Source organism: Brachypodium distachyon, chromosome 4 (assembly GCF_000005505.3).
Source record: "Brachypodium distachyon strain Bd21 chromosome 4, Brachypodium_distachyon_v3.0, whole genome shotgun sequence".
Classification (NCBI taxonomy): Eukaryota; Viridiplantae; Streptophyta; class Magnoliopsida; order Poales; family Poaceae; genus Brachypodium; species Brachypodium distachyon.
Window position 1 is genome coordinate 43366650 of NC_016134.3, and position 226798 is coordinate 43593447.

Here is a 226798-nt window from a genome sequence, read left to right on the forward strand (position 1 = left end):
ACACGAACATGTCCCCCGTCTGCAGCGTCTGCTCGTACACCTTGAGCGCCGTCTCGTCCATCAGCCCCACCTGCAACGGGCCCTTCACCACGAACAGCAGCTCCGACGCCCTGCCATTGATGACGTGTCAGCATGAGCACAGCAACAGAATTGGTCATGAACTCATGATCTCAAGAGCTGGCTGGATTGTAGGACATGGTACCTGGGGTGGATGTGGGGCGGGTTGACGGTGCCGGGGCCGAAGAAGAGGGAGGCGTAGGAGACGGACTGCCCGAGAAGCGCCGGGAACTCGGCGACGGTGGCCTTGGACACGGAGAACTTGGCCGGGTCGGCTGGGTTGCCGGTGACGAGGCCGCCGTAGGTGAAGAAGGTGCCGTTGAGGAGGGACGAGTTGGTGCCGGCCGGCACGACGAAGTCCGTCAGGATGTCCGGGTCGCTGGCGTTGGCCACCAAGGCAATGGCCATGGCAATGCAGAGGAGGACGAGGAGATTGTTAAGACACGGCCCCGCCATTTTCGCAGAGGCAGATTATACAGAGTAGTAGTAGCTGGTAAGGTTAATTGTCTGATCGATCGAGACCGTGATTATTTGTAGGAGTCGCATGGGCGCCGGGCTTTGGAAGCGCCGTGGAGAAGGGTCGAAGGAGATGAGCTAGCTGGCTGGAAAGATGCATAAGCTTGCCGTTGTTGTAGCTGTTTCCAAAGTTTGACAGGTAAGCAGATTTGTGAGTATCTCTAATGTGCTCTTGTGACACTAGAAGGAATACTGCAAGTCTGGATGAATGTGACTAAGTCACTAAGATAGCATCTTGTGTTCTAATCTGTCTAACTTAACCGGCCTTACTGGCTTACTGGTGATCCTGTCGTAGTGTACGGTTTAGACCAAAATTTGACAATTTTTGGTTACTTCTGTTGATAAATTTTGTCAAAGTAGCATTTGAATTTGTCAAGTCTCCAGCGATAATCTGGTTCCTATTGCCTGAGCCGAGAGACTGAGAGGCCGAGACACGCTAGAATTCTGCTCTGCATGCATGCAATGCAAGCAGCTGCTGGTATATTCGTGTGTGTAGTACCATATGCTTGGATACAACAAGAGCTGCATATAACATAGGCCGGTTAATTCTTCCCCAGAAGCTAGCATGCGTGTGTCAGCCGTGATGTATGTGTGCTAGCAGGTTACAGCTTGCATGCTGGCCTAAGGAGCTAGCCAGGCCACCATGTTGGTCGGGCCCAAATGCATCCACAAAATGTTTAAGCATCACCCTCGATTTCTCAAATACTCTTCATCACCTCGCTCCAACGACCGATCTTCTTCTCTATATAAACATCACAAGCAGCTCTCTAAGATCATCACCACAGTCTCTGTCTTTGCAACAGTTATCAGTAGTACTAGCAGTGATTCATTCAGCTCAATGGCACCCGGCATCAACTCAATGGCCTTCCTGGTTGTCGCCGTGCTAGTCTTGGCGGCGGCGCCAATGGCCGTGGTGGCCGGCGACCCGGACATCCTGACCGACTTCGTGGTGCCCAGGGACTTGCTAGGCGTGCCGCAGAACGTCACCGGCGACTACTTCACCTTCACCGGCTTCCAGGCCGCGCTGAACGCGACCATGCCGATGCCGATGCCGACGCAGAACTTCACGGTGAACAAGGCCACCATGATGGAGTTCCCGGCGCTCAACGGGCAGAGCGTCTCCTATGCCATGCTCCGGTTCCCCTCCGAGTCCGTGAACCCGACGCACACGCACCCGCGCTCCGCCGAGCTGCTGCTCGTCATCCAGGGCGCGCTCTCCGTCGGCTTCGTCGACACCACCGGCAAGCTCTACACGCAGGACCTTGACACCGGCGACATGTTCGTGTTCCCCAAGGGGTTAGTGCATTACCAGTCGAACCCGGGTCAGGGCCCGGCTGTCGCGCTCTCGGCGTTCGGGAGCGCCGCTGCCGGGACCGTGTCGGTGCCGGTCACCGTCTTCGGCACCGGCGTCGATGATGTTGTGCTGGCCAAGTCGTTCAAGACCGACGTGCCCACCGTGCAGAAGCTCAAGGCGGCGCTCACTCCCCCGGCCAAGAAGTAAATTGATGTGCTGAATGCTGATCTTGTTAAGTTCTTCCTCTTCGACGTGTCGTGTCAAGTCCCCGTGTGCATGAATTAATAAGGCCAGAGACCACAATTTATGATGAAGTATGATACAGAGCACCCATGTGTTTACGTGTTAATGCACGAGAGTGAAGTACTATTAAGCTTTGTGATGTGAGCGTGTGAAATTTTATCTGATTTGGATGTTAAGATTGTGCCATCGATCGTCTGTTGAATCAACCTCATCCAGTCATCCTTGTGTCGTGACCCTATTCTAGACTCTGCCTATAGTAAAAAAGCTGACCTCTTCCTCGCAAGATAAAAGAATGTGTCATCGTCAACTTCCGTTTCTTTCTTTTTAAAAGACGTTTTGACAAGTCAAATTTTATAATAAATTTCACAAAATCACACGTTTTTGGGTTAGGGTTTCATCGGGCCACAGTTATCACTAATAGTCTCACAGAACCACAGTTTTTGGGGCAAACTGTCTCACAGAACCCAAATTGGATAGGTTAGGCCGTTTGTATTTTTGACAAGTGAGACCCACTTGTCATATGCCAAGTCAGACCCATTTCGTTGCCACGTCAGCTTTTGGACCCGTTAAGGGTTATTTCTCTACCTAAATTGTCATCTCGGGTCGGGTCTGGGAGCTGACATGGCAACGAAACTGGTTGTCCAGACTGAGGTGACGTGTGACAGGCTGGCCCCACCTGTTAGAAAAACCATTAAACGACATAATCTATCTGATTTGGGTTTTGTCACCAGACTGTCCCAAAAACTGTGGTTCTGTGAGATTATTAGTGATAACTGTGACCCAATGAAACACTAACCCAGGGAGAAAGAACATATATAGTGCCATCTAACTACGTTTTTCTAACCGTTACGTAAGGTCTAACATGTGACCATTCACACTAGGTGGCCGAACTCACCTGAGTATGATTGTATGAGTGACGACACAATGTTTTACCTGAAAATATCCAGGTGGGGCCAACTGATGCAAGTACTCAATCTGTTCCATGTTTATAAATTACACGAGGAAATTGCACAAAACACTCAACATTGGTCCAGTTGTTGCAGTGAACACCCATTATTCGTTTTTTTTCCCGCAAAACACCTACTATTCGGCTAATCCGTTGTAAGTAAGTCATAACCCGAGTTTCAGCACGCCAATGACGATTCTGACCGGTGGGTCCCACCTGTCAGTGCCAACATGGCACCCTGTGCTTGCCAGCGTGGATCGGGTTGATCGATCCCACCGGTTCGGTGCAGAGCGCGAGTACGGCGGAGAGGAACGTCTTGGCGGACGCGTCCAGGGTCGCCGAGAGGTGCCACGGCGGCAAGCAGCAGCAGAAGAAGGCCGACGGGCTCCGGGCTCTCGGCCACGACACCGCTGTCTGCAAGTCACGGCGGGACAAGGCCCCTTCCTTTCCAGCAGGGGAACGTGAGTACATCAATGCCATGGTGGAATCGGAATTGGAACTGGATGCGACGACGCTGGTCGTGGAGGTGGACTTCCGGTCAGAGTTCGAGGTGGCGCGGCCGACAAAGGCTTACCTGGCGGTGCTGCATGCAGGCGCTGCCGGCGGTCTTCGGGGGCACGCCGGACCGCCTCGGGCGGATCGTGGCCGTCGTTGCCGAGGCCGCGCGGCAGAGCCTGAGGAAGAAGGGCCTCAACTTCCGCCAAGTGGCTCTCCCCCACGCCCACAAGCAGCGGCCGTCGCCGCCGACCGCGACGCCAGTGTCCGCCGCGAGCTTCACTGGCCAGTTCGAGCTGAGGTTCGACGGGGAGACCAAGGGGCGCGATTTTCGGCGAGGACGACGGCTTCTTCTACGCTCCCCACGTTGGCAAGCCCACAGTGCCATGTTGGCACTGACGGGTGGGCCCTACCGGTCAAAATCACCGTTAGTGCGCTGAAACTCAGGTTAGAACTTATTTGCAATGGGTTAGCCGAATAATAGGTGTTTTCCGTAAAAAAGACGAATACCAGGTGTTCTCCGCAACAGTCAGACCAATGTTTAGTGTTTTGTGCAATTTCCTCTAAATTATACTCCATCCGTTCCAAAATAAGTGATTTGAATTTGTATAGATTCTTGTACAAATCTACTTCACTTATTTTGGGACCGAAGGAGTAACACATTTTGGCTATCTGTCACCTACCCGTAAAGAATCCACCATTCATATGGAGAAGGATTTAGTGAAATTATTTCACCTGACAGCTGACATGTGGGTCCCACGACCTGTTGGCTCACATGTCAGCCACCCAAAGTTAGATGACGTCACGCCACTGAATCCAGGTCCCATTCATATATGCTCTGAAGTCCGTGCAAATCAGGTCACATCACTCGGTACTGCACTTGTTTTCAGTAATGTAGTGAAGTACACCGATAGGTCCTGGTCCAGGTAAATAAAATTCCTCCACGCTTTTACGGGCTGTTTTAGTTTGCCAAAACATTTGACAATTTGAAATGGAGGGAGCATTTTACCTTGCTCTTCAATTCATTAATTTGTCAGTGGAGCTCCAAGGCCACGCAGCAACGCCCTACATCATAACCTTGCACTGTTGCAGATGACTTTAGGAGCATTTTCGCTACAAAAGACGGGTTAACCCTGACAGTTTTCCAACATCCCGGATTGTGCTACTACGATTGATAGGACAACGGTCGAATTTATTGTAGATTCATATCGTAGTAACCAAGTAACCAACGCACTGACCACATCCAATCTTGCCAGGCTAGAAAACTTGTTACCCGGCCATGCACCGCTATCCTACGCCGTAATTAAAGATCAGACCGCCCTCAAGTACGGGCTTCTTCCATAAGTTCGCTCGTATCGACTAGGGAGTGACATCATTTCCCCCAACCTCCGGCGCGCTCTGATGGCTCTATGCCATCTCCTCTCCTTCCTTGCTCCACATCCATCGTTCCGCCTACTCCCTAGCTCTCATCCCATCCCACGTTCGCGAATCGTGCGCTCCGGAACGCTAGGGGAGTGAATAAGAAATTAGAAATGCGAAGAAAAAAGATATTCGCGACCCAAAACAAGAGGGGCAAATGTAAAATTTCCAGTTCATTCTTTCCGGAATGCGTCATGCATGCGCGCAAAAGCTGCAGGCTACAGCCTGCTTTTTCTAGAAGCTAGCGCTAGCTAGCCAGCCAGGCCAACACTTTGGGCCGAATGTATCCACAATGTTGAATACATTGTTTAAATCGCCCTCGGTTTCTCAAACAACCCACACGTACCGACCCTTCGAGCAAGATTAACAGCTGCAGCATGTCGCTGGCTGTAATTTGTCGTGTCATCTTTAAATACTATAATAGTTAGCATGTATAATAAATTAGTTATAAAAAACACTACTTTATTAATAGCAGGCTTACATTATGGTTTCACAGGATGTTTAGGAGCACGTGTTGCAGCTGGCTACTACTCCTCCGTTCCTTAAAGATTAGCATATTAGATTTCATTAAAACAATGCTTTGACCACAAACTATTATGTTAAATTGTGGTTAATATGACATGAAACCACAAGTATCATGAAATACTTTTGATAACGAATCTACAGATACTAATTTTACGTCATATAAAATACATCTTCATTAACAACCCACTTCTCTTCTCTCTCCCTCTTCTCTGTTCTCCAACTAAACACCAATATAATATTTAAATTGTTGTAGTCAGTTTATAACCCACTGTTATTCTTGCTGTTCGTCACGTCACTCGATCGCTTCTGTATAAATAACACACGTGGCCTGCAAGATCTTCACACACATCTCACAACCACAGCCAAGATTCTTGGAGAAACCGCTTAATTAGCTTGTGGATCCAATGGCGTCCTTCCACGCTCTGGTGTTCGTGGCGCTCGCGCTGGTCTCGGCGGCGCCAATGGCCGTGGTGGCCGGCGACCCGGACATCCTGACCGACTTCGTCGTGCCGACAAACCTCCTAGGCGTGCCGATGAACGTCACGGCCGACTTCTTCACCTACACGGGCTTCGCCTTTCCCTTCCTGCCCCCGGCGACCTTCTCGGTGATGAAGGCCTCCATGAAGGAGTTCCCGGCGCTCGAGGGGCAGAGCGTGTCGTACGCCAAGCTCAGGTTCCCGCCGGGCACCGTGAACCCGACCCACACGCACCCGCGCGCCGCCGAGCTGCTGCTCGTCCTCGAGGGCGCGCTCTCCGTCGGCTTCGTCGACACCGCCGGCAAGCTCTACACTAAAGACCTTGTTGTCGGGGACATGTTCGTGTTCCCCAAGGGCCTCGTGCACTACCAGTACAACCAGGGCGCCGGCCTCGCCGTCGCGCTCTCGGCGTTCGGCAGCGCCAACGCCGGCACCGTGTCCGTGCCCCTCACCGTCTTCGGCACCGGCGTCGATGACGTTGTGCTGGCTAAGTCGTTCAAGACCGATGTTGCCACCGTGCAGAAGCTCAAGGCCGCGCTCACTCCCCCGCCGTCGCCCAAGAATTGATTTGGTGGTTGCTGAGTCCTACTAAGCTTGTTGTTGCTCTTCTCTTCTTTGATGTGTTTTGTTTGCCCTTGAGTTAATAAGGCCACCAAGCTGGCCAGCGAGTGAGGATGGAATATTTAATTGATCCACGTGCTACCAAGCAGCCAAGCAACTGCTTTAATTTGTATTAGTGATATGCTTTGTTGTGTCTTGTGATTGTGATCGTGTGGTGTGAAATTTTACCTGATTAATTTGTGCCAAGAACACTTCTATATATGTTCTCGGACAGTTTTTTTTTATCTCCTTTAAATTCTTTTCAACATAACCTATTTTTCTTAGCAATCGTCGAATACCTGAATGCTGGAACACCCTTATTTATCTCCTCGGAACCTTTTTTATCTCCGAAATTTTGTCGACACAACCTTATTTTCCTGCAGTTTTTAACGTTTCTGTTTGTGTTAGCACACTCTGTTTTCACCCCGGAAGGAAAACGGCGAGGACCCGTACGTGGAGAAGCACCAGCTGGCCGGCCGTGACGTACTCCACGTGTCAACCTGCTGATCTGGCAATTACGAGTTTGGATCGATTTGGTGCGGGACTCGGATACGTGAATTGCACGCGCTTTGCTCCCTGTCCCGTCCGCCTATATATGCTCGGTATGCTCGTTCTCGTCAATCGATCTCAAGTTCTCAACCAAACACAAGCAAACAGCTTAATTAGGCGTGCGATCGAAAGAAGAAGAAAAGAGCCAAGAAAGATCGATCTTTGAGACTTTGATCTTGGGATGGAGACGCCGGAGCTGGTGCGGCCCCCGTCTCCACCTGGTTTGAGCTGGGATGAACTCATCTCAGACTTTCTGGCGGCGCCGGATGACTGGAACATCCAATTCGGCCTGCCGGAGCCGACGCCCTACCAAGAAGAAGAAGAAGAACAAGAAGATGATGCCTACATCAACTTCGCGCCGCCGCAGCCCTTCATCGCGCTGGATCAAGTTCCCAATCCTAACTTGATCCTGCAGCAGCCCTTGGTCGCGCCGGATCAAGGTGGCCACGTGAACCCGCAGCCGTTCATCGCGCCGCCGCCAGGTCAGGAGGAGTTTAACGCGCTGCCGCTGCCGCCGCTGTATGGAGGAGAACACGACGTGAACCAGCGGTTCGTGTTGGACCAGGAGTTCATGGAGCTGGTCGACGAGCTCTTCATGGTGCCGGGTGAAGATGAAGACGACGTGAAAGAGTCTGCGGCGTCGTCTCTGACGTTCTAGCTAGCTTGGACCAGATGTCCGGAGTACTTGATATTAATCTTAGCTATGTTTGGGTTGGCCGCCCGATTAAGCTGGCTAGAAGAGCCGTAGATTAGCATAAGCTTGTGTGAGTTGTGGTTGTAATCATTTAAGGCTAGAGTGTCACAAGGAACTTGTTGCAATTTCAACAATTGTATACATGTGTGCTCTTGTTTTCTGAAACTGAAGAGCGACAGTTCTACAGACAGGAACTTTCTGAAATGAGAATTTGTTCGCACATTGTTTGATTTGACAAACAAAATAAAATAAAATTGGATAGGAAGTATGTTTTCAGTATATCAGTATGCTTGGTTCTGTGTTCGGCCCCGGTAGGTACCAAGTAGAAATACTCCTAGATATGGCATCACGACACCCATTTCCACATTTTCTGCACAAATTGTGGCTAGTATGTCAAACTGAACCTATTTTAATTTCAGAAACTGTATGTGTGCTCTTGTTTTCTGAAACTGCCTAACAATTGTAACAACAGTACATTCTACAGACAGGAACTTCCTGAAACGAGAGCTTTTTACACTGCCTGTACATAAAGAGCCTTCCCCCTCTAAAACAACTCGTGGGTTACTCTACACGTTCAGAACAATGAACCAGAACATAGAGTGAATCTTTATCTCTTACAACAAAGCGGTGCTGCCCTGCCCACGTTTCAGGTTCATTAGTGACAATCAGAGATTCAGAATGTCTTGGGATGAAAAACTTTCTCTCAAGTAGTACTACTAATTAATTTTGCGGATCTCAAACCCTAGAACAACATCAGAAGAACTAAGCCAGATTACAGATCCTCCACAACCAAATTTCGAAGAAACAACTTTGACCCTCTGTCCAGTTGCAGGAACTTCAGAATATCGCAAAATTTCAATAGTGCCATAGTATTCATTGAAGGGACTTAAAATACCATTCGATTTATCAAATCATGCTAAGAGCTTTGCCAATTAGGAATTAATTAAAATTAATGGATCATGCAAGGTGCTGCTACAGTACTACCACAGTACCACGTACCGGCTCAAATGCAGCACATTCTCAATCAAACAATACTCCCTCCGTTTCTAAATACTAGTCACTGTTTTAATACAAGTTTACACTAAAATTTGCACTAAAACAACGACAAGTAAGGATGCAAACGGGATCCCGCGAAAGTCTCGCTTCTAGTTCAATTCTCAAATCTCCTATGCAAATTCTGATTTCAAAAATGAACTTAGAAACGGGACTTTCGCGGGATCCCGTTTGCATCCCTAACGACAAGTATTTAGGAACGGAGAGAGTAGTATACAAGCTAATTACAAAGTAACCAGTAATCGAAAGAGTATACATATGTCGATTACAATAAGATCAGGCGTACATGGTAGCGCGTACAAAATCTGAACATTCTCCAAACCAAAGTACTCTACTAGCTAGTATTGTACTAACGACGTTGGTTATAGGAGCTAGTGTGCCTGCAGGAACGCCGGCAGCGGCAGAGGAATCGTGCCGGCCCGGCGAGGGAAGAAGGCAGTTGGCATCGGCAGCATGCTCGGCTCCGGAGAGCTATCGAAGAAGCTCGGCCCAGAGAAGACGGGATCCACGCTCTTCGCAGCTGCAAGCATCGACGTCGTCTCCTCCTTCTTGGGCTCCTTGCTGATCCTCTGCTCCTTCTGCTCGCTCTCGTCCGCGCGAGGCTTCTTGTGCGCGTCCCAGCGCTCTGCGGAGCTCGCGCCGCGGCTGGGCGGCCTCTTGCCGCTGTCCCACCTCTCGCACGACGACGCCCGTCCGGGCTTCGTGCTGCCGCCGCCGCTGCTGATGCTTCCCTGGCTTGAGGACGACGAGGACGTGCTGCTGCTGCCGCTGCTGATGGGCTTCTTGTTGATGTCCCAACGCGCGCAGGAGTCGGCGCGGCCGGGCTTCGGGTACTTGGGATTGGAGGCCGTCGGCGGGATGATGACGATGCAAGGCGTCGTGCTCCTCGGCGGGGTCGGGAGGAGGCCGGGGAGAAGCGCCGCGGCAGCCTTGGCCGTCGCTCGCTCAACGGACGCCATCGAAATCGATTCGAAGGTCTTCTTGTTCTTGATCCGAGTGCGCGCGGCCGGGGATCGATCGAGGAGAGATGTGCTCGACGGGGAACGATCGATGATCTGATGGGGCTGTGGGAATTGAGTTGGGTCCATATTTATTTCTCCAAATTCGCCCCTCCCTCCACGCGCATGAGACACCGTCTCGGACTCGAGAATGCCCATCTCCCGCTGTCCCGCGCGCACCGTCGTTCCGTGAAGCAGAGAGCAACAGCCGAGACTCCGAAATGGACTCCAATTCGTATTACTGGATTACAAGTCAATCCGATCTGTAGGCGCTGTCTTTGTCCGTGTCTGGACGACTGGACGGCCAAAGGGGGTAAAACAAAACGATTTCTTGCCGGACTCGGATACGAGAACCGCACGTACGCGCTTTCTCTTGCAGATTTCCATGTATAACCCCTGCACGGACCCTGCGCTAGCTCCCCGACCGATCCGCCTATATATGTCTTGTGCTCTCGATCTCGTCGATCCATCTCGATCAAACACAAGCGTAGGTGCCATCGAAAGCAAGAAATTAAAGCAAGCGCTCAGGCAGATGGATCTTGATCTTGGGATGGATCAGATGGAGGGGACGCAGGATGAGGCGCCTTTCTCGCCGTCGCTGCCACCGCCACCGTCGTCACCTCCTTGCATGATCTGGGACGAGGACCAAATCTTGTTAGACCTGCTGGCGGCGCCGGATGGACATCTTGCCTGGATCCCATCCGACGTGCCGGCGGAGCTGCCGCCGCTGTACGACGAAGAAGAATATGACTGCTACATGAACTTCGTGGCGCAGCAGCCTTTCTTCGCGGTGGATCAAGAGGCTGACGACGTGATGCCGCAGCCGCAGCCGTTCGTCGGGCCGGATCCAGAGGACGACGGCGTGCACCCGCAGCAGCAGCAGTTCATCGCGCTCGCGCAGCCGGAGGATCATGAAGCAGGTCACGACGCCGTCGTCGCAAACAACGAGCAGCCGCCGCTGGATGGAGACCAACATCACAACGGGAACCAAGAGGATCAGTGGATGGAGCAGGATGAGTATCAGGGCGACATGAATCTCGGCGAGTACTTGATGGAGCCGGATGAATATCAAGGCGATGTCGACGACCAGCACTTGTTCATGGCGCAGGATGAAGACGGTCAGTACATGAAACGGTTTCTTGACCCGGTCGACGACGGCCAGTACTCCTTCTTCCTGGCGCAGGATGATGAAGATGACGACGGTGGCTTGATGCGGTTTCTTGACCTGCTCGCCCAAGAACTGGGACCAGAACCAGATGTTGGAGCGATTCAGCCATGAAGAGGAACAAGACTAGTACAAGACTACGAGGAAGGAGGAGCCGTGGTCACAGCTGCCACGTACTGGATCGGGGTATGCTAGTTATTGTGGGTACTCCAGTAGTTAATTAGCAATGGCATCTGTACTTGATTTGATCTTAGTTATGTTTGGGTTGGCTACCCGATTAAGCTAGTTAGACAGCCATGGATTGGCGCAAGCTTGTTGTGAATTAATTGTGATTGCAATCTTGTATTTATGTCATGTGTTATCTCAGATTTGGATGCCAAAAATTGTGCTAGCATGTAATTCATTTCCAGATAATTCATTTTCAACGTTACGAAATTCCCCCCACCATGCATGCACCATTTGGTTTAATTTCCTGCTGCAGGTAGGTGAAATTATTTCAACATTCAAAAATTTAAGCTGCCAAAACACAACCTGGCATAGGCCAACGCCATGAACAACACCGACGGGCTTTGGCCATATTCAGCTAATTTTCACATGTTCTGTTACACATCCAACTTACAACTAGCTTCCGACTTGATTAAAAATATTTTGAATTTTACTGAATCGTGTGGGATGGATGCTAGAAATAACAACACCACCAAGAATCAGTATCTCACGGCCAATCTGATTACATAGGGTCGACTTTTGCCCATGGAACTCAGTGACTCGATCACGAGGTTTATAGCTGAAAAAATAAATCACACCTTTGAAAACAACAACCAAATCACACAAAGATCTTGTTTTTTCATAACACTAAAATACCTATTTATTGCATAGAAACAATTATTACATCTTCAAGAAGGAGAGGTAAAATGCTACGGGGAGGGGAACTAAACCTCCTACTAATGAGATTACACAGCCAAATCACACAAAGATCTTGCTATTCCTACAAGTTCCCACGGCATGAATCGCTCCAGCCTACATGAATTGCTCCAGCCTCTGGTCCAAGGGCAACAGCGACCACGCCACGAACCGTTTCATGTCCTCTTCGTCTTCATCGGACACCGATCAGGCCCTCAAGATATTCACCCGGTTCTTCCACGACCATGCCGTCAATATTCATCCGGCTCCTCGTCTCCATCCAGCTGCGGCTGATGGTTTACGCCGTGATCTCCGTGGTCAGCAGGCGGCGGCGCGATGAACGCCTGCGGCTGCGGGTTCACGCGGTTGTCGTCTTCATCATCCGGCGCGACCGACGGCTGCTGGTGTAAGGAATTAATCTTGTCTAGTTCGAATAGTACTGGGTAGGATTAGTTTTATGGATTACTAATCCTTGTAGGTCTAGTCCTACCTAGTTGGACGTGTATATATACACATCCAAGGATGCAAGCTTGTAACGTGGAGTTGTAAGAGATATTGAGATAAGAAATAAAGAAAAGCACGACAGGTGCCTTTGGCCAAATAATTCGGTGATCGTCGTCGTGTGCGAGTGCATCTTCATGTGGTTGATTCTCGGGAAAACCCAACATTTGGTATCAGAGCGAGGTCAGAGATTTGAAGACGCGCTTGCCCCGGGGAGGCGATGTGCTAGCGCCTCGGGGCGGGCAACGTTGGCGAAACAACGTCCGCAGATGAGAGCGGGAAAGGTGGCGGAGCAGCGTCCGCGGATCAGGACGGGCAAACGGTGGCTGTGCGCGGAGGAGTGTTCAGTGGATTGGATCGATCAATCGGTGGAGCGACGTTTAGCAGATCAGATAGGACTATCGTCGCAGTGGACCGATCTCCTAGTAATGAGAGATCATCCTGATCGTCGGAAAGTACTCGACATCAGGTCAAGCTGCGTATGTACGTCCAGGTCAGCGTCTGTGAGTCGTGGTTTTGTCCAAGTGCTTGTCTGTATGGGACTCTGTTGCAGCGGAAGTGCATCACGGTCGAAAAGCTGTCTGGTGAGGTGTATCACTGAGGGCGAAGGACGTGCGTGCAGACAAGGTGGCGAGTGGTCATCTGTGTGTCTCGGCGAGGAGATAAAGCTCAAGAGTATTGTGAGGTGGTAACCAGTGATGAGTCTCTTCAGTAAGGCCATGTTCCCTGCATGAGACTATGTTATTAGTCGCATGTGGATGTTTTACGCTAGAAGTGGACGGTGTTGTTACAGGGTGTACGGTGTAGTGCACAAGGTTAGCATGGCTGGAAGTCAAGATCATACGTTGAGCTGAGTTGGGAAGTCGTGAAGCTGCGATTAGTCAAGATCAGAGGAGCACGGAAGACACAAGTCAAGATTAGGAGGAGATTGTTAGGAGTTAATCTTGTCTAGTCTGAATAGTAATAGGTTTGGGTTTTGGCAAGTGTTGCCGGTGAGTTCAAGTAGAATTAGGGTTATGGATTACTAATCCTTGTAGGTCTAGTCCTAACTAGTTGGACGTGTATATATACACATCCAAGGATGCAAACTTGTAACGTGAAGTTGTAAGAAATATTGAGATAAGAAATAAAGAAAAAGATGCCTTTGGCCAAATAATTCGGTCATCGTCGTCGTGTGCGAGTGTATCTTCATGTGATTGATCTTTGGCCAAACTCAACAGCTGGTTCATGTAGTAGTAGTAGCATCAGTAGTATGAGCAGTCATCTTCTTCGCCCTGCTATGGCTCCGGCTCCGGCACCGGCAGGCCGAGTTGGCCCCAGTAATCGTCGTCGGTGATGCCGTGATCTTCTTCTTCGTCCGGTCCCAGCAGGTCTGAGAGGATCTGATCCGGGGTCAAGGTGAATTGGTCCCAGCTGCAATCGGGTGACCACGATGGCGCCGAGAACGGCCCTTCCTCTAGCGTGTAGTCCATCCCAGATCAAAGATCGATCTGATCTGCCTGCGCGCTCTGATCTGTTTGCTTTCTTTCTTTCGATCGCACCTAAATTCTCAAGGATCGATTGAGGACGAGGACCACGTTGTGATGATGAGGGAGCTATACAGAGAGATGTGCAAAGGGCGTGCGTGCGTATCCGAGTCCGGTACCAATTCGAACCCAACCCAGCAACCGACACGTCCGTCCGTACGTCACGGCCTGCTGGCTCTCGACGTACATTAAGTGGTTGCCTGCTTAGCGCAAGGGTAATTCCATCATCACTTGCTGGCTAGCTTAATTAATTTGTGGCCTTATTAACTCAAAGGCAGCTGACACGTCGAAGAAGAAGAGCAACAAGACTCAAGAGCATATTGCTCAGGACTCGGGAGTGATCATCAGTTCATGGGCGTCGGCGGCGGGGTGAGCGCCGCTTTGAGCTTCAGCACGGTGGGCACGTCGGTCTTGAACGACTTGGCCAGAACGGCGTCGTCGATGTCGGTGCCGAAGACGACGGAGGGCACGTTCACGGTCCCCGCGAAGGCGCTGCCGAACGCCGAGAACGCGACGGCGAGGATGTTCCCCGGGTTGTACTGGTAGTGCACGAGGCCCTTGGGGAACACGAACATGTCGCCCGCGGCGAGGTCCTTGGCGTAGAGCTTGCCGGCGGTGTCGATGAAGCCGACGGAGAGCGCGCCCTCGAGGAGGAAGAGCAGCTCGGAGGCGCGCGGGTGGGTGTGCGTCGGGTTCACGGTGCCCGGCGGGAACCTGAGCTTTGCGTACGACACGCTCTGCCCGTCGAGGGCAGGGAACTGCGCCATGGAGGCCTTGAGCACCGAGAAGGTCATCAGCGGCGGTAAGGGAAAGGCGAAGCCCGTGTAGGTGAAGAAGTCGCCGGTGATGTTCGTCGCCGGTATGCCTGGGATGTAGGTCGGCGCCACGAAGTCGGTCAGGATGTCCGGGTCGCCGGCCACCACGGCCATTGGCGCCGCCGAGACCAGTACCGCGAGCACCACAAACACCAATTTGATGGACGCCATTAGATCCTCAGATGTTTTGTTGAGAAGCTTATCACTAATGCTTGTGGTTTTGTCGATGAACGAGTGAGGATGCACTAGAATTTATAAGCAGCCCGATAAATTTCCTTTCCTTTGGGTGGGAACTGGAGGAACCGAACCAAGGAGATGCTTTATCTGTTCTTGCTGTGTCCGTTGTGAGTTGGGAGAGACAACACAACCAGCACACAACAGCCTGCTCCTCGAATGCATCAAGGGAATTCATTGTATCCTGGGTGAAGCTGACATCCATGATGAGCTGATATATTCTGTGCGGTTGTCTTTTTAAGCAGCTCTGAAATCGTTGTTTTTATTTTGGAAGAGAGATGAAGATAATTAAATTTGCATGTATGAATGTTTTCACACGAAGCATGACCTTGAACATGCACAAAGTTCTGCTTAAGTCGCCTTACTAAATAAATGACACAGTTAGCACACCTTGAGATGCAGAAAGTTCTGCTTTAGTTGCCTTGCTAAACTGAGCAAAAGATTTGAAATAAAACAAAAATGTATCTGGTGTCCATTGAGGAACTCCGGAAATAAGGTGACGAGAGCAAATTTGGCAGCAACCTTGCTGTAGGGGTAGCAAAAACTACCTTAATCACGAAATCACTCACAAACAGCATCACCTCAAGTTCACATCCTACGAAATCAGGGCTCACAGCATTTGACAAAATCATGATAACTCAATGCCTCAGATAACCCCGTTATCTACATAGCCTCAATTTTTAGTTAACTGTCTGGACTGACCAGACATTGATAAAACATGCAAACATGACAGCAACGGATTCCAAAACAATCTGATAGATTTGACTGCACTGAAAACATCATCTTAAAATTGTACCAAAATCTAAGCATTCAACATTACTTGCATGAGTGCATGACACAACACCGACAAAGTGCTTCGCTGAAGATAAATAAGCTTCAATATAACAGCAACATCCTAGTCTACTAGACTAGAAAACAGCGACTGGACACATAAGTGATCAAGTGTTTGTCGCCCTGGTGAAGATCTGCTGGCTGGAATGGATTGATACCATCCTGATGAGTCCCCTCTCCATCAGGTCCTTGATAGCCCTGCGAGCCAGAGACCCATTGATCTGCAGATAAGATAAATATATATTTAAGTTAGATGGTCAAGACATGTAGCCAATAGCATTTTAATACTCCTACCACAGATGATGCACTAACATAAAGTGCAGAAACATGTGGATGATGCAAGTTAAACTAATTAAATTGATCCGACTGCAACCACAGTCCAGTAGTAAACAAAATGAGATATAGATGCACATGCAAGAGAACTACAACATAATTCTAAATTCCATTAACAATTTAATGAACTAAAGGTTGGAATACGTTCAGAGCACTCAGCAAGCACAAAAAACATGCATACTAATATTCAAAATAGCCATCAAATTTGGATGCCAAGAGGCGACAAGTTCTTGACGTGTTCATCAGCATCATCCAACTGCACTAACTCTTACATGATTCCAAATTACTGGAAACACTAGTGGCTGCAATTTATAACATGATGGAAATATCACATTTCAACTTACAACTCAAACAAATGGGTATACCAAATCAATTGCACCCTATCTCCAACAACTAGGCATACAAAGAGATATTTGAGGACCAGCCATGTAGTAAATCAAACATCACTGTACAACAAAGCAACCAACATTAAACGGGACATGTAGTCAATATGTAACGCAACTAATTGTTCTATGCTACAGAGCATCTTGGTGTGCCAATAGAAGTTAATCTCGGTGCACCCCAAAACAAGAGTAATTGGTCTAAAAACAGCAGATCGCCTTCACAGGAGAAGATTTCCCCAAATATCATACATCACACATAGATTCTGCCATCGCGATACATCATTGGCAAGATCACGTACCCTGAGGCGCTCGGATAGGACGGACGGGGTGATCTGCTTGTACTTGGGGACCTCAGTGAGCAGCTTGTCGTAGGTGGCCTGGTCGAACAGCACCGCGTTGTTCACCTTCTCCTTTTGCTTTCCCTTGCTCCACTTCTGCAACCCCGCACAAACACAGCACATAAAAACTCGATGAGAAGGCGCGAGACAGCAATCAGAGTCGAATCAATCAGGGAGGGAGAGAGGGACAGCGGGATTTGACCTTCTTCTTCTGCTTGCCACCGCCGGACTTGGCGGGCTTGGAAGACGGCGGCGGGGCCTTCTCCTTCTTCGGGGCCTGCGGAGAACAAGCGATGGGGTCAGTACGCATCCAGGCTGCAGCAGCTGCTGCCCTGCGGGTAGATAGATGCAAGCATACGTACCATGGCTGAGGTGGTGCGCCGGAGGGAGGTACGCGAAGCAACGAAGAAGAGGAGGAGCCGGCGGCGGAAGGGAGGAAGGCCGAAGGAGAAGAGATGGATGCGATGTGGAGGAGTAGGTATATGAGTTGGAGGTTAGGGTTTTTCAGTGGGCCGTGGTGGGCTGTTTGGGCCGGGCCGCATTAGGTTTCCCGAGGGGGAATGTATATTCACCTCTACATCCCTTTGAAAGTTTCCTTGTTGCAGAAGCCATCTCCGTGTATGTGTGCAAACTAATTTGCATATCCTGAAGGGTGTAAATTGAAAAGAGGCAGAGTCGCTGGCCATATAGTGTGAGGAGAGGACTGCTGCCAGTGCAGGATTTGTTTCGCCGTGGGAGAGAGAGAGAGAGGAGCATGGAGAAGAGAAAGCAAGAGCGAGAGAGAGTTCATCGTCTCCTAGGGTTTCTCGCGACGATGGCGGCGGCGGCGGCGACGGCTACGGCCTCCAGGTCGGTGGCCAGGGAGGCGGCGAGGTTCGTGCAACGCAGGTTCTGGTCCTCCGGCGGCAAGGTGCTCGGCGAGGAGGAGAAGGCCGCCGAGAACATCTACATCAAGGTATCGCCATCCCTCCCGCTCCCTTCTCTCTTCCTGTGTCTCTGATCGTGGCTGTAATGCGATTCAATTAGGCAGTTCATCAGGTGTTGCAGTTTAGAGTTGCTATGCCGCTCTGTCTGTGTGAGGCGCGTGCTCGTGTTGAGATACCCAAGTGTTGTGATTTTTATTGGTAGGTCGCGATGTTATGGTCATATGGTGTAGGTACAGGAAGATTGTGTTGGTGAGGGCTTAAACCCTCATGTTTTGACTGTGTCCAGGTGTCATACTCTGTGTTGGTCCGATTTTGGTTGGGATATACTCTGGTTGTTCTGTTACTCTGATGGCTTTTGAAATTGTGGGTTGCTTTGTTTCGGAAACTTCCTAAGGTCATGTCTGATTATTGTTGTGGTATGATTATTGTCTGTAAAGATCTATCACTAGGTTCAAACTGCCATTTAAGTATGATCGCGATGTATCATTTTTCATTAAGCTTCCTAATTGCTTCAGTTTTATGTTGTGGTTTTGTGATGGTATATTATGGAGATCTTTACAGACTTCAACATTTGGTCTGATTTATTTTTCTGGTCATTTAGTTTTACTGTGGGGGCTATAATTGAATGTTTGCTGCCATGGGAATTTGTAGGTAGTTTTCTGTGGAGTAGTGAATATGGTTACATCCTAAAATTTGCACTAGTGATGCTTGGGAGTTCTGATGATACTTTTGTATGGAATACTACCTATGCTTTATATTCCTTTTTTATGATTGAGGCCTCAAGAGCCCTAAATGTTCATCTGATTGTTCTCTGGGCGTCCATCACTATTTTCTTGTAGAGAAAGTATCTATGTTTTGGAGTATATTTTTGTGTATATCTTTAAAACTATCATGAGTTTAGTTGGGTTTGGTCCCTTTTCTATAGTTGTTTAGGAAAACCACTTGTTTTTATGAGTCTATTCTGCGATTTGGTGATGGTTACACTTTAAGATGGCTTTTGATATTTTTTTTGACCAATACACTTTAAGATGGCTCAGTATACTCTTAAATTTATGTATATGTTAATTTCTGTTTTCTTATTATGTGCTCATTTGGAAGATGTGGTTGGTGTGATGGTGTGTTATTGGAAAATGTTTAGAAACTTACTGCCGGTAGCTATTTGTTTTGTTGATCATGTCTAATGATGTGTTATTGAAAAATCTTTAGAAACTTATTGCCGGTAACTATTTGTTATGTTGGCTATGTAGTTTTTTACTTAAGTAATTTCAATTGAATGAGCACTGCTCAATTTTGATGCTTGTGGATTGTGATAATATTTTTGTATTTTGACATTTGGAAGCATACTACTTCTGTTTTTATATTTCTTTTATGTTTGTTAAGGTCTCAAGGGTCCTAAATGTCTATCTTATTGTTTCTTTATAGGAATTGTGCTGTTAGGGTAGCAATGTGGTGCCAGAGTTTGTATTTTACTATTTTTGTCTTAGATTAGATTACCCTTTTTATTGTCCGTTCTTATGGTGCACATCCCCATTTTCTCTGTTTTCTTAAAAGAGATACCATGGTTGAATTGTTGCTCTGGAATTTCTGTCAATCTTTTGAACTCATAATAGTTAGTTGGTTTGTTCTGTTGCTGTTGGTGAACCATTAGTTACAAGTCTACAGTTGGGTGATAGAATTACAATTTAGTACGTCTTGGAAGATTTAAAGCATAGATATTACTGTTGCTCTGAAGGGTATATACATATTGTTTTGTTGTCATGTGCCTGTTTAGTCAAACGTCTAAAATCATGTTGAAATAGCTGCAGAACATCACAAGAAAAGCATGTTTTACAAGTTTAATCATGGCAGAGCATGTTATTACCTTAGTAGCAGGTTTATACTCTGCAGTGCTATTGTATACAGTTCATGTGTAGCGTTCTACAAACTATCTATCTGCCGTAAATGGAATTCGGTAGGCTCTGTCATTGCTTCTTTGTAAATAGCAGTACTTTCAGAATTCCAGTTTTCAGCGTTTCTGATTTGTATCATATTTCCAGTTAATATGAGTAGTGTTGGTGTACCTTTTTCTTGATGAATCTTGTTTTGTACTGCAGAAAATGGAACAAGAGAAGATGTAGAAGCTCGCTCGCAAGGTATGCAATGTCACCATCTCTGTAGCCCCTGGATTTGGGTAGTGTCTGTTTTGATGTTTCATTGCCACTAGGGCTGCAGCTGGGACGGGCTAGCCGTTTGTCCCGCGTCCCGTCCGCAAACTGTAAAGCCCGTTTGTTTTCGTGGGTGACCTGTATATCCCGCAGGGGCTTAACTGGGAGCACAAAAATCATCCCGCGGGATCCCGTATATCCCGCATGGGCTCCCGAGTTGGAATCACGACCTGCTCGCCGCCGCTCCCCAACTATCCTGCCCCTACAGTCCTCTTGCTCGACGGCGTAGACCCCCAACTCCTCTGCCCACACGGCAGCGCCCATCCAGCTGTCAAGACCGTCCCGCTCTCTGCCTAGTAAATATGGAAGAAATATGTTGTGTTAATCTCGTTCTGTTCCTACCTGGCCACTGCAGTTTTTTGGTTGCAGATAGCTTTTTCTTTAGCTAATCACTTGTCGGTCTGTGGACTTTTAGCTTCAGACCTGTGAGTTTGATTGACCTGTCTGCATGTCCTTATATTAGTCTTTGAGTGATCCATCATCTATGTATTTATCTAGCTAGTCTAGATGCACTCAGTCACGGTGTGATGATGCAATTTGTTTCTTTTTTCTAGAATAATGATGTGATTTGTGAAAGCACTGTCACTTGCAAGTTTATATGCATCCATCAAGTTACAAAGTATTCTAAATGTGTTCAACCCTTAATTATTTTGCCATGCATGAGACTTCTGATTAAAGACTAGAAAGATTTTTTTTTTACTAAGATAATGTGCTCCACTTTGACATGAGTCCCTACTTCTTGAGAAGCAGATTAACATGATGTTCAGCTGCTATCAATTAGGCCTCTCCACTAGGACCGTTTGCTACAATGTTTTTGTTCCACAATTGTATCTGAAGATCATTTGTAGTTCTGCAATCAATTGTACCCAGCGGCACTGCAACTCATGGGATGCCGATAGGGAAAGGACTCCCGTGAGTTCTTTCACAGCAGGTGCGGTCGTGCGGACGGGCTACTCCCTGATGCATGCATATCGATTAGCCAACACCTACATACCACGTCTGCTGCGGGTTTTTGCGGGATAAACGGGCCGAGACTGCCGAACCCACTTATCCCAGCGGGATCACGTCTCGCGGGACGCGGGCAGCAACCAGCATCCCGCATAGTATTGCTACGGCTGTGCGGGCGGGACGAGCCTGCCCCAGCTGCACATTGCCACAAGTTTTCTGCTCCCCTAATGTTGTGTGCATGCTATTACCATTAGTTTACACGCAATCATAGATCTGTAGTTATTTAATTCGCTCACAATCTCTATCCATTGGAATGGGCAGTGGTTGTTGATGTTCCATTGTTCATAAGTATTCTGTTCTATTGATGTCTTGCACTGGAGCTGTTCTTTACTTCTTTACATGGAAGTCGTGTGGCATTCATTTTTAATGGTGTGATATCATTATTATGCATTTGAACTTGCTTCAGCCCACTGCATTTGCCTTTTGGCTTGACAATGTAACTTACAAGAGCTGTAAATGCTTGTAGGGTCCCAGCCCCAGCCCAGGAGAGCAAGCTTCGTCTACCCCAAGCTCTACAGATGTGAAGACTGGAAGGGGCCCAATGGAGTCAACATCTGCTGGTGTGTCGACCAACAAGAACAGGAACTACGCTGTCCTGGCAGGCACTGTTGCTGCCGTGAGCGCTCTGGGTTGGTATCTCCTGTCGAACCCTAAGAAGGTGGAAGAGACCGTGGACTGAAGGTCGTGAATGTGATCTGCTTGCAGATGGTCTGTCTATCAGTTTAACCCTCGTTTACAAGTCGTCATCGCACATGAACTTTTGCCTCCATTGTGGAAATAAATGTTGACCACACCCCACTTCTTGTTCTATATGCTTCATCACCAAAACTTCAAGCAAGCGCTCTAGATGTTCTGTAGTTCTTTTGCATGTCAGGTTACATTGTCCTATGATGCTACATTGCTGATGATAGAAGAGGCTTCTGGGTACTCGCCCTTTCAAATTGTACGGAATGAGATGGTGCTTGTCAATTTCTTTTGCCCATTGTTTTTTGTAGCTTTCAGATTATAACGGAGGGTGATTTCTCATATGACAGATTGTAGTGCTTTGTCTTTTGCCTCTCGTTGAGAAACAGTTTTGGTTATTGTGCTTTGCAATTCAATGGTTCTAATAAACTTTAGCTGCACAAACGTGATTACATGAACCTTATGAAATTCATCGTGCATACAAAACCTCTCATCTAATAAAAAAAGGTCATTGTTTTAGCAACAATGAAGAAATGTGTGGAGAGAAAATGAAGTTTCACCAGAAAATCCTGAGCGTGAGAAAAATACGCCCGAAGACGCCCAGCAAATTGGTAGTAGGAGTTTGTGAATTTGGCAATGGCGGAAATTTTTTTTGGTGAAAAATGCAAGAGGATGGAAAAAAAAACTTATGCTAGAACGGTAACACCCATGCAATCAATGAAAACTGAGAAAACAAATCTCAGAAGAAAAAATGTCCAGGGACAGAAAATTTCATGTGCTAACACCCGCGGAATTAAGAAAAACTTATAAAATTATGGTCATTTCCCAATATTATCTCTCCATAAAGAAACTGCTAACACCCTCGGAGGTAAAGCTAGGAAAAATCGGGGGGAAATTCACGCGGGAAAATATGTCTGGGGGACATGAGAAAAAAATGCTAACAGCTAAGAAATCAGTAAAATTCACGGTGTGAAATTTGGACGAAAAAAATGCCGACGGCGTACAAGAAAACGTTGCTCACGGGGCCTTTTTTTTCTTCTGACGCGTAGGGCAGTAGGGCTCAGGGGATCGGTGAAATCGGGAAGGTTCGAAATGGAGAATTTTCTGGGGATAAAAAGAAAATGTCCCGGAACATAAAATGTTTATCCTAAAGGGTTTAAAGGTAAAGTAGCGCTAACAGAACTGGCCGAGTCAAGTTCTTCTCGTTTCTAGTGAGAGAGGGGAGTGGAGATCGAGATCGAGAGAGAGACGACAGCCATCTTCTTCTACGATTTCTAGCGTCCATGGCGATAGCGGCGGCGGCGGCGGCGTCCAGGACCCAGGCCAGGGCTGCGGCGAGGTTCATTCAGAGCAGGCTCCGGTCCTCCGGCGGCAAGGTCCTCAGCGAGGAGGAGAAGGCCGCCGAGAATATCTACATCAAGGTATACCCCACCCCAATCCTGTGCCACCACCTCCCCCTCTATAGGGCGACCTACAGTTGCAGATGATTCCTTCAAGAGTCCTGGATGTGATGCGAATTGGTCTTGTGGGTCAGCCTTGCCCTCGCGATTAGTTTGGTTAGCTCCGTGTGGTTAGGGTTTGAGTTTTGGTGCGGTCGGCCTGGATGAGCTGCTTGCTCGTAGCGATCTTCCCAGATGCTGAGCAACTTCTATAAGTTGCATTGTTGTTGTGTAGATGGATTGTGCTGTTCGTTGGTGTAAACCCTGTGCTAGTCGTGATTTGGAGTAACTTGTTGTGCCCCTGGTCAAATAACAGAACATTTTATGGTTACTATGTTGATTGTGTGCATCTGCCATGCCGTTGATCTTGCTATTCCACATGTGATTGAGATATGCTATGTTTATCCCAATGCTGTCTGTGATTGTCGATTGCTTTTACCTCGCAATTTTGTAATGTCATTTCAGATTGTATTTGTGAGATGAGATCCATACTTTAATTCAGTTAATCATCATTTGTTTATGGTTGGTTGCTCAATTATGCTCATCTGAGGATGCAGTAGCTATTCTGGTGTTATTGTTGTGGAATTTGGGATCTTCGCAAGCCTACCAGTAGAAATTATACACTCCATTCATCATATTTTACTATTGGAGCTTCCACTGGATGATTGCTGTGATATTGAATTCTAGGAGCTTTTCTGTGGTGTTGTCAATATGATGCCATCTTACGAATGATTGCTGGTTCTTGGGCATTATGGTATTAGTTTCTTATTTTGAAGAAGAGCCTTTACCTGAGTTCCATTTTATTCCTTTGCTGACATTAAGTCCCTAAGGCCCTGTTTGGGAGCCATGTTTCTTTTTACCCTTGTAGTTTTTTTTAGAAGAATGCTTCACATTAGAGTTGCAATTTACTCCCTCCTTCCCAAATTATGTGTCGTTTTAGACAAATCCCAAATACCAAGACAAAGCTTCTCTTAATGAACTGCGTGAGCTGCAATGGCGTATGAGCTCTACCGGCGCATTTTCCTCACAGGGACTGGCGGAATGAGCGGCTGCAATTAATCACCTCCACCACTAATCGCTGCATGCAGCCACTCAATCCAGTAATTGCTCTGCATGGAGCCTGCCAAGCCGCAGGATTCAATGTGCAAAGCTAATACGACGGTTAATTTGGGAAAAAAATTAAAAATCCTAATACGACATTTTTTCTGGGAAGGAGGGAGTACAAGGGTATTGGGCCAAAACTGAACTCCCGAACAGGCCCTAAATGTTCTGCAAATATGCTAGTAGGCACTAGGCAGAAATGCGTCACAATGTTCTGTTATTCTGCAGTCCTCCTGGACTATTGCCGCTATATTGAGCTACTTTTAAGGGATAGTATATGGTATCTTGGCACTTTAAATACAATAACCCATTGCTCCACATAAGCATGTCTTAACTGTTAACATATATGGATCATGGATGCTGTCACCATACTGGCAGATTCCAGTTAAAGTCTTGAGGCATAAACAGGCTATAATCTATGCTCAGCAGTGATAACAGTTTTGCTAATATATGTGATGGTATTCTGTAGACTATAGCATTACTTGTTCAAATAAAGTATAAACCCATCCAGAAGGACCAGTGCTCAGCAGTGTTATTTACTCATCTGAAACAGAATTCAGCTGTGGAACTTGAAATCAGTAAAGACATCCAGTGATAACAGTTTTGCTAATTTATGTGATGGTATTCTGTAGGCTATAGCATTACTTGTTTCAAATATAAAGTATAAACCCATCCAGAAGGACCAGAACTACCAGTCTTCACTGTTTATATCTCTGATTTAAGCTCTGCTGCTGATGTCAGCTGTGTTTATAAATTTATTGATGTGCTAATAATATGCCTGATGATTTCCTACTGCAGAAAATGGAACAAGAGAAGATAGAGAAGCTTGCACGCAAGGTATGCAAACATACAGTTTCTTAAACCACTGGCAGTGGCTGTTGATGTTTCATTTCCATAAATCTTCTCTTTGCATTATCCTTCTATTCAAGACATGAGTGGATATGCATGTTCTAACTTTCTAAGTAGAAAACTAGAAATACACTATACCAGTTTTCCGTGTGGGTTGTGCACTTGCTAATATGAGTCCACTGTGTTTGCATTTTTGGCCTGATCATGTAACTGTTGTAGTTGTTCCTCTTACAAGAGCTGTAAATGCTTGTAGGGTCCCAGCCCAGGAGAGCAAGCTCCGTCTACCCCAAGCTCCGCAGCAAGTGATGTTAAGGCTGGAGGCGGTCCAGCAGAGTCATCATCTGCTGGTGTGTCGACCGACAAGAACAGGAACTACGCCGTCCTGGCAGGCACCATCGCTGGCTTGAGTGCCCTGGGTTGGTATCTTCTGTCAAAACCTAAGAAGGTGGAAGAGACCGTGGACTGAAGCTTGTGAACGGGATATGCCCGCAGACGATCTGTCTATCAGTTTAACCTTTCTTTACTTCGTCGTCATCACATATGCATGGGCTTTCAGCTCCATAGTGGAAATAAATGTTGACTGCACTGGCACTTGTTGTTCTATATGCTGCATCACCAAACTTGAAGCCTAAGATGTTGTTTTGCCATGTGGTGATAACTGGCACTGTTCTTTGATGCTACATGGTTGATGATCGAAGAGGCTTTTGGGTACTGATCGCCCTTTGGAAATGTATGGACTTGTCTGTTGTTTCTTGCTTTCGGATTATCACATGAGGATGGATGGCAAATTTTACGTGCTTTGTTGTTTGCCTCTGTTTGGGAAAAGAAATGCAATAACTTCTGTGTTAATTTTGATGATTATGTTTTGTACTTCCTCCGATTCATAATAAGTGTCTTGGATTTAGTACAAAGTTAGTACTTCCTCCGTTCCTAAATACTTGTCGTTGTTTTAGTGCAAGAACGGAGGGATTACTCAGTAATAAATGTCTTGGATTTAGTACGGTACAAAGTTAGGAAATTTTTGTACGTCTTATGAACAAGTAATGCTACAGCGGCCATCCGGAATTGTGGAAATAATATGTACAGTAAAACAGCCAGCCAGACTTATCACTGATAATGCTATCAAGTTGTTGATAAGAGAATCTAATTAAATGAGCAAGATACGGACACGTAAGCTCCTCTGGTAGCATGATTTTGGCTAAATTATGAGCTACAACCATGAAAATAAATGTGCACAGTAAAACAGCTACAAACATCACCAAGAAAACGATAAATTTGTTGGTAAGAGGCTAAGTGATAAAACTGTTGAGCTAAGGCAATTGTTAGAGGGTTAGCTTCATTCTTCAATTCCTTCATGTGCATGTCATATTCATCCATGGCCAATAGCTGAGCTGAATATACATGCCTAAATTGCTCCACCTAGAATTTCAAATGACTGGAAACAAGTATAAACGTGTTTAAATAAAACAGTATAAACAAGAATTACAACTCTACTTTAGGAAGAGAAAATTTGGTACTATGACAATCATGGTGAAAGGAAAAAGGCAATGAGACAAGCAAAAAGAACAAATGATCACTAGTAAGAAAATCTGCACTGAAGAACTGACTATGCATTCTGCATTTCCCATGTGAGGCTAACATGTAGGAGGATTCTACCCTTCAAGTTCTGCAACTGTCCGACTTGACATCATGGACAAGCGAACAGATGATACATAACTTAAGCTTCCTTAAGCATTCAGCATATGGTGATAATGGATAAATAAGTCATATCAGTTACTTTCCTCCTTCAGAGAGGAGTAGGACCAAACCTGCTAAAATTATTGGAACGGACCTACCAAATATTTACTGCACATGCTGAATTCCTACTTCTTAATTCTAGAAATCCATTTATGTTGAGCTGGCCAGCTCGCTCACTCACATCCATACTCTGCATTAAGGCTGGTCGGGCGACAATGAAATGAACAAATGCAGTTAGCTGATGCAATGCAACCAGTGTTATTCATGCATGTGGACATTCAGATGCACGTTCTTCTCATTTCCCAGAGGAGCATGAAGTAGACCATTGACCAAACCTCCAAAAGCAGTTAGAGATAACATTGCCCCCCTGCTATAAATTTGCCACCTTGATCCTGATCTCTGCTCATCAGCACCACCACCCTCAAAGCTCTTACTAGAATAGAGAGTTTGTACTGCCTACCCTGAGCTCGCGTGAGAGATGGCAGCAACAGCAGCAGCAGCAGAGTTGAAGAAGAACTCCGGCGCAGATGTCCTCGAGGCGGTGATCACCTCGGTGTTCCAGCCAGGGAAGCTTGCAGTGGAGGTGATTCAAGTGGATCACAATGCGGTACCGACACCGCCGATCCCGGTGTTGATCGTTGCTCCCAAGGATGCAGGAACATACCCTGTCGCCATGCTCTTGCATGGCTTCTTCCTCCAGAACCACTACTACAAACAGCTTCTCCGGCACGTCGCATCCCATGGCTTCATCATGGTTGCACCCCAGGTCGCTAGCTCTCAGAAGAGGATCCCCTGTAGTATATTCTGGTCACTTGACTTATGTGGTGATCAATCACTAACTCTGTAAGTAACATTTTTTCTGGGTAAAATGCAGTTCCACTTGAGTATGATACCCACAGGTGACACCAAGGACATAGAAGCAGCAGCCAAGGTGTCAGACTGGCTCCCAGAGGGTCTCCCTTCCGTGCTCCCCAAAGGGGTCGAGCCGGAGCTCTCAAAACTCGCCTTGGCCGGACACAGCCGAGGAGGCCACACGGCATTCTCTTTGGCCTTGGGGCATGCCAAGAGCAACCTGTCCTTCTCAGCGCTCATCGGCATCGACCCTGTCGCGGGCACCGGCAAGTCTTCCCAGCTCGCACCGAAGATCCTCACCTACGAGCCCTCCTCTTTCAACATGTCGGCGGCAATGCCGGTGCTGGTCATCGGCACCGGGCTCGGTGAGGAGAAGAAGAACATATTCACCCCTCCCTGTGCACCCAAAGATGTGAACCACAGAGAGTTCTACCTTGAGTGCAAGCCGCCATGCTACTACTTTGTGACCAAGGACTATGGGCATCTGGACATGCTGGATGATGATGCGCCCATGGTGATCACTTGCCTCTGCAAGGATGGGGGTAGCTGTAAGGACAAGATGAGGAGGTGCGTTGCAGGGATCATGGTGGCCTTCTTGAATTCTGCCTTGGGTGGCAAGGATAATGCAGCGCATGATCTTGAGGTCATAGTCAAAGACCCTGCGCTTGCGCCAACCACACTTGATCCAGTTGAGTGCCGTCTGGAGTGAACTAATGGCAGCAGCTGGTTATATAAGCTCGTACTAAAGTTAATAACCTCATGCAAGTTGCTTGAATAAGTTAATTATTATTGTACTATGAGTTTTGTGTGAGCACAATTCATAATAAATAAAATTGGATATGTTATGTTATTGTACCATGTGCTCGGGAACATATGTCACGGTGGCCTACGCACAATCTTTGAACATTATTTTCCAAGTCAATATGTTGATCAAAATTTACGAAAATATAATATTATGGGGAAAAAAATAAAAAATTCTACACCCTCCGTCTAACAAAAGATGTCTCAATTTTGACCAAATTTAAATGCATCTATACCTAAGTCATGTCTAGATACATCCAAATTTTGACAAACTTCAGACATCTTTTGTTGGATGGAGGGAGTATGATATTACTTTCACTCCACAAATCATATTTTTTTTGTATATAATTGTGTGTCAAAAGTCGATGAAATTTGACCGCGCTCATACCAGAGCGACATGCCGTAACAAAGGTTAGGTCACGTGGTAGTAAGGTCGAGTTCCGATGAGGTATCCTCTCCTCTTGCTCTGGCATTTCATCACTCCAAATTCCCATTTGCAAGGCCAAGCTGGGGCGTTGCGCGTCCTACCCATTATAGATCAGCAAACAAACCACCCCCTCCTCCGTCAGTGCTTCACCGCGCTAGATGTTCTATGCAGACCCAGGCCCATTACTGTGGTGCGAAGTCAGTTTGCCACCGAACTCGATCAGAAGGTTAATTCTTGAAAAAGGCCAAATATTGTTCATTACATGTATGACAATTGCCTTTAATTGTCGGTCATCTCCGTTATATTCAACCCCCCCCCCCTTCCTCCTCTCCGACGTTCGTTCTTTGCTCGTGCGTTGCTCATCTTGCGACACAAACAAAGGAGTCACGCGACTTCTTACCAGATGTTCTGTCGGAAGACTTTTCGTACAAGGAATGCTCTTTCGTGAAGACAACCGTTAACATTGTTCGCGCATACGCTTGCTCATTTGGCTAGGCGAACTATATATATCTGTCTGGTTGCATGATTCCTCTAATTTTACTCATTTTACTCCATTTTACTCCACGATAGGAGGACAACAATTATACAATGAAATAAAGCTTATCCTCCTTTTAAAAATGTGTATATACTCCAAAGAGAAGAAACCACTAATAATGTGTCCACATGCTTTGGCCGTTAATAGCCACTAATACCAAGAAAAAAGATAAATTATTTGGAAGAAAAAAAAAGAGATACGAAACGCCACCGCGTCTCAATTCCAAGGCCGCGGGAGGGAGGCAACCTGGGCCTCACGTTCCCCCCCGGATCCCCATCGGACGCTGGCTACCACGCCACGTGTCGCTCATCGGGCAGGGATTCGTCTCGCCTTCCTCCTCCACGACGGCGAGAGAGAGACCAACCAACCAAAGCAGCGGTTGCCGATAAAAATAGGCGAGAGAAAAGGAAAAATCTCGAGGAAGAGGAAAAGTGGAACAAGGAAGCAACGAAGGAGAGGAAGCTAAACAAGGTAAGGTAGACAGTTTCCCGAAGGAACCTCCCGCTCCCTCCCCTCACCGCCTCCTCCGGTCTCCTCCCCGTCGCCGCCGTCCCCGGTACGCCCTCCTCCTCTGTTATCCGCTCTTAGGCGTGCTCGCTTGCTTTCCTTCTAATCCCAACCCAAAACGAACGAATCCAACTCGGACTCCGTGCTGTTTGTTCGGAGGCCATAGATAGAATCGAATCAATTCGGTTTGTGGTTATTAGCTGATGCTTGGTTGCTTTTCGTTGATTAGGATTAGGTACTCTCACGCGCTTCCTGCGTACTGGCTATTGCTTTATTTGTTCGCGTCTTTGCGTTGGATTCTTTTCCTTTTCTATATGCGTGGTTTGTTTGGTGTTGTTTCCGCAGCGGATTGGTTCTGAGCGGTTCCCGTTCTGTTTTGTTCTTGCAGCTTGGGCCGAGAGAAGGGCGTCCGATTGGAAGAGGCTGAGGTGGGGATTTTGGGCGGAGGATCCGGCTCCGGGATCTCGATTCTTGACCGGTAGTTGGGGCGGCGGATCCGGCAGCCATGATGGTGGTCGACACGGTCAGCGCGAGCACCTCCTTCATCGCCCACCACCTGTTCGACCAGAGGTCCAAGGTCCTTGGATGCCGTCCCCTGGGGACCCGGTTCGCTGGCAGGCGGCTTGTTGCCCGGGTGACCAGGCAGTTGTCGCCGGCGCGGCGCCTTGCGGACTGGCCGATCAGGGCGCTGGCGATTGGGGTGACTAAGGAGGCTAGCCCCCCAAGGAGGGAGTTCCGGGGGATCCCGGGGGACGGCGGTGATGACATCGGGGATGTTGGGGCGGCCACGAACCCTGCCCCGTCCTGGCCTCCGCGCAACAGGGCTGATGATCCCAACTTGCACAACCCTTTGCTCCGGCTGGAGCGGATGGGCTGCGGGTGGCTTGGCGTGATCTTTGAGTGGGAAGGGGTGATTGTCGAGGATAATACTGAATTGGAAAAGCAGGCATGGTTGACCCTTGCGCAAGAAGAGGGAAAGTCGCCACCTCTGGCATTTCTGCTCAAGAGAATTGAGGGGATGAAGACTGAGCATGCGATTTCTGAAGTTCTCTGTTGGTCCAGAGACCCCTCGGAGCTAAGGAGGTTGGCCTCACGGAAGGATGAGATACACTGCAACCTCCGTGGCGGCGCATTCTATCAGATGAGGGATGGCTCGAGGGAATTCATGAGCACGCTCGCCAATTACAAGATTCCTCTCGCTGTGGCCTCCACACGGCCACGGAAAGTTATCGAAGAAGCAATTGAAGCTGTTGGCGTGCGGAGCTTCTTTGAAGCTGTTGTGGCAGCGGAGGATGTGTATCGAGGAAAGCCCGACCCTGAAATGTTTCTATATGCTGCACAGCTGCTAAGTTTCATCCCGGAGAGGTGCATCGTGTTTGGGAACTCCAACTCCGCGGTGGAGGCTGCGCATGATGCCAGAATGAAGTGTGTTGCGGTTGCAAGCAAGCACCCTGTCTACGAGCTTAATGCTGCAGACCTTGTGGTGAAGCAGCTCGATGAGCTGTCTGTGGTTGACCTGAAGAACCTCGCTGACATCGATTCTCCAGAATTTGACATGGAACCTGAGCCAGAGATGGAGGAGGAAGACGCTCCCCCATCGACAGCGGTGGGCGTAGACGATTTGTTCTTGTAGGAGACGAACTTGTACATTTGATTGATCCCTCCTGCACAGATGTATGAATGATGATTTGTCATAGCGATCAGGAAGGGCTTATCCTTCTAATCTGTAGGCTGTGTTATGTACATGCATGTATCTTTAGAGCTCACACAGTGTATATATATTTGAAAAAGAAAAAAAAGGGAACCGGATATACGTCAGGGCATCTAAACTGCAGTTCCTGATGTGATGTATAACTCAGATGGATATATGTCTATTTCCAGAAAAACAGAATCCCACATCTCACTTGCCTGTTCTATTTCTGCTTCCAACAGTTGGATTGTTTCCTCTTTTGTCAAATGATAGTCTTTCCATTGTTTAGAATTCTGAGGATCCACTTCAATATGTATGTCTCTGTGAATGGTACTGAAATAATATTGTCAAGGGTGATGACGGCAAGGTGATTATGCAAGCACTGAAAATACATCCAGTGCTTTGTTGCAATATCTGTTTTGCCTGTCGGATTCAGCAAACTGGTGAACTTAGGTAGAGTTGGTGCTGCAGTCCAAACTAAACAATTGTGAGGCCAGCCACTGCGGTGCAATTGAGCATGACACAAATTCTAGAATTCCATCTTCAAAGCTGGTTTCTTTGGAGCTTTCCACTGCCATGGTGTTTTGATCCGATAGGACACTTAAAACAAACAAACAATGTTTAGGTATGGTCATTGGTTAGGTAGCAGCTGCCTTCATTTTGACCCAAGAAAGAATCTCTGAATCTGCAACTGCACTTGAGAAACTGTTTTGTTCGTTGCTGTGCTGGAGGAAGAAGCAGAGCAGGTCGCCATGGGCATGGCATGGCATGTGTGAGCTGAGCCGAGGGAGGCGAGGCCCAGTGCACTGCAGGGAGTGTCACATGCGCCCCACGTGCCAATCCAATCTCGCGCGCGTGCCTCCGCGGCATCCTGGCCGTCCGTCTGTCCTCCCACACGTGTCGGCACGCGCGCCGCAGCGTGCCAAGCCATAACCCCGCACGAGCGGAACCCTAGCGAGCGTGCGTGCGTGTGTGGGTACTCTCGTCCTCTTCCCCGAGCCAGTACCACGGTCCACGGGCGGCGGAGTGGATCCGGACTGGCGGGGCGATGCTGCGACTGGATCCGGGCGGCGGCGAGGACGAGGCGATGGGGATCAAGGAGGAAGACGACGACGAGGATGAAGACGATGAGCAAGAGGAGGACTACTTGGTGATGGCGGGCGACGAGCAAGCCGAGGAGCAGCAGCAGCGGAGGCGTGGAGGCCGGGCGCGGGAGGAGAAGGAGCGGACGAAGCTGCGCGAGCGGCGGCGGCGCGCGATCACGGGGCGGATCCTGGCCGGGCTGCGGCGGCACGGCAACTACAGCCTCCGCGTGCGAGCCGACATCAACGAGGTGGTCGCCGCGCTCGCCCGCGACGCCGGCTGGGTCGTCCTCCCCGACGGCACCACCTTCCCCTCCTCCTCCCATTCCCAGGTAACTCAAGCCCTGCCAGCCGCGCTCCCATTCCGTTTGACTTTTCTTTCTTTATCTGTGCGCCAGTGCCCGCGGAGTGGAGTAACTGAGCAGAGAAGCTTATTTATATCTGTTTACTGTTTATGACGTCATAAATAGCCCACATAATTACATTTGGATTAACACCGTATTTGGGAATTTGTACCCGAATCTTGGTGGCCGTCTATGGGCACGGAGTATACGACAAGTAGTGTACACGCAAAGGGGACAGGGAGAGAAGGGCAGCACGGGATCAGGAGCGGAGCGGGCGTTCCGTTCCCGCCTCCCGAGGACACGCTCCACCGCCACCTCCCCCTTCTCTCCTTCTTCCTCCCTCGCCCCACCCCCTCTGCCTCTGCCTCTCTCGAGTTCGGAGATCCCATGCTAACCACGGCCGCTCCTCTGCTCCTCCTCCAGACGCCTCGCCCCGCGATGCTCGTCCCGGTCTCCGCCGCGCCGCCGCCGATCTCCTCCGCCTCCGCCTCCGCGCTCGCGCCGCCGCTCCGGGGCATCGTTTCCTCCCCGCTCGCCGCGCGCCCCATCTCCCGCCGAGCCGCCGCCGTCGCCGGGCCGTCGTACTCCGCGCTCCGGTCCTGCTCCTCCCTCTCCTCGCCGCCGCGCGCCGCCCGCGCCGTGCCCGAGGACGACGCATCCCCGCTGCTCGCCGTGCCCGTCCCCGACGACCACGGCATGGGCGCCCAAGACGGCGACGCGGGCAAGCAGGCCGGCGCCGCGTGCGCTACGACGGCGGTGGTCGCGGTTGCGCCGCCACGCCCGCCGGAGCGGGACTTCGCCGGCACGCCGTACGTGCCCGTCTACGTCATGCTGCCGGTAAGACACGATACGATGCCTCGATGTTAACTCACCTGTTTGTTCTTGTACCACGTTGCTGCCATGTGTATTTGCCGTCGCCGACATCCTCGGGTTTTGTAGCTTGGTGTGGTGAATGTGAGCGGAGAGGTGGCGGATGCGGATGAACTCGTGGGGCAGCTGCGGGTGCTCAAGGCGGCTGGGGTCGACGGGGTCATGGTTGACTGCTGGTGGGGCAATGTCGAGGCACAAAGGCCGCAGGAATACAACTGGACCGGCTACAAGCGCCTCTTCCAGATGATCAGGGAGCTTAAGCTCAAGCTGCAGGTGACACCCAATGCACCCTTATGTTTCTGTCCATTGTAGTAGTTTGCGGCATGATACATGGCTCTGCATCTTTTTTATTGTTCTACCCTGCCTGCATGATATGGTTCTGCATTCTGTTCCCAGCTACTCAGCAATTTCAACTTGCAAGTGATAGAGCACTTACAATTGCTTTTTGTGTGTCTTAATGTTGAGTTGTAATAATAAATTAGTCAGAACCAATCTAGCTTAGCACGCTCTCTTATTAATGGAACTCTTGCAAAAAGGATGTATCATGGGTTTTGAGTTCCTTTGCTGATTTTACCTTTCTGCTCCATATACTCAGGTGGTCATGTCATTCCATGAATGTGGAGGCAATGTTGGAGATGACGTGTCTATTCCGCTCCCAGAGTGGGTAATCGAGATTGGAAGGAGCAATCCGGATATCTACTTTACTGACAGAGAAGGTAGGCGTAATACAGAATGCCTTTCATGGGGCATTGATAAAGAAAGGGTTCTGCAGGGCCGAACAGCAGTGGAGGTACAATCATTTTACGGTATCCCAGTTATCTTTTGAAAGTACAACCAAACCTCATCTGGTGATTCATTTCAACTTTAACTCGTAGCCCCTCCTTCCTGAAATTACAAGGTGCACACATCTTAAGATTTAGCTTTGACAATCAATTAGACAATTAATATAGGAGGTATTCACCATAAAATTTGTACCATTGGAAACTGCTCTCGAATGCAAATTCAATGGTATAATTTTTGTGACATATAACTCAAATTTATCGGTCAAATCCATGGTCAAAGCTGAATCTTGAAATACGAGGGCACCCTGTAATATGGGATTGAGGGAGTATATTTTTTGTATCTCAATCTTGTCTGCTAGTTTTATACTTCTGTCGGTGATAAGTTCACACTGGAGAAACTATGGGACTTTATATGAATGCTTACTCACTCCTGATCTTGAATTTTTACCAAATTGCTGCATTCTTTTTTCGAATTGGTTCAGAAGTTTGAGCCCTGCTAAATGTTTATTATGCTTTCCTAGTAATACCCGCTACATTATGCTTTTAGTAGATCAGTTGCTTTTTGCAAGTCCAATAATTCTCTAACTGTGCATTATCATCTTCCTAATTTCATGCACACCCAATCATCAAAAAGTTTCAGGGAACATGAGATTTCTCATCGACACTCTTGATACATGAAGTGGGAACTACCGTGGTCTGTTTTAGAGGGTCTTGAATGAAGAAGTTGCATCTGTTTCATCTGTTAAACTTTCCTGATGGGCATATCATGAAACTATTTTTGCTATATAATGTCAGCTTTTTGAGTTTAACAGATTCAGTTTCTGTGAATGTTATATGTGTTTCTCTGTTTCATTCCCGTCAATTAATGTAGGTGTACTTTGACTTCATGAGAAGCTTTCGAGTAGCGTTTGATGAGTATTTTGAGGACGGGATCATTTCAGAAATTGAGGTTGGGCTAGGGGCTTGTGGAGAGTTACGATATCCCTCTTATGCAGCAAATCATGGCTGGAAATACCCTGGCATTGGTGAATTTCAGGTAAAGCTTCATCTTCACTCTTCATCTTAGACTTGCACTGCCAATCCATGCTATATCATCTATATCTCTTCAAGTTTCTTATAATACAAAAGGGGTTCACTGAGGATGTATTTTGCTCCAGTGCTATGACAGGTACTTACAAAAAAATCTGAGAAAGGCTGCAGAAGCACGAGGACACACCATATGGGCAAGATCGCCAGACAACGCAGGCCATTATAATTCTGAACCAAACAGCACTGGGTTTTTCTGTGATGGAGGAGATTATGATAGCTATTATGGCCGTTTTTTCCTCAACTGGTACTCCCAGGTGTTGCTGGATCATGCAGATCGTGTACTAATGCTCGCCAGGTTGGCTTTTGAAGGTTCAGCTATTGCTGTTAAGGTTAGTTACAATCGTTAGTTCATGAAGTATCTGTACATTTTTCCAAGTATTTTCATGACTATACTGGGGCATTGTTCCTGTTTTGAGATGTTGATCTTTACTAGTGTCAAGCTAAACTTTTTCTCTCATTTGCATACAAAGTGAACTACTCCCTCCGTCCCATATTAAGTGACTCAAATTTGCCAAAATATGGATGTATCTATGCCTAAAAAGCGTCGAGATACATGTAATAGAAAGTCACTTAATATGGGACGGAGGGAGTATATGATTGGACAGTGAAATTCACTCTTGTGACATAATAGGTGTCAGGCATACACTGGTGGTACAAAACTGCTAGTCATGCCGCTGAACTGACTGCTGGGTTTTATAACCCATGTAACCGTGATGGCTACGCTCCAATTGTCACGGTGTTGAAAAAACATGGTGCGGCTTTGAACTTTACATGTGTGGAATTGCGCACTATGGCTCAGCATGAGGTTTTCCCTGAGGCCTTAGCAGATCCAGAGGGCCTGGTATGGCAGGTAGGTAACCTTGTACAATTCTAGCATGCTTATCATTCTGTTTACCATTTGCTTAGCTGCAGCTTAGCATGGTAATGCATTCTCTGGTAAGCAAACATCTCCGAACAGCAATACAAACTGGTTGGTAGGATTTACCAGAGCAACTGCTTAGTACACCATCATGTTTCAAGCTTTTTAATTAAGATCAGCTAGCTTGATGGTATATACATAACCTATCAATTGGATATATTGTATTTCAGGTGCTAAATGCTGCGTGGGATGCTGGGATACCGGTGGCGAGTGAGAATGCTCTGCCTTGCTACGACAGAGATGGCTTCAACAAAACTCTGGAGAATGCCAAGCCACGGAATGATCCAGATGGACGTCATCTATTTGGATTCACCTACCTGAGGCTTTGCAGTGTCCTCTTTGAGAAACCCAACTTTATGGAGTTCGAGCGCTTCGTTAAGAGGATGCATGGTAAGTTAGCTGATCTGTTCTGATAACGACTCCGAGTTTACCTTCGGTATCACCATGGATTTACAATTTCTTTGATGTTCTTCACAGGCGAGGCAGTTCTCGACCTGCAGGCATAGATTGTTAGAGTGTTACATACATATATATACGAGTCATTCTAGTTGGCTCAGACCTTATGGCTCTTCGGGAACCATCATATGCCATTTTGTCTTAAATAGGCAGTATTATTGGCTGATATTCGAGCTATTGAATCCAACAACGTCGCTCCATGATGTAAATCATAATTTTGCATATAGTAGCTGCCAAGCAGAAGGATCAGTGGGTTTATTTTGCCAAACGGTCACCCCACACCAGCATTGGGTCGTTCGTAGCCCTCTGTAAAAAGATTGAGGCGGTGCCAATGCTCAGACTTGCTGATGCTGTATTGCTGTTCTCTCACCTGATGCGCATGAGCAGCATACGTTCTTTATTTTATTTTTTTACTGATGAGCATAAGCGGCATCGTTAGGCTCTCCCGGTGTTTGTGTTATGTATTTTTGTTCTTGCAGAGGGATGCCAATGAGAATTTCGTTGTTCGAAAATTCCTCCTGTAATCAAGAAGTTAATAACATGTAATGGAATTTTGATTCTAAATCTCCCATATTTTCTGAGAATTAAAAATCTTTTGTTTATAGATATGGTGGGATAGGCCTTATAGGCTTCAATTCAAATTAAAGTATTTCTATTTGTGCATTTTTAACGCCAAATTAGTATCTTAAGGAGGCACAAGTAAAAAGTAAAATGGTACAGTACCAAAAAAATAATACAATGACGACCACAATAAATCAGCATTCTGTCAAAAGAATTTACAGCACAAGATGTTTAGCCAAAGAAAACAAAGAGGAAAATTTACATGGTCTAGCGTCAGGAAGGAGGCGAGCTACGTAGCACGATCTGACCATCCTCATCCTTTTCGAACACACTCTCTATCAGGTCGTTCCAGCTCACCCGTGGTTGCCTGGACGCTGACGATGGGAAGCTCTCGCTCCTCTCCGGCCGTTCACCACCGAACGTGCCGTACGTCGATGGCGGCGACCGGATGCCCGTCACCGACAGTGTGGCGGCTCCGCGCAGTGCTGCCTTGTGCTCCTCCACGTGCACCGTCTCGTCCCGCTCCATCCGCTGCTCGGATGGCACCAACATCGTGCTCTCCTTCTCCAGCATTAGCTGTTGATATGCACAGGGAGATGAGAACATTTTCATTATGATTCGTTCTTTTTACTCACTGAGAACTACTATTACTACAAATAATGGAGCACCTATATCTGAATTCTGAATAAAATTTTATTTTCATTTTGCATTGTGACATCTCTACACGCTTACCACTTTCTACTCTAGATTGTGTACGATTTGGATCCAATACCTGCTTTACGACATGAGGTGTTTGACTCTGGATAGCATGCACCACTTGAAACAACTGAGTGCTAGATTGCACATTTCTAAGTAGCAGAACATCAAAGGTACACTTCAGAAAACACAGAAGAAAAAAAAACAATTCCTTAAAGAGCAACGAGACAGCACAATTTTGTTTTATGTTAGTGAAAGCACAAGACTTACATCCAAAGCCTTCTGGGCTTCCCGCTCGATCCAAATAACAGCGTGATCCATTGTGGCGTTGCAGGAAAGAACTACATGCTCAAATCTACCATCCACTGGCACAGCTGTTTTGACCACCGGTGGATATCTTCCACATCTGCATTCATTTCACTAACAAACTATGATCATGACAATGTTGGATGTCTCCATTAGTACAAATAGTAATATGAGTGCTAGGAAAAATATAAAATATATGTTCTGAAGAAAGCAGTGGCATGTTCAATAGAAGCATTTCACTGCTGACAACATGGAGGGGCAGATATTACACCATTACGGCATAAGTTCCCATCAGACAGTTGAGAATAGAGATGAATCATCAACACCACTACCATAATATTATCTCTACTTCAAAAATTTCTGAGGACCTCTATCACGAACCCATTTTGTAGCACTACGATGGTACATTGAAAGTTGTTATTTAGAGTTACTCAGCAACAATGCCATATTTCAGGTCCCACAAGTAGTTTTTTTTTTTGCATTCTAGGTCACGAATTACAAGAAGGTTACCTGAACATTTTTCTTTCCACAATGTGATATATCCGACCTGGTGCATAGAGCCTCCTTGGATCTTTTAACATAACATCTTCAGGTATGCAAGTGTCCTTCAAACATCTCAAACACAGGAGGCATGGCAGACTGCCCAAGAAGAGAAGATGGTCCAATTTTAAAATTGCTTGTACCCACACAGCTGGAAGGAAATAATCACATTGCATTCAACATACACGGTATCATAAGATAGCTAGTACAGTAAATAAGAACAGGAAATTGCCAAATAAGACCAAACACCCAAGAGGATTCGAATTCTTGCTATCAATCTATGGTTGATGGGCTTGCTTGCAGTTTACTAATACATTTGTTGCGTCCATGAGATAGTATTTCCTCCCTAACGTCATTTTATAACAAATCACTTATATTAGCTGCTAGCTGCAAGCCAGATGTATAATTCAATAATTCTCCTGGGCCAACCTTAACAACCGAGGTGGACCGATATGACCGTTGGGCAATTGCAAATACGGCCTATATACGCGATGGGCCGCGGAGGAATACTAAAAGAGGGCTCACCCGAGATTGCTTCTTGCGAATCTGGACGCCTCGCGATACCGTGCGGCGAGACGCACAGGTGCCGTTCGGCATTATCGCACAGGCTTTCCCTTTTATACACACACCAGCCAGCAGACCATCAGCCTCCTCCTTCCTCATCCACACCCGCTCTCTGAAGAAAAAGCACGAGGAGACAAGACACGAATGATGTAAGATTCCTTTCACAGTGCTATTTTAATCAGGTCTTGCATGCGCAGGCATGCCAAGCAACAACGGAGTATCTTTCTCTGCCCCTTCACTGCTCCTGCAGCTGACAAAGAGGGAAGAAAAGAAGTAGGCAAAGGGGACAGGACTGACTAGAGGTTAAGTAAGAAACGCACCACCTAAATTTCATGTGATCATGCATCTGTAATAGAGAATTACTACTAATGAAATACGAAGACTGTTGTTCTTCACTGAGGGAAAGAAGTGTGATGGATGTAAGCTTTTTGGCGCCAAAATGATGTGCAAAGAAGCTTTAAGACGACAGCAATACGTCACTGAGCTTTCTTACTCTTCTTTCATCGAAATGTATGTACTGGATGTCCACACCAACTTTATACATAACGGACAGTCCTGTTCTTTTTTGGCGGGGAGAATGGTCCTGTTTTTTTTCTGCGGGTTTTGAACGGTCCTGTTCTTACCATAACGCCCATTTTTATTTCGAAGTTAGTGCTTGGTAGGTACAGCAGGGACAACTCCAGTACACATCTATGCAATTACTTTACCAACAATCATTAAAAGAAACAAGTTCAGATATATTTTTTAGTCGCAGTTCCAAGCTTTGTTGCGTTAAAAGTTCATTTCAATGGAGTTGGAGATCATCAATTACTAATCAAACATTACGAGTTAGGACATGAAACGCATTGGGCTAGTGGTAACAGCATTATGACTGCACGCTGTTAGAAACCGATTCGTATACGTGTCCTAATCTTAGTCGTGTTGTACATGTAACTGTTGGTCCTTTTTATATACGAGATATGTGGAGGCTCTGTCCCACACAACCCTAAATCATATTTTGGTATCAGAGCCAAACTCGTTTCCGTCTCTACCTGCATACGTGAAGTGCCCTGCCCGCGTGCGTACGTGATCGCCTCTGCCCAGCTGCTCGCGTGAGCTCTGCCCAGCAGCTCGCGCTCGTCGGCCCCGTTATTGCCCCGCCGGCTACCACCGCCACCACCGCTACCGTCGTTCCCGCCATCGGCGTGCGACTCGACTGCAGCAACTTCCCTCTCTGGCGGACGCTCGTCATCACCAACCTCTCCGGCGCCTCCCTCCATGGCTTCCTCGACGGATCGGCCGCTGCGCCGGCCAAAACCGTCACCGAGGGCACCGGCAACACTGCCACAACCGTGGCTAATCCCGAGTAACTCCGGGAGTAGCAAACGGAAAAACCGACTCGTCAAAGACCACGTCTCGCGAGACATAGATACGTCCTGTAGACCGATCTAGGCACTTATACCCCTTATGCATAGGACTATACCCGAGGAACACACACATCGTCGAACGAAACTCAAGTTTGTGCGAATTATACTTGCGCAAACTAGGCCAACACGCACAACCAAAGATGCGGAGAAACGAATAATCTGGTGGAGTTTACGGCAGATTGACGTCAGTAATGCCTTCCTTCATGGTTTTCTCTCGGAGGATGTCTACATGCAGCAACCGCCGGGGTTTGAGGATGAACGTTTTCCCTCTCATGTGTGCAAGTTGCAACGAGCTCTTTATGGTCTCAAACAGTCTCCTCGTGCATGGTATGCCCGTTTGAGTGCTCGTCTCGTTCAGCTTGGTTTTGTCTCATCAAAGGCCGACACGTCTCTTTTCCTCTTCGATCAGCATGGTGTGCAGATTTACATGCTCGTGTACGTGGATGATATTGTGATCATTGGGTCTACGACAGCTGCAGTGGATGGTCTTGTTAAATCTCTTGCTGACAGCTTTCCGATCAAGGATCTAGGTACCCTTGAGTACTTTCTGGGTCTTGAAGCGTCCTACAATTCAGGGGGCATGACATTGACTCAACGAAAGTACGCGTTGGATCTTCTTCATCGTGTGAGTATGGAGAATTGTAGACCCACTTCGACACCATTGGCTACCACCGAGCGCCTGGCTCATGAGACTGGAACACTACTGGGTCCTGAGGATGCTACCAGGTATCGCAGTATCGTTGGAGGTTTGCAGTATTTGACTCTCACTCGTCCAGATTTATCCTTTGCTGTCAACAAGGTGTGTTAGTATCTATCAAAGCCGACTGACGTGCATTGGGAAGCAGTCAAGCGTATATTGCGCTATGTCAAAGGGACTCTTAGCATGGGATTGAGGATACGGAAGTCTCCATCTACTGGCGTGAGTGTTTTCACGGATGCGGATTGGGCAGGATGTATTGATGACCGCCGATCCACCAGTGGCTTTGCTTGTTTGTTGGCTCAAATATTATTTCGTGGAGTGCCAAGAAACAGCCTACAGTCTCTAGATCTAGCACAGAGGCGGAGTACAAAGCTTTGGCGAATGGTGCTGCTGAAGCCATCTGGGTAGAATCACTGCTCAAGGAGCTAGGCGTGTCACAACAGCGAACCACCATCTTATGGTGTGATAACATTGGGGCTACATATCTGACGGCAAATCCAGTCTTTCACGCACGGACCAAGCACATAGAGATCGACTTCCACTTTGTGCGAGAGCGCGTTGCTTCTGGAGCTTTAGACGTCAGGTTCATCTCGACGAATGACCAACTAGCTGATGTATTTACTAAACCAGCTACACGACAGATGTTAGACCGGTTCCAATCCAATCTGAACCTTGTATGTAGTAGTAGTTCAGATTGAGGTGGAGTGTTAGAAACCGATTCGTATACGTGTTGTATACGTGTCCTAGTCTTAGTCGTGTTGTACATGTAACTGTTGGTCCTTTTTATATACGAGATATGTGGAGGCTCTGTCCCACACAACCCTAAATCATATTTCACGCCACTACTAGCTCAATTCTGAAGCCTTTATCTGAAAACAAGAGAGCTCAGTTCTGGACCCCTGATTACTGTCGCAATGGACATGTATTTGACCGCCTTAACTAACCTGATCACGATGGTTCAAGAAAACATTCTATGCCCCATGACTTGTACTGATAATTAATTAAGTCTACCAAAAATTTCCCATGGACCATCCAGATCCAAGTCGATCATACAGTGCATGATTCCATTGATTTGGGTCAAGGACTTTGGTCAATGGTTCAGAGGGGCCAGCAGGACCAGGGAAGGGTCCGGGCAAGTGGCCCAGCTCCAGCCATTGCTCCTCTTCCTCATACCTGAGACACTTACACTCCTGTATACTATGCCAATGGCACTTGGAAGCTGCTGCTAAGCATTATTACTTCCTCCGTCCGGTTTTAGGGGGCGTAAATTTTGAACGGTTTCATCCAGATTTAGCAGGCGCATTTGCACTTGCGGCAGTTGCAAGACCAAAATGTCCCTCCGTACTGCACTCGTGCATGCTTGCTTGAATTGATTTATGCTACCTTCCCGAGGTGGCGGTTCTTCTCTTCCCCATGCACGGGATTTAAATATGGCTGCACGCGTGCGTGTGGGCGGATTTTCCTCTCGTCTCAATTGGCCGCCAAAGATTGCGTCCCATCGACCGACCCCACACGGGCCTGCGCGCGAGGGCAATTTTGTCCGCAGCTGTGCTCTTGGTACGCGCGAAAAAACAAACGCACGGAGGGAGTAGTAAAGAAAGTGAACCGTGCATTGCTACTTGCTAGTGAGTAGCGACTAATTAAACAAAAAGTGCCTTTTTTTGCCCCCCCCCCCCCCCCCTATTTCAACCATCATATCTCTTCATAGGACATATGCATGTAGGGCAAGTTAAGCCAAGTGCGGTTCCAAGAAAAGAAGAGTTGAAACTCACTCGAAAGGGAGGCCATACAAGAGTCAGTGAAATGAGTAAACAATTTTTGGTGAATAGTGTGTAAGCAAAAGGCTTTATCCGATGCGGTGGCCACTTGGGTTAGATGATCAAGTCCAACAACCACAACACTTTCATGAACAGTGAGTACAGTTACTAACGAACAGAAGGTCTGCTGGTGTGCTTAATTTCAGTAATTTGGATTAGCGTGACAAAGTGCTCATGCTTATGTGGGTCTCAAAGTAGAAGAAACGGAAATAGTGTTTTCAACGGCGATGTGGAGCGTGTGGGGTCAGTGGATGGAGCCGAGGCTCAGCCAGCCGACAAGGGCGCACGCGCTGCCGCGAGGGGGAGGCGCACACGGGCCAGGGAGGCGGGCCCCGTGATCTCGAAGGGCCTAGAGAACATCGCTGGCCCATGGGACCGTCTTCCTGAGCAACCAAGATTCTCGGTGCCATCTCACTCGTGCAATGTGCTGCTAGTACTTCGAGTTCAACGGCCGAGTGGATGTGTCCAGAAGATCTTATGTTCTCACTCGTCCCGACTCTGTTTATGTGTGCTAAGTACGTCACACGTTTCAAAGAGCCCAACTAACCCAACTAGTAGCTGCAATAAAAATGGTTGTGTGCATCTATTTATGCAAAGGCCGGGAATTTCTTTTTTCCCTTTTCAAAAATAAAAATAAATAACTAGGAGCTGCAATGCCGCCGGGTGAATTAGAACATTTCTAGCAGATCGTTTAAAATGCTGGTCCTTAAAGCCGTTTACGTTACCTAAAAAACGTTTTAAGGTTTTGATTTGGTCCAGACAAGACAAATACCTAAAATGAGTATCGTAAATTCAAAAAAAAAAAGCATGTTCACGCTAGAATTTGAACACACAAAGAGCAACAACTGTAGTTCATCATCACAATTCATACGTTTGATGAACATCAACCTAAAATGTAAACATATGCAAAAGATCCGAGCTCACTGGAGCCTTCGGACTTGGACCACCGGCTCACTCCGAATCAGAGTCGAAGGAGATATGGATAAGCGTTTGGAACCACCACCGTGCGCCACACTCCCGTGCTCCTTATTTGGGACAAACGGACATCTCAGCCCAAGAAACAGGTTTCAATGGGCTACCGAAACAGACAAAATTATCTTTCTGTCTGGACATATCCCCAAACTTGCCCCAAATTTGGGGGAGAAATAGGGTGTCCGTTCGTCCATTGTCCGGGGCCTGGCCCACGGCCTTTTTCCCTTCCTCCTCCCGAACTAGCTCGATCCCTTCTTCCCCCACGCCTGGTTCCTTCTCGCGTGACCTGCCGCCATGGAGGAGAAGCGGGGGTCGAGGCGCCTCCCGTCGCAGCCCCTCGCCCTGGCGCCATGGACGGAGCGGCGAGGCCGTCCACTGCGTCCCGGCGGCTTCCTTCGCCTACCCGCGCCCTAGCCCCCATGGACGGGGCGCCAAGAACCTCCGGGCTGCTGTTGTCCACGCCGGCGCCGCCTGGCGCCTCCCCGCGCCCTAGCCGCACTGGACGGCTTGCCGAGAAGCTCCCCATTTGCTGCTGTCCACGCCGGCGCCGCCCGTTGCCTCCTCGCGCCCTAGCCGCCATGGCCGGCACGCCGAGAAGCTCCGCACTTGCCCTTGCCCACGCCAGCGCAGCCGTCACAGGGAAGAAGACCTCAATCGATTTTGCAGTGGTCTATCTCTTTTGAAGCTATACTATGTGCTATCTATTTTGAAGCTGTACCATAGCTCCTAGAAAAAGCTATACCATATCCATGGAGCCCTATCTGTTGTTGATTTCTTGAGCTGCCCGGCCACTGAAAAAATCTTCAGTTCAGAAAACATGGCCACTGAAAAAAGCTCCAGTCCTATTATGTCTTTTCTTATCATATTCTTATTAATGATATGTTGGTTTTGAAGCTACATATGTGACAAATGTGATTTCTGGATTTATTTCCTGGCCTCCCAATGTTCTTGTCAAATACAAAATGTTCATTTGAAGCTATATACTCCAGAAGAGTTGAAGAGACATTCGTAGAGTTCAGTTCTGGAGCTTCAGTTCAGAGAGCTTATCCTTGTCTTATATACAGTATGTGAAAAAAGAGAGGTTCAGTTGAGTTCAGAAAACTTCAGAATTTACCCAAAGTATGCATGTGTATTGTGTGCAAATAGCAGAAAATGCAAAAGAAGTCCACGTAGATGTCCGTCTGGGGGACGCTGTTGGGTGATGAGGGCGGACACCGGACACATGTCCACTTGCTCTCCCAAACGGACAAAAAGAGGACATTTGGGAGAGATTTTTGGGGGATCCCATTGGAGATCCTCTTAGACTCGCAGACGCCCCGCGCGAGCTCCTCATCGTCGAACCTCTAGCAATGATCTCCCGCAGACATCCGGATGGAGACCGGGACCAAACGCTCCTCTTCGACTCTTCGTCAGCGAAGTCGGTGTGTTGACGGTGCGTCGCGTCAGCGGGCGGCGGTCTAGGAGCTCTCCGGCTCTGGCTTCGGCTAGTGGGCCGGTCCATATGGGCGATGGCTCAGGTAGGTGCAGGGGATCCGTGTCCAAATCAAATGCTTATCGGGTGGGCCGCTTCCTTCCCACCCGATACAGTCCCCCACAACTACACCCCAACCCACCCATCGACCCTGATACAGTCAACAGCACCTCGCCGCGGCCGCCCCTCCTGCAGCGTGATCCTGCCGCCGACGACCTTGGGTTCCCGCCATAGCCTCCCCGTGTAGATCCGTCGCCGCAGCATCGTCTGGAATTGAGCGGCGCAGCGAATCTCGACCTCAACACGCAGCCGTCGGGTGAAGCTCGGGGCAACGGCTGCCATGGCCACCACGGTCGCCATAGGTCCACGTCGACGACGATGTATACGTCATCATGGCTGCCACAGGCTTGAGTATGCCGATGCCGAAGCCGACGAGCAGGAGCTCGCCATGGCCACCACTGTCGTCCGCCCATCCGTCGCGCCCCCTCCTCTGGCTACTGCTGCTGCTGAGGCGGCGGCATCGTACTACGGCGACGACAAGCTCGGGGAAAGGGATGACGACTTGGAGGCTCAAGACGAGATCCAGGTCGTTCAGCGCCGCCTCGTCCTTCTCCGGGGAATTTCCTCGCCCCAGTATAAATTATGGGGAAATTCCTCGCTGGCTTGGTGCGGGATGCGGACGAGGGTGACGGACGGCGCGTGCCTCGGCAGCGACGAGATCTCCCGATGTGGAGCATCCCTCCTCCAGGGCCTTGGTCTCGGTGGCAGTGCCGTACTCGTCGCCTCGTCGGGTCCGCAGACTATTGAGCGCTACCTTGCCAGCGGCATCGAGGCGGGTGCTCTCGTCTATGCCGTCGTTGAGATGACAACGTCGTGGACCAGCATGGACCTCGCCGGCGCCGAGATGAACGCCGCCGTGCACGTGCTCAAAAGCAACCTGAGGTGCTCCAGACTTTCGCCATGCCTGCATGCTCCTAATGTTCCAGATTCTTTTTTTTGTGTGTGTGGGTATAATGCTCCAGATTCCTTCATGGAGGATGTGCAATTGTGCATCTTTCGCCATGTCCAGATTTTTGGAGACGTATTTCATTCCTTCTGTTCCAGAGATCTGATTTTTCCTAATTATCGTCTAACTGAATGGTGTGCGCATGCAAACCATGCTGCTGGGTTTCTTAATTTCCTTTTTGAATTCCATTGCTCACGAATTTTCTATGGAAATCATTGTTTCAGATACTCTTGTAGTCTTGTTCAGAGTTTTGCTATTGATTTCAATCTAATCCGGATTGTATGTGCGGATTTTTCTAGTTTTAATGCCTAAATGATGGCGCACAAATGCAAAGCATGTTATGGTGGGTAATTACGATAAGCTGATCAGAACATGGACTAACCTGTTTGTTTCTTCGATTGTTTAGCCGACCAGGAATTGTGAATCACAATTCACAAACTGGCCAGTAATTCTTTAGATGATTAATTTCATGGAAATCTGATTGACTCTTCTAGACTTGGCTTCATAATTTGTTGCTTTTTTATTTGGGATTAGTGTGCAGCACACGGGGTAGTAGTAATTTTGTGGTTATTGAGTCTCACAAGTTTGAACTTTCGAATTGATCTGGAAAGAGGAGAGAAAAATTTCAGTACATTTTTTGTCCTGGATTCTCAGCTGAGCCTGGACTTACCTCTTTCTTTGATTGTTTAGCAACTAGGAATTCGGAATCACAACTGGTCGATTTACTTTGATAGCCAGTGATTTTTTAGCTGATTAATTTCAGTACTCCATATTACATTTTTGAATCTGGAGTGAGGAGAGAAAAAATTCAGTACTCTGTAGTACATTTTTGTAGGGGGATTCTCAGTTGAACATGGGCTAACCTGTTTCTTCGACTGTTTAGCAGACCAGGAATTTGGAATAAAAAATTGGTCAATTTTTTTTCTGATAGGCCGGTTATTTTTTAGCTGATTATTTTCATGGGGATCTGCATGACTCTTCTAGAATTGGCTTCCTAATTTGGTTCATTTGTTCTTGATCTGCATGTCTCACAAGTTTGAACTTTTGAATCTGGACTGTAGTCCTGGGTAGATAGTCGAAGTTAATAACGACAGTGGAAAATTTAAAGAGCTTCCTTGGCTGACAAGTTAACCTATCGATGAAGTGAGTTAGGCGTGGTAACAGACTTGTCGGGGTATGAACTGAGGGGGTACGGGGTGCAGGTCAATGATGACAGTAAAATGCCCTCATGAATTAGTTTGCACAAGTGAAAGCTTTTCGTTTCGTGAATAATTAATACATCGAGAACTTTGGATGAGCAAAATTTCATTCGTGAAATGATTTGAAACAAATTGACCAGATTAAACTATTTAGATTCAAACATCCGGGCGCTTCCTCGTCGATGGTTTTCTGCCTGGCCCAACTTGTTCTGTTGGCACGAGCCAAAAGTTGAGACGTCAAAATTTCACCAAAATTGAACGATTTGTGGACATGCTTTGACAAAATCTGAAGAGAAATATAATTTGTACCTGCAAAACTCCAAACATGGCAATGATCTGACAAAATTGTCAAAGATTTTAGAAACTAATGTAATGTAACTTTAAGAATTGGCCTATGTTGTTCTAAAACCAGATTGTAGTCGAGGTAAGTTGAATACAAATTAATGCCAGATTGTAATCAAAATGTTTCACTTGGAGCTACTCCTGTTCAAAATTTTGTTTTTTATATCGATCCAATCCAGATTTGTTGTGCAAATTTTCTAGTTTTCTAGTTTTAATGCCTGACTACTGATGGCGCACTCGTGCAAAGCATGTTATGGGGTAATCAGAATAAGCTTTTTTTTAGCATAGGGTAATTAGGATAAAGCTGATCAGAACATAACATGCACTATGTTCCTGTTCGACCTCACCTCCATGTGGCCCGACCAGGCAGAAACAATTTGTTCCATTTTGAACTTCTTCAGTTATTTTGATTTGAGGGGAACAGCTAGAACCTGGAATGGGATTTCTATATTTGTGCATTGTTCGTTCAAATTTTCAGTTAAAAAACCACATGAAGTTCTTTTAGTTTTGCATTTGTTGACTATTTTGTGTGGATTTATTGACTAATGGTAAGGGGGCGCTTCTTGGGGGCCACGGTGGTTATGAAAATGGAAAACGAAAGACGAAAGAGAGGTTTGATGGATGCGTGCTGTGCAGACGGGTTGAGTCGATGTGGTTCAATATATAGTACGGGGGAGCTAGTGGGCAGAGGCATTAATACACTGCAAGCAAAAAGATTAAATCTTTTCTTGGGTGGCAAGACAGCTTCGCGGCTTGTTGCTATAGGTCAAATGTATGTGCACCCTTTTCACACGACCCGCTGCTGAGATTTGAATTGTTGCGTGTGGTAAGACTTTCTCGGTCAACCAATGATGTATAAACTGGTCAGAAGCGGGCCCCGGTAATGTTAGAGCTCATAGCTAGCAATGATAGCTGGAGTTGAATTTTGAAAAGAAAAAAAGTACGTACTTGCCTCCCCCAGCCAAGAAGACCTAAACATGTTTTAAAATTTGGACATATTTGCAGGCCTTACATGGATGCCAAAACCTCAAATCAAAAAGATTGCGAGTCACTTGTGTGCAACTGGGATATAACATTTCTACTGAAGGGGTTTAGTTTTTTTTAGGGAAATTTCGTGGTTTAGCTGCTTCCATGAATTGAATGGAACCCTGATGGCATATTGTTCGCGTGCAAAATCAAATCTCGGACCATCTCGGCCGATCCGTCCACACATTAATCCGTCCACACAGTTAAATTTAAATTCTGTCTCATATAGGAAATTTGTTATTGTTGGTCCACGTTAGCTTTTTTTTTTTTATCTGAGAAAATTGGTCCACGTTAGCTGTTAAATTTAAATTCGTCACATATGTGACCAATTGTTAAAGTTGGTCCATGTTGCTTAACAATGTGAACTTGAACTTGGGCCACGGAACTGTTGGTCCATTTTGCTTGCCAGCTGGATCTTGGTCCGTCTCCCTCTTGGTCCATCTCGTTGATCCTGTCACGCATGTGCAACGAGCTGGAACACTTGTTCTCTTGTTTCCTGGGCCAACTTCACTCTGTCAGCTGGACCAAAACGACCGTTGCGAAAATCAATATACAGGCTTTATACGCTTTGGCCCGCGAAATAATACGAGGGATGGCCTGCTCGTGTGGAAAGCAATCGATCCTGGACCGGCCGAGATAGCGTGCGGCATGACGCACGAGCGTCGTTCGGCATTATCGGGCATATACCCCTATATCATAGCAACCAATTCAGATTAGAAGCATGTTGTATCCCCAGGCATAGATACAGTTGATACTTCTTACTTTGAAGGCCTAGAATAAGAAAAAGAAGTAACTAACTCAAGAATCAATCTGTAAATGAGCTCACCACATGACAACACCTAGTTTTTACTTGATACGGCTGGTCATTGGCTTATTAATGTTTGATTAAAGTAAAAAGGAACAAAGCCTAGCAAAGATGGTTAGCGACCTAATAGAAGACCATGATAAGATATCAACCAAAAAAGTAGTGATGGTAATGTAAGGAGGAATTGTGAAAGTACTGGCTGGCCACTAAAATTACATAATGCGAAAGTGAGCTCTATAGAATTGTACTGCACAACATTAGCAAATATGAATACAGGACACAGGAGGATGATAGTATTTAATTAAGAAAATAGCCAAGGGTGCCATGGACATACCAGAGAATCGACTTGAAAATATCTTCTAAAGGAGTAGCTGTTCGAGGCAAGAAATCATCCTGTCATTAAGAAGAACTACTTTCAGTATATCAATATCTGCACATTAAGTCATTAACAATGCAATGTTTTATCTCAGAACTGGTATGCTGTTTGACAGTACTCCCTCCGATCCTAAATTCTTGTCTCAAATTTGTCCAAATATGAATGTATCTATTCTTAAAAAGCGTCTAGATACATGTAATATTTCGACAACAATTTAGGACCGGAGGGAGTAGCACTTAATAGTCTGGTTATCAAAATTCAGACAGATAAGTAAACTAAGTCAGCAAGGAACAATTCAATTTGAAGCAGCAAATGGTTCTCACTTGTAGCACAACAGAGTTGATAACGTCGGCATATCTGACAGCCAGGTTGAGCGACATACATCTGGCGGGCGCCATGGCGTAGCATCTGGTGCGGCTCCTGTCGACGTCGCCTTGCTTGTCGAGGTTGAGCACGACGACCATGGTGAGCATGGCGGCGATGCCGGCGCCAAGCGAGTGGCCCGTGAAGGTCAGCTTGTAGTCGGGGTACCTGTCGAGGAGGTCCCTGAGCTGGTCGCACTCGGCGTCGAGCACCCAGCCGGCGGCCCTGAGGAGGCCATTGTGGACGTACCCGCCGTCGAACTTGCGCTTGCCGAGGCGGTTGTCGAGGAGGAGCGCGTAGTCGGACTCGCGGCCGAGGTTGAGCCCCCGGAGGGCGAGCACGATGTCGGCGTGGGCGTGGTCGAGGTAGACGAGGTACGGGGTGACGCGGCCCCGGGTGTCGGCGTAGCTCCGGCGGCGGATGATGTTGGCGGGGTCGATGCCGTAGCCGCCGGGCGGGCAAAAGACGGGGTTGGCGAGGTCGGGCTCGTAGTTGGCCATGACGAGGCGGCACATGCGGGGCACCGGGGAGAACTCGGCGGCGGAGGCGAGGCCCCAGGTGGCGCTGTCGCGGTCCCCCGTGTGGAGGCACCGCTTCCAGGCCCACCGCGCGCAGCCCAGGCAGTAGACGCACTCCAGCAGCGGCAGCCCGCACGCCAGCGACATGGCGGCGTGCGCGAGTCAGCGGCGGCCGGCCATCGCGCTGCCGGGCCGGCAATTGCGTCGAGCAGGTGGCGGGCGGTGGTGGTGCGCGGCGACGGAACCTCAGGTGCGAATCGGGGGTTTTGGTAGGTGGATGGTTGGATTGGATATTCGTCCCGTGATCGGATCCGAGTAGTAGAGTTGAGTAGAGAGGTGGCTTGCGCTGAGATTTGCCTGTCAATGGCGGGGTGCGTAGAGAATCCCAAGTCGCCGCCGCACGAATAGAGTAGTGTAGTCTAGTAGATCGGCGAATAGGAGTAGAGCCGTAATAAAAACAAACGAAATAAAAATGTGGGCCAGCCAGCGAGTCAGCCAGGTCACGGAGACCAGAGTGACAGGTGGAAAGGGACAGAGAGGATGACGGTGTTAGAACGAAATTCTTGTTCTATTTCATTGATTGGCGATGATATTTATACAGGGTGAAGAGACACCAATACATGTATTGGTGTTCCAAACTTTTGCCATTGCGTTCCAAATTTCTCAAAATTTGAGACACGAACGGTTACATAACTAACTACCTGATTAATCATTAACTAACTAATAATTAATCTAATTGATCATAAATAATTATTCTCAACACTCCCCCTTGATCAATTTGCTTCGTTGATTTGTATAATCTTGAATCATCATGGAATCTTGTAAACTTATAATTTTCTCAAAAAACCCTGTAGAAAAAATATTGAGGAAATAATAATAATATTGATATGTTATGAAAACTCCAATGGAAAAATTAAGGAGAAAATGGTATAACATATTTTGAATATTGCCTCTTGATAATTCATATTGAATTATGTGGACAATAAATATGTCTTGTATATTATCTATAAAAACCCCGGTAGGAAAAATAGAAAATATGACATATAATCTTATGTTAATATTGTCTCATTAAAAACCTTTTATGAGAAACTAGTGAGTAAAACTCATAATAGAAAAAGAGTGCAATATGATGTTGTGAACAGGTTAAACTCAGGTGAACACTCCTCCTAATGGTTGCAAATTTTTAAGTTGTCGCATACCAATCCCATATACACATTTCTGAAATGTGGAGTTGGGTAAGGACTTACTAAACAAATTTGTGAGATTATCACATGATTTGGTTTGCAAGATATTTATCTCCCCATTTTGTTGTAATTCATGAGGATAGAATAGTTTAGCTGCAATATGTTTAGTTATATTGCTTTTTATATAACCCGATTGCATCTGAGTAACACAAGCTGAATTATCCTCATAAATAATCGTTGGTGATTCAATTGAACCAATACCACATGATTGTTGTATGTGGTTAATCATTCTTCGTAGCCATACACTTTCACGAGATGCTTCGTATAAGGCTATTATTTCCGAATGATTTGTGGATGTAGCCACTAGAGTCTGTTTAGAAGACTTCCACGATATGGCTGTCCCACCGTGCAGGAACACGAAACCGGTCTGGGATCTGGCATTGTGGGGATCAGATAAATAGCCAACATCAGTGTATCCGATTAGTTCAGAGTCTTGTTTTTCCTTTTGAAAATATAGACCTAGATTCTAGTGCCTTGTAGGTAGCGAAAAACTTGCTTGACTCCTACCCAATGGCGTTTTGTTGGAGCTGCGCTGTGTCTAGCTAGTAAATTTACCGCAAATGCAATATTCGGTCGGATGCAATTTGCTAAGTACATTAATGCTCCAATGGCACTAAGATATGAGAATTCAGATCCCAAAATTTCCTTTCCATCACTTTTTGGTCTGAATGGATCTTTCTCTATGTCTAGATATCGAACTACCATAGGTGTTTTGCATGGATAAGATTTGTCCATGTTAAATTTCTCTAAGATTTTTTGGATATATGTAGCTTGGTGAACCAATATTCCCGAAGGAAGGTGCTCAAGTTGCAAACCTAAGCAGAACTTGGTTTTACCCAAATCTTTCATTTCAAATTCCGTCATTAGATAATTACGAGCCTTATCAATATCCTGTTTGTTGCCAATGATGTTTAAATCATCAACATATACAGAGATAATGCAAAATCCTGTTTTGGATTTCTTGATGAATACACATGGGCAGTCATCATTGTTAGAGTAACCTTTTTAATGAGAAACTCACTTAGTCGGTTGTACCACATTCTACCGGACTGTTTTAAACCATATAAGGATTTATTCAACTTTACACAGTACATGTTGCGTCTTGCGTTAGTATTTGGAATTTGGATTCCATCGGGAACCTTCATGTAAATATCCGAATCTAATGACCCATAAAGATATGCAGTCACGACGTCCATCAACTGCATAGATAGACGATTTTGAACAGACAATGAGATTAAATATCGGAAAGTAATTCCACTCATAACCGGAGAATATGTTTCATTGAAATCAATGCCGAGTCTCTGCGTGAACCCTTGTGCTACTAGTCTCGCTTTGTATCTCACCACCTCATTGTTTTCGCTCCTTTTCTGGACAAAAACCCATTTGAATCCCACTGGGAAAACATTTGGAGGTGTAGGTATTACTTCTGTAAATACTTTTCTTTTATTGAGCCAGGCTATTTATGCTTGAATTGCATCCTTCCATTTAGGCCAGTCAGAGCGTTTCTCACACTCAGCTATGGTTTTTGGATCATGATCATTTAGAAGGTTGTCTGCAATCTTAGTTAAGAAATATGTGTCGACAAATGTAGTCTTTCTATTATATGTTTCTTCAGTATCTAAATAATTTGTGGAAATTTCAGTTACCTTTGGTGACTGTTCGCGATTTCCCGTTTCGGTTAAGTCTAGGTTTTTCGATGTCCCACCATCAGTAATTGAGTGCACTGTTGAGCTGGATTGTGGATGTTGGTTATCCACAGGGTGTATATTACCCAATTGATCTCGGTCAATCAAATGTTGACTCACATTTGTTGTTGTTGTTGAAGGAGGTCCAGAAGGTTTATTCTTCTGTTTTCTTTGCCGCGGCTCCTTCGTTTGTTCCTTTTGTTGTTTGCTGGAAGCTAGATTCTTTTTAGTTGTCGTACTTCTCCGCCTCTTTCTTTGAAAGGAAGGTGCAGGAGGTTGAGTGGTTTTATAGGTACCTCCACTCTTTCTGATACGTTCTGTGCAGAATTATAAGATTTAGTTACACCTTTGTAATCAACAAATGCGTCTGGTAAATTGTTTGCAATATGTTGCAACTTTATAATTTTCTGAATTTGTTGTTCAGTTTCTTGAGTACGTGGATCAGAGGCGGAAATGCCTTGGACATCCCAATTGATTTCCTGGCATTCTTGTTTTTGGTACTTTAAATCTCCCCTAATGCCGGGAAATGGTCCTCATTAAAAATACAATCAGCGTACCGGATTGTAAATGCGTCAATTAATATCATGAAATACCTAAATGGTCCAGACAATGGTTGAATAGGGCCACAAATATCTCCTTGAATTCGTTCAAGGAACTGTAGCGGTTCCGCATGTATTTTAAGATAAGAAGGTCTTAAAATTAGCTTGCGTTGTGCACATGTTGTGCATACAAAATCCTGAGATTCTGGGAATTTCGCTTTATTAAGATTATGACCAACAGAATTATTAATAATTTTTCGTATCATCCCGATATCGGGGTGACCAAGGCGATCATGCCATGTCTGGAATGTATTGACATTCTAAAATTATTTTATACGTAACATGGGCTACAGGTTTTATGTATGTATAGTACAATCCGGACGATAAAGAAGGAATTTTTTCAAGAATTTGTTTGCCATATCCGTTACATTTTGTAAATAGGAGAAATTCCTCATGGTTGTCATCGTGGGTTTCTATATGAATCCCATTTTGACGGATATCCCTATATTTATTAGAGTACGAGTTGAATCAGGATACAATAAAGCTTTCTCGATTATTACTTGTGTATCCATAGGAAGTGTGATGATGGCTCGTCCAGAACCAACAATTAATGTATCGCGTCCAGCGATTGTCAAAATATTCCCTTGCATTTTAGTAAGGGTTTGAAAATATTTTGTTTCCCTAAGTATAGTGTTTGTGGTGGCGCTATCCACAAAGCAAAGTTCTTCGTCCATTTTGGATTGACTCCCGTAGAAAACTATATATGGAAAAAAAAGAATTTTAATATCATTCTTAATAGATATATAGAATACATAGAATACATACAAATTTATTTATGTATTAAATTGATTAATACAATTGTAATTTACAATACATATGTCAAATATGTAGGTATCGAAGTGCTGATACAATAATGTAATATTACAATATAGATGACAACGATCACTGTAATATTACAATACTTATGAACGTAAATATAGATAATATCTATTCGGAGATAGGTGAACTATTCTAGGTCTCCAAACACATCATTTGAAGTGAATTCAATGATCATGTTCTCCGTGCTCATTAGATCCTCGGACGATCGGATTGTCGGGTTGTTGCTTGGTTGCTTTTTGATATCATCCGAACAACCGGCTTCCTTGGAATTGTCGGATTGGAAATTGAAGTGTGATTCAAATCTTGATCCTTGTTGAGCAGGTCGCTTGCGTCCTATGGATTGTAAGTACAGATCTACCAAATGACGAGGGGTACGACATTTCTTTGTAATGTGCTTGTAGCACCCACATTTTGACAAACTTTAGATTTGTCGTATTATGGTTTGAAAGTGCCTTTCCCCTTTTCCTGTACACGTGGCTTGTTTTTCTTGTTGCCCTTTTGCTTGCCTTTGAAGTTGTTTGGTCGATTATCCGATCCATTGAACTTGTTGTTCTTTTGAAAATTAGCATGTACTTCAGGCAAAGGTGCAGCGCCTACAGGACGCTGATGATGGTTCCTCATTAGAAGTTCATCATGCTTTTCGGCCTGAAGTAACACATGGATAAGATCCTATCGGCCGGAAGCATAGTGGATAAGGTCTTTTCGATCTTTTCCGCTTCAGAAGGTTCCTTATCGCAAAATTGCAACTTTGAACAAATTTTATGAACGGCATGATTGAACTCTCCTATAGATTTAAAATCTTGTAGGCGTAGTTAAGTCCATTCATGTGTGGCTTCAGGCGAAATTACGGCCTTCTGCTGTTCATATCTAGTTTTAAGGGCAAGTCATAGTGTGTATGGATCTTCTTTCATGAGATACTCTAATTTGAGATCAACATGGAAGTGGTTCCTTATAATGTATAAGGCATTATATTTGTGTAGATCTGTGATTGGCGGTTGTCCCTCTATAGGAGGTTGTATGGCCGCTGAAAGTCCGCGCGACGCAAGGCTCACTTTTACGTCCATTGCCCAAGTTGGATAGTTTTGACCGTCGAGGGCGAGTTCATCAAACTCTTTCCCGGTCATTTTGTCCTACATGGGATTGAAAAACCATTGATTTTGTCAATTACTAGTAGGTAAACCCAAAATATTGTGGTCATTGTTGTAAATAAATTGCAATAAAATGCATGAAATTTAATCAATGTTAAATTTGTATAGTGTAGACCTCAAATAACACTTTGAAGATAATCCCCGATTTATTGGTGTAGATCTCTCAGCTCTACGCGAAATAATTCGTTGCTTTCAATAAGGTGTATGTTCCCACGGAACATTCAACACAATATATCGTTTTACTGTTATTGAAAAAAACCGTAGCACCTTGTGTTATTTAATATTGGAAGAGCACGTTGAAGGTAGTCATTATGCGTATTTACACAATATAGATCTCTCAGCACTACGCGAAATAATTCGCTGCTTTCAATAAGGTGTATGTTCCCACGGAACATTCAACGCAATATATCGTTTTACCGTTATTGAAAGTCTATAGTACCTTGTGATTTGTATATATTAAATTGAGGTAGTCACTTGGTGATAATTTTGTTTATCATGAATGGATATTTTTCTTGAATCAAGTCAATTTTTGGGCATTTTTGGTGCCTTTTTGGGACTTAATTGTTGAAGCAAAACTCTCAAAAATGCAAGAAATAAAAATCTCAATTGCAAAGTGTAAATATCACATGTAATAGGGGATGTATATTATACAAACACATTGAACACGACAATATTTACATTGACATTTACATAGGAATATGTCTTTTAGTAGGAATATATCCTAAAAACCACTGGAATCTAAATAAATATAAGTGCAGGGACCTATAAATATGTAAAATACAATTATAAATAGATACATGGACCAAATCGCAAATAGCCGAAAGTTTTGGGCTTTTCTGCAAAATGGCCTTAGTCAGTGGGGAGGGCGCGCGCATGCAAGCGGCTCGGGGCGTGGGCGTGGGCCTCGGCGGCCTTTCGGCCGGCCCAGGTCGGGCTGAGGGGCGCGGGCAGAGGGGATAAAAGGGCGTGGGGCGGGCGGTTAGGGTTAGGGTTTCCCTGCCCAAAACTGCCGCCGCCTCCACTGCTCCCCACACCCCGCCGCCGCCGTGTTCCGTCCGCCCGCCTCCCTTGCCGGCGTAGTTAGATGGAGTAGGGGAGCCCCCCCTCGTTGGAGGAGGAGAAACCGAGGGCGGCCGGATTCCAACCGCCGCCGGCCGGCCCATCGCGGTGAGCGGCCATGGCGGCCGCAAACTTGCGGAGGAAGCGCCTCGCCTCCGGGTGGACGTCGTCGACGACCTCGCCTTCATCTTCATAGGGTGGAGGAACGAGGTTGGAGGCCGGAGGTGGAGCGGAGTCGGCGGCCGGAGGCCCAGCGTCCGCGACCAGTGGAGCGGCTTCGGCGCCCGGCGCAGGAGGAGTCGGAGATGGGAGGAGCGGCGCCGTGCCGTCCCTCGCCGGGCACGGCCCGTACCCGTGTACGGGGCAGAAGAGCGGCAGTGGGGGCGGAGCAAGGGCGGCCGCGAAGTCGTCATCTTCACCTATCATGGGCGGCGCCGGGCCCGTGAGTATCCATCCCATTGCCGGCGAGTATTCCGACGAGGCCGGCGCTGCGGGGTTCGATGCAGCCATGCTGGGGTCGGCACGAGACTCTATGGCGGCGAACCGGCGGCCGCGGCGGACATTGTGGCCACCCGAGCGGGTCCGGCGGCGGCGTGGTTTCCACCGGCGGCGTGGGGTCCACCGGCGGCGAGCCCAACGGCGGCGGTGACGGTAAGATCCCCGACGACTTGCTCCTTGGCGAAGAACTCAAGAAGGGCGACAAGAACTATAGGCAGATCATAGATTGCCATTGTTTCTCACCTTTTTTTGATTGTAGAGCAAAGGTGACTGATAACGTGTTAAAATGAAATTCTTGTTCTATTCCATTGATTGATGATGATATTTATACATGTATTGGTGTCCCAAACTTTTGCCTTCGCATCTCAAATTTCTCAAAATTTGGAACACGAACAGTTACATAACTAACTACCTGATTAATCATTAACTAACTAATAATTAATCTAATTGATCATAAATAATTATTCTCAACAGACGGCAACAGTGATAGAGGCCGAGAACACTTGCTTTATGATGAAGCCTTGCAAAATCGTAAACGAGTTTCCTCTCAAAAAAGATTGCAAACCAGTTTTATTGCTTTGCATACACTGAACACTGAGCGTTCGCAAGTCAACAGGCTGATATCTAGAATTTGAGTTCCAAGTCCGTTTTGAGCTGAAGATTTCGCTAGTTAGGAATTGCCAAGGAATTCGATTCAGGCTGAGTTCAAGGTTGCTAAATCGGGCTGAACTTATTTTATAATTTATGAAAAATGACCATGAAAACAGGCAAAAAAATAGTCATCCAAACAAGGAAATAGATAAAAACGGCTAATACATACGAGATTACGATAATTGGCCGCAACAATAAATGCAGCAATACCATTTAGCTAACCAGTGATCTCCCTGCATGTGTTTGTGTCATTTTCGGGGCTGGAGTTGGCCCTCGATGATGGCATGTATGATGATGATGCATGGAGTGAGACAAGATGGCACACCTACCAGAACATACAAGAACATTACAGTGGCACGGGCCGTCCAGCGCCCACATCCCACTAGAACACTCCAAATAGTCCTATAGTCCGAATAGTCCAATCATACAGGAACGGAGTCTTCCAGACATGCAAAGAACACTCCGGAGCCCTCAGCGCTTTTTCCCCTTGTTTTACCAAGTTTATAAAACTAATAAAGTCCACATTTACACGAAAAACTTAAAAAAAAAACTTGAAAACAACCAACTACAGGATCAGTGAGCAGTAACCTGAACTTTCGGGAGACAAATATGTGAGAATTGTACAACAGGGATTCCCAGGATTAGTAATTGATTAATACAAGCAGTATCCTCTTCTGTCGGTTTTACACAGCACACGGCAGCAATGGTGCCGCTCCGAATGCGACAGGCCTTACAACAAGAAGAACTGGGAGTAAAGGAGCTCACGGATCTTGTAGTAGTCCTCGCACAGCGGACCTTCGATCACAATCTGCTGCGAAACCGTGCTGCCCTGCAATTCCGTGTTTGGCGAGAACATGCGACCATCAAATCAAAATTGTGGTGTGCCCCTCAAAATAAATACTAGTATTAAATAAATAGTCAAACTACTGCCAAATTGTATGGCAGTTCAATCGTTACCTTCTGGTTAGAATCACCAATCTTGCGCACTGTGATGTACTCGCCGCACCGTAGAGCACCCCCAGCAAACTCAACCTGCAAGGAATTTTCTTAGCGCTAAATTTCCATGGTCTCAATAATTTTAGTGGTTACAGCTTTCAGAATCAATTTCTGAACTCAAACCGTAAAGTATGTAGGTTATATGAACTAAAGTTTGCTCCTGAGAGGTGCCATCTGATAACCATTTTTGCACGTGAGTGGGCGAACGTTGCAACTCTGTGGTCCGTTCTTAACATGGTATCGGCTAATTGATCTAATAACACGTTTTATACCCCTATGTTCCACGGAATGATACAGAAATATGAGAAAAGAAAAATCCAATTACCATTCTAAAACTAAAATGTGAACGACCCGATGACTAAGGCAACCATATCATACAGATACTAATGATAATTGTATACGGAGACCAACCTGTAGACCTTTATTTGCTAGGAATTGCTTGAAATCGGCCAATTTCAGATCACCAACAAGAACTGATTTGTGGGCAGATGGAGTTGACGAGGGGGGTAGCAGATTAAGCTTCTCATCCACTTTTCCAACTTCTGCATCAACCCACGCAATTTCATGCTCGCCCAACTGCAGACAGTTTTAGTGCGAGAGGTGCTTTCTTAAACAACAACAAAAAACTACCAGCGATGTAAATGAACAATGGTGTGAAGGATTCAAAAAGAACCAAATGGAACAAAACCATATGGACAAACAACACCGATCAAGAGTCAGACCAGGTAGGTGGTTTATGGTGGTCACTTGCCAAGTTTTTGGCATGGATGGCTCAGCGTTTATGAGCAAATTCAACTGGTTTGGCATTTTGTTCAGTGTTTATGGCTGGTAACTGGCTGGGAAATGGAATAGACTGCTCAGTTGAAAAGCAATTAGCCTTTTAGAGGGAACCCTATTAAAAGAACCTACAAGTTCAAGCCTTTTTTGAGTTTTGTGTGTAACGACCTCACTTGTGGAGCTCTAAATGAGCTCTGAGCACTTTAGGAGCTAGTCTATCCAAAAAGAGAACTGTGAACCATTAGAATGCTACTATCAAAAATTTATATCATGGCATAACGTCCATATCAAGGTAACTCAATAAATTGAATAGAGTATACTAACATTCAAGGAAGCAAATATAACTCACAGAGTTATAGTCCCTTACCTTCTTAGAAATGACATTGCTCATTAACTTCTCTGAAAGTTGCACCTGAAATTGCATAACAGCATAGACATTACAAAACTAGCAAGTCTGTATATGTATGATTGGTTACAAAGTTCCGATACCCTCCTAGCCCATTTACATAAAGTTCTTGCTGCTGCTGCTGCTGCTCTTCTATCAGATAGGAGTATATGAATTAACATACCAGTATCTGACGATGGCTTTACATTCATGATCTTCAAGTCCTAAGTGATGCTCTACTAAGAAAGAGCTTGGCAGCTAACAAACTAACCTTGTAAGCACATAAGTCTGAAGTTACATCAATTGTTTCTTCTATCTGAGGAGCATAAACATGCAAGTCTGAGTTCTTTGCACAATGCATTTTTAAATGTTCAGTAGCTTCTGCTGACCCATGTACCAAAACCTGGAAAAATACAAGAAGAGATTCAGAATATGAGCAAGCACTGACAACAAGAAGCAAGCGTGTAACTGAAGTCACCTGCTAAACGCCTAAATCACAACAAGAATCACCAGAGAGTAATTATGTGTACAAAGTTTTTTCCCCGGGAAGTGTACACAAAGTTTTTGGTGGCATGTCCACCCTCAAGTGGATAAATATGCTACTCCCTCTGTCCCATATTAAGTGACTCAAATTTGTCTAAAAATGGGCATATCTATATACTAAAATACATCTAGATACATGTAACTAGTGCAGTGCCCGTGCGTTGCTACGGCAAGATTTACAAAAACATTTTCTTTTGTTCACGAACAAACAATGACGATTGCTGTAAAAAAAAAGCAATGACGACTTTTTCACTCCCGTCAGTGCCTTTCTAAGTCACATAAAATTGCACTAAATCAAAGACACTTATTATGAATCGGAGGGAGTACTCAATAGCATGCACACTGCTAAGGAGCTCTGGTCTGTGATCCAACCAACGGCTAGCCATCCTCCTGACCTTGTAATCTTTTTTTGCGGGTAATCAGCCAATGAGGTCCACAGCTTGCCAGCCTCATCAGTGAACCTGCGGTATGAGTCCACCTTTAGCCCAGCGACCTCATCGGCGTGCTTGGTAAGGATCTTGCAGAACTCGAACCAGATCGAGTTGGTGTCTGGTCTCCCCGTTCACAGAGCGGAAACCATCGTCGTTGAGCACGGAGGCGAGGCGGTCAGCGGCCTCCTGCCAGTGCTCGGCAGAGATGAGGAATTCGACAAAGTCCACAACATGGGAGGGGTCGTACTGGAGGTAGTGGCGGAACACGCGAAGCGACGTCTCGACAGGGAACGCCGGGAGCAAGGCTAGCCGTAGGTAGAGCGGCCAGATGCGGTCGTGCTGGGGGACGGGCATCGCGCGGTTGAAGGAGCGGCGGCCTTGCGTGAGCAAGCTCAAGGCTCCCGCAGCCACCAGCCGTCCAGCCCTTGAGCTTGAACGGCTCCCGCAGGATCTCCTCCTCGTAGTTGTAGGGTAGGTCGTCCTCCATCGGGTACAGCTCCGGCAAGATCTTGGCCGGCGCGGACTTGCCCGCCTACGCCACCGCCATGGGACCGCAGCCGGCGACGACATCACCGCGGGCGATTTCTCGTTTCTCTGTTTCTCTCGTGGGTACAGGGTACATGGGACGGGGAAGCTAAGGGGTTGGGGTAGCGGATGAGCGATGGCATTGTGAGGTAATTTTGATGAAAAAACCTACGGACGTCCGCCATCACCACCGTTTGTAATTTAATAGATAGTAATAGATATTTTGGCACTTGATATGGGACGGAGGGAGTATATTACATTCACATGGTCTAACTACCTTCGGATTCAATAATGCAAGTGCAGAACATAGACTTAAAGACAATTTCAAACTATGAAAAAATGACCAAAGAGCAAATAAGTCAAAACCGTTCAACTAAAACCATGCATGCTATCAGATAAAAAAAATTCAACTAAAGACACGTACAAGTTTCAGTGGGGCTACATGAGCAATAACTGATTTTACAGAACGCCCATCAGACCGACCTTCAAAGTCCATATACACCAATGAGCACTTCACTTGCACCTGAAAAATGCCAAATATACATACAGATGCAAAAGTGCAATCTAGATAGACATACACCTATCTTGGATATAAGTACATTTATATCTTTGATATAGATGCATAGACTGAATAAAAGAGAGAAAAGAAACTTACAGTCATCTCGTTGGAAATAACTTTTGAAGGTGCTGAATCAAGAAGCAAGCGTGCTGAGCCCTCGTCAAGCTTACCATCCATACCATCTCCAGCACCCTGAAATAAAAAATGTGTTTAATAACCTAGGATACGCGACTAGAGTATGTAAGACCTTTTCATGTAAAGAAAAACAAATGAACAACCATTTGAATTTGAAGAGGGCAAGAAAGTCCCATGTGTTTTTCACTTATCATTTAAAACTTCTTGCAGTTTTCAAAAAGGAAAACACAGTCTTCAAAGAGATCACTCCAACACAATAATTGTATGTGACAGCCATGCAACTAAGTAACAATGGACAAAAATACTCAATAGTCAAAGGGAATAGTGACAGCATAAATAACTTACAAGCATCATATTATTATCCATTTCGTCTTGTTTCATCATATAATCATCAGGATTGATGACCTCGCCAAAGTCATCCCAGTCAGCAGTATTTTCAAAAAAAGGAAACATTGGAGCAACGCTGGTCGTCGAAGGGACAAATCCATCGATTAGAATATCCACATTTCCGCCAACATGTGAGCCAGCTGATGGAATCAGAAAGTAAAGGCAGTTAACTACATATAAAATATTACTCCCTCATAATCAGATAGTAAAGACTTTAAACACAAGATCTGTTTGGGGAACATAGATGGAACAACAGATATGTTACCATCAATTTGCTTTTTCAGTATAGTAAACAAGAATAACGAGGATAATGAAATCCATCAGGTCAACACAAGGCAAGCAGAAAAAGAACAAAAAGTAGAATAGTCATTGAAACTGTCAGACAGACAGTAGTGTAGAAGACTAGAACTGGTTATCAGGAGACACATAATATTTAGAACTGTACTGTGCAATTGCAAATAAGAAAGGATCAAGTATGAAACAGCCAAATGGAAGTTTCACAAAAAAAAATGTGTAGCCATCTTATACCATTGGATGATTTACGAGACGAACTTGCATCAACGACCATGGGATCAGAAGCCTTTGCATTTGATCCATGAGAAGCCTTTAGCTCCTCATCTTTGCTGAGGCTAGCCTTTAGCAATTCTTCCTTTTTTATCCGTTCTTGTTCCTCTTCATAAGCTTTCAGCTCATCACCAACTAAAGGAATTCGCTTGCCCATAGTGACCTTTACAGCTTTGGGGGGTGGATCCACTTGAAGCATGCGAGCAAGTGTCCCAAACTGGAAGGGGAATATGTTTTAATCAAACATTTGCAAATACATACATGCAATGCTAGAATTCCGCTACTAAATGAAAAAAATGAAGACACTTGGTTGATCTTTACAGTCAAATCTATGGAACATGAAGGCATAGATGATTGTAAACTTGAGGAGGTTATGCTTCATAATTTTTCTTTTCCACAAGTAATAAAGGTCCATTCAGCAATTAATTCATTAAAGCACCTTCACATCATGCAATTTTCAGTTTTAAACAATAAAGATAGATCCTTTCATATTCAAAGTTTCGAATAAGTGTGAACTAGCCCTCTAGTCATTTATACATTCAAAGCTCCAAAATTCCTATGACAGTGTATTTAAGGTGACAAGCTACTGAAAATATCGGATGAGAGATTGAGTAGAAGTGTGGCCCATTTGGATAGGATGCACACATGGATGTACCTGCCCCTTCTCAGTAAAAAGCACTAAATTTTTGGCTTCATTTGCCATCTCAACAAATATGTCATGAGAAAAGCCAACCTCCAAACTTGCCATGGACGCTAGAACCACCTGCAAAATACTTGTTTACTTCAAGGTTCAAAAGGTATGGTAGACATATATGTTGCTACTCTAACCTTTGGAGCATCTCCCAGTTTCTCCAGCTCTTCTTTGTTAATTATCAGCGAGACATATCTGAAACATATTACAAATAAATTTGTTAGCAATCAAATAAAAGAATTATGTAGACAATTGGAAATAACTTAAGAAAGCTCTTTTGAGGATTTGTAAACACACTGTCCACCAGGAGCAAGAGCGAGGAAGTATGTTCATCACATGGCAAATGCTATACCTCAATAAGAAGGCATTGTCTCTAGTGTGCTCAAAAGACTTTGAGATCGAATCACTCATCCATTCAAGAAAACTCTTGACATAATCAACAGTACTCGTAGAAACATTTGTCAGAAAGTAGATAGGATAGACCAAATGTCGTTGAGCCCAATACTGCAACGTATCAAGAAAAAAGGTTACATATCATTAACATAATAGGACAAAAGATGAAAAGAGTACAATCAAATAAAAATAAATTTCACCTGCTCCATTATTAAAAGAAGTTCTAGCACTCTACCAGCTGTATCGACAGGCAGTAGCACACTACCACCACTTGCTAGAACTTTCACCATTGAATCTGCATAAACACACTAACACTTCAATGAGGTTTCGATATTTAAAGCAAGTAAAATAACCTGCAAACAATTAGTGATTTGGGAATGGGAACTCTAATAATTTTAAGTTTATCATCGGACCCAGAGAAAATGAAAGTAAACAAAAAAAGATCCCCCATATTGAAAATTTGAAAAAAGAAAATAACGTGCATCTCCCTAATATCAATTGGTACACATCATGAGCAAGTAGCTCAATCTGATCACGGAAGAGGGGGGTGAGGTGAATAACATATCTAATGCAAAAGAGTACTGACAGATAGGTCCAGCACTGTACCAATGAAATCTTGATCCTGTTGCCTTTTGTAGACCTGATTGTTCAAGGCATTGTATGCATCAGTAATCAAAACAGCTGGCCGTACAAAAGATCCGAGGGCAGTACCGTTCAAATGCCTGAAAAAGCACATCATCCTTCAGTTATTTAAGCTAAAGAGTACTAAATCTGGACAGGGCAAACACAACAAAGGATCGAACCTCTCTTTCCGATGGTTGAAGTCAACAGCATAGACGACATCCTCCCCATCTTTTGTTATCTTCCATACTGTACCCCCCAAAAGATGCCCAGACACATGCGGCGCAATAACTATTCCTTCACCTTTATCTGCTGAGAAATGATTATTGAGGGGCTAAAATTAAGCATTAAAGTGGTGTGCATCAACATGATCTCACTGACCATTAAGAAGGTGATTTTGTGAGTATTTTAGTCTCACAACATTTTGGAATGCAGCATCAATATCATCCAAAGTAAACAAGTCAAAGTCTGCAACTTGCTGCAAAAGATATTTGAAATGATAAGATTAAACCATGAAAGATGATAAAAGCCATGAAGAAACATGGGCATCAACGTTCATTTGGTCCTACGCGCACACACGAGGGATATCCCAACTAGAAATACATATGGTTAGACAAGTGTGCAACTAATTGCAAATTATAATGCGCACTAAGGAAGCTTACCCATCTAGATAGAAAATAATCATACATGGTCAAAAGGCCCAGCCTAAACACAGGTTCTGTCACATAAACTGGTGCAGATAGTCCGAGATGCTTCATGGCATAGGGCAAAGCTCCTAGATGCATGATGTCAGGATGAGACAGAAGAACAGCATCTATTGTTGGCGCAACCCTGAAAGATATTAAATATTCTTTATCTGCATAAGTCAAACATATCTTCAATATGTTTGAATAAAAAATGGACACTTTGTTTTGCTGCAGTTTGGACTAAAATAAGCATGCTAATGCTATATATGCAGCAAAACAAAGTCTCCATTTAATTAGTATACTGTATGGGGCTTTCAGAAAGAAACACGCCAAAGTCTACATTAAAAATTTATGCAATGCAAACAATCTAGTTTGTCATCTATGGACATTTAAAAGCCTAACGGGAAAATTTTCACTTGACTAAAGCTGCACATATAAAATCAACTAAAGAATGGCTGCTATATTTATGTAGCATCATCACATCAGTCAACAAAAATGAGGACAACAAATATATTCGCTCTGTAAAATGGAGTAAAAGCATGCATGTACTTGCATCCTCTTACAGGAAACACACATGAACTAAAGCACACAAAAACCAAGTACAGCGCATCAACTTGGGCTACATTTTTGGCACACGAAATATACATGCGACACTCCATGATATGGATTGATTACACATGCCCACACCCACAAAAATGAGGATGAGTTGATGGACATTGACACACCTAAACATATGATTTAGTTCAACTAGTCAGTTTTGTAAACAGTCCAAAGATCTCAACCATTGCAGCAAACAAAACCTTATGACGTACCAAGCCACTATATACCTAGCGTCCTAACCCCATTTAGTTGGGCAGGCGTAAAGTACTCGCTGTCCTCCCCATCAATGCAGGTAATTGATCGAGCAGGTGGTGCGCATGGCTGCACTTCCATCCGAGATTCCGAGAGAATGCCTCGCCCTAGTTGACACAATTCGTCGAGCAGGTGGCATACGTCCGGCAAGGCAGCCTCGCCAGCGAACACTGGCGCCAGCATGGAGACAAGCAAGCTCGCAGGGGACGGAATGACTGAAGGAGCAGCAGCTTCCGGGGGTAGGTCGGGTAGCGAGCTTACCTGGCGAGGGGCTGGAGGAGGGAGGGGTCGCAGTGGTCGGTCCAGCCGCAGTCGAGGAGGAAGCGGAACCCGTCGACCGCGAGCAGGTAGCACAGGGGCCCCTCCCCGTACGCGCCGCTGAGCGGCGTCACCTGCACCGACGTCCCCATTTGATTCCGCCGGCGGCGACGGACGGCGACGGCAAGTGGAGTTGGGCGCTAGAGATGGAGGGTGTAAGAGCAAGTCCAGCAGTCCCCTTATACCCTTCCCGATCCGATTTTTAGGGGGAAAACGGCCAAAACAGCTCTCCAGCAGTTCCCCTATCACTTCCCCAAAAAATCCGCGTCCCCTATTCTCCTCTCCTTCTCCCCTACAAATCGGGGCGCCCGAGCCCTCCCCTATCCGCGCGAGGGAGCAACCGCTGGCTTCCTCCCGCCACCACACGGATCTGACTCCGGAAGAAGCTAGCGACGGCGACGAGCTTTCGCCGGGACAGAGCTTCGAGGCGGGGCGGCTCTGGTTGGCGGGGATTCGATTCAAGGGCAGCAGGAGATTCCTGGCAGCGGCGCGGTGCTCCTAGACTTGGCGGCTGGGTCAGAGGAGGTCGGGAAGCAGCTGTCGGCGGCGGCGAGCGGCCGGCGGCATGGAGCTCCGATGCGGGGGAGCGTGGGGGCGCGGGGCACCAAGGCGAATGCGGCGGGAGCTTCGTGGAAGCGTCGCGGTTCTTCTCGAGGTGGAGGTGAGGCGCGGGCGGGCTGGCTTGCCGGGATTTTGGGAGAAGGAGCAGGGGCGGCTGACGGCTCGGTGGTGAAGAAAGGAGGAAGCAGAGACGGCTCGGTATGCCCTGCTCATCCTCGTCCACCGTCCGTTCCAATCTGACGTCAGCAAATATTAACAGCCCTTGATACTGTAAAAAAAAAATGCTCACGAAGTCATTTCTTCGATTAGACGAGGAAACGGCGCAGGACTTCTGCTTCGCCGGCCGCCGCCGCCGCGTGAAATGGCACGCCCACCAACTGGGATGCCGGCTCCCTCCGCTCCCCCTGCTCCGACGCCCCACGCGGCCTGCTCCTCCCGCTCCCCATGCGACCATCTCGCGTCGCCGGTTTGACGCCCCGTGCCGTCGGCTTCCTTCTCTCCCCCTGTGACCACCCCAGGCTGCTCCTCCAAGGGCAGGTCGCTGCGGACACTGGGTGCTCCAGTGCTGGGCGGTGACGCCTGCCCTCGTGCTCGTCTACCTCTCAAACTCTCTCGTTGACGCATGCCCGCCTGCTGCTGAAAGGACCACCCCCAAATCCGGAGACCCCTTGCAGCCTTGCGTCGCGGCGGATTCCTGACTCACAACCATCCATGGCGACGGTTTCTATGGAGGCATCAGGAAGCCCTCGTCCGCGCGCCGCCGGAGTTCCATCCCATCCCTTTCCCTCGACAACGGCGGCAGGAGAGCCGAACCTTGCGAAGTGTTTCCTGTGCTCGTTTTTTGACAGCACAAGTGCCTCCCATGGGGAGTGAATCCTTGCTGACCGTCACATTTGAATGAGTGGTGGATATATGGGAGAAGGGCACGCCGTGCCCTGCCTCTGGCAGGGCACTGGATCTCAGTCCGGGAAGAAATAGAGGGAGAGGGAGAAATCCAATGAAAAAAAAGAAAAAGAAAATGGTAGTTACACAAAATTCTTAAAATATAGAATATGTGAGATCTTTTAGGGAAACTGCTGGAGTTGGACAATTTTTAGGAGAGAAAATTTTTAGAGGAGTCCCTCATTTTGAGATATAGGGGACATATTTTAGGGGAACTGCTGGACTTGCCCTAAGAGCAAATCCAGCAACAGCTCCCCAATAACCTCCCCGATAACGTTTTTAGGGGAGAAAACGCAAAAACGTGTGTCCAGCAGTTCCCCTATCGAGCCCCCGAAAAATCGGCGTCCCCGATCCGTCCCTCCTTCTCCCCTACAGATCGGGGAGGTGGAGGCCTCCCCTATCCATGCCCGGGGCAATCCCTCTCGCCAAAACGAGTCTGGCACCCTCCTTCTCCTTTCTCCCGCCACGAGCCGGCCGGAGCCAGACGCGAGGAGTGGCGACCAGAGGTGGGCGCGGCGGCCAGCAAGGTGGTCTGCTCGGTAGGGAAGAGGGAGAGGAAGAGGCGCGGGCCGCGGGGGGTGTTTTGTGGAGAAGAAAGGAGAGGAAGCAGAGAGGGAGAGGAGAAAGAGATACTAAGAAATAGGTGGAGAGGGAGAAAGAGATGAGAAATAGAAGGAGAGGGGAAGAAATAGGAAATTGTTGCAATTTTGCTAGATGTGCATTAGGAGAGTAACATTGCATTATGTAGAAAATGATACAGGCACTGCTTACACCCCACCATAATTTAAAAACATATTAGAGATCTCATACACTACATTATTACTACCACTTATGAAAGCTACATCTCTCCGCGGATCTGCCACAAGTGCTCAACTAGATCAACTTGACGCTGACAATGAACTTTTTGTTTCGAATAGCGCTGTGAGCTTGAAGAAACTGAGTCAATGTAGCTACCTCTTCACGAGAAGGTGTCACCAGTTCTCCCATGTTCTGAAATCGGTAGTCTACATGACTTTCACGCTCATCTTCTATTATCATGTTATGCAGGATGATACAAGCTGTCATGATTTCTCCGAGTGTTTCCAAATCCCAATACCTTACTGGTCCACGTACAATGGCAAAACGAGCTTGCAGAACTCTAAAGGCTCGTTCAACATCCTTCCGACAAGCTTCTTGGCATCGTGCAAAATGTTTATTTTTTTCAGTTGTTGGATTTGGAATTGTCTTCACGAATGTGGCCCATCGCGGATATATGCCATCTGCAAGGTAATACCTCATGTTGTAGTTGCGACCATTGATGGTATAATTCACTTCTGGAGCATGCCCTTCAGCTAGATTCGCAAACACAGGTGAACGGTGAAGAACATTTATATCATTATGGGATCCTGGTAAACCAAAGAAAGAATGCCAGATCCAAAGGTCTTGTGAAGCAACGGCTTCAAGAATGATTGTGGGTACACGCTTATGGCCAACAAAAAAATCTTTGTGTGCAGTAGGGCAATTTTTCCACTGCCAATGCATGCAGTCGATGCTTCCGAGCATACTGGGGAATCCCCTTTGCTCTCCAATTGCAAGTAATCTAGCAGTATCTTCAGCATTTGGAGATCTCAGGTAGCGACCACCAAAGACCTCGATCACAGCACGCACAAATGATCTAAGGTTATCTAAAGCAGTAGACTTTGCTAGCCGACAATACTCATCAGTACCACAACTGATATCCCATAAGCTAGGATTCTGAATGCGGAGGTCAGCTTTTGATAAGGATGTAAACCAAGAGTACCGGCACAATTTCTTCTTAAGAAAAAATAGTTATCATGTTCCTCTAGAGCTCTTGCTATTGTGAGAAAAAGAGGACGGTGCATTCTATACCTGCTACGAAAAACTTAAATTAGACATGAAGGGCGACCAGTATGTCGGAAAATAAACAAAATTGCACCGGTTACATACCTATTGCGAAACATCCTTGCGTTGAAGGTACAATTCACAGCAAAATAGTCTTTGTGGAGACACTGAAAGTATTCCGCAAATTCGCGCTGAAGAGAATGTCGTCCTGGAAGTGAACCTCGATGGCGCAGAGCATCCAACCCCGCCTGTTCTTCCTCGGCTATGACTGCAACCATCATGAGATCCTCATCATCAAACGAGGAACCTTTGCAAAATTGACGTGCCAAGCTTCGGCGGCGACTCATTTTGTTGTGGAAAGATGAAGAGATATGGTGAAAACGAAGTAGACGAGAAGGCTGAAGCAAGATTGTGAGAGATATGAGAACGAGCTGATCATGCACAGCTATTCATCGCTAAGTACAACACCATTTGGCAACCTGAAACTTTCTGTTGGGAAATAAAAAACTGAAGCTCACTTGTTTGCTTGCGGAGAGCAACTTCAACTTGGTCGCACTAATGACTAAGCCAAGAACAGATTTGCTCACCAGCATTCGATCCCGCATATCTTCCTCTCCACATTTCTCTTCTCAGATGCGGATGCACGTGTAGTCTGAATTACGGCATGCTCTTGATACCCAAATACATGGTCGCTTGGTCGCGGTACCAGGTTAGGTTATCAGCATCTTCAGCTCACAATACAACAGCTGTAAAACCCCATGCCTTTTGGTTTCATCACCAAAATGATTCAGGTAAGAACTGAGTCTGTGCAGGCAACAAAATCTGATATATACTGTGCGTCACAATCCAAACATACATCAATTTACCCCTGTATTTGATGAGTTTAATAACGTCGTATTGCCATACTACAAGGAAGAGCTCATCTCAATATATCATACATGTCATCTCTACATCACAGTGCAGTTTTCTCAACAGCAAAGCTTTCCAGTCTTCTCATATGAAATGATCGAGCTGTAGAGCCATCATGTGTGGAGTGCAACGAGATAGATCGAAGAAGAAAGGAATCAATCACAACACATCGCCGATGTTGCATGGGTGCACACTTGATGTATTAACCAGCTAGCTGTAGGAAGATGAAGAGAATTCCTGCCTTCGCTTCCACCAGCATGAATTTGATCATATAAAGTTATAACTTATAAGCCTACTTGGTAGGAAATTTAAAATTAAAATTATGCATGATGTCAGGATGAGATAGAAGAACAGGGCATCTATTGTTGGCGCAACCCTGAAAGATATTAAATATCTTTATCTGCATAAGTAAAAAATAATCTTCAACATGTTGGACTAGAATAAGCATACTAGTGATATGCAGCGAAATAAAGTGTCCCTTCAATTAATATACTGTATGGGGCTTTCAGAAAGAAACACGCCAACGTCTACATTCAAATTTCATCCAATGCAAACAATCTAGTTTGTCATCTGTGGACATTCAAAAGCTTAACAGGAAAACTTCCACTCGACTGAAGCTGCATATATAAAACATGGCGGCTATATTCATGTAGCATCACTTTACCAGTCAACGAAAATGAGCAAAACAAATTCATTCTCTGAGTAAAATGAAGTAAACATGCATGTACTTGCACCCTCTTACAAGAAACACACATGAACTACAAAACAGTAAAGCAAAAAACACCAAGTATAGTGCATCAACTTGGGCTACATTTTTGGCACACGAAATCATACACGCGACACTCCATGATAAGGATTGATTACACATGCCCACACCCACAAAAATGAGCATGAGTGATGGACAATGACACACCTGAACATATGGTCCAATCAACTAGTCAGTTTTGTAAACAGTCCAAAGATCTCAACCATTGCATTGCAGCAAACAAAACCCTAAGACGTGCCAAGCCACTATATACCTAGAGTCCTAACCCCTTTTAGTTGGGCAGGCGTCAAGTACTCGTTGCCCTCCCGAGCAATGCAGGAAATTGGTCGAGCTGGTGGTGCGCATGGCTGCACCTCCATCCGAGAGAATGCCTCGCCCTAGCTGGCACAATTGGTCGAGCAGGTGGCATACGTCCGGCAAGGCAGCCTCGCCCGCGAACACTGGCGCCAGCATGGAGACAAGCAAGCTCGCAGGGGACGGAATGACTGAAGGAGCAGCAGCTTCCGGGGGTAGGTCGGGTAGCGAGCTTACCTGGCGAGGGGCTGGAGGAGGGAGGGGTCGCAGTGGTCGGTCCAGCCGCAGTCAAGGAGGAAGCGGAAACCATCAACGGCGAGCAGGTAGCACAGGGCCCCCTCCCCGTACGCGCCGCTCAGCGGCGTCACCTGCACCGACGTCCCCATTTGATTCCGCCGGCGGCGACGGACGGCGGCGGCGAGTGGAGTCGGGCGCTTCGGGCGGGTTTGATTGAAGAGAAGTTGTGGACCGCTAGAGATGGAGGGTGTAAGTGAAACGGAACTGGGCTGGGCTCTCCGTACCAATTCGGCCCATACTGCATTACTGCTGCTTCAGTTTTTGGATCGTGGACTGAACTGAAGAAGAGCGCATGCCGTTTGTTTTTTGACCCGATGAAACATCACTACTAGCTTCCATAGAGCAATAACGCATTGAACTGCACAAGAACATCCAATTCATCCGATCCTCTTCTTTCCGCCCGACTATGACGAATTTTATCATCTCTAAAGCTCACCATTATTCTATCCTCTCTGAATTTCTATGATACCGCACAGTTACAAAATAGTGCGAGGTATGAAGTACCGCAGATGACAGTCATATGTATGCAGTTGTTTGGTTCGTCATCTTGTATCAAGTAATTAGCTCACGTCAGGACAGCGAAAAACCACAGTGCATTTGGCTTCGTTAATCAAACTGAAAGAAATGTGAGAATGTTTCTGTCATGTGCATTGTACTACATTTGTGAAAGTGCTTCTGTAGCTATATATTGAAAGGTAAGGTAAGAATTGATCAGTCTGTCCAAGCATCAGACGGTATACAGTGCGTCACAGCTTAATCAGACGTCATATTCTTGCCAGGCTGGCAAGATTTAATACGTCAGACTGACTAAATACAAATTAATCACTGAACAAATGTTGTCGCCACATCACATCCTCATTTTCGTCCATAAGAAGTAAGTAATAGTACAATGCACTTGGCAGAAAAATTATTGCTGTATCATGCAGCTTCATACTACACAGTTTATTATCCAAAAAACACCAGCACCATATTATGGATTGTCAGATGCACTCTGGAGTCTAAGACAGTACACTTTTGGCCCTTAACAACAGATTAAAAAAACAGTTCTTATGAGAAACACAAAATCAGAAATCATAATTCACCATGGAGATAACAAATGCTAGTAGAGAAGCAGTAGCAGCAGGTGGAGGAGACATGCATATCCTTGCATAGTTGCATCATATTTTAGGATATTCTTGCATCCATTGGTAGTCCTTCCTTCCTTCGGTTGAGTTACGGCCAACTCCTTTTCATTGTCACCGTCTTCTTCCTCCTCACCGCCATCATCCCCGTCCTCTTCATCGTCTTCCTCTGAGTCCTCTTCATTGTCATCCTCTGTCTGATTCTGCAAGCGAAATTAAATAGGACGAAATAAATTGAGCTAGCTCACACAAATGAAACTTTGATGGAATCAACAAGAGGAGATTAAGGAAACAGATAAATCACATTGTCCACTTCGTCGTCATCCATTTTCCCATCTTCATCTTCATCCTCTGTGTCCTATTCAGGTTCATCCTCCGCCTACTCCTGCCAAGCGAAATTAAACAGCAGCAAAAGATATTCAGTTACTCTAGCACAGAAATGGAACTAAGATGGAATCAACAAGAAGGGATTACTTATATTGGACAGAGCAATCGAACAATACATTACCTGCAGATTTGGCTCGATATTTGTCTCCATGCTATATGGCTCATTTGTGTAAAATAGGTGCCATCTCTTATCACCAGCTTCATAATTTGCATAAGCCTCGACTCGCTGGATATGGCTGAACTTGTTCCACTCGGTGCCAGATTTCCCCGCAGCCACAGAAGCGAGTACCTTTGGGCTGCAGTTCAGCAGCAAATGGCTTGGTTTCACAGTCTGCAAGTACATCGGGAGTCGTTTCTCGCTGTAGCTAACAGTCAGCAGGAGTCTTCGCAGTACAGTCATCTCCTGCAGCGACTCGAGCTTCCGGCACCACTTGATCTCAAGCTTTTGCAACTTGGGAAAATTGGAGATCCTAATCAGGTCTGGGTTGTTAGCCAGGCGGAGCTCAACTACAGAAGCAAAGTTCTCTAGAGAACGGAGGCACTTGACGTTCCAGATGTTTAATTTTTTCAAAGCCTTGCATGGGACGCAAGGCCAGGAGGAAGATCCCCAGTTTGCAACTTGCGATAGTAAGCTGCTCCAAGACTGGCATAGCTTGCGCTTCCTCCTGCCACTCCCACTCCTCCCATTTCACCAGTTGTTCTAAGTCCATGACGTGCAGTCTTGGAAACGCAGCCGTCGCCCGGGACAAACAGTTGCGATGCTGGCTATGGGGTACCACGAATTCAGATCCAACACGCTTGATTGCTGGAGCTCGGGTGACCTTTAGGAACTCCAGACACGGGAGGTGACACAAGCCATCAGGGAGTTCGGTGCAGCATGCCAAGTCGTGCATCCCTAAAACCTTCAAGCTCACGAGGGGCATGGTCGCTGTGGACATCATCCATCCTGGGAGTTGACGCCCAAAATATCCGTCGATACGAATATGTTCTAAGCAAGGAAGAGGGCAGATCTCATGAAACACCTCTTCTGCTCTTCGTGCCTCCTCCTCAGAGACTTCTTTGACCAATCCATCATCTCCCACTCTACTGCCCCATGTTACGACAAGTTTGGTAAGATGTGTCTTTGCACCTATCCTAGCCTTTGCAACAGACAAAGAAGTAGACACATTCTCTAGACCCTCTATTCCAAGCTCCTTGATCTGTGAAAGAGGTCCCAACTCTTCCAAACTACACCAATCACCGTCAGTATAGGCTGGAAACCCACATACTACCTCAAATTTGTTAGGGCACAGAAACACCTAGGAATACTATTTACATGTGTGCGGTCAAAGTCAAGATGTCTCAGTTCCCGTAGCTTAACAATGCTATCAGGAAGTTTCACAAAACCTTCACAATCTTCAAGGTTAATGTGCTGCAGGAATTTCATCTCGTGGATGTTCTCTGGTAGCCTAGATATATCAGTGCAACCTTTTAATGTCAAATACCTCAAGTGCTTGAGCTGGTGCACAGATTCAACTAGTGCAGCAAAGTTTGCAGATTCTATATGTAGAGTCCGTAGGCTTGGAAAGGAAACCAAAGAATCACCAGACTGAATTTTGATGTTTCCTGTCAATATAAGTGTTCTAAGGGATTTTTGCTCTCTTAAATAACTCCACTCAAATTCATCCGATTCCGCTCCTTTGGTTTCTATAGACAATCTAAGAAAACTGTGTGATGTAAGTTTCTCTTTAGCAGTGCCTCCACCATGAGCTACCACTGCTTCATCTCTAGCCATAAATTGAGCAAATGAGCGAATGGCATCATGCATGTTGCCAATAAATTGACCAGGGTAGCTTGTATCTAGTTCTATAAGGTTCCTTAATATTAGTTCCTTATAGTACTTTTTCCCTTCTTCTTCTAGATTATTACACGAGGCTTAAATCAATCCTTCACCAATCCACATGGACACAATTTGATTCAATGTTATCAGTCTTTTTAGGTATGAGGGAGAAGTGCAGAAAGCATTGCTTTAAGAAACATGGCAAATCCTCATAGCTAAGATATATGGCATAGTTTAGTTCCTCTGGTACTTGAGATACTGACCATATATCATTATTGAGGACACCCTCCCAATCATTTCGTGTTTTCTCCTTCTTGCATAGGAGGCCTCCCATCACTTTTACAGCAAGTGGTAGGCCATCACATTTTGCTATAATTTGCAACCCAATATCCCTTAGGATATCAACTTCAGGTTCATCTTTCTCCATTGTGAGTACCTGGTACAGTTTAAACCTAGGGTTAATAATGGAAACATAACACGCACACCATTTATTTACTATGAGTATTTCAATAAACAGATGCACCATGTAAACTAAATTATCGAAAGATGGCATCATGGAAACATTCATATTGATTGGTCGATCCTGTTTCCTTGTTTCATTTATCACCATGGAAAACAGAAGCAACACGTACTTGTTGTCTTGGTGAACTAATGTTATTGTGAAATTTAGCGAAACAAGTATATTAAAACCGAAGGAACACATTCTCACTCCGTTTTGCATGAGATGTATTTTAACTAGCTAGTTAAGAGAAAACTGACCAGACATTACTCTCTAGTACGCAATTTATGTAACATAGAAACTGATGTCATCCGATTCAAGTTCAAAATTACATAATTACGATTGTTATTTAATATCCAATAAAACGAACCAATGGAGCATTTATTGGTCAGAAACCTTGTCTTAAGCAAACAAATTACGTTATACAGAGGGAATACTAATTGAGTAACAATCAGATAGTACAAGACATGCATAATGATGCAGACTAAGCAGATATGCAGGAAAATTAAAATTTAACCATTATCTTGAGTGTAAAAACATGCAGACAAAAATTTCTCCAAAAAATGTTAGTCCGGAATCACCGTGCCTTGAGCCAACAAGAGTATATTTACAACTTAAATAAAAATAGTAGTATGGTACGGAGCATTACTTATTAAGGGACCATATGGGCGTTATATTGAGTTTAGGGAATTACCGACCTGCTTCTTGAGCAATGACCATGCATCTTCAGACCTTATTTTGTCAACATGATGGTAGTGCACAGCTTTTATGCTTCGTCCCACAGTGTGATGTCTTGTGGTGATCAGAACTCTGCTGCCAGGACCGCCATAGCTAAAGGGAGTCATTAGCAGTTTGTCCCATTCATTTACACCCCACATGTCATCTAGAACAAGAAAGAACTTCTTGTCCTTGATGGCATTTCTGAGAGCAAGGACGAGTAGAGCCTTATCTCGAGCACCACCCCCTCCGGGCAGGTCTCCACCAGCGGCAGTGATGGCGGTACTCAATAGCTCAACATCATTGGAATCACGTGTGATGCTAAGCCATATCTTCTTAGTGAACTTGCCTTCGATGTCCTCGTCATTGAAGACCTTCTTGGCAATCACGTGTGATGCTAAGCCATATCTTCTTAGTGGTCTTGCCAATCCCGCCGAGACCAACAATTGCAATCACCATGGGGCAATTACTCTGGTCACTGTCCGCCTCCTTTGTGAGCACATTCACAAGTGCTCTTGTGTCCTCCTCGATTTTCTCCCCAACCGCACCTGACCTCTCCAGCAATGAATCCGTTTTGCGGTCGGTGACGAGAGATCTTGTCGTCTTCTGGTTATAGGCTTCCAACTTGGCGAAATTGAATTTGCCACCCCTCGTGCAGATGCCATCCAATTTCTCGTTCAGCGCCTTGATGCAGATGCCGATGTCATGGGCATGGAGGGGGTTTCGCATGCAGAAGAGTAGAGGGTCGAGGCACCCCATGTCCTTGGATGGACCTTGCTCGATGACCTTCAACTGACACAGGTCGAGGATGTCGGTGACATCATACATGGCGCGCTTCAGTTCCTCCACCCACCCCCGCACGCTCTCATCGGTGATATTCCTCTTGTCGGCATCTGCGAGGAAGTTCTTGAGGTCACTGAGGTTGATGCCCAGATTGTCGATCTCACCGGACACCCCGATCAGCATGGCCACCTCTTCTTTGGCCATCTCCGTGAGCATGTCAGTCGCGTAGGATGCTAAAGCATCCAGAACACCCGCCATTCCAGGGCGCTCGTTCGTGCTGCCGCAAAGAATCATGCAAAGGAAATTAGTCCTTTTATTATGATGACCAATAATCTCATGCATGCTTGAAATTGAACGACATGCCCCGCAGGAAAAAAGACAGTCAATTCAGTTGCTACTTGCTAGAAAGTAGAGATTTGTTTTATTTTCTTTCTTTGGAAAAAAGGCAGGATTCTGTTTGTTCTTTTTCGCTTGGACCACGATTGATAGCACGGCAATTATAACCACGTCATTACTCGATCAGAAAAACAGAGAAATAAGAAAGCTCATGGATTTTCATATCTGGGCTCATGGGACGGGACAAGTACGAAAATTAAGCTTGGAGATGGAAGATGAACCGCGTATAAAAAACGAATTGGAGCTATAGAGATCGAAATATAGAGAGAGGGAGCCGCGAAATTACCTTCAACGAATTGGAGGTCAAAAGACGATGGATCTTCCTACTGTACGTCTTGCCTTATAGCAGTACTACTGCAACTTGTAGAAGCTCTAGAGCACAGAGCTTCGTTTATACAGACAGTGGGGAGATGCCGTGGAACTTGTTCAGCCAGACTCTTCAGGGCTTAACTCAAGCTAACACACATCTAGCAAATTTAAAATACTGTATGACGAATCACTTAACGCTAAGGAGCCTCGAAGAAATTATTATAAGCAGTCATAAGGGTGACGCTGCTAGCTAATATGATTGAGTAAATTTTACAGAACCACATTTTTTGTGGCACTGGTCTCACAAAACCACAATTGTTGCTAACAGTTTCACAAAACCACAACTCTTGGGGCAGAGAGTCTCAAAAAACCCTAAACTTAATAATTAGGCGGCTTGATGGTGTTTCTGACGAACCAGGCCCACAACGTGGCATTGGAGACGGAGCTGGGAGGCTGACCTGTCAACTGACTTGTGGGTCGTGGCATTGGAGACGGGTTTGAGAGGCTGACGTGTCAACTGACTTGTGGGTCGTGGCATGATCGGATCGGGAAATTAGTACGTATTGATGGATCGTAATACAAGAGCTTTAGCACTGTAGCTACATATATTATGTTTGCGCGCAAGTGGCCTGCGTCAGATGTAACCAGGTCATAGGAAGTCATGGCATCTTAGATCCACATTCCACGTACCTACTTCCTCCGTTTCATAATTTTTGTCAAAATATTACATGTATCTAGACGCTTGTTAAAATAGATACATCCATCTTTAGCAAATTTGAGACAAGAATTATGAAACGGAGAGAGAAGTTACGAATAGAGTAAATACACCACTAGTCCATGAAGTCGGCAAAAATAAACACTTTAGTTCACGAACTCAAAAAATGCACATTTAAACCCTTAAACTGGGACTACTGTGTCACTTTAGTCCAAACACGGTTCGGCGATGCTTAAACACGCTACGTGGCCGCCACTTCGGCTTCGGCGACCCCTTCACCGGCGTCATCCGTCAAAATTGAGCGTTGTGGACTTGATAGCAACCTTAGGCGAGGTGGCTGTGGCAACGACGTGGTTCTCACGGACCTGGGATCCCTGTTCGGGCGCAGCCGCCTTGCCCCTCGCGGACGGCTCAGGCATGGTGATTTTGCAAAAAACATTCTAAGAAAATCGAGTAGTAGCCCGCGGTCCTGGCCGAAACCGACGTGGTGGCCACATGGCGTGTTTAAGCCTCGCCGAACTGTTTTTGGACTAAAGTGACACGATAATCCTAGTTTAGAGATTTAAGTGTGTGTTTTACGAATTCGTGGACTAAATTGTTCATTTTGCCGAGTTCATGGATACAGCAATGTATTTAACTCGGAGCTAGTCAACTACACGCCAGCACTCAACCGCACGTTTCGTCGTACATCCAGGCATGCATGTGTAACGATCCAGCAAATGGTTGCTGCGTGATTGATTTTCACAAGTTAATTGACCAGAAGTATCGATTAGTTTATCAGCTGGCGCCTGACGCAGAACTATCAGCCATCAATAACGACTTACTACAGTACTCCCTCCGTCCCATATCAAGTTACTCAAATTTTTAAATATGAATATATTTAAATTAAAAAACGTCTAGATACACGTACTCCTCTTAAAAGTCAATTAAACATGGTTAATTTCATAAGGCTCGCACCATGAGGTACTCCACAGCAGCACCCATCCGATGGGTGGGTATCAAGTGCCTGCGCTCGAGGAAAAAGCGGGATCCGTCCTCGGAGAGCAGGTAGCACAGGAACCCTTCCCCGTGCGCACCGCACAGCGGCGTCACCTACACCCGACGTCCCCATATCTGTTTGTTGTCCCTTCGCCGGCAGCGGCGAGAAGGGTCGGATGCTTCTGGAAGGTCTGATTGAGGGAAGTTGTGACTTCTGAAACCAGTCAACTGCCGATAATGGTAAATTTGGAAGCGGTACAAAATCTGAATGGTAGATTTGAAAGACGTAAATTTTGAATGATATTTGAGTATTTGGACAAGTTCTGGATCGTTTATATGGAATTCCCTTGAATTAAGTTGTTTAACGAGCCCCAGCTTCAAACTAACGCATCTAATAAAAGACCCTTCAACCTGCCACCCGCCCGCGAAGGGTCAAGCTAGTACTAATGGATCAGTTTGGGCAGGCATGGATGCATACTCACGCACGCACCAGTCAATGTCACCCATTATAATTCTTAATTCCTTAATACTTCTCCGATTCATGTTAATTGACGTGAATTTAATACAAGTTATATTAAATCTGCGCCATTAAAATTGTACGGAGGGAGTACTCATCTGACAAAGAAACGGGAGTAAAAAATAAGTACAGCACATCTGGCTGCTTGACTTCTCAGAGCATCCATCTAGTTGATGCTTCAAAAACTTGCAAGTGGATGGACAACTTGAAATATACTCCGTATATAATACTCTCTCTCCGATCTTAAATTGTTATCGAAATATTACATGTATCTAGACGTCTTTTAAGAATAGATACATCCATATTTGGATAAATTTGAGACAACAATTTAAGATCAGGGAGAGTACTATTCAATGTACAAACTTTCAGCATACAAGGCTCGGCAACGCAAGAGACCAAAGAAAGCCACAAGAGGCACGTCGTGTGCGTAATAAAGTCATCAATGTTGTAACGATCGAACCCTCTTCCTCCGTCTCATATTAACTGACTCAAATTTATTTAATATGAATGTATCTATGTTTAAAAATCGTTTAGATACGTATAAGAGGAGTAGAGGAGTGGTACATAGTTATCAGCTGGCGTCCGGCGACGTAGTGACGTATTAGTATGTACCAAGTGTCTACTGTAGTTAATTTCCTATGACTCCGCCAAGATAGCTAAGCTAAGCACCATCCGACGAGACAGGTAGGAGGTAGCCATCCCATCAGGTGGGTGGGCTCGACCCCTCCCCAATCTCCATGCGCACCGCTGAAGCTTTTCCCTTCGCCAGCGACGTCGGATGCTTCGGGCGGATTGAACGAGACAGCTTCGAGCTAACACATCAAACACATCTAAGAGCAAAGAATAATATTCTCTCCGTTCCATAACAGAAGACACGTGCTTATTTTAAGATTTTACTTTGACTACCAATTAAACCAACAAAATATGAATTATGTATTATAAAAATTATATCGTCGGAAACTTCTTTCAGATATGAATCTAGTGGTATAATTTTAATAACATATGATTCACTTTTTGTTAGTCTAATTGATGGTCAAATTTGGATTTCAAAATGCGTGGACGTCTTATATTATGGAACGGAGGGAGTGACTATTAACTGCATTTCAAGATATTGTTTTGACACCAATTAGACCAACAAAATATGAATTATGTATTATAAAAATTATACCACCGTAAACTTCTTTTAGCTATGAGTATAGTGGTGTAATTTTTATAACACATACATATTTTGTAGTCTAATTGATGGTCAAAGTTGGACCTCAGAATACGTGGGCATCTTATATTATGGAACGGAGGGAGTATATTGGTGTTTAGTTGGAGTAAAGAGAACATGAGAGAAAAGAAAAGTGGGCTATTAACTAGTATTCCCTCCATTCCTTAAAGATTGGCATATTAGTTTTCATTAAGACAAACTTTTGACCACAAATTACTATGTCAGAGTTTGTTTTATATGACATAGAATTAGTACCGTTATCAAAGTACTTCATGACACTTGTGGTTTCATGTCATATAAACCACACTTTAATATAGTAATTTGTGGTCAAAACCCTTGTCTTAACGAAAGCTAATATGCCAATCTTTAAGGAATGGAGGGAGTACTAACCAGCTGCTACACGTGCTTTTAGGCATACTGTGAGACTGTATGTGGGCCTGCTATTAATAAAATAGTGTAGTCTTATAGCCAACTTATTATATATGCTAGACATGAGTATTATATTAAAATGACATGGCAAAGCTTACCGCTAGTAGGAGACTAAACTATTGATCTAAAGATACTACTGTCTGCCACCCGCCGACGACTAAAGGTTCAATCAAGCTGGTTCTGAATGGATGTACCAGATTCACGCATGCACCTGTCGATAACCAATTATAATTATTACTAGGTGATTCCTTGTGTGTTGTCGCGGAAAATTCTATATGCACGTTTGAATATGATTTTAGAAACAAATGATAATAATATGATTTAATGTAAAATAAATATGAATATTGTAGGATAAAACGATTTTATCATTCATAACACCTATGCAACAAAACAATATGTTAATTTTGATGTGCATGAACATTAATAATTTCAAAGAAACCGAAAAGTGAAGCTTCGTCAACCTGAATATTTGCAGATCTTAGAAAAACACATATCATGAAAATATGTGTGTTTGGTGAGATATTTATATGCAACGTGAAGATGAAAATCTTAAGTATCGAAATATAAAATTCGAATGAACCACCAAAATGGATTCCTAGTGTACAACAACACATGATGTGGATGGTGATGTGAAGCCTTTAAATACCCATGATATGCATGATGTGAATTATGACGTGGACACCTTAAATGTCAAGCTTGCAAATTGCAGTCAGTGAGGATCAACTTTATAGGTTATATAGATTTAGATTTCCTCAACGCTCATCCAACGAGAAGAGGGGAGTAAAAAATGGCAGGCACTCCTGAGTCCTGACAATGGGTGGGTAAAGTGCCTCCATCTAATTGATGCTTCAAAAACTTGCAAGTGGATGGCCGACTTGAAATATATATACTATACAATGTACGAACTTTCAGCAGACAACGCTTGCCAATGCAAGAGAACAAAGGATAAGACAAGAGGCGCTTGCTGTGCCTAATTAAGTTGTATGATCTTTTTATTGCAAGTTGATGAACCAGTACCATTAGGATGACATAGGATTCTATCAATCATTGAGCAGTGACGTTCGCAGGGTTAATCTTATCTAAATCCATAAGCCTGCCCGTTCCTACTTAATTTGTGTTCCGTCACTCCATTAATTGATGGATTAAGCACTCGGATCAGGAACGATGGATGTGGTCACAAAGATGACCAGCAAGTACATTAATCTCATGCATAATACTACGAGGCACTGCCGCACTGCTTCTCAAATACGGAGTATCTTTTTGGAAAAAAGGGGAACGTTGGAATTCCTCGAGCAAGCGGCGTCCGGCAAGGGCGCAGCCAGTCACAACGGCCGTGACAAGTGAGTCGGCGAGTAAGCTCGCAGGGGATGCAGTTGACGGAATGAAGGAACAGGTCTTTGCACAGGGGGTGGGGCGGGGGAGTCGGTAGGGGAGCGTAGGTACCTGGCGAGGGGATGGAGAGGTGGGTCTAGCCGCTGTCGAGGAAGAAGCGGAATCCGTCGACGGTGAGCAGGTCGCACGGAGGCATTTCCCCGTGGGCTCCGCTGCGCTGCTGCATCACCGGCACCGACATCCCCATCTGGTTTGGTTCCCGCTTCGCCGGCGGCGTCTGGGTCTTTTTTTTTTTTTTGACGAGCCAGCCTAAGAAACGGATGCGTAAGTAAGACTGGGCCAGAATGGATCGTAGCAATTTGGCCCATAGGGGTTCGCAGCGGCGATCCTCGATGAAGTGATGAACCACAAACAGAGTGGAAACCCGAGCTGCAGTCGAGCGTGGGCCGCTCGATGGAGCTGGGCTGCAGCCCACTGTTTACTTTCTCCACTACTGGGCCGCCTTATTTGGAAAGCCCAGTTGGAGATCATTTTTGTGCCAGGCCTGCCTAGGCCGTAGCATGTCAGCCCGTATGACTCGCTGCTCGAGTTCTCTCCAGTCCCGACTCCGGTGAGCCCCTCCCCTCGCCGCCGGCGATCTCCAAATAAGAAAGCCAATAAGTTTCCAATCCGCCAACCGCACAGAGACCGGGCAGGCGTCTGAGGAAGTGAAGCTCTCGCGCACTCTAACTTTGGTGGCGCTTCCCCTTTCCCCGTTCGGCTTAAGCGCTCGCGTTCCTGGCTGGATCTGACCAAAACCCTAACGCGCAGGTCTGTTAGCCGCAGTTGCTCCCCATGGACGGCGCCGCTGCCTCCGCCGCCGCCGCCGCCGCCGCCGAGAGTGGACTCGCGGGGCCGGCGGCCAACGGGGAGAAGCCTCAGGAGCAGCAGTTCGATCCCAGCCGGAGTAAGGGCCTCTCGTCTCAAACTGCCTTTGCTTCGTTCGCACGTTCCGGTAGTATCTACTCATTGTTCGTGCTCTAGGTTGGTTTTTACGTTTATTCGTGGGAAATCTGGTCTCTTTCCGAGGGTTTTGGATGGAAGCTTGAATTGTTAGGTGGAGTAGCTTTGTATATTGTTTGCACACGATTTGTTTCAATTGGAAAAATTCACAGGAGATATGCCAATTCGCTTCACAGTAATTTTCAGAGGCCTTGTCCAGGGGAATATTTTTATTGACTTGCTTTCTTTATAGCCTGTAGTTCAATTTGTGCTTGCAATTACTCTCTTATCGGATGATCTATGCATGATGATTGATTTCTTGTATCCATCATCCTTGATAGATGTTTATTGGTGGGGTCTGAGTAAATAGCATGAGCTTGAATGTGTAGCCCACAAGCTTAGCAAAAGCTAGGGGACATCTTTGGAGCTTCCATGTACCTCCCTGGAGGCACCTAAAGAGTAAAAAGCTTCCTAGCACTGGTTGGATGCATGTCTACTTATTTTTTTCCCTCCATGCTAGTACTATATCATGATGTGTAATTGATGCTGTCTTAAGTTTGTATGAATTGCCATCTTGTTCTGAAATTACTGATGTATTGTTACATGTTGCCTACTCCCTTACTATGGCAATCATACTCATCTGAAGCTCCATAGATTTAGCATATAATGCATAGAGTAAAATACACCACCAGTCCATGAACTCGGCAAAAATGAACACTTTAGTCCACGAACTCGGAAAACGCACACTTAAACCCCTAAACTGGGACTACTGTGTCACTTTAGTCCAAATATGGTTCGTCGAGGCTTAAATACGCCATGTGGCCACCACGTCAGCTTCAGCCAAGACCGCGGGCAGCTACTCGATTTTCTCAGGATTTTTTTTGCAAAATCACCATGCCCGAGCCGCTCGCGAGGGGCAAGGCGGTCGCGTCCAGACGGGGATCCTGGGCCCTTGAGAACCACGCCGTTGCAGCCGCTGCCTCGCCTAGGTTGCTATCAAGCCCACAATGCTCAATTTTGACGAGAGGACGCAGGTGAAGGGGTGATCGAAGCCGACGTGGCGGCCACATGGTGGAATTAAGCCTCACCGAACCGTTTTTGGACTAAAGTGACACAGTAGTCCCAGTTTAGGGATTTAAGTGTGCGTTTTCCGAGTTCGTGGACTAAAGTGTTTATTTTTGCCGAGTTCATGGACTAATGGTGTATTTTACTCTAATGCATATGCATAATTTTTTGAGGAAATAGCCGCCAGGCACTATTAAGGTACCAAGATTAAACTCAGAAGGTTGTTAAAATAATTTGCTAGACTACACTATATAGTGTACCATTTAGGACAATATGACAACATCTTCCTGATGCTCTTAAACCAAATACTGTCTGTTCTGAAAGTACTACCTCCGTTCCTAAATTCTTGTCGCTCTTTTAGTACAAATTTGAACTAAAACAGCGACAAGAATTTAGGAACAGAGGGAGTATGATTTTTCCATAAAATTTTAAATCTTTACATCATTCTGACACATAATTTATTGTTTTTTTAAGTGATTGGCATCATCAAAAGGAAAGCTTTGATTAAAGAACTAGCTGCTGCTTACCATGCTGAGTGTGTAACATGCTGTAAAGAGCTTCTGCAACTCCAGAGAAAGTGGGAGGAGGTATGTATCCCATTGTTCTCCAAGATTTCCAGATTAAGTGCTTCCTTTGTCTCTCTATATTGCTTAGTAGTTAGTCCTGCTGTTCTGTTAATCTTTTCAGTATTTAGCAGTCGAAACATTACTTGTGTGCCTGTAGTGTCGTTGAAAGTTCAATGGGATGCATAGTTGTTCCATTAAAAACTGGCACCCTTTTTAGCACTTAGATCATGCCTCACAAAAATCTGCTTTCTTGTTACTTGCCTGATCCTTTTTTATTAGATGAAGTCTGTAAAGGCTTCAATTAATTGTTGCAAATTTTAAGTCACTAAAGTGACCTTTGAGCTCATAATTGCCTGATGTGATTGGGGTTCAGCAGTGACAATTGCATCTGTTCTTTGTTGGGGTAGCTTCCAGTTTTCTGTAACTTGCGCCGAAGTATCAATTATCAAAATCATCAATGTGTGACCATCTTCCAGGGTTGTCTCTGATATGATTTATTTCCCCCTTTATTGTGTGTTCTGCAGGAGCAATACGTCGAAGCTAAGATGCCCGAAGAACCAAAACGGCCGGTGATGAAGCCTTCCAAGCGTAGGAGGAAGTAGCTCTAGGAGACTGATTCATACTGTTCTCTTTCAGAAAAATGAGATGAAAATGTGACCACCAAAACTCAGTGGACTCTCTGCTGCATTAACGCATTGTAGTTTTAGAGCCATTGGATCGAAGATCGACCACCATTATCGGCCAGACATGTATATGATTGTTCTTTTTAAAAAGGATGGTATCATCTTAATTGTAGCGAAAAGCTAGTAGTAAATGGTTTGAGCAATCGATGTGTGAGGTGTGATCACTCATCATGTCAAGCAACAAGCAAAACGACCAGATGCATATGGATTAATCTGGACACTGAAACGCTGTAGTGACCACATGTTTGGCCCACATTTAGATGCGCAAGCCTTCTCGACATGCAGGTCCGCCTGCTTATCGCAAAGAGAGATGTCTGGTCTTTCTTTCATAATCCCAACTGAAACTTCAACAATGTGAAGCAAGCTAGAAGAACCAAATCGATCTCATGTTGTAATTTTATGATTTTCATCACAATTTACCAACTGTGCTGCTAGTACAGTCTGAGTTGAGCGCATTTGCTGAACCATACGTTGAACTCAACCAAATCCATAACTAAAAGTTTTGTTGAATCAGGTGCCTATATCGAAAACATTAGACCATGGTAGGCTAAACTTGATATTCCAAACTCTGAAAATAGCCTAGCAGTAGCACAGGTCTGCAGCAAAAAGAAACACACCGAGGACAATGGCTATTGCAAAAGAGAAAGCTGTTGTCCATGCTTTCATTACTGCCAAGAAGAGATCATAACAAGTTGCAGAGTTCTAAGATGGTTCTTTCTGTGCCAAAAAAAAAAGAACTACCATACAGTAGTGATTACCCTGCTAATCTAAGTCCACATCATCCTCATCTTCCAGCTGAGTGTTGCATTTGCGTTGGCGAATCATTCATCGTAGGGGTTTCTTGCAAAACGATCCCAGCAACAGCACTTCCTCTGGTAGTTTCAGGCTTCCTTCTGTACCTGCACCCAGCAAAATAGCCTCAATGCTAACGCCCTGGAATTTTTATCAACCGATTCAGAGCAAGTATTTTGAAGCTGCAGCATTTCCTTATTGATTTCTTTCTTTTTACCCAGGCAGCTAGGCTGTATCCATATAGTTAGTTATATACTAAACCTAGAGTGATGATTAATTGCGTAATCACCTAGTAGTATAGCTACAGCCTACAGCAATGCCATGCTCTACAGCAAGTACCAAATGAGCCTTCACTATGAACAAAATCGTACGGAGTATCGATTTACCCAAACCAGAGGAGAGGAGAGAAATAAAGTTTTTATTGTTACTGGGAGGTCATACTCATGCAGCGGGGCGGCGACCGGAGGCGGGGGAGGAGGCGGAGGAGGGGTTGATGGAGCAGGAGGATCGGAAGGCGTCGATTTGGGCCTTGCACTTGGCCCGGTCGCCCTTGTTCTCCTCCAGGCACTTGCGCAGCGCCTCCACGTCGCACGCCGACGCTTTCTTCTCGTCTCGCCCTGCGCCGCCGCTTGTTCCGGCCATCGACGCAGCCCCCGCCGCCGCTTCCATGGCCCTGTTTTGTCTGTCGAGTTTTGGCGGTGGGGAAAAGGGGACCAGACAAGCATGTGCATATCAGTACTGCGTACCGCGTACGTGTCTTTAGCTGGGTTAACGTAATACGCCTTCAGACTCGCAATACGTAATAGAGTATGGTTTAACCAATACTGCTAGCGTCGGAATTCTACGCTGATCAGCCTTCCACGTACCCGCGAGGTGCAGCCTAGTTCAGCAATTAGGCTCTTCGTAACTTCGTAATTGTCAACGGCTCTTCGTAACTTTGTAATTGCATGTCAACCTTAATAAAACACTGTGGTTGATCATTTCAAGAAAAAGAAGGAACCACTACGGCAGAAACCATCTTCGCTGGCGGCCTCTAGCCGCCGGCATTTGCCGGCAGAACCGCCGGCAAAGGCTGTCGGCACGGAGCATCACCGGCAAAGCTACTTTTTGTCGGGCCGCCGGCAAAGTCTTTGCCGGCGGCCAAAACAACGGCTGTCGGCGAAGTAAAGTAACTTCACGGTTTGCACTTGTGAACGACGACGCCGTCTCGCCACGTGGGCCTCGCTCGTCAAGCCTTTGCCGGCGGCCCCGCGAAAAAGCCGCCGGCAAAGAAGGACCACGTGGCGTGAGCGCGCCGTGCCGCGCGTCACCCATGCCGGGCCCGCTCGTCAGAGCTTTGCTGGCGGCCCCTAGGAAAGCCGCCGGCAAAGATTCGTCACGAGGTAAAGCCGCCGGCAAAGAAGGGCGACGTCTTTGCCGGCGGCTGCGAGCCTTTGCCGGCGGCCATCCACCTAAGGCCGCCGGCAAAGGATCCCCGCAGGCAGCACAGGCAGCCGCCACGTGGCGGCTTTGCCGAAGGGTGGCCGTCGGCAAAGAGGGTTAGCCCTTTTTTTTAATTCATTTTCTGTTTATCCCAGCAATTAAAATCATATATAACACGACAGCTCATTTCAAATAGCACATCACATACAAAGCATAGACATAATACAACTGTTCATATATTACAAGTGTTAGTCTCACAAGATTGCAACATAATACAACTGTTCATCCGCCAAATCTCCATATATACATGAAAAAAAAAGAAGAGAGTGACTCCGAAACCTTCTACATCCACCATCCATTGATCCTTGGACATGCATGCACCAATATAAACCTATGAAATAGAGTTGGAATTGCACAATTAGAAACAAAATAAGGCATTGAAGTGACAAACGTCGAATTTAAAGGAAAATAAGGCACCATTTTTTGCCCAAGAGGCTCAAATTGCTCCAAAATGGTGCCTTGGTGGCATTTATGCACCACTTAGCCAACATTACACCATTTTGGAGGAAAATGAGCCTCTTGGGCTCCAAAATGAGCCATAAGGCTCATAATTGCCACCATGGCACCATTTTGTGCCCAAGAGGCGCATTTTGCTCCAAAATGGTGCCAAGACACCTTTTTGGAGCAAATTGAGCAACTTCGGCTCCAAAATGAGCCATAAAAGGGCTAGTCGGCTCATAATTGCCACATGGCACCATTTTGTGGCCAAAAGGCGCATTTTGCTCCAAAATGGCCCAAAAATGGCACCAAGGTATCATTTTGGAGCCAAATTAGCCATATTGGCTCCAAAATGGTGTCTTGGTGCCATTTTTGGGCCATTTGGCTCCAAAATGCCCCCGAGGCATCATTTTGGAGCCAATATGGCTCATTTGGTTCCAAAATGGTGCCTTGGTGCCATTTGGCTCCAAAATGTCACGAAGGCACTATTTTGGAGCCAAATGAGCCATATTGGCTCCAAAATGGTGTCCTGGTGGCAAAAATGAGCTAAATGTCCAAAATGCCACAAAGGCACAAATTTTAGAGCCAAATGAGTCATATTGGCTCCAAAATGGTGCCTTGGTGGCAAAAAATGAGCCTAATGCACAAAAACAACGGACCTCGAGATGAGACAAGTTTGTGACAACTTACCCTAGTCAGTGCCTACGATCAGGTGACTGGCCAGGAGGGTTGCCTCCAGCAAGGCTTGCGTGTGAAGAAGGGTCGTTCGAGCCACGACCGAATTGATGCTGTTGCACAGATGATTAGGCATTGACCCCAACCCTCAACGAAAGCAAGAAAAGTCATGAATGGAGATTGAAATGTTTCGAGTGAACTCACTGGAGTCTGTGGAGAAGGCTGTGGAGCATGCTCGATCTGGAGATTGACGAACGCCAAGTCGAACGTCGGTGGTGTTGTAGGCGGCTCTTGAGAGGTGGCATCGCCCATTTACTTAGATTGTTTTTTCCTCTTAACACCAACTTTATGAACCCATTTGATGACATCATCCAAGATTCCAAGTTCTCTGGATCATTCGTCGTGTGATTTCAGGCATCGCCCTCTCCTGCGGGCCTCGTGGCGTCTACGGGGTAGCTTTTCACCAAAACTTATGTTCTCAAGTCACTTTACTCTTCCTTTTTGTTCTATTAGGACATTTGAACATGAAAATCCAAAAATCTACACAATTTATTAAAGAAATATGCTCCGTACGTCCGAATTACGACTTTTCCCCATAAGTCTGGAACTTCCGTGCGGGTTCGTCTAGTTTGTGAAGAAAGTGCAACATCAGATACTCTATATTTGTGTTGTACTAGCATATAGGGACATGATAAACCAAAAAGGGTTTACAATATGGTTTATTTACATCACAAAACAAATTAAAAAAGAAAAAAAATAAGCTTTGCCGGCGGCTATTATTTTGGCCTGCGGCAAAGCTACCTTTGCCGGCGGCTATTTCTCGGGGCCGCCGGCAAAGGGTTAATTTCTTTTTTTTTACGGGTCGGTTGGGGAAAAAAAAGACCTTTGCCGGAAGTCTTTTCTTGGGGCCGCCGGCAAAGGGTCATTATTTTTTTTCTTCCCCGTCCAATTCGAAGGGGACACATTTCGGAAAATAAAATAAAATAAAAATAAATAACCTTTGCCGGCGGCTATTATTTTGGTCGCCGGCAAAAGTCATTATTTTTTTTCTTTCCCAGAGGGAACATTGGGAAAAAAAACCCTTTGCCGGCGGCCTTTTCTGGGGCGGCGGCAAAGGGTTAGTTTTTTTTTAATTCGTTCGCGCGCGGCCGAATTCGAAGGGTGCGGCGGGAAAAACAAATCTCTTTGCCGGCGGTTTTTTTTTGGTGGCCGTCGGCAAAGAGAGTTTTTTTTTCTCCCGCCACCGGCCGTTTCGGCCGCCGTTAACCTCGCACGCGGGCCCACGTGCAGGGTATCTTTGCCGGCAGGTGTGATTTGCCGCCGGCTTTATTTACAATTTGTCGGCGGCCGAGCCTTTGCCGGCGGCTTCTCTCGGGGCCGCCGGCAAAGGGACTCTTTGCCGGCGGCCCGATAGAAAGCCGCCGGCAAAGCCCCTGGCCGCCGGCAACGATGCATTTTCCCGTAGTGAATTCTGGCCAACCAAAGAATAACGAGAAGTTGACCTATCCAGCTATACTTGCTGCTAGAGTCAGCTCTTGCGACACCGAATGGACCACATGAATACGTGATACATTTTTCCTACCGTGTACAACCAATACACGGTAGCACGGCAATACCCGAAACAGTTTACTTGCCGAAGGCCAGAAGCACTTTTTTTCATTTGCATCTCTAACAGCAAAGCTTCCTCGTGGGGTTTTTCGTGGCTCACGGCAAAGCTTTTGTCAAAGGCTTTAATGCATCACTTTTTTTCTTTTGCATCTCTTGTTGTGGTATAAGTCATTAAGACAGAAGCGAATAATGGTGAAATTATCATAAACTTATAATCTTTTCATTTTAAAATGTAAAACATATACTACCTCCGTTTCATAATTATTGTTGAAATATTACATGTATTTAGACGTTTTTTATGAATAGATACATCCATTTTTGGACAAATTTGAGACAAGAATTATAGAACGGAAAGAGTAAATTTTATTGAATGTACGACAGTCCTTCATATACATCAATAACTTATATTGCACCCTTTTTTTTTATCAACAGCCCTAATAGTGCTGCTCACCGAGGTAAGTTTATTCTTCTTGTTGATGTGTGTTTTCAGACATATACTCCCTCCGGCCGTCTCATATTAAGTGATTCAAATTTATCTAAATATGGACAAATTTATGTACTAAAATACGTCGAGATACATGTATTTCGGCACTTAATATGAGAGGTAGGGAGTATATAGATAGCTCACATCACATTGGACTGGATCAATCATCTATAAAAATCATCGGACTGGATCCTGTTATGTCAGGCCACGTGCAACTAAAGAAACAAACATATGCTGTTGTATCTACACTTGATACCCCTGTTAGAATAAGAACACTAGTAATTTAGAATACGACTCTTAAAATAAGAATGAGCTTTGGTTCCAGTGTATGTACGTATCCTAACAAACTAGCCTATGTTAACACAATTAAGTTAATCCAACACAGAAGCATCTCGCACCGCATATGCCTCCGATTCTGCCTGAAAAACATATACATATGTAATCAACTCAGAGCCGGAGTACATTGCTATCTACCTAGCCAGGCACAAAGTCTACTAGCTATAGCTACCAGCTTACCAGCAGTTCATTCCATTGCAGTCACCAATATATTTTTTATACAATGATGCAGTGAGCAAGATATTTTTTTACACAAGAGTACTCTTTATACAATGATTTAAGGTTACATGCCAGGCAGAGGCAGCTGATCCATTAAATTTAGGTTGACCTAATCTCACTCTGCAGCAAGTCTTGTATATCTACACTGGGAGGGGTCATTTCAAAGCAAACTGAAGATGTACTACGGGTACATTTCACTTGACCATGACCAACGGCAAGATACCGTATATTCCAATTTCCAAGTCGGTCTCACCGTCTCAGGCTAGCTTAGGTGCGCAAGAACAGACCACATGCATTGCCTAGCCATTAATTGATCCGTGTTGACTGAAAGAGATAGCAAGCTAACTACCAAACAATATTGGAGTTCAGAAGTCAGAACTATCGTAGCTAGTACAGCAGGAAGCTTCTCAGAAGCTGTCATCTCCTGCTTCACACTCAAGGAATGCAATATTTTCCTCAAAAAAGATTTTGGATATTAACAGAATTCCTGGATGTATCAGAGAATGACCTGCAGCTTGGGATCCATTTGTTTATTTCCCCATCATACGGCAAGAGCAAGAGAAAGCGGCCATTTGTTGGTTCCTCCTTGCTTCTATCTGCCTTGTCGCCTTGGCCTCCAACAACAAACTCTAACTGTCCAAGGGTATACGCTTTTTCACTTTTATTATCTTCTCTTCTCTAAAGAGATTGCTTGCTGCTTCTTCTCTCTGGTATGGTAGCTCTAGCACTAACAGTTGGTGACTGAGCATGGCTGTGGTCAGCAGAGCTCGCGCTTCTCCCCCTTCGCCGTCATCATCACCATTGCCGGGCTATTCCCCTCGGTCGCCTCACCCTGAGGTGGAGAGGATGTTCATGCGTGGAGGGAGCGGGCGGTCATCCAACGGTAGCGGTACTAACAGGAGCGCCAGCCTCAGAGAGATCGATGAGGAGGCTGCGACCATCTCTGAGCCAGAGGAGGACAACGATAGCGGAGGGAAGCTGCACGTGGCTGTCGGGAAGGACCTCAAGGACAGCAGGTCCAGCCTCATCTGGGCAGCCGGGAACCTCCTGCACGGTGGTGATCTCAGGCTTGTCCTGCTGCATGTCCATCAGCCTGCCGAGAGGATTATGAACGGTAACAGTTAACTTTGATTTTAATTGACCTTTCTGAATCTCATCTGCACCAACTCATGGAGATGGAGTAGCTACTAATTTCTGATGTTATTGTTATTTCTGTCACTATTTCAATCATTTCAGAAGTAACATGTGTATTCACGGTAAAAGAAACAAACCTTGTTCTTACTGGATTTGTTCCCCATCTCCATGTCCTTTTTCATACTCTGCTTACCAAGAGAATGCGCTGCAGAAATGATACAAATGAACTTAGAAGCTGCTGCTGTCAGATAATTTTAGAAAGCACTCGCCTCTCTTAGATAAGCATTGTAGTACTTGTTTAGTACTCTATGGTAATGTTTTTGATTACTCCAGTGTTTCCATATGCGCAGGATTATGCAAGGTCCCTGCAAGCCATCTGGAAGAAAAGGAGCTCAGAGCATACAGAAGGATCGAGAAGGACGATATGGATGCACTTTTAAATCAGTACCTTAATTTCTGCAGAATATCTCTAAAGGTCAGTTAACTAGTTCACTAAGGCTATATGAATTAAGAAATCATATTCATTTCATTCACGGTTACATGTTATATGCCATCTCACCAGAAATAATAAATTTACAGGTGCAAGCCGAAACACTAGTGATCGAGAAGAACACTCCTGCACATGGCATTATAGAGCTCATTGATAAGTATCACATTACAAAGCTTGTTATGGGAACATCTTCCGTCTCAGTGTACGTCCAAATGCAATATTCCAGCTTTACAATGAGGTTTCATTAATAAACATAGTATATCAAAATTATTCTTAACTGACCTGCTTCTGTAGAAGAAAGTTCCACATGTGGTAAACACGAAAACCCCACAGAATAACACGAGTCATGTAATTACATGCTCGCCTCTAGTATAAGTAAATTTATTATTTGCTGCAAATGTTTGTGTCACTGTAACAAGAGGAAACAAGGCAGCACGACCAACTAGTCAATATTTCTCTTAAACAATAGCCGTTCTAGCACAATCAAACATTTGTCTGTCTTTTGTATTTCTTGCTTAGAGAATGACAATCCTTAAATCCCAAGTTGACATTAAACTCTCCTTTAATGGTTTTAATAGTTATCAATTCATCTCTCCCTTTGTCTAAAGTCTAAAGTAGAAGTCAAATATTCTAATTAATATAGAATCTAATTCTTTATGTTGATTATGAATCTTCCATGAACAGGAAGAGGAACATACCAAAATCAAAAGTTGCAGCCAGTGTTCACCTACAGGCCAAACCATATTGCCAGATCTTCTATGTTTCCAAAGAGACTCTTGCTTGCTCTAGGTATGAACGTCATACAGACAAGCAAAAATGCTTCTTAAAGTTTGCAATTTCATCTTGAGCAACCAGTCAAAATTATTTCCAGCCTAACAAAACAACACTGTCATGGTTCTTCATCAATTATAGGGAAGCCACTCAGCTCTCTGTGAAACCAGAGTCACCCAGAAGCAGCTGCGCGAGCTCTCTCTCAGATCAATCTGAGTTCCCTGCAAGATCAGCGTCATTGCCACCAGGTCATCCAGGTTTCTTAGGCTCTGCAGATCAAGAAGCCCTTCCTCGACGCTCCAACTCAGTTAGTTATCCCTTGTCAGGATCAATAGTGGACAGTGTGGAAAACCTGTCACTTGCAAGGCGGCAATCGATTGATATGACATCAACAGTTTTCTCACCAAATTCCAGCCAACAAAGCACTGTAGGATCCTCATTAGATCTGAAGGATTTGGACAGTATGGATGGATCGCCAACACCTGTTTCAATAGCAATCTCTGAACATCAGCATTCCATGGTAAGCCATATTGGACTGAGCAGTGTTCTCAACCATAGCCACACTTTTTCTTCAAACTAAATAATAACTTGACCAAATAACACCGGAGTACTGTTAAGAAGCACTATATTGTCAAAAATGAATATGACTAATAAACTGTGAGCATCAAGATGTCACAACTCCCATTTGCTGCTAATTGTAGTGAAAACAAATTCTTTCATGTATTTCTGTCGAGAAACAGCATAGCAGATGAAGGAAAATGACATCCACATTACATGTAATGTTAGAACTCTGATTCGAAGAGGATTTTGTCCTAGCACAAGCGCAGAGAGAAAAATCGATACTAGAATGTGTTCATGGCTGTGATCTCCCTCAACCAATATTGTCTTATAATGTTTTCCAATGGCAATATGGAAAAACTCCCATATGTTAAGACTTAAAATCTTAGTGCTACTGATCTATTATCCATATAGAAGTTCACTGGAAAAGTTTGGTTGATCAAGCAAGAATCAAGATCTTTAATTTCGGTCTCAGTTGTAGTACTTATTGGATACTGTTGTCATACCTATTGAATTCAAAGGAAACTTCTGCTCATATTCAAAGCAAACCACAATTTTTTACAGGTGGAAACAGTCATACAAAATGAAGTGTTTGAGCAACTGCACCGAGTCCGCAATGAGCTAGAGCGCTCAAGAAAGGAAGCATCTGAGGGACGGCAGAAAGCCGAGAAGGATCTGTATGAAGCCTCGATGAAGGTATGTTATTTGCTAATTGCTATTGCCACATACATTTAGTTATTCACTATTGTTGCTTAATATACTGTATTTTCCATAGTTTTCTTCTCCAAATACATGCAATTTACGTTACACAGTATATGTGTCTCTCAAAGTAAGCAAACTGTTTTCTTGCAGTTCAGAGCACGGGAGAATTCACTCTGCAGAGAAAAGAAGGAGGTGGAGGAAAGACTGACCAGAGAAAAGGCTGGCCTCGAAAAAGAGCACCTCAATATATGCAACGAGCTGCAGAAGGCAAATGGGAAAAGGGCAGAGCTGGAGAACAAGCTTCTTCAGGCCAATTGCAGAATAGAAGAGCTCCAACAGCTGCAAGGAGAGCTGCAGTGCGAGAAAGACCATGCTGTGAGAGAAGCTGAAGAGATGCGCCAAATAAATGGTAACATTGTATTTGGCTCCACTGGTGCAGTTGCCTTGACAGAGTTCAGCTACACAGAGATAAAAGAAGCAACCAGTGACTTTGATGACTCCAAAAAGATTGGGCATGGTGGATGTGGAAGCGTCTACAAGGGCTTTCTCCGTCATACTACTGTGGCTATAAAGAAATTCAACCGTGAAGGCACAACAGGAGAGAAAGAGTTCAATGACGAGGTAATTTTCATCATTCCTTCAACATACCAGTCACTGCATCAGATTAAGAGTAAGATGTTTTGGCAGATGAGAAAGAGTAAAAAGGAGCATCTAAATGTGTGATTTTCCAATATATTACAGGTAGAAACACTTTCTAGGATGAGGCATCCGAACCTTGTCACTCTGATAGGAGTTTGCAGGGAGGCCAAAGCATTAGTTTTCGAATTCATGTCAAACGGAAGCCTAGAGGACTGTTTGCAGTGCAAGAACCAAACACATCCACTCTCGTGGAAAATGCGCATCAGAATTGCTGCCGACATCTGCATAGGACTTATTTTCCTCCACTCCAACAAACCAAAAGGCATTGCCCATGGTGATCTGAAGCCTGACAATGTCCTTCTCGACGCTAGCTTTGTTTGCAAACTGGCAGACTTCGGGATCTCTCGTCCCCTGAATCTGACAAACACCACTGTCACCCCATACCACCGAACAAACCAAATTAAAGGCACAATGGGATACATGGATCCAGGATACATTGCTTCAGGGGAGCTCACAGCGCAATATGATGTTTACTCTTTTGGAGTAGTTCTGATGCGATTGCTAACTGGCAAGAACCCCCTCGGCCTTCCGAACGAGGTGGAGGCAGCCTTGAGCAATGGACTGTTGCAAGATATAATGGATGCCTCTGCAGGGGATTGGCCACCTGAGTACACTGAAGAATTGGCAAGACTGGCACTGCGATGTTGCCGGTATGACAGAAAGAAGCGCCCTGATCTTGCAAACGAGGCCTGGGGTGTTCTGCAAGCTATGATTAACTATCCAGATGACAAATCCGCGACACCATCATTTTTCATCTGTCCAATGACACAGGTCAGTTATGGGCCTTATGGCAGCTTTATGTTGTTGGTTTTAACTAGCACAATACCTGTGTGCTGCTACAGACTAAAAATTAACTACATATTTAAAAAGAATGTTCTACTGTGATCTATTAATTTGGATCGAGCAAAATAAACAGGCGGCAGTCTGAAGTTGACCGGCCACTGCCACCAATTTAGATCTTTATAGGAGTAAAAGATATGCTCCAGCACTCTGCACATAAGTAAATGTGAAATGAAGTCTATATCTAATCAACATGGTTAACAAATCAAATAGAAAAATGCCACTGCAATTTTCATCTTTCAAAAAATGCCACTGCAAATCTGCAGATTCTTTGAAAAATGCCATTACAATGGGTCGAATTTTTCGAATTTGCAAGATATAGATATATAAATCAAATTAAGTTAAGTACTTCAATCATGTAATGCCACAGGTCGCACCAACAATTATCTTATGTTTACCTGATCAGTCGCCTAAAACCTTTACAATTTAGTCACTGCAATAGTTAATATTGACTTGAATATAACGAGGCTTTATTTGCTTTCAGATAGGCGGTTAGTGTTCACCTTTCAAATATATAACCTTGAATATTTATAATATTTTCAGGAGATCATGAGGGATCCACACATTGCAGCTGATGGATTCACATATGAAGGTGAGGCTATAAAGGACTGGCTTCAAAGGGGGCATAAAATGTCCCCCACGATCTACCTCGACCTCGCACACCATGAGTTAATACCGAACAATGCCCTTCGTTTCGCAATTCAAGAATGGCAAATGCAACAGAAACCGTGATTTTAACCTTCCATTTGATTTGTATTATGTCATGTTTTAAGTGTGCATAGCCTAGAGAAAGTTTTTCCCACTTGAACAGTTAGCACTTTCTCAATGTTTGGAGCACACAAATGTGAAGTGATGTACATGAATTCAGACTCATTGTTTGGAATGAACTTGCATGCAATGTAACTTCAGCAATAGGATTGAATCAAGAAAAAAACTTTACCAAGAGGACGTGGGATGATAAGTGATGTATATAATGTATACCCATTCGTCCTCTCACTTTCGAAAAGTTAGAAGTTCATTTACAATAAATCAGCATGGTTTCCAAAAAATACAGGAAATCAGCAATCAGATTGTCACGTGTGTGGGCACGGACACCGGGAGTGCGAGCACCCCCTTTGTTGTTTAGGTAGAGTGGCGTGAGGAGCGCCCCGGACTTCACCGGTAAGGCCTCAATTCTGGTCGCTTTACCCAGGTTCGGGCCACCCGGAGGTGTAATACCCTACATCCTGCTTTGAGCGTATGAATGGTGGTGGCTGGATCAAGGAAAGATTACAAGGAGCTTGCCGGAGCGGCGAGCTCAAGCATAAACTACGGCGACCCGGGGAGGAGGGAGAAGCACATGCTGCTCTTCTCCGGCGGTCAGAAGAACCTCAACCCTTCTCCTACCTCGAGTTCTATGCCTGGACTAACCCTGATGCCAACCTTTTTTTGGGTGAAAGCCATGTGCCTCCTTTTATAGTTCAAGGGGACACCACAGTGGCGAACTGGGGCACACGGCATGCGTGCCGCTACAGGAGAACATCCTCGCTACAAGACGAATATGAAGTTGTCCGCCTGCTTTGTGGCTTTTGTCCAAAGTGATCTGTACCCGGTCCGGGGCGCAGAGAAGCTTTCGGCCTTGTCTGGGCCGAAATGGTGACAATCCTGGCACGGCATGGAAGCTGGCCGGTCAAAAGGTAAGAGTGAACCTGCCGCGTCCAGCCTGCAGTCCTCGCTGGCGAGCGTCACACCGCAGTCGCGCAATCCTGAGGACGCCTCTGAACAGGAAGATTCGTTCCAGCCCAGACTCGTGGGCTCCAAAGTAGGAGCCCAGGACTGGCTGAGGTAAGCAGTGAGTATTCTCTCCCCGGGCATCAGACCAGGCGCCCCCGCGGAGCCTTCCGGCTCCGGGTCCGGGAAAGGAGAGAACATGCACCAGTTTCCCGGGAAGACCATTCCCGGGAAGGCGGTCCTCGGGGTACCCCATCCCTGGGGAGCCTTAGGCTGCCATGGTGGGGCCGTGGCCCGTGCTCCTAGGTTCCGGAATACCCCCTATCCCCAGAGCCGACACAGATCAATCAGAACTTAGATAGTCGAGTGTGTTGAGTATATCATATCTCCTCTTCCTATCAGATCGGTCTTTTGGGACAGTTGGTTGGTATATCTAAGAAAGCAGTAGCTTGACAAAAGAGAAAGACCTGTGAGTTCTGAGCATAACAATGACGAGGTGATTTATTGGCAGCGTGATGAGGCAACTAGGAACTGGAGGAATCATAGGTCGTTATCAGCCTTGTGTTGATCAAGAACATGAACCGGGAATTCAGGCAAACAGGTGGTATGCATCAAGAGCTCATCGGGAAGACAAGAGGCAACCACAGAGCATGCGTGATTGCTTGAGATATGGTGGACTCTGTGTCGTTTTCAATCCAGCAAAAAAATAAGAACAGGAGTGAAGAAGAAGAGTTACACAATGTGTGACCTCGATTTTAGTGGACGCCATGCCAGGCATGCACTGCTCCTGCCCAGCTGACTGTAGCACGAATTCTAGAACCAAAAACGAAGAAGTGAGTGATGAGGAGTAGAGCCAAGAGGGAAGTGAGTGTATCGCATGACTTTGCAGTTTTGTTCTTTACTCATTCACAAAGTAAAAGACTTTGCACAAGTCGTCCATGAAAAAAGCAAGCACATGCCCTTCCATGGAAATTACAGTGAGACTATTGCGCAATTCCCTTAACATTATAAAGCTTACCGTCACATCACATAGCTTTGTAAACAAAACAGCCGTCCGTTTTGGCAACAACAAGTCAGCCCAAGTGTGTACTGGCAGCCTTAGCTATTACATTAGTTAGCTCAATCTATGCAAAATATCTAATGAGTCCAGATAAAAAAGATTAATCTATCAAATGGTTTGAACGAGCAAATATTAAAGGGGCAATTCCTAGAAGAAATACGCCAGGAGCCAAGCGCAGGAGACAACTCCAAAGCTGACCTTAGCTGAGCTGAGCAGAGCAGCAGGACACCAAGAAACTATACGGCTGCGATGGCCACGGCTGGCATCCCTTCGCCGCGCGCCGGCGACTCGCCGGAGCCTTCCTCCTCCGTCGGCAGCGATGGCGAAGGCGGCGAGCGCGAGAAGGTGTACCTGGCGGTCGGGAGGGAGGTGGCTGGATCGAAGGCCTTGGTGCTTTGGGCGCTGCACAAGTTCCCCAAAGACGCCGCCGCCTTTGTGCTCATTCACGTCTATTCCCGTCCCAAATTCCTCCCCATTAGTACGCCTCCTTCCTGCTCCTATTCTTCTGCTTCTATCCTGTTCCATAACGAAAAGGAATTTTCTTTTCTTCTTTTAAGATGACATTTGATGCGCTTGCCTTTTCAGCACGCGAGCCTTTGGTTTTTCCCGTCAGTTCAATCTCTGAACCATGTTCAGTTAACATGATCCCTGCAAATTTGCTTGCACTAGTGTTTCTGTTTCCCTTTGTGCAATAAAAACTAACTCAAAACGGGTGCCAAGATTAGTCAGATATTGTTCTCTCTTTTTAGTTTTTTACTACAGTAATTATGGATGCAAATATTTATGCTCCCGTGTTGTTAACAGTGGGTGCCAAGATTCCAGCTAGCCAAGTGGGAGAGCAGGAGCTGATTGCACACAAGAAGATAGAGTTGCAAAGGATCAGTGACATTTTGGATCAAAACCTGCTCTTATGCGCGCAGGAAAAGGTTTGCTTGCTTCACGCATGTCAGTTCTCAGATCAGAATGTAAAGCAAATTATGCATAGCCCCAAATCCCAATGATCTGCGGTGTATATTTCACAGGTCCAGGCTGAAAAAATGGTGGTTGAATCAGATGATGTTGCAGAGCGACTAGTGCAGCTCATTTCTGAACATCGTGTTACTGCTCTTGTCATGGGGGCAGCAGCTGACAAGAATTACACAAAGTATGTGCCTCCGAATTTCCAATGGTCTTTTTCAACTTCCATGTACGATGATCACAATAGACGAACACTTTGTGATCATTAGCAAATACTAGGGACGAATCTAACTCTTGCTTTCAAGAGTACAGGAAAATGAAAGCTCTCAAGTCCAAGAAAGCACAAATTGTAGAACAGCAGGCAGATCCTTTCTGCAGGATATGGTACATTTGCAAAGGAACACTTGTTTACCGTAGGTACGCTTGGTCGACTGCGAATGATCTTCTCTTATGTTCTTAGGATTAGGATTAGATAGCAAACTTCAAGACTTCTTTTGACATTTTTCCCTCCCTGTCTTCGCTTTCTCTACACTAGGAAGACTACTCCCCTTAGCCATGAAGCAATGCAAGAAGGCAGGCTAAAATCTGGTGCTCAAAAGTTTTCAGTGGATAGATCAACTAGCTTGTCAGAGACGTGGTGTGTCTCAAACACATGGCTACACAAACCAAATCTTGAACCACATATCGAAAGGACTAGTCCAAACAGATCCTGCGATAATGAAAAGGTAAGCACAATTATGTAAATGTCAGATCTGTACTTTTGGGCACAATATACACTTCAGATGTGATCGATGATGGAGAATCTGCTTGATAAATACACGAATAGATGGTTGTTACATTATATACTATTTTATCTTCTTTTTTGGCACAATATACTATTTTAGCTGGTACAGCACCAGATTATATTTTTGATGTTTAAGTCTAATTTTACTCCCAACTTCTAGAACTCCATTGTGTATTGACAGCAGCAAAGTGTGAAGATGGTTAATCTTTTTGAGAAAACCTTGATTGTGAAGTTTTTACCTTATCTCATGCAGGAAGATGTTAAAGAATACGACAAGCCTGACAATAAAATCCAGCATATACTCAGGGAGTTGGAGAGTGCAAGACAACAAGCTTATGAAGAAAAATGCAGTCGTGAGAAAGCAGAAAGAGAATTATTTGAGGCTTCCCAGAAAGTAAGAGTAGGTTGATTTGCATTTGTCAGTCATATCAAGTATCACGTACACTAATTAACAGTTATTTTAATTGGATGTAACCCAGTGAGAGCATTGTGAACCACCTTCAAAAACATTACTCTCGATAATAAAATTGTAGACAAATTTCAAACCACTGTTTTGGATTACTGACAGCTAAAAATTTGGAGAAATACTTTCTCACATTCAGTTTTCCCAACAGGCACAAGCCTCAGAGAATATGTACTTTGGAGAAGTGAAGCAAAAGAATGAAATAGAAGAAAAGTTGACAACAACAATGGAGGAAGTTGAGAGGCTCACAGAAACAACAGATGAACTTTGTGCAAAGCTTCAGGAGGAACGCAAGAAAAAATTGGCCCTGGAGAAAAAAATTGGCCATTCTGACCGTATCATCAAGGATTTGATGTTGCAGCGCGACAAAGCTGTAAGAGAGGTAGAAGCACTGCGCGCAAAGAAAGGAGAGTCTAGTGCAACTGCGGAGGGGACAATGCACATCACACAGTTATCCTGCTCAGAGATTAAGGAAGCAACCAACAACTTTGAGCAATCATTGAAGGTTGGAGAAAGTGTATATGGAAGTGTGTACAAGGGCATTCTTCGGCACACAAATGTAGCTATAAAGAAATTAAATCCTGAAATCACACAGTCACAGTCGCAATTCAATCAAGAGGTTGAATTGTTGTTTCTAGTTAATTATTCGCTTTCTTTCATCTCAACTGAACTGGCATTTTGCTGGTTCAGATAAATTACTGTCTTCCGGAGTTAAGTGGTTTGTGCTGCCTACTTTGCAGGTAGAAATTCTCAGCAGGGTGCGGCATCCAAACCTGGTGACTCTTATAGGAGCTTGCAAAGACACTCAAGCTCTTGTTTACGAATACATGCCAAATGGAAGCTTGGATGATCGCCTGGCTTGCAAGGACAATTCTAAACCTCTTGGTTGGCAGTTGCGCGCCCGCATCGTTTCTGATGTTTGCTCTGCGCTCATATTCCTCCATTCTAATAAACCCCATAGCATAGTTCACAGTGACCTCAAAGCATCTAATATTCTTCTTGATGGAAACAATGTAGCTAAGCTCAGTGGTTTTGGTGTTTGCCGAATGTCCACTGATGAGTTTAGAGACACCACCACTCTATATAGGCACACCCACCCAAAGGGATCTTTTGTGTACATTGATCCTGAATATGTTATGACTGGGGATCTGACACCCCTATCTGATGTATACTCTTTCGGAATCGTGCTCCTGCGCCTCTTGACTGGAAGACCAGGATTCGGGCTGTTGAAAGATGTGCAACGGGCGGTGGAAAAGGGTTGCTTGGAAGCAATATTGGATTCATCTGCTGGGGACTGGCCAGCTATGCAGGCTGAGCAATTGGCTCGGGTAGGTTTGAGATGTTGTGAAATCAGAAGAAAAAATCGTCCTGACCTGAAAACGGAGGTTTGGACTGTACTTGAACAGATGTTGCAGTCTGCTTCCACTAGGCTATGTTCCTTGTCATTTAAATCAGTATCAGAAGACCTTGGTGGTGTGCCATCCTATTTCATTTGTCCAATATTACAGGTGAGTCATGTATTTCAGTTGGTGAATACCATTTTCTTCGACTGTCTAGATAATTGATTATAATTGAAATGCGGAGGGATATCTGTAAAAATATCTTAAGCAAGTTTGATTGAAACCTTAGATTTCACCTGAATTTTTGTTTCGAATTGTTATTCTTAGGCCCTGTTTGTTTGGGCTTCTGCTTCAGCTTTTGGTGCTTCTAGCAATCTCAAAAGCACTTCTTCCGTTTACACATGAAGCTGAGAAGGACCTTTTGGTGCTTCTAGTGATTTCAGTTGATTTTTTGCATAAACAGCATTCATAATTCCAGGTCGTTTCACCTTTGCATTTATATGCTGTGCAGGATGTCATGAGGGAGCCTCTAATTGCTGCAGATGGTTTTACCTATGAAGCCGAAGCTATAAGGGAGTGGATTGACAGTGGCCACCATACGTCACCCATGACAAACCTTGAGCTACTCCACCGTGATCTTTTGCCGAACCATGCCCTCCGTTCTGCAATCCAAGAATGGCTGCAGACAAATGCAAATTAATATGTTAGCTTTATCACAACAGAACTTGGAAATGGAAAATTACTGTGTGCTTAACTCCTTGCGCAGATTAATAGGCACAAACCACAAGAATTAAATGCTCCCGCGCGTATTCTGAAAGAAAGAATAAAGGTACAGACATTGATTTTTGTTTTGTTTCTTGAGCAAAATTTGTATGTAAAATGTAATGACTTGGAGCTCCATCAGTGACATGCTGGACTTTGTAAATGGATTTATAAAAAGAAAAGTTTTCTGGTAATGATATTGCTGTTACATATGCACACTGCATGAATGAACTATCAATATTTCTTCGGGGCCTTTGAATGTTTTTGAAGAAGACTCGCCTTTGAATGTCGATGGTTCGTGAATGAATGCGCATATCAGAATGGAGTATGTTAAATTGTCATTTTACATGTTACATCCATTCTGCAAGTCTGTTAGTCACAGCATCGATCTGTCTATTCTGGAAATCTGAAATGTTCAAAATTAATCCTTTCAAGAGGTCAATCCATTCCCAAAGAGCCACCTGCTTCTTTTGTCCTCTTTGTTAATGACACAAATCCATCGAGTTGGACAAAAATTTCTCTACAAGATGTTTGATATACCCAAGTTCGTCAAACTTTCTTACCTATGCAGGTTGCTCAACAAACTCAAAAGGTATGATGTCCTTGTCTCAAATGACTGACCAAGTTCCCAGTAAATCTGATCAGAAACTAGCAGAATGAATTATCAATTGGTATCTTCAGAAATCAGCAACCAGAAAGAAACTTGTTCCACCTTGCAGTCATGGTCTATCTAGATTTTTCGCAGGAGCCCAGTTCATCATCTGACGTATCACTATGTCAAGACATCACTCATGTGTAATTTCTTCTCGACAAGCACTTCCGTCCAAATGAATATGATGAGATTCCAACAGATACAAGCTGCACCTCAATGTTTAGTATTGTACTTCAGGGTATAATGCTGGTATATGCTGGTCAACAAGTCAAGTGCTTAAAAAAAACAGGAGACGCGCTAACGTACCATTACTATATTGACAGCTTGAGAGCAAGAACTATGTGAGAGCCACCTCCAGGGAAAGAACAATGTTGCAATAGTCTAATCATATCAAATTATATCTCCTGGGCAATTTTTCCACATCTTGAAAGCAACCCTTTGATGGGCACTGCCGCACTGCCAGCCAGGGAGATAAAATGGTCTGTGATGATCACCATCTGATTGCACGACTTCATTACTAAGCATCAAAAGTCAGTCATTGAGGGCAGGCATGTACAACCAGCTTCTTGGAAGTTACCAAGGTTTCCCTCAGGATTAGATATCTCTCACTAAATACTTGCTCATTAATGAGCGGAAAATGATAAAGCTGACTTTTCTTTTCTTTTTTAAAGAAAAGGGCATAGCTATAAATTACCCAAATTAACAATTATTTTTTGGAAAATCAATGATAAAACATAAATTTATTAACATATCTCCAAGATATTAAAGGTGCATGTGGATTTGTGTCAATTCTATTTGCTTTTGAACCAACCATTAGAGAATGTGAGTCTTTTCCAAATATGCAGGACAAGTTTTCCTGCCACCAGAAACCCCCAATTAATTATCAACCTGGTCAATTCTATTTTGGAATGACTGGTGAAAGGATAAACAAATGTTTCCTAAACTGAAACTAGATTTTTCTCATTGGACTACACATAGGACCCAAAGACACTGACCTGATGACGTGCTTACAGCTTCTGCCTGCAATCAGAGGAAGGCCAAATCCAAGGCCACTCTTTAAAACCACCACCAGACTCTCTCCTTTAGCCGTTCTATGAACTGATACTTCCTAGAAAAAGCAAAGGCACAAAAGGGCCAAGGTGACACTGATATTGATGCCCCTGAGTTGATGAAGAGTTGGGGCAGCACAGCTAGGTACTTCCACAAGACTTTTAGACCCTTTCCAAATATCTTCATCTTTTCCTATTTGATGTAGTGTTTCAGCTGTTCAGGTTCTACTGAACGGCTGAACCAGATAGCAAAAGCAAATTCTAGAATTGATGTTGATTCTTGATTTTTTTAGGGCGCTATAGGGAGCGACTAATATGGATGAAGAAGAGGTTCATATTGCAGTCGGAAAGAACTTCAGAAAGGAGAAGGCTAACATATTATGGGCTGCTGCAAATTTCCCCAGGGCCACTATAACCCTTGTCAATGTTCACTGGCCATCCAAGTGGATGCCCTTCAGTAAGATTTCTGCAGCTAAATCTTTTCCGTCCTTTGTACTCTTGGTCAGCCATGTGCAACTCAGCATACTATCTTTTAACTTGTGTTGAATAGAAAGTAATATGCTATCCAATCCTCATTTGAAAATTATCGATAATTGGAAGGCAACAATTTAGCTTTTTAATCATGATTAAATGATTCAAAGCCATCTTACCTTCCATGCACTCCTGATTTCTCTACCAGACCAGGAAAGGAAGTGCCTAATCAATAACTTCGACGGTATAATAAACAGCCTTTTCCTGCTTTCCTGACATCTGGATAATGCACACAGTGCAGCAGCAGTGGGTAGCTAAAATGTTTGGTAATCGCCTGCTGGACCTAGGTCAGCACCTAGGCTATGCACGGTACAAACCGCCTAGGGATACACAGTTCTTTGTTTTGTCACATAATATTTGTTTAGTCCCATGTTTGGCAACTGATTACACACCATTAATCTTAATCAAGCAACTAATTTGGTCTTACAGACCAGCAAACACCTATTTTTATAATGGTCATAGGGTATGCAGTTCTATGTTGTCCCCAGATACTTTTTTTCTATTGTACTACACAGTTCCCAATGCATCTTTTTTGGATTATAATGTTTTCTTAAATGTTGTCTTGGGCTGGGTACTGTAGCACCTCGGGGTACAGGTGGCCCTCTTATTTTTTTAATAAAGTTCATCCCCCTTAGGCTTATTAGTCCATGCATTGTTGTTCATTCTTGGCATGATTAACAGCACATAACCAGTGGCAAATCTAATCTGGCCCATATCCCCAATTCTCTCAGGTGGAATCCAATGGCATCTGGCCTAGGACATAGGACCTAGGTCCAGAAACAACCCTCCCTAAAATGCTGTAGAAGATTACACTCACGACTTACTCAACAAAATAGTTACATTTGATGAGCAGAAATATTAACATGATTAAGTATATATAATCTTATTTTTATGAGCTACATAGATAATTCTTTGTTTCTACCCAACAACTGCAGTGGGTGGCAAGGTACTATACAAGTTTGCAGATGAAAAGGAGAAAGAGATGCACAGAGGCAGAGAAACAGAATCAATGATCAGAATGTTATCACAATACAAAGGCATATGTGATACAAGAGAGGTAAAGCTATTCTATCCTAAGATTTTACATTCGTGCTTATCAGTTATCAGAGTTCATTCAAGAAGCGATCATGAATTATCTCAGACTAGCAATAACATAAGGGGAATAATGGTTATATCTGATGCTAACAGCTAAGAAAACAAACTATGTGCACAGAGATCAAATCCATATTACATTAGGTTCTGAAAATGAATAGTAAGGGTAACAAGATAACTCTTTAACAGAAGACAAGTTTAGTAAACATGCATGCGTCCTTGCAGGTTAGGGCACATTACCTTACTCACGATGACATTCTTGATGGTCTTGTGAACCTGGTAAAGAAGCTCAAAATTAAGAGAATTGTCATTGGTTCAAGGTGAGATCATAAAGTGAACTCGTCCCCAAAAGAAAGCACTTCCCGCTTGGTATATGTTACTAACTGTAACAGCAACTTAGCACATATAAACAGTATATCACTAAACCAAGTTATGCAGGAATTTGTCAAAGCAAGCAGTGCTTCGCAAATGCTGTCAGGTTTTGGTGGTGCTCAATGGCAAATACGTGTCCACTAGGTACAGTTTCTCTGAAGTCCATATCTGCAGATGAACTACTCTTGGTAACATCTGGATCAAATCCAGTAATTACTTGATGGTTCCTCATTCATAAGTGCAGCAACGATCATCTGAAGCATACTGGAAGCAGTGGATGTGGGAGGAGCTCTGAATTGTTGGCATCTATACACGAGCTGAGCGACGAATCTGATGGATACACAACACCACTAAGTGATTTTGTAAGTACTTCTGGTAAAACATTACCAGTGCAAACAATAACTGTTTCAGTTTACAAGTTCATGACCATGGTTCAGAATTTGGTCCTAACTTATGGTGTATTCTCAAGTATGTCTCGTTTCAGGAAGATGAAACCATGGATGAGGATGGGGTGATTCAAATGGATAGTGCTGCTCAATTAGCAACGGTATAACTTGCCTTTGTTTTGCTTTCAAGACAACTTTCAGAATATGTGCATTCCAAATTTATGCCTACTCTTTAAGTTTGCCCCCACATACAGAAACAAATGACATTGTATTTGAGTTTACGCTGCACTTAAGCATGTTTGACCTTATACTTACCACTGTTGTCTCAAAGGCATGTTAATAAACTATATTGCGGTGAAAAAAACATGGCCTTGAACATGACTTCTGCAAGGTGCAACTATTTTTAATAAAATAAAGTTTTGCTCCATGATGTGCAGGAAGCTGAACACAGCATTGAGGAATCAAATGCTTATGAGGAGGAGGTGGAAAACAAATCTGAAGAGGATGCTGATCAATCTGATGAGATACAGAGTTCCAGAAATATTACTGGAGAGGCTGCAAAATTGATGGTAAAAGTTACACGACACAACCTTTGTCATAGCCTATTCTGTTTGAAATCAGAACGATGAGATTGTACACAAAAACATGGCTAGGTGAAGAATTCCAAATTATGACGGTGAAAATATGTCCAAAATAAAATTAATACTAACAAGATAAGTTTGGAGACATTGTGAGTCAGGAACGGAAAAATAGGTGATAGAAATCATGGGACACGAAGTGTATTCCACAGCATCGGTACAGCACTGAATCTTCAGTATGGCATTTGTTTTGTACAGGAGGAAATGGAAAAACTCCAAAGGAAATTGAAAGACCTACAAGATGAGAGCCATAATCATGAAGAAAACATCTTGTCACCTAGAAAAATGATTGACTTGCTGAGGGAGAGGACCTTGTCAAAAAAAAGATACCCAGATCTGCAAATTCCAGATCACATTGTGCAGTTCTCCATGGCGCATATTGGAAAAGCGACCAACAACTTCTACTCACAAAATCTCATAGGAGAAGGAGGCTATGGCCCAGTGTACAAAGGGAAACTAGGTGGCAAGGCAGTGGCTATCAAGTTATTGAGACCCCATGGTAAACCCCATGGTAGACAAGGTTTCCCAGAGTTCCAGCAGGAGGTAAATATAAATGTTTATTAGGCCATTCCTTTAACTTTCTAAGGATGCACACAACAACACATACTACGAATAACTGTAAGAAGAAGCAAACCTTCATTCATACAGTAATAAGCAAGTATACCCATATGAACTGTAGTAGAATTCCAACAGGATTGCAATTTCTGCACTTCTTTTCAGAGAACTGTTTTTACACATTTTAATAACACGTTGATGGATCAATTGTTAATCACCCATCCTCCTTACATATATCAAAACTTGTAGACGTAGATAAGTAGGTGGAACAAGCAACAGACTTGCATACCTTACTACTTGGTGAAGCATCTATGAACTGCATGATCGTAACCTGAGGAAATCCCAATCATGTTTGGAACTCCCCAGGTTGTAGTGCTGGGCAGAATCGAGCACCCACACATCGTGAGGCTGATCGGCGTGTGCCAGGAATCATGCGTCCTCGTTTACGAGCACCTCCCCAATGGCACGCTCATGGATGGGATTGCCAAGGGGCTTCCATGGAGAGACCGTGTCAGAATCCTCGCCGAGCAGCGCTCCGCGCTGGCGCACCTCCACTCCAGCCGCCCCCACGCCATCATCCATGCAGACCTGAAGCTGACAAACATCCTCCTCGATACCGGCAATGTGAGCCGGCTAGGAGACTTTGGCACGGCGCGCATTGTGCAGATGAAGCCGCTGGAGGAGGACACCATCTGCAGGCGGACGAACCCAATGGGAACGATGGGCTATATGGACCCCGTCTTCTTCATGACCGGCGAGCTCACCACAGAGTCGGACGTGTATGCTTTCGGTGTGGTGATCCTGCAGGTGCTCACAGGGCTGCTTGACCTCAATATTGTCGAGCAGGTGCAGGAAGCGATCAAGATGGACGCTGTGCACGGCCTACTGGACGCCTCTGCCGGGAGCTGGCCAGAGGTGCAGGCAAAGCAGCTCCTGCGGATCGGACTGAAGTGTTGCAGCCTGGAGCGGAAGCAGCGGCCAACAATCACCGCCGATGCCGACTGGAGATCGCTGGACATCCTACAGACCATGAGAACTGCAAGTAAATCCAGGAAATGGAGTAATGGAAGCTGAAGAACCATGCCAGCACTACAATGCACCAGCAACTTTCTGCAAAATGCCAATAAACACTAGTAGCGTTTCTGTTTTGAATAGATTACTATCTATGAATGTCATTAATTAGAACATAATGTACAATAGAAAAGGACTGTGTGTTGCTCTCACTGCAATTTTAGAACATGTAAATGGAGTGGCAATAATACTCCCTCCGTTCCTAAATTCTTGTCGTGGTTCATTGCAAGTTTAGAACATGTAAATGGAGTGGCAATAATACTCCCTCCGTTCCTAAATTCTTGTCGTGCTAACCACGACGACAACAAGAATTTAGGAACGGAGCGAGTAATAGATAAAGCGTGCATGGCGATTTTTGGAAACGTGCACCAAACATCTCAGGATCCTATTACAGCTTGAAGCAATATGTAAAACTATACTCCCTCCGGCCGGAATTACTTGTCGAAATATTACATGTATCTAGACGCTTTTTACACAGATACATCCGTATTTGGGCAAATCCGAGACAAGTAATACCGGTCGGAGGGAGTAGTAATCTTTTCATATATGATCATACTACTAGATAGCACCACAAGCTATACCTAAGTAGTAATAAAGCAATCGGATCAATGGACTGAAGGGGCTTTCACGCCAAATTTACATTGAAATTGGCATACGCAGTTCAAGCATCCAGATTTTGAGCCAGGCAGCACAACATCAGACAAACCGAGAGTCCATATCAACCTGTCCTTACCAAACAGTACAAAGTAAAGTGGGATATGATCAAATCTCCCCAACATAAATTCTGCCTGTTGCGAATAAGTTTGTGAGTGTCTGAGGGATGACTTCGCTTAAGCTGCTACAAGGCGAGCGGTTAGATTTCGACATTGACCACCACACATCGGCCACCTGACCCCCGCAATCACCTGCTACTACAAAAGCGAAGAAGAGGACACGCAATGCGATGCAATTAATCGAAAAGCAAAACGCGATGGGGATTTTCTCGGTGCGGGATTGATCGAACACAACGAGAGAGAGAGAGAGAGAGAGGGAGGGAGGTAGGGAGGGAGGAGGGGGGATTGGAAATTTGATATTACCAGACAGTTTGCCTTCCGCCGCCGCCTCCCAGGCATCCATCGCTGGCTCGCCGCCGCGCCCGCCGTACGATAACGCCGTCGCACGTTCTGACTACTCGTACCATACTCGCGTTCCGTAGGTTTCCGGCCGGCCCACTGGGTGACTTTGAGATGGGGAGGCCCATATAAACTCTTTTGCATTTTGGGCTCCTCGTTTCATCAGGTTCGTTTCCTATTTTGAGGGGACTTTTGCCATCACTTGAATAAGAAGTAACTTTTACGAATGAATAAATTACAAAAAGATACTCCCTCCGTCATATTAATTGTCTCAAAATTGCTCAAATATGGATGTAACTATGCCTAAAAAACGTCTAGGTACATGTAATAATTCGACAATTAATATGGATCGGAGGGAGTACCACATTTGGGGCTAGGTTTCAAGGTCACGTCAACTTTTGTTAATTGCAACAAATAGGTACCACTTTTCAGTCATACGCTACAAATAGCCCTAAGATGCCGATTGGAGCGCGTTGATGCTGAATCCGACAGGAGGAGCGCATAGTGATCGGTGATCCTGTGACCCAAACAGCTTCATGTAGTTGTGGTATGTTCAATAGGACAGAATATTGTGTGGACATGATCTCAAAGTTCTTTATTTGATGAATATAGAGATATTACCATCGCATTACTACTTAAAGAGATCTGCTACCTCCAATCCTAAATTGTTGTCGAAATATTACATGTATCTAGACACTTTTTATGAATAGATACATCCATATTTGGAAAAAGTTGAGACAAGAATTTAGAATCGGAGAGAGTACCGGAGAAGCACGCAATGGAAGCATACAAGATAGACAAGGAAGGAACGTGGTAGAAAATTCAAAATTGGAAGCTCAACTTCGGTACAAGAGTTTGTCTCAGTCTCACAAATTTCACGGTTTGGCATATAAAGTAGCCGACTCTCTAGAGTGTTGTTTGATGTTAGAAAAGCACTTGATTGCAGGATAAACTCGATGCAACTACCAATTCTTCGAATAAGCCATGTAATGACAAAGAAAATGTTGACCCAAATTTGCAACAAACGGCTGAGTTTTCTTACTGCTGCAAAGCTCAAGAAAAAAAAAGTTCAATAAAAAATTTAAGCAGAAAGAAAAACCTGGCTTGATAAGTTCCTCAAAGGGAAGCGCAAACCAGCTAAAGTGGTTGTATCAAAAAGCAAAGGAGCAAAGGTATGTTTCAATCTGTACATGATAAGTTTTACTGTTTATTCATAACAAGATTTCTTTCTCTTGGGCAGCAACAAAAGAAACATGATGGTGTGGAGCCTCAGGTAGGAGTGGAGAATGATGTCAACGATAAGGAACAAATGTAGAGCTTCAGGAGTGCAACAACATCATCAGTTACACACAGCTCTTGACGGCTCCCCCTTATGATGATGACATTTATGGTAGGGGTTTGTTCTAACGTACAAAGCTTGTTAGATAGTATTTTGGACAGGAATCCATAGTATTTTGGATTTTGGGGCTAACTAGTCTTTTCTGGCTAAGTGTATGTTCTTGATTTAGCATGTAAGAACAGATTTCAGTGCTTCAAAATTGAAATTGTTCAGAGACCTACAAAATCTCAGTTTTCTCTGTTCTGACATTCAGTGTTAACTGAATGTATATGTCCCTCTGTTCCTCTGTTCTGAAATTCAATGTTAAGTGAATGAGCTGTCGGATGGATTGATTTCTTGGAGCCGAGTGGTCGCAGGGGGGAGAAAGAAGCCAGCGCCGCGGGGTAGTCGCAGGGGGAGCCGGCGGCGCCGGGTCGGAGCAGCGGCGTGGGGCGTCGGAGCAGAGGCGCGGGGTGGATCAGCTGCCTCGCCGTACCGTGTGGCAGAGGGGCTTGCCTACACTCTTCCCTGCGGCGGCGACGGCGGCCGGCGCCGGTGCCCCTTCATTTGGCGGCGAGGTCCGGCGAAACAGCAGGACAGGCGAAGCACTCCCGTTTCTCTCCGTGCCCCTCACGTGCGCTCGTTTAGTGCTGTGATTAGCTGCTGCCGTTGGATTAGAAAGGAAGGGTGGATAGGAGGGGGCAAGGTGCGCGCAAGAGGCAAGGCCCTGGATCTCTCTCCGAGGAATTCCTCTTCCTCTTCTTCTTCCGACTTCCCCAATTCGACGACCCAATGCGGCTGTAAAGTATCTCCGCGCCCTAGGAGCTGCCGCCGTGCCGTAGCTCAGCGTCACCGCCGACGCCTCCATCCCTCGACTCCTCCTCGTGTCGCCGCCATCGCCGTTCACGATCCACCACATCGCCTCCCTGCCGTCTCGACCCCGTCCGCAGTTTTTGGCATTTGGGTTATGAGGTATCAGGCATCTCGTCATCCAGTGATTACATCAAACCCACTGGCCTCCAGAAATTCCTGATCCGCCTCTGATCGTGTTCAATTTTCTCTCCAAATTTTTTGGTGTATTTTTGCAGCACACTACTGAGTGATAATACCATGGCTACATCCGGGCAAATCCAACCTCTCAAGATCCCAGATGCTGTCGTCGCGCTCGCCCAAGCCGCCGCAAAGGCAAATGGTGAGACTGAAAAATGTATGTCGTGCCAGGTAGTTTCAGTCGTGCATGATGCGCTAGTGATAGATCCTGCTGCTGGACGTGCCGGTGAAATTTCATCCCTGTTTGTGTGCTTTCTCACAGATCTTCCAGGCTGGCCGTTGTTTTCGCCCCCTAAGATGCAGCTGACCAAGTGTGCCAAGTGTTCAAGGGAATTCTGTTCGTCGATCGCCTTTAGGCGGCACACACGTGTTCATCGCCGAGCTCTCAAAATAGACAAGGTTGTTATTTTGTGCCTTTTCCATTCAACTCGGCGGAAAAAAAAATCGTTAACTGGACAACAAGGGTGTTAAGATGTAGAGGGGCAAAAAAATTCTGCTTAATTAATAGATCGAGGCAATTTGCCTCCATTTGAAAAAACATGTAGACGGACATTTGTACACTTTCCTTTTTTGCCTGACAGTTCATGCATGATGTATTTATATAAGCAGTCAAGATGTGAATTGGAAGAATATGTGTTCTGATAATCTATTCGAAAGCTAGCGTAGCAAGCAAGTAGTAGTCACTAAGATTATTAGGCACCTTGTGTTTAAGTTGTTGGGTCGTCATTAACTTCTGCTAAGCTTTCTTTTTTTAAAACATATAACTGTGGACATGCAATGTTGGTTGTGATATGCAAGTCCATTTGTCTGTCATCTTCATTTCCTTCTATTCAGTGCACCTAGTTAGTTGTTACCCTACATTGGCATGACATATTTGTTCATGCTCTGTAGGATTTCCCGAAGAATAGAAACCATGTTGCTGCATTTTGGGATAAAGTAAGTTATAATCTGTGATCGCCTTTTTATGCTCTGCCATAATAATATAATGTACTGAATAAAGTAACTTGCTCACATATTATGGATCAGTAACCGGTGACCTATGTGAACGGAGCAATATGTTCCTTAGTTCTTACTATTCATGTGAAAGATATGCCAATGCCCAGCACTTGCAATTTTTTGTCTTGTTTTTTTTTGTATTGGTTATCCTTCACCATGAAGGATATTTATGTGGTCCCTGTGCTTGTGAAGTAACTAATACTCCCTCCATTCCATAATTCTTGTCTCAAATTTGACCAAAAATGGATGTATCTATTCCTAAAAGTGTCTAGATACATGTAATATTTCGACAAGAATTATGGAACGGAGGGAGTACCACACCGCTAATTTAATTTGACTTACGGAGGGAGTACCACTTATGTGGTCCCTGTGCTCTTTAGCACTTGGTCAGCATTTTAGATACATGTAATATTTCGACAAGAATTATGGAACAGAGGGAGTAGCTCCTTATAGTTATGATAATTTAAAATGCTGTTCTACACCTGGACCATTTCTCATTGCTTGGAATTAATTTGTCATACTCTTCAGCTCACGGTAGATCAGGCCCAAACTGTTTTGTCCTTGGAGCATGTGGTTATAGAGGTAATGATCATAGATTGGATCTCTAGAATATACGAGTTTATGTATCAATTTGTATTTTGAAACATCTAATGGTTTAACAAATACATCTTCAGGGTATCAGTGGTTTTTCCATTTTAACAGCATTGTCATCATGGATGTGTAAGCCAGGGTATGCTTCATTGCCACTGGCATACGCCAGAGCTGGTAATGAACTTCTGGTAAGGTTTTGAGCCAAATTATCACTGCTTTACCGTGCATTTGATGTTGAGTATCATGTCCAAACTTCTTTTGCACCCCTTTGTAGGACCTGATTCAAACAACAGCTTCAAGACTGCCTATCTCATCAAATGAACTATTTAGCATGCTCGAAGAAGCAAGTGAGAATACATTTCTTTGTACTAACACAGCTGACACTGCCTGTATTCAAAAGTTTTTATTTGATGGGGAGGTTGACAAAGTTGCAACCGAGTTGAAAAACGTTGTTGCATGCACTAGTTACATGCTTGAGCAGAAGCTGGTAAGATTGTGTTTCCATTCTGCAAAAGAATGTTAGTGCATTTACCCTTTAGCAGTGAGTTTCTAGGATCTTAATGTATGGCTATATAAAACAATAGGTCGAAGCATGGTCTGCTGATAAGGCTGCTGAAGCATTAAGATGCCAGAAGTTGCTTGTCGAGGAAGAGGAAGCTGCTCAGAAAAGGTAATTGCTTAACCTCATTGACATGTTATAATTTCACAAAGCTGTGGAGCCAAGATTTGGCAGCTTATTGCTTATAAATGAAGTATCATTTGATTCAACTTTGTTGTGAGACCTATGTCTAAACTGTCCTTGTATAACTTGAAGGCAAGCTGAAATGATGGAAAGGAAAAGGATGAAGAAACTGAGGCAGAAAGTACAGAGATTGAAAGACCTCAAGGACGAGGATGACATGGTCCATTTACCTGAAATAGTTGATGGTGTTACAGGCTCTCCTGGGATTCAGAGTCTTGATGATACTTCAGGTCCTAGTCTTTATGAGCAAGAAGATACAGGGTATCTTCGATGGCCGACAGCAATTCCTTCAGAGGGTAATGTTTTCAATGTAGAAGATGCCAATTGTGATTCAGGACATGCAATGGATACAGGTGTTGTATTCAGGGAACAAGCTGTATCAATAGGTAATCTTGACAGGCTAGAAAACCTTCTCCATGATGACACCGTCCCAAGTTCCGCTATTACGTCGAATCATCCATCTTCAGTACGTCATTCACGTTATAGGGATCCAAATGTCACTGCAGTGTCAAATAGAAACAAAACCTGGGCATGGAAAGTACGAACTGATATTGAAGAACGGTGCCCACAAGTTGAGTTAGATGTAGATGATGGCCATGGGATGGCTCTGAACACAGACAAAAAGCCCCAAGTGCTAATAGGGTCTATAAGTGTTGCAATTGACAACGGTGGTCAATGTTTGCAGAGCTTGCCGCATTCCAATGATTGCTCAACCCCTGAATCTAATTTGAACCATCCTGTAGTCAAGGTGATGCAACCAATCAGCCGTGATGAAAATGGATATGAAGATTCTAATGATAGTGATGTTACGCCGACAGCAGAAAATCATTCTCCCTCCAGTGTTGTTACAGATGAAAGAGGTTCAAGCTGCTGCAAGGCACAGTTGGCAGATGGTGCAGACTTAGGGTGCACCATGTTTTCCAGTAAAGAAGCGTCGGTCTTCCTTTCTCAAAGTAAGCATCTTATTGGTTGTTCCATTTGCAAACGTTAAAAGTGTGATCTCATACAATATTTACAACTTCTCCTATCAGTAAATTAACTTGATGTTGTAGTTGTTTGGTGTGTTTCGTATGGTGACTGCTCTTTAGTATTTCTCAGTAATAACTTGACCTGGTAGCTGCATGTAGTGGTCAAGTGTGGTGGATTGTTAACTGAAATCAGGGAAATTTTATGTTGATTTTTTTCCTTGTCTAGATCAATGCCGAATTATCATGCTTATGATTCTGTTGTATTTGGCAGGATGGAAGGAAGCAATCACTGGGGATCATGTGAAGCTTGCTTTGTGTCCAGAAAACTGAAAGTACCACCTCAATGGTGTAAACGAATATGTGAATTCAGCTCAGCACCAGCTCATTGGATGGATACTAGTACGAGCTAGCCCAGCAAAGCGGTCATGCATTGATGAAAAAGACGCAGTTGAGTATTAGACTTGATACTGGATTGCATTAGAGGGTTGTGTGGGCAGAGTAAGTACTAGTAGTAGTATGATCTGGTTTCGCTAGATGACTGGAATTCATATGCCTTGGTCAGTAAAATTTTCGCTTTGTTTTTGGGGTTACAGGCGTGTCAACAGGCTGTGTTTCCTTTTCTTAACATTCGTGTGGGATGTACGCAGTCTTGCGGTTCCTCTAACCCAGGAGCAATCACCATTGTTGAGAAATTTCGTTTGAGATTAAGAAAACAAAACTGAGCGTTTCCTTTTGATCACGTGTTTCTCTTCCTTTCTAGGAGAAGGTTGGGGCAATGCTAAGGACATTCACAATGTTAGAGACAGTATGGACTATCCACGTGACCAAGAGTCAAAGATAAAATAATTCATACAATGGTCATATCTCTAAGCCCACTATTGATTTGTTAGCATTAAATTTAATGGTATACAACGATAAAATAACTCAAACAATTGTCTGGATTTCTTTTGTAACTTCGACTTCTAGTGAAACTTTTTTACTCCTCCGTCCAATAAAAAATGTCTTAAGTTTATCAAAATTTGGATATATCTACACATGATTTAATGTATAGATGCATTCAAATTTAGTTAAAGCTACGATTGTGAGGTGAAAATATCATTTCGGCGGAGGTTGCCAGTTTGCCACACGTGTTCATTTATTCAGGCGAGTCTTGCTGACTTTCTGAACTCTGTCGTGGTCGATGAGTCAATAGTACCAGAGTACCATCAAGTTATAAGTCAATAGTACCACTCCCTCCGGTCAAAATTACTTGTCGAAATATTACATGTATCTAGACGTTTTTTACACAGAGATGCATCCGTATTTGGACAAATTTGAGACAAGAGATACCGGTCCGGGAGTACCAAAGTACCATCAAGTTATCTTTATATTGACAAGTACCGTCAAGTTATTCGATTTTGGATCTCCATAGCTCATGTATTTGCAGTTTTGCACACCTGTTACTACTTTTCTTGCTGAATCTCAAATCCTTGTAGTAGTCCTCAAAGTTAATGCAAAAATGGTTACTGTGTTGGATTTGGCAGGACGGGGTAAACAAGAAGGGAACACGCAGGTTGGTCGGTGTTCATTAAGCCTCGGTATTGTCATTTGTCAAAGCTTCGAGTTCGATACAGAAGGAGCGGAACATCACAACGAGTTCGTGGAACTTGATGGTTGCAACCTGCAAACACGGCTTTTCCAAGTAGTACCTGTGTGCAAGTCCAATCCAATTGCACAAAAAGAATATTTGATTACACAAAAAAACAATGTTTCTAAATGGTCGTGCAACATGAGAAAATCTTCAGTAAAAATCCGCATGAACTACGATCGTACTACTACCTCCGTCCCGTGGATTTGTATAAAATCCACTACAATTAATTCAGCATGAATTACGATCGTACTACTCCCTCCGTCCCGAATTAGCTGTCGTGGATTTGTATAAAATCCACCACAGTTAATTCAGAACGGAGTGAGTGCAACATACACGTAGGAAATAATTTCTTCTAAAAGTTCTTTGTAATAGTCCGAAATTTCCATGAAAATCCTCCGAATGGAAAGACACAGTTGCTCCAAGAAGAGGCAACCGCACTGCATTGTGATTGACTCCAGCGAGCGACAACTGTCTGCCTGCAATGACACACGACTTCACGAGATGAGTCGACAACAACAAACACTACAGTCTTCACAACTGCACAACACAACGGCGGTGGTGGACTCCTCCTCGACTTCCACAGTTCCTCTCCCATTCCCCCTGCGTGCGAGATTGGTTGATTGATTGATTCATCGGCACCGGAGAGAGACGATGTTGTCGTGGATCTTCAGCCGGAAGGGGGCCTCGGGCTTCTCCTGGACCTCCACCGCCGACCAGGTCACCGCCGGCCTCTCCGCCTCCGGACTCACCGCCATCGTCACCGGTACGCCCCCCTCACCTCACAAACCTGTTTCTCCCCTTTACCCCTGCTGCTCCCTCACTCGGTTCAATCCAATCCCAGGGGCGTCCAGCGGGATCGGCGTCGAGACGACGCGCGTCCTGGCGGCGCGCGGGGCCCACGTCGTCATGGCCGCCAGGAACCTCGCCGCCGCCGAGTCCGTGCGCCAGGCCGTCCTCGCCGAGACGCCCGCCGCCAGCCTCGACGTCATGGAGCTCGACCTCTCCTCCATGGCCTCCGTCCGCAAGTTCGCCGCCGACTTCGCCGCCAAGGGCCTCCCGCTCAACATCCTCGTGTACTACGCCTCATCTTCCCTTACTTTTTTTTAGAGGCATCTTCCCCTACTTTTAGTTCTCACCTACTTGCTACTTCCATTCATATTCGTGAAAACTCCCTCCCGGTGGACCTCTCAAGGTGTTAAATAGCTCATAGGTTACGATCAGTCCTTCAGAGGGGTTGTACTGGTAGATTTAATGCAATTTCACCCATTCGACCTGAAATCTCTGCTACAAAAAGTACTCCAGCAGTGAGGTCGCTGATTGCTTCGAGTGCAAATAGCTGTGTGCAGATAGTTTCAGGACATTTCCATGACATCAAGTGGATTTAGTTCAGGCTTCAGGACAATTACTAATTTGAAATTCCTCAAAAAAAACTAATTTGAAAGAGGTTATAGGAATGGACAACGGGTTTAGTTCAGGTTTCAGGACAATTACTAGTTTTAAGGAGGTTAGAGGAATGGACAACTTAATGGAGGGGTGATTGATTATATGAGTTCATTCTGTAGGATTATAACAGTCTAGTGAATGCCCTGCATAGCTATGACACTTCTGCTTCACAACACTTAATCCTGGATAGAAGAGTATGCTACTGCCTACTGGTACCTTCCTTCAACAATCTGATCCGGCGCATTATTTTAAGAACAGACCTTGATTATTTTAAGAACAGACCTTGTGTATTTAAGTCTACTATTTTCATGCTTGCTCGCTTGCACATTTGTTGAACTGTACTTTAACAGCTCATGGTATTCCCTGATTACATGATGCTTTCTCTGGCAGCAACAATGCAGGAATAATGGCAACTCCTTTCTCCCTCTCAAAGGATGGCATTGAGATGCAGTTTGCAACTAACCATGTTGGTATGATTATGAACTCCCATGTACTTCACTAGCCGATGAACCAGTTATGTACCCTGATTTAAAACACTTCAGTTAGTGTTGTCAGTATTGTTTCCAGTGGCACTCCCTGAGCAGTGAGGTTGACTTTTCATCCTTCTAGATGAAATTTGTATGGTGTCTGCCTTACCAATAGTCTGACTGGTATCTTAATGTCTTCATATTCATAGGCTCCCTGGCCCTTCTGAACCCTATGACCACCAATTATGCTAAACGTATTTGCTACTATAGCAGTTCAAAATCTGCAAATTTATCTCAACAGACAGTTGCAATTTCTACTTCACCCAACCCAACTCTTTCTCTTAGATGAAACCCTGAAAGTTTTCACACATGATGATTAGGGAAACTGATATAGTAAACTTGACTCCCGTGTCATAATATTCAGGGCATTTTCTTTTGACACATCTTCTGTTGGAGACCATGAAGAAGACTTCTCGTGAATCAAATGTGGAAGGAAGAATTGTTAATGTGTCATCAGAGGGGCACAGGTTTGCGTACCAGGAAGGCATCCGTTTTACCAAGATAAATGATGAGTCTGAGTATGTAATTATCATGCACTTAGTATGTTTTCCCCTGCATTTTACTTTATTTGAAGACAAATTGAGTCACTTGCAATTCAATCTTGTGCTGTGCAGGTATGGCACTATTGGAGCATATGGGCAGTCAAAGCTTGCAAATATTTTGCATGCTAATGAACTTGCTAAGAGATTCAAGGTTTGCCTCGTTCCATCCAAATGCTTTCTTTTTTGACTGAAAACTGTAGGAAAGATTACGACAGTATAAATATATTAAAACCAAAACCATCCAAGTGCTTTCTTCAAATGTGTGTCCATCTATTAGATTTGTTTTGTGTAATATTGTCATTGTACCATGTCTGCACACACATTATTTCGAGTTTGTTAAGTCCAGCATGGTATATGTCCGTGTTTGTTCCCACAGGAGTACTTGTGCAGTTGTGCTAGCTAACAACGTCAGTTACACTCTTTTCTAAGAGGTTTGCCGCTTAACTTTAAAATGCACCATTTGCTGAAATGAAAGAAAGGTGATGTGTTGTCCCATGCAATCTTTCATCACATGTTTCCATTTTTCCTGTTTGTCTGGGTCTAAAAAAGTTGGAGAACAAAAATCTGCATCCAACCCTGTAGGGCTAGTGTGCTGGATTTTTTATAACTGATTGCTCTTGACTGTTTTTTGTTTTGTTTTAAGTTCGTATTTATGTTGCATAGCTTTCTTTGAGCCCAAGTATGCCAAATCATGATTCATAATATGCCCATTTTGTCTGTCAGGAAGAGGGTGTTAACATCACTGCAAACTCTCTCCATCCTGGATCTATCATCACGAACCTTCTTCGCCACCACAGTATCATCGATGGTATATATATACTTAGCAGATATTCAGTGCTCCTGCTTTCATAAAAGTTTCTTGATTCATGTTTCTTGTGGGTAAAAATTAGTTCTCCATGGTTAAGAGCTTCCTTTGGAATTGTAATCACTGATTTCATCATTATATCATATACGCAGTTCTCCATCGGACACTTGGTAAATTGGTGCTGAAAAATGCTCAACAGGTACACTTCTGCACTGTGTTCAACCTCGGGGGTGATCTCCCCCATTTTACAATATTACAAAGACTGCATCATGCTAAAGAGAGATAGAAAAAATGAAATAAATGTAGCATCCCATATTATAATATGGCTTTGTCAATCGTCATCATATTGGGCCGATCATGTTTTGCTAAGTTGCTATGCCACTATCTCTACACATCACCAATTTGGACCCTTAGTCCATGAGGTTTTTATATTTTGAAGGGACACCAGGATGCTTTTAAATTTGCTGGAAGTGGCATAGCCACATAGGTATTGTTAGTTTTGCAGTACAGTCTACAGAGATTGATAGTTAGACCACTCTTGTCCCTAGACCTAGCAAATCTAGGGACCGTCAATTGGTCTGCTGCCTCCCCAGGTCCCTAAATTTAACATCCTAGTTTAGCGTGTATGGTCTCTGCAAGATGACTACTATACTGATAGTGGAAATCTAGATCTCACCTAGTCATTTGTTAAAGGTTATGCAAAGAGTCAGCGGCCAGTAGTCATTTCTTTATTTCGCCATTACACGGGTGTTGCATTCCTCCAATCTACCTTGCTGCCTGGATCTCAGACGCACCAGTCTCGGGTTTCTATGGTCAACAGGGCGCGGCGACAACCTGCTACGTCGCGCTGCACCCGGATGTGAAGGGTGTATCAGGGAAGTACTTCAGCGACAGCAACCTGTACGAGCCGAGCGAGAAGGCCAAGGACATGGAGATGGCAAAGAAGCTCTGGGACTTCAGCATCGAGCTCGTCACCTGATTGATGCTACCTCAGAGATGACTGATGGTAGGAAAACAATGCAATGTACAACAGCTGACGCTGATAGTAAAAAACACACACGGAGTGTGCCTGAAATCTGATACAGATGGGATGAAACATGGTCCTCTGAATCGTGTTGTGATGCACACCCAAAGATGGTCTCTGAATTTTATCTTGTGAATGGAATCTGTGAGCCTAGTGAATATGCTCCATGTCTGGTTGTGAGATACTTTTATGCGCTTCTGAATCTAACACAGGACTTTTGTCCAGTTCTGCGAGCCAGCGTATACTGGGCCCACTGGTCAGTGCCTCCTTTAGGAAGGCCCCGTGATTCAGAACGGGACACGCCAGTGGCCCGACCTCGGCGTACCTGCTCGGAGCCACTGACAGCGAACGTGCTGAGATCGGACGGCTAGGAGACCATGGAGCGCCGGCCTACGTGGGCAGACGCTAGCCGTCCGTACGGATGCCTGAGAGAGAGAGAGATTTACCCGTCCTGGTCTTTTCGCGCTTTTGAGGAAGAGCGGAGGTGAGTCCACTTATCCGCACGTCGACCTCTCGTCTCACCTTCTCCGCTCTTCCTTGCTTCAAGCCTTCAAGAGCGAGAGATCGAGAGCAAGAGAGACCGGCAAGGCTAGGATAGAGTACTCCTCTCCCCTGAGAGCAGACCTGCCTGAGAGAGATTCCTCTGCTTGTCCTTCTTGCTCGCTCGCCACCGGCCTGTTTATTGCCTGGACCTATCGACTTGCCTTGGCCATGGCTATGGGGGCCATGCTCTCCAGTAGAGCCTTTGCCTCTCCACTCTTCTCAGGTACTCCAACTCCACATTCCTCACGGATTAAATATTTCTAGTTCTTTTTCCATGTTTGGTCGGTGTTTCTTCTTGGCCTTTCTTTTTTCTAAGCTACTGCAGCATAGCGAGTGATTCTGCATAGGCAGCTGGGGGGTTCTTTTATCTATTGATTTCCTTTTGGGTCTGGGTGGCAGTAGATTAGCTAGCTGCAGCTACCGTAAGATGGCACAGTAATAACATATTAGCTAGATCGACACTTGTTCCATTAGAGGGCAATGGATTCCCTTAGGAATTTACAAAAAGATCGATGCTTCAGAACAAGCAAACCAGGATTTACTTTTATAAATGCTGTATTGAATTTTACACCCTTCCTCGCCTACCATTCATCACTCTACCTGAATAATTTGCAACCTCAAATGCCATGAGAAGTAATCTATTGAAATTATAATCCTTGTGGTGACTGGTGTGGTTTTACAGGAAAGCAGCATGAGATGAAGCATTGTACATCACCACAGAACAGGTGTGCATGTTCCTTACTTCCCGGAGAAAGAAGTGGCCGGCATATTACTAGGAGCACCCTTTTCCTAGCCTACAGGACTGAAACGGCAAGACTAGAACAACTTTCTGGCCAGATTCAGCAGCCACTCGTCAACTCTTCTAGGGACTATTTAACCATGAGGTTTTGCAATGCAAGCCTGAAGAAGAGAGTTCTGTCGAGGGTCGAGTGCTTCCTGTCTTCAGATCCAGTAAACAGTGGTTGGCAGAAACCAAGGAGGTGGGAGAATTTCACTAGATTGGAGAGCGCTTGTGTGCAGCCTGAGTACAGAATACCGATCAGAACGCGAGCTGACTGCAAAGCTGAACAGTTTGAGATAACCGGGTCGCCATTGAGCCCTTCTGATGTCCCTGCTGAGGCGGTTCTGGTTGGAGATGCAAATGAGGTTTCTCCCTGGTGGCAACAGTTCCCGAAGCGCTGGGCAATTGTTCTCCTGTGCTTCTTTTCATTCCTACTTTGCAACATGGATCGCGTGAGTTAGTAGTTGCAGATGTATCTGGTTGCAATAATTGAGCTTAAGCCTGCTGTATGAATACTGACCATTTGCTAATTCTGCCAGGTCAATATGAGTATCGCGATCCTTCCAATGTCAGCGGAGTTCGGCTGGAGTCCAGCAACCGTTGGCTTAATCCAGTCTTCTTTCTTTTGGGGCTACCTTCTCACTCAGGTGCATTACTATTATTGTACGTACAAATTTTGCTCTGATTTAGTTTGTTGGTGTGCATTTTCATATGCAACCACCGATACTTTATTTTAGTTATCAGTTTTGACTAAATGTAACTGGGTACTGTCCTTGATGTCCCGTTTATCTAAAAAACAGGCACTTGATTTTCTACATTTGTGATGTAGATTCTTGGAGGCATTTGGGCTGACCGGTTTGGTGGCAAGGTAGTTCTGGGATTTGGGGTTGTATGGTGGTCTATTGCAACAGTTCTTACACCCATTGCTGCCAAGATTGGCCTTCCGTGCTTACTGATTGTGCGTGCTTTCATGGGGATTGGCGAGGTTGATGTCTTCCGCTGTCACTCTACATTACTTTTTGCTATTCATCAGATGCATATACAGCATATTCCTTAAAATGGTGGGCCATGATTTCTTTAGGAGAGTAGCTTCTGCAAAATGCGCATATGGTTCTTAAAATTTTGCATCGTGACAAAGTATGTACCGAAGGATAAGCTATGTCAACATCTTCTCTGGATCATCAAGTACTTTGGTGAAACTTCATATCTATATCAGTTTCTTGAAATTATTAATACTGCAAGCGTTTTTAAGAAATCAAGTTGCTTGTTGCAACACTAAAACAACGACAACAATTTACGATCGGAGGGAATACATTGTAAGGTATTTCTTTTTGGCTTCTGTTTTGATTATTTTCTTATATCTATGGTTTGACAGGGTGTTGCCATGCCAGCTATGAACAACATTCTTTCCAAATGGATCCCGGTTTCAGAAAGGAGCAGATCTCTTGCATTAGTATACAGTGGAATGTACCTTGGTTCAGTTACTGGCCTTGCCTTTTCACCTTTCTTGATAAGCAAATTCGGCTGGCCTTCTGTTTTTTATGCATTTGGGTCCCTGGGAAGCATTTGGTTCGCACTGTGGCTACGCAAAGTAAGATATACCAGTTCTTTGTTCTAGTGGTCATTTACTATAATTTTTACTTGTTGATGTTCTTTTCACTTTTAGATACCCATCCTTGTTCTTCATCTAATTGCTAGTCCATTCTTAATTAGGCACGCAGCTCTCCGAGTGAAGATCCGGAAATAAGCGAAGCTGAAAAGAGACACATACTTGGTGGTAATACCATAAAGGAGCCTGTTACCTCCATACCGTGGAGGTTAATCCTATCGAAGGCGCCAGTATGGGCTCTCATAATATCCCATTTTTGCCATAACTGGGGAACATTCATTCTCCTGACATGGATGCCCACGTACTACAATCAGGTAATTTTATTGTGTCAAGTGTTTGGCAATCATCAATTCATCATTGCTCGTATCAGCCAAGGAGACCATATCAAGTTATACTCACCAAATGATTTGATCCAGGTTCTGAAGTTCAATCTTACCGAGTCCGGGCTTTTGTGTGTCTTGCCATGGCTGACAATGGCTGTATTTGCAAATATTGGTGGCTGGATAGCCGACACCCTTGTTGCAAAAGGGATTTCAATAACAAACGTTCGTAAGGTAAGTTCAATTTCAGTAACCTCTTGTTTCCTGTATGGATTTTTGGCCAAAAATTATGCGCATGGATGCCAATTTTGACATACTTCTGTAACGTGTTTCTGCAGATCATGCAATCTATTGGTTTTCTTGGACCAGCCTTCTTCTTGACACTACTGAGCAAAGTCCGTACCCCGGCCATGGCCGTGTTGTGTATGGCATGCAGCCAGGTCTGGATTGATGATTGGCACTCATAGGAGTTCATAAGTAGCTTCTGCAATCTGATAATACTATAAATGATGTGCTATAACTGCCTGCTGATATTCGTGTCCAATTCTTTGCCAGGGAAGTGATGCTTTTTCACAGTCTGGGCTGTACTCAAATCACCAGGATATAGGACCACGTTACGCGGTAATGTCCTCATGTGAATTTTCACTACACTTTGTGTTCTCCAGTTCAGATAATAACTTGGTGTTTAGTTGCTCCTTTAGGCTTGCGATTGATAATTGCATCTAACTAGACAAGGTCCCACAAAACTGCAGGGGGTGCTTCTCGGGCTGTCGAACACTGCTGGCGTGCTTGCAGGAGTTTTTGGTACTGCTGCCACTGGCTACATTCTTCAGAAAGGTGAAGTCCGGTTGTCAGTCACAGAATATGCAATGCCTTTCTATGGACTATGCTAACTTCCTTCTATGCCACTTCCAGGTTCTTGGGATAGTGTGTTTCAGGTGGCTGTTGTACTGTACTTGGTAGGAACGGTGGTGTGGAATGTCTTTTCAACGGGAGAGAGAATTCTTGAGTAAGCTGTGGATGTTCTTATATGCCGCTATACAGATATAGCTGATTTTGCTGATGTCTTTTTGGTGTACACAAGAAGTAAAGCCCTCTTGTAGAGGGAGAGATACCTGGAAACAAAACTCTCTTCTTTTAGCAAGAGATATAGCTGCATTTGATATCTGGAGTATGAAAGGAATGAATAGCAACTAAAGTGCTCGATGGGCAGAGAAAATTGGTCTGTGTATTGAAGATAGTTGACTTGGAACAGAAGAACTTCTGCGACAGTAAAAGCAGCCGCACCAAGGGAATACCACTATTTGCACCAATCCCCAGGCTTGCACCTATTTCCAGAGAAGTTCAAGCTACCTGTTTCAGCTTCTTGCACCGAACAAAGAATTCCTCATGGCCTTGTATTTTGCTAAAATCGATGAACTAACCATGTTTCGGCTTGCTTTTGAGTAGGGAGATGCAGCTACTGCCAAATTCATGTACTAAGCAAGCATTTTGGGGGAAGACTGGTTTTGTTTTTTCGTTGATTTGCGATATGTTATTTTTTGCGTACGCTGTATGGTTATATCACATGACAGTGGCGATGTTTTAAAGTATATTAGTGCCTGTAAAACGGTGACTTTTGCTGAACCACCGAATAACAATCAGTTGGTACCCTGTATGGTATTCTCTATCTCGTTGGAAAAGTTGATTTCAAATGAGTTGTTAGAAGATCGATTTCAAAGATGGGCACAATTGTGCTTGCGTACACCAAAATCTAAGAAATAATATTTTGATCGCAGAGGTCAAATCCTTGGAGTACATGAAAAGTATTTACATATATTGGAAATTTTCTATCTGGCCCTTTTTCTTCTTTCATTTTTCTTTTCTGTGAGATAACTTCTCACCAACCATACAACAGAAGTACAACTTGCATGTGAAAATCTCTACGCTGTTGTATATGGAAGGAAGATCAATCAACAATGGAAGGTAAATCTTGTGCATTAGTACTCCGTATTATTTTTCATATAAAGAAACATGTTCTAAGCAAAGTATTTGGGTAATCGTTCCCAATCTTGTTATAGAAAGATGTAAATGTGGACAACTGGAGACGCGGAATAATGCATTTGCTAAAAATTTAGTTTCCCTCCAGATTTCCATTTCTCGCAAAAATAAAAATAAAAAGGAAAGAAAAGGAAAGGAAAGGAAAAAAAAAACGCGAAAACCCTGCATCCAATCCAATCCAACCAATCGTCTTCCTCCTCCGGCCGGGCCTTGACTTGCTTCGACTCCACCTTCTTCCTCCCAACCAAACCCCCCGCCATTCTTCTGACTTGTGCCCCGCCCGCCAACCAACCCATGCCTCGCCACGGCCGGCGATGGGCGACTTCCCGCCGCCCTCTTCCCCTCTATCCGACCGCCCGCTCGTGACTCCGCGCCGCCGCGAGCTCTCGTCCTCGGAGCCGCCCAGCGAGAGCGACTGGGACGGATCCAGCCGCGAGGGCTCCCCCGACGCCGCCTCCACCTCCGCCTCCGGAGAGCTCGTGCGCCGCGCCGCCCGCCGCTGGAGCGGCCCCGACGACGACCCCGCCGCGCAGATCTCGCGCCGCGCCGCCGACGCTGGCTGGTGGCTCGGCGAGATCGAGCGCGAGCGGGTGCGCCTCGTGCGGGACTGGGTCCAGATGGCCGCCCGCGACCCTCCTGCTGACCACGCGCGCCTCCGGATCCGCGGACGCCAGGCGCGCCTCGAGCTCGTCATGCGCATGGCCGCCGACCGCCACGCCGAGCTCCAGCGCCTCTCCCAGCAGCGTGCCGTCTCCGACTTCCCCCACCGCAATCGAATCCACGTCGGTGCAGCTTCCTTCCAGGCCACTGTTCCATCATTTCGCACTGCTCTCGGATGCTTGCTTTTCGTGTGTGGCACTTCAGATAACTGATGCTTTGTCTCTTATCGATCTTACCGTAGGCGCTGCTCCGGGGGAGGTTTCTGCGGAATGGTGGTTTGCCGGAGGAAGAGAGAAAGCTGCCATCGGTGGCTGCAAGGGAGCTCGGGCAGCTGCGACAGCGGCATCCCGTCTCGGGTTTGAGGTGTGTATGCCAGCTCGTTTGTGTATCCGCTGCTGCTGCTGCTTATTCTTAATGGACATTAGCGTCTCCTTTTCTTTGGTTGGGATATATGCTAGTGATTATTGGAGTAATGGGTCATTATCAGGACATTCTGTTGCTTTGGTTGGAGGAGCTCCATCTAATAACGAGTGCATGATTCATGGTAGTTAGTACTGATGCTGCTATTGCTACAGTTTATTCATTTGCCCTGCATGTTGCTGATATTGTCGCAATCAACATATAATGGTTGGAGTAACAATGATTATTGATGTAATGAATGAATGATAAAGTTCCGTTAACTGAGCAGTTGAAGCTGAGTTTCAGATCAGTGTTACTCAGGCCACTCACAGTTTTTCTTTGCCTCCTGTTTCATGCTAACATAGAATACTTAAAAGTACAATCTAGAATAACTAAAGTGAAAGGTTACAACCTTATTGGCAAGTTGTGACATTTCAAAGCTACCTATTTTTCTTTTATTTATCTTTTTATCTGCTTGACTTTGGACCTTTAGATCAATGCTGGCATAAGGCGTTCATTTGCAGGTCCTGCAGATTAGTGAAAATTAACAATTAGCAGATGACTTTTGTTTGTCTTGTGCCGGTGTAGCTATTCTGGTATCATGATATGAAGATGTTAATACCTCCTTTCAATTATTTTCTTATGTTGTTAAGCTCTCATTTCTCGCCTCGTGATATATCACTTTCCAAACTAGTCATACAATATATCCATAGGTTCATTTTATGTTACCTATTCTTATTCTCTCTTTGTCCTTTCACATTTGTCAATTTTAAATGCGGGTGTCTTCACTTCCTTCCTGGATGTGTCTAGCTAGCTGTTGCAGTTATAAAGTAGACACGTAATGTAACTAAGTTTTAATGTGTATTGAATAATGCAATAAAATGATAATAGTACTCATCAATTTTAATAACTAGAGAAGAGTTCCACTTCAGATTGGAGAATCTCGTACGAGGTCAAGCAGCGAGCCAGTCCGATGCTTCTTCATCTCAAAATGTTGAGCTCTCCACAAATGATCATTCTGAATCAAGCCGTGCTACTTCTGAAGATGCTCAGGACACACATCAACAAGCAAACGAGAATATTGATCTTGAGCGGATTGGAGGTGCAGCAACAGCATCACAATATGGAAGTAATGCTCCTAGTATTGCTGAAGGCTTGTCCGAACCTCATAGTCAGGAGGACAGCTGGCAGGAAGATTTGGAGGTGGATAGAAGAGATTGGGAACAATTTTCTCATGCTATTACTGGAGAAGAATCTGAAAGAATTTGGCATGAAAATATAGACGCAAGTTCATCTGATGAGAGGACGGAGGTTGGAGATCATCAAGATGCATATCTTCCGGAAGAAAGTGATGAGTCAACTAGCGATAATAATCTTCCTGAAGTACATGAAGAGCAGCATGAAAATAACCATCTTCCTGAAGTGCTTGAAGAGTTGCATAACAATAATCATCTTCAAGAATCACATGGACAGTGGCATGAGGACAATGATCCTACAGAAGTACATGAAGAGTGGCAGAGTGATCATGATTTCCCAGAAGTAAATGAAGTGTGGCGTGATGATGATGATGAAGAATCCAGTGGCACTGCCCATAATTGGCATGATGATAATTCAGAGCAACCAGTTGACCAGGAATCTGTGCTTATTAGAAGAGCTAATACATTTACCCCTGGTGATGATGATCATGTGTACAGCACAGAACTAAGGGAGCTTCTAAGCAGGTTTTTCTTCCTTGCATAAAGAAAGTTAGCACGAACAATCTATTCAGTATGTAATCTTAATACTGAAAGTGTACATTTTGCAGAAGGAGTGTTTCTAATCTTCTAGACAGTGCTTTCCGTGAAAACTTAGACCGACTTATCCGATCATACGTTGAACGGCAAGGTCGTGGTCCTCTGTCTTTGAGTCTGGAAGCAACACCCGCGGCCCCTGACCCACCGGAGCAACGTCAGGAGCAGCATAGAGACGACGAGGAACAGGAACTTCATGATACTGATGACAGTCCTCCTATAGTGATACCACCTCCACCTATACCTCCTCGTCAACCACTTTGGCATTCAGAGTTGCATCGTAACAACTGGATCAGACAGAACATGCATCGTTCTGATACTGTAAGCTATTCTCTTTGACATTCTTACGGCACACGCTTTATGTACTTTTTAATTTGTTGCATTCCTTTGCAATTTGAATGAATGAAACATACTTTTGTAGATAATTGGATTCAAAATTACTTAATGAGTTGCCACATTCAACCGTTCTTTTTAAGTTGTAATGGGATATTTTACAAAGTAGGGTACACTGCTGCTTGTATGTAGCTAAAGGCTGCTCATGTTTCTTCTGGTTGGGTTTTCCAGGAATGGGAGGCTATTAATGATTTAAGGGCTGATATGGCTAGACTTCAGCAAGGCATGGGTCATATGCAAAGGATGTTGGAAGCTTGCATGGATATGCAGCTAGAGTTACAGCGTTCTGTAAGGCAGGAAGTTTCCGCAGCCTTGAATCGCTTCATTGGAGAACGAGGTTAGTAGCTCAGCATGTTCCTATTTTCTGCATTTCCTCAAGTGTGCTATTTTAGAAAGGAAAACATAACCTGGCATTCCTTGCCGTGTTGGTTTTATTCTTACCTTGAGAAAGTAAAGGTTGCCTGTTATCAAGGGGCGGACACATGTTTAGCAGACTCCCCCACTCAAAATCTTAAATTGCAAGAGCATATGTTTGTATTTAAAGGAAAAATACTCAAGTATTTTTTTTAATTTACGCAAAATGTACCCTCGCTCAAAAACTTTCTGGGTCACCTCCTGCCTTATCCATTACGAACACCTTGTATTGTTGATAACAGGATCTGTTGCTGTCTATTTATGTTCCGATGTTCCAAATTTCCAAAGCATAGTTATTAGAGGGATACCCCTGCCACCCTCCGTACCCTCTTCATACCAATCAAATTGATGCCAAACTAGATGGATAACTAGACCCTACACCTGTGGTCCAGATGCAAACCACCATCCCTATATCCACATAAATCATCTTAAGATTAGAAACCTAGGTATTGCTTGTCGCTGCCCAACAGCTAGCCTCTCATGGTAGCGCCTGATCCGCAAAGCTGTCGCTGTGCTTGGTCCGCATCTGCTGAGCGTATTCGTCCCGAGAGCATGGAGGAGCTAGCACTCCTTCTGTCGGCAACCAGCGTTTGGTAGTTCTAGTGACACGGTGCATGGTTCTTGTGTTTCTGGTGAAAGTATATCCATCGGTTCCCGCACTAGCATGTCTGTCACCTAATCAATTTACCATTACACCTTCAACGATCCCTCAGGAATCATGAGCAATCTGCTATAAAGGCAACCAGAATTATACTGGAAAAGAGATCTGATGGTGTCATGGCGATACAGCGTGCCTGTTTCATGGCTGGCAGATGACTAGGAGGGACAAATTAGATAGGGATCTGTTAAAAGTGAAACATCAAACCTAGATCAGACAACTGACGGGCTTGGAATTTAAAATGAGAGTGATGACTATTTTCACTACATTCATTAGACCAATTTACCCTTTTAAAGTAAGAGTTAAGTTTTAATCTCCACTGTCGTAAATATTTGTACTTTTCTCATACCTGTACCTTGAATGATGTACCTCGTACCTCAGGGGAATATAAAGAAACTATAGATGATGGATCGAAATGGATGCATGTGAGGAAAGGGACTTGCTGCGTATGCTGTGATACTCCAATTGACTCTCTTTTGTACAGGTTTGTTTTGTTTCTATCTACTAATCACTATTACTGTGTGAAATTAGGCTGTGGGTCCATCTGTGTGTAATGCTAACCATGATTATGTTATGTGGGGCGGGGCGTACAGATGTGGGCACATGTGCACATGCTCGAAATGTGCGAATGAGTTGGTTCGAAGCGGAGGGAAGTGTCCACTGTGCCGTGCACCCATAATTGAGGTGATCCGAGCTTACTTCATCATGTAGATGTAGATACTATACAAGGAAAGAAGATGAAAGCTTTGCAGCTTCCAGTATGATATAACCCCCCAGGACGGAAGTATTGATTTGATTGCTCAATTTTTTTTGGCATGTTTTTTCAAGGGTTCTATACATCTTGTTCCCTCCAATGTGTTAGTTATATCTTTCTTTTTTCTTACCCCCTTGTGTAATGTAAGTATTTGTTTGTTTCGGGGTGTTGCTAATTTATTTTTGATTTCTCCTTCGGTGAAAAAAAAAGTATACCTAATGAGAATGCTGGAAAGAGATGATGAAATGTTTTTTCACCCAAGGAGGCAGGCTTAAGTCGTTTGAGACGATGAACTCAAAGAAATAAAAGTCAGTTGAGATTATTGCTGGCGCTTTTCTTGGTCACGATGAACTCGAAGAAATAAAAGGAGGCTTAAGTCGTTTGCAGACGGAGATGCCAAAATTTGGATCCGGCGGAGTTAACAGTTTGTTACGAGGTCCAAAGCACGTCTTGTCTGGAGATGGGTTAGTTTGAGTTCAAAAGATGTCTCAAGTTTGTCAAAATTTAGATGTATCTAGGCATGACTTAGTGTATAGATGTATTCAAATATAGTCAAAATTAAGACATCATTTGTTGGATGGAGGAAGTACTTTGAGATTCCTGACCATCTTGTTGGCGCGCATCACGCTCGGTAGTAAGCATGTTGTATTTTCATATTGAACTCCATCAAGTTCAATTCCATAGTTTGGTTACCCGCAAAAAAAATCCATAGTGTGGTTTTTCATATTTTACTCCAGCAAATTCAGTAAGCACTGTTACTGAGGCGGCTAGCTTTGGAATAGTATAGCTGCCACAAAAGCAAGAACGTAGCCAGCAAAATGGTCAGCACGATTGGCACGCTTTGACAAAATAAACTGAATCTATGATACGCTTATCATGGAGCTAACACAGCGAGGCAAACATCAATTATACAGTATTAGACCAATTGGAATTGACCATTAGATGATTAAAAAACTGTGTTACAGCTGAGCTTTAGACATGACAAACCAAAACTGTGATGCAGTACATTTTTCCACATAAATTTGGGCTGACAGTGGAGCCCACACGTGGCGACGAACAGTAAAGGAAGGAAACCCCCAACAGTCCAACACCATCAGCCATGGCGACTCCTGCGGCTTCAGCTCCGCCGCCGCCGACTCCACCATTCTCCTCCGCTTCCGCATCCGACGATTCCGAGTTCGTATTCTCGCCCCTACTTCTGATCCCCTCCCCGACCTCCGATGATTCGTCCCGGTAGATCTGCACTATTCTGGCTGGGCAGTTTGAGAAATTCCCTGCAGGCGTTATCATCAGCGCGCATTTTCGTGTCATTTTTGTCTTAGGGGTGCACGCGCATTTCATATCTTCTCGGAGTAATGCTTCTCTTTTACTGTATTGCAGGTCCAGTGATAGTGAGGTCAGCGTGTGGGATTCCGAAGGTACTTGTTAGTTGCTGCCCTCCATTCTTCGCCCCCTTTTTTTTTATCTGTGTCGTTCTGGGAGTGCACGCGCACTTCCTAAGTATTATCAAGCTCCAGTTTTTGGGTTCAAATTGCAGGCCGAATTGAAAAGGTGTGTAAAACTCAATCCTGTAAACTGTTGCCCATGTTGCTTGCTTCGTGCCATGAAACTTTCTCATGTAGCCTCATCGCTGATAGTATGAGCGGCAGCAGGAAATAATTCATATATGGTGTCCTTGATTTTAACTTAGTTAGTTGGTATTCCTTTAAGTCTTTAAACATGTAGTCTATGGCAATTTCTCTCAATTTCACTTTCATATTTTCTATGCCCCCCTCTCCCCTCGTGTGTTAAGGAGATTTCCCCCCTATATTTTGTCTCCTGAGTTTGGGAGTGGAACTAAATGATTTTACACTTTATCTTCCACATTGTTCCCCATGGTTGTTGTCTGTTTCTGTGCAGATTTACACAGTCATGCACAGTGTCTTGAGGTGGAGGAGTTGGCTGCAATGTCAGTCAATCCTAGTCTTCTTCCCACTCTCAATGATTTACTTCTCAAGGTGTATACTGTGCTGCGTCCAAAGGCAGTTGACTATGAACAACGAAATACCTTGGTTGATGTCTTCAACGAGATGACTAATAAAATCTTTGGTAAGAGATGTTATTTCCAATTCTTACTAATGTGGTTATTCAATATCATGATGGACCTCTTGCAAAAAAGAAAAGGAGAAAATATCATCATGGACTTCTGCTCTCTTCAATTGTAACCCTGTAACTGTCTCCAATAACAATGTTCATCATCAGTCATACACTTTGTAATTGAGATTTTCAAATATGCCCTTTAGACTTTGTAGGATGAGATCGCCATATACAAATATTAATATCGATATGTTTCACCAGGTACGTTTTTACAAGTACTACTATTAAGCAACATTGCTGATGTGATAGCATAGAGAGAACTTCACAGGAGGAGAGGGTTTTGTGTGTTTCGCAAGTAATGTTCTAGTTACTGCTTGAGCATTTGCCTCTTTCATGCTGATTTGACCTCCTTCTCTAACGAATCATTTCAGGTAACAACAACGGGTTTCCAGTTGTGCAAGCATTTGGATCATTCACAATGGATTTATTTACTCCTCGAAGTGACCTGGATCTCTCTGTCAACTTCAGTGCTGAGACCGAGGATCAGTGTGCTCGCAAGAAAAAGATTTCCGTCATTAGGAAATTTGCCAAAGTTCTATATTCTCTTCAAAGTAATTACTGTTTGAGCAGAATATCTTTCACTTGTGTTCTGTGTGTCCCTTGATATTGGTTTTTTACTTTCAAGCTCTTTGTAGTGTATTCTTGTGGTAGTTTATCTTCACAAACGCATGGATCACATATTCGCATTAAAAAAAGAGCTTAATTCTGTAGGTGGTTTGTGTGGATTAAATCTTCAGATGGTTTAGAAATCTCATAAAAAAGAGAGAAACAAAAGGACACTGCAACAGTAGTTATAAGAGCACATTCATAAAAGTAAACTTCTCATGTTTGAAGTTTGACAACATAACTCGTTTAGCTAACTGCGTGGCTGTGCCCTTTTATCATATGAATCTCCACCAATTGGGTGGAACCTTCCTAATAATGGGAGTTTCTGTCAAATAGATAAAGGAATTCTTTCTTGGCCCATTTATCTTTTGCACTAACATATTCTCAATTTCAGGGAATGGAGTTTACTGTGGAGTTTTACCTGTCTTGAGTGCTAGGGTGCCTATTATAAATGTTATTGATCGAGGAACTGGCATAGAGTGTGATATTTCGATTGAAAATAAAGATGGCATGACAAGATCGATGGTCTTTAAATTTATTTCTTCACTTGATGAAAGGTTTCAGATACTAAGTTACCTGGTAATGTAATTTTCTTTCTCTTCATTTGATCATTTCCTGATTGGCACCAGTTCCAGTTGTTGCTCTGGGTGTAACATAACAATGCTTGATGAATGATGATTATGCTGCAACCATGTGACAACAATATCAGCACCAGTTATTTTCTATTTCTTCCGCAGATGAAGATCTGGGCTAAGATACATGATGTGAATAGCCCGAGTAAACAGACGATGAGCTCGATGTCAATCATTTCCTTAGTTGCTTTCCATTTGCAGGTACCACGAATGTACTGATTGTAGGTTCTATTGCTGCGTTACAAGTAAATAAACTTCCAGTGTCCGGTTTGGTTTGACTAGTGACCATTGATCAATTACTACATGGTATTGTGTGCTGCATAGCTGGAATTAGATTTCGATCTCCTAACATATGGTAGTGAGTAGTAGCTCAGTAGTCTAGGCATTGAATATTTCTTTTATTTGTGTATCTGATTAAATATAAGTTGATACTTCTTACTGTTTTTGCAATGTGCAGCACAGACCCGGCATCCTCCAATATTGCCTGCATTCTCTGCCTTACTAAAAGGTATATTTTTCTTTTCATCTTTGCTTTTTTTCCATTCACTGGTATCATTCTTATATTGTATTACTAAGAAACGAGGGTAAGATCATAATCTTATTTTTGGCCCATGCAGATGGTTCAGATTTTAAAAGTGTTGAGAAGAACATCTTCCTGTTAAAGGGGTTTGGGAGCACAAATAAAGAATCTGTAGCTGAACTGTTTGTATCATTAATAAGTAAAGTGAGTACTTATAAGCTTTACTTTCTATTTCCTTGTAAATGACAAGCGCATGATGCTTACTGATAGGTGACAAACTTTGGGCTTTCCTCTCGCAGCTACTATCAGTGGAGAGTTTATGGGAGCATGGGCTATGCGCAAGCAATTTTGAAGCATCATGGATCTCTAAGACCTGGAAAAAAGGAGTTGGTAATTTGAGTGTAAGTGTTCTGCGGATTGACTAGTAATAAGTAACTGAAGGCCAGACTCCAGACTCATCGTGTGCAATATTTCTCTGCTCGTTTTCATCTAGGTTGAAGATTTCTTGGACCGGTCGCAGAATTTTGCCAGGGCAGTAGGGAAGGCTGAGAAGCAGAAGATTTGCAACTGTCTTAGGCATTGTGCTTCAAACCTGTCAGATTTCATGAGGGGCAACATCGACGTGTCGAAGCTGAAGACCCGTTTGTTTGGGCAGCTTAACCCAGATAATTTGGTCAGCAAACCTCGTTTAAAACGTGGCAAGAGGAAACAGAACTCCAGACTGAGCCCAGAAAGTGGATATGGGCTCCAAAAGAAAAGAAAGCATGATGCACGTTACGAGGAACCATCACACCAAGCTAATGCTACAACCAGTACAGCTCCAGCCACAGCTATGCCTCCCATTCTGCATCAGCGTCCCACCCAGTCTAGTGGTGCTCAATCTGTGCACGAGCCACGGTGGCCTTTTGTCATCGTGCCTTCTGGATTTGGATATGGGTTATCCGTCCGATTGCCTGGCCGGGGATTATTGGGCCGAGCCCCGGGTAATTTGATTCGATCAGATAATGGAATACCGCTACCGAAGCAAAGTCCACTCCTTCCAACACCATGCCAAGAAACATTTGCTGCTAATGGACCTGGGCAGCTCTAGCCTCCAGGCTCCAGAGTCCAGCATAATGAGAAGAGGATGGTGCCTTCAGATTCCAGGAGATAACAACTGCGGCTTAGAATATATGAAGCTAGCCAGGTTCCGGAAGATGAAAGAGTCATGTGGTTTTGTTTGTTTGGAAGAGGAAAAACGGAAGGCTGTGATAACCTAGGTTGTAGACTTTGTGCAGTTATTGTCAGTATTATATTATGCAAGTTTGCATTGTAATGCTTGCATTTTATTTGCTGCAGGGATTTTAGATAAAATCTTTTACAAGAGCAACCTTAGCTGCCTCAAGACTTTCTTGCAAAAACTTGTTTTTATATTTTATTTTTGGTGAGAGGCTTGGTTTGGAAAGTAGTGGGCCGACCGGGGTATGGAGGTACAACTTTGTTAACTAAATCAGCGACAACTAATATAAATCAGAAGGAGTATCTTTTTGTTAGCTAATTTGGAAAATATTAAGCTACTTCGGCGTAAATAGTGCTATGCATGTATTGTCTTTGGCTTACCCGCGAAACCCAAACCCGTAGGGTGAATTCAGGATCCGTTGCCATCTTGACCCCCTCCTCGGATTATATGGCCTTTTCTCCCAATCTTAAATATTTATAAAGAAATTTAGAGGGTTTAAGAAAAGCCTTGTTGAGAAATAATAATTGTTCTATATGGGTCACCCCATATGTCCTGCGTGGCGAAAACCATGTCAACATACCTCAGTATCAAAATGTAAAGATACACCATTCTCATGAATTATGCTCTGTTATACTACTAGCACTTTAAGTTAATTCTCAAGAATGCAAGATCAGCACTTGAATGTGTAATAAGCAGACCGTGCGTGCCACATATCACACAAAACATAACTCGTTTGCTCCTTCAAAACAAGTAGAAAATTCAATCGACTGAGAAAATCAGAAAATATTGGGTGATTGTAAGCACGTATGATGTGTAGCAGTGAGGGAAACCAAACTTCCCACTAAATAAGCATCAGCATATTAGAGGCTGAATCATAGCGTGCAAGATGCAACAATACAGGCTTCATTGGCCAATAAACTTGATGAAAAATCATTCTTAAAAAAAACTTGATTAAAACTCTCTGTGCTTACCTTAACATGCCAGTAGAGTGGCAATAATCCAAACATAGACATGGATTCATGGCTTCTCCAATAGAAATGGATTTGACAGAAGCATTTATAGACAAGGATCCACGAGGTATGCAGAAAGGGTTTTTGAGCTTACTGATTCCACGCTAGAGGAAGAGGAGTTCATAACTTGGTAGAGCTGAAGATGATAACTGCCGTGGCAACCCAATGTCAAGAAATGGATTTGACAGAAGCATTTATAGACAAGGATCCACGAGGTATGCAGAAAGTGTTTTTGAGCTTACTGATTCCACACTAGAGGAAGAGGAGTTCATAACTTGGTAGAACTGAAGATGATAACTGCCGTGGCAACCCAATGTCAAGTACTAAGACAGTATCAACTGCTAAAATATGATGAATTGTGATATTTACATTCATATACACATACCACCCACGTTACTTGGCAAAATCAATGTATGAATGTGCAATAAAAAGACCATGCACGGTACACAAGACAGAGAATTCAAAAGGAGGAAGAGGAGTTCATAACTTGAAATTTCAATGAAGCTGACAAATTTGAGATACAATAGCACTCAGAGAACATCAGATTCTCAGTGCGCAGGTGATTTTGGAGCAAAAATGAGGATGGTTGGCTGTATAGCAATGTGGGGAAACCAAGTCTTTATTAGATAAGCATCAGCATATCAGAAGCTGAATCCTAGAGAGGTGGAACTGTAAAGACTAGAAAATTCCATTTAGGCAAACAGCTGACATATCATATCGGGGAACCACACATAGCATACCTTGTAAAACCAAACAAGATCGAATTGGCAAACCAAAAATTTCACAACAGTGAACTACTGGGATGAGATACTGAGATGAGAGCAAAATTCATTGCGCTAACTGATAAGTTATACAACAATACATGCCTCATTGCCGAAGAAACTTAGTGAAAAAAACTCTCTACTTGCCATAACAGTTCAGTAGAATTGCAGTAATCTAACATAGTCCTTCCAAACCATAAAAGGTTGTACGGGGCTCAGAACAAGTGAAACAGATAGGACAAACTCCCCATAACAAGCAGCCAATGTAAGCTACAATTTTACCAATTATGCCTTGTCTGTATCTTGATTTTTCTTCTTTTTCTTCTCCTTTTTCTTGTCACTTTTCTCACCTTCCGCAACAGCTCCATCTGGAGCACTCTCTGGTTTAACAAGATCAGTTCCTTCCTTGTTCTTCTTCTTTTTCTTTTTCTTCTCACTGCCACCCATCTCCTGATCACTCAGATCACCCTTCTCCTTCACTGCCTCCGAAACAGCTGATCCTGGTTCTCCCTTATCTTTCTTTTTCTTCTTCTTCTCACTCTTCTCCCCTTCCACTGCTTCTGTGACCTCCTCCGATTTGACCTTCTTTGCAGGCGTAGACTCAGATACAACAATCTTCCTCTTGCGGCCTCCATCGGCCTTATCCTCCTCCTCATCCTTGACATCGGCCTGTTCCACCTTCACCTTCTCCGGCTCAGGGGCAGCAGCAATGCTAGCAATCATTGCATCACCACCAGTGGGGAGCGCCACGTTTCGAAGCCACTCAGCTGGGGTCTTCTCAGTTGGCTTCCCATGCTTATCAAGGAGGCCCTCGGCAATCATCTTTTTCTTCTTGAGCGCCACCGGGCCAAGTCCCCACTTCCTCGGGTAGGTGTCTCTGTCCATCACCACCCTCTTGATCTTGGCTACTGCACCATGGTCACAAGTTGCCATAACAGCAGTGGGCATCTCAGCGATACCAATGGCAATGGCCTCCCCCTTAGTAGTCATGAGAACAACCTCCTCCCCAACATCAATGTCGTTCTCAAACCGGAGTAATCCAGGAATCATAAGCTTAGCACCATAGCATATAGCATTAACAGCAGAGTCCTTGACGACAAGCCTCTTGTAGCTAGTAAGAATGACCTCAAGAGGCATCACCACACGCCTTATGTAAGACTCATCCTTGTGGTTGTCAAGCGCCCACATAGAATCCATCACATCGTGCATGGTTACCATGTTGTCCTGCTCTCCGAGAATCCCCGACCGGACACGGCGCAGCTCCTGCATATGCGCACCAACACCAAGGAGCAGCCCAAGGTGCACACAGAGCGTCCGCACATAGGTTCCTGCCTCGCAGGAGATCCAAAACACAGCAAGGTGGCGCTCCGGGTCGTGTTCCAGAAGCTTGCTCTCGTAAATAGTCCGCACCCGGAGCTGGCGCTTGACTGCGGAGATGAGGGGCGGGCGCTGGAAGACGGCGCCGGTAAGCGACTCGAGCGCGCGAGCCACGCGGGCCGTGTTTGGCACGGCGGCGTGGAAGCGGGCGATGCAGACGTACTCCTTGCCGGCGCCCTGCTGCGACTTGACGAGGCGGGTGGCGCGGTCGACGCAGACGATGAGGTTGCCGGTGACCTTGGGGTCGAGCGTGCCGCTGTGGCCCGTCTTCTCGACGCGGAGGAGGCGCTTGATCCAGGCGACCACCTCGTGGGACGAGGGGTTGGACGGCTTGTCGAGGTTGATGACGCCGTAGCGGAGGTACTCCTGGAGGGGCCGCTTGAGCGGCGAGTGGCCGGAGGGGAGCGGGGTGTAGTGGCCTGTGCGGACGTTGAGGCGGTCGTAGTTCTTGAGGAGGAACGGCCAGGTGGAGGTATCGAGGGACGGGACCAAGGACTGGGGCTTGATCATGTACCCATCGGTCTTCGCCTCAGCCTCCGCCAGTGACGGGTTGTTATCGCCGGCGGCGGGGTCGGCGGAGGCGTCCTTGGATTTGCTCTTCTTCTTCTTGGATTTGCTCAGCTCGGAGGCCGGGGACGCGACGGCCGGCGGCGGGGAGGACATGGCGGCGTGGGGTGGGTGGGATTAGGGTTTTCGCGGGAGCGGCGGCCGTGGTGGCGAACGGAAAAGGGGGGTTTTAACGGGGAAGGGTTTATCTCGGGGGAACATGTTGACCGCTGCCCTACGTGGGCCGTACTGATACTGACGGGCCTTTAATAGGCCTCAAATTCGCGTCGAAGCTGAAGAATCGTTTGTTTGGGCACCTTGACCCAGATAATTTGGTCAGCAAACCAAATTCGCGGATAATTAATGGGCCTCAAATTCGCGGCAAGAGGAAACGGAAGTCCAGACTGAGCCCAGAGCGCGAATATGGGCTCCAAAACAAAAGAAAGCATGATGTACGCAATGAGCAACCATCACAGCAAGCTAATGCTGCAGCATCCCCTAAAAAAAAAAAAAAAACTCATGCTGCAGCCAGTACAGCTTCAGCCATAGCTATGCTTCCCATTCTGCATCAGCGTCCCACCCAGTCTGTGCACGAGCCACCTCGACACAATCAGAATGGGTATGGATATGGGTGGATGACCCACGATCCACCCAGTTGCCTAGCCGGGGATTATTGGGCCGAGCCCCGGGTATTTTGATTCGATCAAATACTGGAATACAGCTACCGAAGCAAGGCCTGGCCTCTTCTTCCCGCAGAGAAACTTTTCTTAACGATGACACGTATGATAAAATCTGATGTGAAAAAGAGAGAAATTAAAAAAGACGCAAGCCTTTTTTTAATTAAGAGATGATCTCTTCACAAGAAGAATAAGACGAAAAAAGGCAAATTTCTCATTGTACTAGATTTCACCTTTTCTTAACATTTATTTATTTAATTTTATTCATCTAACCATTAATTGTAAGATAAGGCAATAAGAGATGGAAGAGATGACCTATTGTACAATATGTTTTTTTTGTCTTTTCTAAATGACGTGGAACACATAAAAAAAACTGCCTTATCAACCATTGTACATGTCCTAATGGAGCTGAGCAGCTCCAGCCTCCTGCACAACGAGAAGAGGATGGTGCCTTCAGATTCCGGGAGATGACAACTGCGGTTTAGACATATATACAACTAGCCAGGTTTCGGAAGATACAAGAGACGTGCTAATTAAGCGGTTTTTTGTCCGGAGAATGTCAGCATCATATACTCCCTGTGATTCATAATAAGTGTTTCAGATTTTGTACTAACTTAGTACAAAGTTGTAATAAATCTAAGACCTTATTATGGTCCGAGAGAGTATTATTTAGGACTTGCATATATATACTTTTGCAGGCAGTTGTTAAGCCACCCTTGTGCCGTGCCTCGTTGTAGTTGTGTAATTCCTTGCGTTTAATTTGCTACAGGGATTTTAGATCAGATATTTTACAGGAGCTTGCTAGCTGCCCCAAGACTTTCTTCAAAAACTTGTTTTATTTTATTTTCGGTGATAAGCTTGGTTTGGAAAGTAGTGAGCCGACTGAGATCTACGGGGTATCATTTTTGGAGATTATTTCTTTGTGAACTCGGGCAGGTAATTAATGTCATGTCAGCAGTAATACATGACTTAGCCGTACGTGAGCATTGCTTACATTATCAAGGTCCATCTGTCTGAACCCACGTACGGACTGGTCTATACCGCAACCGATCACCAGCAATAAGCTCGTGGTCTGCGTCGTGCATATTAGCGACGACTTTGACTTGGAATTGCAACTCAATTTATTGGTCAATTTGAATTGTATTTGTATAATACATGCAGCTGCAGTACCATATATCTGGCCTTTCCTGACTTTCATTTTGCTATCTCTGGACTGTTGACTTGACCTGCTTGTACAGTACGTTAGTACTTGATCTGATTCATAATAAGTGTTTTAAATTTTGTACCAACTTAGTACAAAGTAGTACTAAATTTGAGACACTTATTATAGATCGGAGAGAGTATAATTTTAATACTAAATCAACGACACTTATTATGAATCAGAGGAAGTAATAATCATGAAGAAAAATATAGATATGCATGGGATTGCAGTTGAAAACGTGACCAAGACCACCTTAATTCGCCCTCATGCATGGTCCAAAGCAACAAGAACGAAAATAAGTCCAAGTCACGTGCATCATGCACGGGCGCATTACGACTGGTAAATGGTAATTGCAACTGCATGGAGTAGCAGCATGCGTTTATACTGATTTTCGTCAAATATTCCAAATTAACCAGTATATGTACTCCATGCTGCATTCTCGAAGAAAGAAAAGTATACTGCATAAAAAAGACTGAACTTATGCATCTGCACGGACGTTTTCAATCTTTGAAAAGTCTCTTTTCACAAAACAATGTTGCAATTACAAGCTAGCTAGAAAAGAGTACTTGTGTATCTTGCATGCAACAAATTAAATAGTTGATGGATGGATAATCGCAAATCTAAGTTTAAGTCGATCATGGATCGTAAGGAAGTAGGGCTAGCTCAATTGGTTGTGAGTACTGAAATGTACAATGACATAATTTTGATTTTGCCCTTGCAAATGCAGACTAGGTTCCTATAACTTCGATCATCTATACTTATTTTTGGAAAAATAAGTCGACCATTGCGTGGACGTACACTATCAAAACTTCATGGACATCATGAGGGGCCGTCTTCCGCCTAATCCATCAATGTCTGTGCTAATTAATTAGCACTTTCGATATAATGTCGCTAATTTAATACAAAGTAACTTTTACTTAGGCTAGTTTGAAAAAGAATTGAGGTAATTGCTGAGGCTTTCGCTCCCCGGTCTGTCAAGCTCCGCCATTGAACAGAAAATTAATCAAACTATATATATATATATATATATATATATATATATATATATATATATATATATATATATATTTATTTATTTATTTATATAGGCATGCATCTTGCTAGCAGCTAGAGAGGGTTTCCGATACGGATGCCGTTCACTGCATACGGGCGAAATGGATCCTCCGGCCATGATTTTTTTTAGCATATACATATATAGTCTTAATCTATCCTTCTCCTTAGTCAAACCTAAGCTAGAAAGGCTAAACCAAAAGCTTGAGATCAGCCATCTTCATCTTCATACGCACAACAAAAACAGAAAATAAAGAAGAATCGATCGGCTGCATGCGTGCATGTGACTATATGTGAGAGATTATTTTGCCGGCCCCTTTTACCTTTCTGTTATGCGTGCCAGCTGAATTGGCATCTTTTCAGTTTTTTTTTAAAAATACATTATGCATTACATGGTTTCCTAGGCTATAGCTTATACGTACATATCCGGTCATATGATGATCGACACAAAAGTGTGATCGAACAAGCAAAAAAAGCAGAGCAGGCTGTAAGAAAAAGAAGATGTCTGATGATCCTGTCGATCGATGACAGCTAAGCCTGTGTACACGTGTGTGGCGTCGCGCGGCAACACGCACTAGGTAGCATCTGAAAGAAAATCGGACGGTCGGGGACCAATTTCTCTGCTGCCGGCTCAATCATTGTAGCATCAGATACTTTTACTAGTACTCATGCATGCAAAATATGCACCCGTAGTGACCTCTCAGGTCTCAGCTCGATCACTTTGGGAACGCAAGTAATCGGGTGACACGAATAGCTGGTGTATAGTACAGGAGTAGTGGTATGACACCCCGAAATCAGAACTCAATAAAAAATCGGAAATCAAGATTTTGTGGTAGAGACGGGGTTTACGAGTACAAATTCTATCCGGTGGGGGGGCTGCTGCTTTGTGCTCGTCGATCTTGTCGGAATCATTGTTATTGCTAAACAAATTCTCTAAATCTATCTTAGAATTTATTTATTTTCGTGTGTTAATACATTGTACTACCTCCATTTTGTGATAGGGGCGGGGTTTACGAGTACGAAATCTATCCGATGAGTTTAACATTGAGGTTGACGATGATAATCCAGTTTTTTCAACCATCTTTTGCTTTTATATATGGCTAATTAACCAAGTTTATTTTTCCGCAGTAGATTATAGAATAAGTTCAGCACAATACAGTTTAACAAGGACAAATCGAGCCTACATCAATCTCATGATTGTTGTTGTCATGGTTACCGATTGGTAATGAGCTGAGTGTGTCGTATTTCCTCCGTCCAATAAAAGATGTCTCGAGTTTGACAAAATTTAGATGTATCTAGACATGACTTAGTGTATAGATGCATTCAAATTTACTCAAAGTTGAGACATCTTTTGTTGGACGGAGGAATATATATTTTTAGATGTTGTAGAGAAAACACTTGTACGCATTTGTTATAGTGAAAGTTGTGTGGACTAAAAGATGTGGTTTTTTACTCCTCACCTTGAGAGGGGTTTTCCACGCTAAATCATTGTAGCACTTATTTATGTTGTTTGTGTTGTTTCCGCACATATGTTGGTTGAAATTGTCCTTAAAACTAGGTGATTCCCTGCGCATTTCCGCGGAAAATTCTATATGCACATCTGGATATGATGTTAGGAACAAATGATAATAATATGATTCAATGTAAAAAAATTATGAATATTGTAGGACAAAACGACTTTATCGTTCATAACACCCACGGAGCAAAACTATAGGAGTAATTTTGATCTACATGAACATTCTGAAAAATGAAGCTTCGTCAACCTGAATAATATTTGCAGATCTTAGAAAAATTGGTATACATATCATGAAAACATGTGTATTTAGTGAAATATTTATATACAACGTGAAGGTGAAAAATCCTAAGTATCAAAATATTAAATTCGAAGGGACCGTCAAAATTGATTCCTAACGGTCTACGACACATGATGCGGACACTTGCATGCTCATGATACGCATGATGATGTGTACACTAATGTAAAGATTGCAACTGTCCTTAGCGGGGATCAACTTCAACTTCATGGATATATAAGATTTGCTACAAGATCAGTAAGTAGGTTGGTGTCGTGTCGGTACCCCTCTCCCTCCTAACACGCTTACGATGACAGTAGGGCCTGGGTAGCGAGGCAGTCAAATTCGGTGCCATACTCTGACCTGTGAATCCATTTGGACATAACTTGGCCACAAATTAAGCCACCGTGCCTTGAGTCTAGCGGCAAGGCTAAACGGAAGGCTCGGATTTATCCATGATTGTTTTATTCGTAACCCAGAGAGGCAGAGTGAGGGTATTCGGTCATCATCAATTGTCACCACGACACAATAGTTTTTTTTAATGTGATGTCGAGAAAAGGCGGGTAATCAAAGTAACTTTGACTTAATTATTCATGCTTTCCCTGCTTTCATTTTGTACCGAAGCATGGATTGGCCTAATAAGCAGGATCATTTTCAGTCGTCGTTGTTTCTTTTCGATTTGATAACCTCCTTGAAAACAATTTGGCACTTCCTACGGAAGTAGGCCGTACCGGCAGTATTATTTGGAGTGTAGGGCCAGGAGAGGAGACGGAAAGAGAAAAGTCGTACAGGTGATAGGTAAGGCGGAGATCCACGCGGCGGCCTGGGGTGGCTGCTCCGACGTGGACACCCCGGGAGAGCTTGTGTTAATTGAGTGCGCTGGTGGTGGGGTCAACGCAACGCAACGCTTAGGCGCCCACCGGAAACGAAAAGCAGGGCAGAACAGAGAAGAGAACAGAGAGCGAGCTCCTTCTTCTTCCTAAACCGCGGCCTCGGCCTGTCTATAAATACACACACAGGGGTTCTTCTCTCCATCGAATTGATTTGCATTCCGTACCCTTTATTAACACCCAGTCAGCCAAGCTCCTAGCTCCACCGTACTGCTTTACTCCTAAGTGCTATGCTGGCTAATTGCTCAATCCATCATCAACACCGATCGCCCCAGCTCTGATCCTGAGCTATATATACCTTCTTCGTCGATCGATCTTCGTTGTCCTAATGGCGATCCTCGGTGCGGCCGTGGATAGCAGCAGCAGCAGCCACGCGGTCGACCATCATACGCCGCCGCGGGAGCAGCAGCAAAGGAAGCCATCGGCGCCGGAGCCGACGGAGGAAGAGCTCAAGGGGGTGCGGCACCTGTGCGAGCGCGGCATTACGTCGCTGCCGCCGCGGTACATCCTGCCGCCCTGCGACCGCCCGGCGCCCGTCCCGTCCCGCGGCATCCCGGTCATCGACCTCGCCCGCCTCCGCCGCCGGGAATCCTCGGAGCTGGCCGCGCTCGACGCGGCCTGCCGCGACCTGGGCTTCTTCCAGGTGGTGAACCACGGCGTGGACGACGGCAGGTCGACGGCGCCGGAGATGCTGGACGTGGCGCGGCGCTTCTTCGCGCTGCCGTTCGAGGAGCGCGCGCGGCACATGTCGCCGGACATCCGGTCGCCCGTCAGGTACGGGACCAGCTTCAACCAGCTCAACGACGGCGTGCTCTGCTGGCGGGACTTCCTCAAGCTGCTCTGTAACCCGTCAAGGATGGACGACGTCGTCCCCTCCTGGCCCCACAACCCCAGTGACCTCAGGTATATACATACTCTCAGACTTTGCTCACTCCTGCAGTAAGGTCAATCAATCACAGACTTAATATTACTACTACCACACTGTCACTAATCACCCACTTAGAAGCAATCAGTTTTCTTTATATAATCTGACCGTATCCGAATTACTAAAGGATGCATACTATGATGTGGATCATACATATGCATGCATGTAGTATATAGAGTCGTCTCTGGTGATAATCTATATATATCTAATGTGCCCCTGCTGACTGCTATGGTACTAGTATTTGCATACCTTTGGCTGGTTTGGTGTGTCTGCAACCACTAGCCAGCTAGTAGTTTTGATTACTGGTTTGTGGTTTTGGAAACCACTCACTTAGTTTATTTAACAGTAACTATCTAGTGTGGACTAGTGCATGCACATAGAGATAGGAGAACCAGCCTGATAACAACAAAAGATAACAGGGCAGTAAACTAAAGCAGGCTGCACTAACAAGTGCTAATGGTAAGAAGGAAAGGATGCGATTCAGTTCAGTGCATTTCTTTACAAGAAGAAAAGAAAAGGAGACCATGGATTTTGACAACTCAATGTGCAGCAGCCCAGGTGATTGAATTGAGGTGGACAGACACCCGGCCGGTCCAGCCACTGCACATATCTCTCTGCTGACGCAACCAAATCCAGACCCAAATCCAAAAATCCTGATAGCTATCTAGGATATCGTGCATATATGCACTGTCTGTCTTATTGCTAGCTAGCAGAAACAATAATAGTGCAAATAAAGTAAAAGAACGGCGCAGCCTTTTCCAGCTCGCATGCAATCGTGTCAACATCTCACTCACTGGAACAACAACACAACACGAACAAAAAAAAAAACTCTGACGCTTTCCGGCCGGATGACAAAGGAATCAAATCTGCAGGAGATCCACCACTTTCTCTGTCTGCCTAGAACTACATGGATGATATATGCATGGATACATTTTTTTTTCTTTTTTCTGTGCCAGCACACACTGAACGGTGGGCCCTAAAAAAATTCCATTTTCTTCAGGGACGTGGTGTCGTCGTACGCGGCTGCGAACCAGAGGCTGTTCAAGGAGCTGATGGAGGCGCTGCTGGAGGCCATGGGCATCACGGGCGGCGGCGTGCTTGAGGAGCTCGACGCCGGGACGCAGATGCTGATGGTGAACTGCTTCCCGGCTTGCCCGGAGCCGGAGCTGACGCTGGGGATGCCGCCGCACTCGGACTACGGCTTCCTCACCGTGCTGCTGCAGGACCAGGTCAACGGCCTGGAGGTCAACGACCACCGCGACGGCGACTGGCTCCTCGTCGAACCCCTCCCCAGCGCCCTCGTCGTCAACGTCGGCGACCACCTAGAGGTACTATGCATATGACATATCATCCTTACATCAGCGCTGGTAATTTCATATTAAGTGACGAAATATTACATGTATTTAAAATGTTTTTGACGTACAGATATATTCATATTTAGTCAATTTTGAGTGAGAACGATGGAGTATTATTGTTTTTTAAAGACTTTCCAACCAGGCACTGGCGAAATGCATGGCTGTTGTTTTTCTTGATTAGTAAAAGAAGTGCAGAATTGAGCGAAGCAAAGCAGATGGTCCGTGCATGCAAAGCAAGTTTAATTAGCCGTCCTAGAGTATTACTTGCTACCTCGACAACAATGATATTAAGGAGTAACGAAAAGTCAATCAGACGACGCGTCTAGTTGACAAAAGTTTCAGTTCCAAGAAGCTAGCTACGCTAATTTTAAGCAGAGAGTACACTATATATAACTCATAGAGTAACTAACATGAGGTGGAATGGGTTCCGTAGGGCCAGGAAAGAGAAGAAGATTTATTAGATTAGAATTATTAAGAAGGGATCAGGGAATATATAAAAGGGAGTAGCAGTATATATGCAGCAAGGTAGGCCGGCAATGCATTTCCAAAACAAAAAAAGGTAGGTCAATGCTGTTCTTGATTCCAATATGGACAAGCGAGCTACTGCTAGTACTTAATTTACTTCACTGTTACTATTGATAAAGTAAAAATGAGACAGGTGCGGTGCCGGCTGAGCAGCAGTAGCCAGCCAGCTAGCTTCCTCTTTTGAGTTTTGACATTTCTAGGTAATCCCTCCGTCCAACAAAAAATGTCTCAAGTTTGTCAAAATTTAAATGTATCTAGACATATTTTAGTGTATAGATACATTTAAAATTAGTTAAAGTTGAGATATCATTTGTTGGACGAAGGGAGTACATCACTTCGACCAACAATATGCACACCCGGCAGCAAGCACAATATATATGCTCCGATCCGCCTTTTTCTTTCCTTAAGCAAAGTCGATCATACTTTTGCGTATTATGCAAAGGTCATCTCCGTAAGATACAGTTTAATAACATATCCTATAGCCGGCCGGACAGTATATAGTATTGTCTAGTATTCTTATTCGAAATATGTAAGCAAGTATATTCCATTGTAGATCGAGTACTATAAGTAGGATTCCTGCGTGCAGAGATATATGAAACCTTTCGTACGGCTCACGCGACGATGGATGGACTCATGGATCTACCGAGTGTATGTTACGTACAGTATGTTGCATTGCATGCATGTTTAAGTTGAAATTTTAGTAATTTGGATGATTAAATCTGAACATACATAAATTAATTAATTGTTTTGTTATTTCTAAGACGAACGGAAAAAAAACTATTTCTAAATCGATTAACAACTGCCAGATCCAATACATGAGACTCTGCAAGATTAATACTAGTCCAAAGGAGGAGGATATTTTAGTCGGATGGCTATAAATCGACCGAGAAACGTACACCCCAATAAACTAATGCATACATGTGTGGTGCAGATATTCAGCAACGGACGGTACAAGAGCGTGCTGCACCGGGTGCGGGTAAACTCGACGCGGTCGCGGATCTCGGTGGCGTCGCTGCACAGCCTGCCGCCGGAGCGGGTGATCGGGCCGGCGCCGGAGCTGCTGGCCGGCGAGCCGCGGCGGTACATGGACACCGACCTCACCACCTTCCTCGACTACCTCGCCTCTGCCGAAGGGAAGCACAAGACGTTCCTCCAGTCAAGGACCATCACCACATCGCCCGGCTAATCATCAATCCATCGACCGGCCAGGAACAGTTAATCTCGTCCGTACGTACCGTACGTCAAGGCTTCGCCTTAAACTGTACTCCTCCTAGCAAGTCAACACGCATGCGTGCGTATATCAAGGATCGATAACACGCACGTTTCGGCCCGTCAGTTTCGATCGATCGATCGAGGACCACACCCCCTCCTCCCACCCCTAATTAATTAGGTACTGGCTAGCTTAGTTCTGAATTTCGATGATTTAATTGTTATTAAGATGAGCGTCATTTGATTGATGAAACGTTCGTTTGTACTCCCTACGTAGCTAATATATGGAAGATGTACTTATTTACTATGAGTCAATTCCATTTTGGGCAAAAAAAAATCTCGACCTCTCGTCAACAACTGACTAGGTCCTAGATTTTGAAGAGCCAACCTAAATCCTATAGCTAGACACTGCCGTATGAAAAAAAAAACATTTCAAGCATACTGCTGACCTTCTCAGTTCTCACCCACGTTCTATAAAAAAAAAAACTTCTCGCCCATCGTTTTTTGTTTTGTTTTTGACGTAAAGTAGCATGGTGCTCTGGCTCCGCCATTCCATTGGCCATTGGGACGAGTTGGGCCAGCCCAAAGAAAGAAGAAAAAGGCCCGATGCTGCAAGGTAACTCGGCTAGTCGGCTGTACAGGAAAAACTAAAAAAAAACATTCAACGTCATCTCGAATCGCAGCCAAAATGGCGGGAAGGGCTCGGTGCCACTTGCCAGGCTGCTCGGTGGTTGTGTACTTCCTGGCTACTCCATCTTTCCGTTAAGATTGACGCGATTTTGATTTTTGAACTAGTTCAAAACCGTTCCAATCGTTATGAAACGGAGGAAATACTTGATTTTCTATGTGAAACGGCAATCTATTACTTGAATGATTAACCAAAATACAATTTTGTTGGATCAACTCGCACAGGTCGCGGGACTGATCTAGCAAAAAAAACCAATAGACCTCTCTTCCCTAGCATACTGGGTTGGACAACGCTATGAACCAGAACATCCCAGAGGGATCCCGAGAAAGGCCCATTTTCAGTTCAGCTATATCAAATTTCCTATTCAAATTTTGAGCAAAAATTTTAACAGAAGATTTGAGAAGCGAATTCGACCATGTTAAGGACTTCTCGAAACATTATTACTATGCAATTTTTAGTCCTAGACGGCAAAATAACAAGTGGACAGTATATTACCATAAACGTAAATCAAATCAAATTTACATTGTTAATTTCTAGCCTCCCCCTAATAATTAACCACGAACCTTCTTCTAGCAAGCCGGCTTGTTTCTGCTATCTCTTGCCACTTCACTTGATTAATGCTCTGCTTCCAGACTTGTACTATCGGTCAGTGTATATGCAGTTGTGCTATCACCATCGATCTCCATCTCCAGCGCAGTCGTCTTGCAAATTGCATTGCACACATGCGGTGGTTGGTCCATATCATGCACCTATTCTCTCTCAGTCTAGCTAGTCGGTGGTTTGATGAATTTTACATACGTGTCAGCTAGCTAGCTAGGAGGAAACTTAGGAACCCAAGGGCGCGCGGCGCGGGATTCCCTTCCGTCGGTGACGACGACGGTGCTTCCTCACCGCAGGCGCCATTGTCGGTGCCAGATGCTGCTGCTGCTGCCTCCCGTTGCTATCGCTGTCGACGACGTCGCCGCTTCCTGCGCCCTCCTCAGCGCCGGCGCCGCTCCTCTTGATGCTCGCCAGCTGCATTGCGATTTCGGCGTACGAATTGATGGAATTGAAGGGAGTTTATTTTGCAGAGAATGCGTGGAGGACGAACAAAATGCGGGGCACATATATACCTTGCATCCGAGGGAGCAGAAGCGGAAGGTGTCGAGCAGGGCGCGGGCGCAGACGCGGCAGCTGTAGGTGGTGCCGCGGGCAAGGGTTCCTGATCCTCGCGGCGGGGGCTGCGGGCGCTGGTTGAGGAAGAGCACCCTGGCGCCGTTGATGACGTACGTCTGGACGCCGGCCACGTCCAGCGCCTCCTCCACATCCGCCACGCGCACCACGTCGTGGTACGACGACCGCCGTACCTGCAGGACCACACCAATTCCGGTTCCAATTCCAATTTCATTGCTTCCAAAGCAAAGCCAAACGAGAAAGAAGACCGGCCAGAATGTAACCTGGATGACGCGGTGCGCGGCGTGGCGCTGCTGGCGGCAGTAGTAGCAGAAGGCCGGCGCGCGGCAGTCGAGGCAGAACTTGTTGCACTCGCTGCGGGGGCGGCCGGCGTGCGCGCCGCACGTGGAGAAGAAGCGCGTCGTCAGAAGAGGCTCCAGCCACGGCGGCACCTGCTGCATCATCGATCCGATCGATCCTCCGCCGGCCGATCGATCAAGAGAATGCCGCCAACTGACTGATGCCGGCGCTCGCCGCGACTCCGTCCTGCCGTCCGAATGCAACAAGCTTTATGAAAGCAATTGGTGATATCGGAGATGTTTGGTGCCTTGTTGCTGTCGGCGTGCGTGCGTTGCGTTTGTGGCGCAGCGAAAACATATGGGGAGAAGAGAGGCAGCAGGCCTTCCAATCAAATAAAGCAATTGAGTTGCCCGCCTGCCGATTAATCAATTGATTAGGCGATTGATCATAGACAAATCGACCCAGTAATCAATCAGTATATAGGTCATTAAAGAAAGATTCCGATTGCCATTCATGTGTCGGTTGCCCACTGTCGATCCTCGCCTATGCCAACTGCCATAGCCGGCGCGGCACGGCGTCTCCGTTCAAATGCAGGAAGAAGAGTAAGCAGTTGATGAGAGCGGACGGAGGGATCGGTCGAAGAAGGGGAAGTTATTTTTGTTTTATTTAACCAGTATACAGATATATATTTTTATAAAATGAGACACCAAAGTGTGATCTTTGATCTTCGAAGCTCGAAGTGTGGTGAGCTACGGACTGGGAGCCGGTGCCCTGCCAGAGGAAAAATCGTGCGACTGTGTAAAAAAAAAACCATCTGACTGGAGTCTGCGCCGTCCGATGCAAATACACGGTGGATGTTGGGGCTCAGTGCACGCGGTGACCTGCCTCTGGCAAGGCACCCGATCCCAGTCCGTGAGCTGCTAGCACACCTGGTTAAACCAAGCATAGCTTGGTTCTCGAAGGGGAAGTTAGTTAATTGGGGGGGAGTTTGGTGGCTTGTTGATGTTGGTGGGGTTAGCTTGCGTTTGCCTTGATGTGTCGCTTGTTCAGTGTACGTACGTGACAAACAGGCCATTGTCGGTTTCATATGTGTACTGTATGATCGATTACAGTCTCACGAACGCCATAGTCGGCTCATCATCGCCATGACGCCATCAACAGCAACACCTGAGCAGAACCGACCATGCAATACTTCCTCCCTCCGATGTATCTATTTTTAGGTGTGCCCAAATACGAAATTTTTCGACAACAATTTAGAATTAATTTTAGATGTGTCTAAATATGAAAGCATGTAATATTTCAACAACAATTTAAAATTAATTAAAGCTAAAGTCAGCCTGAAGAAACACAAATCGCAACATCTGCACACTAGAAAGCGCCAGAAACAGCAGGACAACAGTTATCGAGATACCGCTCACTAGCACTACGAGCACAATACACATTTGGTGGACTAATCTGCACCCCACGCCCGGTGATTAAGATCGATCGACACACACACCATATCATTTCAAATTCTAGCCTCGAAATGTTAATAGAACATCGGCACTTCTGAGATGCTGATAATTGCCATGGACCTCCTACAACAGTCGACCAGGAGGCTATATATGGATCCTACTCCTACGAACAACCACAAAAAACAAACACGCAGATCAAACTAGCACGTCAACAACCGACACTGACTAGCTAATCCAAATCCAAGGTAGTACTACTGCAAGTAACTAAAAGCTAGCTAGTACACTGATGCTAGAGCCTACTGGATCCTACACTAACAATCGAGCTAATCCCATTGCTAGGCGGCCAGGCCGGGCGGTCAAGCTAAGCGAGGGACATGTAGCTGGTAACAGCCTTGGTGCCCTCGGAGATGGCGTGCTTGGCGAGCTCCCCGGGCAAGACGAGCCTGACGGCGTTCTGCACCTCGCGTGAGGAGAGCGTGGCGCGTCCGGCGACCTTGGCGAGGCGCGCCGCCTCGTCCGCCAGGCGCTCGAACATGTCCCCCATCATCATGTCCAGCACCTCCATGGCCCGCCCGGACGCGCCCATGTCCGGGTGCACCTGCTTCAGCACCCTGTACACGTACCTCTTGTACCCTCCCCCCATCATCCCCATGTCCCCCACCGGCCCCCGCCGCCGTCCGCCGCCCCTTCTCGCCTTCCTCTTCTTCTTCTTCTTTTTCTTCTTCTTCTTCGGCGCCGCAGCCTCGTCTTTGCCGCCGGTCCCGGCGCCGCCTGCTTGCTTGGGCGTCTCGGGCGCGTCTGGTTGCAGCTTCTTGGTCTTCTCCTCCGGCTCCAGCCCCGGCGGCCCTTTGGTAGTCACCACGACGATCTCCTGTTGCGGCGTCTTCTTCTTCTCGTTGGGGTCCTGCGTCTGCGTCTCCTGGCTCTGCAGCGACGGCACAGCCGGCGCTGTCGCCTGATTGTCATCGGCAGGCTTGTCTGGGGATTTGGACTGTGGAGGCTTGTTGTTGACGGCGGTGGCGCCGGCGGCGGTGGCTTGGTCGTCTCCGACGTCGGAGGTGACCTCCACGTGCTTGACGACGGTGGCGGGGGTGGAGACGTCGACGACGACCTCCGGCTCCGGCTGGGCGGAGTCGTCGGGGAGAATGGCGGTGGAGACCTGGACGGTCTCCTGCACCACCTTGGTGGTCTTCTTCCTCACCACGGAGCTCACCACCTTCTTAACGCGTCGCTTCGGAGCCATGGCTGCTGCCTGGGACTGATCGAGCTTTTGGGATTGGGTTTGGATATTGGAGACAGACAAATGTACGTAGTTTGGGGGAGTTCTCGGCAGGAGGCACGGAGGCGCTGGCTGCGTGCTTTATGCGGGGAGCCGGGGACGACACGTGCGACGCGGGCGGCCACGCGGCGGCAGAGCCACGGGCGACGTGGCAAGTGGTAACAGGTGGTAACTCGCGCTGGCTGGCCGGGAAGAGTCAAGAGAGCTCGAGAGGTAAGATTTCGATTCAAGCTCGATCCCTGCGCTGGGCTGCAGCTTTAATTATCTACCGGTGCACTGTGTTTTTGGGTAAAGAAGGGAGGGAACGACTTGCATTGCATGCCGTGCGGCACTAGCAGGCGCGAGCGCGACCCGGCGACCCGATCCACCCGTGTTTGAAAATTTGTGCCCTGTGACTGCACTTTGCTCCGCCCGACGACTTTTCTGGCTCGATCGTCCTGCATGCACAACAGCTGGGCTCGAATGTAAAAACAAGGCTCACTGAAATTCCACTTCGGTCCAGCTACCGTACTGAATTTTATAGCAGCAATTCTGAGGCGCAAGCAAGTCTAGCTACTCCTACTTCGCTCGATCCAGAATTCCAGACCATTTGGCTGGCAGTGGCAGCTGCCTCCACCGACCGTGCTGCACCTGCATGCGGTGTAGGAATAGCATGTTCTGGACGCTCTCTAGTGCCTACACGTTTCTTCACGGTGCTTTTTTTTTTAGCGAATTCACGGTGCTTACTTTTTTTGAGAGAGCGAAATTCACGGCGCTTACTTGTCATGCATGCAACTGCCCTCGTCAAGCAGGCCTACGAGGTGGGCCACGGCCCACGGCCACAGGATGAATACTGTGACCTACTTGTGTGCCACAGCCCACGGCCGCCGCCAGTTCAGCTGGAGAGGTTGCCCTAAAAAAAACGTTGAGCTGAGTAGAAACTTAAGAGTTTGATCTAATTAAATCGCACCGTTTGTGTCAGGATTCGTCGGTTTCCTTCGTCTCCTGCCGCCATCGCGGCGAGCTTTCCTTCATCTCCTGCCGCCGTCGTGGCGATGCGATGTTGGGGGAAACCTCATTTCCTTCTAGATTACTCAGTTTTTATAATTATGAGTCTTGCGATCTTAACCGGCAACGCTACGGCGAAGGAGTCTTGCGATCTTAACCGGCAACGCTACGGCGAAGGGTGCGACGTCAAGAATAAAGTTACTCTGCTGGGCGGTGCCTTATTGGGCAGTGTCAGATGGTCAGAAAATTTTACTCACCGCAGATTCGATATGCCCTACAGATAGTCAAGTTCGTGTGGGGCTACGAGTGACGGTGTTACCACTCCAGTCTAATCACATTCTCTTTTGCTGAAGCCTGGATAGTATTTTGTGGTGCAAAGATTACCATGGAGAACATGTTTTCGAGAGATTTCATTATAATTCTTACTTATAGGGGTTAATTGTGTCTATGATCCTAAGCAATACACTTGTAATGGTTTTCGAGATTGAATGAACTTAACAAGCGCTTCTAAAAAAAAAGAACTTGTGTGGCAATGCTGCCCATGTCCCTCCATCGCTCCATCTCTACTCGAACAAATACACTCGCATGGTTATATCTCTTGATTACTCTGCCTTATTTATTTATTTTGCGGGGAGATTACTCTGCCTTATTAGTGTCTTCTCTACCCCTTGCACAAAAACAAGGCGATAATTCCCCCATGAGTATTTTCTACCTTTATGTTTTGAATTCCCTTCTTTTTAAACACACAAGCCAGGGACTGCAAACGGGATCACGCGAACATCCGCTTCTAGTTCATTAGGCACAAACACACTAGCAGTACTTCTGAATCACCCAAAAAGGTCAAGAACAACAAGTGCATCCAATCTAGTCTACTGACTTTAGACCCTAAGCTAAGTAACTAGTCAGGAACAAGTAACTTACAGCGGGCAGCAACAACAATATTCTCTAACTAGTCAAGAGTACCTAACTTTAGATGAAACAGATTAAGTTGGTCTTCGATCTGCACAGGTTTGTTAGATAAAGGCTGAAATCACTCCCACCCCATTAGCATGTTGGTGACGCCATCAACTATCTTTCTTCGCACCGCACAAGAGAGCTCATGGTCATCCTCACCCAGGTGCACTCTGTACACCTCCCACTCCCTATCATCCACCACATGCCTCCCGATCTCGGCCTACAACCATTCAATACAAGCCTCACTTGTTATATATGTTAATAATGTACAATTACGGTGACGGTTATGGAAGCTTGCATACCAAGAAGATCCGTCTGTGAAGATTCTTGAGAGCAAGGGTTATATCGTGCAACACCAGCGGCCTACCCTTCCCAGATATCTCGACCGGGTTTGCTACCAGTAGCTCCATGTCAGGACCCCGGTTCACCAACGCCACACGGAGTGGATGCAAGAGTTCCATCCTTAGGCGAGAGCACAGCGCTCTTTGTTTCTGCTGATCAAGGATTTTCTTCCCATCCGATTGCACCGCAAACAAATCCACCTCACACCTGTCCTTTCGACCGGCATAGAATCGGCTATAGGAAATCTGACAGCAAACAAGTTGCCTTACTTCATATATGTCCCTAAGAGAAAAGTACATATGTGATTCATTTTAGGCTTCTTCTGTTATTACCTGGATGTCACAGTCCTTCAATGTCCGCATGATGTCGTATAGGAGGCCCTTATGGTCACCACACTGGATCTGAATAAGGCTGTGCACAGGACTGAGCGAGTTGTCCATCGTGACTGACAATTTGCTACTGGACCTTGAGCGGCTCAATTGCTCTTCTATGAGATCTGTGTTAAACATCTGTTCGACCACAAGAGGCGGCAACAGTGCAGACGCTTGGAGGCAAGATGACATGTCTTCTGTGGCACACTCTATTTCACAACTCGTCACGGAGTCGCCTAGTACGCTTTGAAGTTTTTCATAAGCTTCTTCCCTTCTGTTCTTTGTATGTAGAAGGTCCCTGAAATCATTGCACGAGGTATTCGTTCATCTACTTTCACAAAGGAATATGGAGCTCATATTTCAAATTACTAAACGTAAACCACAAAACTCTTATACTCACATGAGGAACCTTACTTAATACTCCCTCTGATCCATAATAAGTGTCTCGGATTTTGTACTAACTTAGTACAAAGTTGTACTAAATCTGAGACACTTATTATGGATCGGAGGGTACAAACTATGCAACTGAAGATAGCATAATAAACTATAAGTATATGACTCAACAACTTCGTTATGCCTAGGCAAGTGAGTAATACTGGAAATATTCTCATCATAATATTGCAAAGATACAACAGAATACCATATCGCTCAGGAAAAAAAATCTGTTTAACCAGCATTTCTTTTCACTAAAGACAAAGGTGGAATAATACTTTCTTATGAGAATGACAGAAACAAGAGAATCTGGACGAGGCACCGAAAAAGGATGTATGAGGAGATAAGAAATGGACCTAGCATCAGTGATGAAGAAAAGGTCCATCACTCTCCCGTCAGGTGTGGTGGAGACCTTTACCCTCCTAATTGTGAGTTCCATCTCAGACAACACGTGTGTCACGTCTGCAAAACACAAAATTCCCAGCAAGCATGTCTGAATTAGACATTTTTTACACAGTTACTTTCCTACTGTTTCACACTTTCACTAAAAGAAATTTCCGAAATATTGACTAAAACCTCTCTTTCAGAAGTCAGAACTAGCCATCATAAGTTACTTACAAATGCCGAACAACATCAGCACAAATGGATTTGAAGGACATGAATACGTATGGATTAGAATATATGAATTCCTCAGCTTGCAGCCGAGTTCTCTAATGGGATAGACCGCCGATTCCTCACAACGAATTTGAGAAATGAATTCATTCAGCCAACGTAATCCTTATGGTTGGTTGTCTGATCGGAGGAGTCACATGTATAGGAGAACATTTTCTTCAGTAATATATACATTACCTAGTGCCAACATTTCTAATTACATAACAACAAAGGATCAGGTAGGGAAAATTTCGTTCCAGCAGTAACTAATTAGGGGATTCCGTAAAAATAAAAATCTAATTTGAAGCCAAGGCAAGATATGAAATGAGGTGGTGAAAGCTAGTACCATGCAAAAGGCCCATCCGGTCGTAGCAGGAGAACTTGAGCAAGAAGACCCGAGGGGCGGCGGGTTCTAGATCCTCCTGAAGGCCAGCGGCTGCAAGATAGGAGCTGTCGAGACCGCAAAGCGAGGAGACGGGGCAAAGCTCAACCAATCTCTCCTTGAGAAGGTCCCACGCCATGGTCCGCCCCCGCCTTGCCACCACCCACAGCACGATGTAGCACCACCTCCCATCCGTGCTCATGTCTGTTTTTGAGGAAAAGAAAGAAGATTTAAGCAAGAGCAGGAAGAAGAATTACTGAATTAGGAAGCAGGTGAGCGACCGAGTGACGAACCTCCCTTGAGGACGTTGAGACCGAAGAGGAGGACGACCCGGCAGAGGTCGCAGCCGAGGCCCGTCTTGTCGGGGCAGCTGATGGTGACGACGGTGGGGTCGCCGGCGACGTCGGGGTGCCGGATTTGCACCACCTCGTCGCTGGGTATACCCATCGCTCCTCCTCCTTCCTTAGCCTCCCTCTCTCCCCTTTCTCCCTCGGAGGAGGAGTTGGTGCTGCTGGCGGCTAGGGGGCAGCTGAGCTGAGCTGAGCAGAGAAGAAAGCAAATCCTCCGGAAACTTGGGACTAGGGGAACTCGCGACTCCCTATCCCCAGTATACTCCTATGTATGGGCAGAATTGGCGGCGGTTGAGGGAGCTTGGGGAGCGCGGAAGGAGACGAGACGAGGAATCTTGGCGAGTGGATTCCCTAGCTTTGCTTTTGCTTCTTGGCATAAAATCCCAAATCCGGATATTACTAACCCCGGCCGAATCCATGTTAAACACCGCCTGCGCCGGACGGATGCTACAAGGTCTTCCGGTCCGGTCTTGGTCTGAAGTACCAGTAGTAGTGCCTTAATTAACCTGTAAGCGGTCGGTCGGCCGGTCGGTCTTATATCAACACCATATTATTATACACACTAAATGAACATTATAAACCTTATATATATGAATAACTCACTTTCCAAGGAAAAGTCTTCTGAAAAAAAAAAAGTACACCAGCAACTGTGCTCTGCCCTTCCCTGCCGTGCATGTTTAAGAAAGTACTGGTAGTTTGACAATTCAAACTCAGAAATCCACGTCTAACATTAGTGTCTGTCGACAATATTTTCCAACAAGCGACGTTGACACGTTATGTTTGGAGTAAATTAGTACTAGTGGTAAATATCTTCAAAGCAGTGATGGTGAGATGGGCAATGGTAACTTTTCCACCACGTGCCACACCCACACAACCACTGAATCACTGATCCCCCGCAAGTCAAGTAAAAGCAACTACTCCATTTCCATTTGCTGCAAAATCAAATCCCACTAAAATGTATGGTTTTCAAGTTGTTTCATCATAAATTACTAGTGTCCGATCTATGCAAGTGATCTGCCACGTTGTTGAGATTTCTTCTCCCTGCCCTTTAAATGGCGTGGTAAATTCTGTTAAATTCGCTACTACTACTACAGTCTACAGGAGTATTCATAGGTAGGTACTACTAGTAGGAAAAAATAGTCATGTTTGATAGGAGCAATTCGGTACAAATAAAGACGATTAAAGTTCAGCCGTCCGTCCGCCCATCCATCCAAGTCTTTGTCCCACACGTCGTCGTCAGCTGGATACTCACGATGGATCGAGCGATCTCAGCTCAGGCCAGCCCATGTCAATGTACTCATCCTAGTTACACATGCCGTACGTCTCAAAAGAAAATTACACATGCCGTGCTACGTCATCCCCCATGTAACAATTAATCAATTCATGTTTGCCTAGGGGAGAAACTCCGTAAATTCTGATAAGACCAATACTCGTTCTCCGTTCGATTCAATGAATGCACTGCACACCCAGCTCAGCCAGGTTTTATGGATCAACGGACATGCATCTGTTTCTGTCCCAGCATGGATCGGTCTCCATTAATTTGCCTTGCAAACGATACGAGGCGTAAATTTTTCTGTTGACAGAAATATGCAGCTAGCAGGGCCAGAAGAGAGTACAGAAACAGGGTGAAGGAATGAATGAGACGGTACACACAACAAACTGAAACAGCACAACTAATTCTGTCCATCATCGTCCTGTGGTTCCAGCTTCTCTCTTCCCTGGCGAAATATAACTGGCTGGATTCAAATCTGAATCTCACCTTGCAATTGCACACTATTCACCTGGCTGGCTTCTCCCACTCCACTTATTAGCAAGCCAGGCTATTACCATCGCTATAACTATTTTTGGAGGACAAATTGAGTACCTGCATTTTGTAACAACTGCAGAATCGTAGCTAGTAAACTCAAATTAAATGAAAATTTGGTGGATGATAACTAAGTGCCTGGAGAAGTGGAGAGCAATTAGTGGATGGCAACCTGAGCTCCTGAAGCAAACCTGCAGTAGTTCAGTGTCAGTTAGACATCCTCAAATGTGAAAAGAGTGATGCTGCTAATATGTTTTATAGCACTTGCCTGTCTTCGATCTTGACCGCTTTCTCCTTCTCGTCCTGGAATGACACTACCCTTGAAGAGTGTACCTTTCCAGATGACAGATCACTCATCCTTTTGCTCGTGCTTCTGGACAAGTTAACCGAATCCCCTTTTGAGGATGCTTCTTCACAAATTCTGCAATGTGCTGTATGCTTCAGGATCTATATGCGACTCAAGTGCAGGGAAAAATTGCTATGAATACGCAGAATTGTACAGATAGATGATGCCCAAGGCGATTGACATACATACCCATCCTGATGATTCAGAGCCGAAGTGGAGCGTTTTAGCTTGCCTGAACCACTGTCATACAGGCTACAATTGGAATTTTCTGTTTCTGAAACTATGACAGTGGATGCACTAGTAGTTCCAGGCTTCAGTGCACCAAGAGGGAACAGCTCTGGAGACGACGGGGACTCAAGCGGCGTGAGCGGCTTATACGAGGTTAAGTCAAAGCTAGGGTGGTTCGGTCCGCAGGCCATGAGACGCATGAGCAAGTTGGCTGGCTTCAGCTTGCCGCTGATGGAGCTGCTAGTAGTTTTTTCATTGTCCTCCAGTACAACCCTCCTCCTGCCGGCTGCTTCAGCCATTATCAACGACTGCAAGGTCCCACTCCTCCTACGATGGTAACCTGCTGCAGGTGGATGCTTGGAATGGGACTCGCCAACAATTTCTGGCCTTTCCGGGGGAACTCTTGCTGCGCGTTGTCCCTGTTGCAGCTTCACATCATCGCTTCTAGTCTGTGTGCCTGCATCATGCAGTGCTGCAGGACTGTTAAGGCTAGGTGAGCTTGTGCCCGAGGAAGGCATACTTGTCTTTGGGGATGAGCTGCCTGAGGAGCCTGGATGCGGAGTTCTGCACTGCTCGCCATCCTCAATGGTGGAAGCAGTTGGTGATGACAGTAATGCTGGCTGGGGAGGTGGCGGTCGCACTGCCTCTTTGATGACTGAAACAGCAGGATCAGTAGTAGGAGATGGAGACGTTGAAGTCCACCCTTGATTTGATCCAGGAGAACGAGGAGACTGTCGTTGTCGAGTTGGCATGTGGAGATGAACCCTTGCATTGCTCGGACTACTATTCTGCTGATGATCTGAAGCAGTTTCTGATTGAGTGGCAGTTTCAGGAACAAATTACAGCTGCTCATGGTTCGTGGAATTAATACCTGGCAGTGGTAGTAGTGGCTTTGAGTGGTCGAGTTGAAGCTCGGAACCCTTGAGGACGTACTCATTGCCTTGTGCGGGCTGCAGAAGATCATCCACAGAAAGATCGTGCCACACGAATCCATTCTTGTAGCGCCTGCATCGCATTGTGGTGTCGTAAATACAATGTTGGATAAAAGATGGATCTTCAGAGGGCAATTCGATCAATGTGTATGCACGTGCCTTTTGCAGGACCAGGAATACTTGGCTGCCATGCCATTCCCTCTCAGGGCGTCCAGTCGGCTAATCACATCTAAATAAATGGCAATTATGGTAAGTCATCCTACCACAATCACTAGCAATACCGATCAAGCACCAGTTGCAACTAACCTCGCAGGTAGAGGCCTTGTGGGGAGGCAAGGGGCACCTCCATGAAGTGTGGGTGCTCCAGATGGTGGTTGCGGCACAGGTAGTACACCACCGCCGCCCTCTTCCCTAGCTCGTGCCTCTTGTTTGGCGGCGGCTCCGGCTGCACCCTGACAGGCTTGGTACGCAACCCGGCTGGGCTTGCACGCCGCCTTGCCCTCCCCTCCATTGCATTTCGAGGCTCCTCCGACATATATGTAGGTGTACAATCTGATCAAGTTACACTGCAGTAATATCAGAAATACAAGAGATAGAGATCAAGCAAGCAATGAACAAGACAAGGCAGGTCAGCAACAAGGAGGAGGTGGCAATGGCATGAGGTGAATTAGTGTTGGTTCCACAAACAAGAAATGGCAGGAGAAATGGCTCATACCTGCTGCTTTCACCTTGGATTATCAGGGCTAGAGCTGGAGATGGATTATCAGGTATTGTTGTGCTTCGTCTTCCCTTTGGGTTCAGCAGAAAGCGGCCCTTTTGTACAGGGTGTAGCGCACGGCCTGGGGTAGGAGGAGTGTTGGGTAAGACATACGGGAAAGATTTGTCGTTGCTGCCCACATGGGGCACATGTAGCATGGGCAGAGTACAGTTAGACTTGTTCTGCTGGGTGTACGTGAAGGTGAGTGAGATTTGGTTGGTTTTACTTTTACTCCATGCAATGCAATACAGGGCAGCCACCTTTGTTCTTTCCTGAGCTTGCTTTGCCTTTGCATCTCCATCTCCCAGCTTTTTCCACATACCGATGCATGCAGTGCTGTGCAGCCTAGTGGAGGGTCTCTTGACTCTCGCCTCATTGATTCCCCCTGATCTGGAGTAAGTAAAGTTGTAACTCCTTTGCTACTAAGAATACTAAAGTTAAGTTTAAATTTTCAAGGAGGAGAGATATTTGGATGCACATAGTAGAAAATGTATCATACAGGGGATTAGTGCAATTCCTTAACAGAACTGAGCGGAGCATATATATAATGCATTTCAATCAGTAGATGTTCCAAAATGAATCAAATACTAACAAAACTTAGCTCATAACATTGAACTAGTGCCGTTTCTTCTTAATAGCACTGAGCAGCAAGCAAAGTGAACAAACTAATCAACAGTGTGTCTTACAAGGAACATTGATCTTCAAACTGTGGCAAGTATTCATCAGGAGCACTAACCATCATGGTGATTTCACTAGGTTCATTTCTTCGGATGTGTCAGTTCAGAAGTAATAGATATTAGCAGAACAAGCCTCGCCATTATCTGGAATAATGAGCAACTCATAGAAAGGTACTACTGATCTCCAAAGGCCCATAGTAATCAAAAGCAAAACTGTTAACTGTCAATTTCTCCCTTTCTCCCTGGTCATTGCGTACTTGCAAGGATATCAGGCGCTCACGTGTCTGGTAGCTATGAGCAAGTTAGTTGAGAATTTATCTGTATATCATGATGATCTGCAAAGAGCAGTCCAGTGACTTTCTGAGTTTGGTATAGCCCCTTTAAGGATTCCTAAGAAGGGCAGATTATCTCAATTTACTATTTGGCTGAATGGAATGTCAACTAAGCAGAACTTTTAATCAACTTAATGCCTATCTATTCTAATATCAAGTAACAATGTCCTTGAAGCTATTTATTTCCTTCTATTGTGAAACCTTCACTTGCGGAAGATTTCAAGTACTCCCTCCGTCCCGAATTAACTGACATGGATTTGTATAGATTCTTATACAAATCCACATATTAACTGACGTGGATTTGTATAGATTCTTATGCAAATCCACGTCAGTTAATTCGGGACGGAGGGAGTACTAAAAGTAGCAGGCTTGAACCTGAGCTACATCAATATGTTTATTTTGTCATAAAAGAAGTTTAAAAAGGTATCTTTATCAGGCATTTAGCAAAAGCCCTACAGCAAATATGGCATATGCATTTTAGCTAGGAACAAGCATTGTTTATCTCAAAACATTAAAGCATGACACCTAGGACATATGCTAAGTCAGTCTACTTCATCTAGGAGATAGCACACAGTGAAAAACGAAAGCAAAATAAGCTGGTTATAATGTAAACTATGATTGCTGGAAGGCAGCATTTTGTCACAACTAGCAAGAAAGTGCTCCTGAAGAGATCCATTATCCATATCATGTTGCATATACTGAAAAATAGGGCTCACAATTGTAATTATGTGCATCACTTAAATATAGATGGCCAGAACACCACTGTAGATCATAAAGCTATAAATCAGGGAGCACTCGTTGCTATCATATGTTGAAATGTACTCCCTCCGTTCCTAAATACTTGTCGTGGTTTTAGTGCAAATTTACACTAAAACCACGACAAGTATTTCGGAACGGAGGGAGTATTGCAGAAACGCGAAGCTATCAAGTGAACTAAATAGCCAAAAGGATATCATAACGTGAAATAGCAGAATATTCCTTACAGGAAAAGAGCAGTGAGTAGTGCTAAGAAACTAATCTATTGAACAGAACTAGTACCCTTAGGAGCATCAAGCTATACATTGAGGGTTACCAAAATTTCCTCAAAAGTGATACTGACTGAATCATCCATAGGTGAACCTGACAACAAAATTCAGACACGATCTATACAAGACTCACTTGAGAAAAGCACCAACACCTTATGCCAGAGAAGAAATTAGCGGAGCACCTCAACCCTCTTCTTCCCCTTGAGGAAGACCTCCCTGTCAACCAGCTCGCGCATGTACCCATCAAACTCCACAGGAACTCCACGATTGAGCCTCTTCATCTCCAAGAACCACTTGCTGTCCCTCGCCCAGAGCCCCTCAAATTCATTCAGGTAATGCAAGTTGTTGTACTTTGCCTTAAGCACCTCCACCAAACCCTTATTGATCCCCTCTCCCGCAACATACACCTGCCGCGTTGCATCAACACCCTCCTCGATCTTCTGTCTGAGATCCTCACCACTGCCAGCAACATGGACCGAATCGAAGTCTTCTTGCATACTTGCGATGATAGCATCGACAATGCTCATCAAACTTGGCGCCCAGCGTATTGCCTGGTGTGGCGGCGCTAGCACATGCTCTGCTTCACCATCACACACATGGTACCAGTAATTCCCTGGCTCAACGTCCCCAAATTTCCTGATGATCAGAGTGTCCTTAGCCTTGGAGAACTTGGTGGAGACAACCCTGGTGTCCTCAATGAGGCGGAGCCCAAGCTGGCCTTGCGCTCCCCACCTGTCCCAATCTGCCCAGAACTGCCTTTCCTCAACGATTCCGACCACGGACTGGAGGTGCTCAATGTCGACATAGAAGCCAAGGTGCTTGCCTTCCTCGGGCATGCCCGCCGTGTAGGAGGAGGCGAGGCAGAGGCTGAGGTCGAGGACGAGCGTGCGGTTGAGGTATCGGGCCTCGGCGAGGGCGCAGAGGAGGCTGCGCATGTAATGAGGCATGGGCTTGCAGCGGTCGCCGCCGCCGAGGTAGGAGAGGTAGGAGCCAGCGGCGAACTCGGAGCGGGAGAGCGGCGGCGGCGGCGGAGCCGCGGTGGCGTTGGTGGCGCCGCGGCGAGGCTTGCGGGCGTTGGGTCCAGAATGGTACTCCCCGATGGACGTGACGGAGTAGGCGCAGGTGCGGGGGTCCCGCGCGACGGCGAAGCGGCGGTAGTCCTTGGTGGTGGCGGTGGGGGCGGCGGAGGCGGAGGCGGAGGAGTTGGAGCGGGCGCGCCAGGCCATGTCGCAGGAGGAGGAGGGCGGGTCGCCGGGGACGGGGCGGCCGAAGCGCGCGAAATGGACGGCGGGGAAGGCGTCGATGGCGCGGCGCATCATGAGGTGGAAGAGCCTCGGGTCGGCGCAGTCGAGCGGGGAGGAGAGGTCGCAGGACGAGGAGGCGTCCAGCTCCTGCTCCTGCAGCTGCTCCGGGTCCGGGGCCTGCTCGTGGTAGGATGTGGGCGTGGATGCGAGGGGAGCGGTGTCGGGGAAGAGCGGGAGGCGGAGGAGGGTGAGGAGGAGGAAGGTGATGAGGATGACGGCCGCGACGGCGTGGGCGGAGGAGGAGAGGAGGGGGCCGCGCCCAAGGAGTGGCCGGCTCGGGTCCATGGCGGCACCACCCTCGACGACGACGGCGACGAGATCCGGTGGGTCTGTACAATCTAACTGTACCAGACAATAGACGCACTACGCGAAATGACGCCTTCTGCTTGAGATAGCGTATGGAGGTTGCGCTTTAGTTCAGGTGGGCGGTGGGCGGTGGCCATCGTTTGTCAGGGACCCATCGGCCGCTCAAAAAAATAATTATTCGGAAAAGCTAAACAGCGTGCGGCGTTTAGATTATTCCATCTCTGAGCTATTCATATCTTTTGGTGCGTGTGTGATGGTACAATTTTGTGTTGTATGCTGCGTGTGTGATGGCACAAAAATTATTTTGCTGTAAATGTGCACGCTCAATGAACAAATCCTTGGTGCGGCACCGAAAGTCCGAAAGGAACTTCCAACCGAGCTTAGAGGCGTTGAGCTGCAGTTGCAGTGTATTTTCTTCTTCAAAACTGTTATGGTCTGAGCTAACTCAAGTATCATAGATTTATTTTAGCTACGGAGTAGTAACTACTGGGTAACCAGGAGAATGATCACATAAATATGTGCAGGATGCACTGTTGTCGAGCGTGTGGATTCAGCATAGTATAGGCACCAAAAATGGAAATAAAAAAAAATGAACCATCGAGTAATCCTTTGTATCTTCCGACCAGGTCGGGCAGCAAATCATTACGACGGAACGGAGCACCCAAAACTGGAACGAGGTCCCTTGGTTGCCACATTACGGCTCGTGTCATCATCATCACTTGAACGCATCAAAGCAACGATGCAGACTAGATTAGACAAGTTATGAATTCATTTATCTATCTATCTCTGCTTCCATGTTATCCATCCACGGTTGCTTGGGCATCACAACTACAGTAGTAGCTAGGATATATACCGGGTAATGATAAGAGGCCAAAGAAAGAAGCAAATCAAAAGCCAAGGCGTGAGAGAGCATGCATGCCAACGCCATGCCCAGGACGAGGACGATGAGGCGTGCAAGCAGAAGCTGCAGCAGGGCCGGGAGAGTCATATGGGCATCATCGGCCATCTCCTCTGCTCTCCTCGCCATCCTTCTCGCTTCCACACACCTCGCCCCTTCTCCTTCCACCAATCCCCCATCACTACTAGACGGCCGGCGGAGGCACTGCGACGAGGAGGCCAAATGGGCGTCCAGCATCGCGTCCCGCCTCAACATCACCCAGATCCTGACCGTCGACCGCCACGGCTGCGGCAACTTCAGCAGCATCCAGAAAGCCATCGACGCCGTCCCCGACAACAACAACCACATCGGCACCCGGACACTAATCACCGTGGGCGCCGGGACCTTCCACGAGAAAGTCACGGTGTGGAGCAACAAGACGGGACTGACGATCCACGGCCGGGGCAACCTCAACAGCGTGGTGGCATGGGACGACACGGCCGGCACCACCGGCGGATGCACCCCGTGCAGCGCCACCTTCACGGTGCTGGCGGCCGGCTTCGTGGCGTACAACGTCACCTTCCGGAACGCGGCGCCGCCGGCCGGCCCTGGCGCCAGCGGCGGGCAGGCCGTGGCGCTGCGCGTGGCCGGCGACCAGGCCGCGTTCCACTGGTGTGGCTTCTACAGCGCCCAGGACACGCTGCTGGACGAGCAAGGGAGACATTTCTTCCGCGGCTGCTACGTGGAAGGGTCCATCGACTTCATCTTCGGCAACGGCCGGTCGCTCTACCTCGGCTGCACCATCAGCTCCGTCGCCGCCGCCGCAAGCGGCAGCAATGCCGGCGGGATCACGGGGAGCGTGACGGCGCAGGGGCGGCGGACGGAGGCGGAGAAGACTGGGTTCGCGTTCGTGCGGTGCAGCGTGGTGGGGACGGGGAGCGTGTGGCTGGGCAGGGCGTGGGGAGCTTATGCCACCGTGGTGTTCGCCGAGACGTACCTGGCCGGGATCGTGGCGCCGGAAGGGTGGAACGACTGGAACGACCCGGCGAGGCAGGGGTCGGTGATGTTCGGGGAGTACGAGAGCTCCGGCCCCGGGGCGAACAAGGACGGGAGGGTGGCGTACGCGCGGCAGCTGGACCGGCGGCAGGCCGCGCCTTTCATGGACGTCGACTACATCGACGGGGGGCAGTGGGCGCTGCCGCCGCTAGCACTGGCGGCGCCGCTCCTTGCTCTGCCGCACGGCGACGATTCGGATCGTGCATCAGGAGGACAAGTAATGTAGATCGTCGGGACAGGTTAAGAAGTTTTCTTACTGATTTTCTTATGCATCAGTAGTAACTGACTACTGAGTAGCATCATTCTGTCACCAAGAATTCACAGGAGAGAAAGATTTAGGAAACGTTTGCATAGCACCAGGGAATCGATGGAACTTGTGGAAATGGCATCTGTCTTGAAAATTCACCGGAGGAAGAAAAAGAAGTTCAAAAGCATAAAATGTGTACGCCAAAACTGTCTCTAAGAAATACCTACTTATCTTTGCAAAAAAAACTATTTAGGTTTAGAGGTGTCTCTAAACAATGCATCCGTGTTTTTGGCTACCTCTAAGTTTAGAGATGCCGAGCATTCATAGTCAGGCAAAAATGTCTCTAAGATAAGATCACTGACACCTTGTTTCTATTTTTATCATGAAACTTTGCAGTGTTTAGAGGCGGTTGTTGCCTCTAAAATGGGTCCCATTGTAAAGCAAATAATCATATAAAATCAGCATGCTCAATAAGTTTTGGCAAGAAAAAGAATGTCAGATGACGTCAAGAAAATGTGCTAACACCTACACACGAAAACTTTATTCTCTCGAGAAAAATTCAAAGGAGAAAGAAGTGCCAAGGATATTAAAAAACAGTGTGCCGACACCAAAGAAATGGATAAAACTAGAAAAATAGTGTTTTATCAAGAAAATTTTGGAAGAGAAAATATGCCAGGAGGGATAAATAAGTTTGCTAGCATCCACAAAATCGGTAAAACTAGAGGAAGAAAAATAAAGTCTCGGTGAAAAAGAGTGAGGACCACAAAAGGTATGCTAAGACGGAACACCCACACAATCAATAAAACCTAGGGAAAAAATGTTAACATCCGTGGAATCATTAAAAACTGGGAAATGTCTGGAAAATTTCACGGGAGTAAAAAAATGTACAAGGACATCCAAACACATATGCTAATGCCTGCGGAATTGGTAAGAAGTCCTATTGGAAAATGTTAAAGGAAATTATATTATAACCATACATTATCTTTCCAGCGAACCAGAAGCCTGGCAAAATCGAATCAAAGCGAGCCGAAACAACATTATTAGCTTTGCACCGAATTAAAAGGCACACGTGTGGCCAGACGAAAAAGGAGAGGAAAAAAAGGGGGTCTGCGAACAAAGGCGGCCTTTATTCATCCATTCATGGAGTTGTGATAGGCATCGATGACATGCGGCGAGCCCAGCCTTTCTTGTTCCTCTGGCTCGAGAGGTATATCCTGGATGGAGATTCCCGTTGCCATTTGCCATTGCCTTTGCCGTAGCCATTTGCTAAAGGGTTTTAAAAAGCAATATGGCATGGAATGGAAAGAGGAGATGGAGCCGCGCGCATATACCGCAGGAAGATGCCCCGCGCCCATCCATCACGAACTAACTTTGTGGATCGCTCGCTGTGTATATAAAAAGGCAGCAGCTTGGTAGCTCAGCTTCATCTCTCGTTCTCAACTAGCTGCGTCACACAGAAGACAGAACCCACCGCCGGCCCAACCCCATACGCATCATGGTTGCGGCGGCGCCTTTGCCGGGATGAGGCCGGCTGCGGTCGATCTGATCGATCGGCGGGCCGGCAGGGGGCTACTCTGAGACGCTTTGGCCTGGAGAATTGCAGATTCATTCAGGCAAGCAGTAGGAGCAGAGGTCACATATCTCCCTCTTTCTCTGTCTGGGTCTCTCCTACAGGGCAATTTCGAACCTTTGGCAAATGAATCACTTCGATGATGAGACAAGCAATTTAGCTAGGTTAATCATATACTGTATCTCTCCATGTGAGGATGATTTTAGTACAGGGTTATTCAATGTAGGAAAGGATATATACTGTCAGTTCTTGCTATTAGCTTTCAGCTGTCTTCGTTTTACTTCCTGTCGGCAAAGAGAATTTGTGGTTGCGGAACATGAATAATTGTTATGAGGCGTTCGTTCGTTCGATTCTGCGGTGATGATCAGTAATTCAGTATGTCCGCTTACTGTTAACAGGGATACTAATTGGTTGCAGTCTGGGGGTGACAAACATATTAGTACTAGCTTTTGCTTGATGTAACTAAAGAAGTAAAGAGGCTATTAACTTCTTGTTTTATGTACATGGATGCTTGCTTAGGCAGGCAACAATTACAAGAGATTGGGACTGGAGAACTGATACTGCTGTCGTCTGTCGCTACTGAAAACACGATGAATGGCTCTTAATTAGTTGGTCAGGCTCACTTTCACGCCTGCACCGGCCACTGTCGTCTGTCGCTAGTGAACACTGAACACCCAAGAGAAGAGTACTACTATAACAGAAATGAATATGCTCTTCGAATTCGAAAAGTCAGCCACGGGGAGGAAATGCCGGCCACCTGTTGCCGTCCACATCCTCCGCGGCGCCATCATCGGCATTGCCGAACACGAACTCCCCGCTCTTGGGCACCTCGTCATCATCGTCTCCCCCGCTACCACCTCGACCTTCTTCCTCCTGATCACTGCCAGCACCGGCGCCGCTTGTTGACAGCACGGGGATGTGGCCGTCGAGAAGCGACCCCTCATTGCGCCGGTGCAGCTTCCGGAAGAACGGCTGCGGCGAGGGCGAGGGCGAGACGCCGGGGGGGATCGGGCTCCCCGGCTGCAGCTGGTACGCCGCCTGCAAAAGCCCGCCGCAGCTCTGCTGCTCCGCCATGGACGTCGATGAGGCGAGGAAGCGAGCGAAGGGGACCTCGGGGGACGACGGGTTGGTGGTCGCGGCCAGGGCCAGGTGGAGGTCGGGCGCCGGGGGCGTGAGAGACGCGCTGGACGGCTCCGTGGTGAAGGCGGAGTAGAGCACCGGCGGGGAGACCAGCTGCTGGGGCCCGTGCGCGTAAGGTCCCACGGCGAAGATGGAGCGCGGCGACGGCGAGTTGATGCCGTGGCCGCCGAGTAGGAGCGCCGGCGGCGATGGCGCCTCCGAGTGGAGGAGGGACGTCGCGGGGGACGACGGCGGCGCGACGAAGGCGAAGACCGGCTGCGGCGCGTGGTGGACGCTGTAGGATGTGGCCGGCTGCGGGGAAGAGGAAGACGCGTCGTCGGCGATGCGCCGCGGGTGGACGTGAGGCGGCCGGAAGCACAGCTTCGCCTTCAGCCGCGACCACCATCGGATTTTCCTCTGCAGAACAAGGAGAACTTTTCGCTGTCAGTTTTACTGCCCTCCAGTGGTTTCAGTCAGTCACCTGATTTCTTTCAGTAATTCAGGCGTCTCAAGTCAACCAACCATGTGGCAGAAACTGTATTACCAGTGCACAGGCACAAGTTTTAATTTGCTCCCTAAGCTACCAAGTCACAACTCCATTTGGCATGTGCAGAATACTAACTAACTGGCATGCATGAACAAGTGTTCTTCCGGTCCCATCCGTCGCTACAACAATGATGGCGTTCGTGGAATATAATTAATATGTTGTTGGTACTACTGTAATTCGCAGTGTCATGGTGTGATCGATTGATTAATTTCACAGGTGGAGGAAAAGACTTTGGCGCCCAGGTAGATGTTGACCTGACTTAAAAAGGTTAACAAGACAAGTAAACTACGGATCGGATGGACACCGGTTTCACGTGCAGCTATGGGATCCTGAGGCTGAGAATGGATGACGCTTCCTGCATGCTTTCTCTTGTGGAAAATACAACCGGATACTACTGCGTGAGTACAGAGCACTCGCTGGTCGATGCAGAAGCTGCTGACCCGACCTTCCAAAGAAAAGCTGAACGGGGCGATGGATATGCTTCAGTTCGTATTTTGATTTTTGAGGCACAAACTCAGTTGGAACTAAACTCATGTGACGGAAATGCATGCATGGCATCAAATCGCAGGAGAGCAGGCACGCCGAACCGTTGACCAGACTGTCAATCCAAAAATGATGAATTAACCAAGCATCTTTAATCTGCATGAAGTCAGGCAGGGCAAGCAAACGCAGGAGGGCAGACGGGCAGAGCAAGAAAGGACAGTCGTATTGTACGAATTAGTCAGTTTATCTGAGCGAGCAGAGGCCAGGAGCAGTAGGAGTCTACTGCATCTATCAGCTTGACTTACCGTAGCAGCGGTGGCGTGGTCGTCGCGAAGAAGCTGCTGCTGCAGGTGGTTGTGGTGGCGGTGCAGGCCGGTGCTGCTCCGTGCGGCGGCGGCCAGGACGACGGCCGCCGCGTTCACCGTGTGCACGCTCTCATCCATCCTGTTGCATCCTCGTAGTTACTCTATGTCTCTTGTTTGTGAATTGTCAAGTACGGACGTACGCCCGGCCAGGTGAAGGAGCAGAGGACGACCTGTAAACAGAAAACAGAATTCCCCGTGATGGGAGTCAGGGTTGATAAGTTCGTTAGCCGAGGATCGGCCGGCAAACAACAAGGGGAAAACTAAGTCGATCGAGGGAAACTAAGCAGTGTGTTCACTGAGTGGCCTTAAAGGAAAAGGGCGGCCGGAGGAAGAAGAAGCAGAAGATGGAAGAAGAGGGGGAGTCAGTCAAGCACTGGAAGAAGAAGAAGGAGAAGAGAGGGGAGGAAGAGACGCGTTCTCTTGTCTTGTTTCAGGTCCTCCGTCTCCGTGTGAAGCGGGGCATCCGTCCATATCGGCCGGGCCGGCGGGCAAATGGTTTTCCTAATTCTTTAATTTTTTTCCCTTGTCGTGTTAATTAAAGGGGATTAATTTGGGAGCGGGGATAAAGTCAAGCCAAAGCTCGCTCGTGCACCCGCGATGCGACGCATGCTCCTCGCACTAGTCTGTCTTGAGGCCACGGCAGCGACGTGCACCACCATACAGCAGTTTCAGCACGCGCTATAACGTGTCGCATCGTGTCACCTAAATAAACCCCTTCCTCGCGGCCGTTCGTCCCAACGCACCGGTGAGCGAATGGCCCGCAACGAAGCCTCAGCTCAGCTCACACACTGACAGCGGAAGGAGCGCCAGGGCACGACACGTGTCAGTGCAGGGCCCTCCAAACGTGTTTAGGACAATTCGGCTGCGCACTCGGTACTCCATCTTTGGCCAGTGGGCAGTGGTACGATAATAAAGTGAGTCTGACTCGTTCTGATTCCAGCCCAGTCCCATGCCAATGCGTGTGGTGACCTAGTCAACCATTCCGTCACCTGCTGCTTCCTCTTTTTCTTACGGATTCCTTTTGCTTTCTACTAGTTCTTGTTCTAAATCTAGCTACACTACAGTATGTGATTGCTGAGCGATTTTTTCATGTCCGTAAGTGTTTACACGATTCGGTTGGTCTGACTGGACACTTACTTCAGTTGGGTTGGCAAGCATGCATGCAAGACGCAGCATAAGTTCACACATCACCTTCAGAGAGTGACTACATGTCCGCATGCACATTAATAACATCATCTGGATCCAGTACAGGGATTTTACTATCCATTGCCAATACATACTATAACATGAACATATGCCACTGCCCGGTACAGTGGCAGAATATATATTTGCTCCAACATAACATTAACACAACACAAATACTTTTTTACATGATTGATGCTGATGGATACCAACTCGGCCAACAATCTGCACCAACCTCCAACACCTGATCACCAGCAAGACAATACAAACCCCCGTCTCATTTCATCTCTGCTTCATAGAGGGAGCTAATTAAGCACCCTGGCCATGACAGTTCTTAAGTAACCACACCACTGTGGTGACTCATACAGTCAGTCACACCTGCCTACTAGGGACAGGCCGAGATTGATTTACATGTACACCGGAGTAGCTAGCTAAAAAGATTCACCGTCCACACTTTTCGTCATCATCTTCCTAATTACCACACTTAATTTTCGTCATCATCATCACCATCATACTTTTTACATTCACCGTAGTACCTTTTGTTGGATTACCCATGGGCGACGGGGCTCCCACCGACAATCATGCCGCCTTTCATCTGACCAAGTGGCTCACCCACGCTGCCGCAACTTATCTTCTGAAATAGAGGAGCATGGCAAAGTTAAGCACAGTTTTTTTCTCTCCATGTTTTCATCGAAGGGTTGAACAATACTGTATAGTTTTTTTTGCTGTCGTTTTTTTTACTGTATTTCTTTTACTGCCTTCACCACACAGAAGATTATCAATCATAAAGCTCGAATGATCATTCGTCCACAATCAGTGACATCGCTGCTGCTGAATTCCTTGTGCAATTTTTTTCGACCAAAGTAGCAAAAGCTCCCCAATTTCATTGCTGAAATCGTCCAACACACATACTCATCACACTCAGGTTCAGGATTATTCCCAAGTATGATGTATGGTAATAAGTGTAACATCAACCAGCAAGGTAAAAAGTTGCTCATGATTATTGCCAAGTACTATGACGCTGGCATAGAGGACTAGTCACTACAGTTACTGATTCAGCACCAACAGTTTACTGTCATTTCAACGTGTAGGTGTGGGGCTTTCTTGTTCAATGTTAACAGTTTTTTCCCCAATAAAATCAACCTAGAGCCTAATACTGCACACTCCCACAAAATTGAATTTGGTCAAATTAACGAGCTCTATCAAGATGAATGTAGCAAGAATATCATCGAATTAATGTGTCGCAACATCAGAAAAATAAGATGAAAGGGTACCTTACCTCGCTGTGGACATCGAATTCAAGCCTGAGCTGTTGAAGCTGCAGTTTCTCACGCTGCCCCAGAATTGCCAGTCCTACAACCGTGGCAGCAACAAAGATGACACGGAAGGTGAGAGATTCTCTGGCATTGTTGCGCAGAAATGAGAATGTCTTCTTCCACCATGCTTGTGCAGCTTCACGGGGCATTCTCGGAGCAATTCTAGGAGAAGAAGAAACAGCCACCGGAACATGAGAAGCAGTCTCGACAATCGCAGCAGCAGCAGCAGCAGCAGCAGCAGAAACATGAGGAGCTGATGTGCCGCGAATATCTGAATAAGCAGCTGCTGCATGTGCATCAGCAGAGCAGAAGATTTCGGTTTGCCTTTCCTCTCCGGCTAAACTGAAATTGCCATCATCCAAGGTGTTTGACCTGGAATCTGAACGTGCCAGGCTATCATCCAGCTGCTCCCTCTCGCAGTTCTCTGGGCAGAGCATGTCGAGATGAGTATCATCATCCACCATCGCATTCGTATCCACAGCAGGAGGGGTGGATTCTTCTTGGCGTCCATTAAGCTGGGCAAGTGCTTCCACGGCTTCTGACCAGTTGAAGTGCTGCGACATGAAGATTGCAGGAGGGGGAGGAGGAGGAGGATTAGAAAGCTCCCCTGTTTTGTGGGCGTCGAGGAGGAGTACTGGCGAGATCGGTCCTGGAGCAGCGGCATAGGTGGATGCGGTGAGCGACACGAGCTCCCAGTTGTCGGCGTCGGCCATTTTCTTGCAGACTGTATTCCTTTGTTACTTTCTGTCAGTGGATATAGAAGCAGAGGAGGCGTTGTCAGGAGAGGAAAACAGAAGAAGCAAGCAAAGTTGAGGCGAGAATGAGATACCATGGACGATGAGCTCACGTTACCTGCAGCGATCGGCCGATGAATCCAGGAGGCGATTGGTTTGAGGAGGAAGAAGTCGCTCGCTTGGGAGCGAAGCAAAGCGAAGAAATGCTCAAGGAGAGAAGGGGAAGGGAAGAAGAAGCGGATAGGGATGCTTTGCTTGCGTGGGCAGCTTGCCCAAACTTATTACACTCTCCGACCAGACAGGCACATGTCACTGCTGCCAAGTGGCCCCACGGTCATTTCCTGTCTCTTTCTTTTATCTCTCTCGAAAAATACGGAGAGTTTAGAATCGGTTCGTCTCTGACGGCTTCAAATGCTTTGTCGCTCTCAACTTGCACCCAAGAAAACAATATACTTTATCGCCACTTTTTTCCCTTGGAAGAAAATAGAAGCAGCCACCGTTGCAAGTCGGACTAGAGAAGGAATGCACACTGCCTACTTGATTGACTAGATTCATTCACCAGCGCATGGCACATCGATTCTCCTTCACAAATATCTAGCGAGATAGAGGAGTACACAAGATCAACATGTAAATTAACAATTATTATTTCGATATGATGCCACACCGAAGTTTTCAACTCTCGCTAGATCGCGCATTCGATCATACCCGATAATCAATTCATAGCACAAAAGAGAAAGAAGAAGGAAAAAGAAATCGAAATTCATAGCCACGACGGACAGGCAAGGCGATGAGAGAAGAGAGACGACTTCTGCATGATGGGAAGCTTCAGATCGATCCACAGGGCAGGTGCCTAGTAGTCATCGTCGCCGCCGTAGTCGCCGTAGCCGCCGCCGTAGGAGTCCTCCTCCACCTTCTCGGCGACGCGCTCCTCGAACTTGTTCTCTACGTAGCTCGCCCCGCCGGCCAGCGCGAGCCCACCCAGCACGCCCGCCGCCGCCCCCACCGCGATCCCGGTCCCCATCCCCATCCCCTTCTTCTTGTTCGGGTCAGCCGCCGTCGACGTCGCGCCGTACGCCGCAGGAGCAGCCGCCGCGCCGTACGCCGGCTGGGGCGCAGATCCATACGCCGCGCCGTAAGCCGGCGGAGCCGCACCGTACGCCGGCTGAGGCGGCGCGGCGCCGTAGGCCGGATACCCTGACGGAGGCGCCGCCGCGTACGGCTGTGGCGGCGCGCCGCCGCCGTAGCCGCCATAGCCGCCAGATGGAGGAGCCGGAGCGGCGTAGGGGTCACGGGAGGCCGGGTACCCGGCGGGGGCAGGGTAGCCAGGGTTAGGGTCGTAGTACCGGGAGGGCTCCTTGACGGCGACGCGGACGTCGAGGCGGCCCTGGGGCCGGCCCGAGGGCCGCTTGAGGCGGAGGTTGCGTGAGGCGCGGCCCCCGATGCCGGCGTCGTCGACGACGTCGCGGAGCGGGAGGCGGGCGGAGCCGACGAGCGGCTTGGTGCCCTCGGCGGCGTTGGCGTGGACGACGTCGATGTAGAGGACCGCGTCCTGGATGCGGCTGGTGGGGGGCAGCGGGACGACGACCTTCTCGTCCCAGGCAGGGTTCTCGCCGTTGTCGAGGTCGACGCGGGTGGAGCACTTGGCACCGCCGTCGATCCAGAGCACCGCGTAGGGCTTCAGGTCGCCGTTGCGCCAGTTGACGTTCTTCAGGTCCTTGGCCGATCCCACCGTCAGCTCCACCTCGTAGCGGGAGCCCATCCTCGAAGCCGCTCTGCTAGCTCTCCTTCTTCTTCTCCGGTGGTGATGTGTTTGATTGGGTTGGGTTTATGGCCTGAAGAGCCCGGCGGAGGACAACGGCATAAATAGGGAGGAGAAGGTTCTGGAAAGAGTGCTCGGGGTTGGAAGGTATTTACGACGTTATTGCCATTTGCGCGGCGCGGCTTGGGCACGCATCCACTGGGGGCGGCGGCGGCGCCGGTGGTGGGTGGGCGTTACGAGTGCTGACTGACTGAAAACCTGGGTCCACACGCACGCCACTCTGTTTCGTTGCGTAGTGAGTTCATCGAGCTACAGGATACCATGCGTGCCGTTGGGTCAATGGTCGTCGTCTTCTTCTTCTCTCTTTGGTCTTCATGCCTGCGTATGCACCACAAGTGGCAATCGATTCAATCCGGCGGTTGCAGCAGAGATCTGGTCGATTTCAACCAAACCTAGGCATTTGCGATGTTCTGGAATCTGGAGGGTTAAACACTGGCTGTCAAACATTAGTCGCGTGCTTTTGCTTAGAGGCGAAGGGAAAAGAAAAAAAAAAAGGAAGGAAACAGGGACGCGCAGGGACTGTGGACTTCCAAAGTTGACCGCCGTCGCATCGCAAACGCCGAATCTGGTCCTTGCATTCACCATCACCACGAGGAGCAGTCTGTTTCTGACCGCCTACTTGTTTATCTTTTTTTGTGTACACAAAATCCAGTCTAAAATCACTGGCTAAATTATGGACTCGTTTAATTTTGACCAGCTCAGAGGATACTATTTGCTCTCCTGCTTTTTTTTCGAGAATCGGGTACGAGTATTTGCTTCACCTTGCAGCTTGCCGGAGTGCAGAACCAAAGCACCACCGCAACGGAAAACGACATGACAGTATGACACAGCACCTCTTTTTTTAGAGAGAGAGGAGAAACAGCAACCTCTTTTTTTTTTGAGGGAAACACACGGCTCCTGGGCTCTTTTGCTTTCACAGACTGGCCCGTACCAACACCACATATAAACAGGCCGGCCTGGTTCCGGCCCAGCATCGACTTCCTTCACTTCGATTGGACAAGTAGGCCTACCAGCTGCTTCGTCGAGTACGGTAAAAAAAAGCTGCTTGGTCGATTTCATACGGCCCAGTTAGTTAACCTTTCTTCCATGCATGCATCGATCCATGCATGGGCTGATTGTGCATGTCAGCATGAGCACGCAGCTTGCTCGCCGCTGATTTGCCGGGTGCCGATCGAGATGAATACACATACTGGACCACACCATTTGCTGATCATAGTATATTGCACTACTTGTCATCACATATATTAAGTTTGAGTGTTTGACTTAGTACTTCATGGCAAGTATTTAGGAACGAAAAGAATACACTGATGCGACACACTACATATGCGGGTACCTCGGCAGATCTTGTTTGTGTGTTCTTTTTTTTTTAAAGGGTGTGTTCCATTTTGAAAACAAAGCCCCTGATCAAACTAAACTTAAGAAGCCAGGCGTGAGGCGTCTGCATAGATGAAAAAAATTATATATGCATGGATATGCTAGTTTTCCATATACTCAGCATGCAGTACACAGCAATATGCCAATATATGCTAGCTAGCCATAACGTATTTGTGATTCAAGCTACCTACACGTGCTACTGAAAGTATATTTGAGATTTAGTCGACTCCTGTAAATATAAAATTCACGGTCTGCCATGAGCAAGCATGCATGTATGGCATTTACGACTTCCACACTACACCATCCGTCCCATAATTCTTGTCTCAAATTTGCCTAAAAATGAATGTATCTATTTCTAAAAACAAAGTATAATTAAATACATGTAATATTTCGACAAGAACTATGAGACGGAGCGAGTACTTAACGATCGATCTTTGTAATGCATGTGTGGATCACTAAATATGTATTAGCGTCCGGGGTTTCTAAACATTCTTTTTCATCATTTGGATGCATCACCGGCATTAACTTCCTCCGTTCCTAAATATAAAATGGTTTATCCAGCTTTGTCCTAACTTTATTAAAGAGTTTGACTAATTTTTAGAAAAATCTAACATTAATTACAGTATTAAATTAATTTTATTAAATTCACTATGATGTATATGTTCATACCATACTTATTTGATACTCCAGAGTATTGTAGATGTTAGTATATTTTTATAAACATGATCTAAGAAATTTGACTCTCAAGGCAAAGCTACAACATTTTATAGTTAAGACTTCTAGTTTCTCACATCTCAATTTTTCCTTTTGAGCGGAGTTTCAGATATCTTAATTGTATGGTTCTACGGACAAGTTTAGTTTACAGTGACAACGTTGAGTATACATTGATAGTATAATTTTGACGGCACTTTTGACTATATTATAGAATCTGTTAAGGATTTAGTCTCAAACTGCAATGTACCTATATGGCAGCCCTACATAAATGGCTGTAAAAAAAACTCATTTTCTTTTCGTTTGAGAAGTCAAGTTAATGCTCTGTTCATTCTTGTAAGCCAATCTAACATCGATTGCTGAAGAACTATATACTGTATATTTGTTGTTCAAAATGCTGCGCCTCACAACTTGATGCGTGAAAGACAAATCAGAGAAATGGACAGAAAACATGACTAATAATGAACATATAGGTGAGATAAATTGAGATCAGAAGGATCACAGAGCACATATGTGCAAATTATTTACTGATAAATCCGTGACAAAAGATTGGCTAGTCTAACAACTAAGTTGCATATTTGTAGAAATCGATAGGCAGGAATTAGAGAATCTACACCAGATTATTCCACGATACAAGGTAGAGTAGATATATTCACCATTCATTCCCCTCCGGAATAAACAAAAAAACACCTCAGAGACAGATGAGATCGTTTTAACCTGAACTTAATTTGTGAACGAGGATACATGCAATCAGACGTATACTAATATTAATCAAGAGTCATACATTTAGAGACCTTAATTTTACCATACTAGCTACTACGAAGTGGTACTATAACTGATGATGCTGATTTGATTTGATTTGATTTGAGACCAAGTTAAGCAAGATTCTAATTAACAGCTGCTGCTGCTGCTAGATGGAAATATGCAAGCCCCTTAATTATTTGCAGGATGGAGTCTCGAGGAGGGAGCTCGATCTCTCTCCTTCGATGGATCGGTCGATCGATGGATGCTCGGAAACGTCGACACATGGACGGCTCCTGTTCCCGTCCATCCTCCCAACGCTAGTAGGGCGGCCGTGCATGCTGCGGCGCCCATGCATTTATCCCCTGCTCCGCCGCCGCCTGCGCATGCCCGCCGCCTCCCCCCGGCATCAGGCTCGCCGGCAGGCCATACATACTCATCCCCGCCGAGTGATCCCCCATCATCATCGGCGGAACACCAGGAGCCATCTGCCCAGTACTACCCGGCACGCCCCTTCCAGCTAATTCATGCCGATCCTCCTCAGCTTCGTCATCCAGAGGCAACCTCTCATAAGTCGCGTTAGCAAAAGTGGACGCGATCACCATGACAGGCCCCGCCGCGGTGAGCGTGCCGACGACGCTGCCCCCGACCACCTGCCCCTGCCCTCCGGCAAGGTAGACAGTCAGCCCCGTGGACCCCGGCGGTGAGGGCCCGGGGAGGAAGGTGCCCGTGAGGGAGAGGATCTCGAACCTGCCCCGGAGCGCCACCACGGCGCCGCCGGGGGCCGCCGGCTGCCGCAGCGCGACGTCGGCCACGGCGCCGGCCCCGCTGAGCACGCACACCCCGCGCTGCCTGCGGCGGGAGAAGTGCGCGATGGAGTCCGCGATGTCGGCGCCGGAGGACACTTCCATGACGTGGCTGCGCAGCGCGTTCGGGCTGTCCCGGGTCACGAAGATTGGGGGCTTGGGTTTGTTCTTGGACCCCGGGGGACGGCCTCGCGGGCGCCGGTTCGCGGGGACGACGACAGCGCCTTCCTTGGGCTCCGGATCGTCGTCGTGGCCGCTGATTCCGCCGCCGCTGTGCTCCCCGTCGGCCTGCTTGGCCGCCATGGTTGTTGTGGCCGCCGGGTTGGGGTTGTTGTTGCTGGAGCTGGAGAGGCTTATTGGTGGCGGCGGCGGCGCCTCCGCGGACAGCGGGAGGCCCAGCCGCCCTTCGTCCCACCACCTGTTGTTGTTGGCCAGCTTCGAATTCGATCTCTACCTCCTAACCTAGCTTAATCAGTGCTTGCTTCAATTCCTTCTTCCTTCTCGATGGGTTCTTCTGAGTTCTTGCACGTACAGACCAGTTAGTTACCTGTAATTTGCAGCAAGATAGCTTGTTACTAGAGACTAATTAGTTTGCTTCAATTCTTGCCCTGCAAATCCATGGGATCATCTCTAGCGTGAGGAAAGTTAGAAGAGCGCGATAGATAAAGAAACATCTGTGTTTACACAGGCATATTCATTGATTTATGAAGAATTCTGTGGCCGGCCGGCCGGGACTGAATAAATAGGGATTACTACTCATCTACTAGAAAGGAATCATTTTGAAAGACAATAAGTACCTCGCGCTCAATCGATCGCCCACGGGTAGAGGAAGCAAGGTCGATCTATAGATCGATTAGGCCTTATTACCGATCCAGGAAGAAGATCCCGACTAGCCAGCTCCTCCTCTCAATCGATCTCTCCTTAATTTCTTGCTGCTTGTTTCTCTTTTTCCTTTCTTCTTTTCTTGGTCTACATGCGATGCTACTGCCTGCTGAGGCAGCTAGCTCAGTGTCATATATAGGAAGAGAGATGGAGGAGGAAGACTTGCTTGTTGGTGCCTAGCTTTGTCATGGAGGGGAGGGAGTGCATGAGGTGTGTTGATGGGTACATTCTAGTTGTACTTGTTCTACACCTGCTCCTAGCTTAGCAGGCTCACTAGATGTATGTATGTATATATCTTACTATGTATGCGTATACATGACATTATTTTTCTCCTTAAAAAATTTTAGGCTCGATCGGCTCACCCTCTTGAACTGGTTTACCTATATTTTACAACGGGTAAGTACGTGGTGGGGAGTGCAACTTCGAGATAGAAAAATAGTAGTCATATAAGCATTTCTTAACTTGTATGCATGCATGGACCACTGGTGCCAAATTTCTTTTTAACAAACAATGCTGTGTATTTTAGCAGCCTCTCTAACATTTGAGAACTCATAAAATAGGTCATTGGAATCAAATGGGGATTGACATATTACACCAACCCAACCAACCAGTCAGTCTATGCAAAATACTGTCATGCATACTTTTCAACGCCATTGCATGGGAGATTGAAATGCCTGTAATACGAACAATCAATAACTGGTGTGCTGTTGGCGAGGTCATGTTATCTTCTACTCCCTCCGTCCCATATTACAAATATGTAGACGTTTTTTAGGCATAGATGCATCCATATTTGGACAAATTGAGACAAATAATATTGGACGGAGGGAGTAGTTTCTTTTAATTAATCGCATGAAGATGGACTAGCTAGAAGGGGCAGGAGGGAGGGTGTTTGGAGATTAGGGCTCCTTGTGCATATGCAGTGCATTTTGTCGCACCACGTATGTGTATAGTACTACAGGCAGGGACCAATCATTTGAGCGAAAAGTGATGATATATGTAAGAGAGTTTGGGACGATAGGAAAATTGAGCGAAAACGGACAACACTAAGCGCTATCATATTTGTTTTTTGTATTTTTAGGCATAAGCAGAAACGAATACGGAACCCTCACTTACGCAAGCAGTACATATTGTCGGAAACAAACAAACTTCTGGGGGCGTAGAGCGTCGGAGGGGTGGAGGAGAAAAAAAAATATGAATGTTGTCCTACCGGCAAAGACAATGCACTAGTTGGTGATTGGTGTGGCGGCACCATGGGTTTGGGAGTAGGGACACCATAGAGGCATGAAGAATGTAGGGCCATGCATGAGGGGGTGCGAATGGAATTTGGGAGAGGCATTAGGTATTTTGGTTTAACATGTGGGTTGACCTGGACCGACTTGGATTCGGGCAAACTAGAGTACTAAACTTGCTACATTATGTGATACGGAGTATATGAAAAGTCCACACGTATGGATCCTTTTCCATTAGTGTTGTGCGGGAAAACATTGTTCCATTCTCATTTTTGTTCCCCAATGGAATTCTATTTAGCAAAATTCGTCCCTCTTCTGTATTTTCTCTTTCTTTCCATTCTTCTGCGGGACAAATAGAAAGATTTTGCTTCATTTCTGTCCTACTCCACTACATGAGTATTTTCATGGGTTGAATGACCAAAGCGAGCTTGACAAGTAAGGGCTCTTTGATTCGCAAAATTTCAAAAACACAGTAATAGGAAAATTTGAATGTCATGGCATGTTGAATCCTATGAAAATTCAAAATACAGGAATGTGTTGTAGAAGTTGTTTGATTGCACCACAAGAAAAATTGTAGGATTTGCTTAAAGAATTATGTGCTACTCATTGTTGTCATAGAGACAAAGAAAATTTTCCATGAGGTTCCTTTGGGATTGCATGCAAAATAGTCCATAGGAAATATTCCTATGATTTCAAATCCTGCAAATCAAACAAGCTAAGGAAAAATTCCTTAGAAATACCAAATTTCCTATGAAATTTCTTTGATTAAAGGGGCCCTAAGTTGGGTGTCTGCGAGTAATTCAGAAAAAACAAAATGAGATGACGGGAGGGTTGTATAAATTAGTGGATCAACGCTCGCTCTTCTCGTCTTTGAAAGGGAGGGTTTGACTCGGTCTCGCTATACCGTTTTGCTGTCTTCCCTCTTTAATTAGCTTGAATTTGTACCTCAAGATCTTGACCTGTGCACTTAGCAGAAAAGAAACCAATTGATCTTGATAGTCTACTACAGAAGTACTCCTTTCGTTTCATAATTCTTGTCGAAATATTACATGTATCTATACTCATTTTAGGAATATATACATCTATTTTTAGACAAATTTGAGACAAGAATTATGAAACGGAGGTAGTATAAAGCAAGTCTTGAGAGCTATGTTACGGGGACATGAGCTCTTACGAGCGATGTTACAGGAACATGCATCTAGCTTTAGTCCCCTGTTAATAATTAGGAGTATATCAAAAGCTACTACTCTGTACTAATCCGTAGTATAACTCCATTTGGCTAAAATAACTAATGGTGGTCCTAAAGCACGCACAAGTTGCCAATTAGTTGTACTAATGTGTACACCGATCGATCCACTACGTGCTGACCCGACTACTACACTAATCAAAGATGATCCCGGCCGTCATCGTCAGGGCGTGCTTTGTTTAGAGCAAACTTTGGTCCTTAACTCGACACGCGTACTCAGCACGCACACATGCTAAACTAAAAGCAGCGCCAGCTTGCTGGAAATTAAACAACAGCTTACGGATCCTTGCTTGTCGTTACACGTTGCCTGGCTTTGTTGCTCCATGTATGGTGACGTTTTAGCGTCATGGGAGTTAATATTCGTAGTGAAGTCGCTGGATTACGGCGCGATGGGTGACGACGGTAATGCGTGTGGGTGGGCGGCCTGTCGAAGCTAAATTTCTGCTTACTACTTCCGTTCCGAAACAAGTGACGTGTATTGCCGAAGAAGTACGTGGAATGTGTACGTCTGTCGACTGTCTAGCATTGTGTCGTGACCATGTCGATCGATGATTTGCTTCTTCTTTTTGAGCGAATGATTTGCTTTTTATTTTTGAGAAAGAGCGAATGATTTGCTGGTGCCTTCGGCTAGATTAAGGACAGTTGGACTCAGTTGAATGGGCTGGGTTAGTTATTTACAACTGTTGAATGGACTTTGTTTTTGAGAATAACAGATGGGCCATTGGTTGGACTCAGTTAAATGGGCTGGGTGGGTTATTTACAACAGTTGAATGGGCTGGGTGGTTAGATAGGCTATCTATTGAACTCGAAAGACGAGTGCCCTAAACACCACCTAGGCCGGCCCAGGCCCACTAAAACCCGTGCTGGGTCCCCTTCCAAAAACCCTAAACCCCTCTCCTTTTATCTCCCCCACGCAGCCGCCGTCTCCAATCCATCCCCCCTCTCCTCCTCCTCCTGCCCGCCTCTGTTCGTCGCCAACACCGGCAGCAAGCCGCAGCACCACCACCCAAGGTACGGTCTCCTCGATCTTGCTTTCCTCTGTGCGTTTTATGGACGAATGATTCGATTGGGACGCGAAATCTGAGCACATATCGAAGGCTTTCTAGGCGTCTTTTATCCAGGCCTATTGAGCTCAATGTTTGTGCCAAATCAATGCTCTGTTCATCTCCTCGCCATATGATCTCCAGCAGTGCTACCCTGGAGACCTTGCAAGGATGATGAACACATTCCCAACCATTTTTTTTCGTTTCCATCAGTTATTCTATCTCTTGCTAGTGTTGATAGATCCAGCAATTTGTTCCAGGAGAACGAAACCCATCTTTGAAGCAATGGCGAAGAACCCCAAGGTATTCTTCGACATCCTGATCGGCAAGGCCAAGGCGGGCCGCGTGGTGATGGAGCTGTACGCGGACAAGGTGCCCAAGACGGCGGACAACTTCCGGTTCCTCTGCACGGGCGAGAAGGGCCTGGGCAAGAGCGGCAAGCCGCTGCACTACAAGGGCTCGGCGTTCCACCGCATCATCCCGGGCTTCATGTGCCAGGGCGGCGACTTCACCCGCGGCAACGGCACCGGCGGCGAGTCCGTCTACGGCGCCAAGTTCGCCGACGAGAACTTCGCGCTGCGCCACACGGGGCCCGGCGTGCTCTCCATGGCCAACGCGGGCCCCCACACCAACGGGTCCCAGTTCTTCATCTGCACCGCGGCCACGCCCTGGCTCGACGGCAAGCACGTCGTCTTTGGGCAGGTCGTGGACGGCTACGGCGTCGTGCAGAAGATGGAGGCCGTCGGCTCCGGGGACGGCAAAACGGCGGAGCAGGTCGTCATCGAGGACTGCGGCCAGATCGCCGACGAGTAGTTTAGGGCGTGCTTTGTATTGAATTAAATTAAATAAGTTTGCAGATCGAATTCCAAGGTGTTTGATGCTAGTATTACTTGGTTGAATTACCTTGTTGAAATTTTCTGTAGAAACAGTTGGTAGGTAGTATATCAAGTTCACACGCTAATTTAAGGCTGATGATGTTGTTCGGATGGCTAAATGTTAATATTTGCTGCCTTCTGAGGCCTTTGTTTGCGGCCTCTGTTTTGTTGCGGTTTATCTTCTTCTTTGGCAGCTGTAAGCCTGTAACAGAAAGATGGCGAGAGCGTATATCTATTTTGAAACCTTAGTTATCTCGATTGTCTTTCTACCTACGGTACTCTTATAAAGCAATGATAATAATGTTTTCTCTTAAACTGAATCTGAAGCTGGATCCCTGCACGCCTTGGCGCGTGCATTGCATTTTGAATTAGGCAGTGCAGCTCATAATTGTCATTGCTGGCACCACAGACTTGTCCCCTAGGCTTGGACTTTGTTTGCGGCGTACTTTTGAAAATAGAGTTAAGCTTAATGGCAAAAGTCAGCATTTTTTTTTAGGCCAAAAGTCAGCATTTTAGGACTACATGGAACAATGGAAACACCAAGCACAACAGAAGCGAAAGCCTCATCTAGCAAATCTCCATCTTCATCATTTGCTTGAGAGAAAGTGAGAAACATTGGATTATCCATTGAAGGTGGGCATGAGAAGCGTTGTAACCTCGCGCTAGCGTTCGGACTCGGGACTAGGGAGTAATTGGGACAAGGCTTTTTCAGTAAAACATTTGATACTTGGTAGGTGGAGTATATCAAAAGTTCACACCCTAAGTTATCTGACCCGGTATTGCATCTCTGGAATTTATCCTACCTGTGTATCTCATTCAACCGATATAGATACATTCATAAAGCCTTTATTCTAAAGAGAAATTGTAACTAGATCAGCGCCAGGAACTTCTGACTGCAACTTGCAGGAATTTATACTGTATTATTCTTAGCAGTTCCTTACCTAACCTAAAACTATACAACAGAACCCTCATTACCCACCAAAAATGATGGTATGGAGATCAGAAACTACATACTACAGTATAACCCAGGCAGTAGTACATATAAGCTATGAATAAGAAAACTAGTATTACTCCTTGAGAGGCAGAGGCAGAGTCTTGAGCACATCTCTCAGAGCGTGATGGATGTTTTCACATTTGTGGTCAGACATCAAATTTCCAGATAACAATATCCTCTGGAAATTCTCCCCTGCGTCGCCTCTCCACAGTGTGTATGACTCATCTTCGTTGCCATTTATATTCTCGACATCCCTCTGGAGGTAATACAGTGTCCCAGGGAGGAAGAGATCCTCAGGCACATATACATCTTCTTCACTCTCCGGGTTCAAAACTTGTGTCGAGCTCTGAAGACGGGGTGGATCTTTCACATCTGACAAGAGGAAGAGGCATGCCAGATTCAGTAAAATATTAAGCCTAATAGATGCCCCTTATATACATTCAATCATCTTGGACAGTTGGACTTACCGGAGCTAGCTGATGCTGTTACAACTTTCGCGTAATCAGCAAGTTTGTGTGCTACATCTTGAATGGACGAAACAACAAGCTTAGCATTAGTCACAATATCCACTATATGCTTCAAGTCTTCCTTCTCCATAACACTTGCCCTACAAAACAGCATGATTCAAATTTATGTATGCAAATCAATTTAACAAGAGTGTTTAACATGATTTCGCTTATAGTACAGAACTAAAAGCTCTACGTAGAGCATAAGCAAGATCATATTCAGGTCTAAGTCATTTAGAGAGGAAACACAGTTGGTTATCCATAGGAAGTTGATTCACCATAGTAAGAAGAACAATCATGACTCATGAGATTCCTTCTGCACAAGCTACCTGAAGAAAAAGTCCTGACACTCAATCTAAAATAGTTTTTCATTTACTGACAATCCAATCTCAATACTAACCAATCTGTTTTAAGTATCTCACTTCGTAATCTTGCCAGTGAAGCTGCACTTAACCTAGGAACTATATCATCCTGCAAGAAGACAGATAAAGACACAGCAATTACAAAGCCTAGACAGGGAAGAGACCGCAACATGAATTCCAATCCATTGGAAGCTCGAATCTAACCTGCAGTACAACAGTAGAGACATAGCTTGCGCAACTCTCAGCAATTTCTCTTGACACGCAAGGTGGGATTCCAAACCCGACAGCTGAAATAATGTCAGGACTAAATCCAAGCTCCTCCTTTGATTTCTTCCTTAGCATTATAGCAAGCAAGGCAGCTGAAGCTCCTCCAAGGGAGTGACCTACCAATCGCAACTTGTAGTCCTGCTTTGAACCAGATTAGAGAAGAAAATAACCAGAGGAAAAGCATGAAGAGGATATGCCTAAAATACACATTCCCACCTTGTGCTGCTCTAAACATCTTCTGATTATGCTCAACTCATGGCGAAGGTACCATCGAGCAGCCTCATATGTTCCAAAGTGTGTTGAGAAGCCTTTAGGTGATACCTTCTTGTCGCTTAGAGCAATCAAATCGGTAACAAGATCATAAACTGTATGAGTTCCACGAATTCCAAGGATGACCAATTTAGCACGTGGATCAATGCCAATGTAATATCCAGGTCTCAAAATGCTAGAATCTTTCACGAACTTTAAAATATTCCTCTTCCTAAGCATGCTATGCCGTGCAAGCCCATCTGCGTTGCCCTTATAGCAACCTCTTGCAAGTTCAAGGTGATAAATTAATTCTTTAACCTAGAAAAGGGGAGGAGGAAACTTCGAATTAGATGTCATAATCTTTTGGGAAAAATTTCAGCCATCATCACCAGCCAATAGATTGCGTCGAACTATTTCTGTTTTTCTCCAGGAAAATGATTGATCAGACAATCTTGTTGGTTAAGTAATATCTCCAAATTTTGATCAATATGAAGAGATGCCCGCCGGACATACCTTCTTATTTGATGATATCTGCACACCCTTGAAGGCTTCAGCATTCTTTGCAGAAGCTTGGCTAAGGTAAATGAGGTATAGACCGACGGTAAGGTCACTGAGGCTCCAGTCCTTTATGCTTACCTTACTGCGCTGGAGGTCACTGAGGATCTCACTAAAAGTTCGGGTGCTTGCAGGGATGTTGTCCCCTCCACAAGTAGCTGCATTCACATCGTACAATTTAGCTTCTTATTTCTAACACATAATTAAAGATGTAAGATATGAAACAAGGCTTTGACGAAGAATTACTCTATTGATATGTGGCTTGTAATATATGAAAACACAACTATTAGTAGGTACTTTTGTAACGAATCTAGCGATACCAGTTTCATGTCATATAAACCACATCTTAACATGGTAATTCACTAATTTCTTGGTCAAAGCCTTGTTTTAACGAAACTTCCAAATGATATGGAACAGAGAGAGTGTTTCAGTTGTGTAATTCAAGAAAGCTGGTTGGAGGACCTCATTGCAAAAGGTCCCTTAATTTGTCAGCTATGACTTCCATTACCAAAGGACTTTGTGATTTTGGAGCTAACCATTTCTATGTATAAGATACTTATGTCTTCCAAAGCATGTAACTAGAATAGATATGTTGCCAAATGATGGTTTTTGTCCAGGAAAGATTCAGCTCTGTGGAAACACATGTTATTAGCAACGGCGATGCAAGATGCTGATTAGTCCTAAATACTAAGCCTTGCGTTCAATCGATGTATGAATGTCTGTACTAAAACAATAAGAAGAAGCAGGAAGAGTAGTAAGGAAAGTAGAGGGAGGAGAATTTTTTTACAAGTGAAAGGCTTCCAATTGTACTGCTTGTAGAGCTGCAGGGCGGGCTCGAGGGCTTTGGTGAGCCAGGCGACGTCGGGCCTCCAGGTCCCCCACGGGACGCCGGCGCCCTCGTCGTCGTCTTCTTCAGTGCCCTCCCTCTTACCGCTTAGCTCTCTCTTGATCTTGGCACTCGCCACCGCCGCCTCTGGATTGGTCTTGGTAGGCGTGGGCCCGCCGAAGAGGAAGCGGGTGAGCGCGGGAGGGAGGGCGGAGCGGTGGTGGGTAATGAGTAGGCGGGCGCGGGAGAGGAGGTGCTTCGCCATGGACGGGGTTGGGTTCCTTCCTTGGGGGCGGTGGGCGGGAGAGGAAGAAGAGGAGGGAGGGTTCTCGGCGACTCTGAGTCTCTGATGGCGAAGAGGAGCACGGACTGGGCGGAACGAATCCTAGCCGTTCATCGCGGGAACGGAAGGTTAAAACATTTCCAGCCTTGAAAAGGAAAAAAAAAACGCCAGCTAGAGCAGTAAGACAATTCTTTTGCGAGATTGCCTCTGCTCTGTAATAATTGTACAATATCAAACAAAACTGGTTGGTAACTAAAAAAAACTGATTGGCGATTGCAATTGAAAAAAAAAATAGATGAAGCAAGGTTGCAAAGCGAAGGAGGAAATATGAATTCGACTATTTGAGATTGAGGCAACACTAGCCAGAACAAAATGGTTTCGTAAGTATAAATGGTCCTATGGTCCTTCACTAATGCGTCATCGCGCCATGTTTGTTTGTGGCTCCCAGAGGAAAACAGGAGCAAATTAAGCCAACTCCTTGAACTTAACTCACCAACTCAAGCTCCCCAGATCCACTTTCTAATTAGTGCCAAACCAGCACCCACCTGTCAGTCACTCGTCAACGAGCTACACCTACCATCATCCCTTTCCCCTTCCTTCGATCCTTCCATCGGAATTGAATCAAGCAGCAGAGCAGAGCAGAACGGAGCTGTAGCTTAGCTAGACTAGATCGATAGTTTCGGCAAGCAAGCAGCCCATCCCTTCCCTTCCCATGGCGGCGCAGGTGCGCGTGCTCGAGCAGACCCGCGTGGCTCCGCCGCCGTCCACCCCGTCCGCCATCCTCCCAATCACCTTCTTCGACGCCGCCTGGCTCTTCACCGGCCCCGTCGAGCGCCTCTTCTTCTACCGCCACCCGGACCCGGCCTCCGCCCTCCCGCTCCTCACCTCCTCCCTCCCCCACGCGCTCCGCCGCTTCTACCCGCTCGCCGGCAACCTCAATCCCAGCAAGGAGCCGTTCAACTACACCTACTCCCGTGGCGACGACGCCCTCACCTTCGTCGTCGCCGAGTCCCGGACCCCGGGCGATTTCGACCGCCTGGTCGGGACGGGCCCCAGGGACCTGCGCGAGATGCACCCGCTCGTGCCGCGGCTGCCCCCGCCGCGGGAGGACGGGGCGTTCGCGCTCGCGGCGGTGCAGGTTACCGTCTTCCCCGGCCGCGGCCTCTGCCTCGGCGTCTCCGTCCACCATGCCGCCTGCGACGACGCCTCCGCAACGCTCTTCGTCCGGACCTGGGCCGCCGCGTGCCGCCTCGGCGCTAGCAGCCTCGATGATTCGCGGGAATCAGCGCCACCACCGCCGGTGCTCGACCGCTCCCTCGTCGCCGACCCCGACGACCTGCTCGGCAAGACGCTCGCCGGGATGAAGCAGCTCGCGTCCAACAACTCACCGCCGCCCCCTCCCCCACCGACACCTCTGGAGACCGAGATGCCGGTGCTCGCGTCCTTCTCGCTGACGCGCGACCAGATCGCCAGAATCAAGGACGCGGCGGCTGCTGCTGCGGCAGCACAGGGGGCGCAGCAGCACCTGTCGTCGTTCGTGGCGGCGTCGGCCCTGGCCTGGGTTTCCCTCCTCAAGTCCCGATCATCCGTGCCCGGCGCGGAAGAAGAAGGAACCGCGGCGCGCAGCAGCCACATGCTCTTCTCCGCCGAGTGCCGGTCCAGGCTGACGCCGCCGCTCCCCGCCGAATACTTCGGCAACTGCCTGAGACCCTGCTTCGTGGAGGCCCCCACGGAGGACCTGCTGCTGCTCCCGTCGAGCGCCGGCGTGGCGGCGGCGGCGTTGGCCATCGGGACTGCGGTAAGGGAGATGGAGCGCGGGGTCCTGGAAGGCGCGGAGGGGTGGCTGGGGAAGGTCATGTCCGTGCTGCCGATGCGGCCCGTGTCGGTGGCCGGGTCGCCGAGGTACGGCGTGTACGAGACGGATTTCGGGTGGGGGGAGCCGGTGAGGGTGGAGTTGGTGTCCATCGAGAAGACGCCCGGGACGGTGTCGCTGGCGGAGAGCCCCGACGGGGACGGCGGCGTGGAGGTCGGCGTCGTGCTGCCGCCGCACGCCATGGAAGCCTTCGCTTCTTGCTTCCGCATCTGATCTGATAGCTTCGGGCATCCCCTGTTCTGTTTTTCGGTGCGTGTGGCGCGTGTGTTCCTGTGAAGTTACCCGTTCCATATTTGAAACACTCAGCGCGAGTTTGGAAATTCGCTAGATTTTCGTCCAGTTTAAGTGCAAATTTGAAGTTGGTCATGACTTCGTGTGGTGGCGCAAAAGCGTCTGTGAAGTCAGCAAACTGTCACTGTAAGTCTCACAGCCAATCTAACCGACGACAACAACAAAACCGGCAGTTTATTCATTCCAAGTTTGCAACCACAACAATTCACGAATCAAAGAAAACAAACAACGCGGGCGCAAAACGCGTAAACGAACGGGTAATTAACATCGATCCATGCAGGACGTAGGTACGTGATGAACAATCAACTCAAACTTAATAAATCCGCGATCAGTAAGGGCGGCCGTCGCCGTCGTTGCCCGGCGGGAAGTATTCGCAGACGAGCAGCGTGTCGCCGGAGCCGCACACGATCATGCCGCACCCGAGCTGCGTCGTGTTGCGCCACACCACCTGCCTGTACCTCCCGCACCCAGACCCTACCGCAGACCCTGCCGGCCCGGACCCGGCGCCGCAGGAGTTGCTGCCGTAGTCGTACCGCAGCCGGCCCTCGTCCACCCACTGGTTCACCAACGCCGCCCCGCTCCACTGGCGCCGCCCTTTGCCCACGGCGATGTTCTCGCCGAAGTAGAACAGCGGCGACCGGCGCGGCGCGCAGTCCGACCGGCGGGACCGGGCGTAGGCCTTGGCGTACCCCGCGATGCCGTCGCTCCACGTCAGCGGGCCCACCCCGACCGCCCGGCGCGCCGCGTTGTGCGCCGCCAGGATGTCGGCCACGGTGGCCGCCGCGCGGGCCTTGCGGCCGTCGGCGTCGCCGGTGCTGGCGGCTGCCGGCGTGCACGGTGGAGCCACTAGCAGTGCAAGAAGCAGGAGCAAGATGCTGAGTGCCGTCCGAGTGTTGGTCATTTGAGAAATCTTGGTTTGTTTTGAGATCGAGGAAGGGCACGCGATGCGTGTACGGATTGGATTGAGATCATTTTGGTCATTTGGTGTGATTTATATAGGGGAGCTGATCGAGCCCCTCGTGCACAATATCCCTTCAAATCTTCAATCTGATTAGCTGTTTGGTTTCTTCAAGCGCTCGCATGGCGGCTATGCATGCATGGCATATTGGCATGGTTTGTTTGTGTGTAGCAGCTGGCCGTGCCATCTTGGCATACAACCAAGGCACCTGTTGGGAGAATCTTTCACAATGTTTATACAAGATAAATGGTCGAGTTTATATATTTTCTGTTGTTGAGTGTCGTCTCTTATGTTGCTGGTTTTGGGGAATTGAAGATATGGTGTTTACAGACCCGCTGGGATCCTGTCAAAACGCAGAGAGCAAAGATTAAGGAAGAAGCAAGGGGCGTTCCTTGCCGCCCATACGGCCTTGTCAGTTATCTCATGCTGAGATGAAGCAAAAGATTCCCAACAAACGATGTGTTCTCCTCCTTATTTTGTGGATTGTATACGCTGCAGACCAAATTTGACTAGTCAAGTCTTGACGTGTTTTCGAGGCTCGTTGGCATGAATTCAAGCTTCAAAAAATCGTCCAAGCTCATTACGATGAACGATGGAGAGGAGGATAAGGCTCTTTGACACAGTACATGGACTTCCCTCTGATCTGCCCGGGCCGGCCCGGTTGATGAAGTTTCGGTTTTGTAAGAACCTGCCTGGTTGATTATACCTCCCATACAAATATCCCCGTTACTGTTCCATTTGAGCCCATTACAGCTCCATTTGAGTCCAGCACAACAAATAGGAGATTCGTTATTCTACATGATGTTTCTCCAAGCCAGATTTTTAAAGTACGTAATGTTAAAAGAGATTTTGGTGAACTCATTCGGTGCAATTTAATATGGTATCGTAGCAAGAGATTTTGAGTTCATATTACGTCCAACGCAATATTTAAAAAAAAATGCGGCCCCACAAAGAACGTCATAATAGGTCCAAAGGGACGTAGGGTGAGTGTTAAAATATTGTCTAGTGTTTTTTCATCAGTTCAAATTTTTTGGTTGAGATTGCTAGTGGATGCAATTCATGATATCAGAGCCAAGAGATCCCGAACTAAATTGCAGCCTAATCACCTAATACTGCACTCAGAAGGACATTCTTGATTTTTCACATTAGTAACTAAAACTAAATCAGAATTGGGCTACCCCTCTCTCTCTTGTGATTTAGGTCGCCGCCAGTGACACCCGAGCGCTAAGCCACCGCAGTGGCCTCCCGGCGTGCTTCCAGTTTGAGCCACTGCTGTCAGCCACCACTGAGTACTCCGGCAAAGGAGAAGAGGAAGAAACTGGTATGTTCTTTTTTCATGTGTTTATCCTTCCTTGTTGGTGCTCCGTTTTTATGAGATGATACTCTTTCTTACTAAATTGGAGTATCCACTAATATGTATCCTTAGATCAAAGAAAACGAACGGTTCAAGTTAATTTTGGGTACCATTAAAATGCTAAAATTATTCTGCTTGACTGTACTAAAAATATATTTTATGCGACTCATATTATCAGATTTATTTTGTATAGTTTTTCGAAAGCGAAATAATCAGAAGCCGACTAGCTTCCCTTCTCCCTTCTTCCAAGGAAAAAGAATTCCCACGGCAGTTCGGGCTTGGGTACACATCCCACCCGCGATTCCACCGGCGTTCCCGTCGCCGGTTCGTAGTGGGAGCCGGAGCTCTTCGGGGCTTCGGGGAACGGAAGGTGCCCATGGCCATGGGTGCTCCTAGGGGGATTCTCAATTCTCAACGTTGCGCACGCTCGAGTCTCTCTCAGTTGAGCTGCAGCACGAGTCTGCAAAAAAGATGAAGGCGACAGTACTGGAGAGTGCCAGACAGCTAGAGCGAGTGGGCACCCCACGCCCACCGCTCGGTTCCTTCGTCATCATCTTTATCTCCTCCACCGTTTCATCCATCTTTCGTTTCCATCTGTCAATGGGCGAGAAGCCCAGCTCGAATCGTACCCCGTTCTCCATCCATGTGCAAGAAGTCCAGCTCTACAGACGCGCTGCCCTCCGCCGCTTCTCGCCGCTCCTCCGCCGCCAACCTCACCTCCTCCTCATCAGCTCGCACGGCCTCCTCCACCTTCTCAGCCACCGGACCCCGAAACACCGCCGCCGCCGCCAACATCTCCTCCTCCTCCACCACCGCCGCCGCTTCCTCCTCCTCCAGGTCCAGCGGCCGCTCCAGCCTGGCCGCGGCCCGCGCCTCGCTCCCGGACCCGCCCGTCCTCTACTCCTTCCAGGAGCTCGCCGCCGCCACCAACAGCTTCCTCGCCAAGCGCGCCTCCGACTCTTCCGACTCCGCCTACCCTTACTGGCGCTGCGTCCTCCGCGCCCGCCACGCGGCGCTCTTCCAGCTCCGCTCCTCCCCTGGCCTCACCAAGGCCGCCGCGTCCGCCGCGCTCGCCCGGGTCGCCAGGTACCACCACACCGGCCTCGCGCCCCTCCTCGGCGCCTGCCTCGCCGGCCCCCACGTCTACCTCGCCTACGAGCTCCCCGACCCCTCCGCCGCCACGCTCGCCGCCTGCCTGCAGCCCCGCAAGAACCGAAACAACGCCGCCGGGTTCACCGTCCTCCGCACCTGGCTCTCCCGCGTCCAGATCGCCGCCGACGTGGCCCAGGGCCTCGACTACGTCCACACCCACGCCGCCCAGATCCACGGCCGCGTCTCCCCCTCCGCCGTCCTCGTCTCCGACCCCGGCCTCCGCGCGCGCCTCACCCACTTCGGCGCCTCCCAATTCGCCGCCGCGGAATCCGATTCCTCAGCCGACGCGCCGTCGAAGGAGGCGGACGTGTACGCGTTCGGGGTGCTGCTGCTGGGGCTGCTGTCCGGGGAGGCGGCGGCGGCGAGGCACCGGTTCGACGGGGCCACCGGGGAGTTCGTGCGGGTGACGGTGGTGGAGACGGCGGCGGAGGCGGCCAGGAGCGGGCGGGTGAGGGGATGGGTCGACAGGCGGCTCGGGGACTCGTTCCCCGTGGCGGCCGCGGAGAGGCTGGTGGAGGTCGGGATCCGGTGCGCGGCGGCCGAGGCGGCGGACCGGCCGGACATGTCGTGGGCGGCAGGGAAGGTGTCCAAGGCGTACGTGGAGTCCATTGCGTGGGAACACAGCCTCCGGCCGCCAACCAACTCGGAGTTCTCCGTCTCGCTGGCGCCGCGCTGACCGTTCCTTCGATTTTTCTTTTTCTTTTTCGGTTTCGGTTCTTCTTCTCGATTGATCGGGACTGAACTGAGCTGATCGAGTTGGGCTGCTTGAGTGAGCAACCACCAATCTCTCTCGTCATCACTCATCAACATCACATCAATCCTTCCGGAGTGTGATCGGTGGGGATTTTTAGGAACTGAACTAGAATAGAGTTGGCCAGTTAATTAACAGAAAACCATACCGAGCGTACTGAACTTCCATCTCAACATGGCAAGTAGGAGCGTTTTTCTTTCTGAACCTAACTTCCAGTAGATTGATGAAATCTGAGAACAAGCGAGGGACAAACAAATCTTTTCTTTCACACAACAACATATTGTACCAGTCAGAATTGTTGGCCGGCCGGGTGGAGCTTCATAAATAGGAGGACTACCTAATTAATCCGATGGAATGGAAAAAAGAAACTAAAACTGAACTAGGAGTACTACCTCTTATTCATCTGGAAAACTCTGAATTTCAACTGAACACTGTACAGAGCCACATTATTAAAGAGCCAAGCTCGGCTAGTCAGCTGAATGCCTGAATGCATGCAGTGCTTTCACTTTCATCGATTTATCTTAAGCGCTGACGTCTAGCCATCGCGGCGACGGGCGAGCCAATGTTTGTTTCTGATATGTGTGCCGTGTTATGTTTTGTACCTTCCATTTTTCTACCGCTACAGCAGTTATGCATGAAAGCCGTGCCGCGGGAGCAGCACGAGACACACTTTGGTACTGCTGCATGCTTAACAGGTTAAGCCGGCGTAAAACCTTTTTAGAGGAAAGCCTTTAATTTACCCGCAAAAAAAAGGAAAGCCTTTAATGTATGCCCGGCTTTACAAATAAACCTTAAACGGCCAAGGTTCAGATGCAGTAAGTATTCGAGACGAAAACACTAGTGTACACATTTTCTTTCGAGCAGTGCATTGCTTCTTTGCTTGGGCTTGCAGAATATGCACAGTACTGTGTGTCTGCACTTGCATTGCATCAACTTGTAGTGTGCGTTCGGTTTAGTCCACCAACTTAGAAAACTCTAATTCAGAACCTTAAACTTGAATCTTTTGTTTAACCTTAGTCCAAATGACGCAATTTGGTGAGCCCATCACAGGTGGGGCCCGGTGAGGACGATTATAGGCCATTAATGTCCTATATATTTTCAAAGAAAAACACATTAGTTTTTTAGTTCACAAACAAAATCTAAAACGCCGTCTATTTCAGAACATCACTTTTTCTTTATGCGGACCAAGAAATGAAATGTAATGAAATTTTACATGTTCATAGACCATAGTGTATTTCCATGTGTGTGTTTTTAAGCTTACACCTTTTTATAAATAAAAAGATCACTGGTGGTCGAGAGCCAATCACTTCCTCCTCTTAATTTGCTCCAAAAGAGCCATACCAAAATCGAGTTGTCCACTAGCGTGTTCTATTAATTTCCTTTCTGTTTCACTGTATCTGTCATTGGCCTTGGAAAACCAGATTCAGATAGCTATCTATTGAGAGGGATGGAAAAACAGTAGATATAGTAATTGCAATGTATCTACTTTCGCCGCATATTATTTTTTGTTCGAGCCACTGGGAAGGAACGTTGCCTTTTTTCAATTAAGAAGAAATTAGAAAGTTGTTTACAAATAGCGAGTTGTGTTGGGGATATTAACATGCCGAAAACCCTTGCCATATATGGTGCATCTCAGCTAATTAAGTTTAGCATGTGCTGTACGTCAGGCCAAACGTGATGGACCTTAATTTGGTTGATACTTCTCCAAAGCCTCGTGGGCGACCTCGATGTAGGCAAGTCTCTGGCCAGTGAGGACTTTTCTGTTATGCTTCTTCCGGACATTCCACGTGACTTGGTTCCGCTGAACTGAAATAAATTATGTTTGAGAAGCAACCATTGGTAAATGACTTGTCGTACCTCAGTAACTCAGTTTACCAGAGATCAAACCTGGAGATTAAAAATGATGTTATGCGTGTGTGCGCACTACGTGTATGTGGTGGTACGAAGAGTGTATCTCTAAAATGTAACCGGTCTTTCTAAAATAATGGTTTTACTGTCAACAGTAAAACAGAGGGGGTGCAAATATATTTGTGGTGCAGTAAAGGCTAGAGCGAGTGAACATGCAAGTAAAAGCATGGATAGGATTGGGTTGATTCTCGTAGGCAAGTTGCTGCTACAAGTTAAGCTGGTCGAGTGGAACGGCCAACGACGGAGATGGATCCAGCAGCAACTTGTACTAGCTCGATCAACAATTATCACAGATATTTTGTGCTCGCGCGGCAGCTCAAATTTAATTCAGGTCTACCTATATCTCGATCGAGTTTAATTATAGCATGGGATGTTACTATACTGCTGCTATTTGCACTGTTCGTGGTCAAACGGAGATTGAATCAAATGGCCGCCCGGTCCGGTTGGCTGGGTGCACTGGAAGCTGCAAGGATCGTTCGATCGTATAAAAAGAAAACGGAAACCCTTTCCGTGCTGATGATGTGATGCATATGGACCGATTAAGCGGCGCGGGCGTGGGCGCTGACGCGACCTCGTCAATAGTACTCCAGTATAATATGAGTATGAACGTAACACTGCTTTATACTGACTCTTTATATATGCACTGTGTATGATGCCTGTATGATCGCTGATCAATATGAATCCAGGTTACAATAACAGAGAGACCGGGCGGTGTGATGGGGGTGGGGGGGACTCGTTCGACGAGTTGTCTGGGTATAACCTGGCCTTCCCCGAGGACTGAAACAAATTACTCCTAATTAACCAGAATTGTACTTAGGGCCAGATCCACGAGACAATCCACTTACAGGTCGTTCGGCACCCATCGTAGCCACAGGAATTCAATCTCAAATTCCATGTAACCACACTATAACTAGTCTTAATTCCTCTCTAAAAGCTATCATTTCTCTAGAATTGTCTCTCACTCTTCAATTCCATGTGGTAGACAAACATGATTTTTCAACCCGGAATTCAAATTAAACCAAATGAAATCCTATCAAAAATTGGATTTCATTTCATTTTGATCAAATGAAATGAATTCTTGGTTGCCAAACGAGCTGTTATATCCCAACACGTCGCTATTTAAGCGCGGCAGTCGGATCTTGAACTTGAGACCTCTTGCTTCTGATATCATAAAGAGTTTCATGTGTGAAGAAGTTCACTCAAAAACTCAAGTTGATGGAGAAAGTAGGACAATCCACATATACTTCTCCGACACTCAGATCGAAATGCGGAGCCGATGGAGTTGGACCGAATGACTCTGCTTTGTGGATCTGAAAAGTCGAGTGGATATGTCTATATGTCATTTTTGTGGAGCAAAAAAAAACTAGATTAGGACATGGAACACACGCAGAGTTCAGAAAAATAACGTGCCGACACCACCCTTAACACCATTTAACCACGAATCTATCGATCCATGCATCCATCCTCGTCATCGTTGATGACTGTACGTCCTTCTTCGTCCCCCTCCACCCTCTGCCTATCGCCGCATGATCACCGAGAACACCGTTACCGGCGCACGACCCGTTCAAGGCGGTGGCACAAATCTCGATGAGGGCGCCGAAATGGCGAGGATGAGGCCGATAATTAATAATGTGCTGAGGGGTAGGTCATATGGGTTTCAGAGAGGTGTTTGGAGACGAGGGCGATAATACTACATCGACGAATGCAGGATTTTTTTTCTTTATTTTGGAAGAGAGGAGGGGGAACAAGTAAAGGAATCATACAAATTTTGTTGTTCTTTTTTTTTCATATACTCTCATGTTCCTTAAAGTAGGGCGTATGTTGTTTGACCGAGCTTTTGACAATCATTACTCCATTAACGTATGATTTATGTGATACAATACAAATCATAACCATAAACAAGTTTTTTTAATACGGATGCAATGGTATCAATTTTATTTTACCAATTTTATTTCACAAAAATATATATTAATAGACTAATTCTTAATCAAATACTCGATCGGTCAAAGAAAACAAAATTACCCTATTTTCCGGAACGGGGGGATATTGCATGCAAAATGCTTGCTCCATCATTCGCACTATGCCCATCCAGGCCGAACAGATCGCGTGCTCCGAATTTTGAAACAAGGATCCTGGATTTGAGAGCCCGGTGCTAGATTTTGGCATTTTGGGGAACAGGGAGGGCTTCCGAACGGCACCTTCCTAAGTTACCATACACGGTACTAGCAGTACTCCGGCCTGCATTCGTTGGAAAGTTGGAATTTTCCGCCAACATGTACTTGGAGTATTTATCCGGCTAGATCATCATGCACACAAGCAGCGAGATACAGAGAGATAATTAAGGTGCGTGCGCGTGGTGGCCACATGCAGGCCACAACATGTAGCACCCACGTAGCACAGTACTAACTCCGGCCAGATTTCCTCAAAAGAAGAAACTCCGGCCAGATGCGGGGGCCGGGAAAAGTAGCTTGTGCTCCTCAACTCGGTAAAGGCGTAAAATTCCATCTTTGTCACTTCAAAATGCGCGGTCTTTCTTTCTTGTATCTCGACTCGCTCGATATATCTAAGCTGTGGAGTATATATGCCTGGACATATAGTTCCTTAAATCACATACTTACATAATATAGAGTACAGACAAACATACATAGCTGTCGGGGTGTTTTGCTTTGCAGCGGGGCCAGGCCGGCAGACGGGAAAGCTGGAAAACTCATCATCGATCGATCGATGCTAACTCTGCTACGAACTATTTGCAATTCGCTCTCAATCAAGGCAGGGCAGGAGAGGGAGGCAATCAATCATTGGGAGTAGCTTGCATAGCAATGAGGGAACAAGATTGCCGGCGCCGCCGTGCCCGTGCCACTGCCGGTGGTGATTATCGATTGATCATCGCCGCCATGAAAGTGGCACTGGTAGTAGTAATTGGTATTACCCATGGAGGAGGAGGAGTAAGGGTCGTCGGACACCCGGAGGAGCTCCTCCAGGTAGTCCGCGCCCAAGTCCTCCAGCTCCACAACTCCAGCCTCTGCCGCCGCTGCCGACGCCGCCATCGTCGTCTTCATCTCCGGCTGCTGCTGCTGCTGCTGTGTTGTCTGACTCTGAGGCATCATCTTGGACGCCGTGATCGCCTTCTTCTTGTTGGGCGAGCGCTTGCGGATGGAGTGGCGCCGCTTGAGCGCGAGCACGGGGGAACCCCCGACGGCGTCGGCGCCGAGGGCCAGCGTCCGGAGCGACTCCTGGACGCGGTCGACGGGGTAGTTGAGCACGGCGGCGGCGCCGCGCACGGAGAAGGCGGCCTGGTCGTACGCCATGGCCGCCGCCTCGGGCGTGTTGAAGGTGCCCAGCCACACCCGGGCGCCCTTCCGGGTCGAGTCCCGGATCTCCGCCGCGAACTTTCCCCACGGCCGCTTCCGCACCCCGATCAGCCCCTTCACCGGCTGCTGCTGCTGTTGAGCGCGCCGCTTCGTGGGGCTTGCGGCAGCAGTGGTTGTTGGAGCCGCCATGGCGTGCTGGTGGTGGTGGTGGTGGCCGGCGTCGGAGGAAGCAGAGGAGGAGTGATAGGAGGAAGTGGAGGTGGAAGCCGAGGAGGAAGAAGAGGCGTCCATGTCCATGTCGAGGTAGTCCATGTCGGCCAGGAGGGACAGCGTGTTGAGGAGGTGCATGTCGTCGGTGTCACTCATGTCGAACGCCGACGACGGCGAGGACGACGCGCCGTAGTGGTAAGTGGCGGCCATGGCGGCTGCATCTGCCGGCGGATTCAGAAGATGCTCCATGAATCTTCCACCGGCTACGGCTAATGCTGGCTCTGGTTTTGGCTGGGATTGACTGATCGAGAGAATCGGAGGAGGAAGAAGGTTCCGGTGGGTTCCGAGGGAAGAAGGCCGGATGGCAGGCAGGAGGCTTAACTGTTTACCGGCGAGGCATTTCGCCCAGCTTTTATAAGCAACCAGTTCCATCGGATTTGAGTATTTGACTAGTCTAATCCCGAAAACCTCGAATGGCGACCCCACCGCATCCAAGGACGCCTCCCAAAATCTGTTTGTTTTGTTTCACGGAAGCGGAGTGAGGGGAAGTTGGTTGGCTGATAAGAGTAACGGACGCACGTGACAGAGACCCCCCCTGCTGACATAGGGCGGCGGGATACGACAAACGACCGTGACGTCACGCGCCAATCATCCTCTGCGCCACACTACACTCACTGGATCACCTTCGGACATGGACACGCGCCGGCACCTCCTACACCGGCCGTGCGCAGAAGATCCCTGGCGGAAACATGGGAAAGGTCGGACGGCCCAGCTATGGATATCTTTTTGCGGAATTTCCTTCTTTCCTTAAATAAGTTTTTTTTTGTCCTATAGAAGTAATCCGGGATATATAAATGCGGTGACGACGGAGGCAACAGCTCTATCGCGGAAGCATGCATGCGCGCGCGGGGCCCGGCCCACGGTTTGGAGTCTGGCGGCAGATAAATAACCTCAACATGTAAAATAGGAGTGCTTTGTTTACCTTCTTTACACCGAAATGTAATCGGCGAACGGATCGGGCTGAGGTAACTCTTACCCGTAAACAAATCCGTCGCTGATTGCTGCCTAGATTCTCCCTGCTGCCCACCTCACACTTGATTAAGATACGTGTATACGGAGTCTGTGCATGCATGTAACAGCAGCCCGCTGCTAAACATCTCCGGCCTCTGGTCCATATACGTCCGGTGCGGTGTGTGCGCTTTTCGGTTTACATCCCATCTACTCTCTCCGTTTCATTTCTATTACATGTATCTAGACATTTATTATGAATAGATACATTCATATTTGGTCAAATGTGATTCACTTAATGTCATATGGGACGGAAAGAGTAAAAATTAAGATCCTGTATATACGCTCGGTGTCTGTTTTGGGTGATCAAAATCAATCAGGCCAATTTTGTTCGTCATGACAAATTAAAAAATTGAATCTTATTTAGAAATGTTAGCAATACTTTGGTTTTAATAGGGTTGGCTTGGCCTCAGACCAAAGAATGCATTCTAAGATTTAGAGAAGTCGTGGGATGGTAGCAACAGGCGTGATGCAGACCGTAAGAGACGATTTAACATCGGTTTGTCCAATCCGTTTATTTTCTGCCTAGTGTGGCGGACCATCATTGTCGCTCTTTCAACCTTCCGCACCGTCTCCCCTGCACTAGTGTCCCAATTATATTTGGAAACTTAACAAATCTTTAAGGGCACAAATTAAATTTATGTTGGTGTATATATATCCGTTGTATATTGGTCGACCAAAGGCACTGTCGTATCGATAATAGTTTTTGGTAAATGAAAAATATCTAAGTTTTCTTTGCAGGCTATATCTATCTCACTATTCACTCAATTTTTATTTGGTACGGCCACTTTAGTGAGTGGAGGTGCAGGATCCTATGGCTACTGGTTAAGCCGGTTGGAGATACATAATAGCTCGATCGAGACTTGTTTACCTAGTTCGGGTGGCATAGTAGCAGGGGTTATGTGGCACACAGAGTTGTATCGGATGCCATATTTGCTTGTCCTTTTTGTAATGGCATCATACTCTTAATTTCAGATGTCAGGAGGCCCTTCCTCCTTTTTGAAAAAAAAAATACACTCTAAGATTTTAAAGTAGATAAACATTCGAAGAAAACACACTAAAAATGATGCCACTAAATTTGTAACTTCAAATATTGTGTGAGCTGTTGTATTGCATAAAAAAACACTTTTTTGTGTGCAAATTTGATAGATTTGATCGACATTAGAAAATATAGGCTATCAAAATATCTAATATCCAATCATCGACCTAACATTCTGTTTTGCATATATACATCGGTGGTTGGGGTGCAAGTGTATCATTGTGAGCAAAGACATATATTAGTTCTAGCTTGTAGAGTAATTACTGTGTCCTAATGTTGCATAACCATATTGCATTATATATACACATCAACTTGCAATTATTATTATACGGCTACCTATCCAGGGTCACTGAACTCAACTGCCAAAAAGGTGGAGTATATGCAAGAGAGGGCCGAGGCAACCAATTCCCAAATATAATACTCCTGCACCTCCCAAGTTGACAATAGCAACAACTTAATTTGCTGCCAGCTAGTAATCGGTCGAGGGACCAACCGGTTGCCTTTTGGGTGTTCACTAACTTTTCAGGCTATAGTACCTGATGTGGACTGGCACTCAAGAAAAACACTAGCCCCCTTTAAAATACCAAGCGCTAAAAGTTTGGAGCGATATTTTAATCACGTAAACTATGCTCTATCCAAGTACTATATTACTCCTACTTGGAACGATAATGAGCTGTCTAATGTAGCCATACCAAAAAGAAATAGTAGTGGACAACACACCCAATTATATAGAGCTAGCCTTTTGTATTCAAATGATTTTCGGTGTTTTGAAAACTTGAGGAAATTTTCATAGATGATGTGAGGCGGCCTGCTGGTTAAACGATCCATATATCGGACAGTACATGTGGAGTATAAACTACAGAAAATTTGCTATATATATGCGGACAATACAATGTTGATGTAATCGATGATGAGTAATTGAGTGTGTCCTCATCGATCGATCACTCTCTGTGTGCTACTTCCAGGAAGCAGCAGCAGCAGCAGGTAGCATCAGGGAGAGGTGATGCTTGCTTGCATCTGCAATGAAAGCAAGGCTAGGTACTTGCCGCGGGCTGCCGCAGTTCGTAGTCGCTGACATTAAAGAGGCCAGAAATTAAGGAAGGTGGAGTGCTGCTTCGCACGCGCGGCCGGGGAGAGCAGCCATGCAGCATATGCATGCACATACCCGATAGACGATCTACCTGCTGATCGATCCTCTTCGAGTTATTACTCATCAGAAGAGACCATCGACGATGCTGACGGTGCCGGGGAAAATGGGAGCCACACAGCTAGCCTGTCAGTCAGTGAGTCAGTGAGTCAGTGACGTTTATAGGCAGCAGCACCTCACTGTCGAATGTCTATGCATCTATCGTCCAAAACAAGGAAAAACAATGATATGTGGGGAGAAGAAAATGGATGCATGTACATATATGCAGATACCAGGTGCAGTGCACTTATTTGTCCGACAACGACCTGCCGGTGGTTTATGTTCTTAACGGTGTATCTGTGCCTTGAACCTTTGACCTAACCTAGCTAGCTAATAATGTGTAGCCAGTGAAAAGTCATCCCCCCCCCTTTTTTTTTTGTAGAAAATGATTCTGCAAGTTTCCAAAGAAACTCGGTACCATGCATGGACCAAAAACACTTTCCCCTGGGCAGAGAATTAAGTTCATAATTCAGTAAAATTGAAGATACATAAGACAATTTATCGCTAACAATTTTGCTGTTTTGGTTTTATTAAAAGATCACATGTTTAAGTTATGTACAATATAGTAACTAGGCTATATGATATACGACCGGTGACAGATGTCATATGTGAAAACAAATTAAATACTTGTTAACGTGTCAGAATATCCTTAAGAACAGATTTCGCACATGCAGAAAATGTTCCGGTGCATAATTTTGTGAGAAAACATGTATTTTGGGAACTGTTAGGGAAAAATACATGTTTGATGTTTTTTTATAAGAGCAACTTTTTTGCTGCAAAATTTTCTTGTTTAAATAAAAATGTTCTCATGAAAATTTGTAGGTGGAAAATTACTCAAATATTAAGATTTCAAATTAACACATATGTAGCAATGTTTACGAGGAAAGATGGCGGTAATTCAAAACCTCGGTGGGTTGTGTGTGCATCCCATATAGCGACCCTTTCAAATTGTAAAATTAAGTAATGGAAAAATCATGAGCACATGTCAATTTTTTTTTTCAAAACTATGTGCCGTCTGAGAAAGAAAAATATAAATGAAATAGTATATACAAAAAGAGACATAATTGAATAGTATAATTTTACATATCTACTCCCGGCGTTCCTAAATTCTTGTCGTGGTTTTAGTGCAAATTTGAACTAAAACCATGACTGTAATTTAGGAACAGAGGGAGTATATCTTTTTCATTTACCTTGCACAACAAGTCACACTCCCTCTATCCAAATATACAAGAGTAAATTTCACAAGAACCACGTTTCTTGGGGCTAGTGTTTCATCAGGCCACAGTTAATAGTCTCAGAGAACCACAGTTTTATCTCACAAAACCCAAATCGATCGGGTCGTAGATTAGTCATTTGATATCATTTTTTACAGATGGTACCCACTTGTCATATGTCACGTTGGAGGGCCGACCCGTTTGCCTTGGGTCTTAGACCGACTTTGCCGGAAGCCCCGGCTTTTCCGAGTGTTATTTTTTTGACACACGGAGGTCTTTACCGAGTGCCGAGGGCACTTGACAAAAATCGTTTTTCCGATAGTGAATGGACATAGCCAGCTAGGCTCGTTGACCATGAGGACGGTGATGCATCAAGAACAAGTCAAACACCAGATTGACCAAATACTAGATTGACCAGCTGCTGATTGAGAGCTGCCACAGTCGACGAGGAATAGTGTTGACGGCTCCCATAAATTTGTAAAGTTTCTGGTTCCATTTGTGGAATTATGTTCCGAACTCGCAAACTAGCTAGCTAGCAGCCCCTTTGTCTTCGATCTCTCAGTACCTCTGTACCTGTACTGTTGACAAGTCGTACACACACCAACAAGGAGAGCAAGGGTTTGAATAAAATCTGCCAAAAAGCCAACATAATATGAACATCATCTATTTCGTAATGCGTTAGCTAGAAAATGGGGCCTATTCCTGAAGAATACAAGGAGCAGGCATGGATAAAATAATCTAGAGTCTCTCTAAAGAGAAGAAAGAAAATAGGAAGGTTCGTGAATAGAACTCTAGTGGAGATGGCCTACGCTAGCTACATGGAGATGATGTTGCCCCCGGCCATTATATCGGGGCAAGAGACAGTGCAGGTGCGTGGCACCTGGCCTTGCCGGCCCCCGGCAGCATGCATCAAAACCCCGAAAAGACGAGATGAATTATTTTGCTAGTGGCCGGTCCATGAGACTGTAGCTCGACAGTGTCGATTCTTGTTCGGCTCACTGGAGTAGTAGTAGTAGTGTTGTTGTTTGTTTTCCTCGTGGTCTTTGTAGAATTTGGTCTTTCCATTGCAGCAGCTGCCACACTACGTACGTAAAGTATATTGTCGGATCTTTATGAAAAGCTCTTTCCTAACGCCTTCCTTCAATTCCTGAGTATCATTGCAGTTCTTCAGCCTTGATCTCGATTTTCAGTCAATATATCAATGCTCATGATCAGCTAATTCCCAAGTATAATGCCGCCGGCGGGTCATTTAGTTGATCAAACATTGATTTCCATCGATCTGCATGGTCAATTTGGTCCACGATTAATATTGAGCAGGTTCAAATCAATGTCAATGCAAGGAAGGAATCCGTTATGCCAATGATAAATTTTAGTCAAACGGAGATATATGCATGGATCAGGACCTCTTCTAAATTCCTGCTTTGCATGCCTGCCTGCGCTAGCTTAGATGTTGGTCATCAGATGCAGACTTTGAACCTGAGAAAATTCAATCTGAATATATTATATGCATGTCGTAGGTTGACCAACCTCTCTCTCGTATGCACGTATAGAGATTCAGCTCAAACTATAGCTTTCATTCTCACCCTTCTCAATCGAGCTAGCTTGTTATTCTTCTTGTTGTTGACAGCTCTTTCGCTTACGCTCCAGCCAGGAAGGTCACCTCTCCGATCAGCTAGGTAAACTCAAACTGTCGCCCAAAAGCTCAACTTGTATTATATTTGACTATCTTCTTATCCGTCTCATAAGTACACTTATTGACCCATAAAAAATGTATATAGTGCGCCATCAATCCAACGGATGCGGCAAGACGGAAGGTTCCTAATGAAGTTGACAGTGTGATTTATGTCTCGCATTCTCTTTATGCGTCTTTGTTTTATCGGCAATCTGTTTTATCTGCCAAAAACAGTTGGAATGATAACATACATGATGACGGTTTGATTTGCACAGACGGCATTATGACTTCTTTACACTTTTTGAAATATTTATATAATTTATTTTAATCCGTAGTAAACACAAAGGCAATAAGCTAGCCAATAGAAAGTAACTTTTAGTAGCTAGATTATTCTGTAAGTATTTTTAGGACTTTTTTTCTATATCTAAGTCGTCTGATTTTTAGTTAGAGATAAGCCGATTCCTCAACCATTGTATATGGTTTGCGCTTTAAGATTCGACGATGAAAAGATAGTGAAATGGTCTCCAGACACTAATTCCACAACTCATGTCGACTGAGGTTTAGGTCTTTTGTTTAAAAATCAGACATCTGAGACGTAGTCATACCATTGTTTTTAGGGTCAGTTTGGCATTGCTGAATTGTGCTGACTGAACTTATTTTGTAATCAGCTGAAAAACAAAAAATATTGATTAGCCAAACGAGAAAATAGGCACCACTAGTTGGAAAAGCTGAAAAATGCCAAACTCACCCTTAATGATTTGCAATGCTTTTAAGAAAGTTCGCAGTTGTCGGCCTGTTTAGTCGTCGTATGTATCTTTCGGCCTGATTTGTCATTCTCCTTCTGAATAGAATGCAGCCCTCTAGTGGGCTTTGTTGGGCATACTGGGCTGGGTCTTGCCCCAGTATTATTTAGCTTTCGTCTAGTTATGGAGTATATTTGTTCTGAAAACTTATACGGAGTGTACCGATACGGCTTTGTATATTTTTTGCGAGGCAGAGGCGAGGCGAGAGATAATTTCATGACTCGGAAAATCTAAACGTGAAAGTACGTGACAGAAAAACAGAGGATGAGAACGGAAAGTTGTACTTAGAGGAATTGCTCAGGCAGATGGTGCTGGCTGCGGCCAGACCAGAGGGCGACGGAAGGACGACTCGGAGCTCGTGGGGCTCAAATACACGCAGAGAGGTTAAACAACACCTCACGGAGACAGAACAGATAGACAATAGAGGTCGCTAGCTGAGGAGATTGGGCGGCCTGGGCGACAAAGCTTGGCCATATATACTACTCCATCGGGGAAAGACGAATGCAACGATGATGCTACAGGTGGGATCGGTTCCATTGGCTTTAATTGTTTTGTTTTGTTTCGCTTTGATATTTGGTTGTGGAACGTGGCGCTAATTTAAGGAGGAGCCTCACAGATGAGAGTTCCCCCACACAAAAATATGCATTTTTCTTCTTTTAAATAAAACTTCACAGAACCACGGCTTTCGGGACAGTCTTCTTACGGACCCCCAGTTTATGCTAACTTGCCAGGAAAACACACATTTTGAGTCTAATTGTCTCAAGTGGTCCAAAACAGATGGTTAAGCCCGTTTGACAAGTTTTGTTACATGTGGGTCCCACCTGTTAGGTGTCACCTCGGCCAAAATTCGACGACAGGCAGCCAGTTTTCGCAGTTGGGGTGAGAGTCAAGGGGAATAGAGGCGGGCATGACGAGCTAACGAGACGGATTTTAGCCGAAGGCACGTGACAGGTGGGGCCCACATGTAAGGAAACCTGTCAGACGGGTTCAACCCTCTGCTTCGGGCCACTTTTGAGACAGTTAGACTCAAAATGTGTGTTTTCTTGGACAAAATTAGCAAAAATTGTGGCTCCGTGAGAAAACCGTCCCGAAAATCGTGGTTTTTAAAGTAAGTTTATTGGTCCTCAACGACGTATTAAGTCACTACAATACAAGTAATTAACCGCCGGAAACAAAGAGAGAGTTTCAACAAGACAGATTTTTGTTTCCCCTAATCACTCGTGTATTAATTACCCCTAATCACTCGTGTATTAATTAAGTACACGTAGCCATCATGCAGACTGATGATGGAGAGTCCTCCTGGTTGACACCGACACACGGTGCGTGCATTGCGCGGCATGCGATGGGCTGACGTACGTGCCAACAACATCATGCACCCACCCCCGGCCCATATGCATGCTCTTTGGCCGAAAGTATATAGTATGTGACGACAATGCATACATACTGCTGAAGTTGTACTCACGCAAGTACGCATCCCATAGGATTAATCTGCTCCTCCCGTGGCATATCAAGTGACTCAAATTTTTCAACATATATATGTATCTATGTCTAAAAAACGTCCAGATATATGTAATATAAAGTCTAGCTGACGCAGAGGCTGAGCGTGAATTAACTAACCAAATCGCCGGCGACACCCAATCACTCATGTTAAGCAAAAGCTGCCCAGGGTAAACTAGGTTAATCTGGTCGTGTATTTTAATTTAAACCTAATAACCACGTTTTATACGAGGGATGGTGGTGCAGTATGCTTAGGTATATAGTTCGCCGATACATTCATGCACCGATCGATGGAGCTGACTGAAGGCGGCGCCAGTTTGGTAAACGTACTTATACTTGGGGAGAGCATCAATGTACGCACGGACGTGTACTAATCAAATTAAAAAGCCCCAAATACTCAGTACTAGGAGCAAGCTCGATCCATATATGCATGGATGCATGCATGGCTGCTCACACGTGCGAATATATGCATGCATCTCCGGCCCTCTACTATGCACGATCGAGCTAGGGGGTATGCATTCTCCTCTCTTTAATTAGTTATCTTAACTAAGACACTAAGTGACTTCTTCCAAGATGCACTGCCATTTTTTACCAGCTCGATCGTAAGCTAAGCTAATTAAGTTACCCAGCTAGGATTAAGACATCGATCGATCGAATTACGTACTTTGAATCTAAAGATATAAGTTTGGCCGGACTCCCGCGCGCGTGCGAGCAGCACAATATTGACTTGTACGTGTAGCGAGATCGAACATGTCCAAAGTAGAGAATTACTATCCTTGAATTAAGGCTTTAATTAATTTGTTACAACTAGTAAAAGGGCATGTGCGTTGCTATGTAGGTTTAACGGGAGTGCGGTTGACTGCATAGGCTTTCTGAAAGGAGTAAATTTCACAAAACAACACTTCTTACGTCTAGAGTTTCACAAAACCACGGTTGTTACTAATAGTCTCAAAAAACCACAACTATAGGGGCAGTTGTTCTCACACAACCCAAATCGTGGGTATTATGGCGTTTGATGGCATTTCTGACAAGTCAGGTCCACCTGTCAAACGCCACGTGGCCAACATAAACGAGCCGGGTTGGCCACGTGGCGTTTGACAGGTGGATGAAATCCCATGCCCCTTACATTTTGTCTTATTTTTACTTTCATAAATATCACAAAGAAAAAAGAACTAATGACGGTTGCATGTACTTACTAGTTTTAGTGAAACATATTTTTATTGTAGAAGTGATCAGGAAAAAAAAGATAAACACAAAAATGATGAATGTAGGACATTAATGCCATTTTTCCAAACGTTCACTAATACTCTTACTCAGCTCTAAAAAGAATTTGTTTTCAAACGAAAGAAGTACTAGCAAATGTTCACCTTTTATTTCAAAAAATAAAAATTAGAAAACTAGCTAAATAATGGCACATCCGAAACACATCCATGTAGACGTAGTCAGTGTAAGTAGTCAATCCACGCCGTTGTTTGATAACACTAAATTGATGATCAAGAGACCGATTAACTTGTCAATGATCGCGAATTAACCCGAAGCAGGTAAATGGGAACTGAAGACCGTTCCCTAGTTGGTTGAATTCCTTCTGAGATAATCAGCAAGACCATGCATGTGCATGCACACCTGGTATGTGCGTGATGACCGAATTACAGATGAACCTTGTTGTTACAGGTTTATTCCTGGTCGTGGTCGCCCAATTGACTCGAAGCGAAGCGACAGGCAGAGGCAGCGCAGCCTCCTCTTCCTCCTCCTCGTCCCACCGGAAGTGGAAAAGAAAAGAAGATATATAAAGAAAGTGGGAATTCTGGCGAATGTGCGGCGCCGGATCGGAGACAACATAATGGTCGGTTCAGGGGCTCGATCGATCATGGATTTTATTATTAACAAATTAATTATTCCTTCATGCATACTGTATACACATATGTAGTGTACTGTACCCCTCCAAACCGCTAGCTGCTCCGATCTCTGCTTTATGTTCACTAGACCAGATTCTGTTTTGCTCGATTAACAGATTAAACTAGAAAAAGCTCATTAGCTAGCTAATGATGGATTAATAAGAAACTCGATCTGTTATTATTATCTATTAAATCATATCTGAGCGAGCAAGATTAGTAGTAGAAAGGTGGGAGGCAAAATTTAGTGGCGAATGGGTGGAATTAACGCCCACGAGCAATGTATGCCGGGAGCCGGCCGGGCCAGGTGGCGTTGACGGGGTCGTCTGCTCCGACCGTACTTGTCCCCTCCCGTAAAACGCCTCCGGTCCGGAGCTACTGGAAATTTTAAAGGTCGTCAAGTCAAAACTGATAGTCAGCGCAACCGCCGACCGGCCGGCCGGGCCCCAGCTTTCACCTCACAGTCTACGTGTGTGCCTTCTTCCTTCTTTCTCTCCAGGCCCTTCTACTGTATAAATCATCATGGCTTGCGTAAGCACGCGGCGTCGATCGATCGCGTATACGTACAATTAACCGACCGAGCTCCATCGATCGTATGTACACGCATGCATGCTTCCAATTTAGAAAAATGGAATACGATTACGTACACTTTTCACGATTATTAGTTACTCTCTCCGTTTCTAAATACTTGTCGCCGTTTTAGGTGACAACCATTTAGAAACGGAGGAAGTAGGTTGGACGTAGATGCACACACAAGCGCTAGATTGACGTGATCCTGATCGAAGTAAGTGCCTTAACAGTTGTTTTCCAGTATCTGAAGCAGCAAAACAATCGATCGGGGGTTTGCATTTTTTTTCATTTAATCCACGTTAAGTGCCCCTTTCGATCAGAATAACTTGTCGAAATATTACATGTATCTAAACGTTTTTTTACGCATAGAAAGTACATGAATGTTGAAAAATACGCAAAAGCTGCCTGCTATATATATAGCTTCTGCATAATACTCGCTCTGTTCAAAGATACATATCGTCTTAGCAACCGGCATGCATACATGGTCTCCAATATACTGAAATTTATTCTGCAAGCTACGTGGAGTAAGATGGAAATGAGAATTGTCGGTTGCTGATCGACACAGAGGTTCTCTAAATTAAGAAATACTAGTCCGTATGCATGACTGGTATCTAAGTATGCGAAGTATGACTGGAAATGAGAGGCTGAACCAGAAGTCCGGAAGAGAGAGAGAGCATCAAATTTAATTTTGTGTTGCATGCATGCATGCATGCATGCATGTAAGCAATTACGACTAATTTAGTCACACAGAGTCTTCTCTTCTTCTTCTTCTTCTTTTGGGTGGACTATAGCAGTAGTAAGATACAGAGAGTTTCTTGGGCAGGCAGACGTAGAAGGGGACGTATGCCTTTACGCTACCTTGCGGTGGATTCGGATTCCGCACGTGCCGGCCCCACGCCCCAAACATCCCCAAATCCCTTTCCCACCCTTTTTAAACCCCCCCTCCCCCCGCCTATACCTTCAACATCACCTCCTCCCATTCTCTCCCGAACCTTCTTCCTTTCCTCCTCCCAACAATCACCCAACATCACAAATTTAGCTTAGCTAGGGTAACCACAATTAAGCACAACATTACACATTGATCACTCCCAGTACTTCCAGCTGCTACTCACACTAGACACTACCAAGAGCTAGCTCGATCCATTCATGGAGGGCGGAGAAGGGTCAGCGGGGGAGCCGACCAAGTACCGGGGCGTGCGGCGGCGGCCGTGGGGCAAGTTCGCGGCGGAGATCCGGGACTCGAGCCGGCACGGCGTCCGGGTGTGGCTGGGAACCTTCGACACGGCCGAGGAAGCCGCCAGGGCGTACGACCGGAGCGCCTACTCCATGAGGGGAAGGAACGCCGTGCTCAATTTCCCCGACCAGGCGCACGTCTATGAGGCCGAGGCACGGTCGGGACGCTCTTCTTCTTCGTCGTCGTCGTCGAATCAGCAGCAGCAGCAGCAGAGTCAGGTGATTGAGTTTGAGTACCTGGACGATGAGGTGCTGCAGGGGATGCTCGACGACCACGACAAGTCCGGCCGCCGGAACAAGTAAGCACGTACGTATACGTGTACGTGTACGCGCGTATACGTAGACGTATACGTAGATGTGTCTCCCGGCCTAATGCAGACATTGTATGAGTGCTATATATATGCAGCAGCAGCTGGGGGGGTGCAGTGCTGTGTATCGAGATCAAATTAACCATGCGATGCGATACGTCGTCGACGTCGTCGCATGTACGTATAATAGGTACGATGATATCGAGCATGCTGTATAAGCTGCGCTAGCTGCTCATATCGATGAGATCATCCTGAGGATTTGAGGTTTCATCGAGGTACTCACCAATTAACCATGCACCCTAGCTAGCTAAGTATTTTACATGATTTGCAGCCAATAACCCAATTGATTTGGTACGTTTTCTCGATCACTACTGTTTCATGGTTATGAATTTGGGAGAATTTCTGTCTCTGTCTCCGTGTGTATAAGCTGAATGCAGATCCGGCCAACATGCACGCACGCAGATGCATAATCTGAAGAAATATAATCTCGATTCTACGACTCTTTCTTTCTTCCATATGGATCCATTCCTTGTTTTGGAAAATCAAATCGCTGCCTAGTCATATATAGTACACGTACTCAATCAATGGGATGGATCCCGGAAGTTTCATGCATGCACTGCACCTTACATATGCATACGGCTGCGCTAGCTACCTGAGAGCTAGCTCCATCCATGGAATCAATATTTGGATCGCCGCCGGCCCCGGTACCAAGTACAGGAGCTAGAACTTTCGAGAATGCATCACATCAGCGCAAGAGAATTGAAGCTTCTTGGAATTTGCTGCATGCGAGCTGTCACCTGCATATATAGTATGCAGTCCATCGCCACCAATTAATCAACCACAGAATGACAGCCCGATCTCGGTTACGCAGCTGCTGAAAACTGAACGTGGAGACTGTACGTAAGTGGAGTACTACTAACGTACTCTATTCTGCCTCCTTAAATATGTGTTACAGGTTCCATCTTTATAAGCAACAACAGTAATTAATGCACCTGCTGATTATTACCGAAAGGCAATGATCGATCTAAACCAAACAATCAGTCGACACTGATTGTAATTTGTTCAGCATGTTAAATTCGGCCAACTAGTGTACATTTCAGGGGAATGACCACTCCATGATACTGCGACGCAAGTGTACACATATATCAGGCTCCATATCCACCCTTACTTCAACTTTGAGTCTAAATATAACCCAACTCATGCATAATATTCAACACAAACTCAACAAATACATATGCACATAGTGCCCCATGCTACAAACATAGCAAAAATTAATAATGGGTTTTCAAAGAGCAAAAACTTGGCCTCTTATATTAACAAAGGAGTCACATGACATATTTACATACACGAAAGACAACAAATAAAAACAAAGAAACTCATACTTAATTATGTGAATGGATGGAGATGATATAACACGTGTTTATGCTAATTATTCTGATGAATAACTGCTCAGATATGTTTTTTCTTTTCTTTTCAATTTGCTGTTTTATAACACCAAATGTGATTTTGTAGATTCATATTAATTTTCAAAGGTTGTAAATTATAAATAGGGCAAAGGTCCGGGCAGAAAACAACCGTTTGTTCAGGTGTGGACACTCAAGCACCCGTAGATGATGGTACTATGGGCACAATACCTGAAACTATTGTTGTTAGTCTTGCGCCTTAGGATTAGTTGCCATGTGCTTTTTTACTTTACATCCTTTTGTTGAGAAGACTGTTGTTAGGTTTGCCCAAAGATCAATCACATGAAGACTCACGCGATCAGAAATTTATTTGGTCAGAGGCACGTGTGGTGTCTCCTTTGCTTTATTTCTTTCTCACAAAACTTATTAATACAAACTTGAACCGTATGTGTATTTATACACACATAACCCGGCCAACAGCAAGACCCTAATACTACTACTAGTCGGACTAGTACTCATGTACCCATACGGACTCAACTTGCCAGCCAAACACGCTGGAAACAAAACATCTCCTAATCTGATTAGAACCCAAACACACTAGGCAAGATTATTCCAACAATCTCCCCCTAATCTTAGACTTCGTCTTCCGTGCTCCCCTGATCTTACTCACCACAACTTCACGACTTGTCGACTGCACTCAACGTATGATCCAGACTCCCAGTCACGCTAGCTCCCGCATGGACTACACCGCCCACACCTAGCGCAATACGTGCTAGCTAAACCCATAGCTCCACGTAAAGACATGTCCTCATTGATGACACCCACCTTCACTGGTTACCGCCCCACTATACGCTTGAGCTTCCGTCTTCTCGTCGAGACACACAGATGACACCCGCCACCTTGTCTGCACGCACGTCTTCGCCCTCAGTGATACACCTCACCGGACAGCTCTTCTACCGTGACGCACTTCCGCTGCAACAGAGTCCCACACAGACGAGCACTTGGACACAACCACGACTCACAGACACTGACCTGGACGTACATACGCAGCTTGACCCGATGTCGAGTACTTTCCGACGATCAGGATGATCTCCCATTACTAGGAGATCGGTCCACTGCGACGATAGTCCTATCTGATCTGCTGAACGTCGCTCCACTGCACAGCCACCGATTACTCGATCCAATCCGCTGAACACCTCTTCGCGCACTGCCACCGTTTGCCCGCTCTTATCCACGGACATCGCTCCGCCGCTGATTGCCTGCCCCGAGACGCTAACACATCGCCTCCCCGAGGCAAGCGCGTCTTCAAATCTTGGACCTCACTCTACCAAATGTTAGGTTTGCCCAAAGATCAATCACATGAAGACGCACGCGATCATAAATTTGTTTGACCAGAGGCACGAGTCGTGCCTCCTTTGCTTTATTTCTTTCTCACAAAACTTACTAATACAAACTTGGACCGTATGTGTATTTATACACACATAACCCGGCCAACAGCAAGACCCTAATACTACTACTAGTCGGACTAGTACTCATGTACCCATACGGACTCAACTTGCCAGCCAAACACGCTGGAAACAAAACATCTCCTAATCCGATTAGGACCCAAACACACTAGGCAAGATTATTCCAACAAAGACAACATTACGACATTCCTTTAATTTGAATTATTCTCAAGTGACAGTGACACCATATATCATCTGTAATATACAAGACTTGATGATGATCTGAAATCATTCTTTCGCGCACCTATAGAAATTTTTTTTACAAGATAACTCATACCATATAAGCATGACACTTCTAGACCATCGTTCTTGTCACATTTGATCCATCAGTTAAGACTTTTGACAACTTTTTACCACGTTATATAATTATTTTCATCGAACTGACAAGCTGGACTCACATGTTAGGATGATGTGGCAGCTATGCAAATTAATAGCTTGAACAATGATCGTTCAAGGTATCAAAGCTATTATAAATTTGACCCTTTGGTTTATAATTTGACAGAACGCACTTGAACTTAAAGTGCTTTCCAGAACTAAACAAAATTAATGATCACATGTCTAAATTGCCCACCTTTGATATGTGAGTCCAACTTGCCAGTTTGGGAAAAATAATAAAAAAGGTTAAATAATGTCACGAGATCTGAAATGAACGGTAAAACATGACAAACAAAAAATTACATGTAAAATCTGCCATAATAAACCAACTAGGGGATAAAAGATAAAACTAACTCTTGTTTTCTACATCAAGGGATCTTTATAAAAAAACTACGAGAACGTCCTTTTAGTGTCGACCTTGACGGTTTATTTGGTTAGGGAGAACTTGTGTGTGTGAGAGAGAGGGGAATTAAACGGTATGTGCTACTCCCTCGTATCCATAATAAGTGTTTTCGATTTAATACTAATTCTGTGTAAACTCTAACCAACCGAACGCAAAAATAGACTTTCTCTATGTCTAACTGACTACAAATTCAATTTCCTATGTCTAAAAATCAATTTCCTATGTCTAACTGACTACAGATTCCTTTCTCTAAACTTCCATTCCCATATTGCCAAACACGCTATCGGAGTCAGAGTGATTCAACTTTAATACTAATAAGTTGAACGATGTAAGTAATGAACAAAAAAGAGAAAAACAAACAAGAAAACGAAAGGAGAAAGAAGAACGCAAAGCCGACTTTTCTCATCAATTCAAAAAGGAACCAGAGTTCTATTCTAGCTTGTTTTTTTAAGGTTAGAGAGCAAGTGGGATTCTCTTCTCTTCCCTTTGTCACGTCGGCAACGCAACCGCGCCCCAACCCAGGAGAGGAGGCAAGAAGCCAATTCGTGGCGTGTCCCGATCGAGGGAGACGACCAGGACCAGGCCCATTCAGATCGTCGGAGGCGGAGCCCTCTCGGTCTTCGTCTCTCCTCCGCCGCGCTCGCGCGCCTCCTCCGCTCTCCCTTCCTCCGTCGCCATGGCTGGCCAGGCCAAGCTCCTCTACATTGTGGTCGTCGACGACAACGGCTCCTCCTTCCGCTACACCCGATCCCTCCTCCACAGCACCCTCCAGCTCATGGGATGCAAGCCCCGGCACGCATTCGAGGTCTTCCTCTTCTCCCGCTCCTCCTCCTCGATTCGATTTTGTTCGATTCGATCTGATTTTCATTTCAAATTTTTTTCGATTTTTTTTTTGCTATCCAAAACCAAAGATTAGCCGGAAGGTGTTCGATGTCGTCCGGGGCGACCCAGCAGAGATGGACCTGATGATGATGGCCGGCGGCGGCAAAGGCGGCGTGCAGAGGTACGAGCTCCCGGATGCCACCACCAGCCCCCGCCAGTTCCAGTTCGAGCTCTACAAGCGCCGCACCACCGTCCTCATCCCCAGGGATCTCTTCCTCCACCTCGTCTGCCAGGCCCTAGCCCTGTACAAGTACGTCGCGCCCAACCAGCGAAACGATCTCATACTCGCCTGCAGGTCAGTCCCCAACAATCTCTCTTTTTTTCTTTCTTTTTTTCATGAATGTCAATCACCAATCTGGTGGCTTAGTTTTTCTTCATGTCATTGTGGATGGCTGGAATGTACAGATGACGATCCCTTAGTTCGTCAATATGCTTTACAAAGTAGATTTGTCAATCCTGACACTTTGAGAACAGAATACACATGCTGACCTGATCCCTTATTTCGTTAACATGGTTTATAGAGTAAAAGGATATCAATTTGGCACTTTCAGAATACTATACATGTAATAATCTTCCCCAAATATTCAACTTCAGGGGGAGGACCGTTCATTACAACTGGGCCGGATAACATGTTACTATTAGTACATTCCTATTCCATGCTAAACTTTGGGTACCACGAATGGAGACTGCAGCTGTATTCACGGATTAACGAGAGATGAAATGGTCTGTTGCAATTTGGATGAGTTAGTCAATGACAATAACTGGATTTTCCTAGTTTATGATGCAATTACTGTTAATTATTCGCCTACCATTTCAAGCATTCAACTTTCTCTGGAATTATGCATATGTCAGGGACCATACCTTTAAAGGTGTTGATTCCATGCATTCTCTGTGCTACTGATATTCTTTTATCCTCTCTATAGGATTCGAGAAAGAAAGGAGTCTGTCACGGTTCTTCTCTGTGGGACTAGTGGTTGCGGCAAGTCTACTCTTTCTACTTTGCTGGTACTCATCCTTCCTTAAATTTCTTACTGTATGTACTGCTGCAATCTTTCTTAGACCAGCCTATGCGATTAGATACTGTCAGAGCTAAACAATAAATTGGAAGCCTGTCAATGCCACCACAATAAAAATCACCCTTTCCATCCCTTGTTTGATTTAGATAGGAAATTATAATACTTATTAAATTAATCATTAAAGTCCTCATCAATTAGCTGGAAGCTCGTACATTAGACCTACAAGCAGAAATATTAAACTGTTTCTTGAACCAGAGCATGCCTTGTGCACCCAGTTTTATTGTTTCAGCTTTCAAGATTATAAATATTCCCATGTATCAACAGGGGAGCAGATTAGGAATCACGACTGTAGTTTCAACAGATTCCATACGTCACATGATGCGGAGCTTTGTTGATGAGAAAGAAAACCCCCTTCTTTGGGCATCAACTTATCATGCAGGTGAATGCCTTGATCCAGTAGCAGTTGCTGAAGCAAAAGCTAGACGAAAAGCAAAAAAAAACTCAGGCATATCAAGCAGCTCAGGTATTGATTACGAGAAAAATGGGGTTCGGAGCGACAAAGTTGATGGAAAACCAATCGGGAAGAAACAAATGGCTATAGAAGGTTATAAAGCACAAAGTGAAATGGTGATTGATAGTTTGGATCGGCTAATTACTGCGTGGGAAGATCGGAAAGAATCAGTTGTTATCGAGGGTGTTCACTTGAGCCTTAATTTTGTGGTATGTGATTTTAAATGTTTATTTTTTGCAGTACATTTTCCTTGTTCTAGCGCTAGTTGTTTTCTTTTGTGACTAAATATCACATATCAGATTATTATGTTTTCCCGCCAAAGTGCAATTATTGATGAATGATCCATATGTCCTGATTCCC

At 45.8% G+C, this 226798-nt stretch overlaps 39 protein-coding genes, 3 long non-coding RNA genes and 2 pseudogenes across 68 annotated transcripts in view; 22 read left to right on the top strand and 22 right to left on the bottom strand.

The window, feature by feature from the left end:
* Positions 1 to 650, bottom strand: part of LOC100822891 (germin-like protein 9-1) — a 1104-nt gene extending 454 nt beyond the window's left edge. Inside the window, exons 1-2 of the mRNA XM_003576818.2 lie at positions 203 to 650; positions 1 to 110 (exon numbers count right to left, since the gene is read on the bottom strand). The exon at positions 1 to 110 is cut by the window's left edge and continues 454 nt beyond it. Coding sequence (XP_003576866.1) covers positions 1 to 110; positions 203 to 513 — 421 coding nt within the window. The 5' untranslated portion in view covers positions 514 to 650. The remainder of the gene's footprint in view (positions 111 to 202) is intronic.
* A 685-nt stretch (positions 651 to 1335) lies between these two features.
* On the top strand, positions 1336 to 2312 carry LOC100823198 (germin-like protein 9-3). The gene has a single exon (XM_003576819.4). It carries the CDS (start codon positions 1412 to 1414, stop codon positions 2072 to 2074), a length of 663 nt encoding a protein of 220 aa, XP_003576867.3. The 5' UTR covers positions 1336 to 1411; the 3' UTR covers positions 2075 to 2312.
* Positions 2313 to 5852: 3540 nt separating this feature from the next.
* Positions 5853 to 6791, top strand: LOC100823507 (putative germin-like protein 9-2). Its single transcript, XM_003576820.2, has one exon. It carries the CDS (start codon positions 5900 to 5902, stop codon positions 6536 to 6538), a length of 639 nt encoding a protein of 212 aa, XP_003576868.1. The 5' UTR covers positions 5853 to 5899; the 3' UTR covers positions 6539 to 6791.
* Positions 6792 to 14019: 7228 nt separating this feature from the next.
* LOC100823810 (germin-like protein 9-3) lies at positions 14020 to 15141 on the bottom strand. Its single transcript, XM_003576821.4, has one exon. The coding sequence runs from the start codon at positions 14941 to 14943 to the stop codon at positions 14302 to 14304; it is 642 nt and encodes a 213-aa protein (XP_003576869.1). The 5' UTR covers positions 14944 to 15141; the 3' UTR covers positions 14020 to 14301.
* Positions 15142 to 15743: 602 nt separating this feature from the next.
* On the bottom strand, positions 15744 to 17413 carry LOC100829243 (40S ribosomal protein S25-2). The gene is made up of 4 exons (XM_003578635.4): positions 17254 to 17413; positions 17094 to 17168; positions 16853 to 16987; positions 15744 to 16058 (listed from the first exon to the last, which is right to left on the bottom strand). The coding sequence occupies exons 1-4, from the start codon at positions 17254 to 17256 to the stop codon at positions 15945 to 15947; spliced, it is 327 nt and encodes a 108-aa protein (XP_003578683.1). The 5' UTR covers positions 17257 to 17413; the 3' UTR covers positions 15744 to 15944.
* Positions 17414 to 17705: 292 nt separating this feature from the next.
* LOC100829544 lies at positions 17706 to 21708 on the top strand (annotated as a pseudogene).
* A 1166-nt stretch (positions 21709 to 22874) lies between these two features.
* LOC100829853 (uncharacterized protein At2g27730, mitochondrial) lies at positions 22875 to 25955 on the top strand. Its single transcript, XM_003578637.4, has 3 exons — positions 22875 to 23134; positions 25052 to 25090; positions 25356 to 25955. The coding sequence occupies exons 1-3, from the start codon at positions 22997 to 22999 to the stop codon at positions 25566 to 25568; spliced, it is 390 nt and encodes a 129-aa protein (XP_003578685.1). The 5' UTR covers positions 22875 to 22996; the 3' UTR covers positions 25569 to 25955.
* A 1309-nt stretch (positions 25956 to 27264) lies between these two features.
* On the top strand, positions 27265 to 28526 carry LOC100824120 (chlorophyllase-1). Its single transcript, XM_003576822.3, has 2 exons — positions 27265 to 27605; positions 27714 to 28526. The coding sequence occupies exons 1-2, from the start codon at positions 27318 to 27320 to the stop codon at positions 28398 to 28400; spliced, it is 975 nt and encodes a 324-aa protein (XP_003576870.1). The 5' UTR covers positions 27265 to 27317; the 3' UTR covers positions 28401 to 28526.
* A 1315-nt stretch (positions 28527 to 29841) lies between these two features.
* On the top strand, positions 29842 to 31875 carry LOC100830159 (5-amino-6-(5-phospho-D-ribitylamino)uracil phosphatase, chloroplastic). The gene is made up of 2 exons (XM_003578638.4): positions 29842 to 30010; positions 30350 to 31875. Exon 2 carries the CDS (start codon positions 30467 to 30469, stop codon positions 31592 to 31594), a length of 1128 nt encoding a protein of 375 aa, XP_003578686.1. The 5' UTR covers positions 29842 to 30010; positions 30350 to 30466; the 3' UTR covers positions 31595 to 31875.
* A 549-nt stretch (positions 31876 to 32424) lies between these two features.
* Positions 32425 to 37762, top strand: LOC100824427 (beta-amylase 2, chloroplastic). The gene is made up of 9 exons (XM_003576823.4): positions 32425 to 33065; positions 33501 to 33914; positions 34017 to 34220; positions 34543 to 34737; positions 35601 to 35765; positions 35887 to 36147; positions 36450 to 36668; positions 36908 to 37127; positions 37215 to 37762. The coding sequence occupies exons 1-9, from the start codon at positions 32700 to 32702 to the stop codon at positions 37241 to 37243; spliced, it is 2073 nt and encodes a 690-aa protein (XP_003576871.1). The 5' UTR covers positions 32425 to 32699; the 3' UTR covers positions 37244 to 37762.
* A 156-nt stretch (positions 37763 to 37918) lies between these two features.
* LOC100825037 lies at positions 37919 to 52282 on the bottom strand. Of its 2 annotated transcripts, XR_732691.3 has the most exons (6): positions 51304 to 52282; positions 50939 to 50997; positions 39267 to 39395; positions 38721 to 38856; positions 38527 to 38602; positions 38196 to 38330 (listed from the first exon to the last, which is right to left on the bottom strand). XR_732691.3 is itself a non-coding variant. In XM_003576825.4 (5 exons), exons 1-5 carry the CDS (start codon positions 52006 to 52008, stop codon positions 38028 to 38030), a joined length of 1332 nt encoding a protein of 443 aa, XP_003576873.1. In that variant the 5' UTR covers positions 52009 to 52282; the 3' UTR covers positions 37919 to 38027. The 2 variants fall into 2 exon arrangements, 1 of the variants encoding a protein (XP_003576873.1); XM_003576825.4 differs by lacking the exon at positions 38527 to 38602 and having other exon boundaries at positions 37919 to 38330.
* A 6154-nt stretch (positions 52283 to 58436) lies between these two features.
* Positions 58437 to 58925, bottom strand: LOC104585153 (actin cytoskeleton-regulatory complex protein PAN1-like). Its single transcript, XM_010241156.1, has one exon. It carries the CDS (start codon positions 58923 to 58925, stop codon positions 58437 to 58439), a length of 489 nt encoding a protein of 162 aa, XP_010239458.1.
* Positions 58926 to 60013: 1088 nt separating this feature from the next.
* On the bottom strand, positions 60014 to 69135 carry LOC100830470 (cleavage and polyadenylation specificity factor subunit 2). 3 transcript variants are annotated; one of them, XR_002966475.1, is made up of 18 exons: positions 68371 to 69135; positions 67234 to 67402; positions 66953 to 67049; positions 66754 to 66883; positions 66557 to 66672; positions 66151 to 66245; positions 65910 to 66061; positions 65695 to 65752; positions 65522 to 65629; positions 64831 to 65083; positions 64261 to 64442; positions 63877 to 63972; positions 63646 to 63744; positions 61907 to 62125; positions 61705 to 61749; positions 60972 to 61136; positions 60522 to 60596; positions 60014 to 60393 (listed from the first exon to the last, which is right to left on the bottom strand). XR_002966475.1 is itself a non-coding variant. In XM_010240235.3 (18 exons), exons 1-18 carry the CDS (start codon positions 68517 to 68519, stop codon positions 60295 to 60297), a joined length of 2220 nt encoding a protein of 739 aa, XP_010238537.1. In that variant the 5' UTR covers positions 68520 to 69135; the 3' UTR covers positions 60014 to 60294. The 3 variants fall into 3 exon arrangements, 2 of the variants coding, with proteins under 2 accessions (XP_010238537.1, XP_003578687.1); XM_010240235.3 differs by having other exon boundaries at positions 61994 to 62125; XM_003578639.4 differs by having other exon boundaries at positions 60295 to 60393; positions 61994 to 62125; positions 66754 to 66880; positions 68371 to 68519.
* On the top strand, positions 69052 to 71323 carry LOC112272519. 2 transcript variants are annotated; one of them, XR_002966478.1, is made up of 3 exons: positions 69052 to 69186; positions 69298 to 70898; positions 70978 to 71323. It is a non-coding gene; the product is annotated as an uncharacterized LOC112272519 (long non-coding RNA). The 2 variants fall into 2 exon arrangements; XR_002966477.1 differs by having other exon boundaries at positions 69057 to 69186; positions 70848 to 71323.
* A 346-nt stretch (positions 71324 to 71669) lies between these two features.
* LOC112272518 lies at positions 71670 to 74249 on the bottom strand. Its single transcript, XR_002966476.1, has 3 exons — positions 72360 to 74249; positions 71878 to 72261; positions 71670 to 71799 (listed from the first exon to the last, which is right to left on the bottom strand). It is a non-coding gene; the product is annotated as an uncharacterized LOC112272518 (long non-coding RNA).
* A 625-nt stretch (positions 74250 to 74874) lies between these two features.
* Positions 74875 to 80251, bottom strand: LOC100825647 (annotated as a pseudogene).
* Positions 80252 to 85825: 5574 nt separating this feature from the next.
* LOC100825960 lies at positions 85826 to 88693 on the top strand. 2 transcript variants are annotated; one of them, XM_010240236.3, is made up of 4 exons: positions 85826 to 85987; positions 86064 to 86247; positions 87774 to 87886; positions 88390 to 88693. In XM_010240236.3, the coding sequence occupies exons 2-4, from the start codon at positions 86088 to 86090 to the stop codon at positions 88465 to 88467; spliced, it is 351 nt and encodes a 116-aa protein (XP_010238538.1). In that variant the 5' UTR covers positions 85826 to 85987; positions 86064 to 86087; the 3' UTR covers positions 88468 to 88693. The 2 variants fall into 2 exon arrangements, with proteins under 2 accessions (XP_010238538.1, XP_003576874.1); XM_003576826.4 differs by having other exon boundaries at positions 85829 to 85987; positions 86064 to 86199.
* A 6248-nt stretch (positions 88694 to 94941) lies between these two features.
* Positions 94942 to 100721, top strand: LOC100831085 (U-box domain-containing protein 33). 2 transcript variants are annotated; one of them, XM_010240237.3, is made up of 10 exons: positions 94942 to 95225; positions 95347 to 95696; positions 96067 to 96191; positions 96296 to 96408; positions 96891 to 96995; positions 97119 to 97497; positions 98100 to 98231; positions 98388 to 98858; positions 98979 to 99707; positions 100320 to 100721. In XM_010240237.3, exons 1-10 carry the CDS (start codon positions 95074 to 95076, stop codon positions 100506 to 100508), a joined length of 2745 nt encoding a protein of 914 aa, XP_010238539.1. In that variant the 5' UTR covers positions 94942 to 95073; the 3' UTR covers positions 100509 to 100721. The 2 variants fall into 2 exon arrangements, with proteins under 2 accessions (XP_010238539.1, XP_010238541.1); XM_010240239.3 differs by having other exon boundaries at positions 94942 to 95696.
* Positions 95533 to 112554, bottom strand: LOC104584738. Of its 11 annotated transcripts, XR_002966052.1 has the most exons (7): positions 112417 to 112554; positions 108500 to 110452; positions 107565 to 107960; positions 107416 to 107489; positions 106846 to 106901; positions 106643 to 106769; positions 104075 to 104212 (listed from the first exon to the last, which is right to left on the bottom strand). It is a non-coding gene; the product is annotated as an uncharacterized LOC104584738 (long non-coding RNA). The 11 variants fall into 11 exon arrangements; XR_002966055.1 differs by lacking the exons at positions 104075 to 104212; positions 106846 to 106901 and adding exons at positions 95533 to 95675; positions 95854 to 95921 and having other exon boundaries at positions 107416 to 107960; XR_002966050.1 differs by lacking the exon at positions 106846 to 106901 and adding an exon at positions 104527 to 104565 and having other exon boundaries at positions 104070 to 104212; positions 107416 to 107960.
* LOC100826586 (U-box domain-containing protein 33) lies at positions 102512 to 107672 on the top strand. Of its 3 annotated transcripts, XM_024462920.1 has the most exons (11): positions 102512 to 103024; positions 103351 to 103472; positions 103569 to 103690; positions 103816 to 103920; positions 104039 to 104228; positions 104541 to 104681; positions 104902 to 105369; positions 105491 to 106258; positions 106602 to 106769; positions 107416 to 107489; positions 107565 to 107672. In XM_024462920.1, the coding sequence occupies exons 1-10, from the start codon at positions 102796 to 102798 to the stop codon at positions 107470 to 107472; spliced, it is 2370 nt and encodes a 789-aa protein (XP_024318688.1). In that variant the 5' UTR covers positions 102512 to 102795; the 3' UTR covers positions 107473 to 107489; positions 107565 to 107672. The 3 variants fall into 3 exon arrangements, with proteins under 3 accessions (XP_024318688.1, XP_024318687.1, XP_003576876.1); XM_024462919.1 differs by lacking the exon at positions 107565 to 107672 and having other exon boundaries at positions 107416 to 107512; XM_003576828.4 differs by lacking the exons at positions 107416 to 107489; positions 107565 to 107672 and having other exon boundaries at positions 102513 to 103024; positions 106602 to 107064.
* Positions 108557 to 113432, top strand: LOC100826900 (U-box domain-containing protein 33). Of its 2 annotated transcripts, none has more exons than XM_010240240.3 (10): positions 108557 to 108698; positions 108847 to 109010; positions 110020 to 110141; positions 110402 to 110496; positions 110615 to 110692; positions 110793 to 110910; positions 111018 to 111095; positions 111372 to 111503; positions 111771 to 112115; positions 112494 to 113432. In XM_010240240.3, exons 2-10 carry the CDS (start codon positions 108869 to 108871, stop codon positions 113199 to 113201), a joined length of 1818 nt encoding a protein of 605 aa, XP_010238542.1. In that variant the 5' UTR covers positions 108557 to 108698; positions 108847 to 108868; the 3' UTR covers positions 113202 to 113432. The 2 variants fall into 2 exon arrangements, with proteins under 2 accessions (XP_010238542.1, XP_003576877.2); XM_003576829.4 differs by having other exon boundaries at positions 111033 to 111095.
* A 2837-nt stretch (positions 113433 to 116269) lies between these two features.
* LOC100827514 lies at positions 116270 to 126113 on the top strand. Its single transcript, XM_024454656.1, has 18 exons — positions 116270 to 116600; positions 116717 to 116835; positions 116941 to 117077; positions 117570 to 117614; positions 118203 to 118256; positions 118349 to 118453; positions 118540 to 118752; positions 118850 to 118935; positions 119080 to 119960; positions 120247 to 120302; positions 122230 to 122368; positions 122447 to 122678; positions 123439 to 123518; positions 123940 to 124093; positions 124190 to 124268; positions 124841 to 124925; positions 125075 to 125121; positions 125743 to 126113. The coding sequence occupies exons 1-18, from the start codon at positions 116596 to 116598 to the stop codon at positions 125899 to 125901; spliced, it is 2676 nt and encodes an 891-aa protein (XP_024310424.1). The 5' UTR covers positions 116270 to 116595; the 3' UTR covers positions 125902 to 126113.
* A 306-nt stretch (positions 126114 to 126419) lies between these two features.
* Positions 126420 to 130868, top strand: LOC100832197 (probable anion transporter 4, chloroplastic). Its single transcript, XM_003578645.3, has 11 exons — positions 126420 to 126712; positions 127172 to 127722; positions 127810 to 127917; positions 128100 to 128255; positions 128646 to 128861; positions 128984 to 129193; positions 129296 to 129433; positions 129538 to 129639; positions 129755 to 129820; positions 129952 to 130036; positions 130115 to 130868. Exons 1-11 carry the CDS (start codon positions 126658 to 126660, stop codon positions 130210 to 130212), a joined length of 1785 nt encoding a protein of 594 aa, XP_003578693.1. The 5' UTR covers positions 126420 to 126657; the 3' UTR covers positions 130213 to 130868.
* Positions 130869 to 131399: 531 nt separating this feature from the next.
* LOC100832504 lies at positions 131400 to 141628 on the top strand. The gene is made up of 16 exons (XM_014902457.2): positions 131400 to 132021; positions 132141 to 132262; positions 133213 to 134019; positions 134103 to 134409; positions 134653 to 134818; positions 135935 to 136037; positions 136147 to 136260; positions 137688 to 137725; positions 138207 to 138395; positions 138815 to 138994; positions 139444 to 139628; positions 139787 to 139882; positions 140144 to 140189; positions 140299 to 140405; positions 140501 to 140602; positions 140695 to 141628. The coding sequence occupies exons 1-16, from the start codon at positions 131554 to 131556 to the stop codon at positions 141289 to 141291; spliced, it is 3627 nt and encodes a 1208-aa protein (XP_014757943.1). The 5' UTR covers positions 131400 to 131553; the 3' UTR covers positions 141292 to 141628.
* Positions 141629 to 143216: 1588 nt separating this feature from the next.
* Positions 143217 to 145298, bottom strand: LOC100832816 (H/ACA ribonucleoprotein complex subunit 4). Its single transcript, XM_003578647.4, has one exon. The coding sequence runs from the start codon at positions 145229 to 145231 to the stop codon at positions 143477 to 143479; it is 1755 nt and encodes a 584-aa protein (XP_003578695.1). The 5' UTR covers positions 145232 to 145298; the 3' UTR covers positions 143217 to 143476.
* A 5476-nt stretch (positions 145299 to 150774) lies between these two features.
* LOC100828125 (flavanone 3-dioxygenase 2) lies at positions 150775 to 155046 on the top strand. The gene is made up of 3 exons (XM_003576833.4): positions 150775 to 151625; positions 152648 to 152975; positions 154459 to 155046. Exons 1-3 carry the CDS (start codon positions 151051 to 151053, stop codon positions 154711 to 154713), a joined length of 1158 nt encoding a protein of 385 aa, XP_003576881.1. The 5' UTR covers positions 150775 to 151050; the 3' UTR covers positions 154714 to 155046.
* Positions 155047 to 155663: 617 nt separating this feature from the next.
* LOC100828424 lies at positions 155664 to 157400 on the bottom strand. Of its 2 annotated transcripts, XM_024462938.1 has the most exons (3): positions 156861 to 157391; positions 156537 to 156770; positions 155664 to 156438 (listed from the first exon to the last, which is right to left on the bottom strand). In XM_024462938.1, exons 1-3 carry the CDS (start codon positions 157038 to 157040, stop codon positions 156250 to 156252), a joined length of 603 nt encoding a protein of 200 aa, XP_024318706.1. In that variant the 5' UTR covers positions 157041 to 157391; the 3' UTR covers positions 155664 to 156249. The 2 variants fall into 2 exon arrangements, with proteins under 2 accessions (XP_024318706.1, XP_024318705.1); XM_024462937.1 differs by having other exon boundaries at positions 155664 to 156770; positions 156861 to 157400.
* A 957-nt stretch (positions 157401 to 158357) lies between these two features.
* Positions 158358 to 159852, bottom strand: LOC100828728 (histone H2B.2). Its single transcript, XM_014902420.2, has one exon. It carries the CDS (start codon positions 159571 to 159573, stop codon positions 158692 to 158694), a length of 882 nt encoding a protein of 293 aa, XP_014757906.1. The 5' UTR covers positions 159574 to 159852; the 3' UTR covers positions 158358 to 158691.
* A 1510-nt stretch (positions 159853 to 161362) lies between these two features.
* Positions 161363 to 164495, bottom strand: LOC100833127 (ACT domain-containing protein ACR10). The gene is made up of 6 exons (XM_003578648.4): positions 164022 to 164495; positions 163693 to 163932; positions 163052 to 163157; positions 162225 to 162561; positions 161853 to 162137; positions 161363 to 161770 (listed from the first exon to the last, which is right to left on the bottom strand). Exons 1-6 carry the CDS (start codon positions 164173 to 164175, stop codon positions 161627 to 161629), a joined length of 1266 nt encoding a protein of 421 aa, XP_003578696.1. The 5' UTR covers positions 164176 to 164495; the 3' UTR covers positions 161363 to 161626.
* Positions 164496 to 165493: 998 nt separating this feature from the next.
* Positions 165494 to 168535, bottom strand: LOC100829033. 2 transcript variants are annotated; one of them, XM_003576836.4, is made up of 8 exons: positions 168406 to 168535; positions 168104 to 168227; positions 167695 to 167940; positions 167548 to 167617; positions 167328 to 167461; positions 166418 to 167255; positions 166151 to 166303; positions 165494 to 166073 (listed from the first exon to the last, which is right to left on the bottom strand). In XM_003576836.4, the coding sequence occupies exons 3-8, from the start codon at positions 167921 to 167923 to the stop codon at positions 166040 to 166042; spliced, it is 1458 nt and encodes a 485-aa protein (XP_003576884.1). In that variant the 5' UTR covers positions 167924 to 167940; positions 168104 to 168227; positions 168406 to 168535; the 3' UTR covers positions 165494 to 166039. The 2 variants fall into 2 exon arrangements, with proteins under 2 accessions (XP_003576884.1, XP_010238545.1); XM_010240243.3 differs by having other exon boundaries at positions 167695 to 167954.
* A 1548-nt stretch (positions 168536 to 170083) lies between these two features.
* On the bottom strand, positions 170084 to 171862 carry LOC112268500. The gene has a single exon (XM_003578649.4). The coding sequence runs from the start codon at positions 171766 to 171768 to the stop codon at positions 170350 to 170352; it is 1419 nt and encodes a 472-aa protein (XP_003578697.1). The 5' UTR covers positions 171769 to 171862; the 3' UTR covers positions 170084 to 170349.
* Positions 171863 to 172001: 139 nt separating this feature from the next.
* Positions 172002 to 175889, top strand: LOC100829331 (probable pectinesterase 15). Its single transcript, XM_003576837.4, has one exon. The coding sequence runs from the start codon at positions 172701 to 172703 to the stop codon at positions 173946 to 173948; it is 1248 nt and encodes a 415-aa protein (XP_003576885.2). The 5' UTR covers positions 172002 to 172700; the 3' UTR covers positions 173949 to 175889.
* Positions 175890 to 175998: 109 nt separating this feature from the next.
* On the bottom strand, positions 175999 to 178510 carry LOC100829635 (uncharacterized protein At1g76660). The gene is made up of 2 exons (XM_003576838.4): positions 177994 to 178510; positions 175999 to 177075 (listed from the first exon to the last, which is right to left on the bottom strand). The coding sequence occupies exons 1-2, from the start codon at positions 178129 to 178131 to the stop codon at positions 176269 to 176271; spliced, it is 945 nt and encodes a 314-aa protein (XP_003576886.1). The 5' UTR covers positions 178132 to 178510; the 3' UTR covers positions 175999 to 176268.
* Positions 178511 to 179245: 735 nt separating this feature from the next.
* Positions 179246 to 181564, bottom strand: LOC100833745 (ATG8-interacting protein 1). Of its 5 annotated transcripts, none has more exons than XM_010240247.3 (3): positions 181404 to 181564; positions 180515 to 181295; positions 179246 to 179866 (listed from the first exon to the last, which is right to left on the bottom strand). In XM_010240247.3, exons 2-3 carry the CDS (start codon positions 181262 to 181264, stop codon positions 179783 to 179785), a joined length of 834 nt encoding a protein of 277 aa, XP_010238549.1. In that variant the 5' UTR covers positions 181265 to 181295; positions 181404 to 181564; the 3' UTR covers positions 179246 to 179782. The 5 variants fall into 5 exon arrangements, with proteins under 5 accessions (XP_010238549.1, XP_003578698.1, XP_010238551.1 ...); XM_003578650.4 differs by having other exon boundaries at positions 179246 to 179869; XM_010240249.3 differs by having other exon boundaries at positions 180510 to 181295.
* A 287-nt stretch (positions 181565 to 181851) lies between these two features.
* On the bottom strand, positions 181852 to 183142 carry LOC100834056 (protein SRC2). Its single transcript, XM_003578651.4, has one exon. It carries the CDS (start codon positions 183042 to 183044, stop codon positions 182136 to 182138), a length of 909 nt encoding a protein of 302 aa, XP_003578699.1. The 5' UTR covers positions 183045 to 183142; the 3' UTR covers positions 181852 to 182135.
* Positions 183143 to 185820: 2678 nt separating this feature from the next.
* Positions 185821 to 187867, bottom strand: LOC100829943 (AT-hook motif nuclear-localized protein 19). Its single transcript, XM_003576839.2, has 2 exons — positions 187534 to 187867; positions 185821 to 187283 (listed from the first exon to the last, which is right to left on the bottom strand). The coding sequence occupies exon 2, from the start codon at positions 187037 to 187039 to the stop codon at positions 186251 to 186253; it is 789 nt and encodes a 262-aa protein (XP_003576887.1). The 5' UTR covers positions 187040 to 187283; positions 187534 to 187867; the 3' UTR covers positions 185821 to 186250.
* A 3128-nt stretch (positions 187868 to 190995) lies between these two features.
* LOC100834362 (peptidyl-prolyl cis-trans isomerase CYP19-3) lies at positions 190996 to 192263 on the top strand. Its single transcript, XM_003578652.4, has 2 exons — positions 190996 to 191104; positions 191397 to 192263. Exon 2 carries the CDS (start codon positions 191422 to 191424, stop codon positions 191947 to 191949), a length of 528 nt encoding a protein of 175 aa, XP_003578700.1. The 5' UTR covers positions 190996 to 191104; positions 191397 to 191421; the 3' UTR covers positions 191950 to 192263.
* A 582-nt stretch (positions 192264 to 192845) lies between these two features.
* Positions 192846 to 196067, bottom strand: LOC100830245. The gene is made up of 7 exons (XM_010240250.3): positions 195732 to 196067; positions 194903 to 195102; positions 194357 to 194707; positions 194078 to 194278; positions 193912 to 193982; positions 193473 to 193612; positions 192846 to 193377 (listed from the first exon to the last, which is right to left on the bottom strand). The coding sequence occupies exons 1-7, from the start codon at positions 196033 to 196035 to the stop codon at positions 193079 to 193081; spliced, it is 1566 nt and encodes a 521-aa protein (XP_010238552.1). The 5' UTR covers positions 196036 to 196067; the 3' UTR covers positions 192846 to 193078.
* A 614-nt stretch (positions 196068 to 196681) lies between these two features.
* LOC100830552 (coumaroyl-CoA:anthocyanidin 3-O-glucoside-6''-O-coumaroyltransferase 2) lies at positions 196682 to 198265 on the top strand. The gene has a single exon (XM_003576841.4). It carries the CDS (start codon positions 196766 to 196768, stop codon positions 198137 to 198139), a length of 1374 nt encoding a protein of 457 aa, XP_003576889.1. The 5' UTR covers positions 196682 to 196765; the 3' UTR covers positions 198140 to 198265.
* Positions 198266 to 198362: 97 nt separating this feature from the next.
* LOC100830862 (pathogenesis-related protein 1) lies at positions 198363 to 199411 on the bottom strand. Its single transcript, XM_003576842.4, has one exon. It carries the CDS (start codon positions 199116 to 199118, stop codon positions 198546 to 198548), a length of 573 nt encoding a protein of 190 aa, XP_003576890.1. The 5' UTR covers positions 199119 to 199411; the 3' UTR covers positions 198363 to 198545.
* A 1193-nt stretch (positions 199412 to 200604) lies between these two features.
* Positions 200605 to 202708, top strand: LOC100834663 (chitin elicitor receptor kinase 1). Its single transcript, XM_003578653.4, has one exon. The coding sequence runs from the start codon at positions 201173 to 201175 to the stop codon at positions 202355 to 202357; it is 1185 nt and encodes a 394-aa protein (XP_003578701.1). The 5' UTR covers positions 200605 to 201172; the 3' UTR covers positions 202358 to 202708.
* A 4192-nt stretch (positions 202709 to 206900) lies between these two features.
* Positions 206901 to 208743, bottom strand: LOC100831169 (ethylene-responsive transcription factor ERF037-like). Its single transcript, XM_014902499.2, has one exon. The coding sequence runs from the start codon at positions 208291 to 208293 to the stop codon at positions 207136 to 207138; it is 1158 nt and encodes a 385-aa protein (XP_014757985.1). The 5' UTR covers positions 208294 to 208743; the 3' UTR covers positions 206901 to 207135.
* An 11205-nt stretch (positions 208744 to 219948) lies between these two features.
* On the top strand, positions 219949 to 220624 carry LOC100831470 (ethylene-responsive transcription factor ERF096). The gene has a single exon (XM_003576844.2). It carries the CDS (start codon positions 219949 to 219951, stop codon positions 220336 to 220338), a length of 390 nt encoding a protein of 129 aa, XP_003576892.1. The 3' UTR covers positions 220339 to 220624.
* A 3862-nt stretch (positions 220625 to 224486) lies between these two features.
* LOC100835279 (P-loop NTPase domain-containing protein LPA1 homolog) overlaps positions 224487 to 226798 on the top strand; it is a 4566-nt gene continuing 2254 nt past the window's right edge. The window contains exons 1-4 of one of the 2 annotated variants that reach the window (XM_010240251.3): positions 224487 to 224834; positions 224941 to 225206; positions 225835 to 225916; positions 226252 to 226647. In XM_010240251.3, coding sequence (XP_010238553.1) covers positions 224706 to 224834; positions 224941 to 225206; positions 225835 to 225916; positions 226252 to 226647 — 873 coding nt within the window. In that variant the 5' untranslated portion in view covers positions 224487 to 224705. The remainder of the gene's footprint in view (positions 224835 to 224940; positions 225207 to 225834; positions 225917 to 226251; positions 226648 to 226798) is intronic. The other variant, XM_003578655.4, reaches the window with a different exon arrangement.

Bases quoted from the DNA above. Each gene is read 5' to 3' on its own strand.
- LOC100823198 (XM_003576819.4), top strand. From the start codon at position 1,412: ATGGCACCCGGCATCAACTCAATGGCCTTCCTGGTTGTCGCCGTGCTA.
- LOC100823507 (XM_003576820.2), top strand. From the start codon at position 5,900: ATGGCGTCCTTCCACGCTCTGGTGTTCGTGGCGCTCGCGCTGGTCTCG.
- LOC100823810 (XM_003576821.4), bottom strand. From the start codon at position 14,943: ATGGCGTCCATCAAATTGGTGTTTGTGGTGCTCGCGGTACTGGTCTCG.
- LOC100829243 (XM_003578635.4), bottom strand. The intron at 16,988-17,093 runs GTCAAATCCCGC...GCGGGGTTGCAG, and splicing joins GTGGCAAGCAGAAGAAGAAG to AAGTGGAGCAAGGGAAAGCA. The intron at 16,059-16,852 runs GTACGTGATCTT...TCTTATCTGCAG, and splicing joins TCCTATCCGAGCGCCTCAGG to ATCAATGGGTCTCTGGCTCG.
- LOC100829853 (XM_003578637.4), top strand. From the start codon at position 22,997: ATGGCGATAGCGGCGGCGGCGGCGGCGTCCAGGACCCAGGCCAGGGCT. The intron at 23,135-25,051 runs GTATACCCCACC...TTCCTACTGCAG, and splicing joins CCGAGAATATCTACATCAAG to AAAATGGAACAAGAGAAGAT. The intron at 25,091-25,355 runs GTATGCAAACAT...AAATGCTTGTAG, and splicing joins TAGAGAAGCTTGCACGCAAG to GGTCCCAGCCCAGGAGAGCA.
- LOC100824120 (XM_003576822.3), top strand. From the start codon at position 27,318: ATGGCAGCAACAGCAGCAGCAGCAGAGTTGAAGAAGAACTCCGGCGCA. The intron at 27,606-27,713 runs GTCGCTAGCTCT...GGTAAAATGCAG, and splicing joins TCATCATGGTTGCACCCCAG to TTCCACTTGAGTATGATACC.
- LOC100830159 (XM_003578638.4), top strand. From the start codon at position 30,467: ATGATGGTGGTCGACACGGTCAGCGCGAGCACCTCCTTCATCGCCCAC.
- LOC100824427 (XM_003576823.4), top strand. From the start codon at position 32,700: ATGCTGCGACTGGATCCGGGCGGCGGCGAGGACGAGGCGATGGGGATC. The intron at 36,669-36,907 runs GTAGGTAACCTT...ATTGTATTTCAG, and splicing joins CAGAGGGCCTGGTATGGCAG to GTGCTAAATGCTGCGTGGGA. The intron at 37,128-37,214 runs GTAAGTTAGCTG...TGTTCTTCACAG, and splicing joins CTTCGTTAAGAGGATGCATG to GCGAGGCAGTTCTCGACCTG.
- LOC100825037 (XM_003576825.4), bottom strand. From the start codon at position 52,008: ATGTCGCTGGCGTGCGGGCTGCCGCTGCTGGAGTGCGTCTACTGCCTG. The intron at 50,998-51,303 runs GTGAGAACCATT...TCTTAATGACAG, and splicing joins TCAACTCTGTTGTGCTACAA to GATGATTTCTTGCCTCGAAC. The intron at 38,857-39,266 runs GTAACCTTCTTG...AAATGAATGCAG, and splicing joins GTGGAAAGAAAAATGTTCAG to ATGTGGAAGATATCCACCGG.
- LOC104585153 (XM_010241156.1), bottom strand. From the start codon at position 58,925: ATGGCTGCATCGAACCCCGCAGCGCCGGCCTCGTCGGAATACTCGCCG.
- LOC100830470 (XM_010240235.3), bottom strand. From the start codon at position 68,519: ATGGGGACGTCGGTGCAGGTGACGCCGCTCAGCGGCGCGTACGGGGAG. The intron at 67,050-67,233 runs GTAAGCTTCCTT...TATCTTTTGCAG, and splicing joins ATTATTTTCTATCTAGATGG to CAAGTTGCAGACTTTGACTT. The intron at 61,137-61,704 runs GTAAGGGACTAT...AACTGTCTGCAG, and splicing joins GCAATGTCATTTCTAAGAAG to TTGGGCGAGCATGAAATTGC.
- LOC100825960 (XM_010240236.3), top strand. From the start codon at position 86,088: ATGGACGGCGCCGCTGCCTCCGCCGCCGCCGCCGCCGCCGCCGAGAGT. The intron at 86,248-87,773 runs GTAGTATCTACT...TGTTTTTTTAAG, and splicing joins TGCTTCGTTCGCACGTTCCG to TGATTGGCATCATCAAAAGG. The intron at 87,887-88,389 runs GTATGTATCCCA...TGTGTTCTGCAG, and splicing joins TCCAGAGAAAGTGGGAGGAG to GAGCAATACGTCGAAGCTAA.
- LOC100831085 (XM_010240237.3), top strand. From the start codon at position 95,074: ATGTATCAGAGAATGACCTGCAGCTTGGGATCCATTTGTTTATTTCCC. The intron at 95,226-95,346 runs GTATACGCTTTT...TGTGGTCAGCAG, and splicing joins CAAACTCTAACTGTCCAAGG to AGCTCGCGCTTCTCCCCCTT. The intron at 97,498-98,099 runs GTAAGCCATATT...AATTTTTTACAG, and splicing joins CTGAACATCAGCATTCCATG to GTGGAAACAGTCATACAAAA.
- LOC100826586 (XM_024462920.1), top strand. From the start codon at position 102,796: ATGGCCACGGCTGGCATCCCTTCGCCGCGCGCCGGCGACTCGCCGGAG. The intron at 105,370-105,490 runs GTTGAATTGTTG...CCTACTTTGCAG, and splicing joins AGTCGCAATTCAATCAAGAG to GTAGAAATTCTCAGCAGGGT. The intron at 106,259-106,601 runs GTGAGTCATGTA...TATGCTGTGCAG, and splicing joins TCATTTGTCCAATATTACAG to GATGTCATGAGGGAGCCTCT.
- LOC100826900 (XM_010240240.3), top strand. From the start codon at position 108,869: ATGGATGAAGAAGAGGTTCATATTGCAGTCGGAAAGAACTTCAGAAAG. The intron at 110,693-110,792 runs GTACAGTTTCTC...TCATAAGTGCAG, and splicing joins GGCAAATACGTGTCCACTAG to CAACGATCATCTGAAGCATA. The intron at 111,504-111,770 runs GTAAAAGTTACA...TGTTTTGTACAG, and splicing joins GAGAGGCTGCAAAATTGATG to GAGGAAATGGAAAAACTCCA.
- LOC100827514 (XM_024454656.1), top strand. The intron at 118,257-118,348 runs GTAATGATCATA...ATACATCTTCAG, and splicing joins TGGAGCATGTGGTTATAGAG to GGTATCAGTGGTTTTTCCAT. The intron at 124,094-124,189 runs GTATGTAATTAT...TGTGCTGTGCAG, and splicing joins AAGATAAATGATGAGTCTGA to GTATGGCACTATTGGAGCAT.
- LOC100832197 (XM_003578645.3), top strand. From the start codon at position 126,658: ATGGCTATGGGGGCCATGCTCTCCAGTAGAGCCTTTGCCTCTCCACTC. The intron at 128,256-128,645 runs GTTGATGTCTTC...ATGGTTTGACAG, and splicing joins CTTTCATGGGGATTGGCGAG to GGTGTTGCCATGCCAGCTAT. The intron at 129,640-129,754 runs GTCTGGATTGAT...ATTCTTTGCCAG, and splicing joins TGTGTATGGCATGCAGCCAG to GGAAGTGATGCTTTTTCACA.
- LOC100832504 (XM_014902457.2), top strand. From the start codon at position 131,554: ATGGGCGACTTCCCGCCGCCCTCTTCCCCTCTATCCGACCGCCCGCTC. The intron at 137,726-138,206 runs GTACTTGTTAGT...GTTTCTGTGCAG, and splicing joins CAGCGTGTGGGATTCCGAAG to ATTTACACAGTCATGCACAG. The intron at 139,883-140,143 runs GTACCACGAATG...TGTGCAGCACAG, and splicing joins TAGTTGCTTTCCATTTGCAG to ACCCGGCATCCTCCAATATT.
- LOC100832816 (XM_003578647.4), bottom strand. From the start codon at position 145,231: ATGTCCTCCCCGCCGCCGGCCGTCGCGTCCCCGGCCTCCGAGCTGAGC.
- LOC100828125 (XM_003576833.4), top strand. From the start codon at position 151,051: ATGGCGATCCTCGGTGCGGCCGTGGATAGCAGCAGCAGCAGCCACGCG. The intron at 151,626-152,647 runs GTATATACATAC...CATTTTCTTCAG, and splicing joins CACAACCCCAGTGACCTCAG to GGACGTGGTGTCGTCGTACG. The intron at 152,976-154,458 runs GTACTATGCATA...TGTGTGGTGCAG, and splicing joins ACGTCGGCGACCACCTAGAG to ATATTCAGCAACGGACGGTA.
- LOC100828424 (XM_024462937.1), bottom strand. From the start codon at position 157,040: ATGATGCAGCAGGTGCCGCCGTGGCTGGAGCCTCTTCTGACGACGCGC. The intron at 156,771-156,860 runs GTTACATTCTGG...GTGGTCCTGCAG, and splicing joins CCGCGCACCGCGTCATCCAG to GTACGGCGGTCGTCGTACCA.
- LOC100828728 (XM_014902420.2), bottom strand. From the start codon at position 159,573: ATGGCTCCGAAGCGACGCGTTAAGAAGGTGGTGAGCTCCGTGGTGAGG.
- LOC100833127 (XM_003578648.4), bottom strand. From the start codon at position 164,175: ATGGGTATACCCAGCGACGAGGTGGTGCAAATCCGGCACCCCGACGTC. The intron at 162,138-162,224 runs GTAATAACAGAA...GTTTGCTGTCAG, and splicing joins TGAAGGACTGTGACATCCAG to ATTTCCTATAGCCGATTCTA. The intron at 161,771-161,852 runs GTATGCAAGCTT...GAATGGTTGTAG, and splicing joins TTCACAGACGGATCTTCTTG to GCCGAGATCGGGAGGCATGT.
- LOC100829033 (XM_003576836.4), bottom strand. From the start codon at position 167,923: ATGTCGGAGGAGCCTCGAAATGCAATGGAGGGGAGGGCAAGGCGGCGT. The intron at 167,618-167,694 runs GTTAGTTGCAAC...CCATTTATTTAG, and splicing joins ACAAGGCCTCTACCTGCGAG to ATGTGATTAGCCGACTGGAC. The intron at 166,304-166,417 runs GTATGTATGTCA...AGCACATTGCAG, and splicing joins GCTCTGAATCATCAGGATGG to AATTTGTGAAGAAGCATCCT.
- LOC112268500 (XM_003578649.4), bottom strand. From the start codon at position 171,768: ATGGACCCGAGCCGGCCACTCCTTGGGCGCGGCCCCCTCCTCTCCTCC.
- LOC100829331 (XM_003576837.4), top strand. From the start codon at position 172,701: ATGCATGCCAACGCCATGCCCAGGACGAGGACGATGAGGCGTGCAAGC.
- LOC100829635 (XM_003576838.4), bottom strand. From the start codon at position 178,131: ATGGATGAGAGCGTGCACACGGTGAACGCGGCGGCCGTCGTCCTGGCC. The intron at 177,076-177,993 runs GTAAGTCAAGCT...CTTGTTCTGCAG, and splicing joins ACCACGCCACCGCTGCTACG to AGGAAAATCCGATGGTGGTC.
- LOC100833745 (XM_003578650.4), bottom strand. From the start codon at position 181,264: ATGGCCGACGCCGACAACTGGGAGCTCGTGTCGCTCACCGCATCCACC. The intron at 179,870-180,514 runs GTAAGGTACCCT...CCTCTATTTCAG, and splicing joins AATTCGATGTCCACAGCGAG to AAGATAAGTTGCGGCAGCGT.
- LOC100834056 (XM_003578651.4), bottom strand. From the start codon at position 183,044: ATGGGCTCCCGCTACGAGGTGGAGCTGACGGTGGGATCGGCCAAGGAC.
- LOC100829943 (XM_003576839.2), bottom strand. From the start codon at position 187,039: ATGGCGGCCAAGCAGGCCGACGGGGAGCACAGCGGCGGCGGAATCAGC.
- LOC100834362 (XM_003578652.4), top strand. From the start codon at position 191,422: ATGGCGAAGAACCCCAAGGTATTCTTCGACATCCTGATCGGCAAGGCC.
- LOC100830245 (XM_010240250.3), bottom strand. From the start codon at position 196,035: ATGGCGAAGCACCTCCTCTCCCGCGCCCGCCTACTCATTACCCACCAC. The intron at 193,983-194,077 runs GTTAGATTCGAG...GTCTTCTTGCAG, and splicing joins TCTCTACTGTTGTACTGCAG to GATGATATAGTTCCTAGGTT. The intron at 193,613-193,911 runs GTTAGTATTGAG...GCTGTTTTGTAG, and splicing joins GAGATACTTAAAACAGATTG to GGCAAGTGTTATGGAGAAGG.
- LOC100830552 (XM_003576841.4), top strand. From the start codon at position 196,766: ATGGCGGCGCAGGTGCGCGTGCTCGAGCAGACCCGCGTGGCTCCGCCG.
- LOC100830862 (XM_003576842.4), bottom strand. From the start codon at position 199,118: ATGACCAACACTCGGACGGCACTCAGCATCTTGCTCCTGCTTCTTGCA.
- LOC100834663 (XM_003578653.4), top strand. From the start codon at position 201,173: ATGTGCAAGAAGTCCAGCTCTACAGACGCGCTGCCCTCCGCCGCTTCT.
- LOC100831169 (XM_014902499.2), bottom strand. From the start codon at position 208,293: ATGGAACTGGTTGCTTATAAAAGCTGGGCGAAATGCCTCGCCGGTAAA.
- LOC100831470 (XM_003576844.2), top strand. From the start codon at position 219,949: ATGGAGGGCGGAGAAGGGTCAGCGGGGGAGCCGACCAAGTACCGGGGC.